The 223,970-nt window shown below is 48.0% G+C and overlaps 6 protein-coding genes and 1 non-coding gene across 10 annotated transcripts; 3 read left to right on the top strand and 4 right to left on the bottom strand.

The window, feature by feature from the left end:
* Positions 1-6,513: 6,513 nt before the first annotated feature.
* Positions 6,514-26,515, bottom strand: SLC6A7 (solute carrier family 6 member 7). 2 transcript variants are annotated; one of them, XM_053567237.1, is made up of 15 exons: positions 26,078-26,515; positions 22,355-22,538; positions 20,354-20,485; positions 19,924-20,158; positions 18,134-18,272; positions 16,360-16,494; positions 15,126-15,229; positions 14,873-14,997; positions 14,064-14,176; positions 13,840-13,971; positions 13,234-13,333; positions 12,938-13,038; positions 12,170-12,337; positions 8,337-8,542; positions 6,514-6,718 (listed from the first exon to the last, which is right to left on the bottom strand). In XM_053567237.1, the coding sequence occupies exons 1-15, from the start codon at positions 26,108-26,110 to the stop codon at positions 6,688-6,690; spliced, it is 1,938 nt and encodes a 645-aa protein (XP_053423212.1). In that variant the 5' UTR covers positions 26,111-26,515; the 3' UTR covers positions 6,514-6,687. The 2 variants fall into 2 exon arrangements, with proteins under 2 accessions (XP_053423212.1, XP_053423213.1); XM_053567238.1 differs by lacking the exon at positions 6,514-6,718 and having other exon boundaries at positions 6,755-8,542.
* A 6,150-nt stretch (positions 26,516-32,665) lies between these two features.
* Positions 32,666-50,099, bottom strand: CDX1 (caudal type homeobox 1). Its single transcript, XM_053565979.1, has 3 exons — positions 49,577-50,099; positions 33,687-33,832; positions 32,666-33,217 (listed from the first exon to the last, which is right to left on the bottom strand). Exons 1-3 carry the CDS (start codon positions 50,019-50,021, stop codon positions 33,008-33,010), a joined length of 801 nt encoding a protein of 266 aa, XP_053421954.1. The 5' UTR covers positions 50,022-50,099; the 3' UTR covers positions 32,666-33,007.
* Positions 50,100-60,547: 10,448 nt separating this feature from the next.
* PDGFRB (platelet derived growth factor receptor beta) lies at positions 60,548-99,875 on the top strand. 3 transcript variants are annotated; one of them, XM_053565972.1, is made up of 23 exons: positions 60,548-61,004; positions 77,386-77,431; positions 78,554-78,877; positions 79,394-79,660; positions 80,376-80,503; positions 80,620-80,794; positions 81,416-81,608; positions 82,229-82,344; positions 83,526-83,649; positions 84,247-84,458; positions 87,232-87,326; positions 88,261-88,393; positions 88,942-89,046; positions 89,390-89,500; positions 91,189-91,348; positions 92,345-92,505; positions 93,049-93,167; positions 93,377-93,499; positions 94,231-94,342; positions 94,780-94,879; positions 95,434-95,539; positions 96,365-96,597; positions 97,818-99,875. In XM_053565972.1, exons 2-23 carry the CDS (start codon positions 77,392-77,394, stop codon positions 97,999-98,001), a joined length of 3,321 nt encoding a protein of 1,106 aa, XP_053421947.1. In that variant the 5' UTR covers positions 60,548-61,004; positions 77,386-77,391; the 3' UTR covers positions 98,002-99,875. The 3 variants fall into 3 exon arrangements, with proteins under 3 accessions (XP_053421947.1, XP_053421948.1, XP_053421950.1); XM_053565973.1 differs by having other exon boundaries at positions 60,549-61,004; positions 78,686-78,877; XM_053565975.1 differs by lacking the exons at positions 60,548-61,004; positions 77,386-77,431; positions 78,554-78,877 and having other exon boundaries at positions 79,547-79,694.
* A 22,257-nt stretch (positions 99,876-122,132) lies between these two features.
* Positions 122,133-152,155, top strand: CSF1R (colony stimulating factor 1 receptor). Its single transcript, XM_053565976.1, has 21 exons — positions 122,133-122,377; positions 126,643-126,900; positions 127,345-127,629; positions 129,352-129,488; positions 130,186-130,345; positions 133,937-134,123; positions 136,418-136,533; positions 136,682-136,802; positions 136,930-137,120; positions 138,622-138,737; positions 144,184-144,310; positions 144,429-144,533; positions 145,028-145,138; positions 145,885-146,047; positions 148,267-148,358; positions 148,462-148,559; positions 149,527-149,649; positions 149,726-149,837; positions 150,461-150,560; positions 151,009-151,117; positions 151,213-152,155. The coding sequence occupies exons 1-21, from the start codon at positions 122,329-122,331 to the stop codon at positions 151,339-151,341; spliced, it is 2,889 nt and encodes a 962-aa protein (XP_053421951.1). The 5' UTR covers positions 122,133-122,328; the 3' UTR covers positions 151,342-152,155.
* A 161-nt stretch (positions 152,156-152,316) lies between these two features.
* Positions 152,317-220,990, bottom strand: HMGXB3 (HMG-box containing 3). The gene is made up of 20 exons (XM_053565971.1): positions 220,493-220,990; positions 216,681-216,819; positions 215,535-215,709; positions 208,993-209,490; positions 206,963-207,061; positions 200,860-200,991; positions 188,895-189,304; positions 185,808-185,983; positions 185,573-185,670; positions 181,211-181,309; positions 179,301-179,450; positions 175,829-176,130; positions 175,307-175,434; positions 163,914-164,045; positions 162,852-163,036; positions 159,047-159,266; positions 157,613-157,746; positions 156,546-156,662; positions 154,763-154,972; positions 152,317-153,691 (listed from the first exon to the last, which is right to left on the bottom strand). The coding sequence occupies exons 2-20, from the start codon at positions 216,815-216,817 to the stop codon at positions 153,227-153,229; spliced, it is 3,867 nt and encodes a 1,288-aa protein (XP_053421946.1). The 5' UTR covers positions 216,818-216,819; positions 220,493-220,990; the 3' UTR covers positions 152,317-153,226.
* Positions 173,655-173,760, bottom strand: LOC128569388 (U6 spliceosomal RNA). The gene has a single exon (XR_008375349.1). It is a non-coding gene; the product is annotated as a U6 spliceosomal RNA (small nuclear RNA).
* A 1,298-nt stretch (positions 220,991-222,288) lies between the features above and the next one.
* On the top strand, positions 222,289-223,729 carry TIGD6 (tigger transposable element derived 6). The gene has a single exon (XM_053565977.1). The coding sequence runs from the start codon at positions 222,415-222,417 to the stop codon at positions 223,555-223,557; it is 1,143 nt and encodes a 380-aa protein (XP_053421952.1). The 5' UTR covers positions 222,289-222,414; the 3' UTR covers positions 223,558-223,729.
* Positions 223,730-223,970: the final 241 nt, after the last annotated feature.

The raw sequence follows: 223,970 nt of genomic DNA, 5'->3' as shown, positions 1-223,970 counted from the left end.
TATGGGTTGCCCCAAAAGCTGAAGCAAAGTCTCCCTTGACCTTGGGGTAAGGTTCTTCTCCAGGGCCCTGTTTCCTTTCTTCAATGAAGAAGTTATTTCAGAAGTCCATCCACTCTTTCTCTTCCCTTGGCCCAAACTCACGGACAGTGGAGAGAGTGATTTGGCCAAGGGGAAGGGAAATAAAGAGTCTCTTCCCACAAACATATTTGTGGGCCAAGTGCTTGGGACAGGGGCCTTAGAGCCAGGAAGAAGGATGGCATAAGAATCTCCATTGGCTGAGGGGAGGCTACTGCCACATCAGAGGCCACTTTGGTCCTCTGAGTCCGAGCTGCTGAACTCTGGCTGGGCTGAGCCTGGAAGATGATGCAGAGGCTTTGACCCCCTTGGGCCATATATAGTAATCAACCTTCCAGGTTGCTGCTGACAACATCAGCAAACTGGGCAAATTTGTTACCCTAATCCAGGACCACACCCCACAGAGGCCTGGGGGGTGTGCATGGAGCCCACACTCTGCTCTAGGCCATGCTCCAGCTGCTTGGGACCCCAGAATCCCTGCACCAGTCTGTTTCTGGGTGTAGCCTCACTGCTGCTGTGTGGCATGGCCACAGGAGAGTGTCCGTTGGGAGCATGCCTCCTGCACATCTGTGATGACCTTCACAGTGAGAGCACAAGCCAAGGATGCTGGTGGGCTCCAAGGCCACCTTGCCTTGGAGCCCACCAGGATTAGCGCTAGGGCTTCTCCCAGAGAAGTCAACACCACATGCTACCCAGGACCTCTTCCTGGACAGAAGCACTTGAGGATGTGGGCGGCCATTACATGAATTTGCCAGCAGGTGGCAGCCCAGGAGCAGGTTACATACAGTCCTTGGTGCCCTCCCCACACCCTGCACATCTACTGTGTTCTGGGAGGGCCCAAATGCCCTCAAGAGACACCCTTTAACCTTGAAAACTACCAACTCCGCTTAAAAACACTATTATTACCTCACAGGAGCATGATGTTCTACAATTGACAAAGTCCTTTCGCAGCACCTCCTGTCCCAGTTACAAGAGCCTTATTTTAAGGATGAAAACAATGCAGCTCAGAAGCAAAGAAGCTTCTTGCAAGACTGAGCCAGGACTGACCCTAGCCTTCTATGCCAGAGCACAGCGCTCTGCTCCCCCCAGGAGCCCCTGGTGCCCTGACTTGTGCTTTCCTGTCCCTGTCTCTGGACAGCCAGCAAACAGTGACTGGGATTCTCTTGCACTTGCTTCCTTTGACTCTGTCCTTTTCCAGCTGCAGCCCCATCTCTCAGTTGTCCACACCTGCAGTCTGCATACTCCAAACCTGCTGTAGAGAGCGGGCTCCCTCTCTTGCTCAGAGCATTGCAACAGCTCCTCACCCTTCAGGACATAGCTCCAGCATCGTCTTAACTGGGAAATCCTTCCCCGCCTCTCTGAAGCACCCTGGGTGCTCAAAAAGATAAAGGGGTAGGTATGGGTTGTCCCTAAGAGCCAAGAGCAAAGAGGAGGAGAACCTTATCACAAGCCCCCCCTCCATGGGCTTCTACAGCACCCTGTGCCTACCTCACCATAGGTCTCTGGTTAGAAGTCACCTAACAAGTGTCTATAAAGGCATATGCTCCTTGAAGGCAGAACAGTATCTTGTCCACACTCAAGATGCATGAGGCAGGCATTGCCATTCTTGCAGAGAGGAATAGACCCCTGGCAGATGTGTGTTGCTGGAATGAAGAAGGGGTAGAGGCTATGTGGGCACAAGCATTCCACCCACTGCAGTTATAAAGGCGAGCACCTCCTGGCTACTGACCAAGTGCCAGGCACACCCCACTTCCTCCACAGATGCTCTTTCAATGCTCAGCACACCCCTCACTGTGGGCACCTTTATTTTCTTCATTCCATGGATAAGGAGACTGTGCTGCCCAAGGGAGACAGAAACAGATGGCCCAGGGCACAAGGAAAGGAGGTGAGATGGAACTTTAAGCCACAGGGAACATCAGCTTCCCTGGGGCATGCTGCAGCTAGACTGAGCTCCAAGGAGGGCTCAGGGACCAGCCAGACCTCTCTTCTGTCCCCCAGGAATCCCTGATACCATTCCAGGGAGAAACATGTGGAGAGCAAGAACTCAGGGCAGGCCAGGAGTGGGGTTGGACCTGTAGGTACAGAGTATGCAGGAGCCCAAAGGAAGGCCAAGAGGAGGAAGACACTTATGGGAATGGGAGAGGTGAGAGGTGGGGAGAGCATGGAGGCCAGAGCCAAGGCTGAAAGCCCAGAACAGTGGGGGCAGGGCAGAGGAGAACAGGCTTGGAAGGAGGCCTGTTCTGAGTCCTACTGGAGGGGTGCAGAGTTGTCAGGGGGCCTAGTGAGTCTGAATCTACCACAACACGAGCAAATCTGCCACCACCTGGGCCTGCCTTTCCAGGGCATGGGTGGGCCCCAGCAGTGGAGATGGCCTTCCCCAGACTGGGTTGTAGTAAATCTTTAGGCAACATCCCCTAGCAGGTGCTGAGAATGTTTGCTCAGTGTGAGGTGAGCAGGTCAGGTCCAGCCCTGTGGGAATGGTCCCCTCTCCTTGTACTTCCTCCTGGGACCGGCCCCACCTTCCCTTGTCCACTTGGGCCTGCCACAGTCTCAGAGGCCACTTCCCTTGGGGAAGGGTGGCCCAGCCATGCCTTCCCAGGCCTAGAGTCTCAGCTATAGGGTGGAAGGAGCTAAGGGCAGCTAGAGGTGGACTATCCCTTCTCCCCAAGGAAAAGTTGGGATTATTACCATTCTTTCCCAGCACTTTGGTTGGGTCACATCCCCTCTCTGGGCCTTAGTGTCCTCAGTATTACAATGACATTGAACCTGTGGTCCCCGAATAGGAGAACTGAGCTGGCTACTACAGAATCACCAGAGAGTTTTCTAAAAACACAGATGTTTTCAGCCCCATCCTCAGTCAGTGTGGGCAGGGGTCCAGGCAGCTGTAGTTTTAGTAAATGCCCAGGTTTCAGCACCCTTACCCCCAGTCATCATGGGACCCCCAAGATGCAATTACCCAATTCTCCTGCCCTAGCCTTCCCATTTCCTGATCCTTCTCTCTGACTCAGCTAAGTCAATACTGACCAGACAGAGGCCCCTCCCCTGCCTCTACCTCCTCCCCAAGTCCCCCAAGCTCTCTGAGACCTTGACCCTGGGTCAGCAGAGTCAAGGTCAAAGTAAGGCTTTTATTGCTGTGCCTACTCCTACGCACCCTGCATCCACTCACTCCTGCTGGTCTGTCAGGACATCCTGGGTCATGGAGAAAACCATCAGGGTTCCTAGTCATTAAGCCCTTCCTTCAGAGAAATGAACTTCCTTCCCACAAGAAACAGCCAATTCCAAATCCACCTCTGAAGGAGGCTCTGTCCCTGCCCCATCCCCTCGGCATGGTCCTAGAAGAAGGCTGAACTCAGGATGGAAACTAAGGACCTCCTCTGCTCACTTCTCTCCTCCAAGGCACTCTGTGGGGCTCACTGTTCCTGTTCAAACCATTTGTCTCACAAATGGAGACACCAAGCCCCAGTCTTCAGGGGACATGGCCATGGAACATCTAGTGTGGCCTGTCCCTGGCTCCAGGCATGCCAACCCCAACTTCCTTCTCCCTAGGCTGGTTGGAGGTGGAAACTGAGCTTCAGTTTCCTTATCTGTACAAGGAACAGCTGGCTAATGAGAACAATCCCACCTAGGATGTTTCTACATGCCACGGTTTGCTCTAAGCAGTTTGATCATTTAAAAAATATATACATTGAGCATCTATATTATTTCATTAGGGTGAAAACTGTACTCCCCATTTTACATTTGAGGGCAGTGGGGCTCAGAGAGGTGAATGAGCAGATTCACTGGGTCGTGGAGCTAGGATTTCACTTTGACCAGTGGGTATCCAAATCCTCCTTGGTCCCTGCAGGCTACAATTCCCTATGGTTGCAGCCCACAGAGGCTGTGGACTTGAGCAGAAAAAGGCTTTCTTTCCCCCAAAGAGTGCTTCTGAATGGGAGTGCTGAGAGGAGGCCTGCCTATGACCAGAGGGTAGGGCTGCTGCTCTTTCCCAGAGGAAGAGGACAAGGCAGCAGGAAGTCAGGCAAAAATGGAGCAGGGGATGGCCGGCCAAGGATCCGTGGGCGGGCAGGCAGCCCTGGACGCCCTTCCAGGGCAGGACCAGCGTCAGTGAGGCCCTAGGCCCCAGAGGGAGTGGCCTGGAGCTCAAGGAACCAAACTTTCCATGAGCCACTGGCAAAAAATGAATCTGGAGGAGAGCGTCCACCACAGACCCTGAGGCTCTGCCACCAAGAGTCACGTGGGACTCAGAGGAGCCTGCAACCACCTTAACTCTTTGCTGGTTATCCTGAGAGCCAAAAAGAACCGTGTTCAGTTGAAAGCTTCGTCGTGCAAAGCCGTGAACCTTCCCTGTGTGGTCACTGGGGCAACCAAGAGATGAGGACAGTCCAGTCTCTGTTTTGGAAGAGCTGGTGATGGGGCAAGGCCACAGACATGAATATGTTCCTTCAATCAGCAGGTGTGTATCACACGCCCACCAAGACCCTCGGCCTGGGCCGAAACCTGTGTGACGCTGCTGCCAAGTAGGAGGTATAATTACCCATGTTTCAGGTAAAGAAACTAAAGCTTAGGGAGCTTAAGACCACACAGGCAGGCAGGGGCAGGGATGGGAGTGAGCCCTCTGTACAATGCCCTGCTGCCACCCCAAAGCATCGTAGAGTCCAAGGCACATCATGTAAGAGTCTTAACTACACAGAAATAAAGTGTTGTGTCAGATGGACCTGAGTACCCTGGGCAGGCAGGGCTGGGCTGTTAGGAATCATTAGATGCAGGACTGAGTCAGACCCCTGCAGATTCTAGGTGTCCACATCTGGTTGGGGAATGGAGGAAAACTTATAGAGGAGGGGTTATTTAGGAGGGATTTAAGAGGCTGGCTAGGATCTCAAAAGGTGCATGGGGAGGCATTGGCAGAGGGTGTCTAAACAGAGGTTAGAGGCAGGACTGTGTGGGCCTGCTCAGGGCATAGTGAGAAGACGAACTTGGCCAGTGTGATGGAGGGGAACCCAGGAGATGTGACCTACTGAGGACCAAATGCTAAGACTACCAAACCAGTGTTACTCTTGGTGTCTGGTAGCCCTTGCTTGGCCTTGGGAACATGGCTGATCCTAAAGGTGCAGGGGAAAAGCCCCTCTCTGTTCCCCTGTCCCCTTCCCCTCCATGTTTTCTCTCAGAGACCACTGCTCCCTGCACATGATCCAGTGCCTCATCTCCATAACTCCTGGCACCCTGGGGACACCTTTGCTTGCCCTGGCTGGGTAACTCCAAGCAGGTTCTCTCTAGAACAGGAATGAAGGGACCCAGGGTACCTATACTATGCTGTAGCCATGCATGTAAGCTGTCCCTCAGGGCTCTCCACCAGCCTCTCAAGTTCAGGTTTCCACAGACACAGAGATCCTCAAGATCAGATGAGATGGGACCGGGAGGACCCAGTGAGGGCGGAGAACCCTGGGGCCTGGCCTCAGCTCCAGCATTGTCACCTGGGTCCTAGGGCAAGCCCTGTCCCTTAGGCTGTTCATCCCCTCATTATGCTGAGCAATCAGCCTGCAGGGAGGTAAGAGGAGGCCTTAAACCGGAACATCCTGTTTCACAACTTTTGAATCAGTTGTCCACATTTTAAAAGGGAAAATTTTCATAAAAACAGATTTCCAGTTTTCCTCTCAGAAAACCAGATCTTGCAATCTGGGCCACCTTCTGAGAGGTAGCCTCTGTCCCACTTTCTTCTCTAGTTCACCACAGACCCCACCACTCCCTCTTGTCTTCCCAGCACTCACTGAGGGAGTTGCAGCTTACTCTCCCGCTCACACAGATAGCTTTGCTCACCTAGGTTTCCTGGCTGGCCCTCTAGACACATAGGTTGCCACTGGCTAGAACATTCTAGGACCATAGGCTGGTGTCCCACAGTGGACAGGGCTGCTGAGGTGCCTACTGGGCTGTCTGGGGCTCCCTGCTCCCCAATCAGCTCCCACTGTAATCAGGACATGATAAAGGAATCCTGACAGGAGCAGTTGGGAGATGGCACAGGCGACAGAGGAAGAAGCGGGTGGTGTGGCAGGCAGAGCTGCCTGAGAGCAGAGGAAATGGAAAAAGCAGGACAGATTGGAAAACTGGGCCAGGGAGGGCAGGACAGCGACCACAGGCCCAGAGGCGGGGGTGGGGCAGGGCTCTGGGACCCACAGGCTCTTAGAACCCTCAGATCTTACACCCGGAATCTGAGGAGAAGAGAAGTCTGCACTCCTAGGATCCTCCATTCCTGACTCCTAGCCAAGAGGCTGGGTGAGGAGTACTCCCTAGTCCATGGAGCCTTCACCAGCTGAATTGTGAAGGCTATCCTTGCATCCTTTGCAAGTGGCAAATTCATCTTTTCCCCTTAACCCCCAGCCCCAAAGAAAGCGAGGGAGGAGGGGGACCTGAGCCTTTGTTAGGGAGAATTTATTAATATCTGAAATATGCAGCCGCTCTTCCTTTCCACCCCCAAACAAAGCCTTCACAAACACCTGGGCCTCGAATTTGAAAGCCCCTGAGGATCTTTTATGTGACAAGGCTCTTCCAGGAATTAGGGGTGGAACCAGGAAATTCTTCCAGCCTGGGAAATTCTTGGCTCCTCCCAGCCTTGGTCTCTCAGATCCAGCCTCCACCTGCAGGAAAGGAGCTGAAAGGGGAAGAGACAGCTGGCCTGGAAGGGCTCTGGCTGTCCTGGCTGGGTCACCTCACCAGGTCTCTTCCCTTTGTTGGCCTCCATAGGTTCAATGGGGAACTAAGTGGTCTCTACAGGCCTAGAGTTCCTCTGCCTTCCTCAGCCCCACCCACCCACGGACAGAGCCCTTGTTAGAAACCAGGAGAGCCAGGAAGGGAGGTAGCTGAGCTTCAGTTTCCTCATCTGCCCAGCAGGAGCTGAAAGCCTGTGCTTCCCTCCTCCTGGCTCCCACTAGTAAGGAGGCAGGCCAGGAGCACGATTTCGATGGTATTTATTAACAACCAGCTGACGACACAGATGGGTTGAGGAGACACCAGGAGACAGACACAGGGCGCAGAGGCTGGCCGAGCTGCTCGAGGGTACCCTGCCCTTCTGGACAACGCCATGTGCAAGAGTCCTGCTCAGACATTTCTGTGCCCCACTCTCCTCTCTCAGGGACCCTCTGCTCTCTGCCTGTATCCTCCTGCCAGCCTAGGCCCTGCAGCTGCATGGGTGTACACGGGGACCACCTGTGGGTCTCATGGCTGCCCCGCCACCTAGGACCAACACCAGCTTCCCAAGATTGCCTGAAGCTCAGGAGATAGTGAGAGGTGCAAGGGAGGACAGGACAGGGAGAAGGGAAGAGTGGGGCCCTTGGTCCCACCTCCCCAGCTTGTGCAGCTTGGGGTCTGGTGGGTGAAGGGGTGGCCCTTCTCTGAAAGGCCGGGCCTCTTTTTGTCCCCACTAGCAGCCCTGGCTCAAGCCACCAGCACCTCTTGTCTTCCCTCCACACACCTCCCACCTCCACACTGTCCCCCTCGGATCCTCCTTGTACAAGTCCAGAACCATATTCCCCTTCATGCGGATCTCCTGCCCACCCCTGTCAGTTTCCTCTCCAACCCAGGACACTCCTGCAACCTGGTAACAGTCTCTGCCCCAGGGAGCTCAGCTTCTTCCTGGCCCAGTGGCCCTCCCTCTCTGCCCTCCTCTCCCTCTTTTGACAAACCTTTCTCATCCTCCTGGGCTCTCAACTCCCAGTTCCTTCAGGAGACCCACCCACTGGGTCTATGCACAGGAACCTCCAGGGATCTTTCTCCCCATTTAACTTACTGGCCTCCATCTCCAGGGCCTGGAGGCTCTCAGAGCCTCTGCATCCCTGACCCTCCCTGCCCAGCTCAAGATTCTGGTTTGTTGAAGTATACATGGTGATGGGCTCCCCAAGAAAAGGGAGGGGTGTGGGCCCTGAACAGAGATGAGAAGGTGGTGTCAGCAGCCCCATTGGAAAGAGAGCTGGCTAGTCAGGTGGCCTAGAGTCAAGTCACCTCTGCCATGTGACCTGAGCAAGTCCCCACCTTCTTGGCCTCAATTTTCCTAGCTGCAAAGTGGGGCTGAGCTGAGTCCTTCTCAGGCTTGAAAATGTGTGTGTGTGTGTGTGTGTACACAAGGAGCTGACCAAGGTTTCAGGACAAGCAGAGACCACAGGAGGGACTTGCACTGGGGGACCAGCATCACCCCCCAAAGGCTCTCAAAACCCCAGAGGGCACAGCTGGCCCTTGTGGGCCCCTCACAAGGGACTGTGAGGATTGGGCCTCACATCATAGACTCCTCCTCCTCGGCAATCTCTCTGTCCACCTCGATGGCCGTATTCTCGAAGCTGGTGATGCCCCCGTACTTGCGCATGTGTACCATCAGCGGCTTGGGTGACTGGCTCCCTGCCAGCGTGGCCACATACATGCCTGTCCGGTTCTCCTCTAGAGATGGGCCCCAGTCCATGGCCGGCCGGCTGGCCTGCTGGAGCCGCTGCAGCAGACCAATGACAGTGGTGAGAACAGACAGAGCTGGCTGGACCCTTACCAGGGCCAGGCACCCAGTGGTAACCTGACCACATCACCTAGTAGAGTCCTTGCAACAACTCTGGGGACCAGAGGCGGCAAGGAGAGGTGATGGTGTGGAGGCAGGCCCCAGGGAGTGATACACGTGCCTGCATGAGAGTCTTACTCTGCCGCTGATAAGTAACATGGCCTTTGGCAATGCCACTTGAGCTCCCTGTGCTCTGCCTCCTGGTCTGTAACTCAGGAGTCCTGATCTCCTCATAGGATTATTGGGAGGACACTGAGATGATGCACCTGACAGGGTGATGGGAACAGAGTAACGCCTGGAAATGGTAGCTGTTGTTATAATTGTAAGCCTCCCCCCCCACTCCCCGAGCATCTGAAGGCCTATCCAGAAATCTTCTCTTAAATGCTGGGTGCTAAGGCTCTGAGCATTGGGGAAAGAGCTCTGAACCGAGAGAACTGAGGCAGGATTGCAGCTGACTTTCCCAGTCTCCTCCAGCCCTGACCTTCTGACTCCTTCTGATTCTGATTCTGACCTTTCCCTCTTGGAGCCTCAGTTTCCATGGAAGGAGGGGGCTGACTAAGATAATGAGTAAGCTTGGACATTCCAGAATTCCTTTTTCCTCAGTCATGTTCCCAAAGCCCTGTCTGCTCTGCCAGGAGAGCCTTTGGACCCTTATAGAAAGAGGGACAACCAAAATGAAGTGCAGCTTACTGGGTGCAGGCCCCAAGGGACATACTGTGTGCAACGCCCTTAACCCAGGGCCTAGCACTGCGCAGCCGTAAGATTTATCAAAGTGTGCTAAGAGCATGTTACTTCTGCTCAGAAGCCTGCCAATGTGGATTTTTGAATGAAATCCTAAGTATTCACCACGGCCTCCAGGTCCTGGCCCCTGACTTCCTTACCCTCGGCTCCTACCATGCTCCTTCCTTCCTCTGCTTCTTCCGCACCAGCCTCCAGGCTGTTCTCAAACACACTAGCCCCTCCTGCCTCAGGATCTTGGCATTGGCTGCCTCTCTGCCTGGAATGCCCTCCTCCTAGATATGAGCTGATATGATCTATATGAATGACCCTGTCCTTAGCCAGGTCTCTGTCACCTCCGCAGAGGTCTTCTCTGACCACACTAGCCAAAATATCATCACTCTGCCCCTGTACTGTTTCATTCATTCATTTGCACAGCGCAGCACTTACCTTTCTGTTTTTCTATTGCCTGTCTCCCACATTAAAATACAAGCTCCTTGAGAGCAGTGACTTAGATTTGCTTCCAACTAGTGCTCAGAGCAAGGTTTCTTGACCTGAGCACTACTGAAATTTTGGTCTGGTGGATTCTCTGCTGCAAGAGTTGCCCTGGGCATGGAAGGATGTTTGAGAGCATCCCTGGCCTCTATCCACTAGATGACAGTATCACTCCCTTTGAACCTCCCTCCCTTCCATGGTAACCATCAATGTCTCCAGTCATTGCCATATGTCCTCTGCGGGGAAAATCACCCTCTGTGAGAACTCCTGGCTTACAACTGAGCAGCCACTATGCTTCATCTCTGTGCTAAGTGTTGGCTTAACCTTCACAGTATCCCAAAGAGAGGGGTCTTATTTTTACCTTCTACCCCCATAGCTATCATTTGAAAGTTAAAGCTGAGAGAGAGGTTAGTTAAGTTGGCTAAGGTCACATAGGTGGGAAGTGGTGGCAATGGGATTTGAATGCATCCTGAATTTTTTTTTTCTTTTGAGATAGTCTCAAGCTGTAGCCCTGGGTAGAGTGCTGTGGCGTTACAGCTCACAGCAACCTCAAACTCTTGGGCTTAAGTGATTCTCTTGCCTCAGCTTCCCAAGTAGCTGGGACTACAGGCACCTGCCACACACCTGGCTATTTTTTGGTTATAGTTGTCATTGTTGTTTGGTGGGCCCAGGCTGGATTTGAACTCTTCAGCTCCAGTATGTGTGGCTGGCACCCTAGCCACTAGCGCTACAGGCACCGAGCCCATCCTGAATTTTTTAAATACTTTGCTTTTCTGCCTCCCACAATGCTGATTACATTGATGAGCTGCTTTTCTTCTCACAGCAGCCCTATGAGTAGGTATCACTGTACCTATTTTAAAGACAGAGAAACAGAGGTTCCATGAGGTGCAGTAACTTGCTTAGAGTCACGCAGCTCGCAAATGTCAGAAGCAGGATTCAATCTGGTGTATCAGTGCTGGAAGCTCTGCTCTCTGAAAGTGGCACTCCTGAGCAGGGCAATCACGCCCCTGCAGCACTCACAATCCCCTGCAATCCCCCAACAACATGCCCCTTCCACCTGGCTGTGGGTGGCTGCAGCAGGACAGGAGAGAGGCAGAGACTGCTAGGCAGCACAGCGTTCCCAGCCCCTCATTAGCAAGACTTGAGGATAGCAGCTTCCTAGGAGCTGGGGCCTCCATCCTCAGCAACTCTCCTCTCCTTCTCTTCGCAGACACCCTGGCTCTCAAGCAAGAAGACAAGCTCCTCTAGTAACACAGGAGGAGCTCCAGAGGTTCAAAAAAGGGAAGGAGTTTGCCCCACATCACACAGTGGTTGGAGGCAGTGTAGGGGATGCACTTCAGGCTGTCCCTGTGTTCTAGAGGGTGTGACCACAACCCAATCCTGCCTGGGAAGGCTGAGTTTCTCTCCCGGGTGAGGCATGAGGGCGAGCTGAGGGCTGCTGTGGAACAGTGAGACTTGGGGGGAGTGCAGCTGAGGGGCAGTAATGTGCTGGTACTCAGGTGTGCAGGAAGGGCAGGGGAGGCTTGCTTTGTAGACAATTTCAGGGGTGTAAATGTTCCTGTCATTGTCAGGAACAATGGTTTGATAGCTGGCTCGCACATTCCTAAATATTTCATGATTAGCTCTCATGAACCAGCACTAGCAGGCTCTCGTACACGCTGATGGTGTGTGTGTGTTGAAGGTGGGGTCCTCCACACTCCCTCTAGGCTCCATCAGGCTCACTCAAGTTCCATGCACAATGGCATCCTCTTGCCACCCGAGGACGCCACATGCACAGAAAGGCTCAGTGTCAAGAGGGTACCCTGAGGTTCAGAGAAGGCAGGATTTCTCCAGGTCAGACAGCATGTCACTGACCCACAGGGTCACTACTTCCCTTTCCCAAGGGGAGAAGTGCAGACCCTTGAGCCAAGCAGCTTACACTCTCTGTTTTCTGGGTCTGTCCCCCAAACCATGGCTATATGCAGGGCTCACACCATCATTCTATCTCAGGCCACCTAGGGACACAGCAGAATTCCTGCTGTGATAGCCCACCCTTTGGGGTCCCTTGGTCTTGCCATTTGACCTTGAGTTCCAGAGGGAAGCTCTGGGCTGGTGACCTGAGTTAGTCCTAACCCTTGCCTAACTCACCAAGAGAACTGAGCCAGCCCCCTATCATCAGGGATCACTGGATGTGGCATCCTCTCCATGTGGCTGGAGGTGGCACAGGGAAGGGCTCCAGCCCCTGGATCTGCCTCAGGCTGGAAGAAGCCTGCAAGGCCCAGGATAAGGTGGTGTGCAGCTGGTTTGTGTTTCGGCAGGGGCCAGGGCAGAGCCATGGGGCAGGAAGGCCAAAGGTGGGCAGGCTGTGGCACTCACCTCCCAGAGCGAACCCTCCTCTCGAAGCACTGCCACCAGCATGCCAGCAGGGATCATGAGGCAGGACAGCAGGCCCATCAGGATGCCCAGTAGCTCGGCCCAGGGTGGGAAGCGGTAGCTGCCATACTCAGAGGGCTGGTACTTGACAATGCTATACACCAGCAGGGCCTGTAGGGGCACGGACTGCCAGCATCACAGTGGGCCCCAGGTAAGTCCTAGAGCTTGGGATTTTAGTCCAGGTCTGAGCTACCTTAAGGTCTAAGATAGCCCAGCCCAGTGCTAGCCTTAGGCCTGAGAAAGTCCGGCCCAGAGCCACCCAATGTTCTAAGCTGCAGCAGGACCTCAGATGGTGCATCTCTGGCACCTCTGCAAGGCCTGAGCTGCAAGCTGACTCAATGCCAAGGGCTGCAATAGCCCAGTTCAGAAGTACCTTAATTCCTGAGATAACCCATCCCTGAGCCACTCCAATTCCGAGGAGAAAGCACAGCTTCAAGGTCCCACCCATGAGGACCTGAGGCCTTGAGGCCTTGAGGCCCTGAAGGACCACCGCAATCACTTACCAACCAAGTGCAGAGTTAGGCCCAGCACAGCCACAAAAGCTGAGGGCATCCCAGGGCAGGAGCACAGACAAGGAACCTTGTGCCCACCCCACCCGGACAGAGGCTCCTATGTGGGCCAGGGTGGCCCTACCAGATGGAATGTGCAGAGGGAATCCTGTTCCCAGCCCTGGGACCCCAGCCAGCAACCCTCCTTCCCACCCCTGATTACCAAGAGTGTGGCTGGGGACAGGAACAGCCAGCAGGCCCTGAAGTAGAGGCCCGGCTTGAAGCCCAGCATCATGTGGATGTCTCGGCAGAATCTCTGAATGCCTGCAAGGGGTGGGGAGGAGGAATGGCCCTACCAGCAGGCCCCACGAGCACCAGCAGCTCCTCCTCTACCCCAACTGCCCCCACCAGAAACCCTGGCCCTTGGGACCACGGACCCAGGTGCAGGGGGGCTCCAAGGGAGAATCCCATTCTTCCACTGTGGGGAGTCTCAACTCCACCATTCACACCCTTTCTCACCATACACCCGGGTAACGGCGAGGCACGTGGTGATCACCACCACCATCAGCCCGAAGCTGGCACTGTAGTCATCCAGAAGGACCAGCCAGTACATGCCCCCCTGGAACACAAGTCACAAAGCTGGGGGGGCCCCTCTCCTAGCCTTGCTGTCTGCTACAGCTCCCTTCTCCTGGCAAGAAGTGAGCAGGAATCAGTCAGACTGGCTGGGGGTGTCAGCGACAGGGCACCAGCTGGCTATCTGCTCAGCCTCCCAGGTCTCATCTTATTTGAGGCCCAGAACAGCCCACTCTTGCACATCCCATATCTTATTAATGAGGAAAAACAAGCTCAGGGAGTGGAAGCCACTGTCCAGAAGCCACTCAGTAAATGCAGGAGCAAAATTTGAACCCAGGTCTCTTCAACTAAAACTCCAAAGCCTAGAGTCTGGATCACAGGGCCAAACTGCCTCCCCAGGAAAAAGAGCCTGGGGTGGACTGGGGTCCTCACAGCGGGAAAGACAGGTGGCTCAGTGACTGCTCAGCCAGGCAGAGACACAGTTGTGAGCACCTGGCCCAGCCCGACCCAGCCCACTGTCCTCCCCGCCATCCTCCCTGTCGTGCTACTCACTTCAGTGGTGAGGACCAGCCCCAGCAGGTACATGGCTATGCAGGTGAGCCCCGAGAACACCACCTTCTTAGGCCGCAGATAGTATGGGAACTCGTCGGTCACAGCTGTCACAATGGTCTCCAGAAAGGCAAACTGTGGGGAGGAGATGGGTTGAGGGCCAGATTTCTGCACACCCCTCCCCTGTGCCACCCCATGAGGTGTCCATTGCCATGGACAAGGCTTACCTGGCTGTCCAAGCCGAGGGTCAGAAGCATGAAGAAAAAGAGGAAGGACCAGAAGGGTGACAGAGGCAGCATAGTCATGGCCTGGGGGTAGACAACAAAGGCCAGGCCAGGGCCTGGGCCAAGGACACACAGGGTCAACAGCTTGGAGCGTGCAGTAGGCCCCCATATGCATGCATACTCAAACACACACAGCCTCTTACACATTGGGACCACTTTTTTAGCTAAGCCCAGAAAGTACACTCAATACACACTCTGACCCTTCTTAACTCTTAGGACATAGGCTGACACACTGTAGGTGCTCAACAGACATAGGCTGACAAAATAGACGCGTTAATAAGTACATGAATAAACACAAGAACCAAATAATAGAATCTCATTAGAACACACTTATGTACATAACCATTTGCCAAAGAATCCCACTAACACACATAACTACACACATCCATTGGCACAAGATACACTGATTCCAAGATGATTCTCACCCTGGATTCACTTGCACACAAGCATCCAAACACACAGTCTGATGCCTTTGTACAAACAAGGTATAAAACATGACAGTCTCATACAAAAATTCATTTACCTCCAGACACAGGTTCATGCACACACATTTGCACACCCATCCCTTTGCGTATGGATACTCAAAGACCAGTTAGGACACATTCATTTGCATGCACATGTGTGTACGTGCACACAAACACACATAGTATACCTACGTGCAATCTTGCTGTTCCACACACAGGCTCACTAGCAAGGCCCCCGCAGTGCCTGAAACACACTCTCACCCCACCAAGACCTGGCAGCCTGCCTACCTGCTCTGGCTACTTGGTCCACAGGCACACCCAGTTCCTGAGACATGTAGCCCAGCACGGAAAAGATCGCAAAGCCAGCCAGGATACTGGTGATGGCATTGCCCAGAGTGACGATGAAGGTATCTCTGCCAAGAGAAGTCCAGGCATGAGCCAGGGTGAGCCGGCCTTACTCTCAACCCCTGAGGCCCTCCCTGGCCAGCCACTTTCCTCCCGGCTTTGGCACCTGGGGTCTCAGAGGCTACGGGACACTGACCTATAGATGTTCTGATGAAATGTGTTGTAGGAGGCAAAAGTGAGAAGACCCCCGAAGCCCACACCCAGGGAGTAGAAGATCTGAAGAGCAGCTTCGATCCATACCTGTGCCAGGAATGATGGAGAGGGAGGGCAGAGAGAGGGGCTGGCACACCATGGTGTGCAGTGGGCCAAGGAGAGAGAAGGAAGGTAGGCAAAGACAGTGCAACAGGTCCAGGGTGTTGTGGCCAGCAGACCCTGCCCCAGTGCGTGCACATCAGGATGTGGGCAAGTCCCTTACCCTCTGCCGGCCTCAGCTTCCCACCCAGGATCTATAAGATGATCTCTAAGCTTGGTCCACTTCTGAAGGACATAATGCCTAATAAAAAATTTTCAGGAGATTTGTATTTATAATAAGCCTGTGTAACCCCTGTACTTCTTGCCTGGAGTCACAGTAACCTGGGTTTGGATCCCAGCTTCACCACTTTCTAGCTGTACAGCCTGGGAAGCCACATCACCTCCCAGGACCCATCTGTAATGAGGGGATAGGAATAGTGCCTACCTCTCAGGGAGATAGTAAGGCTTAAATCACTACCTAGATGCAAAATGGTAGAGGAGGGTCAGGCACAATCACCAGTCAATGAATAACAAATATTCACTGTCAGTACTATTATTATTACTAATGCCCTCCTCGGGGTTTGGAGTCACACAGAAATGGGCTGGAATCTCTGCTCTGCCACTGCCCAGCCACGTGACTATAAACTTATCAACTAACTTTTAGGTCTCATTTCTTCATCTGTAAAATGGCATAGGATTGTTAAGAATAATAAGTGAAGTATAATATATAGTTAGTGATGATGTATTGTATTCTCAAAAGATGCTATTCGAGAGTGGATGGATGTTAAATGTTCTCACCACAAAAGCGATAATGCATTAGCTAGATGTATATACATGTATATATATTACATCCCATACTTCAAAACCTCATGTACTTGATAAGTGTGTACAATGTTATCAGTTTAAAAATTAAAACTTAAATAAATAAATAATAATTTTTTAAAAGACACACGAGCCCACGCACGTAACTCAGGCCCAGCCAAGCAGAGCATTCCAACCTCCCGGCCACAGTTCCAAGCACACTGCTTGGAACCTGGAAGATTCCTTGCCCTGCCCCCTTGTTTTTCCGAGGAGCCATCTCTCCCTTCCCGGGCCCTGATCTGAGCCCTCCCTCTGCACCCCAGCCCAGAGGGCCTCACCTTGGAAGACAGCAGGTGGTGGAACTGGGGGGTAAGATAGAACTGGATGCCCTTCCAGGCCCCTGGGAGGGTGACTCCACGGACCAGCAGCATGAGCAGGATGAGGTAGGGGAATGTGGCTGTGAAATACACCACCTGAGAGATGATAAGTGGGGAGCTGAAGGCAAGGCCACCCTCCTTCCACACTGCTCCTCTTGTACAGTCCTCATCTTAGTGACTTACCTCTGCAACCTTTGTGAAGGCCAAGCCAGGCAAGCCAGGAGCCAGGCTTTATCCATGATGCTTCTTTTCCCTCCCTCCTTACTCTACACACCCAATATCAGCAAAGTCACCCTGCTTCCCAAGGCCATCCCAAATCCATCTCCACTGCAGCTTCTGGCCCAGGTCCCCTCCTCCCCATGCCCACTCTCTGTCCCCACAAATACACCCCACATTGGGCGGTGCTTGTGTCTCAGTGAGTAGGGTGCCGGCCCCGTATACCAAGGGTGGCAGGTTCAAACCTGGCCCCGGCCAAACTGCAACAACAACAACAACAAAAAATAGCCGGGCATTGTGGCGGGCACCTGTAGTCCTAGCTACTCGGGAGGCTAAGGCAAGAGAATCGACTAAGCCCAAAAGCTGGAGGTTGCTATGAGCTGTGATGCCACAGCACTCTATCAAGGGCGACAAAGTGAGACTGTCTCCAAAAAAAAAATCCACTCTGCATGGTCATCAGACATCTGGCATTCCCAAACTCCCCTCTGTCTACTTCCCTACTTTTCTCAAACCTTCGGCCACTCCTTCAGCAAACACGATGAAGTCTCAACATCTCACTGCCTTGGCTTTGACCATGATTACCTCTTCTCTTTTTCTAAACGCTTTCTTTTTAGTCTTTTCATGGCTCTGTTCCTTGTGGACACTTCAGCATTTTGCAGAGGAACAAGTTCTAATTTATAAAAGATTTAGAAAACCATTCAGAAGGGTTCCAAGTCTTTCCAAAATAGCCTTATTACCCTCCTTCCCCTTTATCACCTAAAGTAGACACCTGTGGCTTTGTCTTCCCATTACCTTCTTCAGATAGCAATATCCCAACTTTACCCAGCTGGGGCTGACCCTATTGCCAGCTTCAGGGGTGGGCATGAGGTCCAGGCTACACCAAGCAGAGCATCACACCTTCCCAGCCACAGAGACTGGTTCAGGGATGGGTACATGGCCCAGCTGACCCAATAAGACTCAATTCTAGGATACTTGTGGACTGGGGATGAGACAACCCTTCACCAAGCAGATAAGATGGAAACCTACAACTGCTAGGGTCAACCTCATGGAGATTGGAGCCTCAGAAGGAAGCCAACCTGGAAGAAAGCACTACCGAGACCCAGATAACATCTGCTGAACCCCTAAAACCCAGCCTAACGCACATCCTCAAGACTTTCCAAGTGAGGGTGACAACTGGGTTTGGTCTCTTGCCTCTCAAAGAGCCCTGACTCACATACCCACACTTCAGGCATTCAACAAACTCTTGCTGAGCTCCTTCAAAAAGCCAAGCACTGGGTAAGGATGCACTTGGGCAACGTCAGACCCTGCCTTGATAAGCTTCTGGTCTAGCAGAGCAGCCTGGCCCACTGCGCATCTGCATTTCCACATCTCTCTTCAGGCAGAGCTCATCCCCCAGTGCCTTCTCTCTTCCCCTCTTCCTGGCTGAAGTCTATTTTCAGACGCAGCCCACACCCTGCCTCCTCCAAGGAGCCTTCCCCTCACCCAGCCCCTCAGGCCTCCGAGGCCTCCCAGGCTTCACCTTGCCTGAGGACTTGACACCCTTGAGGATACAGAGGAACACGATGACCCAGGCCAGCAGCAGACAGAGGCAGAGGTTCCAACGGATCTCCCCAGGACTGCTGATGCCCTGGCTTCCTTGGATGTGGAGGACATAGCGGCTGTGGGAGACAAAGGTCTGAGCGTCCTCTGTTCCACAGACATGGAGTCGAGCCGTATCCAACCTCCAAGCTCTCCTGCTGTTCTCCATGTGTTACCCTCCTGCTCCCTGCTCTTTTTCTGACCAGCTCTACTCCAGGAGGCTGGCCTCTGTAGACTCCATCACCCAGCTCCCTTCCCCTTCAGCTTCTATTTGGGTTTGGCAGATGGGAGGCAACAGCAGCACACTGGAGGATGGGAGGAGTGTGTGTTGGGTATTTGCGCACACACGTATACACACTTACATGCCATCCAGGGGGTTGGTGTGCTGTGTTCTTCTGCAGCCACAGCTCTTGTTGGGCAGTCCCTCTTCCAAGGCTCCAGTTCCCCCCTGGTTCCCTCCCTTTGCCTCCTTGGTTCATGAGTGGCACCCTCTCTCCCTGGCTAGTCCCTGATGCCTCATTTTTTCCCATGGCTTCTCTGACCTTCTGAGACGTCCCTTCACTAAACTTCAGTTAAGCCCTCTGACAGTGCCATCTGTTTCCTGCCAACATCCCAATGCAGTGGGCCATGGCATTGCCATGGAAACCCTTGGCAGCTGCTAGTAGCCACATCAAGTTCTGTGGCTTTAAGCTGCAGACCCAGGCCCATCCTTTCCCAGTAGTCAGGCACGCTCTTCAGTGAGTGCAGACACATGGAAGAACCAGGCAGAATGTGCAGATTTGAGACCAAAACATTTCAAGACCTGGAGCCCTTTTGGGAGAAAATTCCCAAGAGCAGTCTTTTCTAAGTGAAGTATGTCTAGTCTATGTTCTCTGGCCGGCCAATAGTCCCCCCTCAAAGGACCAGGCTACTCTAGAATGTTCCAGAAATATGAAATCAGGAATCCTTAGAGTTATTAACTACTGAGCAAGCCTCTGAGCCCTGTTTTCTCAGCTCTGGGGTGAGGCATTAGGATGGGGTGATGAGCAGCAGCATCTCACCATTCCCAGGGCCAGCAATGTGCCTGGCGCTGTGGTGACAGTTTCACCTGCATTACCTTGTTTAATTCTCATGACAGTACCTTACTCTCTTGGTTAGACAAATCTTAGCTCTTAGCTCTCCCGTTAGACAAATCTGAGATGGTCCTTACTGTATGTAGTCCGGCCCTGTGTTAAGGGCTTTACCTGTTGGTACAGTAGGTGCTCAGTAAATACACATTCATTTATTAAAAGAATAGATGAATATGTAAATGACTGGCTGGATAACATTCTATAAAATAGGGGCTATTATCAGTCCCTGTTATGAGGAGGGGTAATGTTACTATTCCTGTCATCACCACCACCGCCACAATCAGCAGCAACTAGCTCTCCGTGAGCACTGACCATCCACCAGACCAGACTGCACAAACCACATGCTTTCTTTCTTTTAATCTCCACAACAGCCCTCTGAAATAGTGACTAATTTTGACCCCACACTATAGATAAAACACCAAAAGCCAAATAAATTGATCAAGGCCACACAGCTGGCCAGGTAAGGAGCTGGGATAAAGACCAAAATCCACCTAACACCAGCACCTGGTCTCATCCCCTAGCTACATGCTGAGCTCCTTGAGGCTGTGGCACATCCCTGCCCTCTGCCCACCCTTGGTGGGGCATGGGGCCTCTCACACTGCCAGGTGGGCAGCTGTCTGACCTCCAGTACTCCTCGCTGGGGCTGACGGTGTAGGTGAGATTCAGGGGCAGGGTCCTATTGCCATCCTTGGAGCCTCTGTGCTCCAGGCAGAGGTCTGTGTTCCACCAGTTGCCACAGTGCTCCCAGGGCAGGTTGCTGGTGAGGGAGGCGAAGAGGTAGAAGAGGACGTAGGCGATGATCATGTTGTAGTAGATGGCCACCAGGCCCACGATGAGCAGCATGGCTGCACCAGCACCTGGTATGGGGAGAGGCTGCTGGATGCTGGGTTGCTGGGCTGAGCCCTCTAAAGGCAAGTGGTGGGGCCTCCAGGGAGCTGGCACCTTCTGGGCTCACCTTCCCTCCTTGCCTGGAGCTTGGGGGATGGGGTGGGGCAACCTCCCTGCCTCCCCCAGGCTTGGACACCCATCCCTGGGTACCATTGAGGCCTCACCTTTAAAGAGGGGGCTGATTTTCCAGACAGCCAGGGGCCCCAGGCTGGAGAACTGACCCAGGGAGAGCTCGAGAAAGAAGAGGGGAATGCCACAGATGGCCAACATGAGGAAGTAGGGCACGAGGAAGGCTCCTGCCAAAGAGAGGGTAAGCAAGGGTCTCAGGGACAGCTGTCCCCAAAGCCCAGCTCTAGCCCCACCCATCCTGGTGGCTGACACCACCTGTGGACCTGATGGGGCACTGGAGGTCTGTCTTCTCTTTTATACCAAGTCTCTGAGGATTGAGGGGGGCCAACAGGGATTCACTCACCTCTGGAGCCCTAGTGCCCAGAATTGGGCTGAGCTCAAAGCAGGCACTGAGAAACACCTGCTGAGTGAATGAATGAATAAATGAGGAAAGGAATAAGTGAATTCCCTATTGGAGAAATTGCAGACTCCTCAGTACAAAAGTCAATGCCCTTCAGCGTCTGGCTCAATCATCTTGCAAGGCAGCTAGCCCCTCTCCCCCATGCCAGCTCAAATACTTGTGACTGCCACCTGTGGTTCTGTGGGCTCAACATCACTTTCCATTTTCTTCATATACTGGCAGCCACCTCCTTTAGAGAACTGCCCACCACCTTATGGCTCTGGAAGGGTTGGCAGTCACACCAGCCAACCCACTCCTGCCCTCCCTCCAGCTCCCCTCTTCCCCCATAGACACATATTCCAAGTCAGGCCAATCAGCCTGACTTCCCTGCAATTCTGTATAGATTCATTTAGACAGAATGGTTCTGGAAAGCTCTGGGGTTGCTAAACCCACTGAGAATGAAGCCATTCCAGAACTATCTGTGGCCACTCCACCTGCCAACTGCAGGGAGAAAGCCTGTCTTAGGGGAAAAAAAATGAGGTCAGCACGCAAAGAGCAGGAGTAGAGAGATGGGGCAAGGGAGAGCTGGGAGACACCTTGAGCATTATTGGATTCCTGGGGTTTCAGAGGTTAGCTCCAGTTCCACATGGTCCAACCATATAAATTTATCTTTTCTTTGCTTCATCTAGTTTTGTTTTTTTCTTGTAGAGACAGATTCTCGCTGTTTTGCTCAGGCTGGTCTCAAATTCCTGGCCTCATGTGATCCTCCCCACCTTGACCTCACCAAATGCTGGGATTATAGGTGTGAGCCATTGTGCCCAGCCTGCTTCATCTAGTTTTAGTTGGAGCTCTCTCTCTTTATCAATCCATGCTTCTTTAAAGAGTCTGGTGGGGATGGGAGGAGATACAGAGTCCTGGTGAGAGCACATTGGCCCTGGAGAAGATAGTCCTGGGTTAGAATGCTGGGTCTGCTGCCCTGTGGCCTTGGGCAAGACAGCGGGCCTCTCCCAGCCCAGGCTGCCACGCCTCTGTGGTACCTGTCTACAAGGAGGGTCATCATCTAGTTAAAGGAGATGGGCATGGAAAGCACCAAGTCCAGGGCCTGGCAGGTGGTGAGCATTCCACCCAAGCTATGGTTAATGAGATTTAGAACAGTAACTTGATAGAGAAGTGGAGACAAAAGGGAATTTTTTTAAGATGGGAGAGATTTTGTGTTTGTAGTCTGAATGGAAAGAATCAGGAGAGGAAGAAAGAATGAAGATTCAGGAGAGGGAATGACTGGTGGAGCGAGGCTCTGGAGGAGGTAGGGAGGAGGGGATGGAGAGAAGCTACAGCACAGTGATCACCAACAGGCAGATACAGCTCTTTATCACGAAGCAACAGCAGCTCCCTCTGCCCACCACGCAGGGCCCAGGAAGTGCCCAGACTTAGGGAGGAAACCACGCGGGTATCTATCCTGGGATGAGAAGGAGGGAGGAGGAGCTTGTGCAAAGGGACAAGACAGGATAAGCTTCTTCCTCCTGGCCCCAGGCCACTACAACTAAATCTGCCCAAGGTCACACAGAAAACAGTGGCTGAGGCCACCTAAAAGCTCACTTCACCCCAGGACCCTGGCCTAGCATCCTGGACACCTGTCAACATGACCTTAGCCCCATACCTCCTCCATTGGTATAGGCTCGATAGGGGAAACGCCAAACGTTCCCCAGGCCCACGCAGTAGCCGATGCAGGACAGCAGGAAGTCCAGCTTGCCTGTCCAGTTCCCCCGGTCTGCAGCAAAGTCCACGTCCAGGTCGACATCGCCCTGGTCACTCGGGGTCATCAGCAGGTCAGGAGTGACAGGCTATCAGTCAGAGAGACCAAAGGGTGAGGGGGAAAGTGAGCCAGGCTAGAAGTATGACCCCCAAAACAAGACAATGGAATTGGACAGGGTTACATGGAAAGATGCTCTATCAGTTCAGATAATCAAGTGCTCTTACCTGGGCTAACAGAGTCACACATAGGAGATCCTAGGGGTTTTAGGTGACTACAAACTTACTGAATCAGCAGGTTGCTCAGACACTAAAAAAATGACCCTGGTCTTACTTAACACAGGCCAGTGAAGGAAGGGATGGGCTTATTTTGGGCATGGATGATCTGACTAACGGTTACTGTACATTGTTTACTGTGTGCTCACGGCACTACACATTTTACTCACATGACCTGATTCCATTCACGAAACCACTCTATGAGCTAAGTGCTCATCTAAACTCCACACTAAGCATGAAGAAAACTGGGGCACCAAGAGGTGTCACGAGGTACCCAAGGTTTTTAACAGGTTGGCTAATGGGAGAACTAGGTCTCAAGCCCAAAGCTTCCTGATGTGAGAGCCCCATTCTCCACTGACCAGTGCTGGAGTTTTGTTTCTTTGTTCTGGGCACCATATTTTAAGACAGAGATTGAGCAGTGTGTCCAAAGGGCAGGTGGCTAGACTGGAGGGTGTTTAGGCAAAGAGGTTACAGAAAGACAACAGGAAGAAGCTGGGAGTCCTGGACACAGCAATGAGAAGACCTGGAAGGATGTGGCTTCCAGGGGAGGGATTAGACTTAGGCTCTGTGGCTTAAGGGGCCTACTGAGAACTGCGAATTCTGGTTGCAGGAAGAAGCAACTTGAGCCCTGATCTGTCTCAGAAAGTCACAATATTGCTGTCCCTAGAGAAGAGATGAACACACACAGGTGAGTGGAGCCCCAGTGTGCACTTCATGGTTCAAAGTGGGTGGGAGGTCTATTGGGCATTCTCCCTTTGGAGACCCTCAGTGGTGGTGGGTGTCTGAGGTTGGCTATTGACCGGGGACAGCCTGGCTAAAAGCATGGAAAAGCTGCTTTTAAAGTAACCAGGTTCCAAAGGTTAAACGAACACATGGCTGGTGGTTCCTTAGCTGTGATCTGGGACATGCTGAGGTGAGGATAGCAACAGCTCCCAGGCTTACCTGACACCTGCCCCTCCCTTCCTACTCCTCTTTCCCCAAGGCTGTCTTGCTCCCAGGTGAGTTCCAGGAGTGATGGGGTAGCAGCCAGTTGACACTGCCTCATATTGGGTGGTGAAAAAGACCTGTCACACTGATACCCCCAGCCCCATTCAGGCCAGCTGGCAGGAGGTCCTGGTAATGAGGTTCCTCTGATCCCTCCAGAGAAGCTGCCCTTTCCATGCTCATGGAGCAGTCCTGGCTCTCTGTTTCCATGGTGACAAGAGTTCCAAGAGCAGGATTCTGCCAGCTCAGCCCCCTCCTCCTCCAAACAGAGGGATGCCTGCTTCTGCTCCAGGGGCAGGGGATGGGGTCCTCCAAAGCTGGGCCAATCAGGAACCCAGTTGGAGTCCCTAACTCCACCACAGGATGAATCCCAGGAGGCTGGCACCATGACGATGGGACTAGTTAAGAGAAAGAAGGAAGCAATCAAATAAATGGGGCAGGGTTGGAAGCTTAGTGAGTTGCTTCATACTTCCACCTGGACATGAGGCTCCCACTCCTGAGCCCCCCTCCCCCCGACACACACACAGGGTCACATAGGAACACACAATGGAGTTGCCAGACCTACACCCTTTCTCTTAGGGACCAAAAGAGGGAGGTCCCCACAGCAGGGACCGGGAGATGCAGGACTGCCTAACCCACGCCTCTCGTGCCTTCTTCAGTACAGAGAAGGACAATGGAGTCTACAGTCCAAGTTGATCATTGTACAGATAAGGAAACCAAATTTCAGGGAAGTGAAGGGATGAGCCCAAGGTCAAACAGGAAGTTAAGGGCAGAAAAAGACTTGGCCCTAGATCTCCTGACTCCCAGTCCAGTGCTCATCTCTGAGCAATGCTGCTCTTTTGCTGATGTAGCATTTTGTCATCCCCTACATCCCCCTTCTTAACACCAAGGGAGGGGACCCTGAGGGGAAGGAGCCCACCTCTGCCCTGTAAGCTCTAGGGTGCTTAGCCTACTAGCCAGTAAGCAGTAACCCTCACCCCCTGTGCCTCAGTTGCCTTGTCTATATAGTGGAATAATAGGACCCAGCCCCCAGAACTGTTGGAGGATTAAATGAGTTAAGGCTCACTAAGCTCCTGGCCTAGCACCAGCAAGTGCTCCCTTCATCAACCATGGCTGTTTACACCATGTTTGGCAGAGAGGAGCAGGGGTCTGGTAGAGAGGGAGGGCAAGAGGAGAGAGGAATAGAATGGGGATAGGAAAAGGAAGCAAGAGACCCACAAATGGCCCCCAAGAAGTCGCTCGTGTCAGTGAATAAAAAGACACACCACGTGGTTCCAAGCCCAGTTGCCAAGGGCAGAGAGCTTGAATGAGTGTGTGTGTGCATGCAGTGCACTAGTACTTGCCAGCATATGTAGGCAGAGCGGGTTGAGCCTACACCACAGCCCCTGACAACTGTCCTCTCGCATCTAGCAGCCCCCTCCAGTTTATGCCATTCCTCTCTGCACCCCTCATACATGGGGAGGCGCTGCTCTGGTGCCTCCACACTGGGGATGGCCCAGCCCAGGTTCAAGTTAGAGGATGAATTTGTCCAAAGTGACAGGGCAAGTGGCATCTACAGGAATAGTACCAGGAGACTTAACTCCTTGGTTAGGACTATACCATACCAAAAGCCAAATGACAGAAAACTTCCCCAATATTCCTCCTCCTCACATACTTAAAACTTGCTGGGAGGCCCAACCCTACCAGACAAGGTGGGAACAGGCTAATGTCTGGGCCCAAGACACCTCTCTCATCCCAGTTTCCACCCCACCAACATCCCTGGGCCTTCCATTCTCCCCTCCCTGCCTTTGCCTCTCTTCAGCCCTGCTGAGGGTCTGCTGGGGTCTCAGTGGGGACACTAAAGCCACCAGGAGATGAGGGAGGCAGGAGAAAGCAGGTGGCAGGAAAGAGGAGGTTCCCGCAGGCTCATGGAGCTTGCTTTAGTGCACAGATGAGGAGGGCCCGGACCATACCCCACCTCCCACCCCTCACAGCCATGTTAGTTGAGCTCAAGAGGGTGGGGGGCAGGGGCTTAGCTATTCTAACAACAGGCGCCCTGCAATCAACCCCTGGGGAAAGCAGGCGGAGGGACTGGGGAAAGACAGCGTGTGGCCCCAAGCCACCCTACCTTGCATCTCCTGGGGCTGCTGACACCTGTTCACAGGGCCTGGCCCAGTGTACCCTAGCCCCTAGCACTCTACATCTCGGTCCCCAGATGGCAGGGACAGGAGTGGGGGTGCACACATGACCCCGCCCTTCCCTGCCATCCGGATGGGCCCGAACCTCCCCCAGAGCCCTGAGCCGGTAGGTGCCCCTTCCAGCCCTCCCCAGGAGCCTCGATGGGGTCGGGCCTCTCCAGCCCTCCGTCTGCGCCCCCGCCCTGGTGCCCTACCTTGCGGAGGTGAGCTCCCTGGAGCTTCTTCATCTTTGAGGGCCGGTGGCTGGGCTCACCCTCTCAGCTTCCCCCAACGCAGAGAGCAGTGAGGCAGCGAGAGACGTCCGCCGGCCGCTGCGCCTTTGCCCCGCCAGCTCCCGCGCTCGGGCTGGGGCGGGTGCGGACGCAAGCGCTGCCGTCTGGCGGTTGCGGGCGTGGAGCTCGGACCGGGCGCTGCGAACGCCTTGTCTCTCCTTGCGCAGCGCCCGCGGCTGGGGAGGGGTGCAGGGCTGAGCCCGTATAGACACCCAGACAGACAGGCTGACTGACAGACAACAGGGGAGATGCGCGCGCCCCCTCACGCAGAGCTGCGGATTGGAGGGGCTGAGCGAGTGGGGAGGGGGTTCGCGATGGAAACTGTTGGCCACTCGTGTGACCTTGGGCAAGTGACCTGCCCTGAGTGGGGGGTGGGGGCGCGGGGGGCTTTCTCAGTTAGATCACAAGGGACACAGACCACGTGCCTGGACCCTAACAGCGCCCAGCCTTGGGCTCCTGCATCCCCCGCCCCTCTTCTTTGCTGTGTGATCTTAATCCCCTGCATTACCTCTTTACCTGTAAAATGGGGATTAAGGATCTTACCTCCTTTGGAGGAGTGTGAGGAATTCAGGGAGATTGAACATAGAAAACATCTAGAACAGGACCTGGCACATAGTAGGTGCTTAGTTAACATTTATTCACTGACTGTGCATTGCCCACTCCACCATTAGTCAGATATTTAGCCTTATTTATTGAACACCTAAAATGTGCCGGGTCCTGGGCGAGGTGTCTTGTTTTCTCAACCTGGAGGGCAGGTATTATTACTCCTACTTTACAAATGAGGAAACTGAAGGACAGAAAAGTTATTTACTCAAAGTCAGAGAACTAGTGAGTGACATCAGAGACAGCATCAGTCCTGGTGGACCCCCCAGGCTAGTATGGTCCTCAACATTGTTCCTTTCTTTGGGATGAAAGCCAAATGGGGAGGTTTAGGCAAGGAGAAGGGATAGACAAGTGTCACCATGGCATTGTGATGGTTGGTGACTTAGATTATCAGCAATTGGGTTCCTGTCCACTGGCAGTATGGTGTTGGGAAAATTAGGGCTTTATATCTGTAAAATGAGCCACCAGCCTAGGATGGGAAATTATTAGCTAGAGTAATTTTACATGTTGGTTTGTTAGACTGACTGATAGGCACTAGTGGACCATCACATACATTATAAATTGTCCCCCTTTCACCCTCAGAGCCTGATTCAGACATTAGTCTTATCTAAGGTTGCCCTATAATCAGTCGGCTTGAGGGGAGGCCTTGGGGAAGGATGACAACAAAGAAGGCTCTGCTCTCTCTCACCCCCAGAGCTTGGAGGAAGTGGCAAGGGTTTAAATCAAAGCATGGGCTAAAGTAAAGGCCTAGCCAGGTCCCAGGGCCACATCTGCCCGCCTTGTTCCAACCAGCTGCTCTTCCTTTCTAGCCTAGCTGCCCAGGGCAAGCTATGGGCTCTTCAGACCCAGGAGAAAGGTGTTGTTTTGTCCCTTTCCCCCAGTCCCACCCCCATAAGGGGCCTGCAGTGGCCATGAATATGAAGCAAGCCCTACTGTGTACATGATGATGGACTTTAACATCCAAGACCTCATTTTTAATTCTTTCCAACACCCTGAGAAGACAGGTTTGTGCATCTTATTTAATATGTAAGGACACTCAGAGGAGCCAAAAATGTGTGCCCGATGTCGTACAGAGCACTGAATCTCTTTGAAGATAAAGCATGGAGAGCCATGGGCTGCGCCTGGGGCGAGGCACAGGTGAAGGGCTCCTGAATCCAAGGGGGTCCAAAGGACCCACCTCTACGTGTCCCTAGGGCCTGCCACTACATCTCCTACAGGAGGGTGGCAGCCTTGCTGAACTGCTCCCCCCTCTGGCACTTGAGTTTCCTCAGGCCCTTTGGACGGCACAGAGAACCCCAGGAATAGGGAGTAGGGAGAGGCAGGTGGCTCTGAAGCCAAGTAGACCAGCCTCTTTATGGGCCCTTCCTAGCAGCCCCAATCCCCTCACTTCACAGAGCCAGCACTAGGGGAGGAGAGAGGAGCAGGGCCAGGCCTTCAGCTTTCCTTAAGTAGAAACATCGTGGGGCACCCACTGAGCATCACTGGCAGTCACTGGGACTGTGAGGTGCCTCTCAGATGGGAACACTGAGATCCAGAGGGGGAGCTCTCACTCAGGGATGCAGAGTCATGCCTAAAACCCAGGAGTCTGACCTCACCCAGGCCCCACCTTCAGATCCCTCTCCCCTATCACCACAGCCCTGGCTGGGAAAGTCTGCACTTTCATAAAACAAACAAAACCCCAAGATTTTCTAGAAGATATTATCTACATGAATCAATCCATCCATTGAAGCTTCAATTTTATGATCACACAACTGGCCAGGAGTTCAGTGACGAAGCACATTTGACAATTGCTTCTTCTTGCCCACATTCCAGCGGGAGGGTGTTTGGGCACTACTTCGCAAAATAACTACTTAGGAATCCAAATGGTAAATACTCGATCTCTCTTTACCCTTCTTTCTCTCTCTCTGTCTCACATCAAACTAGAAGTGAAATGGAGATGTGTGCTGATTTAAGGAAAGTGTTAGATGAAAATGTACTTCCTTTTATTATATAGGGAGATATTTTTAAATGCATATAAATAAACATTTTTAATTTGCTTAAACGTTCAGATTTTATCACTGTAGAGCATGTGTTTTGTCACACCAGGGAGGGGTGACTGTGAAAAACGAGGTTCCAGGCTGCTTGTCCATCTGGTGAGGTTCAGAGAAAGTGGATCCAGAGCAGTCCCACTGGGAAGGACTGCCCCCCACACCCCCCTGAGGCTGCCCAGCCTAGCTGGCCTGTGCTTGCCCCTTTCATGTCCTCCTGGCTGGGCGTCTCATCCCCCAGAACCAGGCTGTTTACTCAGAGCTCCACAGTCCTCTTGTCATAAGCCCTGTCCCATTACAGTCCCTTACACACACATACATGCATGTATCCTCAGCTGCTGGAGACCACCCCTTTCAGAACACGCTGCTCCATCCTGAGCCCCTCTATACAGAACAGCTGTGGCTGCTCTGCTCAGCCCACACCAGTCTCTTGGCAATCAGGGATAGAACTGGTTCCTTCACAGCTTGGGTTCCTAGCACAAGGCGTGGAGTCTGTGGACTCCCTGAAATTGTCTGTAAAACAAAGTGGTGATATGCACAATTCTGATTTGCCAGAGGCCGCAACTAAGCTGCGGGTCTTGGAGGGCTAGGCCACGCCAGATCTGACTTCAGCACCAGTGCCTGCCACGGAGCAGAGGAGGAATATACACTGCCTCATGCAAAGCAGAATCAGCCGTTCCTGACAGGACAGTTGGAAGACTGCTCATCTCTGGGAGGCTGAAGGGTCTGACAAGATCTGAGGGGTCTCTTTCCTGAGCCATGATAACACTCCACCTCTGGTGAAACTTTTCAGATGACAGGGAACTCACAAGGCACAAGGCAGCCTATCACACTGCTTGCAAGTTGTCTTAGAGAAGTTTCCTTTCGTCACAGAGCTCAGATACCCATCAACAGATGATCACCAACCCAATCTGTGGGCCCCATCCAACCTCCTGACCTCCCATGTAGGCAACTCCTCCAGCTCCCCAGGCCTGGCCACTGAACTCTTGCCAGATAGAGGTCTCCCGAGGCCAAGGGTAGGTGGAACATGAGTCAGGCCCGCCAGCATCTCATACCAGGATGCAACCATCCTGTGAGCAGGTGACCAAACCACAAACACTTACTGTGTGCTGGGCCCTGTGCAAAATACATGTCTAAGGTCAGAGTATTTTGTTTCCTTTTGACAAATGAGGAGGCTGAGGCTCCAAAAAGCTAAGTAACTTGCCTGAAGTCCCACAGCTTGAAAGTAGTCACACTAAAACCCAGGCCACCATCTGACAGCAAAAGCTGCTGCTACACACTGAGTCACAGAGAAGGCAAGGATCTGTGCCTAGAACGTCCCACCCAGAGTGTGTAGAGTTCAGTGGGCTTCCAGGAGGTATGAGCAGGGGCCTCCAAGGTGGCAACACACGAGGAATGCTGGATTAAAGAAAATTCAAGGGGGCCAGGTACCCTGGCTCACACCTGTCATCCTAGCACTCTAGGAAGCTGAGGTAGGAGGATCCCCTGAGCTGAGAAGTTCAAGACCAGCCTGAGCAAGAGCAAGACCCCATCTCTACTAAAAATAGAAAAAATTAGCCAGACTTTGTGACAGATGCCTGCAGTACCAGCTACTTGGGAGGCTGAGGCAGGGTACGTGAAAGCCAGGAGTTTGAGGTTGCAGTGAGCTAGGTTGACATCATGATGCTCTAGCCTGGGCAATAGAGTTAAAACTGTCTCAAAAAAAAAAGGCTGGGCACAGTGGCTCATACCTGTAATCCTAGGAAGGCTGAGGCAGGTGGATTGCTTGAGCTCTGGAGTTTGAGACCAGCAAGAGTGAGACCCCGTCTCTACTAAAAATCGAAAATATTAGTAGGCTTTTGTGACAGGAGCTTGTAGTACCAGCTACTTGGGAAGCTGAGGCAAGTGAATCACTTGAGCCCAAGAATTTGAGGTTGCTGTGAACTAAGATGATGCCATGGCACTCTACCCAGGGCAACTGAGACTATCTCAAAAAAAAAAAAAATTCTAGGGGTTTCTCTACTGCAGGGCTTGTCAGACCATCGATGAGCCAGTGCATCAGTGTGACTCTCCCAGAGGAGCGGAGTCTGCAGGACCTCCCAAACTTGCTTGACCAGAGCCATTTCTTTTTGGTAGACAGACTCCCCATTTTTACAGATGGGGAAACAGAGGCCTGGAGAGGGGAAGCAGTTGCCCCAGAGTCACAGAGCAAATCTTTTGAAGATCTGAAAACCCTATTCACTTAGTACCAACCACCTTTCCACTAGCTGCCTCCCTCTGCTCACAGGACCCTGGTGCTATCCTTTGGTACACCTGGTTCCCATGCCTTAGGTGTTCACTTCTCCTGATGAAGCCATGGTGTCTGCCAGGCCACGGGTAGGAGGAATAAAGAAGTTCCTGCTGCCCTTCAGGGGCCGGTGCCAGGACCAGATCCACCTTGTGCATTATCATCATGTGCCCCGGGAGCAAAGGGCGATGGCAGAAAGTTGTGCACACTTTTTATGGCCTGGCCACCTCCCAGAATAGTAAACAGAGGGGTAGGCATCTGGCACTGCAGTTCCTGGGGAGAGAAGGCCCCAGATAGCAACTCTCAGGAGTTTGGGCGGCGCCTGTGGCTCAGTGAGTAGGGCGCCGGCCCCATATGCCGAGGGTGGCGGGTTCAAACCCGGCCCCAGCCAAACTGCAACAAAGAAATAGCTGGGCGTTGTGGTGGGCGCCTGTAGTCCCAGCTGCTCAGGAGGCTGAGGCAAGAGAATCGCGTAAGCCCAAGAGTTAGAGGTTGCTGTGAGCCGTGTGACGCCACGGCACTCTACCCGAGGGTGGTACAGTGAGACTCTGTCTCTACAAAAAAAAAAAAAAAATTATGCTTTAAGTTCATGTTGCTCACATTCTCTTTTACCTTTCTTCCCTTCTTGGCCTGACCAGCACTCACTTCCTCTGGTCTCAGTTCAAACATTCCCTCCTCCAGGAAGGTTTCCAGCCTTCTGGGATAAGCTAGGAACACGCTCTACTCCCTAGATGCTCTGGCTTCCCTGGGCACACCTCTGATGGGCCCTTATCCTGTTATACCAGCATTATCCATATACCTGGCAATCGTCCCCACTCAACTGGAGCTTCTGGGGAGCAAAAACTGTGTGTTTCCCAGGCCCAACTATGCCTGGCACCTAGGGGTACATAGTCAATGTCATACATTAGAAGGAAAATCTGAACCGAAAGTATGTGGAAAATTCAAATGACTGATACAGTAAGCCAGAGGATTCTGCTTATAAAATGGACTCAAACTTTTACATAGACCTATTCTAACAATGTCCTGTTTTGAACTTTCAAATGTATTTTAAAGGTGACCTTGTTGTAGGCCAACAAAAATGGAGGAATATAAAATTGTTAGGAAAGGGTGAGGATGATTTGTACTTCTTAAAAATGTTTCTTTAATGCTATGTATAAATTAGACTTACACATTTCTAAAAAGAGGAAAAAATTTATTCTTGAAGGTATATCCAAGAGATTCCACTCTATATACAACACCTGGTTGGTTCGGAGAAAGTCCTCCGGGGTCTCCCTGGAGAGTGGGTTCTGATGGACAGCCCAGTGGGGTAGCAGAAACCTAGCAGGGTGAACTCTGCCCCTTCTCTCCTTGAGAGGCCTCTCTCTTAATTTAGAAGCCTCACTGAGCACCTCTAGTGAGGGTACTGGATTCTGCAACCTAGCAGGGTGGTCATCAGAACATAGCACTATGGGCTATGCTCAGCATCCAGCCTGGAGAGGGTTCAGGGCATAGTAAGATGGGGCTGGAGAAGGTGAGACTGCAGGAAGAGGCAGGGACAGCTGACCTTTCCTTCCTCCTCAGGTCAGGCTCTGCAAGCATTCCATCTTCTCTCACTTCCATCTCCTTTCTCCAGGGTCAGGTGCGGGTGTGTCCCTACAGTAGCCTCCCACCCCACCCCTTGAAGGAAGTGGGGCCTGGTGCACTGTCCCAGCTCCTCCCCCAGCCCTCTGAGGATTAAAGTGCCCCCAAGAGATTGAGACCTCTCACCCTGGAGTCTAGAACATAGGAGATGTAAGAGGTCCTTATCCAACAGGCTCACTGGTACAGATGGGCCAAGGGGATGCAGTGGGAGATGGGGGTGACTTATCCACAGTGACCCAGAAGGATGGGGCAGGGCTGGGACTCAGACTCCCCACCGGAGCCCATTCCCAGCACCTGAGTCCCCAGGTCCCCTGGTCCACAAAGCTGGGCACAGGGCTATGGTAGAAACTCCTCTTTAACGGGCATTGGGGAGGATGTGCTCAGGAGACTGGTGTTGCTGGGGCACAGGCCCCCAAGAGCTGACCCGGCGGGGGTGGGGGTGACATTGTGGGCTGCTGGTGCCTGTGGAGGCTGTTGTTGCTGCTGCTGCTTCTTCTTGTTCACTTTGCGCTCCTTTGCCCGCCTGTTCTGGAACCAGATCTTCACCTATGGGATTAGAGAGCAGAGATGGGGCAGGTGGTGAGACGAGTGACAAGAGCAAGAAAGAGGGAGGGAGGTCAGTGAGCCCCTCTGCCACCTGGGTGCATTCTCCCCTCCAGATCTTGCTTCCCCATCTTGCTAGGCCATGCTCTCACACCACTGCAGCAAGCATTTCCTCTCTTTCCTGTGCCTGCTCCCTCTTCTCATTTAAATGGCACTTGATGGCTCTTACAGCACTGACCTTAGCCTGCTGTGGCCTATGAGTAATCAGATCCCCTTAGACCCCTATTTGGAGCAAGGATACTGAGTTCGGGGGCGTGGGTGGCAGCAGCTCAGTTTCTGCTGTGCTGTGTGAAAATGACCTGGAGACTTAACCTCTCTGTTCTTCCTCTACTGAGCTCCAGAATCTTCTTGGCAGCTTAGAGACCATAGTCCCTGCACTGCTCCTATGGTGGAGACAGGAACACCCACACACCTGCCGTTCAGTAAGCCCCAGATTGGTGGCCAGCTCTGATTTCCGCCGGATGGTGATATAACGGCTATAATGAAACTCTTTCTCCAGCTCCAGGCGCTGGTGGTCGGTGTAGACCACACGGTACTTGTCCTTGGTCCGAGTCTTACCTGAGAACCAGAAGGAGACAGAAGGGAAAATGAGGAGGGAGGCAGAGTCTGCAGAAAGCTCTGGTAGGGCTCTCAGGAGGAAGAACAATACAGTCTCCCTAAAGTAGGAACTTGAAGTGGAGAGGGACATATAGCCCTGTCCTGGGGGTAAAAATCTTTCCCCAGTCTCAGACTTGCAGACTGACAGCCCAGAGGCAAGTATTCCTCTCATGCCCATCAGGGAGTTAACAGGTTCAGAGAGGGGAAGCAACCTGCTCAGCATTGCACAGCAAGCTGCTGGTGGAGCTGGAGCTTCAACTCAGGTCTCCTGACCTACAGTCCTACTCTGGTTGCCAGCTCCACCAGCCTAGAAACAGCAGTTCCAAGTTGCAGAGCTTGTGAAAAACACAGCTTATAGGGCATCCCTGATCATTTAATCAGAAAATCTGGGGAGCAATGTGCATTTTTAACACCCCTCCACAAGTGGTTCTGATTGCATGGTCCACAGACCAAAGGTTGAATGCTACAGACGTGGAGGCAGGCAAGGGTGATTGAGACCAAGGAGATGTCAGCTGCTGCTGCCTCCTGTGCATGCAATGAGAGCAGGGAAGAGCCACTACATGTGAAGGAAGAAGCAGAAGGATTCAGGGATTGTTCTGTGCATGAGGGCTGAATGCCTGTGGATGGCCCCAGAGTCAGACAGGAAGGACTAGGGTGTTGGTGGACCTGGAAAGGTTCGGCCCATGACACCAAGCCCTGAGCTGGGGCTATGCCAGGGACTGGGAGATGGGGGCTGGTGGCTGGAGGCTGATCTGCCTAAGTCCAGGTACAGGTCAGGAGTAACTAGTCTTCCCACATCTACTTACTGAGCTCTTGCTGTGAGCCAAGCTGCAGGTAGGGGGACAGCACTGAGCAAAAAAAAAAAAAAAAAAGAATCCCTGCCCTCATGAAGCTTAAGTTCTAAGGGAGGGAGATGGACAGAAAGAAAATAACATGGAAAATATTTGCTATGCTACTTGATGATAAGTATTTCAGTGGAAAAAGGAAGCATGGAAGGAGGAGTGAGAATTGAGGGAGGAGGAGGAGGCTGAGGATTTTGAATAGAGTAGTCTGTGGAAGCCTTAGTGAGAAGAGAGTTTTGTTTTGTGGGGGAACAGGGTCTGATTCTGTTGCCTTGGCTAGAGTGTAGTGTCATTATCATAGCTCCCTGCAACCTCAAACTCCTGAGCTCAACTGATCTTCCTGCCTCAGCCTCCTGAGAAGCTGGAACTATAGGTGTATGCCACCACACCCAGCTAATTTTTCTTTCTTTCCTTTTTTTTTTTTTTTGTAGAGACAGGGTCTTTTTTTTTTTTAATTAAATCATAGCTGTATACATTAAAGCATTTATGGGATACAATGTGCTGATTTTATATACAATTTGGAATGCTTACATCAAACTGGTTAACATAGCCTTCACCTCACTTTCTTAATTATTGTGTTAAGATATTTATACTCTACACTTAATAGATTTGACGTACCCTTGCAAAACGCGCCATAGGTGTGGTCCCACTGATTACCCTCCCTGCAGCCAAGCTCCCCTCCTCACCTCTCCTCCCCCTCCTCTACCCCTCCATCCTGTAAAACACAGCTATAGTTGTGTTTTATCTTTCATATGGAAGTGTGGGTGATTGTAAGTTTCATAATAGTACTTAGTACATTGGATACTTTTTCTTCCATTCTTGACATACTTTACTAAGAATATGTTCCAGCTCCATCCATGTAAACATAAAAGAGGTAAAGTCTCCATTGTTTCTTAAGGCTGCATAGTATTCCATAGCACACATATACCACAATTTGTTAATCCATTCATGGGTCTATGGGCACTTGGGTTTCTTCCATGACTTGGCAATTATGAATTGGGCTGCAATAAACATGCCATTCAATCCTGCAATTTCTCTACTAGGTATATATCCAAAAGACCAAAAATCACTTTACAACAAAGATATTTGCTCCAGAATGTTTATTGCAGCCCAATTCATGGAGTTGGGGTCTTGCCATGTTGCTCAGGTTGGTTTCAAACTCCTGGCTTCTAGGAGTCCTCTCTCCTTAGTCACCCAAAGTTCTGGGATTACAGATGTAAGCCACTGCACCCAGCTGAGAAAGTGAATTCAAGCAAAAATCTAAAGGAGGTAAGGGAGAGTTATGTGGATATCTTGGGAAAAGGGTTCCAGGCAGAGGGAACATCAAGTGCAAAGGGCCTCAGGTGGGAACATGCCTACTGTCTGGTGTGTCTAAGGAACAGTGAGGAAGCTGGTGGGGTGCAGAGGGCAAGGGGACAGGGATGGGACATAGGGAGGGGTTCTGGGTTGTACTTTGTCGGAGGTGGGAGCCATGGCAGGATTCTGAGCAGAGGAGACATGAGGTCTGAAGCATGGAGAACAGACTGGCAGGAGGGAGGGGAAACACAGGAAACCTACGATCACCCAGGAGAGAGGGCAGTGCCTCGGCTTCTCTACGGGGCTCAGCCTGGGGCCAAGAACCAGATTTGAGGACTGTCTGGGATTAATGTCAGGGCTTTCTTTGGGACTGAGATAGAATATCTGTCTGGAGAGAATATTAAGAATCATGCTTGGTCTGGCTGGTGTGGGGGCCTGGCTAAACACCAGTTTCCTTTGTAGGAAGCTGAGCGTGTAGCTATAAATAGGAGACACACACAAGCACTTTCAGACCCCACACATGTGTCCCACCAGGACATGATGTGTCTCCAAATAACCACTGACCCCTCATTCAAGTGCCCCAGACAACAGCCTGGCCCTCACCTCCCTGGGTCACAGCCCAGCCCTGCCTGTCCCTCAGCGTCTCTGTGCTAACTACCACCCCCTCCACCAAGCCTACGCAGCTTGGCAGGACAGCCACCAGGCTCCCCACAAGCCAAACGGTTTCGTGGAGAATGGGAGACAGCAGATGTTCCTGGGCAGCTTTTCCCTGGGTTTTCTGCCAGAGCAGCGGAACCGCACCGGACGCTCCATATCCACTGACCCCAGTCTGCTGCCCGATGCAGCACGGGATACCCTTGGCCTCTGGCCAGGCCTGGCCCCAGGAAAAGGCCAAAGGAGTGGCTACCCAGGCCTTGGCTCCAGATGGGGCCCCTCCTTGGCCTAGAAAATTTGACGCTGACTCAACAACAGTTCTGCCTAATGTCACCACCACCAGAGTCCAGCATGGCTTTGAATCCACAGCCCCAAAGAGTCCACTGGACTCAACCCAGAAAGGGTCATGGGAGTGTAGTCTCCTCCCACTTTACAGAGGGAAAGACCATGGTTCACAATGGTGACATGGCCACCGAGGTCCAAAGGAGAGGCCTGGTGAGTCCTAGTCTGCCCTCCCTACATAGTCAGGGTCACTAGGTACCCAGACAGGCACTGACCTGCCTAAAGCCACATCCCCTGGTCTAGCGCTCTCACTGCCCCTCCCGTGAGGGGCACAACTCCTCACCCTGCCATATTTCAGGCCTGTCATGGAGCACCCACAAGCATTGATGACAGAGTGTAACAGCAGACCACCCCTCCACCTATTGTTGGGAAAGGAGGAGACAGACCATGGTGAGCACAAGGCCCTGAGAGTCCCAAGGTGGACGTGGGCTGGAGGACCTGTAGGCCTCACACCCACCTCCAAGAGGAGGACATGCCCAGGCAGGGGATGAGGCTTCCTGCCCATCTGGACCTGGGCCTGAGAGATTGCAGGCAGTGGTCATGCAGGCTGCCTGTCCCTTGGCACCCCAGTTATCACTCCCACCCTTCCTGATGAGGAAGCATGGACCTATTATTTCATAGATGGAGCTCAGAGAAGGCATTCACTGAGGGCCATCCTGCCTGATAGTGCTATGACCAGGACTCAGGTGTCCTCACCTCCAGCCTGGCTCTTCCCCCAGATGAAGGTGGGTGGGTGGGCTAGAGAGAGACAGGGCTTTAGCTGCACAGTGACTCCTCTCTGTCCTGGCAAGACTGCAGGGAAGACCTGGCCCATGGGCTTTGCCACTCCCTCTCTGGGCCCTGGAGAGGGGCTGGTAAGCTCAGAAGCCCCAGAATTTGGCCAATGGGCCAAATTCTATCTGCTAGAACTGTTTGAAGTACACAGTTTAATTGCTAAGGAAATGGCTGTGCCAAAGAACAAAATATTTGATATCTGTGTGGCCCAGAAACCAGGGAATCCCATATGCTGTCCAAGGAGTGATAACTGGAATATCTTCCTTGGAGCCCAACTTGCATTATCTAGCCTCATTTAGCAGACACATACCCTTTCACCCCTGAAGTCAACTTCCAGGAACTAAGCCCACAGAGACCCGCTCAGTGATGTTTCTAATACCACAAGACTAAAAACAGCACACATGTGCACAGTAAGGAACTGTGCCTAAGTAAGGAACTGGTTAACCATGGAGAGGAGTATTATGCCATCATTAAAAAGAAATTATAGGCCAGGCAGTGGCTCAAGCCTGTAATCCCATTATCTTAGGAGGCCAAGGCAGGAGGATTGCTTAAGGCTAGCAGTTTGAGACCAGCCTGAGCAACATAGCAAGACCACATCTTTACAAAAATATTAAAAAAATATCCAGGTGTGGTGGAGTAGCTGTACTCCTAGCTACTCGGGAGGCTCAGGCACAAGAATTACTTCAACCAAGGAGTTCAAGGCTGCAGTCAACTATGGTCATGCTATTGCAGTTTAGCCTGGGTGACAGAGCAAGACCCCAATTCCAGGAAAAAAAAAAATTTCACATGTACCAATAAGAAGCAATTTCTAAGATAATGTGACAAAAAACAAGACATGAATGGTGTAAATAGTATGTTGCCATTTATGCATAAAAACTGGGGACACACACACATGCTCATCCATGTCTGTTCTTTGTGAAAGAATATATGAGAAGCCAATAGTAGGGGCTGCCTCTGAGGAGGAACCAGAGGCTGGAAAGCCACAGGTAGGAAGGAGACTGGGGTGTTTAAATTTTCACCACGTGCAGCAGAGGTGAATTTATATTTTTAATGATGGTCAGGAACACTGGGCTCCAGTCCCAGCTCTGGGCCAGAACTCCAGACTGTCCCAAGCCACCTTTTCCCCTTCCTCTGAGCACCTGTGTCACCTCCAGCACCTAGGAAGGAGGAGGCAGGAAGGTGCGTGAGAGCAGCGGGGTGGGGAGAGGGCCTAGGATGAATCATTTACAGGCCCCTGGGACCGTGGGGCTGAGGGGAAGTCCGCGTCCTCTCACAGGTGTCTAATGAGGGCCTGGCCACTCCCAACCACCTAATGAGTAACCCTCTGGGACAGATGCCAGTGTGAGTGGGTGGGAGAATGGGCAGAAGCTCTTCAGGGTGAGCACAAGAGAAAAGAGGCCCAGATAACTCTCCCTAATGAGAGGCTTTCTCTAATCTGACTCTGGGATGCACAGAAGGTCCCAACCATGTGAATCAGGCTGCTGTGGGAGGCAGCAGACTCCCTGTCCCCTAGAGCATTTGGTCGGCTAATGGCTGACCAAATGCCGGACCAGCAGCACAGAACAACCTGGGGAGCTTTTCTTCTTTAGAGAGAGTAGTCTTGCTATGTTGCCCAGGTGGTCTCAAACTCCTGGCTTCAAGTGATCCTCTTGACTAAGCTTCCCAAGTAGCTGAGATTGCAGGCACAAGCCACTGAACCCTAACTTTTTCAAAGCACAGATTCTGATCCCTAAAACTTGCATTCAGTGGGGCTGAAATGAGGCTCAGGGATTTGGCACTTTAATAACTCTCCAGGTGGCCCTGACATGGTTGTTTGGGCAAGCAAACCTCTGAGATTGTGAAGTGCAGCTTATCACTGGCTGGGTGACTTAGGACAGTCTCCCTACCTCTTTGAGCCTCATTTTCTGTATCTGTAAAATAGAGATAATTGTTATTCTAATAAGAGCCAACACATCCGTATTCCAGGTACTTTGTACACATCCCTCAACAACTCATGGAGTTGTACAATTTTTATCCCTATTTTACAGATAAGAAAACTGAGAGTCAGAGAGATCCACACATCTGGCAGGTGGGATTCAAACAGGTTTATCTATCCTCAGAAAGAGCACTTAGAACCTATCACACAGTGTAAAGTTTCCTGTAATTATCTCCAACCCCAAAATATACAGGGGATGGCTTGAGATGGGTGAATGATGCCTAGCACTGTACCTACTGGCACAGGGTAGACGCACAGGGTGGAAGCAGATCTTACTCATTTCCAATTGCAATGGGATGACCTTCTGTAAGGAATGCCAGGAAATGGGTCTGTGCAATAGGTGGTGTGTTGGAAGAGACTATTTATTTATAAGGTCCTTCCAACTTGGTAACATGAAGCTCTCAATGTTTGTTGATTTTCTGATTGTGTTTGTTATTGTAGATGAAAGAATTCTAAGACTGAGTTCCCAGTCTGAGAGTCTAGACACCAGGCCTGCCCAGCTGGAGGACAGTGGCCAGGAGCCACGACAGCCTGCAATGGGGCCCCCCACCTAGCCAGGTCCAGGCTAAGACTGAGTGAGGCCTCTGCTCCAGGATGGGGTGAGTGGCTCTATGAAAATCAGATGGCCTTTGGGTCAGCACTTCCTTTGCCTTTTTCCTATTGGGTTTGTGGCCCTGGGGGATGACCAGCTGTGGCCCTCAAGGTCTGGACCACAAATCTAGCCCTGAACCCTCTGTGACCCTTCCCTGGGTGGTCCAAGCCTAATTGGCTATGCATCAAGATGCCATTACCCAACACACACAACACACAGGCACACATGTGTGCACACACGGGGGGCTCCAAATACGCTTGTGCAGGCTCTACCCCAGATCTACTCCATGTAATCTCCCTGCCATTTTTAACAAGTTCGCTGGGCATTCTGAACCACCAGCTGGAGTCAGCAGTTCTACGCCATCCGTGTAGCTCTGAATAAGTCCCTCCTCCTCTCTGAGCCTCAGTTTCTCCTGTGCACCAGTCTGAAGGCCCTCTGGATTCTGCAGTTCTGAGCTTTCCCTTAAGGATTAAATCCCAATCTCTGCCTGTTGCACCAGTTAGCACCCACAGGGAGGTAAGGCCCAGCCAAGTCCCTTGGAGACCCACACTGGGTGCCTCAGGACAGGGAGCTCGCCCACATCTGTGGTGCCAGTCTGGGAATGACAAAGGGGAGAGCATAACGCCTTTCGTGGGAGGGGCTCAGGGAAATTGGAATAGGGAAGCCTTAGACTCCTACTGCAAAGAGTCTCCGGATGTATTTTCCCAGATAAGGTCACTTGCTAGGTCATTTGCAGGGAAAACAGCAAAAGGAAAGCTGGGAAAGACAGAGGTACTCAGGTGGACTAATCTCCCCACTCAAGGTGACACATGGAGGAGAGTTGCAAAGATGGCACGGCATGGGCCAGCATCAAGGTGGTGAGACTTCTGGTAAGGGACCTGTATCCTAGCAGCATCACACTACTGAGAATTAGGAAAGGTCGAGTGTACAGGGGTGAGTTTCCAGACCTTGGCTGAAGGCAAGAGGCTTGGACTGTACTCCAGTCTGGACATCCTGAGCTGAAGGTCTTGACAAGTGGCCTTTCCTTCCCCCGGCCTGGGGAATGGAATGGATGTGAAAGCAGTCTGTAAGGCGCAGACAGCACGCAGATGAAAAGGAAGACTGAGCTATTTGCAGAAGTGGATGTTGGAGGGATCCCTTGGGAGAGAAACGAATGTCACCCGACAGGGAGCTGCAGGGTGAAGAACACACTGACCTGGCAGATCTGGCAGGGCCCCCAGCTGTTCATGTGATCTCCCACGGGAGCCTGTTTTCCTATCTCTACTATTGGGGTAGGCCCTCCATTGCACAGTTCTGACCTCACCAGTTCCACAATGATGAATGACTTTTGTGGCTGTTGGGCCAAGGAAGGGTCCTTTTCCTGGCTGATTTGGCAATGTTAGGCTGCTATACCGTGGTTCCTCAAGCCCTTGAGCAGGGATGAGGCTGGCATCAGGGTGGCATAGGAGGGGTTGGCTGGGTCAGCCACCCACAAAAGCCCTGCAGCCTTAACCAGGCCTCCTCTCCCCACTGTCATCCTCCTTACTTCTCAGAGTTCTCAGTCACCACTGCACCCCCTCCTCCAGGGCCACCTTTGCACCATCTGCTATCCTATCTGCTTCATCAAGGTCCACAGTCTGACCTGACTTTGGGAGGCAGAAGAGAGGAAGGGACTTTAGATAGACTTGATGGTTCTAACCTAGCCCAGCCACATGACAGCAGTTATGTCTCCAGGCAAGTCAGTGGACCTCTTTGAATCCAAGTTTATTTATCTATAAAATGAACATATGAATGCTTCCTTTACATGGTAGTTACGGAGACCAGATGTGATAATCTGGTTAACAAAGTAATTATTAATAAAACTATCTGTGATGACAATGATGATGAAGATGATACTATAAACACAGACAAAAGAACCAAAAGAGATAGAAAAGATTCCTCAACGGGAGAACAAGGAGCTCATCCAGAATGGATTTCCATGCTAGGAACTCTTGAGAAGGATTTTCCTATGCTGTCTAATATGACAACCACTAGCCACATGTGGCTATTTAAATTGAAATTAATTCAATAAAATGTAAAATTCTGTTTCTTAGTCACACTAGCTGCATTTCCAGCGCTCAATAGCCACATTTGGCTAGTGGTTATCCTATTGGACAGCATTTTCACACAGCATTTTCATCATAGCAGAAAGTCCTATTGGACAATAGTGCAAGGTCAAACTCCTGCCAAGAGCTAGATGCCCACGTTGCATGTGGCTCATACCTACAAGCTGCAAGGCAGGCTGTTCTGGTGTCTATCACCCATTTATACTCTTCCTATGTTTTTCAATAGGGCCACAGGAAGCCCTTCTAAGATTTGCAAATAAGAATTGCATCCATTCTGGTCTCCTCCCAGGCTGAACAACGTAAAACTTCCCTGAGCTGTTTCCTGGTGGTTTCCAGTCCACTGGCCCATTGGCCATCTTCCTCTAGTCTGGAAGTTAAGTCTATACTAATCCTCTGTGTGTGTGGGTCCTGTAGTCTCACATTCAGGGTGAGGGTACGGGAAGGAACTCTGGTCTCCAGCCCTTTTCTATCCCTCACTGGCTGCCTGGCCTTGGCAATACCCTCTCTTTGGGCCTTAGATGCTTATGTGCTTGGTGAGGGTATGGACCTTGCCACTTTGCTCACCCGGCATCTACCACATGGCTGACACATACAGTGAGTACCTGATGAATCCTTGGTGAATATATGAAACAAACCTGCTACTTCCTCTTCTTCCTCATCTCAGTAAACAGCAGCCCCATCCTTTAGCCACTTAGGTCAAATGCCAATGTTGTACCTCTGAGTCCTGTCTCCCTCGTTCTCCACTTCCACTGTAGTGGCTGGTCAGTTCATCCTCTGAAGCACATCCTTTTGTCCATCTCTATGGCTCCCAAGCCTTTGTCCAAACCACTAATCTAATGGGGAAGAAATCTGCTGTTCCCAGGTCAGAAATCCTGCATTTGGAAAAATGCTGAGCACATGCTGAACTACGATGCTAGTTCATATTACTAGTACTATAATAGATGCTCAGGGTTTATTTGTTAAATAGTTTATTCCCCTCATTCATAGGGTCGTAGCTTAAAAACAAACGAATGAAATAATGGCAAACCATGATGACTAATGAGAAGGAAAGTGGGCAGGGAGCTGAGAGCTAGACTGAGTGAGGAGGAGGGGAACAGAAACCTACTCTTCCCTAGCTAAGGGAGGTCTCCTGGAGAAGGCAACATTTAAGCCAAGGCCTGAAGGTTGAGAAGGAGCTAGGAAGGGTATCCCAGGAAGAGGGCACAGCACGTGCAAAGGCCCTCAGGCAGGGAGGAACAAAGTGAGAAGTGGAGAGTACCAAGCCTCTGGTGGATCCCACCTGCCTTGTTTAGGCCACAACTTCCAGTGCCCAGAAGCATGTTTGGCACAGAAGAGACACTCGGAAACTTTGAATGCCTGACTACCAGAATAAATGAATTAGAGAGGCACAAGATGAGGCTGGAGAGGCTGGCAGAGCCTCTTTGGATTTGAAAAGCAACAGGAAGTCATGGGAGGATGCTGGGCCTAGCCGGCTCCTTCTTTCTGGTGATGCTGAGGATCGATGTAAGGTGCCCCACCAAGCGCGAGGGGTGAGTGTGGCATGGGGAGGGTCCAGCATGTTGACATAGTGATGGCCCTGACTCTAGATGTGAATGGTCTTTCCACATCCCAAGAGCTCAAGACAGAAACCGGAGAGGCCATCCATTAAGATAATTTCCTACCGACAAGCCAGACCTGCTGCTAACAAAGCCATTTTGGACCTTCCCAGTGATTCCCTAAGCTCTAAGCAGCAATATCTGCCAAAGCGCAGTGGGTGGGGGGACACCTAACCAAAAAAAGCCTTCTGCCACCTTCTAACTGGGTCATTCCCTTTCCCAGCTACATCTGAGAGATGAGGTGTCAAATGTAGCTTCTGCCTGGAAAGCCAGTTTTAAACAGCCCGGATCCTGCTGTCCCCCTCCCCCAGCCTCTTCTACCTTGTTCCCTGACTGGCCTCCTTTTTCTCTACCTGGGCTGGGATGCATGTAGGACAGGAGTCTGGGGCTCCTATCTCTGAGCATATTGCTTTATTTGACAGATGCTTGTTGGGCTGTAGACTCAGGGTGTGAAAGTTATGCTGCCATATCCTTGCTGTGTGACCTTAGCAGGCCACCTTACCTGCTCTGAATTTCATTAACCTTATCTGTAAAATGAGTCTAATAATAGATCCTTACACCTCTCAGGATTATTATGAATAGATTGAAGTGTAATGATTCATGTAAAGCTCTTGGCACAGTGCCTGGCACATGGTAAGGATTCAGCCAATGCCATGGTTATGTATCATGAGTTCCTACTATGTGCAAGGCAGGGTGAAGATGGGACTGATTCTTGAGGGGATTACACATGGTAGATAGCAGGGACAAACACTATGATGAAAGTAGTCAGTGATGAGTGTTGTTAAAACAAGAGCCTGATACAGTGTGGTGGGGGGACAGGGAGGGCTTCCTAGTAGGAGGTAGCCATGGAGAAAGAGCAGCATTTGAACTGGTAAAGCTGCAGAAGAAGAGACCAGGGTGGAGAGGTAGGGACTGTGAGGTGTGCTTACGTGCACCTGCCAAGGACTGGCCAAGGTGGGTACAGGTACCTCTGAGCACCTACTGTGTGCTAGGTGCAGGACTAGGCTTTACAATCACCACTGCTTCAAGGTGCAAGCAATCCTTTTATCCTAATGTTACAATGGAAGAAACCCAGACTCAGAGAAATGATCAAAGTCAGCTTGCCTAAGGCTATATAGCTTCTAACAGAAATGCAATCCAGGTTTGAGACTCCCAAGCCCCAGCTCTTAACTGTCCTCAAGGATGATCTCTGTCAGTGGTGTCCAACCTTCTGGTTCCTCTGTACAACACTGAAAAAAGAAGAGTTATCCTGGGCCACACCTTGAATATACACAAACACTAACGAAAGTTGATGAGCAAGGAAAAAAAATGTCTGTGCAGAATTTTCATGATATACACCACCACTGATAAGCACAAAAGTCCTCACATAATCTTCATGTGGTCCACAGGCCATGGGTTGGACACCCCCAAGTCCAGGCAAAACTAGTAGGAGAATGGAATGACTTCAGTACAGAGTTGGGGCCAGTTGTCAAGAGGTCTCTGAATGCCACAGAAATGGGACTGGGGACGGCACCTGTGGCTCAAAGCCACCTGGCCCCATATACCAGAGGTGGTGGGTTCAAACCTAGCCCCGGCGGGGGGGGTCGGGGGGGGAAGAAATGGGACTGGATTTTATATCAATGAAATGACATAAAATGAAATGGTCAATTCCATGGCAGTGGGGAGCCACAGAATACTCTTAAGCAGGTGGATGTGCCTTAAGAAGGCAACTATGGCAGTGGTTTAGAAGACAGCTAGGGCGTCAGAGAGGCTGCTTCAAGGTGGCTGTGGCAATGGACCAAAGGAGAGAGCCTGGAATCGGGAGGGGAGAGGGTGTTCACTACCTTCATGGGCCTGAGTTTCGCTCATCTGAAAGCTGAAGGGGTTCTAAACCCCACTGCAATAGTCCCATCATCAGAGTGAACATCTCCCCTCTCCTGTGAGACCTCCGCCACCCCCAGTGGACCATTGACTTGTGCAGTACTGTCACTGTGCATTCACAAGTAACTAGAGGCTCAGCCTTCCAGGGAAGGGTGATTTATAACCCTCCTAGTGAAAACGCTGATATTTATAGATGCAAAGAGAGAAGACAAAAAAGTAGAACCCCTTCTTGTCATTTCTGCTCCCGGCTTCAGCCAAGTGATACTAATTGCTCGAAATGGATTCATATTTTGTTTATGGATTGAAGACTGACAGAAACCCAAAAACCTCTCCTTCATTTTCCCCATTGTCACCACCCTCTCCTTAAAATAAAGCTGGAGCTCACCAACCTCAGGTCACCAGTTCTCCAAGTCAGTCGGGGGTACTGTCCAAGTAGGAGACAGTACCCCTGTTGGATGAAACTGCTTGGCTGGAGAGTTGCATGTCCCAAGCCCAGAAACCTGTGTTAGATCCAAGATCTCCCCCTCCCCTTTTACTCCCAGAGATGTCTTTTTTCCCTCATACTTCCCCTGTTCATTCATTCAACAGAATGTCTGAGCATCTACTAACTGTCACACACTGAACTGGGTCCCCAGGATGAAGTGGTGGGTCAAACAGACGCAGCTCTGGACCTCACTGGAATAGACAACATACAGGCACACATTTAGGTAAGTAAGTGAGTGAACTGGAATTGGGGTTAGTGCTCTGAAGCAAACACATTATCCCTGAGTATAAAAGGAGTCTACTTTAGAGGACTCCTAAATCATGGAGGACCTCTAGGAGGAGGTGACCATTAAGCTAAGGCCTGAAGGGTGAGAGGGAACCAGGCTTGCAAAGAATCAGGGCAAAGAGCATTCCTGGAAGAGGAAACAGCACATGCACAAGACCTGAAGTAGGACTTGGCAGGTCTGAGGAACTATAAGAAGGCTGGAGTGGCTGTCGCCTGGACTGAGGCCGGGGAAGCAGTCAGGGGCCAGGTGTTGATGCTGTACAGTTTTGGAGACCTCAGGAAGGAGTGCAGAGTTCATCCTAAGATGATAGGAAGCTGTAAGGAAATTTTAACCCATCCATCTGGCCATCTGACCCAGCTCACCCTCCACTTATGTGAAACTGGAACATTCCTTAACAGTCTCTGGACCTCAGTCTCCCTATCTGTATGTCTGATATCTAACTATCCAGTTTGGATATTTTGTAACAGTAGAGGCTTCGTGGGGCAGGGAAGCAGGGGAAGGGGCTGGCCAAGAAGGGTGGCAGCCTGGTGGCCAGTTTTGGTGGGGTTTGGGAAGGTGGCAGCAGCAATGACTTTCCCTCAGCTGTCCCAGACAACCAGCCCTGGAAATCCTGTGCCTTCAATGTCCAGAAGGAGAAACTGAAGCCAAAGAGGGGAGGGCTTTGGCCTCTCTCTCAGGGCAAACCTGTGACCTACCCCAATTCTGCCCCCGCTTCAGGAGCACCTGTGAGTATCAGATGCCCCCGGGAGACAGGCAGCAGCAGCTCTGACCTCAAGAAGGTTCTGAATCCTTGGCAAGGTGGGGCAGCCCTGTCCCTGGAGTCTCAGGACCCCTAAACCTCCCTTGGCTCTTACCTCCACTTTGTGACAGCAAAAGGGGAAATGCTTTTGCCTTTGGGCACAGTCACAAATGCCCATCTACCTGCAAATAACAGTTTATGTATGACTCTTGAGACCAGAGGGTAAGCTGGGTTTGGCAGCTCTTATGCCCAGAGAGACAAGGTGATTTGTCTGACAATGCACAGCCTCGAAGCTCCCCCAAGCTTCCACTAGACCTCTGATCCTCATTGGCCCTTTCCTTTCTTCTCACACAGTGATGGCCTCTCTCCAAGTCCCTACCCATGGGGAACCTCCCTGTCCATCTCCGAAGTCATCTGATCAGCAGGAAGTAGAAAGTGGAACGGAAGAGCAAGAGAGGCAGGCTTCCTTCTCCAGAGCTGGGCAGAGCTAGAACTGCAGGACTCCAGTGATCCACACCTCCTCCCACCTCCTCTCATATAATCTAACGCAGAGACTTACAGATAAAGCTTCCAGTGGCCTCCAGAACCCCTGAAAATGCCAGCCCAATGTTGCGACATTTTTAATAGGGAGATTTGTACTTTCCATCAGATTTTTTTCAGAGGAGTCCTTTTGTACCCTCAAACGAAGGTACAAACCACTGCACTTTCCTCGCATCTCAAGATACTAAAACAGAGACCCAGAAAAGATGACTGATCTAAGTGTTGTGGAATAGAGCATAGGCATGGTACTCTGTCTGCCTGGGTTCATGAACCAGCCCCATCAGTTACTAGTTATACGGTCTTGGGCAGTATTTAACCTCTTCAAGCCACAGTTTCTTCATCTTAAAAATGGAGGTGATAAAAGTACTTCCTGTAATGTTAGAAGAGCTAAATGAGTTAATATATGAAAGTGCCTGGTCCATTAGTAAGTGTTTGGTAACATTAGCTGCTATTATTTAATCAAGACTACAGAAACAAGTGCCAGTGCCTGGTCATCTGTATCTCTCTGGAGGCAAAGAAAGAGGTTCTATATATCCCTGGGACTTCCAAGAAGTGTGTGTGATTACAGCCAAAACCTGTAGCTATTGACCAAGCCCTGCCCAGCATCAGTCCTGGAGGAAGGCTGGGTGTGAGGGGGAGATGGGGTTAAGAGAGGTGGGGAAGTTCCAGGCTTACTCCCAGCTGGGGGAGGGGGAGGAGGGGCTGGACATCAAAGGGTGGGCAGGCTAGCTTCCCGCCCCCAAGGCCAGGTGGCCTTTGTCAGGACAGGCGGGACACAGTCCTGACAATGGAGAATCATGTTCACTTTCCTGCCAACAGGAGTCACTACTGAGCCCAAGACCCAGCCTGTTACATGACAAAGGGGGGACCCATAAAGGAGGTCAGGTTGCCCCTCATTAAAGATGAGCCTTTGTCCTGCCCCCTCCCCTGCCTTTGAAGAGGGTGGATCAGAGAGGCCTGCCTGGGGGCAGGAGGTTCACAGGCTCAGGAGCCAAACAGTAGGCACCTTCCCAACTGCTCAGCCCCTCCCCCCCAGGGTCAAGAGTTCAGGGAGGGCCCTGTGAGGTAAGGTAGGAACCCCATGCCCCAATCTAACCCAAAAGGACTCTTTTTCAGCCCAAAGGAAATGCACCGGTCTCTTTATTGTACAATGGGGAGACTCAGGCCTAAGGGAGACTCAGGCCTAAAAAGGAAAGTGACCTGCCCATGTTCACACAGTCAGTGGATCCTCCTTCAGGGGAGGGTCTGCTGGCTTTGCTTGGGGCTGGGTTAGAAGTAGAAGAAGTGCATGAAGACCACCAGGGTCAGTGTTGCTTAAAGAGTTCTGGGCTACAAGTATGGGGACCTGCCTCCTAGTTCTGGCCTAGCAGGGAAACTGCAAGGCACATTTCCTCATTTTGCAGAGGCCTCAGTTTCCCTATCTGTATAGAAAGAGGGTTAGGTTGTGCTTCTTAAAGCACCAAGAGGCTGAAACTTAGGAGGAAGGTGAGAGAACAGGACAAGAATGGTCAGGAGGGCCACATCCCCGGGAACCCACGCAGGGCCAGCCCAGAGGTCAGACAGGGGCTACCTAGGCCGGGCACCAGCACCTGCGGTGGCAGGAGAACCGTCCAGAGGCGGAGGGTGAGGGAGGGGTCCTTACCACTGCCACCGCCACCTCCAGCCACCACGCTGCGCCGCATCCACTCGTAGGGCGTCCGCCTCTGCGCTCCAGGCGAGGACGGTGAGCCTGGGCCGCCGAGGGGCTGTGCCAGGAGGCCTGGGCCAGGCCCAGGGGGCGCGGACACCGGGCTAAAGTCCGGAGGGGGCCCGAACGCCAGCGAAGCTGGGTTGGCGGCGGGGGCTGCGGGGCCCGGGCCATAGGCGGTGGCCCAGTCGTCCTTGGGCGCAGGGAAGGGCGCGCCCCAGGCCGTGGGGGGCGCGGGGGCCGACTCCACGTGAGAGTAGCCAGTGAAGTCGGGGTACTGCGGGGCCGCGGGGGGCGGGGCCGGGGGGCCGTAGGCTTGCGGCCCCAGGCCGAGACTCGCGGGCCTGGCTGGGCCGGGGTACACGGGAGAATCCTTGTCCAGCACATAGCCCACATACATGGTGGCCGCGAGGCCTCCCGCGCATGCTGGGCCCTGGAGCAGCCGCTGCCGGCCGCCCCGACGACACGCGATGCTCACCTGAACCCGCCGGCCCTGCCGCCGCTCCTGCCCCACCCAGCCCTTTTATAGCTCCCAGCCGCCCGCGGCCCCAGCCGAGGCGGGTTTGCATTTCAAAGCGGGGGGGAAGCCTCCGGGCCAAGAATCAAAGGGGGAAACCCGTCGGGGGCGGGGGTTCAAAAGGAGACAAATTGCTGCCCCGAGCGGGAAGTGCACTGGCGGGGACCTGGAGGGGGTGGGGGCGCGTCCAGGACCAGGGTCCTGGCAACGCCACGTGTGGGAATCGCTTGAGAGCGGGCGGGCGGCCTTGCGGCCCAAACACCTCGTCCTTCCTGTGGCGGCGTGAACTGTTCCACGACCCCACTTTACAGGTGGAGAAACGGTCTCACAAGCAAAGCGACCCCAGGTGCGGGTCACACAGCCACCCCCGCGATTTGTGGCGCACTCTGCAGTGACCATCTTGAGGTGAGGGGGGCAACGCGGACTTCAAACAGGGTTCCCGTCTGTGTAAGGCAGTGGGTCCTTAATGTTTTGAGGAGGAGGGGTCACGACCCCTCTCGTCATGAAAGCAGTGGATGGTTCCCCCTGAGGAAATGCACATATGCACGTACATGAGTCCGCATGCAATGGGGGGCTGGCCAGAGCTGGCTCTAGAGAAAGCTACCCAAAGGCTGGCGGTAGGGAGGTCTTCTGGGGACGTTACAGAAAACTTTCTCCAAATTCTCTTGGAGATACACTTTTACCACCACCCACCCCTTTTAATTGAAAGGTTCCAATATACAAAAGTAGAATTGTATAATGAACCCCTATAATGTACATATTCCCATCACCCAGCTTCAACCATTACCGGGATTTTGTCACATTTATTTCATCTTTTAACCCTGCATACTTCAGCATGCATCTCTAAAACACATGGCCATTTTCTTATGTAATATGCCATAATCATCTAACAAGTTAATAGAAATTCCTTGGTATTAGATAATACACACAGTTTGTATAAAAGTACTCCAGTTAATTTTTAGCAATTGGTTTGTGTGAATCAGGATCTTAAAGCCCTGATCCATTTATTGTAGCTGAGGACCCCTTGGTATTTTAAATGCATCATATGTGCCACCCCCATTCAGGACTGGCAGACATTTTACAGTGATGGGGTGGGGTGGGGGCAGGGAACAGTTGAGGATAGCAAAGCTGAGGAATTGGGGAAGGTTTCATGAAGGACAGGGCTCTGGGTCAGGAAGCCTGGGGGGTCCCTTCCCGTAGGTGCTTTGTACCAAAAGATTATGCAGAAACCCTCCCTGAAATTTGATCTTTCTGACATTTTCTGTTCCCCTCAATGTGCAGAGATGTGTGGCCCCCAAAGGAGGATAGAATCAGGGTCTTATCTGTTTCAACCTGTCTCTTTCTTGGGTCCCCATACTTACTGGGGCTGGTCAGCATCATCTCAGAGCTAGGGAGATGTTTCAGGATCAGGATTACTTTGCAGGGCCTATGGCAATATGAACATAAAGGTCCCTTATTAAAAAACAAGAATTTCAAGATGGTGACAGCAGAGCATTTAACCAAGCATGGGGCCCTTCTGAACACTGGGTGACCTGCCCATGAGCTGCCCCTGATCAGAATTTTGTTCTGGAGTTCTGATGGATACTGTATCAGAGCTGAGACTCAGTAAGCCCAGAGCTCACCTTCCTGCTCAGGGGAACTCTGTCCATTGTACCAACAGAAGCATCGAGGCCCAGAAAGGAGAGGGGGTCATGCCCAATGTATGCAGCAAAACGAAGGCTGCTTGTGGAAGGGGGAAAAGGGATGCCTGGATTGTTGCTGACAGGGATGAGCACTTGGCTCCCTTGGAGGAGCACACGACTGTGTGTCAGGCACTTGGAAGAAAACCTGACATGGATGAGCAAGCAGATGGCTGCTAAGCACAGAGGGCCCCCCTTTCCCAGCTCAGGAAGTAGTCATGGAGGTGAAGTCTTTCTCAGAAGTCATCTGGAGCTCTGGGCTCTGCTCAGGACCCAGCCTTTCAAGAGGCCAGTGAGAAATTGAGAAGACATAGGAGGGAGAAGAAACCGAGAGGACTGAACTCCACTCTGAACTGCAGTAACTGGGATTGCTCAGACTGGAGAAGACCTGGGGTGTGGTTTGAGTTTGGTAGGGGGACAGGGCAGGGCTGGGACCTGAGAGAGAAAGTGGCAGGCATTTCAACCCACTCATATACAATAAAGTGCTCTCTGAAGGACCTTCCATCATGAAATGGGCTATTATGAGAGAGATGAGCTCACCATCACAGGACTGCTGGACGTTAGTCTCCAGTTAAGAATGCTATGAAAAGGATGCCTACCCTGAGAGGAGGTTGGTGCCAAGTGCTCTCTAGTTCCAAGAGTATGCTAAATCAGACCTAGATGGTAGGGTTAAAGGTTGAGAATATGTATAAAAATTCATTTGGTTCTATATTCATTCATTTGACAAATACATTCTTTTCTTTTTTATTTCCTTGCTTATTTTTTACTTCTTTGCTTTTTGTTGTTGTTGTTGTTATTGTTGTTGAGACAGAGTCCCAGCCTATGCCCCTGAGCAGAGTGCAATGGCATCATAGCTCACTGTAACCTCAGACTTGGGCTGTGGGCATCCCGCTGCCTCAGCCTCCGGAAGCCACTGGGATTACAGGCGCTCATCGTGGCACCTGGCTGGGTTTTTTCATTTTTTTTAGGAGTTGGGGTCTCACTCTCGCTCAGGCTAGTCTCAAACTCCTGAACTCAAGCAATTCTCCCTCCTCAGCCTTCCACAGTGCTGGGATTACAGGCGTGAGCCACCGCCCTGGTGATAAATACATTCTTAATGTACCTCCTTCATACATTCTTTTGATTTTTTTTTTTTTTTTTTTTTTTTGTTGCAGTTTTGGGCCGGGGCCGGGTTTGAACCCGCCACCTCCAGTATATGGGGCCAGCACCCTACTCCTTTGAGCCACAGGCGCCGCCCCCCTTCATACATTCTTAACATACCTTCTTTGTGCTGACACTGTGTCAGGTATTGGGTGAGGTCTTGCCCTTGTGGTGTTTGCACTTGGGGGGGAAGGGTTTGACAAATTTGAACCAAATAATCATAAATAAAGGTAAAATACATCTTGGCAAGGGCCAGGAATAAAGAGATTTGGCCCAGAGGGAGGAGCAGAAAAGCTTTTCGGGAGGAAGTGACAGTGACATGTGAGTCAAGGCCCAGGGAGTGGGGAAGGGCATTGGGGGCCAAAGGTCAGTATGAACAGAGGCCCCAAGGCCAGAGGGGACATACTCCCCTAGTGCTGAAAGACCAGTCTAGAGGGGAAGGGGCAGGAGGTGAGTCTGGTGAGGGGCAGGGCCAGGTCTAGTGGGCCAGGTCCCAGGAGGGCTGTGGGAAGTTATTCTTTAGGGTCTAAGGTTGTGGAGGGAGTGGTGGAAAGACAGCTATAGCTCCCTTGGAGGAGCACACGACTGTGTGTCAGGCGCTTGGAAGAAAACCTGACATGGATGAGCCATGAAGAGAGGCAAGGAGCCTGACAGCAGCAAGGAAGCTGGATAGGGGTCCAAGATACGGAGATGATGGCCAAGACTTAGGTGGTGGCCAAAGCAACAGGGGACTTTCTGAGCAGAGAAGGACTATTTTCCTGATCAGACAATAGGCAAAGCCAGGGAGCCTGTGGAGCCACTCCCACTGCTCTGAGGTCCCCTCAGTATGGTGCTCTCCTGGGGTGGATGTAGCTCCCACTCCACTGACACATCCTGGAGTGGTGTCCACCATTCCTGTGGGTCACCCCCATCCCAGGCTTTGTGCCCTCTCACTCCATCTTTCTGAACTTGCAGGGTTCATGCTAGAATAACAGTGACAATAATGACATGGCGATTTTATGGAGCATTTTCTCAGTGCCGGGTGTCATGGCAAGCCCTAGGCATTTGTTACCTCTGTTCATGTTCACAACAGCACAAAATGAGGTACTGTTGATGGTTACCCCCATTTTGCAGATGAGAAAGCTGGAGCTCTGAGAGGTGGTCACACAGAAGTCAGTGGCCTATCTGGAAGTTTTTCTTCCCCCACCTGTGAGGATGGAGGATCATGAGCCTCTCCATCCCCCAATTTATTAGCTAGGACTTTGCTTAAGCAAATAGCTGGTTCCTCTTCCTCCTCTGGCTTTTTCATGCAAAAGAGCCTCTTCTCTCCCCTTACCTTCACCCCTAGATGGACCACCCGCCAGAGTCCTAAGCCAACTCTGATGTGGCATCCTCAAAGTGCCCCTTCCTGAGGACACTGAAAGCTTTTATAAAAGTCCCAGGCTGGGAGTCTGAAATTGCAGGTCCTCTCCCACCTTGCCTCTGACTCGCCATGTGACTTTGACCCCCTAGGCTTCCGTCTCCCCATGTGCCCACTAGGGACTGGTTGCCTCAGACACCAGTCCAGATGTGGTGCTGTCTGTGGAGAGCCCCTGTCCACCCTGTCCTGTGGGCAGCCTCTTCCTCTCTGACAGCCTCTTATCACTGGGAGTGGTTGTTTATTGGACCCCTCCTTCCTCTGGCTCCCAGGTGGGCCCCTCTTCCTTCTGGAAGCCCTCCCTCCAGGCTGCTCTCACACACCCAGCTAGGGCCTCTTGGGGTGGGGCACAGAGCTGATGGCCTCATAAAGATCTTAGTGATAACTTGGTTTTTAAATCAGCTTTATGGCCCTGGAACAGAAAAGGTTCTGGGCTCAGCTTTCTGTTGGAAATAGTTTGCTTAACAGAAGCTGGGCACCTGGATGGGCACCAGGATCAAGGTTTAGGACTCCTAGACCCCCACCACTAGCTTAAAGTTCTCTGTAGGTTCTAGTACAAGGGCTTTGGATTCCAGGGCCAGTACTAGCCAAACCTCAACCTCACTCTGTGATCTTGGGCAAGTTAACTGCCCTCCCTGAGTCTCTGCTTCCACCTTGGAAGGGAGGAGGGTAATTCCCGCCCATCTCCAGGCAGGAAGCAGGTGAGGCTCACAAGTGGGTCCTGAGGGGCTCTTGTGAGGCATCTGTCTTCCAAACCTTTCTCTTTCCGGCATCTTTTGGTTCTCAACCTGTGGGTTGCAGCCCCTTTGTAACAATGAAAATACATCGCAGCAGTAGGAAGGTTGAGAACCACCTCTAGGCTAGAGGTTGGAGCGCCACTTGCTGGCAGTTCTGGGTACTACTAGAGGAAAAATATGCCACTAATGTACTGCTGGGGAAACAGAGATATATTGAGTGACAGTCCCCGTACATACAGACGCTTGGGAAGCAGGGAGGATGGTAGATCCAGAGGCCCAGGGCACAGAATGTCCTTATCGGAGTATCACTGTGTCTTACCCATTGTGCAGAGGAGTTATAGAAGCCAGAGAAGCAAAAAAGGGTCACCCATGAGTTAGTAGTCAAGCACAGACTAGGTAACCAGAAGCCCAAACTCCCTGATGGGATGCATTTCTGCAGCCTTTCAGATGGGAAAGGAGTTGGGGGAAGTGTGGCAGGACATGTGAGCAGCATTCAGTTCACAATTGACCACAACAGATTCCACTAGCCCCCTGCCTCACCTCCTGCCCCATTCCCCACCCCTTTAGTCCATCCTCCATAGGGCACCACCGTGGCTTGGTCTCATAAGTCCCCTTCTTAAAACCCCACAGTGGACCTTACTGACCATCAGGATAAAAGCCAGACTCATTCTCAGGCCCACTGCCTCTCTAGCCTCATACCTCACCCTGCCCGCTCTTGGTGCCTTAAGCATTCTCTACTCTCTGTTCAAATATGCCAAGCTCATTCTGGCCTCTGAGCTTTTGCATATGCTGTTCTCTCTGCCTCAAGCACTGTTCTTACTCCTGCATGTGTATAGCCTCACAACCTCAGGTCTCAGTTGAAATATTTCTTCCCCATATCCGAGCGTTGTGGTGGGTACCTGTAGTCCTAGCTCCTCGGGCGGCTGAGACAAGAGAATCACCTAAGCCCAGGAGGTGGAAGTTGCTGTGAGCTGTGTGATGCCACGACACTCTACCAAGGGTGATAAAGTGAGACTCTATCTCTACAAAAAAAAAAAAAGAAAGAAAGAAAGAAAGAAATATTTCTTCCCCAGAGAAACCTTACTCTATCTGGGCAAGATCCCCCATCTACCAGCCCATTATTCTCTGTCTCCCATCACAGTTACAACTAGATGTTACTAATTTGTGGTTTCCTCTGTGTTGGCTTGTAAACTCTAAGGACAGAGCACACAGTAGATGCTTAATTAACTTCTGTTGCATGGATGGATGGTTGGAGAAACAGAGCAGGCTGGGTGTTAGAATCCTGCTGCCCCCATCCCATACCTGCTGTGTGCCCTCAAGCAGATTCTGGCCCTCTCTGGACCTTAGGAGCCAGTGTGTCTGGTAAGGGTGAGATATGTGGCTTCCAAGGGCCCTGTTCTGCTGGTGTTCTTGAACCATCTGTGGGTAACAGAAGGACATGACCCAGTTTCCTGAGGTCTTGGGCAGAAAGGGACCCAGCAGGGGGCTAGGGAGAGGCTGAGTGGCACTGTCTTAAAGTCCTCATCTCCTGGGATCCTGGCAGACTTGGGTGGCTACAGTCTGGTGATAGGAAGAGTCCTAGGATCTAGGGAGGGATTGTAGTCCAAAGGACCCCCCACATGCCCCCCCCCCCACTGGGATAGCCACCGTGCAGCCACAGGCACAAGGATCTACCTGCTTTGCTCAGGGCATGAGTGGGTGGAAAGACACTGAGTTGGGGGTCAGGATTCCTGTATTCCAGGCCACCCACCCCCTGAACCTCAAGCAAGGCCCCCTCCACTCTCTGGGCCTCAGTTTCCATGCCTGCACAGTAGACACACCCCTTAGGGCCCTTCTGGCTCTGACATCCAAGATGACTTTGTGCTAGGGACATGTGTGCTGCTTCCTCATCAGTCCCCCTCCCCCCAGCCTGGGGAGCACAGGGGAGCGTGGGAGAGCCAGATGTGGTGGCCGCTGGCCCTGCCTAAGTGAGTGCTGAGCAGGCCTACTGGGAATTCTCCCACTCAGGCTCCCTTTCCGGCCCCCTCCTCCCACCCCACTGAGTGCTGCTGCTTCCGGTTCTGACAAGCGTGGGTGGGTGGGGGTCTTGGCAGGGGGGCTGTTCAACCTGGTTCCCTCCTTTGGGGAAGAGCATGGGCCTAAGAGTCTAAACAAAAGCCTCAGTTCCAGTCCCAGTCTGTGGCAGACACATCTCGTGGCCTTGCCCAAGTTGATTTTTCCATCACTGGCCTCAGTCCTTTCAGCTGTGAAATGGGCAACTTGAATAAGCTTCCCTACTCCCTGAAGTGGGGGTGCTGGGGGAGGACTTCTGTGACCGAAGCTCCCAGTGACACCTGAAGATCCAGCACTTTTTGTGGTACTTTCTGCTTTAGGACTTGCACAAAACGCCAGTTGCATGACTTGTTCAGGCCTCTCCACAACCCTGGGAAGTGGGCACATGTGTCCCCATTTAACAGTTGGCTCAGAGAGTTCAGGTAAGATAACTGTGCAGGGTCATGCAGCTAGGCAGTGGCAAAGCTGGGTTGGACGTATTGAAATTAGAGTGCAGACACTTAACCCTTGAGTGCGCCACCATGCTGTGGGGAGGGGCAGTGCTGAACCCCAAGGCCCAGAGCTCTTCCCTCTCCATTCCCCTCATCCCGGGCCCCTTCAGGCAGGGCTCCCCATACTCCATGTTCTGCCCACCCACTCTCTGTGCAGCCTTCCTCAAGGCAGGATTGTCTGAGGCCAAACTGGACTCCCAGGATCTGGACAGATGGGAGAACGCCCATGGCTTGTCCTGTTCACAGTGGGGCTGGAGGCCAAATTGACCACCCCAGTGTGACATGCTGCTCTGCTCGTGTGCCTGAGTATTATTTATTCCTTCAGAGTGCACAAGGGGAAACTGAGGCCCAGAGAAGGGAAAGCTTGTCTGAGAGGCACACAGTGACTGAATGCTGCTCACAAGAGGGAAACTCACTATTCCAGTAATAACACTTCAGCCATTGTACCAAGCACTAAAATCTCAAAAGTCTTATGAATCGGTTTTTGAATTCTCTTCATTTTCCACAGGTGGAAACTGAGGCCCAGGAGTTTAAGTGACTTGCCCAAGGTCACACAGCTTGGCACTGAAGACATTAGGATTTGTACCTAGCTCTGTATCTGGCTCTAGAACTTGCCCTCCCAGTAGTGACACTTCTGTTTCTATTGTCCTGCCCTTGGCAAGTGTCCTGTAGTGCTCCACAAAGCTCTGCATCTCCCACCCATGTCTCAGATGAAAGCAGGAGTAACAGTCCTGGTGCCCACCAAGGGTTAATGGTGGTAGGGGCTAAGTGATTCCAGATGGGCCAGAGGACAGCTGGGCTGGCCGGAAACCGGAGGCCGCCAGCTTCCCTGGGGAGCCACCACCTACTGCCCCCTCCCCTCTGTGCTGCATCTCTGGCCCCCAGCTATACCCCCGCCCTGGGCCCACCAGCCTCCTCTCTATAGCTAGAGTCCAACTCTAGGGGAAATTGAAGACACAGTGCCCCAAGGGTCTTCCAGCACAGTGAGTCCATTCCCATATGTATAGATGGGGAAACTGAGGCTAGGGCAGGAACAAAGGACTTATCTAAGATCTTCCAGTAATTCTGTGGCTAGGTCTGACTCCCAGACCACTTTCTTTGGAGATGAGGGGTTGAAACACCTCTTTGTTTCCCCTAAGAGATCCCCTAAGAGGTCCTCTTTGTTTCCCCTTAGGTTTCCCCTAAGCGGTTACACACATTGGGCCAAGACTTTTGAGGTGAATGGCCAAGGCATATGCTAGGAGGGGAGTTGTAACTTTCTGAGGGACTCTTTGAGCACAAGAAATCCCAAAGATTTGGGCCTGGTCCTGTGCTCTAGGGATATCATCAAGATCCCCCGTGCTAAGCCCTGGCCTGTCCCCCTATCTTGAGAGACCCTCCTGAGCCCCACTCTGTGATCTGGAGCCAGTCTAAGAACATTTCTCCTTTGTGCAGCCCAGCCCAGATAGTCCGCTGGGCAGTCTCCATTGGTACAAGACCAAGAAATGATTGTAAGATACAAAACGGTGGTCGCATGGCATCTCAGCTCAAGCAAGTCCCACTGTGCTGTGAAAGGGGACCTAGGTGGGGCTGGGGAGGAAAAGGTTTAGACAGAGGTGCAGAGGGCAGAGTAGAAGGCTCTAGCTATGTGACCTGGGCCACATTTTTTCTCCCTCCAGGATCCAGTTTCCCATGTGTGCAGTAGTGAGAATGGGTGGCTCATCTCAGCTCTCTAAGCCCTTTTAGAACAACGCCCCTTGGCAACTGAGGCCTGGAGTCTGTGACTGTGACTGACCTGAGGAGGTAAGCGTGGAAGAAGAGACCCAGTGGAGGACCCTGGTGGGGAAGAAGGGCAGGAGAATGGAAATCAAACATAACAGATCATTGAAAATATCTTGTTGAGTGATTGAAAGGAGCCACAGGGGCAGCGTAGGAAGCAGCTGGGTAGGACGGCCAGTCTGGGCTGGAATGTGGGTCTTGGGTGGGGTCAGATGTTCTGTGTCTATCATGTGGGGTCAGATGTTCTGAGACTTGAGACCTGGTTCCACCCCGGCTCTGCCACTGTTGCATGAGCTGGGGAAGCTCATTTTGCTCCTCTGGGTCTCAGTTAACTCATCAATATAACAAGGCAACTACTCTTTTCCTGGTACCTAGGAACTCTGAGATGCTAAAGGGATGTGTCTGGAAATCTAAAGAAGTGTGCTGGGTAACTTTGGGCAAATCACTGTCCCCGTCTGTGCCAGTTCATCTCTAGGCTTTGGTTTTTTCCTTCCGAAAAGTGATCATCTTGGAGAGTCGCTCATCTCTTCCAAGTCACCTCTTCTCGGAAGTGTTCTCTGGTTTTCTCAAGCCTCAGTCAGATGTCCCTCTAAATGCACTCTCAGCCCTATGACCTCCCTGCAGGTACCTGCCTGTCCACTCTCCCAGTAGCCCGGGTGTCCCCGAAGTCAGAGACCATCTGTGTCTTACTCCCTTCTGTGTCCCCTTAGTATTAGCACATAGTAAGTGCTCAGTATGTTTGTTCAATGAATGAATATTGACTGGATCAACCATGTCGATTACCAGAGTCTCCTTTCAGATGGGGAAACTGAGGCACAGAGAAAGAACTCCTCCTTCCTACCAGGTGCCATGACAAGGGGAGGCCATCACCAGAGATGGGCATCAGGCAAGTGGGGTTAGGCCACTCTTGAATAAAAGTGACTCAGCGGCTGGCGGCTGGCGTGGGCTGTGGAATTTCTAAACATCCCTTCACATCCTGAGAGAACGGGCAACGGGAGGGAGCAAGCAGAGGGAAAAGAAGAAGAAAAACAAGAAACTTGGGGGGAAAGAAAGAAAGGAAAAAAACTGAAATTGAAAACAGACGCACGCGTCCACCCTCCCTGCCCCCCGCCCCGCTACTCCTAGCTGGGCCAATCAGATGCTGCCCTACAGCCTTTCCCCCAAGTGGGAGGGGGGGCAGGGAAGCTCACAGTGGTGTGAGCGCCAGGGGCTGCCAGCAGTCCGCAGTCTCTGTCTGCGGGTCTGGGGCCCAGGATCTCTCTGTGAGCATCGGAGCCAGAGGGGAGATCAACTTCGACAAGAGAGGAGTGAGGGAGCCAGCCCTCAGCCCAGCCTCCCCAGCTGGGAGACAACCAGCCCCAGGGTAGCCCCTCTGGTGGATCTGCTCCTCCCAAGGATGCTTTGGGAGTGAGGTGAAACTGGGCCGCTCCGCAACCCTACAGCACCCCCTTCCCTCCATCCCTTCTTCTGAGCCTCCAGGAGCCTGTAGCCTGTCTGCCTGCCCATCTACCCAGCTGTTGCTCACTTTGAGTCCAGCAAAAGTCTCTCTGGTAACAGGAAGAGGGCAGTAAGGAGGACTTCCTGGAGGGGGTGACAGAAGCTACCGCTGCAAGGTAAGTGCTGGGAAAGGTGGAACCCCAGCCGGTGCCCTGTCTCTTTGTCCCAGCCTGTGCCTCTGTACTTCTTCGGGTAGGTAAAAAAAAAAAAATGGAAAATATTTTTAACAAAACCAGATGAGAGAAGGCTGGGACATTGTAGGGGATGTCAGGGCTGGAGGACTGCTCTCTCCTTTCTCCCACTCTGGGACAGGGGCCTCTGCCTCCTCACCTCTGCTGCTCCTACCCTTAGCAAACATCCCCCAAGGTTTCTGGGTGCCAAGTGGGATCTCCAAAGCACAGTCTGGGATGGGGAAGCTGGGAGGAGCAGGAGAGGGGAGCTGGGAGAAGGCAAGCAGGATACACAGAAAGGAGACTTAACAGGACACTGGGCACCTCAGGGCCTTAGCCCCTGTCTCTTGGCTCAAGCCTTGTTTCTAAGAATCTGGCTCTAGGCCCTTCGGCCACTAGGCAACCTTTGGGGATTTACGGATTTGCAAATTTTCCAGATTCCTAAGATGTCCTTCCAAACCCCACAGAGCCTAGTTCTAGGGAGAGAACTGTGGCAACCCATCTAATGGTCATACTGCTGGGGTCAGGGATCTGAGCCCCAGCTGCCTTATCTGGGGGCTCCTCTGTGAAGGACTTGACCGTGAGGCGATTCTTAGTCCCAAGTGGCTGCTCGGCTACCCTCATTGTCTTCCTCTTTCTGGCCTCTACCCCATCTCTAAGACACTCTAAAACATAAGTCTGATCACACTGCGTCCCTCCCCAGCATCCTGCTGTGGCTCCCTAGTGCTTGTAAAAAGCCCCAACTCCTAACAGCAGCTGATGCTTACTGGCACTGCTTGCCAGGCCTATGCTGAGTGCTTGATTAGAAAGAGCTTGTGTAATGCTCACCCACAATCTCGTATGGGTGGGGGGGACCGCGTTTACCTCAGCTTTACACATAAGGAAACTGAGATTCACAGCACCACATAACTGTAGCCACACTGTTAGTAAGTCACAGAGCTTGGGAGGTTGTACGCTTTCCTTGCCCCTTTACTACAAACTTGAGCCTTTTGTTCCTGCCAGTCGGATCCCAGAATTCCCAGAAGGAATGTGTATCATCCTGCCTGTGGCCATTGGCCCTCCTCACTCCCCCTGCTTGGAATGCCCTGCCTGATCTCTTTTCTTTCGAGAGTCCTCCATGCTCCATCTCTTCCAGGCAGCCTTCCTGGGTTCTTGCAGTCTTCCAGGCCCTTGCCATACACTTCATGCTGGAACCTGCTTGTGTTCTGTTTGCATAGCAGAAATTGTTCAGGCCCCAGGTTTTTCCACCTTGTGTTCTGTCCCCAACGCCCAGCCCTGGACAGGCAGTGAGGCCAAAAAAACATGCTGGTGAGAGGACAGAGGGACTTATTGAGACCAGAACCCAGGCTTCCTGCCTTCCTTCAGGTGCCGTTCCAAAACATCACACGGCTCCTCCAGACTTCATTTTTCTATTGCAAGCAGGGAGAAGTGTCCTTGTGAGAAGAGACGCTTCTTCCCTGCGACCCCAGATGTTCTGAAGACATGTAGTCTTTCCCTTTCTCCAAGAAGAAGGCCCTGAATCCACAGCACTTGGGGACATATAGTCATGGTGGTCCCATTAACTGAGCACCTACTCCAAGCAAGCGCAGCGCCTGGTACCTCACATACCCTGTAATCCTCAAAGCAAGTCTTTGAAATTGGTGCTATTACTTCAGTGTTGTTACCCCCATTTTGCAGATAAAGTAAGCAAGCTTGGAGAGGCCAAGTGACTTTTTTAGGGTCACCCAGTTAGTAGCATTGGTATTTAAGCTGAAGTCTTCCTGAATCCAAAGTCATAACCCATGTGCTCCCCAGAGGAGAGAATCCCCATCCTCCCACAGAGCCTGCTCCTGGCTTCAGCACCTTCCCCCAATAGAAACTGCAGCCTCTAGTCTGACTGCCCTGGCTTAGTCCTGGGAGAGGAAGGAGACCATCTGGCTAGCACCCTCCTCATAGACAGTAGTTATCAGTCAGCCCGCCCTCCTCTGTGGGAAGAAGAGCTGGGACTTGTAATTGCCCACAGATGTGGGGCGGGCTGCGGAAAGCCCTGTGAATTCAGAGTCAGGAGACCTGGTGCTTGCCCTGGCTCACTGTATGGCCAACCTCAGACCCGTATGTTCTCTCTCTGGGCTGCTTCCATATCTAGGAGGCAATGGGCACTGTGGACAAATGGCACCAGGCCTGGGCATCAGATGACTATAGATTAATCCCTAATTCCACTCTGGCTGGATGACTCTGGGCCAGCACCTTGGCCTTTCTGGCCCCTAGTCTTCTCTGTGAGCAGCAGGGCAGTAGGTGGACTCTAGGAGGCAACAGCATGGGCAAGGTGCTTAGCATAGCTCCTGCACTTCATAGGCTGACCTAAGGCCACTGGTTCAGAGAGGGCCACTACTTCACAAGATCATTTGGCTATGAAATTGGTCTGCAGCCTGTAAAGGGCTATGCCAGTGAAAGGGACCTGGATAGCACGTATATTCTAAAGGCCTGTGTCTATTCTGAGGGCACAAGCCTCAGTATGACTCTGAGACCAACTGTCTCCAAAGCTAACAGAGGATGGTTTGGGCATTTTGCTCAGGACAGGCTGCTGAGTGTGGTGGGGAAGGAGAAAGGGATGAAAGGATCCCTAGACACCCCCAAAATGCCCACCCATTCCTTGTATATGGCTCAGAACCCTGTGGGCAGTGGGTCCCTGGAATGGGACTCTTTTCACAGTCCTCTCTTACAATTCAGGGTAAGGGAAAGAAAGCAAAGGGCATGGGATGCCTTCTCAGGGCCAGAGCTCACAGCATCTTTAGCCAGGAAGCAGCGTGGGCAGGATGAAACAACAGGAATCAACCCTCCTGAGCAGTCTCTGCTTGCAGCTTCTGTTGTGCATTACATCCATTGCGTTGGAGTTCACTGCTGTATTCCTCAGCGCCTGACACATGCCTGGCATTCAGTAAGCTCTTAACAAATATTTACTGAACTAATTTAATCATCACAACCACCTCAAGCAGTAGAAACTCTCCCCACTTCACAGATGAGGAAATACCCAGAGAGGTTAAGTCAATTGTCCAAAGTCCCATAGCTGGGAAGTCGTGGAGCTGAGTCTTGCCCTATGTGTTTCTGACTCCAGAGTCTGAAGACAAATGTCTGGATGGGGCCCGGGATACCCCTGGGCATCCAGAGTGAACTCTAAAAAAGTCTGAACTGTGGAGGGGCCATCCATGTTCCAGAGGCAGTCATCAGTCCCTAGAACCCTGTGTGACTGTGGGCAAGTCAGTCCCTCTCGGGGCCTCAGTTTTCCCATCAGTCAAACAAGAAGGTTGTCCCAGATGATTGCTAAGCTTTCTTCCAGTCTTAAAACAATTTCAGGATTCTAAGCCATGCCAGCGCAGATTGGCAGCCGCACAAGCCTTGCTGTGTACTCAGGGATCATGCATATTTAACTTCACAATGAAAGGGCTTTTTTCTTACCCTTTCTCCACACATTACAGAAAGAGGCCAGGATCGATGACAACTAATGGAAAACCTCAACCTATAATAATGAGGAGGAGCTTTCTAACAATTAGAGCGGCCCCTTAATGTGCTCAGTTTCTCTGGGAGCTCAGAGGGTGTGTTCCTGCAGAGCCCACATACCCATTTTCTTGGGTACTAAGCAAGGGAGCTTAAGGAGGTGGCTTGTTGGGGGTCGTATGTGGGTGCTGTGGCCTTTTAGATCCCTTCCAACACTGGGCTTTTGAACCCCATATGCTCTGATTTTGAGAGGAAGAAAGGCTTTCTTTGGCTCAGAAGAATGATGGGGTCCAGAGGTGAGGGGAAGGATGGACTCCACTCTGGTGAGAGTGGGTGTGAAATTCACACACTTGTTGCTTCCAGTGTAGAAGCCCACCTCATATTCCTCCCTAGATGCCTCAGGAAAAAGAGCTTCCTGAACCCTTAAGCCTGTACCCAGAGCCCCCACCCAGGTACTTTCTGGGGCGTCCTTCCCAGCCTGCACAGGAGATTGAAAATCAAAGCATATGGCTTTAAATGCATTAATCTCCTCTCTTCTCTTTGCTTCAGATCAGGGCTATTTGATATCTCAGGTGCTGAAAAACCTTTCATCTGCTAGAGGTACCAGCTTCTCCACCCTGTGATGGAGAGGGCTGTCCCCTGGGAGGGTCAGGAGGGTCAGAAAGTTCCTGAATGTCAGAGATAGAAGGACTTTGGGGGTCACCTGATTGGATTTGTTTATTGTGTGGGTGGGAAACTGAGGTCCAGAGAGGGGAAAGGATGTACCTAAGGTCATAAAGATCATCAGTGGTGGCCCTGAGCCCAAAACCCAGGTTGGCTTCTCTGTCGCCACAGGTGTTGCATCTTTATCATATCCTTAAGGGCCTACAGAGGCCAGTTCCCCTTTTGTGGTCCACAGCTCAGCCTCCAGGTCTCTCTGGAGTGAAGCCATCCTGACAAGAGCTGGATGCTCCCGTGTAGTTTTCTGAACCGAGGAGCTCTTGGCCACATCACTCCTCCATTCTGGCCATAGTTTTCTCTTATGTAAAGTGGGGAGAGGCCTAGGGAGAAGCTTCGTGATCCCAGAGGTCCATTGGCTCTGCCTCTAGCCCCTGAGAGTCCCTGCCAGTGTTCTTGTGGCTGTTTTGCCACATCCTTGTTGCTGCTCTGCTTACTGGGAAGTAGAAACCCAGGGACAGTGATCTCACCAGCTTCTCCATTCCTGAGGCTGAACCTAAGTGGGTCTGGCATGGGGGGTTTCCAGTTAGCATTAGAGAGGCAGGGCTCAGCTTTATAAACATGTCATAGAAACTCTGGCCTCTCCCAAACCAGAGCATTGAAGGTAAAGGCTCAGGTTTGACCCAGTGGACTGCAGACCACTCACATCTCACCTGTACCTGTGTACTTTTCAGTTCCCATCTTGAGGCCTATCTGCTGAATGAATAGTGAAATAGTGACTGGATAAATAAATGCATGCAATGATGGATAAATGGATTGGGGGATGGATGAACCAATGGCTGGGCAGATGGACACAGACAGATGGCCCCCCCTCTAGTCTAGGGAGTAGGGATAACTTCTTGAGCATTCAGCCTCATGAGGGCCCCATGCTTAGCAGGGCCTGTGGTTGGTTGATTGCTCTGCAGTCACCATCTTGAAATTCTAAATAATTTTTTACCAAGGAGCCCTGCATTTTCATTTTGTATTTGCCTGACAAATTACGTAGCAGGTCCTGTCAGTGAGTTCAGGCTAGGTTTGAGATGGCTTTCATCCCCAAAACTGGCCTTACTGCCTCCAATGTCCCCATCCTAATCCATAACCTTCCCACAAAATGCCACCTCCTATGTAGAGGCCCTGTACCTCACAGTGCTTGGAATTGCAGCATTACCAATTGCCCAACCAGCAGCTAGCCACCCACCATCACCGTCAATGCCCAAAAAAGTTTGCCACTGGTGTCTCTAGGGCAAACCCCAAATCCTTTCCCTAAGTAACCTCTGCTTGCTTCACCTACTCTTTGCTGAAGAGCCCCGATTTCTAGCCAAACAGATCTCTCCCTGCCATTTCTCCCAGGTGCCTTGCTATCTTCTAGGGAGCCCTGAAGAACACACTCCCCTGACATCATCTGTCAAAGAACCCAACCAACCTGGGAGGCCTATCTCAAGGATGCCTCCCTCAGGAAGCCCTCTCCACTGGGGTAATCATTTAGTCACAGTAGTTACCCTGTACTGAGCACTTGTGACATGCCAAGTGCTTTGCATCATTGGCAGTGGAAAAGGAGGTCTCTTTTGCCATTTTCTAGGAAATTGAGACTCAGAGAAGTTAAACTCAGAGCGGTCACACTGTTATGAGGTAGTAAAGCTGGGACTTGGACCCAGGAATGAGTGGCTTTCCTCTAGAGCTGCTGCCTGCCTGGCAGGGCTCCCGTGTCATTTCCTTGCACTGGGTGGCATCGGGCACAGCCTGCTGGCTCCAGACTTCTGAATGTCTGTTCTGCTCCCACCAGCCCATCCTCCCTAGAAGGAAAGGGTCAGCGTTGCCTGTCCACCCCAGTCCCCCAGCCTAGTGAATCTGTGTTATTAGGGGCAGCTGAGGCCCTAGACCTGAGGACCAGAAAAGCTGACCCTATACAGTAATTTGATTTCTCATCTTGTGTAACCATCTATTGAGCACCTACTGTAGACCTAATCCCAGATGTGTATTAGGAACTGGGAGATATCCCCAAATAGTTGTTAGGTGGGTTTTACCTAACAACTCCCACAAATATTCCACAGGATATTTCCTGATTTGTGGGAAATTAAATTAGGAGACTAAGATAAAAATACAGAAAAGAACTAGTTGATAGACAGTGGACTGGGAGTCATTAGACTTGAGTCTGGCCCAGGATTGGCTGCTAAATCCCTGAGTGCTGCTAGGACAAGGCTTTCCTGGCCGAGCCTCAGTATAGTAGAAAGGGCTGCTGCTGGCAGTACCAATAGTAGTAGCAACCACCCCTTCCTGAGGAACCTTTTTGGGAGAGGCTTTTCTGCACTGTCTCATTTATCACAGGATCCCTTTGCTGACAAGCCCAATCTAGCAGAGTCCTGGCTGTGTGCTCAAGGCTGAGTGAGTGAGTGAATGACTTATTCTCCCATGAGTGAGTGAATAATCATAATGTGTCCACTAACTTTGCACAGGGCTGTGTGCTGGCCCTGTTCTAAGCATTTTTCTTGTATTAACTCCTTCAATAGCCTTGGCAGGCCAGTGACGAGCCCCGATCTGCTGATGAGGAAACTGAGGCACAGAGAACCTAAGTTAGCGACTGTGGAAAGGGCTGGGAGAACAGATGCTGAGAAAGTGAGAGGGTCAATGAAACATGGGAGCTTTCTCCTCTCCGGCCCCGCTGCCTAGGAGGGCTCTGAGGGGAATCTCAATGTTCCATAATTGGCACCAATTAATGGCAGGTTTACTCCTTAGCTAGCCACCCTGCGGGATTTGTGGGCTCTGGGCTGGTGGGGGAAGGCTGTGTGCTGGTGGGTCAGCACAAATGAGCCCCGAGGCCTGCCTGTCCCCTGCCCACTTGGCTCTGAGAACTCATTCTGTCTGTGGCCCCCACCCCAGCCCATGGCTGATCCAGGGTGGCAGCAGCCCGGGGAACAGAAGGTTTGCTTGTCTGCGCCTGCCACACCCCCCTCCCCAGCCTCAGCCTGGGACCCCTCTCAGGGGCTCCTTTGGCTGCCAGGGCCTGGCGCTCTCTGTTGCCATGGCACCGGCTGGAGATGAGGCTCTGGGGCTGGGGGCAGGGAGGGAAGCAGAGGGATGGTAGAGGCTTGGAGCTCTGCAGCTGCAGAGGCCTTGGCTCTCTGTGAACAGTGGCAGAGAGTGCTAGGGCTCTAAATGGGCAGGCCTGGACCCTGAACACAGCAGCCTGCAGCAGAGCTGGCCACACACCTAGTCTGACTGCCTGGATGCCCATCTCAGAGGCCCTTGGGATGGGGCTCAAGTCAGCACAGAAACCCTGCTCCACTATGGGTTGACCCTCAGCCTCTGCAATGAAGTTATAGAAAGGTCCCATGTTCTGTCTCTAGCTTGACATTCAAATTACTGGGTGACCTGGGGTCCACACTGCCCCTCAATGAGAGCAGGGGCAATACTCTGGCCTCTGAGGACCCACTCATGCCTGGAAGCCTGGATTCTTTATGCACCCCAATAGCTGTGTATAAAGGGTGAGCCCCATGTGGAAGCATTACTCTGTGGACAGAGCTGTTTCTCGGCAGGAGCAGGGCAGTCTGGCATGGCAGTTGAGAATACAGGCTTGGAGTCAGAATGGCCTGAGTCTGCATTCTAGCTCCCTTGCATATTGCTTATTGTGTGACTTTAGGCAAGTTATCAAATCTCTTTGAGACTTAATTTTCTCATCTGTGAAGTGGGGACAAAGGGTGTACCTCCTTTACAGGGCTATCGTCAGGATGAAACAAAATATCCAGATCATTTTGTTTACAGGAAAGCTTGGCTCCGAATTAGTAGGAGATTTTGTTTATTTTCAAATTAGGGAGCATCGGTACAATGAATGAGAAGAACAATGTCCTGGGTTAGGGGTCAGGGGCTGGTGGGTAGAAGCAGGCCAGTAGGGAGAGGACACAATGAGACACATTGTGCTCAATGCCATTAAAGTCTCTAGTAGTCTGACCTGTGAGGATTCTGAGCTGGCCAAGAATGGAACGGGCTGTGAGGGAGGGGATGGGATCCCTGTCATGGAAGGTGTATAATCACAGAAGAGGTGGAGGGTTTGTGAATAGGAAGTGTATATGGCCCCTCCCACCCCTAAGATTGTATGGCTCTGTGATAAATGGTGTGACTGTCTCCCTGACAAACTGCCAGATTCACCCAGCTGAAAAGAGAACATGAAAGAATGAAATTGGGAGAAGAAAAAGAAGGGTGAGGGCGGTGCCTGTGGCTCACGGAGTAGGGCGCCAACCCCATATGCTGGAGGTGGCAGGTTCAAACCCAGCCCCAGCCAAAAAATGCAAAAAAAAAAAAGGAGGGTGAGAGAATGAGGCTGGCGACCCACTGGGTGTGGTGCTTATTCTGTGCCAGGTACCAGGCTACACTCTTTCCAGCTTCTCTCGTTGCTTCTTGCCACAGAGAGACTGTTACACGGGCGATGGGCTTGTATACTCTGGAGCCAGTCTGCCCAGGATGGAATACTGGATCTGCCGCTGGCAAGCTCTTGATCTTGGCTAAACAATGTAACCTGTCTGCACCTCAGTTTCCTCTTCTGTGAAATGCGGAAGCAACACCGATGCCATGGGATTGCTCTGAGGACTCAGTGAGATCATTCACATGAAGAACTTAGCACAGATAGTGGGTGCTAAGTACAGTTGATTCTTGAACAATGTGGAGATTAGTGGTGCTGACCACCGCAAAGTCAAAAATCTGCATATAACTTTTGACTCCCCCAAAACTTAACAGCCTCTATTGACTAGAAGCCTTACGGATCATGTAAAGTTATTTAACACGTGTTTTGTATGTCCTATGTATTATATTCTGTCTTTTACAATGACATCAGCTGGAGGGAAAAATGTTAAGAATATCATAAGAAGTAGAAAACATATTTACTATTCATCAGCTGAAAGTGAATTATTATAAAGGCCTTCAACTTCATTGTCTTCACATTGAGTAGGATGAGGAGGAGGGAGAAGAGGGTCGGGTCTCACCGTCATAGGGGTGACAGGAGTACGGGAGGTAGAAAGGGAAGCAGGAGAGACAGGCCCATTTATTGAAAAAAATCTGCATGTAAGTGAACTCATGCAGTTCAAATCCATGTTGCTCAAGGGTCAACTGTACTATTAATAAATCAGAGGTAGCTATTATTACTCTTTTTATTTTCAAGGCCATGTAAGTCCCTATTCCTTTTGAAAAGGGCTGATGGGGACCCAGACAGGGTCCAGGGGACTCTGGGCCAGGGATCCACTGGGGTTTAAGGAGTGGCCATGGGGCTGAGTAAGGGAGGCCGGTGGTGAGGCACCTCACGAGGCAGGAAGTGTGTGCTCACAGCGGCCTCTCCTCTCACTAACCTCCTCTGACTGGTTCCTAGCCTTCCTGGGGACACAGGCCCCCTCCCTTGGGCCTCAGCAGCCACGAGGCACACACTGAGTGCTTTCCCACGAGCTGTTCCAAGTGGCCGGCATGGCCCCCTCATCCCCAAGCACACACACTCCGACGGGTAAGGGGGGTGTGCTGCGGGGGTGGGCGCGCAGGCTGGGCGATCAGTCCGTTCTTTATCAGCCTGGCTCTGTTCCAGACAGATGTTTCATTTTATTTTAGACTTCCAGAAAATAGGTCATTTCTTTCCATTGTGCCCCTAGGGAGGTCCCCTGGGGGGAGGAGCAAAGAGTGAGTGACTTGGGCCCTGGGAGCAGGGAGGACAGCAGCCTTCCTCCCTCTGTCCTGAGGGAGCTGTCCCTGAGGGAGCTGTGGCAGGGCCAGGGCCAGAGGCCCTTACAGGCTGGGCTAAGAAGCCAGGCTCTGCCTGAGGGTAACAGTGAACAGCAGAGGGCTGGGGAGGCACCAAGGTAGGTGGGTGTTTCAGAAAGGTGCCTTGGGTTGGGTGTGAGGACACGGGAGGGGCAGATTGGAAGTAAGGAGCCAGGAGAGGAGCTGCAGAGAGGCAGCCACAGGCAACTGAGCTGCCAGAGGGGCGGGGTGGGGGATCGGGATGGCCTTCCACAGAAGCAGCCCTATTCTTCCATCCACTTGGACTTCCAGGACAGCTAGAGCCTGTGCAAGGCCACAGCTTAGCCAATTTCTCCCGCTTTGTTGAGGGAGATTTTCAAGGCACCTGGAAAACACAAAGGCCCCTGGATTCCAGAAGCAGCATGGCCTAGAGATAGCACCATCACTACCTGATCCTGAGGCTTGAGGGAGACTCGTGTAGGGACGAAGCACTGAGCCCTCTCCAACAGACAGAAGTGGGACATGGGATTGAAGGGGCCAAGTGGGAACCTCTGCCCCTTCCCAGGTTTCTTCTCCCTCCCAGGTTTCTTCTCCCTATTTGTAACTGTCTCTCCTTCTTCTGGACCCTGCCCTCTTCCCTGGACCAGGATGAGGCTCCCTGACCAAGTTGAAAGGTCATACCTACATGTCAGCCTGCTGCCAAGTCCAAGCTATGCTGCTGTCATTTTTGTAGGCTTCAACTGCTGGCAGGAAGACTCCATCCTGGCTCCAGATGCTGCTTGCCCACTTCTTGCCTGGAACTGGCTGTCTTCTCTGAGCTGAGTCATGACATTCCTGCTGGGGCCCCTCCCCAGTGCCCCTGCCCCCACCCCAGCGTTCCAACTCAGCGCAGCTGCCTTCTAGAGCAGGGTTCTAAACATGCTCCAATGACAGCCCTGCCCACCCCATTGCACAGATGGAGAAACTGGGACCCATGAGGGACGGGTCAGGATGGTCCAGTAGTCCCTCTTATCCACAGTTGCCCTTTCCACAGTCATGGTCCAAAAATATTAAATGGAAAATTCCAGAAATAAACAATGTGTAAGTTCTAAATGTCATGTTTCTCTGAGTAGCGTGATGACATCTGGGGCTGTTCCACTCCATCCTGCCTGAGAGTGAAACATCCCTTTGTCTGGTGTATCCATGCTATGTACACAACCCTCCTGTTGGTCATCAACATCCAACCATTGCCATCCAGCCATTGACATTATCATGGCTGGATGACCCTTCTGATAGTATCAGAAGGTCAGTAGTGTCCCAACACTACATCACAATGCCCACGTCATTCCCTCACTTCGTCTCCTCACGTAGGCACTGTATCATCTCATAGCATCACAGAAAGGAGGATTAGTATAGCACAGTAAGATAATATTTTGAGACAGAGACTACATTCATATAACTTTTGGGATAGCATGTTGTTGTAATTGTTCTATTATTGGTTGTAGCTGTTCATCTCTATGGTGCTTGATTTATAAATTAAACTTTATCATAGGTGTGTATGTGGAAAAACACATATACAGGGTTCATTCCTATCACAGGCATCTGCTGGGGCTCTTGGGATGTATCCCTTGAGGACAGGGGGGACTAGAGGTGAACCACAGAGCTGGGACTAGAATCCAGACGCTCTCTCTTGCCCCCTAGGAGTCTGCCCAGCTGGGGCCCCTGGTATTGAGGAGAGAGGACTAGACTGGGTCAGGAGCCTAGAGTCTGTGTCTCACTTCCCCAGCAACTTAGCAAGTCACTTCCTCTAAGTCCTAATTGCAGATCCTACTTGGCTGGGACAGTGTAGGGAAAGTAACCTGATTCAAAGGTCAGTACATGGCAGGACAGAGGTGTGCTCTGGAGATGGCAAGGGGAGCAGCCGCCATTTGAATCCTGGGCCTTGAGCCACCAGCCTCATGTCTGAGGAGGGGCAGAGGCACAGGGCCACCCAGCCAGGGGAGCTTCAGTGCCCTGTTGGGCACCTGTGCCCATCCTGCCTCAGCCAAAATAGAGGGACCTCTCCCTTTCCTTCTCTAAGTCTTTGCTTGCTCACCTGTCCAGTGGGGCACAGGAAGGCAGTTGGAGCCCATAGACGATCCTTGAGGGCTGTGGAGCTCTGACATTCCAAGACTCTGACCCTGTGACCCCATGGCCAGGCCTCCTCCTCCCTCAGGCATCTTGTATATTCAGAGCATCCCTGGCCTGGGCCTGCCTGCCCCAGCACCCCCTTCTCCACAGGGGGGCTTCCCCCATCCCTGTCTCCCTGCAGGCTGTCCAGCCTGTTCCCCGCCTCCAGCCCACAGACCCTCCACATCCTAAACCAGCTGGGTGGCAGCTCCTGCTCTTTGGCCCTGTTCTCACTCAGAAAATGGCATGGGCCCCTCAGCACACACACTCCTGCCCCTTAGGCTTCCAAGCCAGAAACAGGGGTGGGGCTCCCCTATGATGCCTCTCTGTCTAATCACCAAGTCCTGTCAATCCTCAGCTAGGTAAGCCTCAATCTGTCTGTTTCCATTAGTCCCCCCCATCCTCTGCCAGACCCAACCAAACACCCACATCAAGCATAGCAGCAGGGGAGTAGAGTGGTATAGAGCGCAGAGCCACATCGCCTCACGTTAATCTCTGTCCAACCCCAACCGATTCTGTGTTCCAGGCAAGTGTCTGAGGTGCCCGCTGCCTCAGTTTCCCCCACTTATAAAATGGGAGTGATCCTTGTACCTACCTCATGGAGGTGACTGAAGATCAAGTCAGTCAACACCCGTCCAGTGCTCACAATGGTCCCCGGGGCAGTAAATGGTGCGGCAAATGCGCAACACACGTATCAGCTTTCTGGTTTGTCTATGTGTGCGTGTGAATGCACGTTTAGGCAAGTTTGGGATTCTCTGTGCATACCTTCTGTGCATGCTGTGCATGCCAGGTGCACATGTGATCTGTCGCACACGAGTGATCTCCATTGGACACCCGAGAGAACACCTAGGCAGCAATGTTGCTGTGCACGTGTGTGCTGGACGCACGTGTGCTGGGCACAGTGGGAGCTGGTGCATGTACGTTTTGTGTAGGCATGTTCCTGTTCAGTGCCTACATGAGGGCTGGGCACACACACAGCCTGTTGCACTTGTATGTGTTCCAGAGGAGCATGTGAATAAGCGCGTAGGCAGACGTCTGTGCTGCGTGCTTGTGCTCACCGTGTGCAGGCTCCCCCGTAGTGATGCAGGGCCTCCTCCCTGGCTTGCCTGTGTCGTGGGAGCCTCTGGACCCTGAGGGAGGGAAGCTGCTGCTGGCGGATGTGGCCAAGATGGACTGGATTTATTTAGATTAAGGCGGTGGGAAAGGAGTAGAGAATTGTATATGCCAGGAGGAGGGAAGGCTGGGGCTCTGAGAATGACTCTCAAGAATGCTTGCTCCCCTGGACTTAGGGTCCTCACTCTGTTCCCCTAAGGGGTCCCTCTGATTCACTGTGAGGAGCAGGGCATGACCCCATCTTTGGGCATCTGATCTTCTCACCTCGCCAGAACAGGAGGAATCCTGAGCGTTTCCTGGTACACAGCACTCTTTTCATAAGAAAAGGGGGATATCTAAGGGCATCCTCCCTATCTCTGCTTCAGGGGCCTCCCTGGATGGGAGAGAATGGCAGATAGTGGGGGAAGGTGCCTGCTCCCTGATTGTGACAACCAGGCTGTCGCAGTTGGCTTTTCCCTAGAGCACCACTCCCCTAAAGAAGGGAAGTTGTCACAGGCAACCCACCAACCCCGTCAACTGCCTGGTCCTCCCTGGGGTTGGCTGGAAACAAAGCAACCTCTGGGAAGCACACAGAGGTCCAGAAGGCATGGAGTGGACAACTGGGCATGCCAGTGAGTCATCCAAGATGGCCCAGGAGGTTGTGTCTGGGTTCCCTGAGTTCTCCTGTGGTCCTCCCTGGTCTTCTATCCTTTGGTGTATGGTGGTCCATACCATCCCTTGCCACCTTCTGGGGTTTCATATCACCAGTTCATTTGGCTGGAAGTCACCTGAAAAACTATTTCTAACTTTTAGTTGTATAGATGGGAAAACTGAGGCCTCCCTAGAGGGAAATAACTTGTCAAAGCCCACTGAGCAAGGCTATGACCAAACATTCAGGGAAATTCCACCCATGGAATGAGAGGAGTGATGGATTCTCATGGGACTCTGGCCTCAGAGGAATGTAGCTTCATCCTTCTTGCCAGCCCCCATCTCCTCAAAACACCCCAATGAAAATAATGGTGACTAGAATCTTCTCTTTGGCTAGTGAAGAAGGCAGAGCTTTAGAATAGGGACAGCCCTTTGAGATGACCTGTCCAAATCTTTCCACGTATGGGTGGTGAAACAGAGTCCCGGAGAGGGCTAGAGACTGGTTTAGTCTCACAATGAATCCAAAGTCTCTTATGAAGGGAGCTAAAATGCTCATTTCCTAGAGAGTAAAGCCAGTCCACAATCCTTGGGGGTGCCTAGACCCTCTCTAAGTCATCTACACACTCCCTGAGCCTCCTTGCCCAGCCTAGCTTCTCCTCACAGGCTGAATCTGCCTTTTTTCTGTGCGACTGAGGCATGATTCTGTCCCTCTCTGGGCCTCTACTGCCCATTCAGAAATGGTTCCTCCTAGCTCAGAGTCTCAGCTCTGAGCCTCTCCCAGCCCCAGAACCAGCAGGGGAGGATCTGAAGGGGAGAGGATCTGGGTGCCAAGTGCTAGAGCCACAAGGGAGCAGGGTCAGGCGGCATGCCATGAGGGCCAGCCCACATGGACAGTCCAGCCTTCCAGAGCCAGGCCAGTCCTATTGCAGTGACCTCCCATCTCCTGGCCAGCAGGCCAAATTCCTCCTTTAGAATAATAAACAGTGCGGCCAGCCAGGGAGGCTGGGAGAAGAGGGGCAAGGAGGTTGAAGTGACCCCCTCCCCCAGCCTCGGCTGCTAATGATTTTCTTTGGCTGAAATCTTAGGCAGGAAGTGGGGAGCCAGAGGGGCACCCACCGAGGGGCACATAGGCCTCCGTGGAAGCTGCCGGCTCCACCTTGGCGCTGCTCCCTCCTGCCCAAAGTGGCATGGTGTCCAGCAGGATGGGCTGGGGCAGAAGGGAGAAGAGTTGAGGATGCTGTGGAGGGGTATCAGAAGGACTGGGCTTTAGGCCTGTTGCAATTCATTGGTGGTATCTTTGGGCAGGAGGTCTGGAGGGAGAGGAGCAGATTTCCTTAGGTTGCTTCTTAGGATGTTAGTTAGAGATGGGGTCCTGCCCCTACCATGGGAATGCAGCCATGTAGGTGGTACACTGCCAGAGCTGGAGACTCGGGCCACAGAGGTAGTATCCTGGGGCACAAACCTGGCTCCCTGCCTTGGACTGGAAACTACAAGTAGCTGAGGGCAAGCTGGGCGTGGCCTTAGGAGCAGGGCCAGGCTGGGCAGCCCCACAGCATCACTGCCTTGATACCTGGTCACTCCCCACAGGTCTTGCTCTGTGACCCCATCCGCTTCTGGCTTCCTTCTTGTCCATGCTGCAGGCAGAGACCCTCGGCATACCTGGCTCTTGGTCATTTGAGATCTGAGGGGTGGCTGTTGAGGCAGGGATAAAGCAAAGACTCTTCCCCGCTCCTGTCTCTGCCTCTGGCGCCGTCTTTTCACACGTCTCCTCTCCCCGTCCCTCTGCATTGTTGTTTCTCTCCACTTCTACCATCTCAGGTCTTCTGTCTTCCTTTAGGACAGACTCTGCTGTGGAAACTTGGGCAATCTTTTGCCCCTCAGAGCCTCAGTTCCCCCATCTGAACACTGTGGGAGTGGGGGAGCTCTCCCCTGAGCCCAGCCTCTGGCCCCTCTCCTCTGGGCCTCTGATGCTGCTCTGGGCTGAGTAAAGGGGGCCAGGCCCACCGCCACATTCCATAGCCCTAACTTCCCCCCTTCCCTTCCCACAGCTCATAGCCGCCTCCATTTCCTGTTGTGCTTGTGGAGCTGTGGGAGTTCTCTGGCTCTCCCCCTCTTCTCCCCCAGGCCTTTCATCACACTTCCCCAAATATTTGTCCTGGCAGATAAGAGCCTGGTATTGGAACTGTCACCTGGAGGACAGGCTGTCAGAACTGGCAGGCCCCTGGACACCATCCAGCCCAACTTCCCCACGCCCACTATACACACAGGGAAACTAAGGCCCAGAGACAGGCAGGGGACTCAGCCAAGGCCACATGGGAGTTAGAGACAGAGCCAAAAGGTCCAGGGTCCCTGAGGCCAAGTCCAGGATGGAGGGGAGGGGGCCTGTAGTCATGAGTGCCCTCTTAGCCTTGGGACAGGGTGGCCTTTGACTTCAGCCCCTCCAGGCACAGAGGCTGGTGGCCCAGGCTGGGGCTTAGTCTGTGGGATCTGGGTGCTAAGATGGGCCCTGGCACTGCCTCTTCCCATCTTGCTCACTAACCCCTGTTTAACTCTGCAGGACACCATGTTGCTTCCAGGTGTGATGCCGGCTCTGGTCCTCAAAGGTAGGTAAACTACAGGCAGGGTTAGGGGCCCTGGGGAGCTGCTAAGCAGGACCTTGGAGCCGGCAGGAGCAGTGCATGATAGCACCAGGGCAAGAGAGTGCAGGAGCACTGCTGTGCTCTTGGGTGTTAATTTCCTATATTGCCATGGGCCTCCTCCGTGGAGGTTTCCTACGACTGCCCATCATCAGCTCAGAAAGCATCAGTGGACTCCTGCTTGTTTAGAACCATCAGCTCAAATTCTTTGTTTGGCCCTCCAGATCCCACCCTACCCTCTAGCACTTGTCCCTGGCCTCTGGTCTCTCCTCAGTCTGGCTGATTTGGAGCTCTCTGCACAGATCCCTTATTGGCTGGGAGCTCCCAGGCACCTGGTGGGCTTCTCTCAGCATACCCTGCCCCTCACTGCTGCTCTCCAGAAGCTGGGCAGCTGACCACATGATTAATGACAGTGAAGGGCCTGCCTAGCAGACTGGTGTTGGACGGGTGGGCCCACTTGTCTGGGCCTCTCCTAATTTTCATCACCAGGGAGCATGGGGGCCTGGCTCACAAACACATGGCTCCCCAGAGGAAGTCATGGGAAAGGGGGACCAATCACTTGACACACACCTTCAACTTCAGTCACCTTTAGCCCACAGGGGCCTCTGTATCTTCCCTACCTCAGTCTTTCCCCACTCAGAGCTTCTAAGCCCCTCCCTCCGACCCTCTTCTTAAGCAGAACCTCCTCTGGGCTTTGTGCAGAATCTGGGCAGCTGAGTCAGCTGCAGGGAAGAGGCTCAAAGTGACCTGGGAAGTAATGAAGGAACTGCAGGCCGAGGAATTGCTTCCCGAGGATTTCCTGACCCCCTTTTGTACCTACTGCATGCACATAGCACTGCTGAAGGACTTGGAGGCTGAGGGTGTAAGGGACTGAGACAGGAGGTCGGGAGGAGCCCCTGGGGCCCTCACCCTGGGCAAGCAGGCCTCAGAGCTATGGGTACAGGGTTCTGATCTACCCTGGACAGAGGGTGTGTTCTTAGAGGACTTGAGTTCTGTGCATACGTGGCTTCCCCCCCACCCTCCAGAGTCAGCTCTGGGAGAGGTGCTGAGGCCCCTGTGCCCTGATGTCTGACACCTCCTCTCCCAAAGGTCAGTTGCTGGTGCTTCCCCTGCTGTTACTGCTGGAACCACAGATCTCTCAGGGCCTGGTCATCACACCTCCAGGACCAGAGCTTGTCCTTAATATATCCAGCACCTTAATTCTGACCTGCTCGGGTTCAGCTCCAGTAGTGTGGGAACGGATGTCCCAGGAGCCCCAACAAGAAATGACTATGACCCAGGATGGCACCTTCTCCAGCTTGCTAACACTGACCAATGTCACTGGGCTAGACACGGGAGAATACTTTTGCACCTACAACGACTCCCATGGGCTGGAGTCTGGTGAGCGGAAACGGCTCTACATCTTTGTGCCAGGTAAGGGCCCCAGCCGGCGTGCCCTTTTCCTACGCTTCTTCTCAACTGAGGGAATCAGGGGAGCTCAGAGTGCTTTAGTGATGTTGCAAAATGCAGCTATCTTAGAATGCAGACAAATCATGGAATCCAGCCTGGCTGGGTCCAGAGTGTGTTCGCTCCCACTCCTTGCTCCAGATATCTGTGTGCTCCCTGCCAGCCCACCCAGTCCTGCCTCCTGAGAACTCTATATTCTCAACTGGTTCCAGTCTGCTACTTCATCCCTGGCCCCTCATCTTCCCCATGTTCCAAGCTCCAGGTATCAGCTGTGCTTCAAGTTGTGGCTTGTCTTCTTTCTTACCCTGGCACTGTCAATATCAAGTGCTAGAGCTGGGAGGGACTTCTGGGAGAGTTCTTATTCTACAGTGGTGAGGCTGAAGGGCAGAGAGAGCAAGGACTTGCTCAGAGTTTCATGGCTATTCAGAGGATAGCCAGACAACCCAGTTCCCCTGACCCTCATTCATGGCTTCACCCTGGCAGATCCCACCATGGGCTTCCTCCCTAACGACCCCGAGGAACTATTCATCTTTCTTACGGAAATAACTGAGATCACAATTCCATGCCGAGTGACAGACCCACAGCTGGTGGTGACACTGCATGAGAAGAAAGTGGATGTCCCACTGCCTATCCCCTATGACCACCAACGTGGCTTTTCTGGCACCTTTGAGGACAGGAGCTACATCTGCAAAACCACCATTGGAGACAGGGAGGTGGATTCTGATGCCTACTATGTCTACAGACTCCAGGGTGAGCCCCCTTTCTGGCCTGATGCTCAGCAGAGGCAAGTATAAGCCTTCACAGAGGCATAGCCCTTTCCAGTTTACAAAGGAGACTGTATTTTTCCTTGGATTCTCAGTGTCACCTTGGAAAGGAGTTAGTGTTTTCCCCATTAGATGAGGGATTATTTCCTCCATACAGATGAGGAAACTCAGGCTCGGAGAGAGGATGGAGTTTGCCCACTGCTCCAGAATGTGTTGGTGGCTGAGTTGGGCTACATAATATAACAAAGGCATAGGCTTTGGAGTTAGTTGGGTTTAAATCCCAGCTTTGCCATTTCCCATCTGAGTGACTTTACACAAGGCACATAATCTCTCTGAGCCTGCTTCCTCCTCTGTAAAGTGTGGATAATAATGGCAGCCTACCTCATAGGCTCATTGCAAAATAAACCAAAGATGGAAGGTACCTCGTCCATGGTATGTGCTCAATAACCATCCCTTGTACTTAGATCCCCAGAGAGTCCTTTGATTTCTAGACTGTTATTCTAGAATATCAGCTCCACGAAGACAAGATTTTGTCTATTTTGTTCACCCCTGTAGCCCCAGTGCCTAGAATAATACTTGGCATATAGAGATATTCAATAAATATTTGCCAAATGAATGAATCTTCTATACTAGCCATCCCTAGCCTGCCTGGACCCCTACCCCATCACTTCTCCAGCCCTAAGCTCGTCTTTTCCCATCAGTGTCATCCATCAATGTCTCAGTGAACGCAGTGCAGACCGTGGTCCGCCAGGGTGAGAACATCACTGTTATGTGCATTGTGATTGGAAACGAGGTGGTCAACTTTGAGTGGACATATCCCCGAAAGGAGGTAAGGGCCAGGGGATGAGGAGGGGCCAGGCAGGGATGAATGGATATCTTGGCTTGCAGACTGATTTCTCATGGACCCCTCTTGATTTGGGGGGCCTGTCCCTCCTGTCCCTGCAGAGTGGGCGGCTGGTGGAGCCAGTGACTGACTTTCTCATGGATATGCCCTACCACATCCTCTCCATCCTGCATATCCCCAATGCTGAGCTAGGCGACTCAGGCACCTACATCTGCAACGTGTCAGAGAGTGTGAACGACCATCAAGATGAAAAGGCCATCAATGTCACTGTGGTTGGTAAGTGCTTTTGGCCCAGCACCCAGCCTGAGCTGGACCCAGAGCCTATCACAGGCCAGGGGTACAGTCAGCCACACTCCAGTACAGCCCTAGCTTTTGTACCAACCAAAGCCCCAACTTGGGGATAAATCTAAACCAAAGTGCAGTGTCAGCCCAAATCTAACCCTAGCTCAACCTAGACTTTCTGCCTAGCCAGAATCCCAGTCCCAATGTGATTTCTCATCCTAATGGCCATCCCAAGCCCCCGGCAGCGCAGTCCCTAAATTAAACCTCAGTACTTAGCCCAGGCTCCAAGTTACTTCAGCCACAGCATGGAGCCCAAACGGAGAACCGCAACTCCAGTCTCAACCTCAAAGCCGGCCTCGACATCAACATCACCCTCAAATTTGGCCCCTTCTCCAGGCCCACCCAGTCTGGGTCCCAGCAGCAACCCAGGCTCCGGAGACTTCCTTGCCCACTGGGTTCCTAAAGCCTAAAGCCCCGACCCACAAGTCTGGGCTGCTTTGGCAGTCAGTTGATGCCCCGCCTCCAGGAGCCCCGCACCCGGGACAGGTGCTGCCCCATTGGTGGCCGGGCATAGCCGCGCCCCAGGGTCCCGCCTCTGACCGCCACCCCTTGCAGAGAGCGGCTTTGTGCGGTTGCTGGAAGATGTGGGCCCTTTACAATTTGCTGAACTACACCGGAGCCGGACACTGCAGGTGGTATTCGAGGCCTACCCTCCGCCTACCGTCCTGTGGTTCAAGGACAACTACACCCTGGGCGTTTCCAGCGCTGGCGAGATTGCCCTGTCCACGCGCAATGTGTCTGAGACCCGGTAAGCAGGAGTCCGCTCACTCCATTCTTGAAACTATTGTTCTCTGTGGCCTTTAGCCACTCAACAAACCTAAGCCCCGCCTTTCCTGAGAGCCTACTAGGTGCCAGGCACTAGGGATGCTGCAGCGACCACAGCAGACAGTTCCATCCCTCCTAGAGTTTCTAGTCTAGTGGAGGAAGCAGGCGTTGGTCAGATGATCACCCTGATGTTTAGTTATCCTTGTGATGGGTGCGGACTGCAGGCAGCAGCCAAGAAGAAAAAGGCCATATGACTGGGGAAGAAGGTGCCAGGCCAGCCACTCAATGCTGCTGCTAGCCCTGAGGCTAGAGGTTAGCAGACTGCTGGAGACTGAGATCTGTTAGGATATAGCAGCCTCAGGCCCTTCTGAAAGGGAGGGAAATAGGGCTTCCCCCAGCCTCTCCTCTTGGGCTTCCTCCTCCCAAAGCTTCCTCTTGGCTCAGTGGAATTGCCTATGAGTGGGGATTGGGTTTGAGTTTTGGCTCTGCTTTTGACACCTACGTGACCCTGGCAAGCCCTTCCTCTCCCTACTTGTACCAGGGGAGTGAGGAGGGCCCTAAGAGTTCTTCCAGGTCTGACAGCTGCGTATCTTGCTCCCCCAGGTATGTGTCAGAACTGACACTGGTACGGGTGAAGGTGGCAGAGGCTGGCCACTACACCATGCGGGCTTTCAATGAGGATGCTGAGGCCCAGCTCTCCTTCCAGCTGCAGATCAATGGTGAGGCTTGCCCCCCTCCCCACTTCACTTCCTCTAGAGGCAGTCTGTAACTCAGGAGACTGGGTTCTAGACCACTGACCCACTGCTCTGTGAACCTGGCATGCCCCTTCTCTGGGCCTCAGTTTCCTCAGCTATACAAGGGGGCCATCAGGCTAGATTGGTGTTTCCAAAACCTTAGGCATTTATGTACTAACACCATGATTTTTCCTGACCACTTATACTGTACTATTCCACATATTATTTATGCTGTGCTATTAACTCAATAGGTATTGACTATTTATTTCTAATGCTATTTATTGAGCAACTACAATATGCCCGTCTATTCAACGTTCTTGAGGACTTCCTGGCCTTTGCACAGTCTGCATCCTAGTGGGGAAATACTAGGATGTATATTACATAAAGTGATCAGAGCTGGCCTCATTAAGGAAATGACATTTTCCAGCAAACTTGAAAGTAAGGGCATTAGCTAAGTGAACATTTGGAGCAAGGGTACCCCAGGCAGGACAAAGGCCAGAGTGATGGCAGAAAGGCCTGTGTGGCTAGAACAAGAGGAGAAGAGAGTGGTGGGATCAGGACAGAAACAGGGTCGTGGGAGTTGAGGGGAGGGCAGAACATGTAGGTCCTCATGGGTCTGGTAGGAACTTTGGCTTTTACTGTTTCTTAAATGAACAGCTATCACAGGGTTTTGAGCAGAGGAATGACAGGATAATGACTTAATGTTTTGTCAATTGACTTTCTAAAAATAAATTTATTTTGAAAGACAAAATTTAACCTCTCAATTGTAGATGGAAAATTGGCGTCACATGTCATAAATATAAAGCAACCACTAAAATAAACTCAGAGAAAACAAAACAATGCTATTAAATTTTAGCTCAGTGAGCCTGGCTGCCCTGGGTTCAGAGCTGGAGGCCTGCTCTTTCTTTGTTAAAAGGGCAGATTAGCAAGTCTCAGAGAGGTGTTAAAGACAGACTAGCACCCTACTGAGGTCTTCCCTTTGAAGTACCCAGAAAGGGAATCCATCAGTTTTCACAGGGTGATTCCTGGTATTTAATGTTCACCTGAAATCTGTAGCCCCTCTTGCCCAGGAGACCTCTGGGCTAAGTCTTCCCGGAAGGCCTTTCCCGTTGACTTTCTATTCTGACCTTCCTACCTCCTCCTGACCCTATTCCCTCTCCATACAGTCCCTGTCCGAGTGGTGGAGCTGAGTGAGAGCCACCCTGCCAGCGGGGAACAGACAATCCGCTGTCGTGGCCGAGGCATGCCCCAGCCAAACATCATCTGGTCTGCTTGCAGAGACTTCAAAAGGTGAGCACACCTGGGTCTCAGCCTCCTGGGGCACCTACAGCTGGCTGGAAAGATCCAAGGAAGGTTACGTTCCAGGCTCTTCCTCTTGGTATATTGTTCCAAGCTGGAGTCACATCTTAGAAGGCCAATCCAGCACCTCCTTGGAGATGCTCTGTATAACCTAAATGCTCCCTTTTCCTTACCTTGAATGCTGGGCTGCTGGTGGCCCAGCACAATGCAGGGTCTGTGTACCCATCCAGTAGATCTATTCCGCACTCCTGCCCAGGCTAATTCTAGTATGGTGAACAAAGGCAGGACTGAGTTCAGATGCTTCTTCCTCTTCCCCCTATAGGCTGTGTCAGGCTGTGTGACCCTGGGGATCAAATGAGAGGTGTGGATTTGGCAATATAGGTTCCCAGTTCTGTGATGGGAGTGCCCCCTGCTGTTCAGTTGGGGAACCACAGAAGGAACCAGCTGAGAGCCAGGCAGGAGGAGGTAGAAGGAACTGGACATGCCTTACTTCCTCCGCCACCCTGTGGTGCTGCCTGCTTCTGGCTTCCGTTTCCCTGTCTACAGAGGGGAGGGTCTAGAAGCCAACCCCACTTCCTCTCCTGGCAGGTGTCCACGTGAGCTGCCCCCCACACCACTGGGAAACAGCTCTGAGGAGGAGAGCCAGCTGGAGACTAATGTGACTTACTGGGAGGAAGAGCAGGAATTTGAGGTGGTGAGCACGCTGCGTCTGCAACACGTGGACCGACCGATGTCAGTGCGCTGCACGCTGCACAATGCCGCTGGCCAGGACATGCAGGAAGTCATCGTGGTGCCGCACTGTGAGCCTTAGTAGTCCTTGGCAACCCCAACCCCCACCTGCACTCTGCCAATCTTGGGTCTGTGCGCATGCCCCCACAGTGGGCCAAGGGAGTCAGCATGCCCACAGGCACACAGGAGTGTCATGAAACCCACCAGACTATTTTCCTATGCACATACGTGAGATGAGTGGGCACACATATACAAGCACTATTCTGTAAACCATGACGTGAATAACACTTTCTCCGTATGGATAGTGTATGTAAACCATGTGCATGAGCATTCCTGTTCCTTCAACACAGGTGCAAACCCTCTGTGTGTAGATTTGCAAACTTGTACTGAAGAATGCCCAATCCCCAGGCAAACCCATAAAGCTAGATTGTATGTCTGTAAACATGTGCTCAAGTGTGCACCATACCTGTCCATGTGTGTAAGCCCACCTACTGTATGTTTGTAAGCAATATATGTGAGTATGCCTAATCCCTAGACATGTGTATAAACCCACAGAGCATGTGTCTATATACATGTACTTGTAGGTGCACAATGCCCACACATGTGTATGAGCAATGCATGTACAATTCCTGTGCGTGTGTGCAAACTGGCATAGTGCATGTCTGAAAGATGTAATTGCATGCTTTCACACCTTCCTGGAAAAGCGGACAAGCACAATCCTCATACACATAGGCTTATTGTGCAATGTGTGTCTGTTGCGGGTCCATATACATGTGTGATTCTTACACACATGAACAGTGCCTCCCAGTGCTTTTGTATATCTACTTGCCCATCCCTGTGCATGCATGCACCTGTTTGCACGTGTTATACTTCATTTATCCACCTGGTTCTTCTTTCAGTAAATAGTCATGTCAAGGGGCTGACCCTTGGCTGCCCTCCTGGTGCCACAGTCCAGAGAAAGAAGATAGATAAGGAACTAGGCAGTCCCACTCAGGATCACTGTTCCATGGAGAAAGCCTGTAGGGAAAAGGGGCCCCAGGCCATGCTGAGGGATTCAGGAAAGTATCCTAGAGAAAGGAACCTGTGTATCGAAACCTTAAAAATGACTAGGAGTTAGCCTGGTAAAGAATGCTGTTTCAGTCAGAGGGAATAGCCAATGCAAAAGCCCAGAGGTAAAATGGGTTTCAAGAAATTAAAGGAATCTTAGCACTCTGGGAAACCAAGGTAGGAGAATCCATTGGGCTGAGGAGTTGGAGACCAGCGGCCTGAGCAAGAGCAAGACCCTGTCTCTACTAAAAACAGAAAAATTAGCCGGGCATTGTGGCGGATGCCTATAGTCGCAGCTACTCAGGAGAGACTCACTTGAGCTCAAGAGTTTGAGGTTGTTGTGAGAGAGCCTGGCACTATTAGTACTGTAGCCTGGGAACAGAGGGAGACTCTGTCTCAAGAAAGAAAGAAAAAGGGAGAGAGGGAGGAAAGGAGGGAGGGAGGGAGGAAATGAATTAAAGTAATTCAGCTCAACCTGGATGGAGCATAGGGTAGATGGATATTTAGGGGTGGGTGATGGAGCTAAAGGGGTAGGCAGAAGCCAGAGCAGGCAGGGCTCTGAAGCCCATGTGAGAGGCATTTTTGACACCTGCATGTACACTCAAGCAGGTCCGTGGGAGTGTACGTGCAATGCCCATGTACACAAACCTGCCTCCTGTCCCCTGCCCTGTGGGGGACAGGTGGGCTTCTTTAATACCCTTATTGCACCAACACTCCCACACATGCACATATATCCCTAAGCAAGCATCTGGGCAGACAGTGCGGACAGTGGCAAGCCATCTCTGAGTGAAGGCAAAGTGATGCTCTCATGTGACTGAAGCCTGAGGGGTAAGCCTTGTACCAGTGCCCAGGAACTAGGATAGCTGCGTGGAGCTCCTTCGTGCCTGCAGAGAGGGCTCCCTAGAATGTGCAGGCTTCTGCCTCAGGACCAGGATGTGGACTAGTGGGAATTAGGAGGAGAGGAGTGATGCTGGGCTGCAGCCCTAAGGAGGAAGGGATGGGGAGAAGATCCAGAGAGGAAAGTGGTACAGGACTCCCTGGGGAGCAGAAAAGGGAAGATAGGAGACAGAGGAGGAGGGAGGGAGTTCCAGGGGACATCATGGACGGCCAGCGGGGCTGGGCAGGGAAGATATGTGTCTGACAGGGGTGGATAGGGAGAGTGGGATGGCATGGGAAGCTATGCAGCAAAGAGACCTTGGGGTGAAGGAGACTCAAGGCACACTTTATCACTTCCATTACTACCCCAAGCCCACTGGGTCCTTGGGGTGAAACTGGGGAGAAAGCAGGTGCTTTCTTTGGTAAGGATCCATCAGTCCATAGGAGCTCAGTCACTGTGTCTCAGTGGTCACTCACTCAGTCCATGGGCCACTCAGGCATGGAACTTAGAGTGTGACCTCGCCGTGACAGCCCCAATAAAGGTGTGGACTCAGAGGAGAGGGGAGCCACGGCCTGGCCCTCAGGGATTCCTGGGTTAGTGGGAAGTTCAGGCCAATGGGCAGAAACTCAGAGAAGGATTTTTGCACCCCGTATAGAGCTATGGCAGCAAGGCCATTCTGACCCTGGCTAGGGCTGAAGAGATGAGGAGGCTGGAAGTTAGGGGGAAGTTACTGAGGGGCATGGGTCTTTATAAGAGAGGCTGGGGCTGGGGCTGGGGCCCAGAGCAGGGGGCTGAGGGTCTGACAGGCTGGTGGGGAGGCAGGACGGGCACAGAAGGATGTGGTGCCACAGTGGGAGTGAGGGGAGTGCAGCTGCCAAGCACCCTGTTCGCTCATGGCCTGCTCTTTTCTCTGCCTCCAGCCCTGCCCTTTAAGGTGGTGGTGATCTCAGCCATCCTGGCCTTGGTAGTCCTCACCATCATCTCCCTCATCATTCTTATCATGCTGTGGCAGAAGGTAAGCCCCACCCTGGCCTGATGGGTACACATTGACACACCACTATTGTGCACAGAGCCACCTGCACTCCTTGAATACTGCATGATCTGGCCATGTGCAGGGCCCAGCACAGACTCAGGTGGGAACCTGAATGGAGTGACACTGGGTGTCTGGGCTGCCTCCATGCCCACTCACTGGGGTTGACACAGGCCTGGCTTAGGCCATCCAGGATTCCCTGCAGCTGCTGCATCCCCTAGCTCCCAGATCCTGCTTAGGCCTCATCCCTCCACACCACCCCCATGCCACCACAGGGTGGACTGCACAGGCTCCAGGATTCTTCCAGCTCTCACTCACGGGGACTCCCCTGACTACTGAAATGTGTTCTGTTCCTATTCATTGGTGCTTTCAATGTTCTGTTCTGAAATTTCACCATTCTGTCACTTCAACATTTTAATATTCCTGATTCAAGATTGCAACACCTCATGATTCTATCAGTCTAAGATTCCAATCCTGTGATTCCAACATCCTATGATTTCAACATTCTAAGGTTATACCTTTCTGAGATTCCCACTGTGACTGGCCCAGCATGAGGAAAGATCAACCGCACCCAATAGAGTTCTCCTATCTGCTGTTACTTCCTGGGCTGCCTGTTCCTTTCCTCCCATCTGAGAGAAGCTGGGAGGAGGTTCTGATGAACCAGGTCCTTGTAGTAGTGCTCCTTGGCCTGCCAGGTCTGAAGGCTCCTCTATCACTTTGGGCCCTCCATTTCCTATTCCCTCTGAGCCCATGGAGGCTTTGGCTCAGTTGAGCACTTGCTGTGTAACTTCAGATATTCCCCAGCTCCTCTCTGAGCCTCAAGGTTTCCTGACCCATCTGTCCTTTAAAGAGCTGGATATAATGAGCCTCTAGCCCAAAGACCACCTCTGAGGATGTATTCCTGATCTTGGTCCTGCAGAAGCCACGTTATGAGATCCGATGGAAGGTGATTGAGTCTGTGAGCTCTGATGGCCATGAGTACATCTACGTGGACCCCATGCAGCTGCCCTATGACTCCACATGGGAGGTGCCACGAGACCAGCTTGTGCTTGGTCAGTCCTGGGAGGCCTCGCCTCGCAGTCTGGGAACTCAAGATGGGTGGGAAGACTATCAGAGGTCAAGTCCCAGCCTTGCCATGACCAGCTATGAGACCTAGGCCCGGTATCCTATCCTGTCTTCTCTATCCCTCAGTCTTCTACTCTATACAATCAATAAGTTGATCCCCCAGTGAGTGTCCAGCACTGAGGTCTAGGATCCTGTGACCTGTGAGATGGGAGCCCTTTGTGGCAAAAGGGGAGGTGTTGATACCAGGCCTATGCTTGGTCTAATTGGGGGTGCTGAGAGGGTGCAGAGGAGCTGCGCTCCCCTGGGAGGGGGGATGACTTTCCAGGCCTTAAATATGGGGCAGAAAGAAGGCAAGACCTAGATGAAAAACCAGGAAGGATTGGGAAGCATTGTGGTTGTAGGAGTCTCTTTGAAGGGAATACTGTAAGTCCAAGGTGGTTTGAGGGATGTCTAGGTTAACCTAAGAGAGTGGCAGAAAGGATGGGGGATGCAGCTTCCTGGTAGGCCCAGGGCTAAGGGGCCATCTCTGCCACAGGACGGACCCTTGGCTCCGGGGCCTTTGGGCAGGTGGTAGAGGCCACGGCTCATGGCCTGAGCCATTCACAGGCCACGATGAAAGTGGCTGTCAAGATGCTGAAATGTGAGTCTTTGGAACCCCCACATCTGGGCCCCCAGCGCTCCCCTGGTCCACCCCCTCCACCCCAGACATTCAGCCTCTCCCAGAGCAGCCCGATGTGATTCACCAGCACAGAACAACAGGCGGTCACCCTGTAGGCAGCACCGCACCTGATCTTGTTTGGGAGAGGGTTCCTCACTCTAGCCTCCCCAGCCCTGCCCCTCCCTCCCCCACCTCCCAGTCTCTCCCCTCCCCAGAGTGTGGGTCTTCACCCCCAGGGTGGGGCAGAAGAGCAAGAATAGCCTCCTGTTGGGGTCTCTATGGAGCCTCAGAGACTGGGCCTGGCATGAGACCTCCTTTTCCTCAGCCACAGCCCGCAGCAGTGAGAAGCAAGCTCTCATGTCAGAGCTGAAGATCATGAGTCACCTTGGGCCCCACCTGAATGTGGTCAACCTGCTGGGGGCCTGCACCAAAGGAGGTACCAAACCCACTCTCCAGAGGGCTCTGGGAGGGCACCCAGCTGGCCAAGACCATCCCCTCCCTTCTCCCTCCTCAGTACACTCCAGCTAGGGTCCACATCCAGCCTCTCCGGTGCCCTCATTTCACACTCCCAGATGGGGTGGGATTAGAAACTCACAAAGTCAGAACATCTTCATATCCAAAGGAGTCTTCAGGTCACTAGTCCTAGTGGTTGTCAAATCAAAGTGTTCTCTGCTGGTGGCGCCCATAGCTTAGTGAGTAGGGAGCCGGCCACATACACCCAGGCTGGTGGATTCGAACCCAGCCCGGGCCAGCTAAACAACTACAACAAAAAAATAGTGGGTGTTGTGGCTGGCACCTGTAGTCCCAGCTGCTTGGGAGGCTGAGGCAAGAGAATCGCTTAAGCCCAAGAGTTTGAGGTTGCTGTGAACTGTGATGCCACAGCACTCTACAGAGGGCGACATAGTGAGACTTTGTCTCAAAAAAAAAAGTGTTCTCTGAAATATTTTAATTTTTTTTTTTTTTTGCAGTTTTGGCCAGGGCGGGGCTTGAACCTGCCACCCATGGAGCCAGCACCCTACTCCTTTAGCCACAGGTGGTGCCCTCCAAAATTTTTTAATTTTTATAATACACTTTGAAAACTATAATAGTTCAAAAGACACTAAGATGAGTTATACGTGTATTTTCACCGCTGCAGACCACCAGCATGCTAATTGGGAACTACTTTCATTCACATTGTAGAAGAAAGCCTCTTTGGCCAACTGTGTTTATTTAAAGCTCTGATTACAGGTTAGATTGCAAAAAAAAAAAAAAAGACGATCTCCATTTGCAGTGGCTTGTTGTGAGATTTGGGATTTTCCTCAGTATTGTGCAACCAAAACAAAATACGGAAGTACATTACACACACAGACTAATTTCTGTCCGCAAAGATCACTCATTTCAAAATTTTCATTTCCATCAGTATCTTCAAACTCTCACTGATTGACTTTAAGTAAATACATTGTATTTGAATTTTTTTTTTTTTTTTTTGAGACAGAGTCTCAAGCTGTCACCATGGGTAGAGTGCCCTGGCGTCACAGCTCACAACAACCTCGAACTCTTGGGCTTAAACGATTCTCTTGCCTCAGCCTCCCAAGTAGCTGGGACTACAGGCACCAGCCACAATGCCCAGCTATTTTTTCTTGCAATTGTCATTGTTGGTTAGCTGGCCCAGGGCAGGTTCGAACCCGCCAACTTTGGTGTATGTGGCTGGCGCTGTAACCACTGTGCTACAGGCGCTGAGCCTGTATTTGAATTTAATTAGTAAACTGATAATAATAAACAGTTGCTTTCATATGCTTTATATGCTGGGCTCCAAAAGAAGCTTGCTTTAAAAACATATCAATAACAGCTAATGCTGTGTGCTTACCATGTGCCAGACCAACAAAGACATTCTCTGGTTAATCATTATGGCAGCCCTTTGAGTGGGTATTATTAGCCCCACTTAACAGATGGGGAAAGTAAGGCTCTGGGAGACTAAGTATCTTGCCAGTCACAGAGGAAAAGAACTCAGGTTTACAAGGCACCAAGCCTCTTATCCATCATGTCAAACTGCCTCTCCCACATCCAGCCTGTGACTAGTCTCAACACCCCGATGGGAAGCCTGAGGGTTCCCCAGGGACTGCCCCTGAGCCTGTCTCTCTACAGGACCCATCTACATCATCACCGAGTACTGCCGCTATGGTGACTTGGTGGACTACCTGCACCGGAACAAGCACACCTTCCTGCAGCACCACTCTGACAAGCGCCGCCCGCCCAGTGCCGAGCTCTACAGCAATGCCCTGCCTGTCGGGCTGCCCCTGTCCAGGTAACCGGAGGCCGGCCAGGGACTTGAATCTCTGGGGCACCTGGGAGCACCTGCTCACTCCCTCCTTGTTCAGGAGAGGAAGCAGAAGCCTGGGAAGGGCACAGAATCACTCCTGGAGCCAGGGCTGTTCCCCAGGTCAGCCCAGCCTAGACAGGGAATGATGGTAATGATAGCAATAGTGATGGGGTCTGTTCCAGAGTGCCAGGGCCAGTGCTAAGTCCTCTTCAGACATGACCCCCTGGAACCCTCACACCATCCCTGCGTTGTGTGCGTCTTGCCCTCCTGTCCCAGGACACGCAGTACAAGCAGGCACTGGCCTCCCGCCAACTTGTACGGTGGTATCCCAAGCTCTGCCCCTCACTGAGCTTTCCCCTCAGGAAACTCAACTCCCATTTCTCTTTTTCAAAAAGAACATATCTTAGCTCTTTTGCTGATTACAAAAGCAAAGATAAGAGTAACTTTGGAAATGCATACACAAAACCTTAAAACTCACCCCTGTCCTCCCCAACATTGTGATCAATTTCCTTCCCATCTTTTTCCTGCCCATAGTGACACATGTGTGTATGGTCCCCCAGCTCTTTGGAGAGTTGATGCTACACGTAGAGGTTAAGGCAACTCCTTGCTACCCAGGCTGGGCTGTGGCTGGGTTCTCACAGGCATCATGGGTGGGTGGTGCTGGAGAAGCCACAAAAGGTACCTTTGCACACACCTATCTTGTGACCTTTGTTTTGAGGCACTGTAATCACTTCTGGATGTGAGCTCTCTGGGCCTTATATCAACTTGGCAACCCCAGTGCCCAGCTCAGGGCCCACCAGACTAGTGGAAGAGGCTCAATCTGTGATCATTCTTTTGGTGACAGACCGAAAGAGGAGGAGTGAGGGAGGGAAAGAAGGGTGTGAGAATGGCAGGGCCTTGTGGGCCCCTGGGGTGAGCAAGGGCAGGAGAGGAAGGGAAGGGAAAGCCTGCAAGGGTCCTGAGATGCTCCTCTACCCCCAGCCATGTGTGCCTGACTGGGGAGAGTGATGGTGGCTACATGGACATGAGCAAGGATGAGTCGGTGGACTATGTGCCCATGCTGGACATGAAAGGAGACGTCAAATATGCAGACATCGAGTCCTCCAACTACATGGCCCCTTACGATAACTACGTCCCCTCCGGTGGGTGGACGCAGTGTCCTCACACCTGCACACATTCTGCATGCCCAGCTTTGTCACAACCGTGGGAAGAAGGGGGCCTTGTCCCCATTTCATAGATGTGGAAACTGAAGCCAGCTTCTTGGCCAAAGCTGCTGTATAGTGAGCCCTGATCTGAAGCATTGTTTATGGCTCCAGAGGTGTACACACAGCCCACAGGAAGGGGAAAGCTGGGGTGGGGGAAGACCTGGCCTCTGGTGGCCTTATGGATAAGTAGCCTGCTGGGAGCTGGCCCCAGGCTGGTCTAGTGTCCCTGAGAAGCAGGCAGGCCAGGCTAAGTTAATGTGACCCAAGAGCTAATAATGCCAAGTTTTTTGGCCATTGAGGGCACTGGTAAGGCTAGAAGTGCTCTGAGTTAGATATCATAAATCCATTCTGCTTTTGGGGAGACCTGGAGGATCAATAGCCACCTGTTTTGCATAGTCAGGCTCCCAGGAGCCAAAGGGCAGAGGCTCTGGGAGCAATGAGAAGATACAAGATAGTCAGTGACCCTGTGCTCTTGCCTAGCCCCCGAGAGGACCTATCGGGCAACTTTGATCAACGAGTCCCCAGTGCTTAGCTACACAGACCTCGTGGGCTTCAGCTACCAGGTGGCCAATGGCATGGAGTTCCTGGCCTCCAAGAATGTACGTGTGACTGGGGAGGGAAAGGGTAGGGGCTGTGGGGAGGCAGGTCACCCAACAGCCAGAGTGCAAGTACATGGCCACTCTGGTGGGCAGGGACAGAGAGCACCCTCACACCTGGGAAGTGATGCATTTTTCCTGAAGCCCTTGACACTGAGGGTCTTTCTTCACAATTGTCCCCAAGGCCTCAACTCCCTTCTCTCCCAACCCAGTGTGTCCATCGAGACCTGGCAGCCAGGAACGTGCTCATCTGCGAGGGCAAACTGGTCAAGATCTGTGACTTCGGCCTGGCTCGAGACATTATGCGGGATTCGAACTACATCTCCAAAGGCAGTGTGAGTACCGACCCTGGGCCGTGGAGTCATCAGCGTGTGCTGACTGATCAGTGTGGCCGCAGCTCATAAGATATGAGTATGGGGCTCCATGTGGCCTACCCTGTTAGGGTGGTGGGCTACGCCTGCCCAGCCATCTGTGCAGGAACAGGAAGGGGAGTCACCCCATTGCACATGGGGTGCGAGGCAGCAGGGATGCTCACATCCACTCATCACAGCAGGGGCGAGGGGCCAGCCGTGATGGGGCAGGGGTGCGGGGAAGGGGGGCAGGCCAAATGTGTCATTCCAGTGCTGGTGGGCAGAGGAAGAGCCCAGGTGACAGAGCAAGACAGATGAGTAGGACACAGGCAATAGTTGGGACAGGTCCAAGTGAAGCATGACTATCCTACCTCTCACTTAGCCCCCCACTTTCCAGTGAATGCCAAGGGGAGGGATACTAGGTTCAGGGGTGGAAGGCAGCCAGGATAAGAGCTGGTGGTGCTGTACCTCTCTACTTAGACCCCGGGGCTTTTTCTCAGAGACTAGAGCTGCTGTGTCCCAGGGTCTGAGTGAGAACAGAAACAGCCTCTGATCCTCTGGCCATCACTGGGGTGCACGTGGGAACTGTATGGGGGCAGACTGGGGCCCTTAGAGGAGCGGGAGTGAGTAGGAGCTGAGCCTCAGGGCAGAGTGGGGCCGGAGTCCTGGCCTCGCAGTCCTTCTTTACATCAGCACTTGTCCTCGCGTCTCCACAGACCTTCCTGCCTCTGAAGTGGATGGCCCCAGAGAGCATCTTCAACAGCCTATACACCACCCTGAGTGATGTGTGGTCCTTCGGGATCCTGCTCTGGGAAATCTTCACTCTGGGTACACTCACTTTCCCTGCACCCTCAATGGCACAGCATGGCATGGGGTCTGACCACTCACACCTCTGCCTGGTGGGCTGTGGGAAGGACCCTGGGACAGGGGTCAGGGTTCTGGTTAAAGTCCCTGCTCTGCTGCTTTCTCCCTGCTGTGTGACTTTGACACGTCTTTTGCCCTCTCTGAGCATCTTTATCTCCCCATCTGAAGATTAAGGGATTTGGACAGTGACATCTAAAAGCTTCTTGGCTTTGTGTTCACTATTCTGGGGACGGATGCAGTCTGTCTGGAGCCCATAGGAGCTCATGTTTCACAAAGCCAAGGGCACAGCCCCCTCACCTACACTAGGGCCAGCATGCCTCTCTTTGTCCTATAGAAGAGGGTTTTTCACCTCTTTGCCACTTCCCTGGGCCTATGTATCTCTTGTCTCTGCTCCTTGGCAGGTGGCACTCCTTACCCAGAGCTGCCCATGAATGAGCAGTTCTACAACGCCATCAAGCGGGGTTACCGCATGGCCCAGCCTGCTCATGCTTCTGATGAGATGTGAGTGCAGCCTTATGCATTTGGGAGGATCTGAGGGATGCAAACAATAGATATCCAGTTCTACCAGCTTAAACCAAAGATAGAGTTATTAACTCAGAGATCAAGAAAGTCTAGGCATAACTGAATTCTGCTGTTCAAAGGATGTCACCAGGAATCTCTTGCTGTAGCTGTGGGCTCTGCTTTGCCCTGTACATCCTAATTTCCAAGCTGTCACTGCCCAAATGGCTGCGAGCAGTGCCAGCCTCATGTCCCACTGTCTGCATGGTAGTTCCAGCAAAGATCCCAGAGCTGACTTTCAAAGGCTCAGCTGGGGTTACACGCCATCCAGAACCAGCCACTGGGCTGAGGGGATGAAAACCGCTGACCAGACCTGGGTCTTGTACACATGGGGTGCTGGGAGGGCTCACCCAGGGGAACATCTAGAGACAGTAACAGGAAAAACAGCCCCACCCCTCACTTTGTTCTGAGAGGTGCAGCCTCAGCTCCCCAGCCCTGCCCTGCCCCTCACCCCCCATCCCCTGAGCCAGAGCTCCTGACCCCTCTACCCTCTCTAGCTATGAGATCATGCAAAAGTGCTGGGAAGAGAAGTTTGAGATCCGGCCCCCCTTCTCCCAGCTGGTGCTGCTGCTTGAGAGACTGCTGGGTGAGGGCTACAAAAAGGTATGTTGAGGCAGAGTGAGGATGGGTACAGGAGTCAGACACTGGGTACAAGGCTCTGTGTGATGGGCTGGGATCTGGGGAACTGTTTTTCAGCCTCTCTGGGCCTCAACTTCCCTGCCAGTACTGGATGGGCTGGAGCTATGACCTTACTTTATTTTAGCAGCATAGAGCTTTGAGAAATTGAATTCTAAGTGGAAGCCGATTGATTTGAGGCAGGGAGCGGGGCCTACAGCCTCACCCTTCTTGCAGCCTTCCTTAGGCCTTTGCACCCATGCCAAATGGTAGGGCTCCTTCAGAAGTGTGAACAACCCAGGCTAATGGCTACATGGACCCTGTCTCAGGCTTGTCCAAGGCAAATGGAGCCAGTAGGGGCCCCAGACCCTGCCCTGTCCAACAACAGGGGACAGAGGCAGGAGGAGACACACATTGCCTTTGGCATAGACACAGACAGCAACTTCCTTGTGTCCATTTCTTACCCCACTCCCATTGGGAAATGGACTGGGGACATCACCATTTCGTAGCAAGAAGGAGGTTGAGGCAGGATAAGACCCTGTACTTGTCTACTCTGAAGTGGGGGGGGAGGGGCATATGGTCACAGGGCTGGTCCTATAACTGCCCCTCCCTGGGTGGTCCTGAGCTCACCTTGTTTTGTGAGATACTATGGGAGATGGACAGGCAGCTCAGCTGTGTGTCTTTGGGCAAATCCCCTTTCTTCTAAGGTTGCCATTGTTATACAAATGGTAGGGGGTTGGGTTAGATGATTGCTAAAAGTATCTCTGGTCTGGCCATCCCTATCTCTCTGTCTCTTCCTGCTCCATGGAGCAGAAGTACCAGCAGGTGGATGAGGAGTTTCTAAGGAGCGACCACCCAGCCATCCTTCGGTCCCACGCCCGCTTTCCTGGATTCCATGGCCTCCGATCTCCCCTGGACACCAGCTCTGTCCTCTACACTGCTGTGCAGCCCAACGAGGGTGACAACGACTACATCATCCCCCTGCCTGACCCCAAACCGGAGGCTGCTGAGGAGGTCCCCCTGGAGAGTTCCCCCAGCCTTGCCAGGTAACCACTCCAGCCTGGGGCAACAGTATTTATTGTGCACATGTGTGTGTGTATGTGTGTGTGTGTGTGTATGTATCTGAGTGGTATCAGGCATGAGCAGAAGAGTGAATAAAAAAAGGTGGAAAGTGTTGGCTAGTAAAGGATGGCTGGGACCTATTAGCAAGCACTTATTCTGTTTAAGGGAGTCCCCATAGGTCATTCACACTCCCACATCTCTAGGCCCTGTCCTAGCCCCAAGGAGAAGAAAACCTACTTAGCAACCCCAGCACCCCAATTGTTACTGTGGGGTCACAACCAGTTGTAGGCCTGTAGTCTTGTCCTGAGCTCCATGCCCTGAGTACTACGGGAGCCTCATGTAGCTGTAGAATGCAGAGGTAGCTACAGGGATTCAGACCAGAATTCAGACTGGGAAGGATATTTGTAATTTTCTTTTGCTGTGAAATGTGGTGAAGCTACAGTATACCGCTGGCTGGATAGGAAAGCCTGGGTGTTGCCTGGACCTGATGTCCAGACAGGATCTCCCCTTAGCTGGAGGAGAGGGAGAGGAGGGTCCCCATGAGGCCAAACCCACTCCCAAACAAGATCCAGCCCAAGGTGAAGCTGCAGGAGGCCCGGGCTCTGCCACTAGCTGCTATGAGTCCTGAGAAGGCTTCTCCTCTGTGAACCTCAGTTTCCCCATATTTGCTTGAGCACACACAGGCCTTAGAAGGCCCTGGAAGGCCTTGTTCTTCTCAGTTTTACATTCCAAGGTCCCGAGTAGACCGAATCCATGAATCAGGCTCAGAGTTAAACAGCCTGGGGTGTGAAGGCCATGTTTTATGCCCTCAGGCCAGCTGTCGCATCCTCAGTTCCCTCTTCTGTAAAGTGAAAACAGCAAGGTGCTTCTATTAGGGGGTTCATGTGAGGATTAAATGAGACAATGCATACCTCTAGGAGTGCAGAGAATGGAGACACTGGAGGGGAAGAAATGAACTTTGGAGGCAGGGGAACCTGCTCTGAGGTCCCAGCTCCTACTTGTCCCACTGTGTGAAATGGCAGTGATGTGACCTCCCTCAGTGGCACTTTGCTCATGGTAGAGGCCTTGCACAGCCTTCACAGCATGAAATGAGTGACAGTAGATAAAGCACAGGTTGCAAGGTCAGATGCAGCTCTTAACTAATGCTGTGATTGTCGTGCTGGGTTCGCTCCCAGCCCCTCACTCACTTGCCTCCCTCCTCTAGCTCCACCCTGAATGAAGCCAACACCTCCTCAACCATCTCCTGTGACAGCCCCCTGGACCCCCAAGAGGAACCAGAGCCAGAGCCCCAGCTCGAGGCCCAGGTAGAGCCCAAGTTGGAGGTGGAACAGCTGCCAGACTCAGGCTACCCTGGGCCTCGGGCAGAAGCGGAAGACAGCTTCCTGTAGGGATCTGGCCCCCACTCTGCCTTGCCCGGAGTTCCCCTCTGCCAGCACCCAGTACCTCCTGGCCTGACCTCCTGTCAGCCAGGCTGTCCTTATTAGCTATCCCTTTCTGGAAGGCTTCTGTCCCTAACATGTTGTGCCCCAAAGCCTGGGGCTGGCTTAGGAGGCAAGAGAACTATAGGGGCCATAAGCAGCCCTCTGCCTCTGGGAGGCCACGTGACTCTGAGCCAGGCTTCCTCTCATGTAAGATGGGAAAGTTGGCCTTGGTGAGCCACTATCCAGGACCCTCTTCCTGGCTGACAGGTGAGGAGCTTGGAATCCCTGAGGAGAGTCTCCAGGTTAATGAGGCAGTAGATTCACAATTTTCTGTTTGGCCAGCTAGCCCTCCAGGAGCCATAGTTCTCTCCTTGCACTTTTATGCACCCAAGACCCAGGGAAGAGGCCCTGGCCTCCCTGGCCTCCCTGGCTCCTGGCTGAGCTGGGGCCTGGCCTTGGGCCGCGTTGCCTCATCCAGAAGGATGCCAGTCTCTCTGTGATGCCAGTCTCTGCTTTCCTAGGCCCGAGCTGGTCTGGGGCCATCCATACTAATCAGTGTTAATTAATGCTGGAGGCTGAGCCGGGATACCTCAGCCTGCAGTGTTTACCCTGGGCACTGGGAGCACGCCCAGCTGTAGAAGGCGCCTGTGTCCCTGTCCTTCAGGCCCATCAGTCCCAGACTTTTCTCCATCATCCTCAGTCTTAATCCACCTACCAGAGTCTGCAGGGCCAGATGGGTCTCCATCTGTGATGACGGTGTTGATGTGGCAGCGTGATGTGTCCACACGTATTGGCCAGTACGTGGCCCCAGCTCTGCATTGGACCTGCTGTGAGACCTTGGAGGAATTCCTCACCCTCTCTGGTCCTCAGTTTTCCCCTTTGAAAAATGAGCAAATTGGACTCATTAACTCTTTAAGTGCTCTGCCAGCATTAACATTCTAGAATATTCCAGATGGTTGCACATTTGTCCAGATGAAGAAAGGCCAAATATCCTAAGCTGCCATCCTGGGATCAGCTGGACACTGGGGAGATTTCAGATCACACATGACACTTGGGGGATTCAGGAACTACACCTCTTCCCCAGGCCCCAGCAAGGCCCAAGAATGCAGCTTCTTAGGCCTTGACTTGGGGTGACAGCCAGTGTCATGGAAAGCCCCCAGCAGCTGTCCCAGGGTCATGAGAAGACCACAGGACCTCTTTTAGTACCCACGATGACCTCTGAAGCTATCCTTGGCAAGGGGGGCAAAGAAGGCAGATCAACTTCCCTTGTACAGCCCATCACTCCAGTACCTGCTGTCCAGGTCTGTGCCACAGACAGAATGGACAGGGAGGAAAGTTATGTCCCATAAAGGACAAGAAGCTTCAGATGAATACCCCCAAGAAAGGGGTACAAAAGGTGAGCATTTTGGGGGTTGCCTTCTCACCTGCCAGCTGCCCCATCCCTGAGGCAGTATGCCATGGGGGTATGGTCTTGTCACTTTCCACCTCACCGCCCCCAGCCCAGGGCATTGGAGGTGTCATGGAATGAGGCTGTGGCCAAGACTACCAGCAGGGAGAAGGCTAGAGGGGGGGAGGCTAGGCTGGTGAGGGAAGCCCTTCTGGGTTCTAGTCCCTCTTGCAGGTTGGCACCCCAGGAATCCCAAATCCTGGCCCAAGGAGCGGGGAGTGGGCTTTGAATACGGTACCAAAGATATAATCACCTAAGTTTACAAGTATTTTTAGGACTCACATTAACTCACATTTATACAACAGAAGTGCTATTTTGTATGCTGTTAATTTTCCTATCTGTGTACTTTTTGTAAGGAAAAGATTTTAATATTAAACCTGGTGCTTCTCATGGACTTTGTAGTCTTTTGTGGGTTTGGGCCACTGTGCCTGGGTGTGAAGGTGTGGAGTGGGGCTGTGGGCGAAATGGGGTGCACTCTGCCACAAGTCCCCAGACAGATCCCTACAGCTATGAGTCTTATCTCAATCATCTGTAAGATAGGAGTGTGCACTCTCCTACCCCTTGCTAGGAGCTGGGTGACCTAGACCTTGGGCTTGGTTTCCCAAGGTGTAAAGTGAGAAGGCTTTCCTGGCTCTGCAGTGCCTAGCCCTGAGTTGGGCAGGAGGGCATGGGACTGGCAGGACTGCCCAGAGGCTCCAGTGCTGAGCGGCCTGGGCCCCTCTACCCTCCTCCCACCACCATGTGCTTTGGCTTTGGCTACTAAGCTGGGATGTCCTCCCTGCCCTCCCCTTCACTCTGCCCACGGATGCAGACTGAGGCTGGTGTGGCTTGAGAGAAGAATCTGCTACAGCCTGGATTCCAGGTCTGGGTGAGTCCTGTCCAGGTCCCAGGTAGGAGTAGGGCAGACAATGCACCCAAGGGGGCCAGAGAGCAAGAAGTGAGAAGAGAGGGTGGAGGGGAGAGAACAGAAAGAGGAACAGAGGAAGGGGAGGAATGGAGCCTCCCCAGAGGAGTGTAGACCCAGCAGGCCTGGACCCCTCACCACTGTAGCAGCTCTATAGTTTTAGGGCCAGCATGAGCCAGGCTTTCAGCCTGGGGCCGGCCATGGGCTGTCTTGTGAAGGCCAGGCCTGTGGACACAGGGTCATGGGTAGTAGAGCTGCTAGAGGCAGCGGGCAGGGTACAAGGGCCTCAGACTAGACCAGCACTTTCTGGCCCTCCCACCTGCGCACTTTGGGAGGGGTTACTGGAGGTGGACCAGGCATCACCCTGAGATTTAGCACCTACTCACTGTGTGTCCTTGGGCTATCCTTTGCTCCCTCTGAGCTGGGGAAGGGGCATCTCTGTTTGAATCAGGGGGCACCTTGTTTTGGAGCCACTAGCCTCCCTGGCCTAATTCCAGGAGTCTGGGGTTGGGGCTGCCAGTAGGGACAGGAACAGAGCTGTGAGGCAGCTCTGACTCACAGCCCCAACCACAAACTCGGGGCAGCTGAGCAAAATCCTAATGGCTGCAGGGCCTGGCTCTGTGAAGCCCACCTCCAGGGCAGGTGTCAGGTGACGTTGGCTTCTGACAATGCTCAGAGTCTGTGACCTCTGCTCTTCTCTCTGTGCCAGGAGTTGAAAAAGGCAATACCCAGCCATGCCCTGGAAAGAGAAGGAACAGCCCACATTCCAGACAGGGATTTTGTGTGCTCACAGGAAAACCTCTGTCTGGAGGTCAAGAGACCTTGGCTGCTCCCTGCGTGATCTTGGGGAGATTATATACCATGTCAGGCCTCAATTTCTCCAGCTAAAGGGAGCTAATGATGCCACAATGTGACAAGGGGTGATAAAATTCTGGCTATCACTTACCCGACAGTTACTATGAGCCAGGGCTGTCTTGTTGCTTCGCACACATTTTTTCCCTATACCCTCACATCAGTCCTACTGTCATCCCACATTACAGGTGGGGTTCCCAAGTGACTTGCCCGGGATCATCTGGTCAGCGTGGCAGGGATATGGAAGAGCCCAGGGCGGGTTGACTCCAGGAGCCAAAGTGCCTACCCAAGGTAGCAGAGTCAGGGAGTGGGGAAGCCTGGGACCTGACTCCTGACTCCTGACATTTCTAGTGCTATATGTCCCCGAGAGAAAGAGTAGGAAAGGACTGGATGAGGGGGAAGAGCTAAGGGAAACTGAGGGCTAGAAGAATAAAATAACAAGTTGTTGGGAGGAATGCTTGACCCTCTCAGGGCCCTGAGCAGAGGGGCCGTAAGGTTCTGGAGCAGTGGTTCTCAACCTTCCTAATTGCTGCATTGTTACAAATGAAAAAAAGGGGTTGTAACCCACAGGTTGAGAACCGCTGTGGAGTAACCACAGGTCAGCCAGGCCAGGCCTCCCAGCCTCCCCACCCAGGCAGGCTGAGGGAAAATGGGTGAGCTGGGATTTTCCTCCCAGACGGATGAGCCACTTGTGCCACACAATCCTTCCGTCTCACTCTCAGCCAGGGTCCTTGTTCCTGGAAAAAAGAGGCAAAGAAAGAGGCCCAGGCCTCACCTCCCACTGAGGAGACCACAAACCCCAGCCCAGGCCGTTCTTTGAATTAGGACATTGTCTCTAAAAAGGCCTCTTTATTTCAGTTTTATAATGATTCAAGCTTAATCTTATCAGGATATTTCCTTATAGATTTGAACATGCCATTTGCTTCTGATTTGTGTAACTTTGTTTGTGTGAACTTCACAGGTTTTGGCTGAGGCAAGTGGCTACTGCCCTGTTTCCCCGAAAATAAGACATCCTCCGAAAATAAGACCTACTTACAGGAACGATAATACGTCTCCTGAAAATAAGACCTAGCGCATCTTTGGGAGCACACCTTAAAATAAGACACTGTCTTATTTTCGGGGAAACAGGGTATGTAATTAGTAGTGATTCTGTCTTAAAAAGGCCTGCTATCTGACAACACTAATTTTATTAAAATGTTCACTTAATATACATGTGTAATTTAAAAATCCATTCCAAAAATATAATAAAGAAAGTCTCCTCTTTCTGTATTTTTATATTGTAGACTCAGTAACATTGAATCAAGCATTCATAAGCATTTTTCAGTGTATTAACTTACCATGTGGAAATTCTTCCACCTCTCACTGCTAATAACATGGTTAGATTCTTTAATGGGCTTTCCCCTTTATACTCATACTAATATTTGTATTTGTATCTGTACTTGTCTAAATAGACATATAACAATGATTTTAAACAAAACTCTCACTGCCATTGTACAACTTTTTGTTATTCACTAGTAACCCATCATGGACATACTGATCGGTCAGTGGTATATACAGATATTAATTTACCCATTTGGAGAGACGCACATAGTTTAAAAGCAAGACTGTGCAAGAAATTATTTAACTCAGGGGTAGCCAATGTTTTTTTCCTCTTTTTTTCATTGGAAGAATGAGAATTGTCTTGGGCCAAACATTAAATACACAAACACTAAGACATGCTGATCAGCAATAAAGAAAGATTCGTGCATACTTTTCCTTTCATGTATCTGACACCACACAGAAGCAAAAAAAGTGCTCACACCATCAGTATGTGGACACCACTGATTTAACCAATCCCCCATTTGGGTTATTTCCAAGTGTTTTAGAATTATACATTATGCTACAATGGCCATTATTTATAAAATATATTCATTTCTTCACATTTATTTGAGTATTTATTTCCATAGGCTAAATTTCTAGACATAGTGTTGCTGAGTAAGGAGAATAAAGATTTAAATGTTACTGGAGTCTAAAAGTTCTCTTTAAAATACACAAAATCACAGTGCTTCTAGGTAGCTAAGAAAAATCGGACATAAAAACATTGGAAACAATATTATTTAACTCAAGCTAGGTGCTCTGGCCTCCTGAAGAAGTCTAGAGCCTCTTCGGTTTATTGAAAAAGCTCTAGGCAGGTGACAGAAAAGAGCTAAAGACTGAAGTACATTAAGCTGAGACTTTGTCCCTGGTGTACCCAGAAGCACGGAGGGTACAAGGATACATGACAAGGCAGGAGTCCTCCTTCAGTGCCATTCAGCACTCCTGCAGGCTGGGTGCAGGCTCCATGAAGCCATTCAGCACTCCTGCAGGCTGGGTGCAGGCTCCATCAAGACATTGCAGCCTTCCCTCCCCAGCCTGGTTCTGCCCAAGTCCCTCACAGTTCAGAGTGCGTGTTCCTACCAGTGGTCCCGTCTGATCCTCAATAAGCCTCTGAAAGAAGCAGAGGAAGATCAGCCCAGGTGAGCAGGGTGGGCTCAGAGCCACACGGGGCTTATCCAGCGTCACACACAGGGAAGCTCTTGTCTGCCAGTCTGGTGTCCCTGCTACCACCTCCCCTGGGAGTGTCTAGGCCCAGCTCCTGGACTCAGAGTGCAGCAGGCTGAGTCTTGGGGTCAGGTGCCAGCTGCCTACATAGGCTACTGGAATTTCCTGGGTAGGCTCCCCTTGGGATAGGTTCTGGAAATACTCTGGGCCATGACAGATTCCCAAGCTCAGAATAAAATCTGGCCACAGCTGTAAAGGGACCTGGTAAGGGAGCCCCAGCCTGGGTGGGGACTCAGGGACATGACAGAAGCAGCCTGTCTCCCTGTGACCACCCCCGCCACCCTCGCTGGCTCATCTCCCCACCTCCTCTCTGCCCTCCTTGGCAGGCAGGTCTCCCCTCCTGCACCCTCCCCTCAGGGCTCCTCTCCATCCCCTGAAGGGCTTCAGCTACCTTTGCAGTTCTGAGTCTCTGGTTTTAGGCCTGGTGGGTAATCATGTCAAGAAACTAGAAAAGTTGCAAACATGGGGAAGTAACAAAGCTTCTGGAAAATCACAGAATTCTGCGTACTTGCTTCCTCCTCTGAAGGGACAAGATGGAAGTTTCCATGTCTGAAAGTTTCTCTTTTTTTCTCTTTTTTTTGAGACAGTCTTACTCTGTCACCCTGAGTAAGTGCGGTGGTGTCATTGTAACTCATGGTGACCTCAAACTCCTAGGCACATGGGATCCTCTTGTCTCAGCCTCTCAGCCTTCTGAGTAGCTAAGACTACAAGTGCATGCCACAACACCCAGCTAATTTTTCTATTTTTAGTAGAGATGGGGTCTCACTCTTGCTCAGACTGGTCTCAAACTCCTGAGCTGAAATGATCTTCCCACCTCAGGCTCCCAGATTGCTGGGATTACAGGCCTAAGCCACCGTGCCCAGCCCTCTCTTCATTCTTGATCTTCCTGAAGCACAATGATGACCTTGCCTCTACACCTTCATTAACTCCCCTGGGCTGACAAAGTACAGGCTCCCTCAGGTCCCTCAGGTCCCTGATCTTCAGGGACTCCCCTGACCTGATTTCAACCTCTCTTGCTGCCTCTCCCAGGTCGGTGCTCCAAGGCCCATCCACCCCTGTGTGGGCCATAAGGTTCCCAGCCTGTGCACCTTTGTTGGTGTTGTCCCCACCACCTATAAGGCCCAGCCCTCTATGGCTAAAGGTCAAAGTTGTTTTTTCTTGAGACAGAGTCTCACTATGTCGTCCTCAACAGAGTGCTGTGGCATCACAGCTCACAGAAACTTCAAACTCTTGGGCTTAAGCGATTCTCTTGCCTCAGTTTCCCAAGTAGCTGGGACTACAGGTGCCCACCACAACGCCTGGCTATTTTTTGGTTGCAGTTGTCATTATTTAGCAGGTCCAGGCTGGGCTCAAACTAGCCAGCCTTGGCATGTGTGGCCAGTGTCCTACTCACTGAGCTCTGGGCACCAAGCCTGCAGGTCAAAGTCTTGCTTAAGCTTCCAGCACACCCTCCTCCAATAAGCCTTCTTGATTCCTCTGCTGAAAGTGATTTCTCTTCCCAATCCTTCATTTGTGCCTCATATGTTTGGCACTCTCAGGCACCAATTCCCTGTGCATGTTCTTGCATCCAGGCCTATACTGTGCTGTTTCTTCTTCCTGGAACGTTCTCTCCTCTGCCCTGCACCTCCCCCCACCCAGCTCCTCATGCTTCTCACTTCTTTTCAGCTCGGGTAAAGCCTTCCTTGACTCTTCTCTTCTGTGTTCCCAGGACATTCTGCAACTCCCCTGAAGCCTGGTTCCTCTCTTGGCTTCCCATGCTATGAGTTCCAGAAGGGAAAGACTATGCCTGCCCTTTCACTACCATGTCCCCAAAGCCAGGGACAACGCTTGATAAATATGTGCTGCACACATCTCACTTGCATTATTGTTTCACTGGATCGAAGTCAATATCCCCCTCCTCATTTTACAGATGAAGCCGTGAGGCCTTGAGAGGCCAGGGACCTGGCTGTGGTCACACAGCTAGGAGTGGAGAATGAATTTCTGGTCTGTCTGGCTTCAAAGCCTGGGCTGTTCCCCTCTACCCTTAATCCTCCTGAGAGCCCCAGCCACTGATGAAGGCCAGTGGTTGAACATATGGGCTCTGGGTTCCTGGGTTCGAAACCCAGAGGTGCCATTTATATTTATCAGCTGTCACTTACCATCTCCGAGTCAGTCTTTCTTCATCAGCTTTCCTCTGGGTGGCTATGAGGGTCAATGAGATGGTCTGTGCAATGAGCTCAGTCCAAAGAGCTCAGTCCAGATACTGGCACAAGGAGCATGCCCAAGGGACAGGGTGTGCCAGGCAAGAAGATGAGGACCAGCCTCTCAGTCTGTGCATAAGCGTGACATGACCCACACATGTGTTTCAGAATTTCCTAATCCTTGGGTTGACGTGCAAACCCTTCTCAAAGTTCCTCTGCTACAGGAAAGGGTAATGTCTATCTGGGATCTTTGCTCATCACCCTCTTGGCAGCATTACTGTGGTTTCCATGGTCAGAGATCACCCCCACTGAACCCCAGGGCACCTCCATCCTCTGTCCGCTGGTAGCACACTCACTGTTGGGGAAACCAGAGTGCCCCTGTGCAGAGTGGTGGTCAGTGGACAGGCTCTGTAGCCAGGCTGCCTGGTTCTAAGCTCGGCTTTGTCATCTGCTGGCTCTGGGACCTTAGGCAAATGACCTAACCTCTCTGAGCTTTGGTTTCCTCATCCACAAGAGGGGGATAATTTATAGGACCAGCCTCATGGTTAAGAGCTTTAAATGAGATACATATGCAAAGAGCTTGGCATGGTGCCTGGCACATAAAGAGCCCTCAGAAAATATTTGGCCTGCAGATGCCATATCCCCAGAGAGCAGAGCACCTTCCTGCTCACAGAGGTTTCTGATCCAGCATTCATTCTTTGGCTCATTCAAAGCCAGTGGGACAGAATGATCAGGTCTACCACAGGTACAGGAGGCAGAAATACCCCCACTGGCTGTGTGATCTCAGAAAAGTGACTTAACTTCTCTGAGCCTTGGTTTTCTCTTCAGTAAAACAGAGCTAATAACCACACCTACCTCTAAGGTTGAGGATTCATTGAGAAAACTCGCAAGTGCACTTGCCATGCTACCTAACTTACAGTCATCACCTGATAAACCTTTGAGACCCAAAACCCAAGGAAAGTGCAGGAATAGGAGTAAGCCCAGCAGGTTAGGGATGCACAGAAAGACACCTGCCCTTTTAGCAGGGATAGGAAGGTGTCTTGGAGGTAGAGAGTCTGAGGGAGCTGTAGGAGTCAGCTGGGTGGACAGAAATGACCAGGCCAGCAGTATCTTCTGATCTTGGGGCCAGAGACAGGTTTTGCCAAGGCGGCCTAGGCCACCTCTCAGAGCCACTTTGGCCTCACCCCCGCCCCCTTGCCAGCCACATCTCTCCTCCAGCGATGCATGCTCCTCCAGAGAGGGATTTCTGCAGCCTGGGTCAGGGACTATGTGAAAATTGCATGAAACCTGTGGACTCTACCCCAAGACCAAACACAAACCTCACATCCATGTTAGGGTTTCTCTGGTTCCCTCAAGCCATCCAGGGCTTTCAAGGCCAGCAGCCTCAGCCATGAGTGAGCATAGGACTCCCCTAGATATCTTGTTACCTGTACAGGTTCTTGTTGCAGCCAGGGACAGAGAAATTCACATGCAGAGTTTCTGTGAAAAAATCTGCTGAGACCCAGAGTGATGGACACTGTTATCAGCCTGTAGGGAGGCAGATAGGTGCCGCCCTGATTTGAAATCTCAGGAGGTTTTTATTTAAGATTTTAGAGCTTGTATTTATAGAATGAAGAAGTAAAGAGATAACAGTCTCATGACTCAATTATGCAGGTGGTCTTTTGATTATGAAAAAGGTCATCAGGGTGGAGGCACTAAATCATAGAGCAATTCTCCAGGGCAGAACTAAGTAGGTAACAAACTTGCCTTAGGGGATGGGAGAGAAACAGCTATGGTTACAACCTACAAGCTAGACTATTTTGCCTCAAGGGTAATTTTTTTTTTTTTTTGCAGTTTTTGGCCAGGGCCTGGGTTTGAACCCACCACCTCTGGCATATGGGGCCGGCACCCTACTCCTTGAGCCACAGGCCCCCTTCTAACTCGGCTGATAGCCTATCTCCACTAAACTGCTGAATTTTACTCGATGCCCCCAAACTAGTTTTCTGTCTATTGTGGAGAACATTCTGACCCCTCTCACCATCACAGGCATGCTGAGCAGCACAGGGGCTGAGGCCCTCCCTTCCCAGGCAAGTCCTCTGGCATGTCAGCCTGCATTACATTTCCACCTACAGGTTCCCATTTCCCACCCCTAGTTCAGCAGGCCCGAGATGATCCAGGAATCTGTGTTTTAATAGGTACCCCTGTGATTCTGAGAATGGAGTCCCTGAACTGTCCTTGGAGTTATAATCCTCTAACAGCCTCCAGACCAATGCCTATAGGGTCAAGGCTGTGTATCCAGCCAGGGCAACCAGGCAGGTGGTCAGGGACCTCTGCACTTGGCCCTAAACCCTCCCTACTCCCATCTCTGCTCAACTCCGTCACACTCTGCTGGCCCCAGGGAGCTCTGATCTTTCACTGCCTCTGCCTCATGCTATTCCCTGTCCTGAAATTTCTTTCTGGAGGATTTCTGCTCCTCCTGCAAGGCCCGACTCTAATGCCACTGCCCTGGAAGCCCTCACATATTCTCTGTCCTCTGATCCCCCATGGCATCTGATTGTGCCCATGCCACCACACTTAGGGGCTTGCCTCCAAAGGTGTTGGGCCCTAAAAAGTTAGTATCACATTGAGGACCCTGCCTATTGTTGAAGAGCTGATGAAAGCGAGGATGACCAAATGTGCTTGGAGACCATGTCCCAAGAGGACGGCTAAGGGACCAGAGTGCTCAACCTGAAGAAGTGGTCTACCTCTGGAGACCTCAGGGGCTGACCACATGGCTGAAGGGCCTGTCAAGGGGTAGGAGACAGAGCTGCTTATGGGTCCAGAATGCAGTGCCAGAGTGACAGACAAGTGCCACAGACAGATCTCACCCCAAACAGGAAAATATCAGCTAATTGCTTCCCACAACAGAAGGATGCTCTGAGGAGTGCAGGGAATGACACTGGCCGGCAGATAACTCAGGTAGATAACTCAGATAGCAGGAAGTGGCCAGATAACTCAGGTAGCAGGAAGTGGCAACCAACTACCTGGGCCTGAGACCTTGAAAACCCTGATTCTGCTCTGAGTCTTCCCCAAAGTAGCTGTGGGACTCGAGCAAGATAAGTCACTAACCTCCCTGACCTTCCCTTTTCTTATCTATACAGAGGAGATAATATGTACTTCACTGAGTTCCTATGACCCAGGCCTGTATGAGAAAATGGAAATGAAAGTGCCTTATAAACAATAAATGATTCAGCCTTCTTAAGAAACACACAAAACCCAGAAGTCAGAAACGGAAAGACCAACAGATTTGACTACATACAGAGTAAAAACTTTGTGTGAATATAGACACTAAAAGAACATTAAAAGAAAAGTGGCAGACCAGTAGAAAATATTTTCAATACGTGTGATGATGGGTTAGTAGACGTAGCACAGATTGTAGGTAGTCCCAATAAATAAATAAAAGCCAAAAAAAGACAAAGAAAGATGGGTAATTATATCTGTAGAAGAAATGCCAGACAGGAGGACCACTTGACCCCAGGAGTTTGGGAGTTTGAGGTTGCAGCAAGCTAGGATGATGCCACTGCACTGTAGCTCAAGCAGCAAACCAAGACTCTATCTCAAAAAGAAAAAAAAAATACCAATAGTCAATATATACATGGTAAAAAAATGTTCACCACTAATCCAGGAAATGTATATTATGATAAAACCTCAATGAATTAACACTTTTTCTGTCAGATTGGAAACCGTTTTTTTATTTTTTTTATTTTTAAGACAAGGTCTTGCTCTTTCATCCTGGCTAGAGTGCAGTGACATCATGATAGCTCACAGCAACCTCAAACTCCTGGGCTCAAGCCATTCTCCTGCCTCAGCCTCCCAAATAGCTGGGATCATAGGCGTCTGCCACCATGCCTGGCTAATTTTTCTATTTTTTGTAGAGACAAGGTCTTGCTTTTGCTCAGGCTGCTCTCAAACTCCTGGCCTCAAACCATCCTAGTGCCTTGGCCTCCCAAAGTGCTAGGATTTATAGGTATCAGTCACCACACCTGGCCTGCTGAGTATATTTTTACTATATAGGAAATGGTCAAACTGATTTTCAAAGGTGGCTGTACTATTTTGCATCCCCCCATAGCAACATATACATATATATATGTAGAGAGAGAGAGATCTATTATAGTTATTTATATCCTTATCTTTGTTGAACTTGAAAATACCAGTTTTTCTATTTTTTGGTTTTAGCCGTTCTAATATGTAGTAGTATTTCACTGTGGTTTTAATTTGTATTTAATTTGTACTTTTCCAAATGTTGATGTTGAGTATATTTTTATGCATTTATTCATCATCTTTGTAATCTTCCTTGTTCAAATATTTTGCTTATTTCTATTGAATTATTTCTTTTCTTACTGAGTTTTGGATGTTCTTAATGTATTCTGGTACATATTAGGACTCAGAGCACGAGAAATCTCATACACTGCCTATAAGGGTGTAAATTGACACAACTACTTGGGAAAACAGTTCAGCTTTATTTACAAAAGTTGAAAATATGCGTATTTTATTTTACTTTATTTTATTTATTTTATTTTTATTTTTTTTTTTTTGAGATGGAGTCTCACTATGTCGCCCTCAGTAGAGTGCCTTGGCGTCACAGTTCACAGCAACCTCAAACTCGTGGGCTTAAGCAATTCTCTTGCCTCAGCCTCCCAAGTAGCTGGGACTACAGGTGCCTGCCACAACACCTGGCCATTTTTTGGTTGTAGTTGTCGTTGTTGTTTGGCAGGCCCGTGCTGGATTCAAACCTGCCAGCTCTAGTATATGTGGCTGGTGCCTTAGCTGCTTGAGCTATAGGCACGGAGCCAAAAAATATGCATATTTTATAATCCAACAAATTGTGCTTCCTGGCAGGCACACATACAATAAAAATGTCCAGCGGTGCATCTTACAAGGCTATATATGAAACTTGGTAAAAGGTCTGTGAAGCTAGTGAATGATGCCCCATGATTATATCAATGTACACAGCTATGATTTAAAAAGAAAAAAAAAGGAATGTGTGCATGTGTGTACCAAGATACATTGCGACATTTGTCATTACAGCAAAACTGGAAACAACCTAAATATCCATCAGTAATACACATAGAATGAATAAAGTCCTGTAGAAGATAAGTGGTGCCAAATATTTTCTCCTGGTTTGTGGTTTGTCTTTTAATTGTCTCTTTAAAAAAGTAGAAGTTTTAAATTTTGATAAAGTCCAATTTATCAATTTGTTTTCTTTTGTGGATCATATTCACATGGATGTTTTCAGTATTGCATTTAAGAAATCATTCTCTAACCTTTGAGGTCATAAGATCGAAGATTTTCTCTATTTCTTGTAGTAGTTATATAATTTTTCATTTAGATCTTTGATTCATTTTGAGATAATTTTTGTATAGGGTTTAAGGTAAAGAGCAAGACCTTTTTGTTTGTTAGATTTTTTTTTTTTGGTTTTGCATATAGCTATCCAATTGTTCCAGCACCATTTTTTGAAAGACTATTCTTTCTTTATTGAATTACTTTTGCAACTTTGGCAAAAATCAACTGACTACATATGTCCAGGTCTATCTCTGGATTGTATTCTGTTCTATTGATTTTTATGCCTATCCTTTCTCCAGTACTATACTGTAGCTTTATAGGAGTCTGTGAACCGGATAGCATGAGTCTTCCAACTTTGTTCTCTTCTTAAAACTATTTTGATTATTTTAATTCCTTTGTGTTTCCATATAAATTTTAGAATCACCTTGTCAATTTCTACAAAAATTCCTCCAGGGATTTTGTTGAATCTGTAGATAAGGTTGGGAGAGAATTTACATGCTTAACAATATTGAGTCTTCCAACCCACAGACACAGTATATCTCATCATTTATTTAGGTCTTTTTTTCAATTTCTTTTCCACACAGTATGCTGATCATGCACATATTTAATATGATGTATACCTGAGTATTTCATGTTTTTTTCAGTGCTATTGCAAATAATAATTTTTAAAGTAAATTTCAGTTTTAATTTAATTGATTTTTGTATAATTGACCCTGTAGCCTGTGTTCTTGTCAAACTTACCCATTAGTTCTGGTAACTTCTTCATAGAGTCTTTGGCATTTCCTATAAGACAGTCATTTGGTCTTCAAATAGAGATGGTTTTATTTCTTCTTCTTAAATCTGTATGTCTTTATTTCTTTTTCTTGCTTTATTTCAGTGTCTAGGATCTCCAGCACAATGTTAAATGCAGAACAGATATACTTGCTTTGTTTTTCATCTCTGAGGGGAAGCATTTAGTCTTTCACCATTAAGCACAAAGTTAGCTGTAGGTTTTTTGCAGATGCCCTTTATCATGTCCAGGAAGTGTGCTCCAAAATAGACCTTGAATTTTGTCAAAGCATTTTTCTGCATCTATTGAGATGCTTATATGGTTTTCCTTTCATCTGTTGATGTAGTAAATACATTGCTTGAAGTTTTGAATGTTGAACCCAACTTTAATTCCTGTAACAAATACCACTTGAACTTGACATATTATTCTTTTTATATATTCTTAGATTTGATTTGCTAAAAATATTTGCATCTATGTTCATAAAGGATATTGGTTTGTATTTTATTTTCTTCTTATGTCCTCTGTGCTCACCATATTAGGATGGTGCTGCTATTATACAATGAGTTAAGAAGTAGTATCTGCTATGCTATATTTGAAAAAAATTGTGTATGATTGGCATTATTATTTTCCGATTGTTTGGTTTCACCAGTGGAACCATCTGGACTTGGAGGGTTTTTTTCTGTTAGAGTGTCTTTAATAGTTTAATTTTTTAAAATAAATACAGGATTGTTATGTTATCTATTTCTTCTTGAGTAAGATTTAAAAGTTTGTGTCTTTTAAAGAATTTATCAGTAAATTATACTGAATTTATGGATATAGAGTCATTCGCAGTATTCCCCTATTGCCCTCTTTTTTTTTTTTTTGTAGAGACAGAGTCTCCCTTTATGGCCCTCGGTAGAGTGCCGTGGCATCACACAGCTCACAGCAACCTCCAACTCCTGGGCTTAAGCGATTCTCTTGCCTCAGCCTCCCAAGTAGCTGGGACTACAGGCGCCCGCCACAACGCCCGGCTATTTTTTTTTTTGGTTGCAGTTCAGCCGGGGCCGGGTTTGAACTCGCCACCCTCGGTATATGGGGCCGGCGCCTTACCGACTGAGCCACAGGCACCGCCCCCTATTGCCCTCTTAATGTTGGTAGAGTTGGTAGATGTCTACTCTTTCATTCCTGATACTTGTAATTTATGTCTTTCTTGTTTTATTGATTTTCTCTAATTCTTCTGTTCTGGATTTTACTGATTTCTGCTTTTATCCTTATTGCCTTCTTTATGGTTGATTTGGGTTAAATATGTTTTTCTTTTTCTAGTTTCTTAAGGTGGAGGCTTGGATCATTGATTTCTTTTTTTAATTCAATTCAAAATATTTTCTAATTTCCCTTGTGATTTCCTCTTTGATTCATGGGTTGTTTATAAGTGTGTTGCTCAATTTCCAGACACCTTTCTATTAAGGACCTCAAGTTGAATCCTATTGTGGTGCAAAAAATGCTTTAATTATTAAAATATGTGATTTAATCATTTAATCTTTTTAAGACTTATTTTATGCCCCACAATATGATCTATATTGGTGAGTGTTCCATATGCCCCTAAGATAAATACATATTCTGCTATTGTTAGATGTATAAATAACAATTAGGTCAAGCTGGTTTATAGTTTTGTTCAGATTTTCTGTATCCTAGTTGATTTTCTCCCTAGTCATACTAATCTATTACTGGAGAGGAGTGTTATGAGATTTGTACATCTCTTCTTTCAGTTCTATCAGTTTGTTTCTTATAGATTGAAATATTTCTTGTTCTGAAGTCTACTGTGATAGAAATATAGGTACTCCAGCTTTCTTTCTTTCTTTTTTGAGACAGAGTCTCACTATGTCACCCTCAGTAAAGTTCTGTGGCGTCACAGCTCACAGCAACTTCAAACTCTTGGGCTTAAGCAATTCTCTTGCCTCAGCCTCCCAAGTGGCTGGGACTACAGGCACCTGCCACAATGCCCAGCTATTTTTTTGTTGCAGTTGTCATTATTGTTTGGCAGGGCTGGGTTGGATTCAAATCCGCCAGCTCCGGTGTATGTGGCTGGTGCCCTAGCTGCTGAACTACAGGTGCTGAGCCAGCTTTCTTTTTTAAAAATTTTATTTTATTTTCAATGGACATATAGCAGTTGTATTTATTTATGGAGTACAATGTGATGTTTTCATACACATATACATTGTGTTATGGTCACATCAAGGTAATTAGCATATCTATCACCGTAAACATTTACCATTCCTTTGTGATGAGAACATTTCAAATCCTCTCTTCTAGCTATTTTGAATTATATAATAAATTATTCATTATAGTCACCATACTGTGCAAGAGAACACCAGAACTTATTCCTCGTATCTAATTATACCATTGTGCCCTGTTCAGCTTTCTCTTGATTACTGTTGATATGGAATATCTTTCTCCATCATTTTACTTTTGCCCTATCTATGTCTTTATATATATTTAGAATGAGTGTCTTGTAGACAGATAACAGTTCGGTTTTGACTTTTCTTAATCCAGTTGACTAATCTTTGTTTTTTAATTGTAGAATACGGTAGAACCATCCATAGTTGACCACCCCCCTATATTAACCACCTCCTTAAGTTGACCTAATTTTCATAGAATGGACAAGCACCACACATACTCAATACAAGTTCCTTATATTGAAGACAGGCGTGCGGCCTTTAGTCATATGAAAAAATGTTCATCATCTTTAATCATCAGAGAAATGCAAATCAAAACTACTTTGAGATACCATCTAACTTCAGTAAGACTAGCCTATATCACAAAATCCCAAGACCAGAGATGTTGGCGCGGATGTGGAGAAAAGGGAACACTTTTGCACTGCTGGTGGGAATGCAAATTAATACATTCCTTTTGAAAAGAGATGGAGAATACTTAGAGATCTAAAAATAGATCTGTCATTCAATCCTGTAATCCCTCTGCTGGGCATATACCCAGAAGACCAAAAATCACATCATAACAAAGATATTTGTACCAGAATGTTTATTGCAGCCCAATTCATAATTGCTAAGTCATGGAAGAAGCCCAAGTGCCCATCGATCCACGAATGGATTAATAAATTGTGGTATATGTACACCATGGAATATTATGCAGCCTTAAAGAAAGATGGAGACTTTACCTCTTTCATGTTTACATGGATGGAGCTGGAACATCTTCTTCTTAGTAAAGTATCTCAAGAATGGAAGAAAAAGTACCCAATGTACTCAGCCCTACTATGAAACTAATTTAGGGTTTTCACATGAAAGCTATAACCCAGTTACAACCTAAGAATAGGGGGAAGGGGGAAAGGGAGGGGAGGGAGGGAGGAGGTGGGTAGAGGGAAGGGGATTGGTGGGATTACACCAGCAGTGCATCTTACAAGGGTATATGTGAAACTTAGTAAACGGTCTGTGAAGCTAGTGAATGATGCCCCATGATTATATCAATGTACACGGCTATGATTTAATAAAAAAAAAAAAGAAGTTCCTTATATTGACCACCTCCATATTTTAGCCAGTTTGTTACAGTCCCTTGGGTGGTCAACTTAGAGAGCTTCTACTGTATTTAGACTGCTTACCTTTAAGTTAATAATTGATATCATTGGATTAAAATTTACCATCTTATTACATGTTTTCTTTTTTTGCAATTTTTGACTGGGGCTGGCTTTGAGCCCTCCACCTCCAGTATATGGGGCGAGTGCCCTACTCCTTTGAGCAACAGGCATCACCCCTTATTAGATGTTTTCTATTTATTTCATCTAGTCTTCTTCTTTATTCTTTGTCTTCCTTTGGATTAATTATGTTTTATGACTCCAGTTGATTTCCACTATGGCTTATAACTTATACATTTTGCTTTTTTTTTGAGACAGAGGCTCATTATGCTGCCCTCGGTAGAGTGCCGTGGCATCACAGCTCACAGGAATCTCAAACTCTTGGGCTTAAGTGCTGCTCTTGCCTCAGCCTCCCAAGTAGTACAGGTGCCCACCACAACGCCCAGCTATTTTTTTGTTGCAGTTGTCATTGTTGATTTTAGTTGGCCTGGGCCGGGTTTGAACCCGCCAGCTTCCATGTATGTGGCCAGCGCCCTACCCACTAGCTATGGGCGCCGCCCACTTATACCTCTTTAAAAAATATTTTAGCAGTTATCCTAGTTCTTATGATATATATTTTAAATTAATCAAAGTATCTCTTAAAATGGCATAACATCGCTTTAAACACAGTAATAAGGACCTCGCAATAGCGTACTGCACACCCTTTCCTCCCTTCTATTGAAGTATAATATTCTGCCATTACCTTTTACCTGAAGAACTTCCCTGAATTTTTTTTGTAGTACTGGTCTGATGGCAATGAATTCTTTGTTTTTGTTTGCCTGAGAAAGTCATAATTTATCCCTCCTTTTTTTTTTTTGAGGTAAAATTCATATAACAAAATTAAACATTAACCATTTTAAAGGGTAGGATTCACTGGCATTTGGTATTTTTACGACATAGTACAACCATCATCTCTATCTAGTTCCAAGACTTTTTCATCATCCCCAAAGCAAACCCTTCACCCACTCAGCAGTGACTCCCCATTTCTTCTGCCCACAGTCCCTGGCAATCGCTAGTCTGCTGTCTGTCTCTATGGGACTTCCTATTCTGGATTTTTCATATAAAGGAAGTCATACAATATATGACATTTCGTGTCTGGCTTCTTTCACTTAACATAATGTTTTCAAGATTCATCCACGTAGGCCGGGTGCTATGGCTTATGCCTATAATCCTAGCACTCTGGGAGGCTGAGGTGGGTGGATTGCGTGAGCTCACAGGTTCAAGAACAGCCTGAGCAAGAGTGAGACACCATCTCTAAAAATAGCCAGACGTTGTGGCAGGCACCTGTAGTCCCAGCTGCTCGGGAAGCTGAGGCAAGAGAATTGCTTGAGCCCAAGAGTTTGAGGTTGCTGTGAGCTATAATGCCACAGCCCTCTACCAAATGCAACACAGTGAGACTATGCCTCAAAAAAAAAAAAAAAAAAAAAGATTCATCCACATTGTTGCAGGTTTCAGCAGGTACTTCCTTCCTTTTAATGGTTGAATAATATTCCATTATGTGGATATACTATATTCTGTTTATCCACTTATCAACTCTTTCCACCTTTTGGCTATTGTGAATAGTGCTGCATTGAATGTTTATGTGCAAGTATTAGAGTCTCTGTTTTCTGTTCTTTTGGTTATATCTAGAAGTGAAATTTCTGAGTCCTATGATATTCTAATGTTTAATTTTTTGAAGAACTGTGAAACTGATTATCATAGAAACTGTATCATTTTACATTTCTACTACCAATGTACATAAGTTCCAATTTTTTTACATCTCACCAACATTTGTTTAGTTGGTTTTGTGGTTTTGTTTTTGTTATAAACAGAAGGTCTTGCTCTGTTGCCCAGGCTGGAGTGTAATGGTGCACTATCATAGCTCATTGTAACCTTGAACTCCTGGGCTCAAGCAATCCTCTTGCCTCAGCCTCCCAAGTAGCTGGAACTACAGGTGTTCACCACCACACCCAGCTAATTTTTTTTTTTTTTTTTTTTTTTGTAGAGATGAGTTTCTCTATGTTGCTTAAGCTGGGCTTGAACTCCTGGACTCAAGTGATCCTCCTGCCTTGGTCTCCCAAAGTGCTAAGTGACTGTACTGGTCACCAACACTTGTTATTTTCTGATTTTTAAAATTATGGCCAACCTAGTAGATGTGAAATAGTGTCTCATTAGGGTTTCATTTTGCACTTCCTTGATGACTAATGATGCTGACTATATTTTCATGTGCTTCTTGGCCATTTGTATATCTTCTGTGGAAAAATATTTATTCAATTTTTTTTTGCTCGTTTAAAAATTAAGTTCTCTTTTGTTGTTGAGTTGTATATTGATTCTGGATAAATAGCCCTTAGCAGATACATGATTTGCAAATGTTTTCTTCCATTCTCTGTGGTGTCTTTTCATTTTGTGACAGAATCCTTTGATATACAAAAATGTTTAATTTTATGAAGTTTGATTTATCTATTTTTTTTTTTTTTTGAGACAGAGCCTCAAGCTGTCACCTTGGATAGAGTGCTGTGGTGTCACAGCTCACAGCAACCTCCAACTCCTGGGCTTAAGTGATTCTCCTGCCTCTGCCTCCCAAGTAGCTGGGATTACAGGTGCCTGCCACAACACCCGGCTATTTTTTGGTTGCAGCCATCATCATTGTTTGGTGGGCCTGGGTTGGATTTGAACCCACCAGCTCAGATGTATGTGGCTGGCACCTTAGCCGCTTGAGCCACAGGTGTGGAACCAATTTATCTATTTTTCTTTGGTTACTTATGCTTTTGGTGACATAGCCAAGAAACCATTTCTAAGTCCAAAGTCATGAATATTATTCCTATGTTTCCTTCTAAGAGTTTAATAGTTTTAACTTTTGTACTTAGCTCTTTGATTCATTTTGAGTTAATGTCTGGATATCGTGTAAAATAAGGGTTTAACTTCATTTTTTATGCATGTGGATATCCAGTTCTCTTAACATTATTTGTTGAAAAATCCAATCATTCTCCCATTAAATTGTCTTGTCATCCTAGTTGGACATCAATTGCCCAAAATTTATTTTTGTACTTTTAATTTTATTCCATTGAGCCATATATCTATCCTTATGCCAATATCACACTGCTTTGATTTCTGTAGGTTTATAGTAGGCTTTGAAACTGAGAAGCGTGACCCCTCCAACTCTGTTCTTCTTTCTCGAGATTGTTTTGAATATTCAGTGTCTCTTAAAATTCCATCTGAATTTCAAAATCAGCTTTTCCATTCCAGAAAGAAAAAAAAAAAGCTGTTGGGATTGTAATAGGAAACACATTGAATGTATAGGTTACTTTGGGGAGTATTACTATCTTAACAATACTGAATCTTCCAATCCATGAAAACAAGATGTCTTTTCACTTACTAAGGCTTTCTTAATTTCTGTTAGTGTGTTTTGTGGTTTTCAATATACACAAATGTACACACTGTCTTTTTATTTTCGGAGACAGAGTCTCCCTTTGTTGCCCTTGGTAGAGGGCTGTGGCGTCATAGCTCATAGCAACCTCAAACTCATGGGCTCAAGTGATTCTCTTAGCCTCCCAAGTAGCTGAGACTACAGGTGCCTGCCACAACCCCCACTATGTTTTTTTTTTTTTTTGGAGACAGGGGTCTCGCTCTTGCTCAGGCTCAAAAAACTTGTGAGCTCAAGCAATCCACCTGCCTCGGCCTCCCAAAGTGCTGGGATTATAGGTGTGAGCCACCACGCACAGCCACAACGTCTTGTATATTGCACACCTCCTGGGTGTGGGACACAACTGTAACAGGGACTTTACTTAACAAATGCGAACATTATAACCTAATCATTTGTACCCTCATATTAATTGCTGAAATTAAAAAAAATGTATAAGTTGTGTGCCTCCTTGGTTAAATTTATTCCCAAGTATTTTATTATTTTCTGATGCTATTCCATCAAAATAAAATTGTGTTCTTAATTTCCTTATTGGATCATCGAGTTTTGTGTATTGATCTTGAATGCTGCAGGTTTACTAAATTCATTTATCAGCTGTAAAAGTTCTTTTTTGTGGCTCTGTTAGGAATTTTCTTTATAGGATCATGTCTTTTGTACATAGAGGTAGTTCTAATTCTTCCTTCCTTTGATTTCTTTTTCTTGCTGATTTCTCTGACTAGGACTTTCAGTACTGCATTGAAAAGAAATGATAAGAGCAAGCATCATTGTCTTATTCCTGATCTAATGGGGGAAGATTTCAGTCTTTTACCATTAAGCTAGTTGTGTTTTTTCATACGTGCCCTTAATCAAGTTAAGGGTGTTCCCCTTTGTTCTTAATTTGTTAGGTGATTTTTTTTTTAATCATGAAAACATGCTGGATTTTGTCAAAGGCTTTTTCTTCCTTGATTGAGATGATCATATGAGATATTTTTCACTTTATTAATATGATGTATTATATTGATTTTCATGTGTTGAGCCACCTTCACATTTTTGAGATAAATCCTACTTGGTCATCATGTATAATCCTTTAATATTCTGTTGGATTTTGGTTTTGCATCTATATACATGCATCTATACTGGTCCTTAGTTTTCCTTTCTTGCAATGTCTTTGTCTAGCTTTGGCATCAGGAAAATGCCGGTCTCATAGAATGAGTTGGGAAATGTTACCTCATCTTCTATTTTTCAGAAGAGTTTTAGACAGATTAGTGTTAATTCTTCTTTAAATGTTTAGTAGAATTCACCAGTGAAGCCATCTGGTCTTCGGCCTTTTCTTTCTTGGGAAATTTTTGATTACTGATTAAATCTCTTTACGTGTTGTGCATCTATTTGGAGTTTCTATTTCTTCTTGAGTCTGTTTTGGTTAGTATTTGTAAATATTAAAGGCTCAAAACACTTTCCTGAAAAAGAAAGTATACACCCACATGCATCCGCACCCACACATCCATGAGTACATGGGAAGAATGATTGTTTTCCTGGATCAATGTTATACTGGGATTTTTCAGTTTCAAGAAGTCACTTTGCCACCAGGTTATTTAGAGATAAGAAAGAAAATACTAAGACAATCAGCTAAAAGAAGTAAAAGCAATTGTATCCAGGAAAGCAGAAAAAAAGAACACTATTTCTTTTTTAAGAATTATAGCAGAACAGTTAGGCTCTTTGTAAAAATGAATAACTAAGTAACTAATCCATCAAAGACAGGTCTGTAACCAGACTGCCTGGATCCAAATCCCGCCTCCACCATTTGGTAGCTGTGTGACCAAGGGCAAGTTCAAGGTATTTGATTTCACTAAGCTTCAGTTTTCTCATCTGTCTGCAAAATGAGAATGATGACAGTATCTACCACATAAAGCTTTGCAGGAGACAGTGAACGTAAAGGGCTTGGCTAGTGTGTGTCCTATAAACGAAAGCTTCTTGCCATTATTTTCAGGCTCTCCCAGACTAGCCTGTATGTAGGAAAAAACAAAACTCAGTTTCTTCTATCCTATTACAACATAAAATACTCCTGACACTGGACGTGTGAGGGTTTTCCCCGCACACCAAGCAAACAAGCAATTCTCCAGATTCTGAAGTGGACACCGGCTACAGAATTGGGTATCCTCTGATTCAATTTTAACACTATCTACCTGGAGACGGCATCAGATCCCATGGGTTGAGAGCTCAGTACTGTCTCAACCTCCTGAGCTCACTCCTGATGCCAATCTCAAGCTCCAGGTTATTTTACCTGTGCTTCTGATGGACCAGGTAGAAATCAGGGTTCCCACTGCCCCCTTCCTTGGTTTCCATTAAGTTACTAGACCACCTTACAGAACTCAGGGAAACACTTCACTTACTTTTACCAGTTTATTATAAAGGATTTTACAAAAAGATGCAGATGAAGAGATGAATAGGGCAAGGCCTGTGGGAAGGGGCTCAGAGCTTCCATGCCCTCCCTGGGTGTACCACCCTCTAGGAAGCACCACATGTTCAGCTATCCAGAAGCTCTCTCAGTCTTGTCTTTCTGGGGTTTTTATGGAGGCTTTGTTACACAACCATGATTGATTAAATCATTGGCCATTGGTGATGAGCTTAATCTTCAGACTTCTCCCCCTTCTCGGAGTTTAGGTGGATAGAGCTAGAAGCCCCAACTCTCTACCCTTGCCCTCTGGTGACCAACTCCCATTCTCAAGCTACCTAGGGGATGCCAGCCTATTAGCATAGAAAAAGACATTTATTACTTTAGAGATTCCAAGGATTTTAAGTGTCATAGGCCAGGAAAGAAGGACATGTGTTTCACAACTATCACACAACCTAACTTCTCTTTGGGCTCGGCCTAAACTGCCTGGTCTCTCTGGAGACCCCCATTTTTGTGCTACTGACTGCCTGCCTGCTCTTAGGCATGTCTCTTCTCCAAAGGCCCCTTGGAAATGGACTTCGAAAGGGCCCCAAACTCAGCCAGCTCCTTCCAGGTTTAGGCTGGCCCTGCTCCTCCCTCTGGGGGGGTCAAGGCTTTGTTTTCTTCTAAAGACCCAAGATTTCCAAACTCTGTGGTTGCCTTGCCTAGCTAAAAGGGGAAGAAGAGGATCAGCCCAAGGAGGAGGAAGAGGAAAAACAAGACAAACAGCCAGTGCGACTGAGAGGAACGTGTGTCCAGTGTCCCGATCCGCACGGAGCTAGTAGCTGGGAACTAGGTGCCCTGGCCAACCTCTGGCCCTATACCAGCCTGCTGCTTGCCCACTGAGGCCATGGATCCAGGAGTCCTGCTGCTTCTGTTGGTGGCCACAGCTTGGCCTGGTAAGAGCAGTATGGGTGTTGGGGGGCTTTGGCGAAGTGTGACAGAGAGGGCCCTTGTAAAAGACTGTGTGAGCTGCTGCTCCCCACAGGGAGTTCCCATTTGGGGCTGGGGAGATAGAAGGTTTGGAGAGGCAGTAGAGGGAAAAGAGAGCATGAGTGAAATGGAACTAGCTTGGCCAGGGCTGTGATCTGTCCGAGACTTACCATGTGTCCTGAACAAGCCTCTGATACTATCAGGGGTTCAGTGGCCACCACATCCGAACAGCAGGTGTTGTGGGCAGTGAAGGACTAGACTACAGCAGTGCTTTCCAAACTTTCCTATGCACGCAAACCACCCGGCGGCCTTGTTACAGTGCAGACCCTGATTTACAGAGCTCAGTGGGGCAGCCTGCGACTCCATGATTCTAGGTTGGATCTGACTCAGAAAGGCCTGAAGGGGCAGCGCTCATTCCTTGGCACACACGGCGGCAAAGGGGTCAGGGGGAGTGACCAGAGGTTGGCCTCTCTAGTCCTGAGCTCAAATAAGGGGAATTTGGGAGAAAAGAGGTATAAGGCCAGAAGGGGGCCTAAGGAAAGACCAGGCCCTCCCTGAAACAGGCTGTCAGGTCTCAGGAGATCCTCAGGAAGCAGCAGGTGCTGAAGAATTTCCACTGAGGATGCCTGGCTAGAGGCAAAGGGCTGTGTGCTTGGCTTGCTGGCTCAACAAACACATATTATGTTCTGTTGCTTGCTCATTTGGAGGGCAGATGGGAATTGGTGGGTAGGAAGGGTGGCCTCACTCTGGCCTCCCCACAGGACCCAATCAGTTGATTGCTGATGAGGAGGTGGCTCACTGAAAATCTTTTTCTGACCTGGTCAATTCCACTGGGTTTGGGTGTTTTTTTTATTGAGATGCAACTTACATAGAGTAGAAAGCACAGAGTCTTTGTCTTTTTTTTGTTTTGAGACAGAGTCTCACTCTTTCACCCTCAGTAGAGTGCTGTGGCATCATTATAGCTCACAACAACCTCAAAATCTTAGGCTCAAGCGATCCTCCTGCCTCAGCCTTCCGAGTTGCTAGGACTATCGGTGCCCACCACAACGCCCAGCTAGTTTTTCTATTTTTAGTAGAGACAGGATCTGGCTTTTGCTTAGGCTGGTCTTGAACTCCTGAGCTCAAGCAATCCACCTGCCTCAGCCTCCCAGAGTGCTAGGATTACAGGCATGAGCCACTGCACCCTGCCAAACACAGTCTTTTTTTTTTTTTGTGACAGAGTCTCACTTTGTCACCCTCAGTAGAGCACTGTGGCGTTATAGCTCACAGCAACCTCTAACTCTTGGGCTCAAGAGGTTCTCTTGCCTCAGCCTCCCAAGTAGCTGGAACTATAAGCACACACCATAATGCCCAGCTATTTTTAGAGGTGGGGTCTGGCTCTGGCTCAGGCTGGTCTCAAACTCGTGAGTTCAGGAAATCCACCTGCCTCGGCCTCCCAGAGTGCTGGGATTATAGATATGAGCCACCACGTGTGGCCCTAAGCACAGAATCTTAAGTGTACAGTTCAGTGCACACACTTGTGTACATACCATCCCAATTAAGACAGAGGCTATTCCCCTAACCCTAGAAAGTTCCATGGGTTTGATTTCACTACCTTGCCCTGTCGTCACACCCAGAACCTTCCTGTGGGCTGTGTGTGTGTGTGTTGTGGGGGTTCTCCAGTGTCTAGCCCAGGGTGGCATCCTAAGTTTTCAGCCCAACAGAACAGAGGTGAATGAGAGAGAAGCCACTGTGTTGGGCTCAGGGGTGTGTGGGGGAACCTTGAAACAGAAGCTTGCTTTTCCCATCACTGAGAGGAGGGCCTGAGCTGAGGAGGGACTGTGTCCTAGCCGTTAGTGTGTGCAGTGTGTGTGTGTGTGTGTGTGTGTGTGTGTGTGTGTGTGTGAATATGCGTGAGCGTATTAGGGGAGAAGACTGGAGATTGGGGCACATCCTGGGAGCTGATAGCAGAGGGGTCTGTCAGGAGAGTGGGAGGGATGGGGAGAATTTGGGAGCAGGGATGAAAGACGTAAAGAATGGACATGCACAAAGGGAGACATTGGTCCATGCCCATTAAGCCTGTGACCTTCACCCCAGGCGGTGGGGGTGGGACAGGGGTTGAGCAGGGCCTCCTTCCCGCTAGCCAAGCCAGCAGGGGGGAGTGGTGGCGGAAGTTGAGGGTATCAGCCCTATTCTGCATGTGTATCTGAGACAGTAGGACAGGACAAAAACAGGACAGATGCTCTCCCTGACCACATTTCCTGGAGGCCAAGGCAGGAGCAAGAGAGAAAGGCTGAGGGAGCAGAAAAGGGAAGGCCCCTGTAAAGCAAGGCTGGTATGGAAAAGGAACACAGCGCAGAGCTACAGTCAAGAACGGGGCGTTGTAGTCCTAGTCTGTGACCTTGAAAGGTGAAAATCTTTAGATATCAGAGCATCTGGCCCATCAGGGATATTAGAAATGCCACAGATGAAGCAGCAGCCCAGGGCAGGAGCAGCTCTGCACAGCATCTCACTGCATCCTCAGCAGACTTCCCATCAGACCATAGAGCCACCTAAGGCTCACAGAGGTTAAGCAACCTACCCAGTGGGTAGGGTAAGAACCAAGCTCCAAACCCAAGTTGGTGTGAGCCACACTGCAAGCTGTTTCCTGTAATAAAACCCCAGCTTGGGGGCCCTGGATTGCTGCAGCAGTGATAAGACAGCACTAGCTCTGTTGAGATTTGCTGAAAAGATGCTAGAAATGGTACTTGTCCCTCTTCCTAGAGGCTGAGCTGCATAAAAGGTGTGAGCCTTGGTGGTTTTCGGTCTTCTCAATCTCTTCTGCTGATCAGAAGCTGGGGCAGAGAGACTGTACATTTCTGATGGGTGCAAAATTTTAAAAAAATGAATTAAGCTATCCAGAAAGCATGTGAGAAAGGAAACCTTCCCAATTCTGGGCTCCTTGGAGGAGGGCAGCTAATGGGGAAAATTCCCATTTAAGGAGCTATTGTAGGGAACAACGGAGAAGTACTAAATTCGTAGGAAGCCTTTGGAGCTGGTCTGTCCCTGTGCCCCCATCACCAGAAACAGAGCAGAGAAGATGAGATGGACTGGCTAAGGTCAGCCAGTGGGTCAGAGGCAGAGCCAGGCCTCCCAGTGCTGGGCATCCCATCACCCAGCAGGTGGCACCTCCTCTCCTGGGCTCTCTGGCGCCTGGATAGGGAGCCACCGCCAGGAAGGCTGGAAGCAGAAGTGGCAACATCCCGGGCAGAAGGGCCGCAGGCTGAGCGGAAACCAGGCCGAGCCTGGCCACAGCAGTGTGTTTCCGCCCACACAGGCCAGGGGGTGCCTGGCAGAACCTCTGAGGCATGAGTCAGCTCTCACTTCCCTCCATTTGCCTCTATTTTGGGGCCTGGAAAAATGCTGACGCTGTAGAGTCAAAGGGCCTTCTTCCCGGAGGGCCTGCTAGGAGTTTCAAGTTCTCTTTTTGCCTTCAAGAAAATATTCCTTAAAAGAGATTGGCTCCCCTAGTAAGTGCAGCCGTATGTTGGTGCAGGGGCAGGTTGCTGGGAGTAGATGAGGTAATAAACATAACAGCTAACCCTAACATATTTGGCTCTAAGGACTTCCCATGCATTTAAACTTTCTAACATATCAGTGAGTGGGTATAATTCTTGTCTCTATTTTATAGGTGGGGAAACTGAGGCACAGTGCCTCTGAACCATCCCACCGTGCTACAGACCAGACGTTCAATGTAGAGAGAGGGTACAACAGAGGACTCTTGGGATCTCTCTAATACTGAGTTAAAATCCTATACCCCTTTTATTCTTTCAGCATGCATTAAGTCAGAGGACTTGGCCATCAATGTTCCATTCATTTGTTTCTACATTTGCTAGTTTGAGCCCAGCTTTGAGCCAGATCCTTGGCTCAGTTCGAGAGATACAGCCAGCTTTCCACCCAGGGTTGGAGGAGTCCCCTCCTGGGGGGAGGAATGACAGAACAATGTGATCACAGGAGGGAGGATGAGAGAGGAGGCTGGGGACCCCAGTGGGACAGAGGCCAAGCAAGCTCCTAGCCCCCTGTCTTAGAGGGGCATGTCTGTCCATCCCTGAGCAGGTTTAGGGTTGGGAGTAGAGCAAATGACCAGAGGGCCAGAGACTTGTTCAGGGTGACCCCCCAGCACCAGCACCATTCATCTCAGAGTTAGGGGACAGCGTGGGCAGGGGCAGGTCACACTAGGTCTCACTTCTACCTGTCATCCCTCCCCCGCCAGGTCAAGGGGTCCCAGTGATAGAGCCCAGCGGTCCTGAGCTAGTAGTGAAGCCAGGTGCGACGGTGACACTGCGATGTGTGGGCAATGGCAGCGTGGAATGGGATGGCCCCCTCTCACCCCACTGGACCCTGGACCCTGATGCCCCCAGCAGTGTCCTGACCACAAACAATGCCACCTTCAAAAACACGGGCACCTATCACTGCAGGGAGCCTGGAGACCCCTTGGGGGGCAGTGCCACCATCCACCTCTACGTCAAAGGTGAGGACTCTGTGCCTCCTCCCGGGCACTGCTGCAATGGGGTAGGAGAGCTGGTCCCTAACAGTCACAATCCTGACAAGTCAGCTCTACATTCACTCACTGAAGACCACCCCCAAGGACCAGGACAGTGCTCCTCACATGTAGTCCTCACAGTAGCCCTGAGAGGTGGGTTCTGTTATGCTCATTTTCCAGAGACTCAGGAAGGTTGCCCAGCAGCATCAGTATTGGAGAGGTCACCCAGCATCAGGTGGTGGGACTAGACTGGAGCCCAGGTGTATGTGACTCCAGAGCACCCCCCCTCTGCAGCATCCACTGCACTGCCCTGGGATGGAGTGACGTTGGGGGAATGATCAGCCTCTCTGAACTTCTTGGTCACCAGTATCCAGGGCACACTTTGCCCAGTGGAAGGGAGGGCAGCTGTAACCTTGTGCTCCCCTACCCTAGACCCTGATCGGCCCTGGAACTTGTTAGCGGAGGAGGTGACGGTGTTTGAGGACCAGGATGCACTGCTGCCCTGCCTGCTCACAGACCCAGCACTGGGGAAGAACGTCTCGCTAGTGCGTACGCGGGGCCGGACCCCCAGGCGCCAAACCAACTACTCCTTCTCCCTCTGGAATGGCTTCACCATCCACAAGGCCAAGTACATTGAGAACGACTACTACCAGTGCAGTGCCCTGGTGGACGGCAGGAAGGTGACGTCCCTGGGCATCCAGCTCAATGTGCTGAAAGGTGTGCGGGGCAGTGGGTGCTGGAGGGCAGGGACAGAGAGCAGGCAGCCATGCGGGTGGTGGCTGGAACCGGACTGATGGGAGGGAACAGGATGCCCTCCTTTCACTTCTTCCCTCCAAGTGATCTACAACCATCCATGGGGCAAGACAGGAGAAGTGTTGGGGCAGGGAGGCAGACCACACGCAAGCAAGCGACTCGGTGGTCATGTGAAACCATTAGACATGCGGGGAAAGACATTAACCAGGGCAACTGAAGTGTGGGGTGGAGGAAGCTTGGTGAGAGGCAGATGTTTTATTCAGGCTAAAATGTGAGTGGTGTGAAGGAGGTGGCTACTCAGAGATCTGCTTCAGCAGAGGACACAGCATGTACAAGCGGCAAGGCAGGGACAGCAGCTCTGCCCACTCTAGGCACAGAAGGAAGGTGGACACACTCTCACAGCCTCAGACGTGGAGGTCCCCTGCAGAGACAGCCTAGAGCTGGGCAATGGGCACCTAAAAAGAGGTGCTGAGCCAAGAGGCAGGGAGGCAGCCGAGGTGCACAGGGTAGCTCTGGCAGTGGTCCAGTGGTGGTAGAGGAGGTTGTGGGGTCTCCCCTGCTGGGATGGCAGGCGGGGATCTGGTTTCTGCGAGGACTAGTGAAAGAAAGTAACAGGGCCCTGGGCTGAGGACTAGGGCTGGGGACAGTATTGAGGGACAAGGGCAGAGTGGCCTGGCTGGTCCAATCTCCTAAGACCTGAGTCCACTTTAAATCTGTCCAGGAGGTCAGAGGACCCCAGCTGTGCAGGCAGAGGAAGGCATTAGGACCCTTTCCTGGCACTTCCCCCTGAAGAGCCCTGGGCTGGCTGAGAGCCAAGAGTCCCAGGCCCTAGTTCTGCCATGATCCCTTCAGTGATCTTGAGTCCTTCCATCTCTCTTGGCCTTGGGAAACCGAATTAGATCAACTTTCAAGAGCAGCAACAGCCATAAACATTAATTCAGTGCCCACTGTGTGTCAGGCCCTGTGCTGTGAGGGATTTGACATCCTCCTGGAGAGTAAGATTAGAAAAAAAGCAACACAAGTTGCGATGAACAAGAAACCAAGCTGGGGAAAGCTGGGGTGGGGGTGTCGGGGAAGAAGGGTGGTGCTGGTAAGGCTAATTCAGCTAAGCTGGTCACAGGTCTCTCAGAGGAATTTTTGAGCTAAAGCTCTGGAGGATGAGAATAGCCACCCCTTCAAAGAAGGGGAAGAAAAGCCTTCCAGGAGGGAGGGGTTAGTGCAAGGGCCCTGCAGGGGGAAAGGAGGCCAGTGCAGTTGCAGAGCAGCAAACAAAGGATGGGCTGGTCAGTAATAGGTCAGGGGTGTGGGAAGGACCTTGGCTTTTATTCTGTGTGATGGGAAGTCACTGATGTTCACACAGGACAGACGCTTGATCCAGGTTATATTTTTAAGATCACTTTAGCTGCTGTGAGGACTCTAGGTTGGGGGTGGGGGGCAGAGGGGAGGCAGGGAGGTCTTTGAGGTGGCTACTATTGCGGTCTAGAGTGAGAACGGGAGGACTGGGGAGGGGCAGAGATGACGGGGTAAGTGGGCCTTCCAAGGTCTCTGTAGGGAAAGGAGGCACTAAGGCTGCCTCCCCAGATGAGGGAGGGGCCGTGAGGGAACCTGGGCCTGAGCCTGGCCTGTGGAAGGGAGCAGAGTGCCAGCTCTGGCCAAGGTGTTCAGAGGGCTCTCCCCTGGCCTCAGTCATCCCAGGGCCACCATCTTTGACACTGGAGCCTGCAGAGCTGGTGCGGATCCAAGGGGAGGCTGCCCAGATTGTGTGCTCAGCCAGCAATGTTGACGTTGACTTCGATGTCTTCCTCCAACACAATGGAACCAAGGTCAGTCCCTGAGGAGACAGCAAGATGAACTCTGCCCATCTTCTCAGCACACCAGGCCCTTCAGGGTGCAGCCCCCAGCCCCAGTCCAAACTGTCTGACTGGGCTGAGGGCACTGCCCAAGCCAAGAGAGGGGTGCGGACTCCCCCAAGATCCCACTGGCAGGAGTAGCTGAAACAGGACTCAGACTTATGCTGCTGAACCTTATGAAAGTGGGTGGGAGCAGGTGTACTCTACCCACTTGACCCATGACCTTTGCCCCAGCCTGTAGACAAGAGCCAGATGAGAGCTCACTTCTGATTTAGTAAGGGACTCCTAGGCCACCTTTGAAGCCCAGGAATATAAGGGCTATTTGAAAAACACTTTAGGAGAGAGGGAGGAGCAGGGTGTATTCCCAGGAGGAAATCATGCTAGTCTGCTTCTAACCGCCCCCCTCACCCCCCCCACCCCCCGGCCCTGCACCAACAGTGTGTCAGGACAGCCCTAGGCCATTGCATCCATCTTATTTACTCCTCTCTTCATACTTAAGTGCATGGAACCAGTATTAGTCCCATTTTACAAATTAAGAAACTGCAGCTCAGAGTCCAGTCCCTTGCCCAAGGACAAGCAGACAGGAAGCCTTAAATTTGAGAATTTGAGCCCAGATCTTTCCAATCCCTAAACAACCTTGATATACCATCTCTATTCCTTATCACTATAGCTCGCAATCCCTCAACAATCCGACTTTCACGACAACCATTACCAAAAAGTCCTGACCCTCAACCTTGATCAAGTAAACTTCCAATATGCTGGCAACTACTCCTGCAAAGCCACGAATGCGCGGGGCACCCGCTCTGCTGCCATGGTCTTCCGGGTGGTAGGTGAGCATCAGGAGAGGGCAATAGGGATCCTTGTGGGGTACAAGGGGGGTTGGGAAGGAGGAAGCTGATGCTGGGAGAGAAGACACTGCTAAGAACACGTTTACTAGAGCCCTGGGCCTGGCTGGTAGCCATGGAGCTACTTAGCTCTGGGAGCTTCCCCATGTCCTCCCAGCATCCTCTTCCCCCTCCTTGGAGTGCCTACAGTACGTTGCTGTGTTTCATCTTAGCACCAATTTTTGTTTGTTTTGGGATTGGAGTTCAGTAGCCAGTAGCTCCCCACTGGACTGCGTTTGTTCAGTCATTCATTCATTCCTTCATGGATACATGAAGAGACAATGATCACCCAGCAGGACCCAGTGGAGGGTTCCTGGGAACATTGAAGAGGTCTCCCAACCCAGGCTTGGAGAGGTGGCCTCTAAGATGGGACAGGAAGAGCGAAGATGGGTGAGGTGAGCAGAAGAGTGGGAAGGATGGGGAACAGCACTTCTGGCAGAGGGAACAATATACGCAAGGCCCAAAGGCTGTGTTCAGAGGGTAGAGTATTTGAGACACCTCAAGAATCTGGAAATCACAGGGATGTGGAGTGGTGCAAGGAGTAGCCACAGGGAAGCAGAGACTGAGGCAGGAGCCAGGGATACAGGAGTTGTAAAAGGAGAACATAGTTGATCTTACCCTGTTAGGAAGTCCCTACAGGTCTTAAAGAGGAGAGTAATGGAATCGGATTGCCCAGAGGGGTCACTGCATGTCGTCAGAAGCATACACTCCCAGAAGCACTCCAACCTGACTCCACCAAGGACTAGCAGGTTTCTTAATCACCTGTGCCTCAGTTTCCCTATCTGAGAAATGGAGATATTAACAGTAATTTCCTTCATACACACACACACACATACACACATACGTATACGTATATATATCCACACATACAGAGATATACCCACACACAGGGTGGCCATAAAATTGGTGTGCAATTAAAAATAGTGTGCAATTACAAATTTTTTTTTTTTGAGACAGAGTTTCACTATGTCACCCTCGATAGAGTGCCATGGCATCACAGTTCATAGTAACCTCAAAATCTTGGGCTTAAGCCATTCTCTTGCTTCAGCTTCCCAAGTAGCTGGGACTATAGGAGCCGGCCACAACGCCTGGCTGTTTTTTTGTTGTTGTTGTCATTGTTGTTTAGCAGGCCTGAGCCGGGTTTGAACCTGCCAGCCCCAGTGTATGTGGCAGGAGCCCTACCCACTGAGCTATGGGTGCCGAGCCCAATTACAAATTTTATTGCCACCCTGTACATGAAGTGCTTAGAACAGGGCCTGGCCCAGAGTAAACGCTGCCTAAGTGCACAGAGGAGATAGTAGGAGAAGACTCAGTCTGGTACCATGTGGATTGGGCAGGAGACTTGAGGCTAGAGAACAGGCAGGAGATGGCTGGTGGAGTGTGGAAGTGTCTGAGACGAAGGGAAAGGGAAGAGAGAGGAGCTGAGGATGACCTTCAGGTCTCTGGCTGCAGAGGCTGGAGTGGTGGCTGTGGCAGTCCCTGGACTAGAGCCCTGAGGCAAGGACAGAGCTCTTAAGGGTGGGATCAGGCTCTGAGTCATTTCGGCCTGGAGCATGAAAACGGCTCTGCCAGAACACGCGCCATGTGCTGGCCTTGCAATGGAGTGTGAGCTGTGCTGTGGGCTCCTGAGCTGGGAGCTTTGGGGATACAGAGGAAGATGAGCAAAACCTCCAAGGTTGGAATGTGGCATGACTATGGTGTGTTCAGAATGTGAGGAGACCCAGATGGGTGGACCATTGAGAGGGAGAGAAAGAGAGAGAGACTAGGAAGAAGGGAGAGGGGCGGATGAGCATAGTGAGACCTGATTTGATTGAGGAGAGCCTTGAATGACAAGCTGAAGAATGGAGGCAGTGGGAAGCCATAGGGGGTTTGGGGGCAGGCGTGTGTTGGGGTAGAAAAGTAAATTTTAAATTTCATAGAATTGAGAAAGGAGAGGAGCCCTTAGAGATTGTCTAGTCCAAGGCTTTCTTTTTTTTTTTTTTAACAGAGCTCTGGAATTTTTTTTTTTTTTTTGAGGTCTTTTTTTTTGAGACAGAGCCTCAAGCTGTCGCCCTGGGTAGAGTACCGTGGCATCACAGCTCACAGCAACCTCCAACTCCTAGGCTCAAGAGATTCTCCTGCCTCTGCGTCCCAAGTAGCTGGGACCACAGGCTCCCGCCACAATGCCCAGCTATTTTTTTTTTTTTTTATTGCAGCCGTCATTGTTGTTTGGCAGGCCCAGGCTGGATTCGAACCTGCCAGCTCAGGTGTATGTGGCTGAGCCATACTCAAGCCTTAGCCGCTTGAGCCATAGGTGCCGAGCCAGAGCCCTGGAGATTTAAGAAAATATTTTGGGAACTCCTATGAAAGGCCTGGACAGGCTGAGTGCATGAGGGCTCTTGCCTCTGCTTCTTTGCCTGAGAATCAACCACAGTAGCTTGACTCTACCCTGTTTCCCCGAAAATAAGACAGTGTCTTATTTTAAGGTGTGCTCCCAAAGATGCTCTAGGTCTTATTTTCAGGGGACGTCTTATCTTTCCCGTAAGTAGGTCTTATTTTCGGAGGATGTCTTATTTTCGGGGAAATGGGGTAGTTTGTGTAAGATTTCAGTAGAAGAAACTAGTCAGGACTCTTTCAGAAACAACTAACAAAACCCACCTCAAACTGGCCTAATTGAAAGGAGGATTTTTTTTGTCCCTATAGCTAAAAAGCCTCTGGACATGTGCTTCAGGAATAGCTGGATCCAGGTGTTCAGATGATGCAGGCAAAAATCTGTTGCTGCCCAAGTCTCAGTTCTCCTTGTTTCTTTTGGGACTAGTGCCCAGGAAGACCTTCCCCTGTGTGAGTCCTAGCAGCACCAGTCTTGGCAATACCAGCAAAATGAGGCCTTCTCTTTTCCCACAGTCCCAACAAAAATCATGGGACTGAATATCACAGCCTCATAGACTCATGGGCCAGACCCATGAGGACAGATTACTCTTTTTTTTTTTTTAGAGACAGAGTCTCACTTTATCACCCTCAGTAGAGTGCAGTGACATCACAGCTCACAGCAACCTCCAGCTCTTGGGCTTAGGTGATTCTCTTGCCTCAGCCTCCCGAGTAGCTGGGACTAAGGACAGATTACTCTGGCCTGGGTTACGTGTCTACTCCAGAGCTGCATGTAGAAGCCACATTGACTGACTTATGACTAGAAGAAGGGGAAATGGATGAGGGCATGTGAAAAAAACAACAGATATTTTTTTATTGCCAACATTTTTCAAAAAGTGAGAAAATTACAGATATTGATATATTCAATCTCTTCATTCCACAAATAAGGAGATGGAGGCACAAAGGGGGATAAGAATTTGAGCAGGGATTTGGTGAGAAGAGTTTTGGACCCAGGCATCTGAGGTGGGTGGTGGGAAGAGGGACGTCAGAGGACCAGTGTTGGTTGGAGGGGTGACTGTGTGCCTGGCATAGCATAGGTGCTCAGGGACTAGATCGATGGGTGAGCAAGTGAACAAATAAACCAGGGCATCTTCCCACTAATGCCAGATACCTGCATGTTCTCCTTTCCAGAGAGTGCCTATTTGAACTTGATCTCTGAGCAGAACCTCCTCCAGGAGGTGGCTGTGGGTGAGAAGCTCAATCTCGAAGTCAAGGTTGAGGCCTACCCAGGTCTGCAGGGTTTTAACTGGACCTACCAGGGACCCTTCTCTGATCACCAGCCCAAGCTTGATTTTGTCACCATCAAGGACACATACAGGTACCACCCATTGGCTCTCACCTACATAGCTCCACAACCAGCTAGGGGTGCTTCATCAGGAATCAGGACACAGGTCATGTCTCAACCTTGCTGTGTGATCTTGAGCAAGTCCCTTCCCCTTTCTGGGCTTCATCTTCCCTGACTACGTGGAATTTCAACAGTGGCCACCTGTGTTTGAGATTTGGATTAAATGATTTACACCTCTGTCCCACATCCTTGGGAGGTCCAGGGCCTTCCTCCAAAATCCTACCATTTTTTGGGAGTCTGCATTCTCACAGTTCCCCAAGAATGCTTGATCTCATTCATTCTCCTCTTCTGCAGCTAATCCAAGTGTAAGGACCCCCAACCCCATTTGCAAACATAGTCACACTCCTAATAATGGCTGCACAAATGTCTGCTACCTGCACAGGTTTGGAGAGGGGTAGAGGGAATTAACATCACACAGTCACAGATATATCAAAAGTTCTTAAAGGCCTGTGGTCACCCCCTCACCCTGAGAATTTCTCACTGGCCACTCTCACCACAGGCTCAAAACCCTTCCCTCGCTCTGCTCCCAGAACCCTGTGTCCCACATGCACATTTAAGACATCTCTTTTTCCTGTTTCCTTGTGCTGTATGTACTCAGGTTCTTATTTTCCCATCCAAAATGACTGCGCCAGGTAGTTTCTAAACAAGAAAGTTTTCTCCCTGAGAGGAACATACATACCAAGTATTAAAATAATCCTTTCTCATCCTGTCCTACTAGAAGGAGAGAGTACAGCTTAATCACCAACAGCAAATACGTGTCACACATGCCACACTCTCCCTCCCACACTCACCACAGCTCTGATCCCTTTTCTGCAACTCTTCCCTGCAGAGTCTAGATGCAGCCTTATAGTCCTTGTCAACACAGGCCCCAGGCAGCAGTACTTCCCCCAGAGCTGGCTTCTGGAGGAGATCTGGTAGCTGTCCCTGGCTGAGTACTCCCTAGACATCCTCCAACTCCATAGCCCTCTGAGGTTCTCATCCAAGCTCCTGAAGCCCAAACTCATTGATTGCTAGAAATCTTGCTTGTCCGTTGTCAGAAGCAGCCCAGATGTTTCCTTGTTCTCCTCTTCCTCCTCTCACCTCACTCCTGGTCTTTTCTGGCCACGGTTTCTATCTGAAGCAAAAGTTCTGAGTCTGGAATCTGCAGACCCCTTGGAGGGGGCTGGTTCATGGGTAGGTTCCAGGATCCTTGAGCAACAGAGATAATGCAGAAAGGAACCCCAAACAGACACTAGATTTTAGCTCAACTGATGGTTATGTTCCTAACTGCGACTTGGAATCATCCAAAAAAGTTAAATTCTTCTCGGTGAAAGGGGCAGATGTTTGTTATCTCAAGAAATGACACACAGAGGGGTTCTGTTGGCTGTGAGTCTGGCCCAATGACACTGTCCGTGAATACTGTGGATTTGAGTCTACTAGTAACTGCAGGCATTTTCCAAGCAAGAACTAGTAATTTGCTTTAATTTATTTTTAGAATTTATTTATTACCTTAACAATCACGTCCATTATGGACAAATTATAAAATAGACATTAAGAAAAGAACAAAACAAAAACATTCCTGGAATCAGCCAAAGATAACTTTCGTTGTTAGTATTTGCCTCCAGGCCTTTTTTACAGTAAAGGGTACCATTAAGTTAAGTGCCTAGGAGGAGTCAGGTTCTGTGTCAAGAACCCTAAAGGCTTGCACCGTTAATCCTCAGGCCAAGCCTGTGGGTTAATAACCATCAGTATCCCCCTTACAGCAAAGGAATCAGAGGATCAGAGAAGTTAAGTACTTGCCTAAGGTCTTAGGCACAGCCAAGAAACAAAAGCACTGGGACTGGACCCCCAGTCTCCATAGTAGCACAGCTTAGAACCCAGGCCTCTGTCTCCTGCTGCTCGTCCCTCACTCATCCCTCTTGGCAGGGAAGGCACTTTAGGGATTTTCAGCGGGGGTTGCTGCTCTTTGTGAAAGCTTAGTCAGGTGACAGTGGTGAAAGGAGGGAGGTTGTGATGTGCTCCCAGCAACTCACAGACATCACCTCTACTAAACCTCAGAAAAAAACACTTGCAGAAAAAGAAAAAAAACACCAAGAAAGTAGGATTGATGTTTTTCCTCTGTCTCAGCGACACCCCAGCTGAGTACCAGGCACAGCCAAGGCCTTTGGGCCCTGGGCAGTTTACCAAAAATAAAGCAAACCCTTTAAAGTTGTTGTCTGAACCTCACTCTCGTGGCAGGGGCTATAACAGGCTGGGACTCACCCAGACTGCCCGCTCCTCTTCCGTAGGTATACCTCCACCCTCTCCCTGCCCCGCCTGAAGCCCTCCGAGGCTGGCCGCTACTCCTTCCTGGCCAGAAACGTGGGAGGCTGGAGTGCTCTGACTTTTGAGCTCACCCTTCGATGTGAGTGATGGGGCAGGGTTTGTAGTGGGGGGTCCCTGGGGCTGCCCCAGAGATAGGGGCTGGACCAGGGCGTGAGGGTATTCTGGGAGACATTGTGGGAGAGCAGGCTCAGTACAGCGTGGTCAGGAAAGGGGACTTTCCTCCTTAGACTCCCCAGAGGTAAAAGTCACGTGGACCTTGACCAATGGCTCACGAGCACTGCTCTGTGAAGCCTCTGGGTACCCCCAGCCCAACGTGACATGGCTGCAGTGCAGGACCCACACGGATAGGTAAGCAGGCTCTGTCCACTTCTGTCACCTGGGCTGTGGGCTGAGGTAGGGGCTGGATACCCCCTGATGGGAGGGGCATGCAGGTACTTGGATCCTGAAACTCTGAGCCACATTCTGCTCTTCCCAGATGTGATGAGGCCCAAGTGCTGCAGGTCTGGGAGGACTCACACCCCCAGGTCCTGAGCCAGGAGCCCTTCCACAAGGTGACCGTGCAGAGCCTACTGACCATCGGGGCTTTAGAACACAACAGGACGTACGAGTGCAGGGCCCACAACAGCGTGGGGAACAGCTCCCAGGCCTTCAGGCCCATTGCTGCAGGTGAGTGGAGCCTTCACATTCCCTCCAGGTAGGATGGGAGGGTGGTCCTGGAAATTGCACACCCCCAGGGAGCCAAGGTCAGATCCCATTTGGAACAGATCCCAGTGGTACCAAGTTCCCCTTCTTGGGGCCAACTCTGGGATCCCCCAGTAAGCAGGTCTCCAGAGGCATTGAGAAGGGGCAGGAAGCAGAGGGAGGCCCCAAGCTTATCCCTGCACTCTGACTCATTAATGATTCACATGTACGTGCAGGCATGGAGCGTACACGCTGTAAGCTGGCACGCGCTCAGTGCAGGGGACCAACACCTCTGTGGAGCTTAGAACAAGTAAACACAGTCCACCCCCAGCCAGGCCAGCCTATAACGGCCTTCTCTGTCTCTTCCCAACACCCCTTCTTCCCCAAGACACAGTCTAGCCATTCGGGGCCTCAGTGGAGACTGGTGCACAGCCCACGCACTAGCACAGGCTCCCTCCTGTCTCTGCTTTGCATCAAGGCTCCTACGGAGCTAGGTCTGTGTTTCTCGAGGCTCACAGCACCCTCAGGCCTTGGGCAAGTGAACAGGCTTCAGTGTTCACTGTGTGCCCTGGTGAGGCTGTCTGGGCCTGCAAGGACAGTGCAGGCCACCAGCCTCTGCCTGACTCAGAGGTAGTCACAAGCAGGCCCCAGGTGCTGGCTTTGGAGGAGCTGCCTATGGCTATTCTCAGCTGCTGCTGGTGGTTGTGTAAGTAATAAAAGCCAACATTTTTTGACTGCTCCTACTGTGCCAGGCACTGTGCTAAGCTCTCTACAGGCATTATCTCATTAACTTCCACATACCTAGAAGGCGAGTACTATTCTCCTTCCCGTTTGGGGGATGATAAGCCTTCTCCAAGGCTTAAGGAGAAGTCATAGGTTCAATGTCACACACTTTCTAAGTGGCAGAGGTGAGATTTGATTTCAGACCCAAGCTCTGAATCTAAGCAAGGGGGTGGAAATTATGTCCTTCAACTCATATCACAAGAACTAGGGCTATAGACCCAGGGAAGAGGAGCCTGGCTTTCAGACCCTCAGAAGGGCTGTGTGGTTCCAAAGGGCATGTGGGGAACTGCTGGAAATGCCCTGGGGTCGCTTTCAGTGCAGCCTCCACAAGGCCTTTCTGATGGAGCTTCCTGGATGTGCAGGGGATGAACCCCTGTCACTGGAGCTGTGTTTGCAAGCAATGGCTGGGGACTAGGCCAGGCTGCTGAAGAGTTTCCTGCCCTGACAAGAGGCGGCTGCATGACCTGAGAGTCCCCCACCCACAAGCAGCTCCCATTCTGGACAGGATTTGGGGCTGTGCATGAGCAGGGCTGCTGAGCTGTCCTTCCTACCTCTGAGGGAGTCTGCAACAGAGCAACAGAGGCTGTCTGAGGCTCCAGGGGCTTCCAGTGAAGGGACCCTTCAGATAGTCAATCGGCACTGTGCTGGCCTGACTCAGTGGGAGGCCCTTCTGTCTGCTCATCCTTTGCCTTGCCCCTCCCAGGGACCCGCACACACCCGCCTGATGAGTTCCTCTTCACCCCGGTGGTGGTCACCTGTATATCCATCATGGCCCTACTGCTGCTGCTGCTCCTGCTGCTACTGTACAAGTACAAGCAGGTGAGCTGGAGCTGGGGACGGAATGGGACAGCCAGGTGCCTGAGAGGGCCAGCTGCGGGATGGCACCCCCAGGCTGCACAGATCTACCCTTCCACCCTTTGCGTACTCATCTGGCAGTCAGTCAATCAGCTAACAGCTCTTTAGTGGGCGCCTACGGCATGCCAACATGGCATGCCACACTCTGCCCTTAGAGAGTTCAGTATGTAGTGCAGGAGATGGTCGCTAATCACATAGCCTTGAAAGCAAGGGTTACAGAGAGAAAGATGCTATGAGCAGAGGAATGGCTCCCATCCCAGCCTGGGGACGCCCAGGCAGCCAGCACAGAGCAGGTAGGGCAGCCCTGGGGCCAGGCCTGAGTCTGCCTTTATGTAGTGTTTCTAGTGAGGAGGAAGGCCTAGGACCATCACCATCTTCCTTATTTGATATTATTAATCAGAGTTGCCATTTATTGCATGTTGTACATTTAATGCACTGCCTGTCACTATGAGCGCTAGGTAAGTGATAGCAATTTTAGGAGCTTTTTTTTTTTTTTTAGAGAGACAGGGTCTCACCATGTTGCTCTGGCTGGACTCAAACTCCTGGGCTCAAGTGATCCTCCCTTTTCAGCCTCCTGAGTCGCTGGGATTGCAGGCACACCTAGGTGCATTTTACAAAGTATGTCACCTACATCATCTCAGTGAATGCTCTCTGTAGCCCACGGTAGGCAGATAGTATTACTAACCCACGTTTACAGAGTTGGATGCTGAAGGTCTCAGAGGTGGAGACAGTTGCCCTGGTCTACAGCTAATCAATGGCAAAGTCTGCTTTTCAAGCCTGAGGGGACTAACTTCAAAGCCACGTTTTTAGCCATTATGTGAAAAACTGAATCATCTTATTTTACCCTCACAACAACCCAGAGAGGCGGGAAGTGTAATAGTCAGCATTTTACCCATAAGAAAAGTGGGGCTCAGCAAGGTGAAAGGTCCTGCCCAAGGGACTGTTGGTATTGGGTCCCAGGGTCCTCTGGCCGCAGAGCCCACACCTCCCCTCCACCACCTGCCCATGATGACAACTGCAATGTGATCAGATGCTGAGAGGCCAGGCCGAGGGCTTGGGGGCTCAGAGGTGGGGGGATCTATATTGGCTGGAGGGGCAGGGAGACTGCCTGGATAAGGCATTGGTGGACGGGTCTTGGAGGATGGGGATCAGAGGAGATGAGAGTCAAGGAAAGTGTATCTCTGGGAACCAGCAGAGTGGCAGGCAAGGGGAAGATCAAAGTGAGTTCTAGAAATGCTGGTGTGTGGAATCAGAGGCAGAAGGGAGTGGTGCTGGGGTCTGAAGTGTTGGTCCAGGGATGTCAGCGGGTCTGAGAGAGGCGGTGAAATGATGAAGGGGTGAGTAACCCGCCTTGTGCCCCCTTTGTTGTTCTTCTCCTACCAACACCTGCTTGAGAGTTTTGTGAGCAAAGGGTGTGGAGTGGGTGGGGTGAATGGGAAGTGGGGGAGCCCCAGTTGTATATGGGGCTGGGCTCTCCACGCTCCTGCTGGCATCAGACATGAGAAGGCAGCTCTGAGGGCAGTCCCTAAGAAAACAAGGCCCCAGGTCAACACCTCAGGGATTTGGCCCAGTTTTAACTCTGTTTTGCCCTGTGACCTCAGCTGACTCACCACCACCCTCTCCAGGCCTCAGTTTCTCCTCCTATACTATGGGACTGGGTAACCTTTAACAGGTCCTCCTCCTCTGACAGTACAAGAGCCAGGGACTGGACATTCAGTGGATCTGGGTCCAAATCCTGTCTCTGCCAATCTCTGGCTATGAGATGATGGTAGTTAGTATCTCTAAGCCTCTCTTTCCCCATCTACAACATGGGGCTAGTAATGGCAGCCACTACCAGGCTGTCATGAAGATTCCATGGCACAATGCATGTAGAGGACTTAACAGGGTGCTGCGTGCAGGCAGTGCCCAGTGATGGAGCTGCCCAGGAGGAAGTCAATTGGGGAACCAGTTAGCTCATTCCTCTTGGGATTGGAGGTGGGTCTGAGGTTGGGCATCTCCTTGGCCACACACCCAAAGTGGTTGCTGGGCCCTGCTCACCCACCTCCAGGGACAAGACCTCATTCACTCTCGTGGCTACCCCTTCCTTCTCTGAGCAGCTCTGACTTTACAAAATTCTTCCTTATATGGAACTTAAAGCTCCCAGAACCCTATAGAGATTCCAGGAAAAGGCCCAGTTACCCTGCAGTCCTTTCTACCTTCTGACCAGCTTCCCCTTGGCTGTGGTTTAGGAATGCAATATTCTCTTTCCATGGGACCATTTTGGAAAATTTACGCCCAGTCATCAATTCATTTCCTATCCAGAAAATTCAGCTGCCCCTTCTCCCAGGCGATGCAAAGAGAAGAAATCTTGCAGCGTTGGGCTACCCTCTTCCCCAGCACCCACTTACAAACCCTTTAGCTCCTCCACGCTGAGACGTCCGTCCATGGGACAAGACTGTGAGGGGTGAAGATGGCCATTCCTGCCTTAGTGGCCATGGTCCAGTCCTCCCCCTCACTGTCCATGCCTGGGGAAAGTTGTTGTCCCGTCTGGGAAGGGCCTTTCCTGCCTCAGGCCTGAGTCATCACCTTCCTCTCCCCAGAGAGACAACAAGGGGGTCCACAGGGGAAGAGAAAGAGCAGGAGACACAGAGCAGTGGTGGGAAACAGACAAGGCAGGGAGGCAGGAAGGGGTGGAGAGGCCCTGGAGAGACTGGGATTCTGGGGTCGGACTGGAGGGGTCCCAAAGTTTCCAGTGGAGATCACTCAGGTCTCTCCCTTTCTGAGACAAGAGGACAACCACTGCTCAGGACCAACAGGCCTTGACAGGGAGGGTGGCCAAGACTTTGGTGTCTCGGTGCCCACTTTAGCCCTCAGGCAGCAAGTCTGGGGTGGGCATGGGGCTTGGGCCCCGGGTGAGGAATGAATGAGATGATGCACCATGGTGGCTAGCCCAGCGCCCTGCTCCGTGAGTGCTGTCATTATGATACTCCCATGCTATTAGGAAATCTGGCTTGAGGCAGCCCAAGACAACTTCTCCCTAATGGCAGTCCTTCAAAAGGGAGGCTCCCTCTGGGTAGGCACCCGTGAGCCCTTGTGCCCTTGGAGGTTGACCAGCTGAACAGGGAACAGGTGGGGATTCCTTAGGCAGGCGGAGGGAGCTCAGTCCTCCAGGGATAGGAATCCAGGATGCAGAGATCTGAGATCTCTGCCAAGCCTCTTCCCTCTTTGACCCCCTCTCCCTTTCAACAATGTCCCCTGCCCAGCTGGGGTGCTGGTGGGAGGTGGTGGTGACTCAGCCCAGCTGCAGAGGGACAGAGGAAGGAGAAGTGGTGAGAAGAAGAAACAGTCTTGGCCACAGAGGCTCCTGGAGATGGAAGTGGCCAGGAAAGGTCAAAGAATCCTCTCCTCACTCTCCCGTCTCTGTCTTTTAGGTTGGGAAGGTGCCCACAGGTAGGGTTTGAATACTCAGAGACTCCGGGAGTCTTTCTCTATGTCCCACTTCAGACTCTCCTCATAAGCTGTAACACAGATGTTCTTACGTTTACCTGTAGTTGGCCCTCCTGAATCAGAGCCCAGAAGTTCTTCCTTATGTCTGACTGCAATGTTTTCTCACTAAATACAATCTAGAAGTTCTTCCCGATGGCAGTTTGAAAGCTATTCTCTTACCTCGCCAAGATTTGCAGCCATAGGCTACCCTCCTCCCCAGCAGCCTAGCTCAGATACCCAGGGAAGGAGCCCAGCTGCAGGCACAGCCAAGCCAGTCCCTGTCCCCAAGGCCTGACCGGAAAGAGAGTTGGTCTGCTGACCCAAGGCTTCAGTATCTGCCACCAACCCAGTCCAGCTTCCACTTTCCCCGTAAACTTTGTCTTTCATCAGCACTTCCCATGAGCAGCCCTTGGCATGAAGCCCCTCATGCAGCTGCAGCAGCAGCCGCTCCTTCTCCCCGGATCCCGGGGTTCTGCCTGTGCTGGCAGAATGGTAACAGCAGGAAAGACTGAGAAAGAGCTCAGGTCTTTTCCCTTCTTTTTTTTTTTTTTTTTTTTTTGAGACAGAGTCTCACAATGTCACCCTCGGTAGAGTGCCCTGGCATCATAGCTCACAGCAACCTCGAACTCTTGGGCTTGGACGATTCTCTTGCCTCAGCCTCCCAAGTAGCTGAGACTAAAGGCACCCACCACGAAGCCCAGCAATTTTTTTTGTTGCAGTTGTCATTGTTGTTTAGCAGATCTGGGCCGGGTTCGAACCCGCCACCCTTGATGCATGTGGCCGGCACCATAACCACTGTGCTAAGGGTGCCAAGCTGAGCTCAGGTCTTTTTAAAGGTTCTGGCCATGCAGAAACTCACCATCCAGTGGGCAGGGTCTCTCTTTCTTTCTCTCAGCAAGGTATAGTCAGATGGCTACTCACCTGTTGCCAACCCTCAGGGCCTCTCATTGAAGTCAAAAAGAAATCCACTCACCTTAAGCCCTCAAGAACTTCTTGCCTCTGGAAGCTTCCCTTTCACCTCCCTCAAGCCAGGGTGGCCACCTTTTCGTAGCTCAAACTTGACAGAATCCTTCCCACATCAAGGCTGTACCATGTACGTGCCCAGGAAATTCTCCCTCTGATGGATGTGTGGCTACTTCCCTGACCCACATTGTACCTTCACTCTCTACCCTATTACCTTGCTTTATTTTTTCATAGCACTATTTGAAAATTTCCTACATACATGTTTATTTGCATTTAATGCCTCTCCTAGCAACTATAAGGCAAACTCCATGGGAGCTGGGACTGAATTAACATAAATAGTAAGCTATTTGGTTGGGTCTGTTATTCAGCCCTAGAAAGGAATAGAATTCTGTCCCATGCTTCAACATGAATGAAATTTGAAAACATAATACTAGGTGAAATAAGACAGTCATAACGAGCGAGTACTGTTCAATTCCACTTACATGACGTACACAGACCAATGAGATTGAGAGATAGAAAGTAGAATCACGGTTGTCAGTGGAGGGCAGAGGAGGGAATGGGCAGTTGTTCATCAGTGAGGAGTTTCAGTTTTGCAAGATGGAAAGAGCACTGAAAAGTGGTTGCACAGCACTGTGAATGTACTTAATGCTGCCTAAATATACACTTAAAAATTGTTGAGAAGGTAAATTTTGTTATGGATGTTTTACCACAATTAAAAATGAAAAGAAGAAATATCTGAATGGGAAATTAGGTGAGTAGATAGATGGATGGATCTCAAGTTCCACCCTCTCTCCTGGCTCAGGAATTACCAAATTATCAGAGATACCTAGAACCTCAGGAGTTATCCTTCCCAAGGTCGTCAATGCACAAATGGGGAAACTGAAGGGTCCCCAGTGAGGCAGGTCAAGCGAGACACACTCTTGGTGCCACTTTCATGAGACAACAGGACCCAGATGCCTCATGCTTCCTTCCTCTTCTGCAGAAGCCTAAGTACCAGGTGCGCTGGAAGATCATTGAGAGCTATGAGGGCAACAGCTACACCTTCATTGACCCTACCCAGCTGCCCTACAACGAGAAGTGGGAGTTCCCCCGAAACAACCTGCAGTTTGGTGAGGCAGGGCCTGTGTCCTGTGTCCCTGTGTCCCTCTCACATGGGGCCTGTAGGGCTTGCAGGGAGCAAGCCTTGTGTGCGTGGCAGTTAAGAAAGAGGCCCTGTGTGTGTGGCAGGTAAGACCCTTGGAGCCGGCGCCTTTGGGAAGGTGGTAGAGGCCACGGCCTTTGGTCTGGGAAAGGAAGATGCTGTCCTAAAGGTGGCTGTGAAGATGCTGAAGCGTGAGTGAGGGAAGAGGCTGGGGGAGGAGATGGAGGCTGGTGTATGCCGGGGCTAGACTGGCCCTGTCACAAGTGGCGTCGCTCACGTTTCAGACTATCAGAGCCAGGGTTGGGGGTGGTAAGGACTGGGCTATTCTTGTGAGCTCCAGACTCCCTCTGACTCCTGCCTGGTTCAGAGAAGATCTAAGCAGGCCACTGGGTGTGGAAGAGCTTCTGGCTGAGCCCCAAAGGGGGCTGGGGTACATAGAGGCCACCTAGCCATAGCCTGGCCACAATTTGGCTTTCTGCCACCCTGAGACCAGTCCAGTTACAGACCCAGCCCTCCTCTCTCCTTCCTTCTCCTTCCATCTGTGTGTCTCCATTTCCCCTCTCCTGCTTTGGCTGGGTCTCTGGGTATCCCCTCCTTGCTCCCCTGGGCCTTTGCATTTGCCCCCTATTTGTATGGCTGTGTCCTGCCTTCTGCCATCTGTGGGACTCATGGCCCCATCTCCCAGCCACGGCTCACACTGACGAGAAGGAGGCCCTCATGTCAGAACTGAAGATCATGAGTCACCTGGGCCAGCATGAGAACATAGTCAACCTCCTGGGAGCCTGCACCCATGGAGGTGAGAGGCCTGGCGGGACAGGGCCCAAGGTCTTGGGGGCTACCTTGGTCCATCTTCTCCTTCTTGTCTGCTCCAAGTGGCAGTAGGATCCCTATCTCAGCATCCCTTAAATTCCTGGGCCAGACTCCAAGACAGTGGTGCAGAGAATTCTTTTTTCTTTTTTGAGACAGTGTTACTTCATTGCCTCTGCTAGAGTGCTGTAGCATCATAGCTTACAGCAACCTCAAACTCTTGGACCCAAACGATTCTCTTGCCTCAGCCTCCCAAGCAGCTGGAACTACAGGTGCCTGCCACAACACCTGGCTATGGTGCAGAGAATTCTACGGAGCTCTACCAGTGCTTGTCAGATTATCTGTGAGCACTGGAGCCCCCAGAGAAGATAAACTTGCAAATCCCTTAGCCCAGTTCTGTGGGTCTGAAGTGAAGCCCCATGCAAAAATGCTTAGGCACTCACCATGGGGTCCATGGAAGTGTCCTAGGGTTTTTGGGATTCCAAGTGTCCCCCTCATCTTCATCTATAGTGGCTTTGGCCTATATAGAGTTGCCACAGATTTCCTTTAAAAGAATTTTTGGGCTAAGTTCTTTTTTTTAGTTCCTCTGCTTTAGACGGATGGGGTCACTAAGGCATAGAACTTGCTCAGAGAGCCATAATTAGAACCCAGGTGTGTTGCATCCTAGGCCCCCATTCCTGTTCATGCAGGAAGCACTTACCTCCTCCCTGACCCCCACAACCTTGGCTGCTCTAGGTCCCGTCCTAGTCATCACTGAGTACTGCTGCTACGGGGACCTGCTCAACTTTCTGCGAAAGAAGACTGAAGCCATGCTGGGACCCAGCCTGAGCTCAGGCCAGGACCCTGAGGGGGGCACTGGCTACAAGAACATCCACCTAGAGAAGAAATATGTGCACAGGTAATGCCCCAGTAAAGGCCAAGGCGGCCAGACCTGGGAGGCGGGGCCCGGGGTCTGTCTTCAAAGCCAGCTCAGGGCTATGTGGCCCTCACTTTGCCCTGTGCCGTGGAAAGTAGCCACCCCAGGTTTTATAGGCAACGTTTGTCTACTACCTATCCCCATTATTCAACAAACATTTGAGCACCTACCGTGTTCTTAGAATGTGGAAGGCAAAGACAGGTAGCTCATAGTCTGGCAGGGATGTGTTAATAAGATCATCACCTGATGTACCGATATATAAAAGATCAACCAAGATCTGCTTCTGGAGCCCTAGCCAAACTGGGGCAAATGTGGAGAATAATCATCCCTGCTTCTCCCACAGCATGTACTGTTGGGGGCTGCAGGGCGCTCGTGGCACATAGGAGTAGCCAAGAGCAGTTCCACATCACTACAGAGAAGCGGGAGACAAACACATTCCTGGTCCACTTGGGCCTCATTTTTCCCAAGCAAGCCATCAGAGTGTTGAATCTGTCCAGGTCTTTCTGGCTCTGGTCGTTCAGTGATGGTGTGATTCCTGGAAGCCATTCAGAGGCAGACGGACAGAGCCATATGGGGAACCAGAGAGAGGAAGTGGATGTTTCACGTCACACATGAGTCAGAGGTAGAGACAGAACCTGGACTAGAATTCTGCTCTCTTGACTTCTGAGCCAGTATTCACCTCACCACACTGCTGTTCTGGAGGCCTTATGGCACCCTGAAGCTGGACTTTAAGGGGTCAGGACAGGATCAGAATGAGAAAGGTATACACGGTGCCTTTATCCTAGATACCGTTGGCTGCCAAGCCTGCAAAGGCAAAAGAGGAAGGAGGCCATCTCTCTTCATCCAGTGTCCTCAAAAATGGGGCACTGCCAGGGTCTCTTTCCTCTTCTGAATTTCTGGCATCTCTTTGAGAGGGTGGCAGCCACTGGGCCTCTGCAGCCAGAGATTACACCACAGTAATTTTGAGGGCAAACAGCATGTGAACCTATTCTGCCAGTAGGATCCCAAGCTGTGTTAATACAAGTATAGTTTCTAGACAAGGGAGGAGATGGTTTGCCATGGTCAGATCAGAAATATAGTATTTCCAATGGTGTTCCCTTTCCAGAACACTAGAATATGGCCACTGTCAAGGCCGTATCTCTAATGCAGAGGGAACAGGAGGGAGAGGGGGCAGGGGGGTGAGAGAAGTCACGTCTGGCTGGAAAGTCAGAAGCAGTAGTGGTTATTCAATCTACAGCGGCACTTCTCTCTCTTGCCACTCAGAATGTGGGCTCACAGACACCACCTGGGAGCTGTCAGAAATGTACCATCTCAGGCCCAAGACCTGCTTATTCAGAATCTGCACTTTAAATCACAGTTTGAGAAATTTAGCAAGTTTAGGATGTACCTCTCTAGACCATGGACCGCAACCCATGCTGCCTGTTAGAATAACCTGGAGAGATTTCTGACTACGAATGTCTGGGTTTTGCTCCTATTGTTTCTGAAGCAATTGGTCTGGTGTTAAAAGCTCCCCAGGTGGTTTTATTTTTTTATTGAGACAGTCTCACTCTGTTGCCCTGGATAGAGTGCTGCGGTGTCCAAAGCTAACAGCATCCTCAAACTCTCGGGCTCGGGTGACCCTCTTGCTCACCACAAGCCCTGGCTAGTTTTTCTATTTTTAGTAGAGACAGGATCTCACTCTGGCTCAGGCCATCCACTCGCCTCAGCCTCCCAGAGTGCTAGGTTTATAGGCGTGAGCTACGGAGTCTGACTCTCCCAGGTGGTTTTAACGTGAAGCCAGGGGTGAGAGCCACAGTGCAGAGGGGAGAGGGCTCAAAGAAGGTGCCCTAAAGTATGCTGGAATTCCAGCAGACTTGTTGCAGAAAAGAGGGGTCCAATTGCCCCGTGGCCCATAAGGATAGAGCAAGGACCAGGAGGAAAATCCCAGTGACAGACTCGAACAGTGAAGCACTTTCTCTGCCTTTCTAAAAGGCAGAGCTGCCCAAAGATGTAACAGGCTGCAAGCCCCCTTACCAAGCAGAGATCAATGATCACTCAATGTGACAGGGGGGTTCATATGAGAAAGGGGTGCTTGAATGGATCTTGAGGTCCCTACCCTTCCCTGCTGAGTGGCTACAAGAGTTCATGGGGAGGTTGAGGCCTGAAGTGGGCAGTGCAGTGATGGGACTGACCACCCCTTACCAACCCTCTCTCCTGTGTAGGGACAGTGGCTTCTCCAGCCAGGGTGTGGACACCTATGTGGAGATGAGGCCTGTCTCCACTTCCTCTTCAAACAATTCCTTCTCTGAGCAGGGTGAGGAGGTCCCACGGCCACAAGAAAGGAGATGGCTGTGGGGGGCTGGGGCCAGGGAGAGACAGGGACATGGCAGGCTGCCTGACACCTCTCCCTCTCCTAGACCTGGACAAGGAGGACGGACGGCCACTGGGGCTTCAAGACCTGCTCCGCTTCTCCAGCCAAGTTGCCCAGGGCATGGCCTTCCTTGCTTCTAAGAACGTGAGTGGCAGCTGTTCCCAGCCTGTGGCTGCCCAGGTCCTTGTCAGTGGAACCTGAACCCCCACAAGGCTGGATGAGTGAGGATGAGGGGGAGGAAACAGTAGTGTGAGGGGACAGGGGAGGAGAGAGTCCAAGACAGCAGGAGAGCACTGGCCTTGAAGGGCTTCAGGGGTGAATGAGAGAAAGCTGTGTGTTCAGGAGGGTGGCACCCCTGCCCTGGATATCTCCCCAACCCTGGGTGCCTGGGTCCCTGAAGGCTGGGAAGGTACCAGCTCCAAAACAGGCATTACTCATTCTTTTTACTCAAAGGTGTGAAAGAGATGTCATTTGTCTCCCCTCATGAAGTACACTCCAGTTGGGATGACTGAACTTTCCTCATAGAGTTGTGAGGGTTATCAGGCGCTATGAAACACACTCCTCCCAGGAACACGTGTGCAGGGAATGAAGGTCTGGCCATCATTCCTAGAACTGACTTTGGAGTCAACCACTTGATTGCTGGCTCTGTCGCTTGATATGTGACTTACAGCAACTAATTATCTGAGACTCAGTTTCCACACCTATGGTTTTTCTGGGGATAACCACAGAATTGGGGGTAAAATAGGGTTATAACGTGTACAAATGCTTTGGAAGCACAGGGCACAGTAAGACCCCAGAGTAGCAGCTACTGTTATTGTAGGTCAGAGACTGCTCACAGCCTGGGGCTCACTGCCTTGGTGCCTGAGCAGACTGCTTAGAAAAGGGCTGGAAGGGTTGTAGCAGTTCAGGGCCATGGGGGTTTCTAAGCAATGACCTGCCAGACCACACAAGATCGTCCTAGACCCTGGGCCCAGGTACAAGCGTGGACAGAAGCTCATGGTAAAGGACCAAAATTGATGTCCATTCCCAAAGCCACCTGGGGCCCTCCCTGCTCCTCCTCACCTTGGGCTCAGGTAAAGGGGCCACCCCTAACTGCAGAGCTTTCCTGCAGTGTATCCACCGGGACGTGGCTGCCCGCAACGTGCTGTTGACTAATGGACATGTGGCCAAAATTGGGGACTTTGGACTGGCTAGGGACATCATGAATGACTCCAACTACATCGTCAAGGGCAATGTGAGTGCTGAGGGGCTGGGCCAGGCTGGGGAGGGGCAGAGTCAGGGCCCAAAGTGACTGAGGACTTCTGTGCCAGGCCCGCCTGCCAGTGAAGTGGATGGCCCCAGAGAGCATCTTTGACTGTGTCTACACGGTGCAGAGCGACGTCTGGTCCTACGGCATCCTCCTCTGGGAGATCTTCTCACTTGGTGAGACGCTGGGCCCAGTCCAGGGCTAACTCCTTTTAACCTACTGGTATCTTGTACCTTATGGAGGAATCTGGTCAAGGGTACTCTGTGCCCAGGACAGAGGAAAGAGTGGTGGGAATGAAGAGATGGGCAAGGGTTCTCAAAACTCAGCATTGCAGCTCTCCTTGGCACGCATTCCTCTCTGGGCCCTTCCCTCATTCATCTCTGCTTGTGCAGTTGCTGCTACCCAAAATGCTGTTACTCTCCTTTGTCCGAAAGCTACAGACCCTTAAAGTTATAGCCTGAGTTATCTACTAGCTCCCATTTCCTGAGGCCTAGCCACAGGGATTGGTGCTAAGGCCTTAAAAAACCTCAGGAGGTACTAATTCACTGTCCCCACTCTATTACACAAGTGAAGCATCAGTCTGCCTAATCCCAAAGCCTGTGCTGCAATTCTTGGTAAGGAGTGATAAGGCATGGTAAGGCCTGGCACATAGCAAGCACTGGATAGCAGGAGTTGCTGCTCCAGTGTCACAGCCCAGGTGGGATGCTGCACACTCAGTCTGAGATGTGTGGGAGCATGGGACAAGGTAGGGGAAGGCAAGCAGTAAGCATGGCTTCTTACATGATCTTGACCTTTGCAGGGCTGAACCCATACCCTGGCATCTTGGTGAACAGCAAGTTCTATAAACTGGTAAAGGATGGATACCAAATGGCCCAGCCTGTGTTTGCGCCAAAGAACATGTAAGCAAAAGGGTCCCGAGGAGGAAAAAGGATGCCCCAGATTTCGGCTTTCCAATGTCTCAGGGCCAGCTTTTATCTCCCTCCACAGTGGACTCTACAACAAGCCCCTTTTATAGAGTTCAGATTTTGCACTGGTTTCCCAGGTAGCATATGTTCTGATAAGGCTGCTTTTAACTGGGGCTAGTCCTAGACTCAGACTTTTAATGCAGATTGTTATTGTAGTGACCCTGAGGATACCAAATGGCCTCACCTGTCAAATGGGGTTGGTGAACATACTCCAAAGGTTACTGTAAGGATTAAATGACAATGCCAAGATTTTACACTAATTTCATTTTTGACTAAGTTTGAGGACCTCTGTGCTGAGTAGGTCTTTCTTGGATGAAGGGTAAATGGTCCCCAGGCCCATACATGGGGAGCCATACATGGGCAACCTCTGTCCTGTCTCCAGATACAGTATCATGCAAGCCTGCTGGGCCCTGGAGCCCACCCACAGACCAACCTTCCAGCAGATCTGCTCCCTTCTTCAAGAGCAGGCCCAAGTAGACAGGAGAGAACGGGTGAGTGGGGCGAGGCTCAGGGTGGGTGGCCAGTAAGCAGGCTGAGCTGGGCCTGGTGGGTTAGAACTGACACTCCCTGTCTCTCCCACCCTCAGGACTATGCCAATCTGCAGAGCAGCAGCAGCGAGCCAGAAGAAGAGAGCTCAAGTGAGCATCTGGCCTGCTGTGAGCAAGGGGACATCGCCCAGCCCTTGCTGCAGCCCAACAACTACCAGTTCTGCTAAGGAGGCAATAGCAGGGAGCACGACTCTCCGCTTCTCTAAGCTTCAACTCCTCCATGGATGGGGCAACACGAGGAGAACACACAAACTTTGTATTGCCCGTGGTCATTTCACTCAACAGCTCGGCCCAACTCTGAAGCCTGGGAGAGTGAGGGATCCAGGAAGGTCAAAGAGGACCCCACTCCCCGAGCCTGGGCCATCACTGCCAGTCAGGAGCTAGGGGCTGAGCCCTGCCCTCTTTCCCTCACTGTCCTCATGGTGTTAGTACCATGTTTGCTATGCCAACTGGTAGAACCCTCAGCTCACCCTCTTGACCTTTTTCCCCACTTCCAAGAACTCCCTTCCCTAATCCCTTTGTCTCTCAATGGAAATGGACTAATTTTATGCCTTTGAAGTTTCTAGGAGCTTCCCTGATGTTAAGAAAATAAGGTTCCTTGGGGCTAGACAGAGGCAATGGAGGATCCCCTCTCTATGAAGAGCAGTGGGAGTGGACAGATGCTCACAGACATTCAGCTCAGGCCCCTTGGAGCAGGGTGGCTCCTTTGTAACAATCTAACAGGACCTCCTAGTCTCTGCCCTATAGTCTTTTTCACTCCACAGCCCCACCTCACCCAGGATCTGGTACTGAGCCAAGTGGCAGCTAAACGTTAGGGGTGTTCCACCCAGTCGCTTGTCATCCTGGGCTGGAAAGCAGGGGACCTTGGCATGTGGCTGGCCACACCAAGCAAGAAGCATGCATACCCCAAGCTGACTCATCATAACTAATAGTCACATTGTGGGATGTCCCTCTACACATTAAACTAACCGCATTAACTCAGTTGGCCTCTGGTCCTTTGTGCCACAGGAATATCTGCAAATTCCCTACAACTTCCTTGCATCTCTCATCAATGAGGTAACAAGCTAAACGTCTCCGGAACTCAACCACACTGTGCCCCATACAATGAGCATGGAATTGACTCTTGTTTCACCAAAACCAGATAATTTAATAAACTTTGTTTTTGTTGGGGGAAGAGGGAGGAGAAAAAAAGCCACCTACTCCACTCCTCTCAATAAATTAAGTAACATACGGCCAATCCCAGGCCCTAAGCAAACCCTGGGCACTTGAGCCAGTCCTGCTGTTTCCCTATGGCCCAGTCTGCTTCCCCTTCATAGAAGGGAGTTTTTCTTACTGCTGCCAGATTACGTCATGACCATGGGCTCCCTCTGTGGAGAGGGTCCCAGGGCCCAGAGAGGGTGTTGGGTGAAGCAGCAGTGGCCAGGGAAAGGAGGAAGGGGATTCTCTTCCTCAAAGCTCAGGGTAGAGAGGACAGTCCTGGAAGAGAGCTGTGGCTGACTGTTCCTCCCTCCTCAACTTCCCCAGATAAGGGTACAAGAAGAGCAGGAGAGAAATGCATCCCTCCTTTGGGGAGAATCAAGAGCCCAAAGATACCCCTAGAACTAATGAGGCCAATAAGGCCCTGTCAAAGGCAACAGGCTAAGGAATTCATGAGGCTGTGGGGCTGAAACCAGGGTTCCTTAGGGTGGAAGAACTTAGCCGCCTTCCTGCCCCATACCAGGGCTTCTGCCTTAGCCCGAACTCCACCCGGACCTGCAGCAGGCCCCAGAGAAGCTACTGCCTTCCCTTGGCCTCCCATCCCTCTTTGAATATACCATGTTCCTCAAGTGCTCTCTCAGGGCCAGGAAGCAGTTTCCTGGTATTACTCCTGATCCCTGGAGGGCTGAGAACCATGGCCCCACCATGCTCAGGAAATGGAAGCTCTTTGGTTAGTCCCAGCAGTCAGAGGCCCCACAGGCAACCACTTCTGCAGATCCCTGGATAGCTGTGCCTCAGGTAAGGGCCTTACTATGGCTTGAGAGAGACAGTATAGTAACTGTACAATAGCCTGGCTTATTCTGTCACCACAGCCACCTCTTCTTCCTCACCCTCCTCCTCTGTCTCTGTCTTGATCTGAGCAACCCCAAGGCGGTAGAGGTTGTCACGAATGACCACCTCACCAGGCTGGCAGCTCTGCACAATGTCGTGGATTTGCCGGTTGACAATCTCACGGCTGGTGAGGAAGTCCATGAGGCGGTTGTAGAGGTAATAGTGGGTAGCATTGTCAAAGGCAATGGGTCGCTGGCGGACATTGTTTGGTTTGCTATCCACAATGGAGGCCAGGATGGCTGTGTAGGGTGCCAATTCAGGGCACAGGGCCAGAGAGTGGTGCCCAGAGCTGGGGTCACCAGGACTGGGCTCTCCTGCATGGACAATGCGCCTTGTGGCAATCTTGGTGACGGGGTGCTGGACAGAGTGCTCGGCTTCTGTCATGTCCACGGCATAATGCTGGTCTAAGAGCTCTGGGCAGGACACGCTCTAGAAGAGAGAGGGAAAGCCATTTTGACAGAAGGGAATGACTAAGGTAGAACCTGTGTGGTGGTTTAGAACAAAGCCTGTGGGCTCAGCCAGCCCTGTTTAAATCACATACTATTTTCTCCTTGGCCAAGCCCCTCCTCCCGTGCCTCTATTTCATGTAAGAGCAAGAATAGTGGCCACCTCCAGGAGAAAGTAACCAAATTACTTAAGCTGGTGTTATTACACCTAGTCAATTCGGGCTGGGGGCTGTAGGGGAGCAAAAGGATCTGGCTCTGGCTGAGGTTATAACAAACACCTTTTTGGAGTCTCTAGCACAAGCTCACAGCACCCCAGGGAGTGATTACAATAATGTCCCCTCCAAGGCAACACCAGAAGCCTTCGCCACCCACAGTACATCTTAGCCAGGTCATTCACCTTCCTTCTTGTTCTTCCCTTCTTCCTAATTATCAGTCCTAACATCTCTTCCAATAAAGGCCAAAGGCTGGCCTCAGAGCGTATGTACCTCTGGTAAGAAATACAGCCTGGTACAACCCATCAAGACAGAGTCAAAGGCGCTATGTGACTCTAATCTGCTCTGTGACTCTGGACAAATCCACTTTTTCCTCTGTGCCTTAGTTTCTTCTCTTAGTAAAAGGAGAGGGTTGGATTAGTCAGTATTTCTAAACCATGGTGCCTCTAGACTACAAGAGGCATAGTGTGCAGTATATTCCTGCCAAATCTAAATTAAACTGTGTACCCCAAAGCTGGCTGGCGCCCTTAACATGTCAGCTTGCACAATGACTCTCAAAGGTAGCAATTTTCTATGCTTATCTGGAAGGCAACCTTTTTAAACACAGACACCTATGCCTAGAATACCTTGGGCACATTACGGGCACGCTGTGGCCTCACAAATGCATACAAGTGGGTTGGTCAGTAAATATTTATGGAGTAAATATTGGTTTCAAAGCATCAAGACAAAATGTTGGTGGAGAAAAAAAGGATGCTAGACCCAGGAGGGCCCCCTGAAGAAACAGAGGAGTGAAAAATTGTCAACTTGAGTAATTTATTCCAGTCCTTCAAAAGGCAACTCACCACAGGCGGCTCTGTGGGGCTAGAGAAACAGCCCTGGTTCCTCCCCCACATCTGGTTGGTCAGCTCTGGGTAGCAGAGGTCAGCACACAGGGCCACTGGAGTGGCCATATCTACCACATAGACAGGTGGCCAATGGCGGGAAGAGGCAAGTAGATCCACATGGTCTCGGGCACTCTCACCCCGCACAAGGTACTTGGACCCACAGACTACCTGGGAGATGAAAGGCCAGTGCAAAGTTAAGCAGCCAATCTAAAGACAACTGTATGTAGTCCTCAGAAAGATGAACAATCGGGCTCATGACTGAAGCCCTGGCCATCCTGCCACAGCCCGTGACATTCTGCTCCCTCTGACTTCTGTCCCTCAGTGAAGTTGCTATTTCATCCTTCCCCTCCTGAGAAAAGAGCTGGGAGCATTCTATCTTCAACTTAGGCTGAAAGGCACCTTAGAACATCTCCTCCCACTCCCCCCACACTACCCTACCAAGCATCATCTACTGGTTCCTAAGGCTAGCTACACAGTACCAGTAGCTAACACCTGGTTAAAAATAGTCTTGGGCCTCAACCCAACTGTAAGGAATTAGGATATCTAGGCATGAGGTCTAATCATCTGTATTTCATACAAGCTTCCCACCAGACCCTGGTGGGCTTACTTCCCAGATGGGAACTCCAGATGTAGTCTAGTAACCAACCCCACTGACAAGGCCCACAAGCACCCTTCCACTGCTGGACAGGTCTGGGTACGATGGAGAATTCTGCCTTCACACCTGCTTGGCTGTCACTGCCAAGTGATGTCACTTCTAGCACAGCTCCAATAACTACAGGTCTCTGCAGTGTCAGGGGGTTCTCCTTATGACCCCAGGCATATGTTCAAGATCCTCCAAGCAGGCTTTAATCTACCCAGGGTGGAGGCACATGTCAAGAACCTTCCTTAGACATATTTTTGTTGTAGCTGATAACCCGATTCTCTTTCTACAAGCAGCTCACCCTGCTGACTCATACGCCTCAGCAAACTAAAGGCTCTGTTTAGCCTAAGCCATTCAGTACTTAAGTGGGATTTCTGTCCTGGGCCCATTCTCTCACTTGGTACACAACCTAACCCAGTGCCACACTGTCCACACACTTCCATAGTCATGTGAAGTGATCTTCCTAAAACCAAAATCAGGCCTTGTCACTATATCTATTCAAAACCACCCAAGAGGTCCCTCATCACTCTGAGAATAATATCCAAACTGTTACTTTGGTCTAGATAATTCTACACAGTCAGGCCTCTGGGAAACCTGCCAACATCCTACCTCCTGGCTCACTATGCTTCCCCACTCCAGGCCCTGGTGATCCTCCTGCTGGAACCCTCCTTCCCCAGGGCTGCTCCCAATCCTTAGGCCTCAGCCTTCTCTGGCTACCTCCTAGACAGCAGGTTCCTCTCTGTTACTTTCTATCTCAGGCCCTCATCTGCTTCCTTCAGAGCTATCGTTACAAGCTGTGGTGACTTTATTTCCCCACTAAACTGTGAGTATAACTAGGGAGGAATGACATCTTTGTTGCTCAAACCCTTAACACTTTTAACAGTTGATGCAGTGCCTAGTACCAGGTAGGGTGCATAATAAGACTCAGGCTCCCCTCCCTAGCCCAAGGAGTGGTACCTGACCCATGGGTGGCTTCTCCATAGGCTACCCAGAAACCTAAGTCTTAACAACCAAAGAATGAGTTATATCAATCAGATTCTGTATGGGGGCAGTCTGACATTAGCAAATTCACCCCCAAGATCCCCCTTGTTATCTTTTTACCTGATGGGGGCACATCTTGTAGATTTTACCACCTGTGAAATGAGGCGGGAGCTGTCTAGCTCTGGTTCCATTCTGTACAGACTCGTAGAGAGACAATAAGGAGAAGCAGAGCTGGTCCTGGAGTAGAAGGACAAGATTAAAAACATCAGGTGAATGCTAAGGGATGGGCCTGGTGCACAGCACCAAATGCTCACTTCAATACACCCAAAAGAATAAAGTTCCAGGGACACAGTGGGCCTTGGAGCCTCACCAGCTCAACCTCCTCTAGGTGCAGGTGAGCAACTAAAGGATCAGGTCACAGACAAAGCCAGCCAGACTGACCAAGCTGACAAACTCTGTGGCCCAAGTCCTTTTATGGTTTATACAGCAGAGAAATTTTCAAAGAGGAAGATTTGAATCCAAGTTTGAAGAAAGCACATTTTCTTTTTTACTTTTTTTTTTGGTTTTTGGCCAGGGGTAGGTTTGAACCTGCCTCCTCTGGCTTATGGGACCAGCGCCCTACTCCTTGAGCCACAGGCGCCGCCCATTTTTTTTTTTTTTTTGTGGTTTTTGGCCGAGGCTGGGTTTGAACCCACCACCTCCAGCATATGGGACTGGCGCCCTATCCCTTTGAGCCACAGGCGCCGCCCGAAAGCATGACATTTTCAACAGCACAGAAATATGAGCGAAAGTAAATAATGTATGGCTAAAGCACATATACACATACACACTCTGAACGTAACAGCAGCCATTTTCTAAGAGTTTGGATAGGTGATAACCAGACACTGTGTGTAGAGCCCTCCTTAAAAGTGGTTATTATTTCTAGTTTACAAATGAGGAAAATGAAGCTCAAAGTAAGTTATTTCATTCAAAGTCACACATAGTAATAGTGCCTAGCCCAAGCTCCACTGAGGAGGTGACTTGGGCCCCACATGCATGTCAGGATCTGGCTGCTGACCACCTCCCAGCCCTGACAGCCAGCACCCTCTGGCAGGTGCAGTCACAGGTATTCATATCTCTGTCCAGAAAAGTAGACCAACTGGCTTATTTCCAAAGCCCCAATTTCCACCACTGCCGCCCATACTCACCTTGGAGTCTTCTGCCCCAAAGGGGATGCCACACTGCTTCAATAGGTGCCGTAGCCCCTCCTCACTGTAGGAGCCAATCTCCTCAAGTTTACAGGTGCCCTCCTGGAGCAGCCTCACCAAGGCACTGCCATTGCCTGCAAAATAAACAGTGTTGATGGGAGGGTGTGCTGCCAGGCAGTAAAGGCCTTGGTAGGCCCTGGCACGTGAGGATGAGAACAGAAGCGGGCTGCACTGAGCCCTCCCATGGGTGCTGGTGGAGAGGGACTCCATGCAAGTCTATGATTTCTGCTTCTATATGGTCTTTCTAAACTGGGCTTCTGCCATGGAGCGTCTCAGTGAGATATCCTGCAGACAGCCATCACAAAGAACCTTAAAATGAGTCAACTTTTAATCTAAATTATTCTAAGATTTTCTAGAAGATCTCAGATGTTTACTTCAACTGCAGCAGTAAGTGGACCAAGAGATCTCATTTTCAAATTGCTCTCTATACACTATGTGCCTGAACCAGACTAAATCAAGAGAACTATGTGGGGGCCTAAAAAAAAAAAAAAAAAAAAAAAAAGAACGCCCAGGCCTTCACATAGTAAATATGAGGTAGGACCTCAATAACTAATGTTAGGAAGCAACAATTGAGAAACAGTAGAACACAACATACTAAGTACTTACACAATCAATTTAGCAAGTCATAGTCAGAATTTTAAAAATAAAACAGAAAATAAAGTATATTGCACTTGGTAAGGAAAAGTATTGTTTTGTGAAGTAAAGTATTATTTTGTGAACCAAAATAACTTTGGTTATAGATATACACACTAGCATATATAGGGGTATCATTCTGGGTCATGATGCAAAACATTTCTTACTATGAGTTGCAGTTTTTATCTTCATAACCACTTGGAGGTAGGTAATCATTATCATGTCCTCTTTATAAATGAAGCAAGAGGCTCAGGGCAATGAAGGGATTTTCCAGAGGCTTTCTCTCCACAGCTACTAAGTAGCATAGCAGAGGATCAAACCCAAGTTATTAGAAAACTATGCTCTTAATAGCCAGTCCAGGGCTTCTCAATACATAATCCACAAATCATCTGCAAAATCATCTGTTAAGACCCATTTTAAAGGCGGATTCCTTACCTCACCCTTCTCTCCCTTAATGAAAACCTTTGGGTTGGAACCTTACCATCAGCACTTTTTGCAGGATTTCCCCTACTCAGTATAGTGCATCCCAGGCTAACAGTGAGCTGTGTGTCTCTCCTATATAATATGGCTGCCAGCTCTTCACAACTCTGCACCATGATTGTACCCTCTAGGGGATTCTGTCACAGGCTATAGTAATCTTTCTAGAAGGAATCTTCTAGGTGGGCCTATCTTGCTATAGTCAATCTCCAGACTCTTGGCTGAGTCCTTCCCTGACCCCAGTCAGCCACCAGGTGGCCTTACCAGGTACCGGCTGTGCATCCAGGTTTTTGTCTTTCTCGGTGTTGATGACCACAGCTCCTCTCATGAGTGGTGGGAAGAAGGGCGCAATAACAGAGGCATCGAACTTGGTGATAGGGATGCTGGCAGGAAACGCCACCTGCTCAATCACCTCTGTCTCCATTGTGGCCCAAAAGTCCTCCACGTTTACCTCACTAGAGCCCAAGAATTCAGGCCAGGTGAACTAAAAAGGTCAGGATAAAGAAGATCAAACTGTAGGAGCCACAGAACATCAGCAACACCATACTCTATCCTTTCATCACACACAATGGGGAAAGCAAGGCTCATGATGGGAAGGAATCTGAATCATGTGTTGCCCAAGTGCCCCTGAATTTGGCAACTTTGTACCCAACTACCCCTTGGTTGCATTTCTTTCTCCTACACCACAGCCCTCTCCCAGCTATGAATAGTTCCTCAGTCCCTTCTGCTTCTACACTTTTTACCCATGTCATTTTCCCTGTCCTGCAAGGAAAGAGAAAGGGAAGCTACCATTTGAGTATGTTATGTGCCAGATACTTTCTAATTAATTGCTAAAAAACAACTCTGCGGGCTGTCTGAGGTAAGACTACTAGAGTAAGGGACAAAACAAGAATAGAAACATAGGTCTAGTTCCAAAGCCCATGCCCTTATGCCCTTATTCCTTACATGTAGCTCGCAAGAATATTCAGAATTCTATTTAGTGAAATTTCATCAGTTTTCCAAAGCCCTGTGGTTACCTTCTCTGGAAAGTCCTCCCAGACCGGGTCATTAAAGCTATTTCCTTTACTTATCTATTATTGGCGTCCTGCACTTGTGTTATTCGATTTTTCTTTTTGCAATGCCCTCTTACATGGTGCTCCAAGTATGACTTTAATCCTACTTCTTTAATTAGAGCTATATGGGTTACTTATAGGAAATGTAGGCTGGGAGCAGTGGTTCACACCTATAATCCTAGCACTTTGGGAAGCTAAGTTGGGAGGATCACTTGAGCACAAGAGTTCAAGATCAGTCTGAGTAACTTAATGAGATCCCTCAGCTTTACCAAAAAAAAAAAAAGAATTAGTCAGGCATAGGCCAGGCAACAGGAGAGGTAGTTCACCCCCTTAATCCTAGCACTCTGGGAGACTGAAGCAGGTGGATTGCTTGAGTTCAGGAGTTCAATAGCAGCCTAAGCAAGACTAAAACCTCATCTCTAAAAATAGCGGGGCACTGTGGTAGGCAACCTGTAGTCCCAGGTACTTGGGAGGCTGAGGCAAAAGGATCTCTTGAGCTCAAGAGTTTTTTTTTGTTTGTTTTTGTTTTTTGTTTTTTTTGAGCTCAAGAGTTTGAGGTTGCTGGGAGTTATGACGCCAGAGCACTCTACCAAGGGTGACAAAGTGAAACTGTCTCTCAAAAAAAAAAAAAAAAAAATTAGCCAGGCATGGCGGCTCACACCTGTAGCCCCATCTGAGCATACAAACTGACCAGAAGGGCCTCCCCTCTACAGTCCCTGAGGGGACGGGCCCACCGGTCTCCCCATGGAAAACAGCATAGTTAAGTTTCATTCAAAAACTTTCTGTTTTACTTCACAGACTTCAGGATAACCCTCTCGCTACATGTACAATACTTTCCACACAGAAAAGAAAATTAAAAGTCCTGGTCCCTAATAAAAAAGTACCCAGTATTGGGCGGCACCTGTGGCTCACTGAGTAGGGCGCTGGCCCCATTTACTGAGGGTGGCGGGTTCAAACTTGGCCCTGGCCAAACTGCATTAAAAAAAAAAGTACCCAGTATCAGAGAAGGCAAGAAACATGCAAAACAAGAAATGGAGTGCTACTCTATCCTGTGACAGAGGAGACTTGACTGGGACAGGGTAGGTGCCAGGCAGGTAGGTGACCTCTGCCCCTTCTGCAAAACATTAAGTCTCTGTGGCCAGATGTGATCAGAAAAACCAGAGCTGGGAGTCCTAGGAGATACTGGGGAACATGGCAGCGGTTAGGAGTGCAGGCGCTGGAGCTGGCTGGACAAACTGAGCAAAGTCAATCTCAGCTTCACCCCTGCTTAGCTGGGCTTGGGCAAGCCCCCTGGCCTCAGTGCCTATCTGTAAAAACCTCACAGGGTTATGGTGAGAATAAGTCATACAGTAAAGCACTCAGCACAGAGTAAGAACTTGGCCTAAATAATAAAATGCTTAATAAATCTTGGGCTGCATTACTAATGTGACCATTAGGGGTAGGCAGATTGAATGAGTCCAGAAATAGCCTCTTGGTCAGATGACACACAAAAAGGTTTTATTTGTTAATGCGGAAGACCAGACAGGATTGTGTGTTAAACCCCTAATAAGTCTAGCTATCCATGTCAAAATATACGGAAGCAGTTCAACTTTAGAGGTGCACACCTGCCATGGCAATGAACACAAGACGTAGACTCAGTGCCTACAGTCACTTCACATCCAGTCCTCTTGTTTACTGTGACACAGTTCAGAGACAGAAACGTTGCCCCCATACTCAAGGGGCACTCTGTGCCTGCAGAGTGCAGACAAGACCTCTAAACACAGTGGTTTTCAACCTTCCTAATGCCACAGCCCTTTAATACAGTTCCTGTGGGTCGTAACACACAGGTTGAGAACCGCTGTCTTAGCATGATCATGGGAAAGAGTAATCTGTGGAATTTTTTTTTAAAAACTCTATAGAAAGTTAAGGAAAATTCCCTACTAGTCTCAGCAACAGTTTTATCCCACGTGGGTGTTGAATTATATTGAAGGCTTTTTCCTTTTTACACCTAATAAAATAAACATATGGGTTTTCTCCTCCTTACTTGTTAAGTACTGTATTTCCTAATGTTGAAACAAATTTGCTTTCTTATGATAAACTTGGTCATGATCCATTACCTTATTCAGGACTTTGGCATCTATATTCATTAGTCCAATCTACCCCAACTTCTCCTGTTGTAGTAAATGTCTAGTTTTGTCTTCAAGTTATATGTCCTTATTCAATGAATTGGGGAAATATACTTTTGCGATTCTTCTATGACTAGAATCATATATTTCTTGGATATTTGTTATAAGTAATCCAGGAAGCCATCTTTATTTGGTTGTTACCTTTGTGTGAAAATTTTTTAGTTCAAAACCTGAGTCAGCTCAGGTCATTCTTTTCCTCCAACCCCATTTCACTCTGTGTAAGTCTTTAAAATGGCCCAAGTGACCCACGCAAGTGTCCAGTCTCCCTATAGCCTCTGGAACTACACATCTTCCCACCCCCACACTCCAGCCATACGGTCTTTCTTCTGCTCCTTAGTCATACCCAGCAAGCCTGCCTCAGACCCTGTTCTTGCTGCTCCCTCTGTTGGAACGTTCCTCCTCAAAGCTAAATGGGTTCCAGCTCTTTACTCAAACGACACCATGTGTGAGGTCTTTCCTGACTGCGCTCTAGAAAATAGGAATCCCCTTTTCTACCACACTGCTCTCTTCTCCTTACCCAACTTCACAGCACTCATTACTACATGACAAATATTTGTTTCTTATCTCCCTAAACCAGAATGTGAGTTCCACAAGAAAAGAAACTTTGAGGTTTTTTACTGGTATCTCCCAGGTATCTAAAAAGTACATGCGTTGAATGAGTAACTGAGTAAGCGCAAATGCTTGTATGATCAGCTAGCTATTCTTACATGAAACCCTGGGCTATGGAAAAAGCCACTTGCCTTACCTGGGTAGTACTAGAGCTATCTATCCCTGGGACATCATGCAAGAAGGTGGCTGCCCCAATGAGATGAGAGTTCTGAAGGTCATCCACAGTGGCTAAGAGACACTCACCTCCACACTTTTCAGGGCCAGCACATTCTCTTCACTCCTCTGAGCCATTTCTACTTTGGGGGCCACACCACAGATACCACAGATCATGTCATTATAATCTCGGACAGTGAGGCACTCAAAAGCCCAATAGCCATTGCACAGAAGCTCCTGCAGCTGATTCAGCTCCTCTGAGGTCAGAGTCTTCTCTGCAAAGAGAGGAAGAGTACTGAGGAGGTCAAAGAAAATGACCCTCAAGCCACTAGGGATGAGGCAGTGGCCCATGAGAACAGCCATTCTGAATCATGACTGACTTTCCCCTAAAAACACCCAAGACGACTAACTACTCTGAAGTCTGGGCACCCAGCCTTCCAGTGCTCAGGTGGCAGCTGAAAGGGTAATCCCATCCACAGTGATAGCTGCCTTAATCTAAGCATCTACTAGGTGCTGTGCTGAGAGTATTGAACACTTCAATTCTCACAAAATTCTCTTTATAAATCAGAAGCTATTACTAGTCCCATTTTAAACTGGACAAAATAGAAGCGCAGAGAATAACTTGCTTAAAATCACACTGCCACTAACTTACTCATGCCTGCATGGCTCTAGTACCCTTTGCTCTGCTCCATCTGTCCTCACATCAGGCATGGTAAAGAGGGAGCTGAATTCTGTAGACATGGAGTGGGAAAAACATGAACAGAAGTAAAGAGGGCAATGGGAAAAAATTTCTAGACAGTAAGGAGGCAGGGTCCCACCCTCAGGTCTTAGCATGAAACTGGGGACTGGTAGCAGACATTCAGGAAGCTATGGATTCAGAATGAACCTGACACATAGTGGGGCCAAGACACGCCCAAACAATATGCTTCTAAAGTCAGGTATAATCTCTCACTATGAGTGCCATGATGCATAGAAAGACTCATACTTTCCAAAGTTACTTTATCATTTGTAAAAATTCAAAAGGAAGAGTTCATTAGGAAGTCAAGAATATCTCTTTTTCAAAATATCAGACTAATTCATCCGAAGTCCATCACAGAAAATTCTCATGAAGCTTAGGCCTAACCTTGGGAAGCAGAGGAAGACAATCTTTACCTGTCTGCTCCTGCACTGACTTCAGAACAACACTGACAGACACCCTGGGGTCCTCTCCCAGCTTGATCTGGTTTCGGATTGCAAAGAGCAAGTCCAAGCTTACTAGCAGCTTGTTTCCCACATTAAAGAGACCTGTAGGTTAAAAGAGGCAACAAGGTAATTCATGTAACACCATATGCAATGGCAAAAATAGAAAACAAACTAACCAGGCGGTGGTGCACACCTATAGTCCCAGTTACGTGGGAGGATTACTTGAGCCCAAGAGTTCAAGACCAGCCTGGGAACTGTACCAAGACCCTGTCTCTTAAAAAACAAACTCAATGCCCATCAACAAAGGTACAGTTAATTATATCATGCTGCATTCATAAAAAATAAAAGTAATCATTAAAAAAAGAATAAAGTACTTGCTAAATTGGCCCAAGTAGTTAAAAAAAAATAGATATAAGTGTTCTGACACAGTTGTCCATAATACATAAATGAAAAAAGGAATAAAATATGTAAAGTACATTTCTTCCCCTTCCCCCAATAAAAAGAGAAACATTTCTCCAATACCCAGTTCAGTCCTCTTTCTCTATACCTCATATAGTTGTACCTGGAACCACCAAGAGCATCTTTTAGACCAGGAGTGGGTAAGAGATATAATAAAAGCTATAAAATCACCCCTACACCAAATCCTGGAATTAAAAAAAAAAAAAAAAAAAAAAAAATCAAAGGAATAATTGTATGTACTAAAGATAGGGTCTTGCTCTGTTGTCCAGGATGGAGTGCAGCAGTGCAATCACAGCTCACTGTAGTCTCTCCTGGACTCAAGTAGTCCTCCTGCCTCAGTCTCCCACAAAACTATGACTACAGGTGCACCACCACACCCAGCTAATTTTTCTTATTTATTTATTTTTTGAAGATAGAGTCTCATTATGTTGCCCAGGCTAAGAATTTAAATGCAATCAGTTTAAGACAGATAAAAGAGAATGAGTTTACATTTGCACAAAATATAATGCATAAATCTGCACAAAAGCAAATTTTAGAATATGTGTTCCTAGAAGAGTACAAAGGAGTGCAAAGGCTGCAACCATTAAGGGAGATTAAAGCTTAATAAAAAGTTTCAATAAAAATTAAATTAATAAAAAGTAAAAACATCTTGGTGTCCCTAAAATCACCTTATAGAAATTTAAAAGACAACTGATACATTGAGAGAAAACTGTCAACTAAAAAGCCCCAAGAATGGAAATGTTCACAATAGAGAAAACACCCACTAAGGACCACAAATAACAATGCTAATGATAATTAAATAAATGTAACAAATTAATAAATGATATAAATTTTTACCTATCAAATTGACAAACTTTAAAAAACTATAATACTGAGGAATTCTGGGAAGATGGCTGATTAGTAGCAACCCTCGGCAGAGGTTCCTGACCAGAGGGAGAAAAACTGGACAGAATCGAATTCTATGAAGCCAAAGGTGGGGAGCTAAGCCAAGAAAGAAGTTCTGAAAGCTGTGATTCCAAGGAAGAGCATTCAAGAAAACAAATTTCAGATACAAAGCCTATCGACTAGAGGATAGGAAACCCCTGCCCCAAGCAGGAGGCCCGCTGCAGGCTCTCAGTGAGCAAGCAGGCAACAAAAGACCTCTCATTTTACCTCACTGGAGAGAGCCTCTAAACACCAGGTCTCTTTCTCCAGGGAAGTCCCACTTATGAACCTAGATACCATGCTGCCAGGCATAAAACTGAACAAATATTTCCCCCCACAATTCCAAACTCCCAGTCCACCCTTCCCCACTCGCACGGCAGTCTGAAGTTCTTTCCCCTGCAGAGCGCAGAGTGTTTGGTCTTTTCCTGAGAGATCTGGGCATAGTGTGGATGAAATCAGGATGAAATCTGTGACTAGTGGGGAATAGAGGGTGTGGGAAGAAAGGGACACTCAGCAAGAGGATCAGCAGTCCCCTGGTTATGACTTTGCCCTGCCAGTGGTGGTGTTGACCCCGGGGCTGTTTGGTGGGAGGGGGTGCAGAACCCCCAGCTCTGACCACGCCACCAAGCAGTAGAGTGGTTGCCTGATGTGTACTGAATTTGGTGGGCAGGATGGTCCACGGCTCAAACTGGACCTGCAAGCAGAGGCTTAGTGGGTGTGATCCCTGAATCCAACAGAGCCAGCAAGCCTCTGGGTGTGGACTGAGACCTGTGGGCGGGGACGTGGTCCCCTAACTCCAACTGGGCTGGTGAGCAGAGGCTTGCTGCGTATGGACTGAGACTGGTGGGTGGGGGCTTGGTCTCCTGATTCCAACTGGGCAGGCACGGAGAAGCAGACACCAGTGTGAACTGAGTCTGGTGAATGGGTGCATGGACGAGAGACTCCAATTGTGCTATTGGAGACCTTTGGATCCCTCTGTTGAGCAGGATTTGTACTGCCTGAGACAATGTGATTGGAACTCATGTCTGGGACTATCTACCCGGGGACACCCTGAGGTTGACTTTCTAAGTTCTACAGCAGAAGAGAATTGAAGGGCTGGGGCGGGGCACTGCAGCTGTCTGTAACTCTCCACGGCCGAGATTTAAACCTAATACTGTGGCTTCTTAGGATAGAATAGAGGTTGGCTGATTGCAAAGTGGAGCCAGCTTGTGCTATCTCACCAAGTAGGTCCTCAGACTCTCTGGCTAAAACTCTGAAAGGGGCCTTTGTAAGGGCTGTAGGGGATAAGCCACAAATTACAAAGCCTAGTGCTTTGGTTAGGGGCTGATTATCTCTGCTACCTGGGAACCCCAATTCAATCTCACCCTACCACTTCTAATAACCAAACATGGTTATGGTAGAAAATAAACATGGTGAGGAAACAACAGAAGAACTCTGGCAACATGAATAACCAGAGTAGATCAACCACTCCCCCCCCTCCAGGACTGACAAAGCAGATACAATTGAGGATGCCATGCATAGACAAATGGCTGAAATGTCAGAAACTGAATTCAGAATATGGATGGCAAATAAGATGAATAGAATGAAAGAAAAGTTAGAAATTGAAATCCGAAGAGTAGTTCTCAAGTTATCTCAAGAAATTAATAAATTCAAAGACAAAGTCAACAAAGATATGGACACAATAAAAAAGATAGCAGAGCTCAAGGAAATGAAAAACTTATTTGAGGAGCTCCAAAATACAGTAGAATCCCTCATTAATAGAGCCGACCAGGCAGAAGAATCTCTAAAATTGAAGACAAAGTTTTCCCTGAGAGAGTTGTGGGATCACTCCAAAAGATCAAACGTTCGTCTTTTAGGAATTCCCGAAGGAGAGGAGGATGGTCCTAAAGGTCCAGATGCTCTACTCAAAGAGACTATGGAGGAGAATTTCCCAAGCATTGCAAGAGATACAGAAATTCAGATAGTAGACAGTTTCAGAACCCCAGCAAGACTCAATCCAAATAAAGCATCTCCTAGACACATTGTGATTAGCTTTGTCAAAGTTAAGATGAAGGAGAAAATTCTACAAGCAGCCAGACGTAAGAAAGGCATTACCTACAACAGGAGAAATATCAGAGTGGCTGCAGATCTCTCAGCTGAACGTTTCAAGCCAGAAGAGGATGGTCGTTGACCTTCAATCTCCTAAAACAAAACAACTTTCAGCCCAGGATCCTGTGTCCAGCTAAACTGAGTTTCATTTGTGATGGAGAAATCAAATACTTTAATGACATATACATGTTGAAGAAATTTGCAATAACTAAACCTACCACCACAGTAAACTCACTCATAAATTTTTGAATAAAACCCAACTTCTACAGTGGTGAAAAGATTAAAAATGTCCACTAGACATCCAAAAAAAAAAAAGAAAAGAAAACACCCAAAACACTACCAGGCTTAATTAATTCTCTCAATTAATGTGAATGGTTTAAACTGTCTTCTAAAGAGGCTCGGGCTGACTGACTGGATACATAAACACAGACCACATATCTGCCGCATTCAAGAATCTCATCTTACCTTAAAGGATAAAAAAAGACTCAGGGTGAAGTGATGGACATCTATAATATAGGCAAATGGAAATCAGAAAAAAGCAGGGGTTGCAATTTTATTTGCAGATACAATTGGCTTTAAAACAACAAAGATAAGGATAAATAAAGATGGTCACTACATATTTGTCAAGGGAAACACCCAACATGAAGAGATTTCGATAATCAACATTTATGCACGCTACCAGAATGCTCCTCAATTCATAAAGCAAACCCTAACGGGTATAAACACCTTGATATCTTCCTGCACTGTAATAGTTAGAGATTTTAACACCCCTTTGACAGTTCTGGATAGATCCTTTGTTTAGATCCTTTTAGAAGAAACTGAATACATCTTAGACTTAAACCTGACCCTAGAGCAAATGGACTTAACAGACCTCTACAGAACATTTCATCGTAATAAAACTGAATATACATTCTTCTCAGCAGTCCATGGACCATCCTCCAAAACTGATCATATCCTAGGACAAAAGTCTAACCTTGGCAAATTTAGAAGAATAGAAACTATTCCTTATATCTTCTCAGACCACCATAGAATAAAAGTTGAACTCAACAGTAACAAAAATCTTCATACTCAAACTAAGTCATGGAAACTAAATAATGTTAGGCTGAATGATAGCTAGGTCAACAGCGAGATTAAGAAGGAAATCACCAAATTTCTGGAACAAAATGATAATGAAGACACAAATTATCAAAACCTATGGGATACTGCAGAGGCAGTTCTAAGAGGGAAATTTATAGCCTTGGAAGCCTTCATCAAGAAAACAAAGAGGGGAAGCCAACAACTTAATGGATCATTTCAAGCAATTGGAAAAGAAGAACATTCCAACCCCAAACCCAGCAAAAGAAGAAACTAAAATTAGTGCAGAATTAAATGAAATTGAAAACAAAAAAATCATTCAGAAGATCAACAAAACAAAAAGTTGGGGTTTTTGGTTTCTTTTTATTTTTTAGACACAGAGTCTCACTTTATTGCCCTCGTTAGAGTGCCGTAGTGTCACATAGCTCACAGCAAACTCCAACTCCTGGGCTTAGGCGATTCTCTTGCCTCAATCTCCTGAGTAGCTGGGACTACAGGTGCCTGCCACAAAGCCCGGCTATTTTTTTGTTGAAGTTTGGCTGGGGCCAGGTTTGAACTCACCACCCTTGGTATATGGGGCCAGCACCCTATCCACTGAACCACAGGCAGTGCCCCCAAAAGTTGGTTTTTTGAAAAGATCAATAAAACCGATCTTTTCTTGGTTAGGTTTGGCCAACCTAACCAGAAACAGAAAATTAAAATCTCTATTAATCATCAATCAGAAACAATGAAGGAGAAATAACAGACACCTCAGAAATTCAAAAAATCCTCAATAATTACTACAAAAAACTCTATTCCCAGAAATACGAAAATCTGAAGGAAATGGACCAATACCTAGAAGCACACCACTTTCCTAGACTCAACCAGGGAAATTAGAAATTAGGAATAGTCCTACATTCATCAAATCACTGAAATAGCATCAACAATATAAAATCTCCCAAAAAAGAAAAGTCCGGGACAGATGCCTTCACATCAGAATGCTATCAAACCTTTACAGAACTAGTACCTATATTATACAACCTTTTCCAAAGCACAGAAGAAGGGAAACTTCCCAATGCATTCCTTGAAGCAAATATCACCCTGATCACCAAACCAGGAAAGGATCCAACAAAGAAAGAAAATTATAAACCAACATCATTAATGAATACTGACGCAAAATATTCAATAAGATCTTAAGCTTGGCGTCCGTTGCACAGTGGTTACAGCACCAGCCACATACACCGAAGCTGGTGGGTTCAAACCTAGCCCAGGCCAGCTAAACAATGACAACTGCAACAAGAAAAAAAAATAGCAGGGTGTTGGAGCAGATGCCTGTATTCCCAGCTACTTGGGAGGCTGAGGCAAGAGAATCACTTAAGCCCAAGAGTTTGAGGTTGCTGTGAGCTGTGATGCCACAGCACTCTACCAAGGGCAACATAGTGAGACTCTGTCTCAAAAAAAAAAAAAAAAAAAAAATCTTAGCAAGCAGAATTCAACAACACATCAAAAAAATTATACACCTTGGGCAATGCCTGTGGCTCAAAGGAGTAGGGCGCCGGCCCCATATGCCGGAGGTGGCGGGTTCAAACCCAGTCCCGGCCAAAAACTGTAAAAAAAAAAAAAAAAATTATACACCTTGACCAAGTTGGTTTTATTCCAGGGTTACAGGTTTGGTTCAACATATGCAAATCTATAAATATAATACATCACATCAATAAAATAAAAAACAAAGACCATACGATTCTCTCAATTGATGCAGAAAAAAGGTTTGATAATATCCAGCATCCTTTCATAATCAGAACGCTTAAGAAAACAGGCATAGAAGGGACGTTTCTCAAACTGATAGAGGCCATCCACAGCAAACCCACAGACAATATCATAGCAAACGGAGTAAAACTGAAAACATTTCTACTCAGATCAGGAACTAGGCAAGTATGCCCACTGTCTCCACTGCTATTCAACATAGTAATGGAAGTCCTAGCCATCTCAATCAAGCAAGAGAAGGTGATCATGGGTATCCAAATAGGGTCAGAGGAGATCAAACTCTCACTCTTCGGTGATATGATCCTATCCCTGGAAAATCCCAGGGACTCAACTACAAAACTCTTAGAAGCAATCAAGGAATACAGAGTGTCTCAGGATACAAAATCAATATTTACAGATCGGTGAGCTTTTATATATGCCAACAATACTCAAGCTAATAGTCAAGAACTTTATTCCTTTTACAGTAGTAGATGAAATATCTAGGAATTTACCTAACAAAGGATGTGAAAGACCTCTATAATGAGAATTATGAAACTCTCAGAAAAGAAATAGCTGAAGATGTTAACATACCATGCTCATGGCTGGGAAGAATCAACATTGTTAAAATGTCCATACTACCCAAAGCAATCTACACATTTAATGCAATCTCTGTTAAAGCACCATTGTCATACTTATTTTTTTATTTTTTTATTTTTAGAGACAGAGTTTCACTTTGTCTGACGCCAGAGTGTTGTGGCATCACAGCTCATAGCAACCTCCAGCTCTGGGGCTCAGGCAATTCTCTTGCCTCAGCCTCCTGAGTAGCTGGGACTACAGGCGCCTGCCACAACACCTGGCTATTTTATTGTTACAGTTTGGCTGGGGCTGGGTTCAAACCTGCCACCCTTGGTTATGGGGCCGGTGCCCTACTCACTAAACCACAGGCGCCACCCGACTGTCATACTTTAAAGTGCTTGAGAAAATAGTGCTTCGTTTTATATGGAATCAGAAAAAAACCTCAAATAGCCAACACATTACACAGAAATAAAAACAAATCAGGTATCACGTTACCAGATCTCAGGCTATACTAGAAATCTATAGTGAGCAAAACAGCATGGTACTGGCACAAAAACAGAGGTAGATTTATGGAACAGAATAGAGCAGGCATCCTCAAACTTTTTAAACAGGGGGCCAATTCACTGTCCCTCAGACCGTTGGAGGGCTGGACTATAGTTAAAAAAAAAACTATGAACAAATTTCTATGCACACTGCACATATCTTATTTTGAAGTAAAAACAAAACGGGAACAAATACAATTCACACAACTTCTTGTGGCCCGCGGGCCGCAGTTTGAGGACGCCTGGAATAGAGAACCAAGAGAAGAACCCAGCTACTTATCGTCATTTGATCTTTGACAAGCCTATCAAAAACATTCGGTGGGGGAAAGACTCCCTATTTAACAGATGGTGCTGGGTGAACTGGCTGGAGACCTGTAGAAGACTGAAACTGGACCCCCACCTTTCACCATTAACAAAAATTGATTCTCACTGAATAAAAGAGTCAAACTTAAGACATGAAACTATAAAAATATTAGAAGAGAGTACAGGGAAAATACTTGAAGAAATTGGCCTGGGAGAATATTTTATGAGGAGGACCCCCCCCCCAAGGCAACTGAACACCAAAAATATATTACTGGGATCTGATCAAACTAAAAAGCTTTTGCATAGCCAAGAGCACAGTAAGTAAAGCAAACAACCTTCAGAATGGGAGAAGATTTTTGCAGGTTATGCTTCTGACAAAGGTCTGATATCTAGAATCCACAGAGAACTCAAACTAATCAATAAGAAAAGAACAAATAACCTCATTTCTTTGTGGGCAAGAGACTTGAACAGAAACTTCTCTGAAGAAGACAGGCGCGTGGCCTACAAGAAAAAATGCTCATCATCTTTAATCATCAAAGAAATGCAATTTAAAACCACTTTGAGATATCATCTAATTCCAGTAAGATTAGCCCATATAACAAAATCCAAAAACTACAGATGTTGGTGTGGATGTGGAAGAAAGGAACAACACTTCTACACTGTTGGTGGGAATGTAAACTAATACAACCTTTTTGGAAAGAAGTTTGGAGAATACTCAAGGAACTAAAAGTAGACCTACCCTTAGATCCTGCAATTCCTCTACTAGTTATATACTCAGATGATCAAAAATCATTTCACAACAAAGACATTTGCACCAGAATGTTTAATGCAGCCCAATTCATAATTGTCAAGACATGGAAACAGCCCAAGTGCCCATCGACCCATGAATGGATTAACAAATCATGACATATGTACACCATGGAATACTATGCAGCCATAAAAAGATGGAGACCTCACATCTTTTATGTTTACCTGGATGGAGCTGGAACATATTCTTCTTAATAAAGTATGTCAAGAATGGGGAAAAAGATATCCAGTATACTCAGAACTACTATGAAAACAATACATAATCACTTACATATTCATACAAATGGTAAAACATAACTACAGTCCAGAACGTAGAAGGGGAGAGGTGATAGAGGGGAGGGTATTTGAGGGGACATCTCCTAATGTATGTGATGCAATAGTACATTTCAAAAATATCAATAAAAGTATTATTGTGATGGACGTGTTAATCAGTGCAATGTAAGCATTTCACATTGTATATCAAATCAGTACACTGAACCCCATAAATGCATCAATGTACACAGTTATGATTTAGTAAAAAAAAAAAAACTATAGTACTAATCTACAAAGCTTCTAGCACTAATAAATGAATTTATCAAGGTTACTGGACACAAAGTCAACAGATAGAACTCAATTATATGTCCACATTAGCAATAAACAGTCAGAAATTGAACCATATCATTCAGCACTGAAAAGATGAAATACTTAAGATATAAATGTAACAAAATATGTGCAAAATCTATGTGCTGAGAATTATAAAAATGGATGAAAGAAATGAAAGACAACCTAATAAAATGGAGAAAGACCATGTTTTGGATCAGAAGAATAAACATTTTTAGGCAAGTCAAATATCCCCAAATTGATGTATAGATTCAACAAAATCCCAGCTAAAATTCTACCAGTATTTTATAGACATTGACAAGATTACTTTAAAAATTTATATGGAAACACAAAAATATTAGAAGTGCCAGAACAACTCTGGAAGAGTAAGTTTGGAAGACTTAAAATTCCTGATTATAAAATTTATATTTCATGCAAAAATTAATTCAAAATGGATTATAGACCTAAATGTGAACCGTAACATTAAAAAACGTTTCCCCTGCCCAGCTCACACATTTACTGGCATTAAACAAAACCCTTCTCTTCCCTGACACTAGAAAGCCATCCCCTCAGAGTCTCAAGACCCTGAAGCAGGGGCCCTCTGCCCCATCACTGCAAAAAACTCAGGGCTTAGCAGAAAAATATGGAATGTTCCATGAGTTCGTGTGTCATCTTTGCACAGAGGTCATGCTAATCATCTCTAAACTGTTTCAATTTTTAGTATATGTTCTGCTGAAATGAGTTTTTTTAATTCCCTTATTTTCATAGGTATTAACATAATATTTTAAAATTTTGTGTCAATAAAGAAGTCTCAAATCTCAAGTGGGAAAACAACACCATTCAATGGACTAAAGATGTGAAGAGATATTTCACCCAAGAAGACATGTAGAAATACATACATCATTAATCACTAGAGTGATAAAAATTAAAATTACAACAAAATCTTGCTCAGTGCCCATAGCTCAGTGGGTAGGATACACTAGGGCTGGCAGGTTGGAACCCAGCCTGGGCCTGCCAAACAATAATGACAACTACAACAACAACAAAAAGCCGGGTGTTGTGATGGGCACCTGTAGTCCCAGCTACTCGGGAGACTGAGGCAAGAGAATCACTTAAGCCCAAGAGTTGGAGTTGCTGGGAGCTATGATGCCATGGCACTCTACCCAGGCTGACATAGTGAGACCCTGTCTCAAAAATAAATAAATAAAATAAAATTAGAAGGAAATCATACTACACATTCTTATTAGAACGCCAGAGACAATACTGAGTGCCGGGATGCAGAGTAAACTGGAACTCTCAGACATTACTGGAGGGAATGCAAAATGGTGCAGCCACTTTCCTAAGGGGTTTGGTTTTGTTATAAAATTAAATATACTCTTACCATACAACCCAGCAATCTGACTCCAAGGTTTTTACCCAAGGAAAATAAAAACATGTACAGAAAAGCCTGTATGTAAATGTTTGCAGCAGCTTTACTTGCAACTGCCAAACACTGGTAGCAAACCAAATATCCTTCAATGAGTAAAGAACAACCAGTGTTGTGTTTATTATTACTGTTGAGTACCTTTGCGTTGTGTGAGTGTACCACTTTAGCTGTGAATATCAAAGGATAATGCTTACTGAAAGACGTCAGACTGAAAAGGCCATATACTACTGTACTTACATGACATTCTGGCAAAGAGAAAACTATACGGATAAAGAAGAGATCAAATGGCTACCAGATGTTAGGCAGGAGGTGGGTTTGTCTACCGAAGAACAGTACAAGAGGCTGGGTCAGTGGCTCATGCCTGTAATCCCAGCACTTTGGGAGGCTGACGCAGAAGGATGGGTTGAATCTAGGAATTCAAAACCAGCATGGGCAACACAGTGAAAGCTCATCTCTATAAAATATTAAAAAATTAGCTGTGCATGGTGACACAACGTACTCCCAATTACTTGGAAGGCTAAGGCAGGAGGATCACTTGAGCCCAGGAATTTGAGGCTGCAGTAAACTATAATAATTCCACTGTACTCCAGCCTGGGTGACAGAGCAAGACCCTATCTCTAAATAAACTAAAAAGAAAACGTTTTAAAAATCAACTTTGTTTTAAAAAGTCCAGATGAAAGTCCAAACACTTGAGAGATAAATGTCATCTCCTGGGACTGGGAGATCCAGGAGGAAGATCCTCCCTTTCTCAGAAGCCCCATCTGGGAAAAGGTCCAATGTTCAAAGGACCAGAGGTCTGACTCACAGAGGTGGTTCTCAATCTTGCTGTGGGGTGTTCTGAGGGAAGAAAGGCTGGCACCCACCTGTATAGATGTCCATGAAGCTGTGCAGGGCCAGACAGTGGGGGTTCAGACACATCTTCACCTGTGCAGTCACTGTCTGCAGCCGGTTGGCTGTCAGCAGCCAGCACTCCTGAGGCCCAGCCAGGGAGCTGGCAACAAAACATCACCAATAAAAAACATAAAGGAAATCAAATTTTTACTCAGTTCTAGGGCTCACTGATCAACAGCAAAATCTCAAGACTTTAACGTAACAGGCAAATAACTGAATTTATTACATAATTTAGCCAATCTCGCTGAACTCCCAAACTCAAACATTATGCTGGGCAGTCCAGGTGTAAACTAAATTGTAAGCCGGTAATAACTTTCAAGCATTTCAATAGAAATGACTACTATTGATTATTATTTTACTTTCAGCAAGTGGAAAGGTAAAGCAGCCTAAAAAAAAACAAGAGAATAACATCTTCATATGTTACAGCTTTGAAGCTGTCTGAGGAAAGGCCAAGTTGGATGGGACTGTTAGAGGGCAGAGTTAAGGGTGCTTACCTTTGTTCCCCTTTGAATAATGGGCTGCTACAGAGAAGGCACTGCGTGGATGGAGATTCATAATAATTCGACCAAGAAGTCTGCTGAATGGTGACTGTCTCCTCACTCACGTTGGACAGGATAAGTCGGGAGCTGTTGAGTTCATGAATCAAGGCGAAGACCTCAGCCAGCTCTGACTCGTTCTCGGGAATCTGCAAGACTTTGCGCAGCAGCTGCAGCGTGGACTGACGCTGGATCTCCTTCTGGGCCACATTCAGGGGCTCTGTGGCATTCAGCACATCTGGGAGTGGTGAGCTTGCCTCCTGGGAAGAGAGGAGGTCTATCACCAAGCACCCAGGGCAGAAAGAGCCAGCCATAGGCTCAAACAATGAAAGTCTGGGCGGGGTGGGGGGAGGTCCCATGACAGAGACAAGAAACCCAGGTTCCTGACCAACTCAGCTAATAAATCACTGTGTGACTAAAGGCTGTGCATAGTTTGCTCAGTTTTTCTAGGGCTTAGTTTCTTAATAGGTTGAGCATCCCTAACCTGAAATTATAAAATTTCAAATGCTCCCCAAATCTGCAATTTTCTCAGCACCAACAAATACGACACTCTAGGGCAGTGGTTCTCAACTTTCCTAATGTTGCAATGTATTTTCATTGTTACAAAGGGGTTGTGACCCACAGGTTGAGAACCACTGCTCTAGGGAAATGGTCATTGGAGTAGTTCAGATTTGGGATTTTTGGTTTAGGGATGCTTAATTAGTATGTATTCTGCAAATATTCCAAAATGTGAAAAAAATCCAAAATCCCAAACATTTCTGGTCTTAAGCATTTTAGATAAGGGATACTTGACTTGTATCAGTAAAATGTGAGAATAATATCCATCTCCTGGTAATAGATTCAACAGTCAGCTCCCATTCACTTGAGATCTGTAGGATAACAGACCAGGGTTGTAATTCTGAATATGCAACTTAAAAGCTGTCTGTGTGAGATCCCAGACAATTTACCTAATCTTTCTGCATCTCAATATTCTCATCTGTGAAATGGGGCATAAAATTATTAGTGATTTCCAAAAACTGTTGTACAGATTAAATGAGATACTTCGAGTAAAACATTTTGCAGAGTGTTTGTGATGCAATGAAAAACTCTACAAAGAGTAGTTTTGATACATAAACAAGTATGTGCACTGCTTAACATTTGTCTTTCTTTTTTTTTTTTTCATAGAGTCTCACTATGTTGCCCTCAGTAGAGTGCCATGGCGTCACAGCTCACAACAACCTCAAACTCTTGGGCTTAAGAGATTCTCTTGCCTTAGCCTCCCAAGTAGCTGGGACTATAGGCGCCCTCCACAATGCCCAGCTTTTTGTTGCAGTTGTCATGTTGTTTAGCTGGCTTGGGCTGGGTTCGAATCTGCCAGCCTCTGTGTATGTGACTGCTGCCATAACCACCGTGCCACGGGTGCTGAGCCTTGTCTTTAATTCTTCAGGATATAAGGGTATCTATCTAGCACACTGGTCAGAGACTTCCAGGAACAATGTTCTCAAATACTCATTAAGAACACATCCTTCTCAAGGGAGTGTCTCTTCAATGGAGATGCCTTCCTGATCCTTTTTACCAAGACAGCATGAATCACCTCCTCCTTTGTATTCCCTAAAAGCACAACTTTCCTGCAGAATGCATCATCTTACAACTGTCTTTAGTGAGGATAGAGTCCCTGTTTATTTACTGATTCCCACAACGAGCATGAGGCCAGAGACATACAAAAGATGCTAACTCATATTTGCCAGATATGCATGTATCATTGCTTTGTAGAAGTTAATTGCTTAACGCTACAGTTTGGATGTATCTGCTCCAAATCTCATGCTGAAATTTGGTCCTCAATGTTGGTGGTAGGGCCTAATGGGAGTTGTTTGGGTCAGATTCCCTCAGAAATAAATTAATGCCTTGGTCAGAGGGGAGGGAGTTCTCTATTAATTTTACAGGTCCTGATCTCACAGGAAGTTAAAGAAGCAGTTAGTAAAGGGTGTGATCAATGCTGTGGAAAGAGGACTACCTAAAAACTCATGGAAAATCCAGGAAGAAAGCTCATTTCCTACAGAGGGCTTCCAGCAGAACATTTCTAAAGGAAGCTATCAACCTATTTTGCATGCAATTTCAGGGGTTTATAGACTCCATGAAGCTCAATTTTGACTCTTTAGGGCTTCTGGCTGTGAGAGTAAAATGCCCAGATCTAATCTGCCTTGTCCACTTTCTTTTACTAATGATGAAACTAAAGTTCAGGAGAAGGAAGCTTCCAGCTTCTCAGGGTCACTCCAGCCAGGTCTCTCAATTCCCAATGTTTTCTTCACTAAACGATTAGTGCCACATACTTTCTCTCAAGGACCATAAGCACTGACCTGGAGAACAGGGGACGAGATTTGTCACCAGAAAGACTCCTCTTCATATGCAAAGAAAGAGCTTAAAAGCAGTTCTCCCCATCTTTTTAGTCCTGTCCACTCCCAAACCCCTATAAACCTTACTCCAGAAATAAGCTTTCTCTAGGCCTTTCCCTGGTTCAAGGATATCGCGATTTCACTGCCTAAAGAACAAAGTGCCCAGTCTGGCATTCAAGACCATCCAATAATATGGTCCCAACATACTTTTCAGGTCTTATTTTCCTTACCACTACTCCACACAAACCTTTCTCCTCCATCCAAATGGAATACTCTTCACTTTTGCTCATGCTTGTCCTTGAGTACAGCATGCCTTCCCCTGCCATTCAAATCCTTCCCATTCATGACGGTCCAATTTAGATGTGAGTGGTTTGGCTTCTTCTCAGATCCTGATCTGTTCTGTGTCCCAACCCCTCTCTCCACAAGGCAGATCAGTGACATTTCTCTTCTTACCCTCATTTTAGTCTTTTCATTTGCTGACTCAAATGCTGTCTGTGCACTTTAAAATACTCATGTGTGGAAATTCTGAGGACCTCTGAAAATGTCCTTTTTTCCTGGTTCTAATAATAATTTTTAAAAAAGAGCCCAAAGGAACGTATCCATGTAGTTTGGTCCAACTCCAGAGAGCAGGTTTACCAAGACTGCTAGAAGTAATGCTTTGTGATTAGCCAAAAGCTTTTCAGGGAACCTGAGAGTAGTGATCTAATCCACAGTCTTGGGGTTGGCATTGTCTATCAATTTACCCAAAGAATAAATCAATTTACAGGTCCTGAGCCAGGCCTCAGAGCTAAGAGGATATAACCCTTTCACCCCTCTCTCTTTTTTTTGAATCCTACTGAAGGCCTGTGCCTTATAAATTCTTGGATCTTAGAGTTAAACCTCCTCCCTTGGCAAGGGCAACAAAGAGGCCCAGAGAGAGAAAGATACTTGGCCCCTGGTTCCAGTTTTGATAGTCTAAATATTATCCTATATTTCAAAATCTTTTTATTTTTACTAAAACAGGTTTACTAACGTAGTCCGGCTCCAGGTAGAGGGATGTGTTTGGAGAAAGAACTCACAATAGCCTTCGTGGTTTTCTCAGTTCGGTCTTTGGCAAGGTTAAAACCACAGCTGGGGCAGATCCGAGGTTTGTGCCGGTTGGTGTAGACATAGCTACAAGAGGGATTCTTGCACTTTCCCCGGCCTCTTGATGTAGCCAGGCCCAAATCCTAAAAAAGCAAGACCACTGTTCAACTGTACACCTGTACAGAGTCCAGAACCAAGATGAGCAGCTGCCAAAAAGTCAGAAAAGAGAGTGGCAATCGCAAACCAGACTGATTTCTAAACAGTCTTGAAGTAACATCCCTTTTCTGCAGTTAACCCTTTTCAATTTAATACAAGCTGTATAATCTCAGCAAATCCTTATCTGTGAAATAAGAGAAGTGACTCTTTAATGGTCAGGAATTCAAACACCTTCAGGGTGCAAAGTAGTTGATAAAATAAAGCAGGTCTATTTGAATAAGGAGCTGCTAGATACCACAGTGAACTAAAGATTTTAAGACCTGCCTACAGAAAAACTGACTTCTGAACTATTTAAGGTCAACACTCTAGCATCTAAGCTCCTATGATAAATTACTATCTAATCAACCAGATAGAGGGCCTGGGAAGTTCCCACAATATGGTATATCTAGTGGTCTCCTGTAACCAAAAAAGAGTGGAGTGAGAGAATGTAGGGCATGGAGAAGATAGTGATTATAATTAGGTCACTGGAAAAAGAAACCGGAGTAAATAAATCCCCAGGATAAGAGGTACATCCTCTTTAAGGATCAGGCCAGGCTAGGCATTATTAATCTACCCTACTATGCTATCTTGTTCACTATTGAATCCCCCACACAAAGCCTGGCACATGACAGGTACTCTATAAATACTTTTTGAATGCATAAATGAACCTTCCTGAACCTGTCTGCTAGGAGATAAAATTTTTTTAAAAATCTAGCTACTCTCTCAAAATCTGTTCATCTTAATCAAATCAGCCAGAGAAGCTGCTGAATCATATTTGGCTGGCTGATAATTTAAAGATCAACAGAGTTAAAGAGGATGTTAAGAGTGACAGAAGCCCCCCAAATATCCAAACCAATGCTACATTTCATGGCTGATGAAAGAGAAGATCAGAGAAGGAAAGAGCCCTGCCTGGGGGCATACAGCATGCTGGTGGAAAAGACAAGCCTACTTTTGGACTTCTGCTGTCTAGCATTTAAATTCCATTGCTCCATGCTGCTTAACCCTGCAAAAGGGTGATTCTCAAAGTCATTGATTGTGATGATTAATGTGTGCTATATTAAAAGTAAGGGGGGGTATGAAAACCCTTGAGGGAAATGCTAGGCTGAACAAATAAGTTGCTTTGCTAAAGCACTTCTTTCTCAAACCATTTAATATACTAGTGTTACTAACATAATAGCTCATGCCTGTAATCTCGGTTAAAACTGATGCAGAAGGATTACTAGGGCCCAGGAAATCAAGATCAGCCTAAGAAATACAGCAAGATCCTGTCTCCAAAAATCCCCAAACAACAAAAAGAAAATGAAATAAAACACTAATACTGAATGTGACTCTGTTTTAGGAAAGAAAATGCAACATTGTCTAAACTTATCCTTGAAATACATTTTCCGGGTCAAAATGTTCAAAATGTTGAATGCTAACCCTGGACTGAATTTTCATTTCTGACACAATAAAAATATACTAATCTTAGCTGGCCTATACTTTACAGATCTCATCTAGAAAAAGAAAAAAAATCAAAACTACTTAGAAGATTTGCCCAGTAGCTATCCTTTATATCAGGTATGGGATCTTCAGTATCAACAATCTATACTTAACCCAACTCTCACACCCAGCAACCTCTACTCCCCGTCTCCCCTCAGCCTTCTACTCACTCTCAACCACAAAATCAAAACCACCTCCTTGTCAACCCATCACCTGGCTGCACACTTACCAGTGTGACAGTGCAGCTGTACTTATATGGAGGAAACATGTCAGGCTTGACCTCTACAACTTTCACCTGAGGTGTCTTGTTGGATGGGCCACTTGGTAGCTGTGGATCAGAACAAGTTATTTAGTTCTTTGTAGTTAGTGATTTGTCAGCCAAACTTTGGAGGTCCTGTGTCCTGATGCAACTTGAGGAAAGAATGTCCTGACAATCTGTAATGCTATGCTCTAAATAAGCCCTCTGGACTGCCAGTTGGCAGTCATCAACCCACCAAAGTCTGACTGTCAGTCAAGTCCAGGACTTAACCACACCCTTCTGTCAGCTTCTAATACTGTGTATTCAAAATGCCATGAATCATATTTAAAACTATCAAGTGATAAAAGCACAAGTTATACATACAAATACACAATTGAATAATGCTAGCATAGAAAGAAGTCTGAAACATTCACTGAAATGACACAAGGTGAGGAGGGTCATGGTCGTTTCTCTCCCTTTACCACTATGTATAAAATTTTCAAATGTTTTATAAGGAATGTATACATTACTGATACAACTAAAAAAGAAAGAGAAGAGGCCAGGCACAGTGGCTTATGCCTATAATCCTAGCACTCTGGGAGGCTGAGGTGGGAGGATCCCTAGAGCTCAGGAGTTTGAGGCCAACCTGAGCTCAATGAGACCTGTCTCCACTAAAAACAAAAAAATTGGGCGGCGCCTGTGGCTCAGCGGGTAGGGCGCCGGTCCCATATGCCGGAGGTGGCGGGTTCAAACCCAGCCCCAGCCAAATTAAAAAAAAAAAAAATTAGCTGAGCATTGCGGCGGGTACCTGTAGTCCCAGTTATGCAAGAGGCTGAGGCAGGAGGACTGCTTGAACCTATGTGTTTGAAGTTGCTGTGAGTTATGATGCCATTGCACTCTAGCACGGGCAAAAGAGTAAGATTCTGTCTTACCAAAAAAAAAAAAAAAGAAAGAAAAAGAAAGGCTGGATAATGAAAAGTTTGATACAAGAAGAAAAAAAGAAAGGAGAAAAGAGACAAAAGAGAAGAAAGAAGAAGAGGGGAGGGGAGGGGAAAAGAGCCAGGCTTGATAGCTCAGGCCTCTAATCCTAAGGCAGGAGGATGGCTTAAGGACAGGAATCCAAAACCAGCCTCAGCAACATAGCAAGACCCTGTCTCTACAAAATACAACAAAAATTTAGCTGGGTAGCACATGCCCATAATCCCAGCTACACAGGAGGCTAAGGCAAAGGGTTTGCTGGAGTCCAGGAGTTCAAGATTATAGTTATCTACTATCCCATCACTGCACTCTAGCCTAGATAACAGCAAGACCCATTCTCTAAATTTCCCGAATAAAATTTCTTTGAGACAATCTATTCTATTGTTTCAGGCTAGAATGCCATGACATCATAGCTCACAGCAACCTCTAACTCCTGGGTTCAAGCAATCCCCCTGCCTCAGCTTCCTGAGTGGCTAGGACTACAGGCACCCTTCACAACACCTGGCTAATTTTTCTATTTTAAGTAGAGATGGGGTCTTGCTCTTGCTCAGGCTGGTCTTGAGCTCAAACAATCCTCCCTCCTCTGCCTCCCAGAGTGCTACAATTACAGGCTTACTGTGAGCCACTGCACACAGTCTAAATAAATAAATTTTAAAAAATTTAAAAAGGAAAGAAAGCATTATAAATGTAAACTATTCTATAACAGTAAATTTAAGTTGGTTTCAGAATGTAAGATTTCGTGTACCTGTTAATTCGTGTATACTTGCGAAAGAGGTATGGCTTTTTAACAAACACCCAATGTTACCAATCAAAAGGAAAATATTACTGAGAAGTCTTGGGGTTTACCCAACTGACAGAGTGCACATGAAGGGAATCTAGGGGCTAGAAATCTATAAAACTAACGAAGCTGACTACACCAAAGAATCACGTAACACCCAAAGCTGCTACCACATCTGGGTGGCAAACAAAACTGCTCTCAAAGTAAAAGCCAGTTGGATTCTTGGCAGGGCAAATTTAGAACTGCCAAAGAAAGGAAATTACCTGACAAAAACACATGGCAAAGGATATAGCAGATCCATTTTCCTATTCCAACTTGTTTCATGTAGGAAAGTTTTCAAACTATGGGCTCCCATCAACAGACTGATCATGAAATTAGTTTAATAGGTTGAAATCAGCATTTTGCAAATAGAAAATGGGAACTACCAAAGTAACTACATATAAGGGCACAACTCCATTAAATTTTTAATATGTATTGTTTACTAGGCTGTGATACAAAAATGTGCTTGTTACTGAGGGTTATGTTCAAAAATGTTCGAAAATGTTGACATGGGAATTTTAATACAACTACTCCTGGACACATGGCGGGAAAGCTAAAACAAAATCTTATAAATAAATGTGCTTGAACACGTGGAATTTTAGTACCTGGAAAATATTTAATAGCTATATTGTTAAATCAAATGAAAAATACAGGCCATGAACTGGTATATGGAGTAAGAACCACATTTTTAGTTTAAAAAATTGTATTAAGGCTTGGCGCCTGTGGCGCAGCAGCTAGGGCACCAGCCACATACACTGGACCTGGTGGGTTCGTATCCAGCCCGGGCCTGCCAAACAATGACTGCAACCAAAAAATAGCTGGTGGGTGCCAGCTACTTGGGAGACTGAAGCAAGAGAATCACTTAAGCCCAAGGGTTTGAGGTTGCTGTGAGCTATGATGCCACATCACTCTACCAAGGGCAACATAGTGAGACTGTCTCAACAAAATAAAAATAAAAAATTATATTAATAAGTAAACACAGGCGTGGTGCTTGTAGCTCAGGGCTGGGGCACCAGTCACATATGCCAGGGCTGGCGGGTTCGAACTCAGCCCAGGCCTGCCAAACAATGACAACTGCAACCAAAAAATAGCCGGGCATTGTGGCAGGCGCCTGTAGTCCCAACTTCTTGGGAGGCTGAGGCAAGAGAATCACTTAAGCCCAAGAGTTTGAGGTTGCTATAAGCTATGATGCCACAGCACTCTACCAAGGGTGACACAGTGAGAAAAAAACAGTAAACACAAATTCAGAAAAAGATCTGCAAGCTAAAAAGACTACATGCCAGATTGTCAATGTTAGTTCTGGGTGGCAGGATCACAAGGGACTTGTTTTCTTTCTCCTTTACCTAAATTTTCTGTATTTTCTACAACAATTGCATATTCATTTTTTAAAAAGAGGCTACAGAGACATGGCAACTAAACACAGTATCTGCTCCTGGACTGGACCTTATACTGGAAGGGGAAAATGCTATGTAAAGAACATAACTGGGTAAAACTCATAAAACTGGAATGCAAATGGAAGATCAAAGGTGGACATAGATGTTTAAGTAAAGGAACACCTCTATTCTCAGAAAGTACACAAACACAAACTAAGGAGTAAAAGACCACGTGACTTACCCTTAAATTACGTGTATTTTGTATATATACATACACTTATAACGGAGGGGGAGCATGAACACAAATCATAAAGCAAAATGGGCTAACAATAGATGAATCTTGGTTAAAAAAGCATATGGGTGATCTTTGTACTATTATTTTTGTAACTTTTTTCTAGGTTATTTCTAAATAAAAAGTTTAAAAATATGCATTCATTTTCTAAAAAGAAATTACTTTAAACAATTTTTCATCTCTAACCAGGGCAACGGAGTCTCTGTCTCAAAACAAAAAACAAATGAACATAAAAAAGGCTCGGTGCCCGTAGCACAGTGGTTACGGCACTGGCCACATACACCAAGGCTGGCAGGTTTGAACCCAGCTTGGGCCAGCTAAACAGTAACAACCACAAAAAAAAAAAAAAAAAAAAGCCAGGCATTGTGGCAGGCACCTGTAGTCCCAGCTACTTGGGAGGCTGAGGCAAGAGAATCACTTACACCCAAGAATTGGAGGTTGCTGTGAGTTGTGATGCCACGGCACTCTACCAAGGGCAACATAGTGAGACTCTGTCTCGAAAAAAAAATAACTCTCAGAGTGTAAGAAATGGGGTCTGCCAATAGGAGTTTGCCTATGGCTTTATGTATTAAATGAAAACAGCCAGATCTCGGGCAGTGCCTGTGACTCAAGTGAGTAGGGTGCCAGCCCCATATACCAAGAGTGGTGGGTTCAAACCTGGCCCTGGCTAAACTGCAACAAAAAAATAGCCAGGCGTTGTCGCAGGCGCCTGTAGTCCCAGCTACTTGGGAGGCTGAGGCAAGTAATTTGCCTAAGCCCAAAAGCTGGAGGTTGCTGTGAGCTGTGACAGCATAGCACTCTACCAAGGGTGACAAAGTGAGACTATCTCTAAAAAAAAAAAAAAGGAAAACAAAACAGCCAGATCTCCCAACAGCTCCCCTTCTCGGTCTTACCTTTACCTCTCCAGTGCTAGATGGCTGCTGAATAGGCTGGCCCAGCTGCTTCAGCGTGCTTGGCTTTAGGCCACAAGTCCTCAGAGAGGGAGTCTTATCTAAGAGAACCAGCAGCCAAACTTGTGATTTAAGTGCATTGGGAGTCTCCCCAAGTCTCTCATTTCCATTCTCAATCCCTATTCCTACCCCCAACCCAGCAGACAGCCCCTCCTCCCAGGTCTATCCCAGCCCTTACCATTCAGGGAAAAGGCCTGCCTAGCCCTGGGCAGTCCCATGGCGTTGCCTCTCCCCACATTAACTGGAGCTGGCAGAATTGCTCTCATGGGTCTTGCTGCAGCCAGTAATGAGGGCTTGCCCCGTGCTCTGCCTTTAATCTCTGAAGCTCTGGGCCCAGAGGTGAGCAGGTCAACTCTGAAAAAAATAAGAAGGAAAATCTCAAAATTCTGGACCAAGGAAGAAGACCAAAGCACAATCTCCAAATAGCACTTTAATAGAAAAGAGTAAAATGGTTAAACCATCAAGCTTCAGACAGACTGAGCTCAAATTCAATTATTAAATAGCTATGTGGCACTGGACACTGTTAACCTCAAGTTCTAATATGTAAAACGAGTTCATTACAAAGATACAAAAGTGTAAAACAGTGCCTACGGTGTGTAGTTATAAAAACGATAGCTACAATAGTTGTAACATCTAATATGTCTCTAATTACAGCAAGCACTTCAAGTGTATTGGCTTCCCATATGAGGGCAGCTTAGAGACCCTGGAGAACAAAGTCCATGTTTTCTTCATTGTAGAAACCTCATTGAGCACAGGGCCTACAACACAGAAGGCCTCAATAAACATTTGGTAAACTGATTCATGTGTCCCAAACAAAAGGTCTAAGGTACACAGCTTCATCCTTTAAGGATATAAAACCCTTTCCAAAGTATATTGTTAATTTTTAATTTTTTTATTATTTGTTTTTTAATTGAGACAGAGTTTCACTTTGTCACCCTCAGTAGAATGCCATGGCATCATAGCTCACAGCAACCTCAAACTCTTGGGCTTAAGGCCCGGGCCAGGTTCAAACCCACCAGCCTAGGAGCATGTGGCCAGTACCCTAACCACTGAGCAACAGGCACCAGGCCTTTTTTTTTTTTTTTTTTTTTTTTTTGAGACAGAGTCTCGAGCTGTCACCCTGGGTAGAGTGCCATGATGTCATAGTTCACAGCAACCTCCAACTCTTGGGCTCCTGCGATCCTCCTGCCCCAGTTTTTCTATTTTTAGTAGAGACAGGATCTCACTTTTGCTCAAGTTGGTCTTGCACTCCTGAGCTCAAGCTATCCATGTGCCTTGGCCTCCCAGAGTGCTAGGATTACAGATGTGAGCCACTTGTTAATTTTTTAAAAAGCAAAATGTACAAGTATGTATGTTGCGCTACCATTTGTATTTAAAAAGTGGGAAAAGGCTCAGCGCCTGTAGCTCAAGTGGCTAATGCGCTAGCCATATACACCAGAGCTGGCGGGTTGGAATCCAGCCCGGGCCTGCCAAACAACAACTACAACCAAAAAATAGCCGAGCGTTGTGGTTGGCGCCTATAGTCCCTGCTACTTGGGAAGCTGAGGCAAGAGAATCACTTAAGCCCAAGAGTTGGAGGTCGCTGTGAACTGTGATGTCATAGCACTCTGTGCAGGGTGACAGCTTGAGGCTCTGTCTCAAAAAAAAAAAAAGGTGGAAAAAACATGCACATTCATTTGTATATGCTTAAAATTATTTCAAGAAACACAGAAATTTGGGAATATTGACTAAATCTGGGAAATGGAATTGGATGACTGAAGGAGGGGACAAAAAGGAGATTTTTACATATATATTCCTCATCGGTTTTGAGTTTCAACCATGTGAATACATTTCTTATTCAAAAATAACAATTTTTAAATCATAATAATACAAACCAGAAATTCTAAATCTTGGTACTAAAGGTTGAGTATCCCTTATCTAAAATGCTTGGGACCAGAGTGTTTTGGATTTCAGACTTTTTTTTTTTTTATTTTGGAATCTGAATACTTACGAAATGATCATCTCTAACCCCCAAATCCAAAATCTTCCAAATGTATTTCCTTTCAGCAATGTGTTGGTGCATTTCAGATTTCAGATTTTTAGATTAGAGATACTCAACTCATACTAATATTCTGGGCCAGATAATTCCTTGTTGTGAAGTGATTCCTGTATGGGATGTTTAACACCCCTCTAGCTCTCCATCCTCTAGATGCCAGTAGTATACCCCTCCCCTGGGGGGACACCCAAAAATGTCTCTAAACATTGTCAAACTGTTCCCTGGTGCAAATTGTTCCCAATTGAGAACCACTGATACAAACAAATAAGGGCCTTCTGTTACAAGGACACAATCACCTTGGGAAGGGCTATTCATCTTTTAAGGAGGCAAAAATAATCCAAATGTGCTGACTTTCTCCTATTGGCAAAGCACTGGGTTACATGCTTTACATATGCTTTTTAAGTCTGCACATCCAACCTGTAAGGATAAGATTTTTTAATACTCAACTCAAGATGTTTCAGGAGAGAAATGAAGTCAAGGGATATGAATTCACTATATGCCCAAGGTCAAACCAAAGCCAAGGATAGTCACAACCCAAACTAAGTTCTCTGACAACTAGGCCACTCTTTTTTTTTTTTTGAAGACAGAGTCTCATTCTGTCTCCCAGGCTAGAGTGCCCTGGTGACAACCCAGTCACAGCAACCTCCCCGGGTTCAAGGGATCCTTCTGTCTTAGCCTCCTGAGTAGCTACAACTATAGGCACTCACCACAACTCCCAACTAATTTTTCTATTTTTAGTAAAGACAGTGTCTTGATTTTGCTCAGGCTGGCCTCAAACTCCTGAGCACAAGGAATCCTCCCACCTTGGCCTCCCCGAATACAAGGATTACACTTGTAATCCAAGGTGTGAGGCACTGCACCCAGCAACCAGGCCAGAATCTTTCCATAGGGTGCTTTAATAAGGTTTCTCTTTTTAAATCCAGTATCCAGGCTTGGCAAATCATAGTTATAACACTGCCCACAGCCCGTACCAGTAAGACTACAACAACTGCTTTAGGGAGATTGACAAAAGACAAGTAATCTGACAGTGGCGCAGGGACAGCAGATTCTACAGGAAAAGGCAAATCATTACGTATCTCTAGGCCTTGGTTCTGTATCTCTAAAATAGGAGCCACTAGCTGGGCTCTGCTGCCTCTCTTGGGCAAGCTGTAAGGAATATGGGACAAAACAAGCATTTCCAAAGCTGCTATCCTAAATCCAGCCCCATAATATACAAATACATTGACTTACCCTGCAGTTTTTTTAGGAGGAGGGAGTGAAATGGAGATGCTAGTTCTCTCAGTTGGTGGTAGTATGTCTGCTCCAGGACAATCATTCTCAGTTGTCCCCAGGGTGGGCTGCACGCTTTTCACAACTGGCATCTTAGTGACTGTTGTGCCACAGTTCTCAGGAGCTTCCTTGACCAAAATATGAGCGTCAGAGATGATCACTTCTTCCCACTCCATCTCCTTACTCACTTCTCTTGGAGGAGCTACACTTAGGAGCTGGCTTACAGCTTCTGAATTCTCCAGAGTCAGTTTGGAGGTATTTTCCTTGGAGGAATTTTGCTCAGTGGTGACGGGCTGTTGACTTCTTTTAACCACAGAGCCTTTGGAAGAGACACCAGGAGCCAATTCTACTTTAACTTTGGCAGGCTTCTCCTAGAAAAATAATAATACTCTGCATGCATAAGGCATTCTGCAGTTGACAACATTCAAAAACATTCATTCATTTGATCATCTTATTAACATATGATCAACAGATAAGGAAAATGAGGTCTGAGAAAGAAGCTAACTTAAGTTCTTAAATATAAAATCAGCCTGACTCTAAGTCTTCTGACTCCAGGTTCCTTTCACTACAGTATCACATGCATGGATTAGGATAAAGCTGTTGTCCTCCTAACAAATTCCTTATTAATAGGCCTCTTCAGGTTTTAAACAAATGTTGGTATTTTTCAGTTTGATTTTTGATTGGTTATTCAAAAGTCTACTTCTCTGTATATAGAAAGAAGCTGAAATACTGCCATGTACGGACTAACAATCCTAAAATATTAACCTTCATGGTCCTTTTATGAGATTCAGTTAATCCCAACATGGTCATAATCTCACATGAATAGATTGCTTCCTAATTCCTGTGGGAAAAACCCTATCTTTTCTCCCAGATTCCTTTAGGTGAGTCTTAAGAATGACTTACACATATGCCACATACTTTGCCCTGGGTCAAATTAACTAATACATATTAATTATGTGTTCAAAAATATTCAAACTCACTAAAAGTAACAGCTTCTATCTAAGGTCTATTTTTTAGAAGTCCTTGGTATCTTAGCTTTTATTTAAACAGCACTGCTGGGGAAATATAGTATTTGTGTATACACATTCACACACACTTGAAAAAATTGTTTAAGCAGTGGTTGTCTCTAAAATAGGTTTCAAAAGGTTTTTCTCCTTCCATGTGGACTGTGAAAGGCACTATAAATTAAGACACATAATTATAAAAGCCGGTTCTGTCTAGGCTTATCTGTACTCTCAGTTATGTGGTCTTAGCTTCCACTGATTTCGCAATAGTTGTCAATAGAAGCAAGGAAGTACTTTGGGCAGCCCATTTCTTTCCTGGACAGGGTATTCCCTGTACACTGAAGAAGCTAATGTTATTTAAACTTCACTATTATCTCTCAGTCAAAATGCAAAACCCCCCATTTCCAAAGCCATCTGGGTGGTATACTTCCCCTAGTTAAGAACCAATAACAGACAACCTCTCAGAGATTGCTAGTAAAGTATTCCCAGATTCTGGGCAAGCATAGTGTCTCGTGCTTGTAATCCCAGCCCTCTGGAAGACTAAGATGGATAGACTGCTTGAGCTCAGGAGCTTGAAACAAGCCTGAGCAAGAGCAAGGTCCCATCTCCACTACAAATAGAGTAAGATTCTGTCTCCAAAAAAAAAAAAAAAAAAAGTATTTTCAGATTCTAACATACAATACCCCTTTAGAACAAGTAAGCATGGAGAAAAATTCTAAGAAAACTGCATAGAACTTACCTACTATTGGAGAGGGAAAATTCAGAAGACTAAACTTATTCCTTGAGATGAGATCTTTAAGCAAAGCAGTGCCTATTTTAGACAAAAATCACTACAGAGGCTCGGCGCTTGTAGCTTAGTGAGTAGGGGGCCAGCCACATACACCGAAGGTGGCAGGTTTAAGCCCAGCCTGGGCCTGCTAAACAACAATGACAACTGCAACCAAAAAATAGCTGGGCGTTGTGGCGGGTGCCTTTAGTCCCGGCTACTTGGGAGGCTGAGGCAAGAGAATTGCTTAAGCCCAAGAGTTTGAGGTTGCTGTGAGCTGTGACACCACAGAACTCTACCAAGGGAGACACAGTGAGACTGTCTCAAAAAAAATCACTGCATAAGATTGGGTAACTCACCCTGAGTAAAAAACTCTACCAGGTGATCTCACATTTAACTTAGCCCACTCATTGTAGCTATTACTTTCTTTCAAGATGAAAAATAAACTAGTTGCCTGCTCTAAGATACCTCAATTAAGGCCATCAGCAAACCCATAAGAATGAAGCCTTGAGCGAAAACAACCCTATACACTTTCTTTTGTTCTATTCAATTCATTGGGAACTATACCATGCATTTTAGCTAATTTTAGCCAGTGTGAACTCTGAACAATACATGAAAAACCGAGTCATTTCCTGACTGGCACAAACACATTTGGAGCCTTTAGAAACAACTTAATATTTGCTGCCTCAAAATCAGAACTCAAGAAATCTTAGATTCTTCAGCTAACCAGCATAGCAATGCCCAAGAAGTATGGTGTAGTGTAAGAGGTGCTAAAATAGCATAGTTGGTTGAATTTATGGATTTTTTTTTGAGACAGTTTCACTCCGTCACCCTCAGTAAAGTGCCTTGGCATCATAGCTCACAGCAGCCTCAAACTATTGGGCTCAAATGATCCTTTTGCCTCAACCTTCCTAGTAGCAGGACTACAGGTACTTACCACAACACCCACTAGTTTTTCTATTTTTTCAGTACAGATGGGGTCTTGCTCTTGCTCAGATTGATCTCGAATTTCTAAGCTCAAGCGGTCCACCTGCCTTGGCCTCTCAGAGTGCTGGGATTACAGGTGTGAGCCACCATGTCCCACCTTATAGCTCACTGAACTTAGCAAGACACTTCTCTTTATTTTTCCTCAGAGATAACATAGCTGATAACCAAAGTCACTTTTATTGTTAACATTCTAAGTGCACTGATGCTAAAATGTTACCTGTTTTCTCACACTCATTCTATCTGTTCCTGTGACATTTAGAAATCATAGTATCTACTTTTCACACGGTAATTCTTGCAAAAAAAATTAGGAAAGAAAATTCAGACTTAGTAAGTCAAGGTGGGGGACAAGTAGTTAAGAAAAAAATTCTTTTCAGGCCAAGAGCTTGATTTTAGTAAGAGAACTCAAAAGTTACTTCAATCAAAGGAGGGAAAAAAACCACACATATAAGAAATATAAAAGGAAGCCAAAGGAAAAACAGAGCCTCAAAGAAAGACAAGCCCACCATGATCACCTATACCCTTCCATGAGCAAGCATAGGAAATAAGGTCATTTGATATACCTGCTTGGCACTGGTGACAGGGTCCATGAGTATTCTACTATCCAATGCGATCTCCCTACAGTAGCTGAAGTGTATTTTAGGGAAGTAATTGGAGTGGGAATAAATTAATGGCATCATAGATGCACATCAGAGAAGATGGGCACAAGGAACTCAAAAAACTTCCTGAAAGGCTGAGCAGTAAGACTCTGTCACACACACAGTCTTTATCGAGGTTGCTGTGTGTGCTATACACACAGGAACAACAAAAAACTTGAGAGACACCAGTGCTCGGTCCTTCCTGACCCTAGCAGTGATAACGTGAAGAACAGTGGTAGAGATAATAATTATATTGCTGTCAATTATGGCGATGTACATAGCAGGGAACATTCATTGAGGATTTACTATGTGCCATAGCCTGTACCAATAACTCTACATGGATCATCTTATTTGACTCCTCTAACAACCCTAATGAGGTAGACACTATTATTAACTTCATTAACAGATGAGAGAAAATCTAAATCAAGGAATAGAGATTATAAAATGACTTGCCTGAGGCTGTAGTTAAAAATGTGGGAAGTGGGCACTGGAACTGAGGAAGCTGACTCCAAAATTAAAATCTTTATTATTATCCTATCCTGCCTCCTGGAACTAGTGCTTCTCGAACCTTACCCAGAGGCCAAAACATTCATCCAGAGGGTAAAAGTCACCATCTCACTATTTCTCAAAGAGATATACCATGGGAATTGTCCCAGAGGAACTTTAGAAAGTATGCTGCTATACATGTTTTCTCTATACCAGTGGTTCTCAACCTTCCTAATGCTGCGAGCCTTTAATACAGTTCCTGTGGGTCGTGACCCACAGGCTGAGAACCGCTGCTCTACACAAATATGTTTGGATCATGCAGAGTAAAACATACATGTATGACAACAGCAATCCTACCCTAAGCAATTTTCAGTAAAATAATGCTCTTTCCTTTTCTACCTATCCTAACTTTATTGACTCCTCAAAACCATCTCCTCTATAAAACCTTCCCTGTCTATTCTAATTCTTATAAACAACATCTCTCCTCTCTGCATTAACTGAGAATTTACTAGCTTCCACTAACTTCAGCACTAAAAATTCATGTGGCAAGCATATGTTTTATCTGGTCAGTGCCAAGCATACAACAGGTGATAGCATGTATTGAACTGAACTTCAGAGGAACATAGCTGTGAAGTCCATTTATTTATCTATTGAGATGTTCTATGGGCAAAGGCTGTGGGGGATACAAACGTCATTAAGGACTTCTTAACATGACATAAACAAAAACACTGTTACATGACGATGACTGTTGAATCAAAGTGTTAAAGGCATATATAAAGTCATTCATTCTTCCCTAAGAAAACCTAAGGATGTTTCATGGAATAACATCTACAATGAGCCCTGAATCATGGTTATGTACTCATACCAGACATAAAATAACTTGTTTGTCTATGAGGACAAAGAGAGGGAGGAAATAAGTAAACATGGGAATTCTGAAGGATACTATTTTTGAAGAACATTTTATGACATGTTAAATGGAAAAATAACAAAATAAATCAACTTATTTTATTCACAGAAAAAGACTAGAATACATTAAAATGTAAATAAATAATGGCTTCTCTTTGGATGGTATATGATGATTGATAATATTTTATTCTTCTCTTCTTTTTTTTGAAACAAGAGTCTTACTTTGTCACCCTTGGTAGAGTACTGTGGCATCATAGCTCACAGCAACTTCAAGCTCTTTGGCTTAAGCAATTCTCTTGCCTCGGCCTCCCAAGAAGCTAGGACTATAGATGCCTGCCACAACACCCAGCTATCTTCTTTGTTTTAGAGACGGGGGTCTCACTCTGGCTCAGGCTGATCTCGAACTTGTGAGCACAGGCAATCTACCCACCTCAGCCTCCCGGAGTGCTAGGATTACAGACATGAGCCACCACACCTGGCCATTCATCCCTTTTTCTGAAATAAACTGTTTACAATGAAAATAATTTGCTTTTATAGTGAGAAAGTAAAAATAACTATAGTAACTTTTTAAAAGTCACCTGTTATTCTGGGAAGATGGCCAACTAGTAGCAACCCTCGGCAGAGGCTCCTGACCAGCGGGAGAAAAACCAGAGGGACAGAATTGGACTCTGAAGCTAAAGGTGGGGTGCTAAGCCAAGAAAGAAGTTCTGAAAGCTGTGACTCCAAGGAAGAGCATTCAAGAAAACAAATTTCAGGTACAAAGCCTATTGACTAGAGGACAGGAGACCCCTCCCCTACGCAGGAGGCCCACCGCAGGCTCTCTGTGAACGAGCAGGCAACAAAAGACCTCTCATTTTACCTCACTGGAGAGAGCCTCTAAACACCGAGTCTCTTTCTCCAGGGATGTCCCACTTATGAACCTAGACATCACCCTGCCAAGCATAAAATTGAACAAATATTTTCCCCCACAATTCCAAACTCCTAGTCCACCCTTCCCTACTCATATGGCAGTCTGAAGTTCTTCCCCCTGCAGAACAGAGTGATTGGTCTTTTCCTGAGAGATCTAGGCATAGTGTGGGCCACCAAACATCAGGATAGAATCTGTCTACTGGGGAAGAAAGAGGGTGAGGGAAGAAAGGGACACTCAGCGGGAGGAGCAGTCCCCTAGTTATGACTTTGCCCTGCCAATGGTGTGTTGACCCTTGATTTGGGTTATGTCTGGTGGAAGGGGGTGCAGAACCCCCAGCTCTGATGGTACCCACAAGCGGGAGAGTGGTTGCCTTGTTTGGACTGAGTTCAGTGGACAGGACTGGTCCCCAGCCCCAGCTGGGCCAGTGAGCAGAGCCTTGCCATTTGCCACAAGTGTGGACCTAGACCTGAGGGGAAGGGTGTGATCCTGACTCTGACAGAGCTGGCAAGTCTCCAGGTATGCAGTGAGACCTGCAGGTGGGGCATGGTCCCTTGACTCCAACTGGGCCAGCGAGTAGAGAAGTGAACACCAGTGTGGGCTGAGTCTGGAGAGTGGGAGTGTGGACCCCTGGCTTCAATTGTGCTGTTGGAGACCCGTGAATCCCTCTCTATTGACCAGGGTTTGTACTGCCAGATACAATGTGATTGGAACTCATGTCTGGGACAGTCCACCTGGGGACACTCTGAGGTTGACCTTCGAAGTTTCGTAGCAGAAAAGAACTGAAGGGTTGGGGTGGGGCACCGCAACTGTCTGTATCTATCCACAGCCGAGATTTAAACCTAATACTGTGGCTTCTTCGGAGAGGATAGAGGTTGGCTGATTGCAAAACACAGCCAGATTGCACTATCTCACCAAATAGGTCCTCAGACGCTCCAGCCAAAACTCTGAAAGGGGCCTTTGTAAGGTTGTAGGGGATTAGCTGCAAATTACAAAGGCTAGTGCTTTGGTTAGGGGCTGATTACCTCTACTACCGGGAAACCCAATTCAATCTCACCCTACCAGTTCTAATAACCAAATGGTAGAAAATAAACATGGTGAGGAAACAACAGAAGAACTCTGGCAACATGAATAACCAGAGCAGATCAAACCCATCCCCGCAAGGAAAGACAAAGGAGAAACAACTGAAGATGCCATGCATAGACAATGGCGGAAATGTCAGAAACTGAATCCAGAATATGGATGGCAAATAAGATGAATAGAATGAAAAAGTTAGAAATTGAAATCCAAAGAGTAGTTCTCAAGTTGTCTCAAGAAAGTAATGAATTCAAAGACAAAGTCACCAAAGATATGAACACAATGACAAAAGAGATAGCAGAGCTCAAGGAAATGAAAAATTATTCGAGGAGTTCTGAAATACAGTAGAATCCTTCAGTAATAAAGCCGACCAGGCAGAAGAAAGGATCTCTGAAATTAAAGACAAAGCTTTTGAATGTTCCCAAACACTCAAAGAGGCAGACAAATGGGGAGCAAAAACTGATCATTCCCCGAGAGAGTTGTGGAATCACTTCAAAAGATCAAACTTCATCTTACAAATTCCCAAAGAAGAGGAGGATGGTCCTAATGCTCTTAACGGTCCAGATGCTCTACTCCAAGAGATTACGGAGAATTTCCCAAGCATTGCAAGAGATACAGAAATTCAGATAGTAGACAGTTTCAGAACCCGAGCAAGACTCAATCCAAATAAAGCATCTCCTAGACACATTGTAATTAACTTCGTCAAAGTTAAGATGAAGGAGAAAATTCTACAAGCAGCCAGATGTAAGAAAGGCATTACCTACAAAGGGAGAAATATCAGAATGGCTGCAGATCTCTCAGCCGAACGTTTCAAGCCAGAAGAGGATGGTGGTTGACCATCAATCTCTTAAAACAAAACAACCTTCAGCCCAGGATCCTGTGTCCAGCTAAACTGAATTTCATTTGTGATGGAGAAATCAAATACTTTAATGACATACACATGTTGAAGTAATTTTCCATAACTAAACCAGCTCTCCAGGATATTCTGAGACCCATCCTCCACAATGACCAGCATAATGCCCTACCACCAAAGTAAACTCACTCATAAATTTTTGAATAAAACTCAACTTCTACAGTGGCGAAAAGATTAAAAATGTCCACTAGACATCCAAAAAAAAAAGACACCCAAAACACTACCAGGCTTAATTAAGTCTCTCAATTAATGTGAATGGTTTAAATTGTCCTCTAAAGAGGCTCAGGTTGGCTGACTGGATACATAAACGCAGACCACATATCTGCTGCATTCAAGAATCTCATCTTACCTTAAAGGATAAAAATAGACCCAGGGTGAAGTGATGGACATCTGTAATACAGGCAAATGGAAATCAGAAAAAAGCAGGGGTTGCAATTTTATTTGCGGATACAATTGGCTTTAAAACAACAAAGATAAAGATAAAGATGGTCACTACATATTTGTCAAGGAAACACCCAACATGTCGATAATCAACATTTATGCACCCCACCAGAATGCTCAATTTATAAAGTAAATCCCTAATGGATACAATACCTTGATATCTTCCTGCACTATAATATAATAATTGGAGATTTTAACACCCCTTTGACCGTTCTGAATAGATCCTCCAAGAAAAACTAAACAAAGAAATAATTAGAAATAAACCTGATCCTAGAGCAAATGGACTTAACGGACCTCTATAGTACATTTCATCCTAATAAAACTGAATATACATTCTTCCCAGCAGCCCACGAATCATCCCCCAAAACTGATCATATCCTAGGACAAAAGTCTAACCCTGGCAAATTTAAAAGAATAGAAATGATTCCTTGTATCTTCTCAAGCCACCCTGGAATAAAAGTTGAACTCAATAGCAACAGTTTATACTCAAACTACGTCATGGAATCTTTATACTCAAACTACGTCATGGAAACAAAATAATCTTAGGCTGAATGATAGCTGGATCAAAGACGAGATTAAGAAGGAAATCACCAAATTTTTGGAACAAAAAGATGAAGACACAAATTATCAAAATGTGTGGGATACTGCAAAGGCACAGCTAACAGGGAAATTTATAGCACTGGAAGCCTTCATCAAGAAAACAGAGAAGTCAATAACTTAACAGATCTCAAGCAACTGGAAAAGGAAGAACATTCCAACCTCAAACCCAGCAGAAGAAAAGAAATAACCAAAAGTAGGACAGAGTTAAATGAAATTGAAAACAAAAGAATTCAGAAGATCAATAAAACCAAAAGGTGTTCTTTTGAAAAGATCAATAAAATTAATAAATCTTTGGCCAACCTAACAAGAAACAGAAAAGTAAAATCTCTATTAATCATCTATCAGAAACGATAAAGGAGAAATAACAACAGACACCACAGAAATTCAAAAAAATCCTCAATAATTACTATAAAAAACTCTATTGCCATAAATATGAAAATCTGAAGGAAATGGACCAATATCTCGAAGCACATCACCTTCCTACACTCAACCAGAGAGAATTAGCAATTTTGAACAGACCTACATCAATCACTAAAATACCATCAACAATATAAAATTTCCCAAAAAAGAAAAGTCCAGGAGCAGATGCCTTCACATCCGAATGCTATCAAACCTTTAAAGAGGAACTAGTACCTATATTATACAACCTTTTCCAAAGCATAGAAAAAGAAGGAAAACTTCCCAACGCATTCTATGAAGCAAATATTACCCTGATCCCCAAAGCAGGAAAGGATCCAACAAAGAAAGAAAATTATAGACCAATATCATTAATGAATACTGATGCAAAAATATTTATTAAGATCTTAGCAAACAGAATTCAACACCACATCAGAAAAATTATACACCATGATTAAGTTGGTTTTATTCCAGGGTCTCAGGTAGGTTCAACATATGCAAATCTATAAATATAATACATCACATCAATAAAATAAAAAACAAAGACCATATGATTCTCTCAATTGATGCAGAAAAAGCTGTTGATAATATCCAGCATCCTTTCATGATCACAACACTTAAGCAAATAGGCATAGAAGGGACATTACTTAAACTGATAGAGGCCATCTACAGCAAACCCACAGACAATATGATATTGAATGGAGTAAAACTGAAAACATTTCCACTCAGATCAGGAACTAGGCAAGGATGCCCACTATCTCCACTGCTATTCAACATAGTAATGGAAGTCTTAGCCATTGCAATCAGGCAAGAAAAGGCAATCACGGGTATTCAAATAGGATCAGAGGAGATCAAACTCTCACTCTTTGGTGATGATAAGATCCTATCCCTGGAAAAATCCCAGGGTCTCAACCACAAAACTCTTAGAAGCAATCAAGGAACACAGAGCATCTCAGGATACAAAAATCAATACTTACAAATTGGTAAGGCTTTATATATGCCAACAACACTCAAGCTGAAAATATAGTCAAGGACTCTATTCCTTTTGTAGTGCCAAAAAAGATGAAATATCTGGGAATTTACCTAACAAAGGACATGAAAGATCTCTATAAAGAGAATTAGGAAACTCTGAGAAAAGAAATAGCTGAAGATGTTTACAAATGGAAAAACGTACCATGCTCGTGGCTGGGAAGAATCAACATTGTTAAAATGTCCATACTACCCACAGCAATCTACAGATTTAATGCAATCACTATTAAAGCACCATGGTCATACTTCGAAGAGCTTGAGAAAATAGTGCTTTGTTTTATATGGGATCAGAAAAAAATCTCAAATAACCAATACATTACTCAGAAATAAAAACCACTCAGGAGGTATCACGTTACCAGACCTCAGGCTTTACTAGAAATCTACAGTGAACAAAACAGCATGGTACTGGCACAAAAACAGAGAGGTACATTTATGGAACAGAATACAGAACCAAGAAAAGAACCCAGCTACTTATCATCATTTGATCTTTGACAACCTATCAAAAACATTCAGTGGGGAAAGACACCCTATTTAACAAATTGTACAGGGTGAACTGTTTGGAGACTTGTAGAAGACTGAAACTGGACCCCCACCTTTCACCAGTAACAAAAATTGATTCTCACTGGATAAAAGATTCAAACTTAAGACATGAAACTATAAAAATACTAGAAGAGGGGCAGTGCCTGTGGCTCAAAGGAGTAGGGCACTGTCTCCATATACCAGAGGTGGTGGGTTCAAACCCAGCCCCGGCAAAAAACTGCAAAAAAAAAAAAAAAAAAAAAAAAAAAAGTAGAACAGAGTGTAGCGAAAACACTTGAAGAAATCGGCCTGGGAGAATATTTTATGAGGAGGAACCCCCCCAGGCAATAGAAGCAACACCAAAAATACATTACTGGGATCTGATCAAACTAAAAAGCCTTTGCACAGCCAAGAGCACAGTAAATAAAGCAAAAGACAACCTTATTTTGGGAGGGTTTTTTTTTCTTCTCCCACAAAATGGGAGAAGATTTTTGCAGGTTATGCTTCTGACAAAGGTCTGATATCTAGAATTCACAGAGAACTCAAACTAATCGATAAGAAAAGAACAAATAACCCCATTTCTTTGTGGGCAAGAGACTTGAACAGAAACTTCTCTGAAGACGACAGATGCGGGGCCTATAAACACATGAAAAAATGCTCATCATCTTTAATCAGAGAAATGCAAATTAAAGTCACTTTGAGATATCATCTAACTCCTGTGAGATTAGCTCACAAAACAAAATCCAAAAACTACAGATGTTGGCATGGATGCGGAGAGAAGGGAACAACACTTCTACACTGTTGGTAGGAATGTAAGCTAATACAACCTTTTGGGAAAGAAGTTTGGAGAATACTCATGGAATTAAAAGTAGACCTACCGTTCAATCCTGCAATTCCTCTACTAGGTATATACCCAGATGATCAAAAATCCTTTCACAACAAAGACTCAATGTACTCTATACTACTATGAAATCAATATATAATCACCTACACATTCATATGAATGGTAAAACATAACTATAGTTATGTCTTAAGTTTGAATCTTTTAAGAAAAGAGTATGATGGTGATGCATGTGTTAATGAGTTCAATGTAAGCATTTCACATTGCATATCAAATCAGCACATTGAACCCCCATTAACACATCAATGTACAGAGTTATGACTTAATAAAAACAAAAAAATAAAAGTCACCTGTTCATAAGGGCAACAGGAAGCCTACTTTGTGGGGCTTCCAAAGCAGCAATGGTCAGTGGACCTTACCTTTGGGATCCACTTTCCTCCTAGGAAGTTACCACATGTAGGGCACTTAGGTGGTTTGTGCCTGGTGACATATGTAAAGGAGCAACCTGGGCTGGTACATGTCCCATGGCCCCGGCGGGTGTATGTAGTAGTCTATAAAGAAAAAGTATGTCAAAATCAGTGTCACAATTAAATTCATCTTCTCCCAGATTCTAATAGCCATTACAACCATAACAATGGTTAGGAAGACACCAGCTTATAGAAGGACAGCCAATTCATTATACATGTATCATAAAAGGTCAGGGTGGAGAGGTCCTAAGGTATAATAATTCATTTTTTTAGCAATGGAGAATCTGGGTTCAAATACCGAGTCAAAATTGCCCAACATTATGCAGGTAGGTACTAGAACAATGAAGTAGTTGATAGTAACTGAGGTACCACACAGCGCTAAATGCTCAGTATCTCATTTAATACTCTCAGCAAGGCTATTAACTATCTATTACTACTACTGAGGCTCAGAGTGGTTAAATACTTTGCCCCAAATCATCACTCAAGGGCACAGCTAGACCTTGAACACAGATCTCTGATTTTTGATCCAGTATTCCCTCTGGCTCTGAACACGTAAAGAATTGTTTCATCTTCATTCTTGTTAAAAATCAGAGCCAGACACCCTGGCTCACATTTGTAATCCTAGCAACTTGAGAAGCTAAAGCGGGATCACCTGAGCCCAGTCTGAGGCTGTAATGAACTATGATTGTACCACTTCACTGGTTGACAGAGAGCCCATCTCTTAAAAACAAATAAACAACAACAACAAAAACCAAAGAACTCAGAATGTATAATTTAGATATATAAAAACAGATTCACGTTCACTGAAAAAATGAGCAAAATCCAATAGAGATTCCTTGATGTGCAACAAATTAAGTTACTTGCACATGAATATACTCAGTCACTGGCTCTTACCATCTCCGCTGATTTCCCTTTGAGCAAAATGTACTAAAATAGGTTATTACATTTTAGCTACCAACAGAAATTACTCATCCATTAGCCATGCTCCACTTTTAGATTTATTAATTTATTTTTTTGAGACACAGTCTCAAGCTGTCGCCCTGGGTAGAGTGCTGTGGCATACAGCTCACAGCAACCTTGAGCTTAAGCAATTCTCTTGCCTCAGCCTCCTGAGTAGCTGGGACTACAGGTACCCGCCACAAGCCTAGCTATTTTTTTGTTGTTGTTGTTGCAGTTGTTATTGGGTTGTTTTTTGTTTTTTTTTTTAGATGACCCGGGCTAGGTTTGAACCTGCCAGCCTCAGTGTATGTGGCCGGCACCCTACCCACTGAGCTATGAGCACTGCCATCCACTTTTAGATTAATGCTAGAAAAAAACATTTCCCTGTCAGATTTGTTCTGTCACTTATGAATGTTTACTCAGCTATTATTCCCAGTTTTCCTACCCCGGCCAAAAAGCAAAAACCTCCCTCAGGAAACACCAAACTGTCATTAGCTACCTCTGCCAGGAAGCCTAAAGAAAAGGCGATTATGATAGCGGTACTGGTACCAAGTCAAGGATGAGTGTAAAATGATGTGGTACCAAGAAAAGAGACCAGGCCTTGGGTTCCAACTTTGCCACTAACACAATGAATGATGACCTAGGGGTACCTTAACTCTTGCACCATGGGTTTCCTCCTCACTTCTCCCTATTTCACATGTGTGTCTTGATAAGAAGTGAGGTAAGGGAGGGGGGAGATCAGATAGAGGGAGGGTGAATGGTGGGATCACACCTATGGTGCATAATGCAAGGGTACATGTCAGATCTGTTAGTATAGAGTATAAATGTCTTAACACAATAATTAAGGAAACAAGATGAGGTATATATTAACCAGTGTGATGTAAGCATTCCTAATTCTATATGAGATCAACACAATGTATTCCATAAATGCATTAATGTATACATGATCTATGTGTTTATGATTTAATTAAAAAAATAAATAAAAATAAAAAAATAAGTGAGGTAAGAAATGAGGAAACATTCACTTAGTAAATTGCGCAAGATTCCACAGACTTGTGAAAGACTACTATTACTGGAATATAAAAATATCACTGATCTTTTCTCAGACTGTGACCCATTGTAGAATCTTGATTCTGAACACCCCCAGAAAACAATGTAAAAACTTCAGATAGGTTAATTCTGTAAAAATAAATTACCATGAACTTGGAAAATAATAGGCTATTTTAGAAAAAACTGCTAATGTTCAAGGCTGACATTTCAATCCTAAGTATTACTCAGAAAATACTGTTCTAGAAAAGCTCAGCTGACACTTACTAGGGCATGAAAGAATAATACTTCAGAGAACACACACTCAGTATAAACAAGCAAATTCTCCATGACTCAAGTTGCAGTAGCTGTTCCTATTTTAAAATACTGTAGTCTGGCTAGGCATAGTGGCTAACACCTATAATTTCAGTATTTTGGGAGGCTGACATGGGAGGAACACCAGCCTAGGAGTTAGAGGTTACAGTGAACTATGATCAAGCTACTATACTCCAGCCTAGTGACAGAGCAAGACTCTAAAAAATAAAATAAAATAAAGAAAAGAAAGAAAGATCTGGGGCAGTGCCTGTGGCTCAGTGGGTGGGGTACCGACCCCATATACCTAGGGTGGTGGGTCTGAACCTGGTCCCGGACAAACTGCAACAACAACAAAAAAAATAGCCAGGCATTGTGGCGGCTACCTGTAGTCCTAGCTACTCAGGATGCTCAGATAAGAGAATTGCCTAAGCCCAGGAGTTGGAGGTTGCTGTGAGCTGTGATGCCACAGCACTCTACTGAGGGCAATAAAGTGAGACTCTGTCTCAAAAAAATAAAAAAGAAAGAAAGATCTAGGCACAGTGGCTCACACCTGTAACTCCAGCACTAATAGAAATGAGAGGCTGAAGCAGGAGCATTGCTTGAGGTTAGGAGTGGGAGACCAGCCTAGACAACACTGTGAGACACTATCTCCACAAAATATTAAAGTTTCCTCACCTGCAAAAAGGGACAGCAACACAACCTGGCTTTTAGGCTCGGCGCCTGTGGCTCAAGCGGCTAAAGTGCCAGCCATATACACCTGAGCTGGTGGGTTCAAACCCAGCCCAGGTCTGCCAAACAATGACAACTACAACCAAAAAATAGCTGGGCATTGTGGTGGGCACCTATGGTCCCAGCTACTTGGGAGGTGGAGGCAGGAGAATCGCTTGAGCCCAGGAGTTAGAGGTTGCTATGAGCTGTGATGCCACAGCACTCTACCCAGGGCGACAGCTTGAGGCTCTGTCTCCAAAAAAAAAAAAAAAACCTGGCTTATAGAGTTGTTGATAATATGAAAAGGAAAAATGTAAGTAAAAGTCCTTAGTTAGTACAGGGCCTAATAATCAGTCATCAATAATCATTATCTTAAGGAATATATACACATGTCCACAACACACACATTCCAAACTCAACTTGACCTCAATACCATAGCATTATTGTAACCCAATCACCCCTAACTCAGAATCTTCCCCATAGATTCTGGACAGGCAAGATTCTGAATGTAATTTATGTTCTCTGATTAAAAAACACCACCAAAAAACTTGTTATTAGAAGCAAAAGTAACTAAGGTGGGACCCAGTGAGAATCTGGACTGCCTAAATCTCTTTCTACAGAAGCTCTTAAAAATCCTCCTATAGGGCAGCACCTGTGGCTCAGTGGGTAGGGTGCTGGCCCTATATACTGAGGGTGGCAGGTTCGAACCCGGCCCCAGCCAAACTGCAACAAAAAATAGCCGGGCGTTGTGGCGGACACCTGTAGTCCCAGCTACTTGGGGGGGATGAGGCAAGAGAATTGCCTAAGCCCAGGAGTTGGAGGTTGCTGTGAGCTGTGACGCCACAGCACTCCACCTAGGGCGATAAAGTAAGACTCTGCCTAAAAAAAAAAAAAAAAAAATCCTCCTATAAAGACCAGATGCAGGGGCTCACATCCATAATCCTAGCACTCTGACAGGCTGAAGTGGAAACACCTCTTGAGGTCAGGAGTTTGAGAATACCGAGTGAGACTAGCCTGACCAAGAGTGAGACCTCATATCTACTAAAGTTAGAAAAAATTAATCATAAAAAGTAAAAAAAAAAGGAAAAAGTTTAAAAAGAAACTGTTTTTCAATTAGCCAGGTATGGTGGTGCATACCTATAGTCCAACTACTTGGGAGGCTGAGGCAGGAGGATCACCTGAGCTTCAGAGTTCAAGGCTGCAGTGAGCTATGATCATGCCACTGCACTCCAGCCTAGATGACAGAGTGAGACCTTGTCTCTAAAAGCAAACAAATAAACAAACAAACAAAAATCGGATTTGCAGTTTTTAACTTAGAAACCTTCCCACAAATAAAACACCAGGTACAAAATGACTGTCCCGGTAATTCTACCAAACATTTAAGAAAGAAAACTGAAGAGGAGAAAAACATTTCTCAACTCATTATGAGGCAAGCATTACCCTGATATGAAATCCAGAGACTAAGTAAGAAAATTACAAAAAAATATATCTCATGCACATAGATAAAGAAATTTTGAACTCTGGGCGGCGCCTGTGGCTCAAGGAGTAGGGCGCCGGTCCCATATGCCGGAGGTGGCAAGTTCAAACCCAGCCCTGGCCAAAAAACCAAAAAAAAAAAAGAAATTTTGAACTTTTAGCAAATAAAATTCAGTAATTAAGAGGGATAATATTAATGTATCATTGTCAAGTGGGGTTTATTCTAGGAATGCAGTGTTGGTTTAACATTTGAAAAACAGTGAGGTTTACTACATTAACCAACAATAAAAGAAAATCTAAGGGCCAGCACAGTGGCTCACACCTATAATCCCAGCAGGTGGGCAGATCACCTAAGCTCCTGAGTTCGAGGTCAACCTGAGCTAAAATGAGACCCCACCTCTAAAAATAGCCGGGTGTTGTTGCAAGTGCCTGTAATCCTAGCTACTTGGGAGGCTGAGGCAAGAGAATCACTGGAGCTCAGGAGTTTGAGGTTGCTATGAGCTATGATGCCACGGCATTCTACCAGGCGTGACAAAGTGAGACTGTCTCAAAAAAAAAAAAAAAAAAAAAAAAAAAAAGAAAAGAAAATCTATACAGTCATCTGGACAGAAAAAAGCATTTGACAAACTCCAGCATCAATTCCTAATAAAAGCTTCCAAAAAATTAAGAATAGAAAGAAACTTTCCAAATTTGATTAAGGGCAAGTTTGAAAAACCTACAACTAATATCATACTTCATAGTGAGAGACTGAATCCTTTCCCCCTAAGATGAGGAACAAGACAAAGATGTCTGCTCTTACTACTTCCATTCAGTCTTGTACTGAATGTACTAGACCATCTAATAAGGTAAGAAAAAGGAATGAGGAATCCAGATCAGAAAGGAAGATATAAAACTGTCTTTACTCATAGATGACATGATTACTTATGTATGTAGAAAACTCAATAGCATCTACAAAAAAAGTTACCAGAACTAAAAATTGAGTTTAGCAAAGGTACAGGATATAAGCTCAACATACAAAAAAATTGATTTTATTAATATACATGTATGCTAGCAGTAAACAATCAGGCGTTAAAATTTTTTTAAATACCATTTACAATTGTATCCAAAAATATGAAATATTCAGAAATAAATTTCAGCCCCAGTGCTGTAATATTTCATAGAAAAACATGTACTGAGAATTAAGAAACCAGAATCCTGATTCTGGCCTGTTTTGTAACCAGCAGCTTTGAATAAGTCCTTTCTCTTCTTTGGGCCTTTTCCCTAATCTATTCAACAATATGAGTACTGAATTAAGTGAGTGACTTCTCAATTTTTCTAACTCGTGTATGCTTCTGAAAATTGGATAAAAGCCATGGAACCTATTCCAGAAAAGTGTGCTCCCAGAGAAAAGGTTATATATAACTTGAGGGGAGTTCACAGATCCTGTGACACTCTATCTATAGAACCCCATACTTAAGAACACATGGACCAGGTAATCCCTGAGAGCTTTGCCAGTACCAGTGTCCTGAGGTTCTGAGACTTCTGGAAATCACTTAGAAGAGAATGCTTATGCAACCCTAACTGCCATCAACTTCCCATATACAGTACTGACCAGTTTGATGGAGGTAGGGTTCTCCACAACTGAGTAGGCAGGTAGAGGCAACATGATGAATTGTGTGGCTGGTGCAGAGGAGCTACTCTCACTGGAATCCTGTGGGCAACCAAGAGAAGAACAGCTTCAATGAAACACTGCAGAACACTCAGAGCCATGCATAATAACAGAAAATGAGATCAAGTCCAATAACCACAGACAATATACTTATCCAATGTGCTTATCAAAAGAAATAATCTGCAAAAAAAAAAAAAAAAGAAATCTGCAATGATCTCAAAATAAAAAAATTAAGAACACAGAAAAGCTGAGCAGAGGCTCACACCTGTAAATCCAGCTACTTGAGAGGCTAAGGTAGGAGGATGGCTTGAGGCCAGAAGTTCAAGACTGGCCTAGGCAACACAGTGAGATCCTATCTCTAAAATTAAAAAAGAATTAGCCAGGCATAGTAGCACATGCACCTACAATCCCAGCTATGCAGGAGGCTGAGGCAGGAGGCTATCTTGAGCCCAAGAGTTTGAGGCTGCAGTAAGCTATAATCACACCACTGCACTTCAGCCTGGAAAACAGAGTGAGACCCCTATCTTAAAAAAAAAAAAAAAATTAAAAATTAAAAAAAATTTAATGAAAAAAAGATAGAGAAAACTTACCACGGGGAAATGTGCCATCCTCATACTATAGATAAGAAAACAGATGTTTAGGCCAGGCACAGTGACTCACGCCTGTAATCTCAGCACTCTGGGAGGCCAATGTGGGTGGATTACCTGAACTCACAGGTTTGAGACCAGCCTGAGTAAGAGTGAGACCTTGCCTCTAAAAATAGCCAGGCATTGTGGTAGGCACCTATATTCCCAGCTACTCAAGAGGCTGAGGCAAGAGAATCACTTGAGCCCAAGAGTTTGAGGTTGCTGTGAGCTATGATGCCATGGCACTCTACCAAGGACAAGAAAGTGAGATTCTGCCTCAAAAAAAAAGAAAGAAAAAGAAAACAGAGGTTTAAAGAGACTTAGGACTCTCAAGATCCATAAGTAGTTGGTGAGAGAATCCAAGTCTGACCCTGTCAAATGTTCGTAGCACCCTATTAATCTGCCTTAGCCAGGCCAGTGGCACACTTCATTATTACAAATAGCACTGAGGCAACAAATAATAAAAAGGATTTACATCTTCTCTCTTCTGCCCAAGTCACAGGGTCTACAGCATGCTGGTCCTTTTTACCTGACCAGAAAGACTTCCATCTCTCTAAGGATGCTATCCTACCCAGAGTAGTAGAAAAGAGGTTATACACTAGGTCATGGCAGCAGTTTCTCCAACTTCCAGGGAACCAGGTTGTAGGATCGCTAAAACTGTTGCTTTTTCCTCAACTAAGCATGATACTTAAAGGGTCACTGGAGAGAGACTTGCCTCCTCTTTCTTAGATATTAGTTACCAACCTGGCCTGGAAGACAATGTCTTTCTTCCTACCCCATCTGTGCTTATAAAGACATTTCGAAAATTTTCCTAACCAGTTCAAGGTACCAATGTTTGCTGAAACAGTCTTCATGGAATGTACAATCCTGACACTAATAAGCCTGACAGATCCTGGCTTTGACTCATGGATAATCCAAACACCACTTCCAGTTCTCCTGCTAATGAAGCTTATGCACCATACCATCTCATGAAGAAAATTCTGGCTAAGTTGGGCAAAGCGGAGTTGGTAAGAGTGCCTGAGAAATTATAGTGAACTCTGGAGTAAGCCCCAGGGCAAAAAACGTTCAGGAGTACTGCAATGCCACTAGAAGGGCCACACCAGACCACTAATGCCACTGCTCCAGAACCCACTGTATGTGCTGCCTTTTTCGTAACTTCAGATAAAGACATCAGGGCCTATCTGCCTACTTGTCCTGGCAATGGAGGCCCATTTGCTATCTTTGGTGAATGTATCCTGCTTTGTAAACTTTCATATTCTGTAAGCCTGTCTTTCTCCTCTTCAACAAACTTTGTTTCATGCTTGCCTTAAAAAAAAAAAAAAAGACATCAATACCAAGGCTACTTACCCTCATGACTGTTACCACGGACACACTCTCCCCAACCTGGGGGTGAGGCAAAGCCAGGCTTCCAGTGGGAAAGTCCGGTGAGCCGTTCACTAAGGTCTCTTCAATCACCAGGCTTGTCTGGTAAGGTTGGTGGCTCTCCCCTACCTCTAGGGATGCCTCCTCTAGGAGCACATCCTGGCTGAGGATTTCTGAGGTGGCCATCTCCTGTACAGGACCTTGCTGAGTAAGGGCTCCCACCTCCTCAGCCAGGGCCTCCACAGCCAGGCACTGCTCTGCCACGCCTGCATGGCTGGGTACTGTCTCCGGGGCAGCACTGGACACAAGAGGAGGTCCTTTGGGGGACATCTGGTTCTGAGCCACACACAGCTCAAGCTGAGGGCAGCTCCGGTCCTCCTGCAGGCTACTCTTAGGGATGATGATGTAATCTGAGCGGGGTAGGATCTTTCGGAAACCTGGAATGTCCGGAACCACAGCAGTCAGTGCAGAGAGCTTAGAGTTCTGAGGATGAGGAAGCCAGGGAGAGAGAGACAAACAGGGATAAATAGACTAAGACCACATGAATATACTCATTAGTTCAGTTTGGTTTTTTTTTCTGTAAAAGGGATCTGAAAAACTCTCTTGACCTAACTCAAGATAGGGTCATCCATGGCAGCACCTGTGGCTCAATGAGTAGGGCACTGGCCCTATATACCAAAGGTGGTGGGTTCAAACCCAGTCCCAGCCAATAACTGAAGAAGAAAAAAAAAAAAAAAAGATAGGATCATCCTCTGTCAACAGCAATGTCATCCTCACTTCAATCACGTTACCCAATGTAGCTTACTTGCTCAACCACATCGATAACATGAACTCTGGAAAGGGCACTGATTTTGGCATGTGAAACTAGATGCTGGAATCCAAGGTGTGGCATAGTTTTGAGCAAATCCTTTCCCTTCTGTAGGGCTCATCTACTGCATAAAATAAGGAAGCTGAATCTGGCAATTTATGAGTTCCTTTTCAGCTTTGATACTTTATGATCCCAAAGCAGCATGAGATTCAGTATGCTTTTTTTTTTTTTTTTAAAAAAAAAAACCCAAACCATAAAAAATACAACTCAACAGGCTAAGTTGGAACTCAAGGCAGCAAGTAAGGATTCTGACCTCACTGCTTTCTTCCAGACTTACAAAGAAGAAGATTGAACAGATCACAAAATTAAGAACACTTTATGAGAAGGCTTTGTAAAAAGAAAGTATATCCAAAAGGGTGTACCTGATAAGGTCCTGAATATATTACAAGAAAAAAAAAGGAATATGAACACATTTATTAACACTGACCTATCCTCAGGTTTAGAAAATGCTTTCAAACCTATTATATAATTTCACTTTAAAAATATTAAATTAGGTATTATTATTATTCCTATTTAACAAATGAGGAAATTGAGAATGAAACTCAGAGGTAAATTTTCCCAAAACACAAAATTAATAAAAATTAAAGCTGGGCCTGGACTCCAGGCCAGGTCTTCTAAGAATAAAGGATGAAGCAGGGCAGCACCCATAACTCAGTGGGTAGGGTGCCAGCCATATACATGGAGGCTGGTGGGTTTGAACCCAGCCCAGGCCAACTAAACAACGATAAAGCCCAAGAGTTTGAGGTTGCTATAAGCTGTGACACCAGAGCACTCTACCAAGGGCAACATAGTAAGACTCCATCTAAAAAAAAAAAAAGAATAAAGGATGAAGTCTCGGCACCTGTGGCTCAAGCGGCTAAGGCACCAGCCATATACACCTGAGCTGGCGGGTTCAAATCCAGCCAGGGCCTGCCAAACAACGATGGCTGAAACCAAAAAATTAGCTGGGCGTGTGGCAGGCACGTGTAATCCCAGCTACTTGGGAGGCGGAGGCAGGAGAATAGCTTGAGCCCAGGAGTTGGAGGTTGCTGTGAGCTGTGATGTCACAGCACTCTACCCAGGGTGACAGCTTGAGGCTCTGTCTCAAAAAACAAAAACAAACAAACAAAAAAAAAAACAAAGAATAAAGGATGAACCACAACTCTTGTATGGTTAACAGAAATCAAGAAAAATCATTTTTTATTTTTTCAATTTAAACTGAAAGTCATCTAATAAGAAAAACAGAAAAGTTCAAAGTGAATGGTTAAGTGAAAACTAGAATTAAATGGATAAAAAAACATTTCAGAAGCATCTTTTAAAAGGAACACTAAAGTCAATTACAAAAGGATCCTTAAATAAGTCAAAAGGAAGAAGTCGATTAGACTACTTAAGGCACAAAGGAAGCACTCAGAAATGAAAAGTTAAAAGCAGTACTCAGGTGAAACACAAAAGCACACAGACTGAAACTTTTATGGAGCCCTACTGGAAAGGTAATGAGGAAATGACATTGTCAAATCACCCTCTGAAGTAGACAGGTTAGGAGAACAAGACTAAATGGTGGTAAATACACTTAGGATGGCCTGGACTTAATGAATCCAAGCACACAGGAAGCAGGATTGTCCGGATGACATTCATTTTACAGATTGGAAGGCATTAACACTGGAACCATGGTTCTTATATTTGGCAGGAGACCTGAAGGGCTGCCAAGAAGACAACCTGCCATAAGGACTTTGACAAGCTCTTGAGGTACTCACCTTCACAGCAAGGAATCTGAGAAAGGTCAAATAAAGCTTTGCCCAGTCTTGGTGTGTTACAGATACTCAATAAATGCCACTTTTATTATATAGTCACTGGACATTTAATCTTCTAAAGGGTGGCATCTACTGAACAAGTCAGTATGTGCCAAGAACTCAGTGAGGTGATTTACATTATCAATTTTAAATATTATGAGTAGATATTATTTGTACTTTCAGATGAGGAAAGTCAGACTCAAAAGTTAAATGATTATTCCAAAGTCACTTAGCTAGTTAGTATCAAAGTTAATCTATTTGTGCTCTTGGTGGCAGTGGTATAGACAGCAGTAAATACAAATAAGCATATGGCTGGGCACAGTGGCTCATGTCTGTAATCCCAGGACTTTGACAGGCTGAGGTGGGCGGATCACCTAAGGTGATGAGTTTGAGACCAGTCTGAGCTAGAGCGAGACCCTATCTCTAAAAATAGCTGGGAATTATGGTGGGCACCCGCAGTCCTAGCTACTCGGGAGGCTGAAGCAAGAGGATCATTTGAGCTGTAAGAGTTTAAGGTTGCTGTGAGCTATGATGCCATGGCACTCTACCAAGAGTGACAAAGTGACACTGTCTCAAAAAAAAAAAAAAAAAAAAAAAGCATATGGATAAGGAAAAATCATTGCATTTGATTTGAACATGTTAAGTCTTGACAAGTAATTTAAAAACCAAATCAGGCCAGGTGCAGTGGCTCACACCTGTAACCTAGCACTTAGGAGGCTGAGGCAGGTGGACTGCCTGAGCTCATGGGTTCAAGACCAGCCTGAGTCAGAGAGAGACTTCATCTCTAAAAAATAGTCGGGCATTGTAGTAGGCATCTGTAGTCCCAGCTACTCGGGAGGCTGAGGCAAGAGAATCGCTTGAGCCCAAGAGTTTGAGGTTGCTGTGAGCTCTGATACAATGGCACTCTACCAAAGGCAACAAAGTGAGACTCTCTCTCAAAAATAAATAAATGATAATAATAAAATAAAAACCAAATCACTCTAAGATTAGGTAAAATTTTCTTTATCATGGACAAAAAGCTTTCTGATTTTATAATGGGGAAACCAAAGAGAATAGGTATCCTTTCCATAGACTCCTCTTCCCTCCCCCACAGGGATTATTTCCCAGACTCAGTGTTTATAAACAAATCATCTAGTGGAAGGAATAGAGTATCTTCAAGACTGTAAGTAACAGAAAGCTCTTCTAGAAAGTGTAATGCCGGGCAGCGCCTGTGGCTCAGTCGGTAAGGCGCCAGCCCCATATACCGAGGGTGACGGGTTCAAACCCGGCCCCAGCCAAACTGCAACAAAAAAATGGCCGGGCGTTGTGGCGGGCGCCTGTAGTCCCAGCTACTCGGGAGGCTGAGGCAAGAGAATCGCTTAAGCCCAGGAGTTGGAGGTTGCTGTGAGCTGTGTGAGGCCACGGCACTCTACCGAGGGCAGTAAAGTGAGACTCTGTCTCTACAAAAAAAAAAAAAAAAAAAGAAAGAAAGAAAGTGTAATGCCAAGTCAATAATCACCAAATAATCCAAATGGTAGTGGCAGGCTCCAATAAGGAAAAACACAATCTGTTTTGCTATAACAGCACAGGCAGTACGTAAGTTATAAACATTCAACTGGTGTACAACAGGCACTTACGAACAGAGGTTATTACAGGTAATAAGTAATAGGTAAATGTACCTGCTTCAATATACATACAAATTCAACTTAAGAACAAATCTTCAAGCCAGGTGTGGTGGTTCATGCCTGAAATCCTAGCATTCTGAGAGGCTAAGGAGGAAGGATCCTTTGAGCTCAGGAGTTTGAGATCAGTCTGAGCAAGAGCAAGACCCCATCTCTACTAAAAACAGAAAAATTAGCCAGGTGTTGTCATGGGCACCTATAGTCCCAGCTACTCAGGAGGCTGAGGCAGGAAGATCGCTTAACCCATGAGTTTTGAGGTTGCTAAGAACTAGGCTGACACCAAAGCACTATAGCCTGAGGCAACAGAGTGAAACTCTGTATTAAAAAAAAAAAATAGGGCAGCACCTGTGGCTCAAGGAGTAGGGCGCCAGTCCCATATGCCAGAGGTGGCGGGTTCAAACCCAGCCCCAGCCAAAAAACTACAAAAATAAATAAATAAATAAAAATCAATAAATTAAAAAATAAATAAATAACAAACCGGCTTGGCACCTGTGGCTCAAGCGGCTAAGGCACCAGCCACATATACCTGAGCTTGTGGGTTCCAATCCAGCCCTGCCTGCCAAACAACAATGACAGCTGCAACCAAAAAATAGCCAGGTGTTGGGGCAGGCGCCTGTAGTCCCAGCTACTTGGGAGGCGGAAGCAGGAGAATTGCTTGAGCCCAGGAGTTGGAGGTTGCTGTGAGCTGTGATGCCATGGCACTCTACCCAGGGTGACAGCTTGGGGCGCTGTCTCAAAACAGACAAACCTACAGAACACATTTCCTTCGTAACCCAGGGACTGCCTCTGCCTGTACTTGTTGGCTATTCCTGAGGATCTTTGCTGTATGTTATCAAAAAAGAAGTTAGAGGCTAGGTGTGGTGGCTCCCACCTGTAATCCTAGCGCTCTGGGAGGCCAAAGCAGGTGAATGGCTTTTGGGTAGGAGTTTGAGACGAGCCTGAACAAGAGCAAGACCCCATCTCTACTAAAAAGTAAAAAAAAAAAACAAAAAAAAAAACTAGGTGGGCATTGTAGCAGGAGCCTGTAGTCCCAGCTACTTGGAAGGCTAAGACAAATGGATCCTTGAGCCCAAGAGGCTAAGATTGCTGCAAGCTATGATGATGTATGGTACTCTACCCAGTGCTACAGAGTGTGACGCTACCTCATGAGGAAGGAGGACAGGAGAAATTAGAGACAATTGTTTCAATTGAAAAGGCAATGAAGGTTAAAAAGTTTCATCTTGTAATAGCAAGATTATTTTTCCTGGCGGGGTGTGGTGGCTCATGCCTGTAACCCTAACACTCTGGGAGGCCAAGGCAGGTGGATTGCCTGAGTTCAGAGATTTGAGACCATCCTGAGCCAGAATGAGCTAGAGTGAGACCCTGTCTCTACCAAAAAAAGCTGGGTATCGTGGCAGGCGCCTGTAATTCCAGCACTTGGGAGGCTAAGGGCAAGAGAATCACTAAAGGAAGAAAAGAAAAAAAAAAAGAAAATTTTAAAAAAAATTAAAAAACAAACAAACCTCAAACTAAGACGATTGAAAGCCAGTAGAAACCAAAATTAAAAAAAAAAAAAAAAAAAGATTATTTTTCCCTGCCAGAATAATTATATTTTGCTGTTCTGAAATAAAATGACAAAACAGCTGACAAACATAAATCTAAAAGCTCCCTTGCAACTTCTTTAATTCAACCACTCAAAGCCCTGGTCTCCTCCATCATCTTTGGCTTTAACCTTGCATTTCTGCTTCTCCCATAGTTCACAACTGCCAGCAGTAACAACACAATATGGTACTATATTACACAAGCAGCTGCATCTATCTCTAAACATGCAAACCTAATTCCCGATTATGACCAATAGTCAGTACAAAAAACAAATTAATTACATTCAATTTGTGATATGAAAACACATGGTATACGAGAAATGCCTATATAAATTACTGTATTAAAGTTACTCTATTAAAGGTACTATTAATTACCCACAAGGATAAGAAATTCAGAATATTTAGGATAAAATTTAGAAAAAGAAACTAAGGCTTATTGCAGAGAATTCAAAAGAATGTCAGCTCAATGAGGACAAGAGAGTGCAAGTCATCATCAAAATGGAAAAAGGCAGGGCCAGATTCAAGAAAGAAAAAATGATAAGTTTTCCCAAGATAAGAAAAGGAAATAAGAGAACAGGGGGGTTGGTCTCTCCAAGGCCCCCACCATCGACCCAATAGAAAAATTAGCTGGAAAAAAAAAATTACTTACAGGATCCAAACCTTCTTTCTCTAGTTTGGCTTTCTCCAAGTAGTAACTTCTCTCGGCCACGCTGAGAAGCCTCCAACTCTCACTAATCTTCTTATTGATTTCAGACTGAGGGAGGTGGGGGAGCTCCTGCTGCACTTTCAGGTAGATGTCGTAATAGTACAGAAGGTAAGCAGACCTGAGGAAGCAATGACTTCTTCAGGCTTTCTCTTATTCCACAAGTACTATAATGTTAGGATTTGTATAGTCAAAAGGTTGAGACAAAACCCACCTTATTGCAAAGCGTTTATCTAACTAGGAACTGAAATTCAAGCAAAGAAATTTTAAAAATATCCCCAGATGGTGTTTGGGAAAGCAAAATGAACGGTAAAGACAGCAAGTGGCTGTTTTCCCTTCAGGGACCTGGAAGCAAAGGCTCACCTGGTTTACTTTCCCACAGATCCCTTTTCTGGTGGAATGATTGGTTTTAAACTCAATATTAGCAAATAAAAATACAAGTGTCCTCAGTCTCTAGCGCTGGGCGCTGTGCTGGGAAAAAAAAAAAAGAAATACAAGTGTCCTCTCATTTCACTCTCGGGGAACACTTACTCAGGGGGGCTCATACCCAAATGGTTATTATTCACACTCTTTATTCACCTACCCAGCCTTTGATCATCTAACTGATCAACAGCAACTCCCCAAGGCTGAGAGGAGAGCAAACAGAAGTGACCAATGCTGGTAGTTTCAGCAAGAAGTTCAAAGTGATCACATTCAAGAGGGAGATTACAAGCTATAATTTAGATATTCCGTATAGATGTCATTGCTGCTATTTTCTGTAATAATTCTGTAATTTTTAATGGCTTGTTTTAAACACTTAAATAACAATAGGATAATAAAAATAATCCAGCTCTTTTGTACACAGCTTCTATCATCTATGTGTTGTGATTTCCTGTGACAACATGGAAACAAGCAAAGTCTGGACAGGATTGGCAAATACTGGCATAACTCTGGCCACTTCCCACTCCCCCCTTGCTCCTCCCCATCTCACTCTGAGACTTAAACAGTTACACTCTTTCCTCAAAATTCTTAAAGTCTTGTGTGAAGATCTCAACAGTTTTCCAAACAGCTCGGTTTGTAAGTGCCAGCAGCAACCGAAATGTGTTGGCGAACCTGGGTTTCTTGGCCTTTTCTCCATGTATTTTATACTTTTTCTTCTTTTTGGGTGGCCCAGGGGAGGTATAACAGTAGGCTTCCTCAATTTCCTCCATCACGACAGTTACCTCAGTACCATCAAATGATGCATCCATGGCTAGAGGAGAGAAAAATCAAAGTTTCAAGAATCTACCCTAAAAGGGGCAACAGCATCCTGATCCCTACCTCTGCCAGGGCCTTAACTTAGCCATTTACCAAATTCAACAGATACTAATAAGCACCTGGGTTACTAGTTAAACACACAGATTCCAGGGCTCCTCTTCAGCCTTTCTGAATCAGAATCTCCAGGGAGCATGGAAATGTATAAGCTTAACAAATGCCTCAGGTGATTCTCCTGACCAGGCAAATTTGGGGGCTCTGGGTTGGGCAGCCTTTTCACTTACATTCATTCATGGGATATGGTAATTCTTCAACTCAAAAGATTTATCAGTCCCATATTACAATTCCAAATAGAAACAGGTAAAAACACTTGGCTAGGAGAAAGAAGTTTTGTTCCCTCTTTCAAATAGTCATCACCTTAAGCAAACAGCTTCATCAAATCCTTCAAACATGTAGTAAGTGTCTAAACGTAAGAGATTACATTATGCTGGCTTGAGAAATTTGGGGAAGGTCTTTTACCTGCTTTAGGTTCAGTTTTCTCTCTCTTGTGTATTAAAAAAAAGACATCTCACACACTTTCCCCTAGATTTATAATGGTCCATACATGATTTATAACAGTAAGACTCAAAGAACATAATAGACACAGTTTTATTTGAGAGTAGTCAAGTGATATACAAATAAAAGGGTTCATTTTATACTAAAGGCGACTATCTGTGGCTGAGATGCTTAACAACCTGTCCAAGGCCACCAGGCCCAAAGGGAGACTTGAAAGATAGTTTTTAATTCAAAACTCCAATTCTGGGACAGGTTCGTGCCCTTTAATTCTAGCACTTTCAGAGTCCCAGACCAGATGATCGCTTGAGGTTCAGGAGACCAGCCTGACCAAGAGCAAGACCCTGTCTCTACAAAAAATTTAAAAATTAACCAAGCATGGTGGTGTACACCTGTAGTCCCAGTTACTCAGGAGGCTGAGGAAGGAGGATTGCTTGAGCCCAGGAGTTTGAGATTACAGGTGAGCTATGATCATAAAAAAGACCAACTCTGGGCCTTTTTTCATTATGCCACGCTGCTACCCATCACTATGTGCAACACACTAAACCAGAACTGTTCGGTAAACTCTGTGAACAAAAATGTTCTACATCTGTGCTGTCCAATACAGTAGCCACCAGCCACATACGGCTTGAAATATGGCTGGGGTGACTGAAGAATTGAATTAGCTTTGTTTTAATGTAATTGATTTAAATAGCTATATGTAGCTAATTGCATAGGTCTAAATAGTAATCTCACAGACTGATACTAACTCTCCAGTGCTGGTCTATAAAACAGAGAATCTACTAACAGTTTTTTGTTGTTGTTTAGCAGGCCATGGCGGGGTTCCAACTTACCACCCCTGGAGCACAGGGCCGGTGCTGTAACCACTGAGCTACAGGCGCCCAACTAACAGCTTTTATGTCTATGAAAAGGTAAGCATAAAAAAACTTAATGACTACTTCAAGAAGGGCTAGTTTATTTGTGGCCAAGTTCTGAGTTGGAATTTTACCAGAAGACTCAATCTTTGGTCAGGAGTGGTGGTTCATGCCTGAAATCCTAGCACTCTGGGAGGCCAAGGGAGGAGGGTCACTTGAGGTCAGGAGTTTGAGACCAGCCTGAGCAAGAGCATGACCCTGTCACTACTAAAAATAGAAAACTTAGCTGGCTGTTGTGGTATGTGTCTATAGTCCCAGCTACTCAGGAGGCTGAGGCAAAAGGACCCCTTGAACCCAGGTGTTTGAGCTATGATGACCCACTGCACTCTAGTAGCTGGAACAGAGCAAAACTATCTCAGAAAAGAAAAATGAATCTGTGGAGGGACAGTTTCTCAGAAACCACTTGAATTTTATGAAAAGGAAACAACACAGTTTATCCTGAAAATCTGTCAGAAGGGAATTTACAATACTGGGAAAGGGAGTTCTGATAGTAAATGCAGGAATGGTGGGCGTAGTACAAAGCCTACTCATGTCTTATTTAGAACATACTCCATAAGTGGTAAGACCCGGATCCACATCTAAACTCTAAACATGATCTCAGACGAGTTTATTCCACATAATAATTTCAGCTGCACATAGCTGGGCGTTGTGGCGGGCACCTGTAGTCCCAGCTACTCGGGAGGCTGAGGCAAGAGAATCGCTTAAGCCCAGGAGTTGGAGGTTGCTGTGAGCTGTGTGATGCCATAGCATTCTACCGAGGGCCATAAAGTGAGACTCTGTCTCTACAAAAAAATTTAAAAAACAAACAAACAAAAAAAAAAAACTCAGAAAATAATTTCAGCTGTTTCTACTATGAGATGAAGAGAATAAACCTAATGACTTCTGACCTTTTGAGAGTCATGAATTCTTTTGACCATGTTGTGAAAGGTAAGAACTTTCCCCTAAAAAATGTACACACACAGTATTTCATGTACAATTTTAATGATAAACCCCAGGAAAAGCATACATTATTCTTAATGTTCTTTCTCATTCTGTGTCATCTCTAAATGATTTCCTTCCGATTTAAAAAGAAAATGAAAAAACAAACACCTACATTCTATCTGTAATAGTGCAACACAGGAAGAGTCTGCAATTTGGCTGGGTGAGCAATAGGATAGTACAGGATAAGGGAAGCTGGAGCCCAAATTAAGGCTATATGGGGACTATGCTCATTTGCCCTTAATTGACTTCTTGGCCCTTGAGAGACTTGTGGAGAAAAACAATAACTGCAGGAGAGCATCTGTAAAGAATGGCACACAAGAGTTTTAGCACCCAGAGCAAAACAAGTTAGGAAACAAAGTCTACAGAACCACCTTGGGTGGGGCCAGGAAAAGGCTAACCTGGAGTTTGTTCAGTTTACTATCCTATTCTAAGCCTGGTCCAAATTTGTTTTCAGATCCTAGACCTCAGTACAGCAATACAAAGAAAAGAAAGACAATAGGTGCATAAGGTTAAAACTAAGGACTCAGGCTCGGCGCCTGTGGCTCAAGAGCTTCTTAGCTGAACACCTGAGCAGGCAGGTTCGAATTCAGCCCTGGCCGCCAAACAACAATGACGGCTGCAACCAAAAAAATAGCCAGGCGTTATGGCGGATGCCTGTAGTCCCAGCTACTTGGGAGGCGTAGGCAGGAAAATCGCTTGAGCCCAGGAGCTGGAGGTTGCTGTGAGCTGTGATGCTACGGCACTCTACCCAGGGCAACAGCTTGAGGCTCTGTCTCAAAAAAACACTAAGGGCTCTTTCAAGCCAACAATGGCGAGTGAGGGAGGGAGAGATGAAGGGAGGAAAGAAAACCAAGGGCTCTGAAGGACAGGGAGCCCTATGACCTTAAGCAATCTTCTTACCCTCTCTACATCTGTTTTCTTATCTTTAAAACAGAGGTAAAGGCAGTACTTGAAATAAGCGAGACACTTTGTACCCTCTATCAGGTCCTTCTCAGAACCTCGTGTGATGGCTTTTGAGGGCTCAGGCATGGGCTACGGTTTGCCTCTGGCTAGTTCTTCTCCCTATCGGGGTCTCGGATACCCTACACGGGCAGCGGAAGGGCACTAAAGCTCACTGGTCCTACTTTGTGGAAGAGGTAACAGAAACTTAGAGTGCCGCAGCACCCAACTTGAGGTCGCCCAGAGGGTCAGCGGCATGGCATGGCCCTCGAGGGCGGGACTTACCCAGAGGAGCGTGCCAGCCGCGCGGCTCACATTCCCGGAGGCGCCCGGTCCTGGGGCTCGACCAGAGGGCTGGCGGGTGCACCTGCGCTCCCCGCTGTCGGCGAGAAGCGGCTCCAGTCGTGACAGCGGCAACAAGGAAGTGGAGGCGAGGGCTCTCGCGCGCATCCCGGGGACTGGAGGAGCCCCGGCCCCGCGGCCCCGCCCGGCGACACACGGTGCGGAGTCGCGACAGCCCCTCTCGCTCCTCGTCCCCGGAGTCGCGATACGGGGTCGTGAAGAGCAAGTGTAAGAACGCAGGCTTGTTCCGCGGGCTCCTCCCAAATGCCTGCCGAGGGCCCCGGGGATCAAACCCCGGGGAGCTCGAGGAAGACAGGAGGAAGACTGGCGTCACCGCAGCACCAGCTCCGGAGCGGCGGCGGCAGCAGTAGCAGCAGCAGCAGCAGCAGCAGCACACCGCGGATCGCCAGGGAGACCCGTCCCAGCGGCCCTCGCGGCGCACCGGAAGCGCCCGGCGGCGCGTGACTGCGTGCGACCCCTCGCGCAAGCGCAACGGTCCAGCCTTAGTGGGCCCTAAACTGCTTATGTTGGAGTGGGGCTGCTAAAGCGAACGGACTGCTTCCGGCCAGGGGTCCGGGACGGAGAAGGAAGCCGTGGTTGCCTGCGGTGGGACGCTCTGGCCGCTCAGCTCCTGGGCACTGCTGTGGGCGTTCAGGTAACAGGAGCGGGGCTGTGCCGAGCGAGAGAGGTCAAGGCCCCGCCTCACCTCTCAGAGTCACGTCCGGCGCTGGGGAGCCTACGGCAACGCCGTTTCCTCGCCTCGGCGTTCGAGGCCCGACCTCAGCTGTCAGTTGGTACCCGCGTATTCATGATAGGGCTCAAACTTAGTGCTGCGTCTAGTCCCCCTCCTCATTCTAGTTCTACCCTCAATCCGTCTTTGTCACTAACCCACGGATAGTAATGGTAGTGAGTTCTTGAAGTGACTCGACCTGAGTGACTGTCACAGATTATCCACATTGGTACAAGTACCTATTCTACCCCCACTATGTTACAAATATACTTACAATCTGCCTACATCTCTCCATCTAGCTCCCACAACCTCCACCTAGCCACCATCATCTCCTGTCTGAATAAATGTAGTTCTGTCCACCTGCACGCTTGGCCTTCAAGAGGTTTATTGGTTTATTCTCCACAAAGCAGCCAGACTGATCTTTTTGCACGTTAAGTCTTATAGGTCACTTGCTGCTTAAAGCCCTTCAGTGTCTCATTCACTTCCAGTAAAATTAAAACTTACTAGCTTGAACTAAGACTTTGGTTTGGCTCTTTCTTCCTTTTTCCACATGTTCTCTCAATATGGGTTCTCAGAACAAGCTATATAGAACTTTGTTGTGAGCCTCCCTGGATTTGAATCGAAGCACTGCTGTATTAAGCATGTAAAGTGCTTAACAAACCATGCTTTCACAGTAGATCTTCCTATCTCAGTAAATGGCATAACCATCCACTGGATTGCTCCGGGCTTAAACTAGAATTCTAGAGGTTTTCCTTCTTCCTACACCTGGCATCCAATCCATCAGCAAGGCTTTCAAAAACATAGCTACAAACTAACTATTCTTACCATCTCCTCAAATCCAAGCCACCCTTATCTATTCTCTAGACTCCTTTTTATGTGATACCTTTCAGTTCTTTACACAGCATTCATCTCTTTCTCCTTCCTTAAATTCCTTCAGTAGCTTCCTGTTGCACTCAAATAACATACAAACTGTATATGGCTTCCTAGGCTAGCCTGATTTTATCTGCAAATACAGGGTTACCTCTTAGGAAGGTAGACATAATTTCCTATTAGTTTCTCCAGTCCCAGCTACTCGGGAGGCTGAGGCAAGAGAATCGCTTAAGCCCAGGAGTTGGAGGTTGCTGTGAGCTGTGTGATGCCACGGCACTCTACCGAGGGCCATGAAGTGAGACTCTGTCTCTACAAAAAAAAAAAAAAAAAACTGATTGCTGACTACAACCCCAATGATATCTTTAATGCTGATGAGACAGGAGTGTTTTTCCAATTGCTTCCCCAGCACACACTTGCTGCTAAAGGGGACCACTGTAGAGGGGGCAAAAAAGTAAAGCAGAGGTTGACAGCACTCTTTTGTTGCAATGCTTCAGGGACTGAAAAAATGAAAACGTTGATGGTTGGTAGGTCAGCCAGCCCACACTGCCTCAACAACATTTGTTCCCTCCCTTGTGATTACTTAGCCAATCAGTGGATGGGGATGACAAGGGATCTGTTTAATGAGTGGCTGATGCAAGTATATGCCAGCATGAAACGAGCAGAACGATGGATCCTCCTGCTCATTGGCAACTGCCCCTCTCATGATACACTTCCAAGCTTAGAAAGGATCCAGGTGGGGTATCTGCCCTCAAATTTTACCACTGTCATGCAGCCGCTGAATCTTGGCATAATTCACACCATAAAAGTGCTGTACAGGAGCCACCTTCTAAAACAGTTCCTCCTCAAGCTCAAAAGCAGTGAAGATCGAGAAAAGGTGGACATCAAGCAGGCCATTGACATGATTGCTACAGCATGGTGGTCAGTCAAAGAGTCGACAGTGGTGAAATGTTGGCAGAAGGCAGGCATCATCCCTATGGAATTTACAGATTCTAATGAAGCAGCAGGCAGTGAACCAGACATTGCCATCAAAAAGTTGTGGCACACGGTGGCCGTTGCTACCTGTGTCCCAAATGAAGTAAATTTCCAGGACTTTGTCACTGTAAATTATGAGCTCATTATCTCCCTGGAGCTCATGGACACAGAGGTCACCCAGGATATGGTGGCTGGTGAAAATGCTGGTGAATCTGGAAGTGAAGATGTAGGGGAAGTTTCTTTAACAGAACAGTCAAAAATCACCATCAAAGAAGCCATCTCAAGTGTGCAGAAACTTAGACAGTTTCTTTCCACTTGTATAGGTGTTCTTGATGCCATTTTTGGACAGCTAAATAGCATAGATGAATATTTAATGAAAAGAGTGACACAAACTCTTATTGATTCCAAAATTGCAGTTTTCCTCCAAACAAAATGATGCAGGAATTAACTTCCATTTTTACTTTAGGAAATGTAGTTTACAAGAATAAATATTACTTTAGATAGGACATTGAACTAATTTAAGTAAAGCAATATTATTATGACAACATTCCATAATAAGTAGGAAACTTGAAATAACTAGAAAACTTCTTGAGTGGAATTTGACTAATATGTATTTCAATGGTCTCTTTCTCTTTTTTCCTTTTTCTTTCTTTTTTTTTTTTGTGACAGAGCCTAAAGCTGTCGCCCTGGGTAGAGTGCTATGACATCACAGCTCACAGCAACCTCCAACTCCTGGGCTCAAGCGATTCTCCTGCCTCCATCTCCCAAGTAGCTGGGACTACAGGCACCTGCCACAATGCCCGGCTATTTTTTGGTTGCAGCTGCCATTGTTGTTTGGCGGGCCCAGGC

Source organism: Nycticebus coucang, chromosome 17 (assembly GCF_027406575.1).
Source record: "Nycticebus coucang isolate mNycCou1 chromosome 17, mNycCou1.pri, whole genome shotgun sequence".
NCBI lineage: Eukaryota > Metazoa > Chordata > Mammalia > Primates > Lorisidae > Nycticebus > Nycticebus coucang.
Note: the sequence above shows the minus strand (reverse complement) of the source record. Positions and strands in the feature narration are given on the sequence as shown.

Bases quoted from the DNA above. Each gene is read 5' to 3' on its own strand.
- PDGFRB (XM_053565972.1), top strand. From the start codon at position 77,392: ATGTTGCTTCCAGGTGTGATGCCGGCTCTGGTCCTCAAAG. The intron at 83,650-84,246 runs GTGAGCACACCT...CTCTCCTGGCAG, and splicing joins GCTTGCAGAGACTTCAAAAG to GTGTCCACGTGAGCTGCCCC. The intron at 94,343-94,779 runs GTACACTCACTT...GCTCCTTGGCAG, and splicing joins CTGGGAAATCTTCACTCTGG to GTGGCACTCCTTACCCAGAG.
- CDX1 (XM_053565979.1), bottom strand. From the start codon at position 50,021: ATGTATGTGGGCTATGTGCTGGACAAGGATTCTCCCGTGTACCCCGGC. The intron at 33,833-49,576 runs GTAAGGACCCCT...TCTGGTTCTCAG, and splicing joins TGGAGGTGGCGGTGGCAGTG to GTAAGACTCGGACCAAGGAC. The intron at 33,218-33,686 runs GTGTGTGGGTGT...CTAATCCCATAG, and splicing joins TGGGGCTTACTGAACGGCAG to GTGAAGATCTGGTTCCAGAA.
- HMGXB3 (XM_053565971.1), bottom strand. From the start codon at position 216,817: ATGGATGCATCATTTGATGGTACTGAGGTAACTGTCGTGATGGAGGAA. The intron at 215,710-216,680 runs GTTCGCCAACAC...TTGCTTCCTCAG, and splicing joins GAAAAGGCCAAGAAACCCAG to GTCTGCTTACCTTCTGTACT. The intron at 175,435-175,828 runs GTAAGCACCCTT...TTTTGTTGCCAG, and splicing joins TTATTCAAAGGGGAACAAAG to CTCCCTGGCTGGGCCTCAGG.
- TIGD6 (XM_053565977.1), top strand. From the start codon at position 222,415: ATGCCACGGCACTCTACCGAGGGCCATGAAGTGAGACTCTGTCTCTAC.
- SLC6A7 (XM_053567237.1), bottom strand. From the start codon at position 26,110: ATGAAGAAGCTCCAGGGAGCTCACCTCCGCAAG. The intron at 20,159-20,353 runs GTGAGGCCTCAA...TCCCCATACCAG, and splicing joins AATCAGCCCCCTCTTTAAAG to GTGCTGGTGCAGCCATGCTG. The intron at 14,998-15,125 runs GTCAGTGTCCCG...TTCTCTTGGCAG, and splicing joins TTTCATCAGAACATCTATAG to AGATACCTTCATCGTCACTC.
- CSF1R (XM_053565976.1), top strand. From the start codon at position 122,329: ATGGATCCAGGAGTCCTGCTGCTTCTGTTGGTGGCCACAGCTTGGCCT. The intron at 130,346-133,936 runs GTGAGCATCAGG...TCTCCTTTCCAG, and splicing joins CATGGTCTTCCGGGTGGTAG to AGAGTGCCTATTTGAACTTG. The intron at 144,311-144,428 runs GTGAGGCAGGGC...TGTGTGTGGCAG, and splicing joins CCGAAACAACCTGCAGTTTG to GTAAGACCCTTGGAGCCGGC.